Genomic DNA, 288,358 nt, shown 5'->3' with positions numbered 1-288,358 from the left:
TTTTGCCCTTGCAAAAAATCTTTTGACATCTGTTAGTGTATAATTTTGATGAAACAATCAATTGACGCACACAAGACACATTGTACAAAGGACTAGGGCTGCATGATAATTTATCGCAATACCACTAAATCCTATTGTAATCGAGCTGGCTGCGATATGCAGTGTGTCAATATTAATTTTAATGCGTAGCTTGTCCGTGAAGCAAGTCTCTGGGATCAGTAGGAAATGCTGCTTCATCTAAAAGCAGTGCGAGTCTGAGTCGCTTATAATGTGCATTTGAAAAAGCAACACCCGTCAAACACGATCATTATAAATATACTTTATTATCATAAAAATACCTGATGAGGCTTGAGTAACAGTGATAAAAAGATGTCCATAGGCATTTCCTAGATTCTAGAATGTGTTATGGTCTTCTTCTGCAGTGCGTATTTGGAGTTTCCGCACGAGAGTGCCCTCTGGCACATATATGTCCAGTTTCGATAATGTTTACCGTGTCCTTTTGCCATAAAAACACAGGGCTTGTAAACCCTCATTAGGTTTGCCGTTGTCTTGATTGTAGCCTATCTGCTCTCCATGTCCCCTTCACTACAATCTACTGCCCACCCTGGCCTTCAAGTGCTGGGACGAGAGCCTCTTGAACGTGCATGGCCAGTGGCGTGGCCAGTCATTTCATTCTTGTTTAGCATGATGTTGTTGACCAACACACCTCTCGGTTGCTGATGACAAGAGGTTACTGCAAAACACTAAGAGCTATTTAAGTGTCTCCTTCAGAGAAAATTGTGAGCAAGGACATCTATGATGACCAAAACCTGTTTTGTAACTACATGATAAAACAAGATAGTGATTTTTTTTCGAGGTCTAGAAATTGCACTTATTTCTGCAATAAGCCTGTCAATAAGAAGCTATACGAGAAAAATATTGTCCTGTTTTTTAATTAAGCCTATTTATTTTGCAGTTCTAACTATTCTATTCTAATTTCTACCTCCAGCCCATCCATTGGTAGGGGCAGTCGTGGCCTAATGGTTAGAGAGTCGGACTCGTGACCAGAAGGTTGCCGGTGGGCCGGGGCCGGCGGGTAACGACTGAGGTGCCCTTGAGCAAGGCACCTTACCCCTACTTGCTCCCCGGGCGCTGCAGTGATAGCTGCCCACTGCTGCGGGTGTACGTGTGTTCACCACTTGCTGTGCGTGTGTTCACTACTCTCTGGATGGGATAAATGCAGAGGTCACATTTCGGGTATGGGTCACCATATCTGACTAATAGGTCACTTTCACTTTCACATTGAGAACCCCCAATGTGGTCAACTTTTATGAAATTCTGTGTTTACTTTCACGACCAACCAGTGGCGGATCTAGGATTTTTTAAAAGCAGGGGCCACATTGGGGCCACAATTTACAGAGGAGGGCATATTTTTTCAATTGCTGCTGGCAATACCAGAATTCTGAACAAAATGGAGATGAGTTAGAGAATGATGCAAGTTTATTGATGATAAAAAGAGATACAGAGTAAATAAGCAAGCCAACACAACACAACACAAACGTTTTATGTACTTATAAACATAGTTTATTTTGGTATGACCGAATACTATAGGGTTTTAAGTGTCAGACATTATTATCCGTCCCTGATCTTTTTTTACGTCCCTGAACTATGCACTGTTAACTATGTGAATCCTGTATTTAATCTATCAGATAAACAAATAAGGTAAACTAGCTAATAAATTACTGCATGGCTCAACACTAAGGATTGTTCGACTCGCTCAGGCAGAGATTAAAAAATAAAAATAAAATAGTGGTTGTTATCGTTGTTTTTGACCCATCATATTATCTTGTATTCTAATTAGCAAACGTATATGACACCAAAATTAGATACAGTACATACCATCTTATACAACAGCAAAAATGATTGACCTAACAAATATAAAGTTCAAACGTTATTAAAGACAAGTAAACAGTCAGTAAAGAACTATCTCTCTCTTTCGGGTTGCGAAATAATCGCATGCACTTTACACATTAACGTGACCGGAGATGACAGAAAAACATACTGAAAGCAGCGTTTTTTATTTCTGCTTTGACAGCCGCGAGTGCCGAACAGTGTAAGTGTGTGTTAGAAGTCTGGAATGGTGGGAAAACATTGTGCTTTGAACATTTTTTGTCTTTAAACCAACCTTTTAGGTCTTCAGCCGGCAAAGTTTAAATCCTGTCTGGCTAGTGCATGGAGAGAAGGCGGTCTTTTGTGGCTGCTTGAACACCTTCAACCACTTCTTCTGGAAGTGGTAGAAAGTTGACAAGCTCAAAACGTTTCACACCCCGTTTACACCTGTATTTAGCATCGTCCCCCTGTGATCCGATTGACCAAAACGCATATCATGTGTAGGACATAGGCCCTGAGAGGACAGGGGCACTTCAGGGGCCAATAAGATTTCAACCTAGATCCGCCAGTGCAACCAACAGACACCACGCTTATCAAAGACGGTAGGTTTGACCCAAGCCAAATAGAGACACATGAAGCAGGTGTTAAGCTGTGTTTGATATTCTCAGCCCCCCTTCAGAAATCCTCTTGTCTTTGCTATTTCAGCATTGGGAGCCAGAGCCCTCTTTAAAGTTTAATGGACGTGCGTGGCAACATGCGGATCACCTCTCATTCAGGCGTCAAACGATGGTTGAGCCGGCAAGGAAAGACTTATCAAAGAGCCCTGATGTTTTCGAACCCTAAGCTGGAGGAGATAAAGTCTACATCAGCACACACAAACTTATTTTCTCGAAATTCAAATGGCATAATTTTTGAACTTGAGAACTCATGAACTCAGAACAAGACTTTAATGATGTTACTGCTGATAGAGATACAGTTATTCAATTAGTATTGTGTAAATTCATTTGGCTATGCGAAAACAGACCGGGGCTAGTTGTCACAATCCTTTTGACAGCATCATGTTGTGTTTTCCCTATGCACTATGCTCAGAATATTCAACATCTCTTTGTGCAATTTTATCCAAATGTGGTTCTATCACAAAATGGGTGACATATTGGCAGTCGTACTCTTTGGCCTAACATTTCCTCGACCATTTACATTCCTTCGAACAAGTCTGTAGTTAACTTGGAAGTGGCTCAACCCACCCTGGCGTGCATCATAAGTGATTGCGTGAAGCCGGAGTATGTGTGTGTTTTTAAGCCCATTGATTTAAGCACATCTGATTAAGCCTCATCAAGCATATCAACAAAATGAGCAACACAACAGCATTATATAATCAAGTGCAGCACGATTTGACTTATGCACTAATCAAGACATCATTGCCAGGCACAAATGGGATTCAAGATTTTTCTCCTCAATCAAATCTGTTTATGTGCATCTTTTGTTGTCATTCTTGCATGTTATTCCTTAATGGGGGCAAGATAACAGTGGTATTTCATTTAAACGAGAGACCGTGCCCACCCAGACTCTCAGCCTATCCAACAAAAGCAGTTTTTTCTACAGAAACCAAGTGGTTTTTACAACATTTTACAGTTGTACTGAAGGTTATTTAATGCATGCTCTGTTTAAATGGTTAAATGACATGAACATTTAGAGTTAAATAGGGAAGACTGTAGGTTTCACACTTTTTACTACATACATTTTTATGTTTAAATTTAAATGACGTTTTTTTAATAGATGCAGGTTTAGGGTCTAGACTAATGAAATTAGTCTAGCCTGGCCAAATTCGGCCATTCTCCTCTATACATCATCATGGCCTCCTAATCATCACCATATATACTTATTGGCTTTGTAACTCTGTCTCCTCTCCACCAATAAGCTAGTGTGTGCTGGGCGTTCTGGCACAATATCCACTCCTGTCTCTTCCTAGGTTTGGACTCTGTGCAGCGACTACATTGCATGTTGTCCACGAACTTTAGCCCTGGCGTCACGCTGTCGCTTGTGAAAACAACAATGGCGGAGCGCGGTGGGTGGAACTGTGTAGATTAAGGGGCGGTAACATTATAATAAAATCTGCTTTGGACGTCACAATCGGAGCGAAATCTTAACGGCTCGATTTCTCACATGCTTGCAGGGAAAGGCACACCAAAACAAACTTACTGGGTTCTTATTTTTCATGTTTTCTGGGTTGCTAGATGCACCGGGGTCCCGATTATAGCACTTAAACACATAAAAAGTGGGGTTTTCATCTGATGTCTCCTTTAATGTAACATTTGAAACACATGTGACAACTTCCCCCAATGACAACACAAATGGGCCTACTTGCCTAAGAATAGTTTAATTAAAATCTGCCTTTATTATACATTTGATTCTTAATAAAAATGATACCATTGTGTTTTTGGTCACACTGTATTTTAAGATCCAATTCTTGCTATTAACAAACCATTACCTATGACTTTTGCCTCAATAAACTCCTAATTTGGTGCTTATTAATAGTTAGTATGATAGTAGGTTTAGGTATTGGGTAGGATTAGGGATGTAGAATATGGTCATGCAGAATAGGTGCTTTTTAAGTTCTAATAAACAGCCAACTGTCACGATCCTGCCCTCCAGTTCAGGTTTTCTAGTCTTGTGTCAGGACTTCTGCAGTACCCACGTTTTTAGTGTGGAGAGAGTCACGGCATTGTTTGTTTTTGGCGTGCCACCTGCTCTCTCAGGTCTCATCCTTGTCCCCGCCCTGTCGTTTCCTCATTATTAATGTTTTCATGCTCCTCACCTGTTCCCTCTTGATTTTATCCCCTATTTAATGCCCTTGTGTTTTCTGTCTTGTGCCGGTTCGTTTGCTTTGCGCTGTACTCCGTGGATGACGTTGCATCAATTTCATGCACTGATAAATTATATTCTTCTTGTCAAGTCCAGTAAATCTAGTTTATGTCAAGTGTTGTTTTAGTCTAGTCCAGTCAGTTTATTATTTTCTGTCAAGTCGGTTTATTGTCATCCCCTGTTGCTGATTGTTTTACCCCTTCGTGGGTTTTTGCTTTGTGTTTGTCTAATTAAAGTTATTGTTTCCCACCACCTTCCTGTCTGCGCCTGGGTTCTCTGTCTCCCGTTCATGACACCAATATTCTAATAATATGCATGCTAATAATAAGCAAACATGTTTTTTTGTAGTATTCTTGAACATTATAGTTACATTAATATACTGTAGCCAATGTATATGCTTACACAATAGTGAAAACCGATCTTCCATGTATCTTCTCTGTGGGCTGCCTATTATATACTTCCATAACCCCCAGACCGAAAAGCCTGGGTTTAAAATATTCTTTAGATAAAATATCTCAGATGCTGACTTTAAGATGAGTATTTACCACCAAACTGGTCAATCCATATTTCCATTTATGCTAAATAAATAACATTTGGCCTAAATTACACTTGCAGACACATATTTGAAAGTCTAAATGAGCAGACATCCTTTTTTTGTATTAATGTTTCATCAGCCTCTTTGGAGAATTACTTGCAGTTAATTGGGATTCCACCAAGGAAAGATGATATTTGATATAATGTGCTACAAAGCATATAAACGTTTCTTGGGGCAAATTACATTTAGTGGCCCATTAGGTAACATTCAGTCTTCTGACCTCAAAAAAGCTATTGACCTAAAGCATTATGTAAATCTAGATCTCTCATCGTTTTTGTCCAAATAAGGACTGGATTGTCTCATATAATGCTTTTGTGCTCAACAGCTAAAGGATGTTTGATATACTTTAAGTGCATGATATTATAACAGGGGTTTTAGCATTGCCTCTAGAGTATTGAATTGTGTAAATATTTGAGAAATTAGGAACAGAATTTTAACTCCCCAAACAATTAGACACAATGAGTTTTGCAGAATATAAACTAATTGCGTGTGCGTATGGCTTATCCATCAAATTTAAATCAAACACATTCACTGTCCATCGATTTGAAATTTAATCTGCATATTATGGATGACAGCATGGAGGTGGAACTAGTACATCTGTACTTCATCTCCATACACATGTGAATTAGTTGAAGATAGATCAAATGTAAATCATGCATGTCAAATGCAAATTTCCAATCACATTTGACATATTAAACATGACATATAGAAACTATATCATTTATTATGGACAGGACCATAATGACTTCATGCATCTTGTCCAGGTAGTCTTTCATTTTACCTCCAGCATTCATCAGAACTACCATTTGCACAATTTATAAAAAATCACCATTTTTAAAAGTCACTGTGGCTTTAGTGCACAACTGCAGTTCCCTTTCTGTCGGTCTCTTGACGTTGTGTCGAACCACCGGTTGCCGGTTCTATGACGTGGTGCAGCGGACTGTCCCTTCCTGCAGCGACTTCCCCTGGGCGTCTCGGCGGTTCCAGAGGTGTTCGAGCCTGCAGACGGTGACTCACCGTGGGGACAAACACGATGTCTGTGTCAGGTGTTTGGGGGTCCAACACGGTGAGGCAGCCTTCGTGGACTCATCTTGCCCGCACTGCGGGCAGATGGTCATAGAGACGTTGCGGTCATGGGTGGCTGTTTTCTCCCGAGAATCAGCCACCACCTCGCATGCTTCCCGGGCTGTGACAAGGATGGCTAAGGCCATTCCGTCCGCCAAGGCGAGCGGCGAGGGTGATATGGGGATTTCTGCGAGCGCTTATCCGTCAGCCAAGTGCTCGCGGACCGCTCGCACCCCGTCTCGCTCGCCTCATTGTTCCCTAGCTGGCGGTGCCACACCATCAGCGTCCTCCTTCACGCAGTCGGACACGATGCGTGATGAGGATGAGATGTCCATCGCAGCATCGGAGAGCGAATTGCTGGCATCCGATCCCAACGACTCTCTGCAGCTCCCCCCTAGGGGGGGACGAGCTCAGGAGGAGGCGGATGTCGAGATGTCGGCCATGCTTTCCCGGGCCGCCGTGTGCATTGGGTTAGAGTGTACTCCGGTGCCTCTCCCCCAGCGCTCACGGTTGGATACGTGGTTCTTGGGCTCTGAGCGCGACTCCAAGCCGCGCTCAACCCCGGTTCCATTTTTCCCGGAAGTGCATGAGGAACTGGCGAAGACGTGGAACGCCCCCTTTTCGGCGCGTACACGTCAAACCGGTTCCGTCGCTCTCTCTTCCCTCGATGGTGGGGCGGCTAGGGGTTACGTCGACGTGCCCCAGGTGGAACGTGCAGTCGCGGTGCACCTGTGCCCGCAGGTGGCGTCCACCTGGAGAGGTCGACCGAAACTCCCGTCCAAAGCGTGTAGGACTTCGGCATCGCTGGTGTCGAAGGCCTACACTGCCGCGGGCCAAGCTGCCTCCTCTCTCCACGCCATGGCCATCCTGCAGGTCCATCAGGCCAAGGCGTTGAAAGAGATCCACAAGGGTAAGACCGACCCGGGGTTAATGCAGGAACTCCGCACCGCCACTGACCTCGCTCTAAGGGCGACCAAGGTGACCGCGCGGGCCCTGGGTCAGGCGATGTCCACCTTGGTGGTCCAGGAGAGGCATCTCTGGCTCAACCTTGCGCAGATGAGCGACGCCGAGAAAGTCCGCTTTCTCGACGCGCCCATTGCGCAGGGTGGGCTGTTTGGTGACACGGTCGAGGACTTCGCCCAGCAGTTCTCAACGGTGAAGAAGCAGACGGAGGCGATTAGCCATATTCTTCCCCGCCGAGACTCGGCCGCCCGTAGGCCTTCGAGTTCCCGTGCGGCCTCTGCTTCCCAGCAGCCCCGGACCCCTTCGAAGCCGCTCCGGTTCCAGCGCTCCCTACCCAGGCGGCATCCCGGAAAAGGGCGTTGAAGGGGAGACCACCACCCCGTCAGCAACCTTCGATTAAGAAGCGTTCCTGATGGGAAGACCCCAGGGAGGTTAACACCATCGGGCCCATATCCAGCCATGACATCGCTGGACGGTCGATCCGGGACCTCCACCTTGCGGTGTTCTCTTCAGCCGCACTTTCTTCCCATGAGTTCTTCCCCTTCGGTGAGACCATGTTGGTATCTCCACTATTTTCCTCCCTGCGGTAGGAAGTGGTCTCTGTAGCACATCCCCCACTTGAGGAAGTAGCGCTTACCCAGTGCCTTACGGTTCCGGGCGGCTTCTCGCTGTTAGAGAAACAAGGCGCCGCCTGTGAGGCCGAAGGTAGGGGCCTTCCCACCTTTCAAGAAAGCTCTGGGACCCCCTACCTACCCACTGGTAGGTTACAATTCGCGGTAGCATTGGCTGACACGCCCAGGCCAGTCACCGTCGCTTCGTTGAGGTTGTGACAGGGCGCAGTGTTATGGCGTTTCCATTGGAACCCCATCTGTCGGTTCGACACAACGTCGAGAGACCGACAGAAAGGGAACATCTCGGTTACGTTTGTAACCTCGGTTCCCTGATGGAGGGAACGAGACGTTGTGTCCTCTTGCCACAACACGTGCTGTCCTCTGCAGCAGTCGTGAGAGGTCTCAGGCTCCTCAGAACTAAGGTGAATGAATGATGCACGCCGTCTCCCTTTTATACCCGGATGTCCGGGGCGGAGTCCGGCATGCAAATTTCATTTGCCAATTTTCATTGGCCTTTTCTAAGCAGTCGGAAACGATTGGTTCTCAGGGACGAACCCCATCTGTCGGTTCGACACAACGTCTCGTTCCCTCCATCAGGGAACCGAGGTTACAAACGTAACCGAGACGTTTTGTGTTGTCAATCAACAGCTATTACTGTTATCTCAGAAAGCCCTTACTTTCCGTTCATCGTTTTATCCTTGTCTTAGCTGTGGACGGTGTTTCAGAGAAAGACAGCCTGGAAATTGATCTTGTAACGGATTGATCTGCGAATTGCTGGCTTAAAAAGGTTTTTGTTGAGGTTTTTTGAGTCTGATATTAAAAATAAAGTAAATTAACTTTAGTCACCGATATTACAGATGGCCCTATAATTGCTTACATTCACTATATGCTAAAACGGTCTTTATGATTTGGGCCGAAAAAGATGCGTTTCCCGAGCGACAATAATATTTGAGTGAATCAGTCACAACTCTTCTGTCATTAAATAGTTGGTGCTGACCAGAATGCATTTTGATCATAACCTTTTAAAAAAGGGAACATGAACTCCATACAAAAAATATAATAATAATCTTTCTTGGCCAAATCACAGTGACCATGTGATGGAGACATAGCAGTGAAACACTGTTTATTATGTCCTAATGTAACATTTCTGGTTTATTTCCAGTTTCCCAAAGGGGTGATGAAAGATCATAAATTTCATACATTTTTCAGAAGATAAATTTCAAAACCATAAAGAAAAAACTTTTCAAATTCCATTTAAAGAGGTCATATGACAAGGCTAAAACAAATATTTTCGTTTGTTTTAGATGTAATACAATGTGTATACACGATTTAAGGTTCAAAAACGCTGTATTTTCCACATACCGTGCATGTTTGTATCTCCTCTTTGCCCCGCCTCTCTGAAACGCGCAGATTTTTTACAAAGCTCATCGCTGTGAAAAGCGAGGTGTGCTATGATTGGCCAGTTAACCAGTGTGTAGTGATTGGTCAAATACTGCAAGCGTGTGACGGAAATGTAACACCTCTTACCATATTTGGAACATCAGGTTCCAAAGCAATTGTACTGACAGGTACGCCCACCTTACTTGCATATACATTTGGGCGGTCTTAGAAAAAATCATACCACGAACTGACATAGATTTGCGGGGGTGTGGTTACATGAGCCGTTTCAGGCAGGTCTGGGTGAGCATTTGCTTTTAGATAGAATGTGTCTTTTGTTCAGACAATTTATTTTTTTCAATTTTACGTGTCTAATACATGCATTGCCAACTTATAACACACCAAAGACACAGAAAAACACATATTCACGCAATATGACCCCTCAAAGGCAAAACATACCAAACATACCAAAAATTCTGAAATGATGTTATTTTTCAAATCCAATAGCCTGGATAATAGTAATTTGTAATGCAGAAAATTGAAGCATTTTCACAAATGGACATTTGAACTCCACTGTTTTTGCGAGTTTGTGTGCATGACCAGTTAGGCTAATCACTATGCATTCTGATTTAGTGGTGGCCAAATCCCGAATATCCTAAAACTAAGAACATTTTGAGGCTCTGATGAGAAATGGCAGCACAGATCTTGATGACACACCTGACTGCTTTAAAACCAGAACTTGATGGAATGCAGCTCAGTTGTGGTGACTTGTCCAATTCAGGTTGAGCCGTTCAATTAGAGAAGTCAGTTAAGACCCGCAGGCACTACAGTGTGTATCCAGGTTAAGAATTTTAATCTTCTGCCTATAGTCAGAAAAGCCTTTTTTCTGCAGTCACAAGACAAAAAAAAGTCTTCACACTGAAATACTAAAATATCCACCATGCAATGCATCGCTCCATGTTTTTCCCTTGCTGTTAGCTTGGTGTCCAAATAAAGCATTTTCACAGGCCTGGCATTTAGGCTATGTGGAATTTGCCCGTGAACCTCGAGACTTATTTCTTCTGAAAAATGTATTTAATTCGAAAAAATAAAATTCGCTCTCAGATCCGTTCAAATTGAAGGCAATATAGCTCTTTGGTGAGCCACAGAGGAAACTCACTCAAGGACCTAAAAGTTATTATAAGATTTTCACGTTATATAATGAAGCTGAATTAAAAGTAGAATGATTTTTTAAAATAATGACATACTCAAGGAAACTTAAGAGGTGGAGAGGAAACATGGAGGTGAAATAAAAATGAAAGCAACACGGCGTGAAGCTGGTCACAAAAAAAACTAGTCAAGGACAAGAGATAGAAAAGAGAGCGGCTATTTGATTTAACAGATAATGATGAGGAATGTGATTTGCACCAAAATGTTCAAGGATTAACAGTCAGGCCATCCAATGAGATTCAGGGCTGAGGTGAGGGTTTTATGAGATGTAAGGTTACAGTAAAACTAACTCTTTACAGGTACATGTATAGGTACAGTATTTTATTTCAGGAGCAACAATGCTCAGGGGACATCTAGAGACACATTTGGCAGTCTCAACAGTGATTGTCTGTATTATATTTCCTATCATGGTTATACATGCTGGAATCTGGGCTGATAGGGAGAAAATTGCAGGTTTGATAAAAAGGAGCGATGACACAGCATGCCCTTTAACAAGACTCTTAAAGGAATAGTTCACCTTCAAAATAAAAATTCTGTCATTATTTACTCACCCTCTTGTCATTTCAAACCTGTATGACTTTCTTTCTTCAGCAGTACACAAAAGAAGATATTTTGAAAAATGTTGGCACCAGAATAGCACAGCCCCCCTTCACTTCTATTGTAACCAATGCAATGAATGGGGGGCTGCTAACAACATTCTTCAAAATATCTTCTTTTGTGTTCTGCAGAAGAAAAAAATGGATTTGTTGAATTTACTTCAAAGCTGCGTCAAGTGGTTCCACACAACAATATTAAGTAATTTGAACAAATAACAATTTAGTTGTATGAACAAAATACATTTAAGTAATGTTGACAAAACTTTTTTGAGTAAATCCAAACCATTCCGATTGTACAAGTAATTTGAAGTTAATTAAACTCAATAATTATCCTTCTCAATGGTACTTTTTGTTGCCATACATAAATTATGTACAGACTTACTGCATGTAAGTCAAAACATAATGAGCAGATGAGAGACATCTCAGTACTGGCATTAGCACAGTTAAAGCTCATTGAATGATGCAATAGACATCATGAGCGCTCATAAACCTCTCACAGCCTCCACTCTTCAAAACAATGGCAACCTTAAAATGAAAAAAAATACAACAAACTCTTTTAAACCTCAAAGATAAATGAATATTAAGCACAAACAAGTATTTTTTCTTTACTGAAAAACACTTAAAATAACACTAAATTTTGAAATTTACTGCCTAAATGCAGTCTTACGCAAAGCATGCTGGGAATTGAAAATCCCCCTCAACCCGTCAATTCAATTCAATTCAATTCATTTATATAGCACTTTTCACAATGTGCATTGTTCCAAAGCAGCTTTACAGGAGAAAATAAGAAAAACTGAAAAACACAAAAAAGGTAAAACACAGCACAGTGCATGGTGTTTATAGAACAATCAAGATTATTCTAGTAAATAATATCTAATAAATGCAGTCTCCCCTTGTGGTTTATTTAGCATATTTTGCATTAAGTGAATGCTTGCTGAAAAGATGTGTCTTTAATCTAGATTTAAATTGGGAGAGTGTGTCTGACCCTCGAATAGTATCGGGAAGGCTATTCCAGAGTTTAGGTGCTACGTCATGTTGAATTAACTTGTTTATATTAAGTAAACTCAACAATTGGTCCAATATTATAGGGTTTTGCGTTCTACTCAACAATGTTAAGTTGACCAGTCAAACACTTGTTAAGTAAAGCTGACAGATCTATTTTATTAGTATAAATAACATAGTTAACTTACGTTAATTCAGTTACTTGCAGTCTTTATGTACTGTGAACAAGGATGGGTTAAGTAAAACTAACAGCAGCGACAGTTCATTTTTTTGAGTGCAGGTTTGAAATGACAAGAGGGTGAGTAAATGATGACATTTTGAAGGTGAACAACTCCTTTAACCCTAGAATACTTTAGGAAAACTGTCCCCGCTGAACACAAAGTCACTTTGAATGAAAGGGATATGGTAAATTGTGCACTAATGAGGCTCAAGGGGTACGTCCGATCCTTTATAGCTTACACATCATAATTAATTTGGCACTAACAAGGTGTGCATGAAACTGAGAAAGGCTGATCATGTTTTAAATGCAATGCACATGTAAACTAGGTGGTAGCCTATGTAACATTTCACTGATGTACAGTAGTATTTATATGACAGCTTTATCAGCCTTATGTCCATAGTAATCGAATAAGATCTGAGCTTTAACTTGACATCGGTCTTTACCATAATCTGTAGTTATATAAATTAATTTTGCATACTTTTTAAAACAACACATTTTTTCCCAAATACAATAAACTGATTCATCTGAGCGCTGGTAACACAAGAAATGCCACAATTTACAGACTAGAAAAAATGGTAAAGGTGTAGATCAGGGTTGCCAGGTCAATGTACAAAAACTCTTCCAATTGCCTTCATTACTAACAGTTATCATAATCACACTCTGTTTTCATACTGTAAATAACTCATGTTACATTAAGAATGACAGCTGATAAACAAAATCTGTCCACGTTTTACCTACGGAACAATTAAAAGGTTAAGAAGGAAAATGGCGAATCTGGCAACCCTGGTATAGAGAATATATTTTTTATAAATAAATGTGTTGTATTGACAAAATATGTCAAGTGTTGGCAGTAAATAAGTTTTAAAAGATTTTTGTTTTGTTTGTGTAAAACACAAAGTGGCTCGGCTGTTCAGGTAAGGTTGGAGAGATCTTTCCTCCAGCGAGAGATGTTAAAGGGATACTTCACCCAAATGCTGTCATCATTTACTCACCCTCAAGTTTTTTCAAACCTGTTTAAATTTCTTTTTTAGCAACTGACATTTTTGGGACATCATTGACTACGATAGTAAAAAATATTGTATCATTTGTTTTTGTTCTGTTGAACACAAAATTAGATATTTTGAAGAATTTGGGAAAGAAAACAGTTCTAGGGCACCTTTGACTACCATTTTAATTTTTCTTACTAAGTGAATGATTTGTCAGTTGCTATTTTTCCAAATATCTTTCTTTGTGTTCAACAGTACAAAGAAATTTATACAGGTTTCTAACAACTTGGGGAGGAGTAATTCATGGAAGAATTTTTGGGTAAACTGTCCCTTTAAGGGTGAAGGTTCGTGAAGGTGATTTTTTGCCTTAAAGAAGTAGTCTAGAATTTACGCCTGGACAAAAAACAGCAGCATAGTCAGATAGAGAGATGTTGTAGAAATGTAAATCTGCATGACAGAGCTGTCTTTGTAATGTGATCATGAAGCTACCCCACGATTTGATTCAGTCCTGGATGGCGTTGTTGTTGAAAAGCACAGCTTGAATGGAGAAGTTGTGCATCTTCACTAGGCTGAATTGTAGGTTGTGTTCTTTTTTCCATGCTGAGAACATAGGCCGAGATAACGGGGAGGCCGGGGGACCTCGTCCCCCTCAAACATTTTATACATCGACTTCACATTTTTACTCAGACAAGCCACCTCAGTCTGTGGCAAAACATTGGAAAACGAGTGCTTTTAATCGTAAACATCCAAACCGGATTTAACCAAGCTATTATCTGCTGAAATTAAAATCAGCTGGACTGTGATCCTTACGACTTACCTATGAATATCGTCTAATAAAATGTTGCGGAATCGTGTTTTCTGAGCTAATTTCGACGCCGGGGAAGCACAAAGACTGAAGTAAACATTTATTAATTAGAGTAACACATTATGTGATTCAATATATTGACTGTTTAATTTACATTGCTGTTCTAAATGTTTTACAATTATTTATGTGTTAACATTTACGTGTAATACGAAATACATCTGCGTATAATATGCTCTTTTCCCACTGAGTATTTATGTTTGAGCACACAAGGCAAAACTTCCTTGTAAAAACTTTTGTTTTTGTTTAAAAAAAGTCAAAATTCAAGATAAATATTCACCAAATCTGACAAGACGTTTATTTGACAAGCTTGCTTTACAATAGTTCTGTTATACAATTTAAATCAGCGCATTGCAGTGGGGTTACATGCAATAACTAAATGAAATGCAAAATGAATATTTACAGAATATGTTTATTCATTTATTTACGTGGTCCCATTATCACAGATTTTTTTACACAGTGTATACTAAGCTAACACTAACTAACTATTCATGCCTGTGTTTGTACAACTAAGATCTCAAGACTTATCACCATGCATGATTTTTTAATAAATGCTGGCAAAGCTTTACATCTTGATTTAAGATTTTTGTATCGGAAAACAAAACGAAAATACTTTACTCAACTCAACTTTAATCATATAGCGCTTTTTACAATTTTCATTGTTACAAAGCAGCTGTACATGAGACGTATTGACTATAAGCAAAATAATTAAAGTTGTACCTGTAAAAACAAGAAAAAGGTGAAAACACAGAAGACAGACATAGCCACATACAAACACTCCACACACACAATATGCACACGTACTAACACACATAGACATACACACGCAGACGCGCATGCACACACACACACACGTACGTACACAGACAAGTACGCACACACACAGACACGCACGTACACACACACGCACAGCACACACCGTGAGAGCACACATTTAAGATAAAGGAGAGAGAAGCACAGGTCAAATATAACAGACTATAAATTCCTATATGCAATATTAATTGAGTAAAACTTTAAAATTCTAAAGCAGCCCCCCCGGTCAGGCAGATGCAAAACTGTATGCAAATGGTGGCGAGGAACCCAAAACTCTAAACGAGAAACAAAAACTTATTATAGGTAATAAGCAAGCTTTTAAAGTTAACGCAATGCTTTATAGGTAACCAGTGCAAGGTTGACAGAACCGGGATAATATGTTCATACTTTTTTGTACGTGTAAGAACTCGAGCTGCAGCGTTTTGGACCAATTGGAGTTTTTGTAATAAGCCTGCAGGGGAACCACCTAACAGTGCATTACAGTAATCTAGTCTTGATGTCATGAATGCATGAATTAACTTCTCTGCATCTGAGATTGACAGCATATGACGTAGTTTAGATATATTCTTAAAATGGAAAAACGCAATTTTACAGGTGTTGGCGACGTGGCTCTCAAATGACAAATTACTATCGAATAGAACGCCAAGATTCTTTGCTGACGACGAGGGTTTTATGGAACATCCGTCAATAGTTAAGCAGTATTCTTGGTTGTTGCGTATGGCAGTTTTCAGTCCAATAAGTAACACTCCTGTTTTGTCCGAGTTCAGTAATGACAAGCTGGTACTCATCCAGCTTTTTATATCGACAATGCATTCCATTATTCGATGGAACTGCTGTGTTTCATGAGGCTTCGAGGAAATATAAAGTTGAGTATCATCAGCATAAAAGTGAAAGCTAACTCTGTGTCGCTTTATATATCTCCTAGAGGTAGCATGTTGTAAGAACCTTCCATGGGATCGCTGCTTACCTCCGGGCCACCAGGGGGCGATCCTGTCTAGATTCCTTCTCAACGATGCTCTAATCAAGCTTGATGTGCTACACCTGGGTTTTAACCCTATTTAAAGGGACTCATGTTATGACTCATTGTTCAGTCTTGAGCCTATGCTGCCTGTTGTTGTGGAAAGTAACATTGTAGCAATCTATTGGTTTTTTTGGATTCTAAGTTGACCTTGTTGGAATACTGCTTTTGTTTTTGTTACTACTTTTTCGAGTAAACACTACCTGTTGCTGAAAAACTCTTGACTCCTTGTTTTGACTGTCTCTGCTCTTGGATTTGTTAAAGCCTACTACTTCGCTCAGTTGGTTAAACTGGTGGCAATATAAGCGGGAGAACCGGGTTCGACTCCTACCTGGAGCAGACTCATTACACATGTATAATGCGAAGAGCAGAGGCCCTAAGACTGAGCCCTGTGGTACACCGTACTGGACTTGCGATTTGCGTGACCCTCATTGTTTATTGCTACAAATTGAAAACGGTCGGATAAATAAGATTTAAAACATTTCAAAGCTATTCCTTTAATGCTGATGTAATTTTCGAGTCTATGTAGGAGTGTGCTGTGGTCAATGGTATCGAATGCAGCACTAAGGTCTAGCAGCACCAATAACGAGATACAACCTCGGTCAGACGACAATAGCAGATCATTTGTAACTCTGATCAAAGCAGTCTCTGTACTGTGACATGATCTAAATCCAGACTGGAATTCTTCATTGATGTCCTTTGGAGGAAGGAGCATAACGTCGCTGTCGGGCGGAATCCTCGCATCTCCAAAACCATTATTTTTCAGGAAATTTAAAAAACGGCATATTTTTTGAGTTATTAAACATTGTATTGTTAAAGTTATTATAAATACCTTATATTGCTATCATATACTGTTGTGTACCAACATTAACACAACATTTCCCCAAAACCATGTTTAATCGGACATACAAGGTTTATAACTTGGGAGCTGGGAGATACGAGATTACGCTGTCATTGATAAGAATGGTACGGACACAGACGTCACTGCTGCCAGCAGTGTTCATCAAAATCTGCGGTCGCGTTGAGCCTTTTGACAAGAGACGAGGCTTTAAGAGCTAATGAAAGCTAATGATTGTGGTTACATACATCTTACTAAACTATATTTTAAACATTAGAGCTATGAGTGATGCAATACCAAAATAAAAAGTTAAACAGGCTGTCTAATATAGGCAGAAATTAATCTGCACGCAAATAAAGTCGGCGGTCACGTTGAGCCTCTTGACAAGAGAAAAGGCTTCAATCGTTAACCAAAGCTAACGACTGTGGTTACATACATCTTACTAAACTCTATTTTAAAGGTTTAAGAACTATAATTCATTCTGCTGTATATAGCACATACCTTGTACTACAATAGTCTATTCTTATTTTTTACTTGTACATATTTACATACATACATAGCTTTACACTCTATATCTTTATCTTATGTTTATTGTATTGTATTTATTATTTTTTATACCCATAGGCCCTTATTTAAATCATTGTGTACTGTATTCTATTGTGTTATGGTCTCTGTGTACTGTTGTTGCTGTTTCTGTGTTCTGGAAGCTCCTGTCACCAAAACAAATTCCTTGTATGTGCAAACATACTTGGCAATAAAGCTCTTTCTGATTCTGATTCTAATAAGTGATGGAATACAAAAAACAATGAGCTGACTAGGCTGTTTAATAGCCAATTCTGCTCGCAAACTTACCTTCGTGGCTCACGGGCTTCCTTCTGCACTGAAGCATTACAGCTATCGATTTTTAACAAAACAGGCCTACTCAAATGTATCTAACCTAACTATTTTCACTCGTTATTGTCTAAAAAACTTTCAATCAGGAGACGTAATGCCGAGAAGCTCCAGCAGAGTGAAGAAGAGGTGGAGTTACGAGACTTCTCAGACAGTGGAAGTGTCCAATGGAGTTAAGAGATTTGCTCTCAAGCTATTTTCAACACTTTAGATTGGTTAATAATTTGTAAAAATAACAGACCCACATGGGGACTGACCAATAGCATCGATTTGTGAAAAAATATGAAATTGACCAAATTTGGACATAGGAGGTTTCCGCCCGACAGCGACGATAATTGAGCTGAAACTACTTTTTCCAGAACTTTAGATATGAAAGGTAGATTCGATATAGGCCTGTAGTTCCTTAGTTCTCTAGGGTCGAGTTGGGGTTTTTTGACAAGGGGCCTTATAACAGCCACCTTATATGCTTTAGGCACATGTCCTAATGTCAGAGATGAGTTAATAATACAAAGAAGAGGATCTATAATTTCTGGGAGCATCTCTTTCAGTAGATTTGTAGGTATAGGGTCTAGAATGCATGTTGTTGATTTAGATGATCTAATAATTTTAGACAACTCATCATGATCTACGGTATAAAATAATTGCATTTTCTCCTTAAGGGCGCTGTAGTTAGTTTGTTCAGCGGGTTTCACTTCTGATTGCATTGTTATAATTTTTTCTCTAATATCTTGGATTTTATTTGTGAAGTAGTTCATAAATTCATCACTGTTATGCTGACAAACAAGTCACGGACGATTTATTTTTTGTTAATTTAGCCACCGTGTTAAATAAACACCTAGGGTTGTGCTGGTTTTCTTCTATTAGTGATGAAAAGTAGGCGGATCTAGAAGTTTTTAGGGCTTTCCTGTATTTTCTAATACTATCCTTCCATGCTGTACAAAATACCTCTATTTAGTTTTCTTAAAGTTGTGCTCCATTTTTCGGGCCGCTTTCTTTAGAGCCTGAGTGTGTTCATTATACCAGGGTGTGGGGCTGCCATTTTTAATCTTCTTTAAACGCAGAGGAGCAACTGTGTCTAGCGTTTCCGAGAAGGTGGAATTAAAATTTTCAATGGTAATGTCAAGATCTTCAACGTTATTTCTCATGCTAGAGATCTGAGACGATTCAGGCAGATGATCGAGAAACGCATCTTTGGTAGTTGAAGGTATTGTTCTACCATATTTGTAACAAGGAGTTTTATTTGCACCCGTAGGCCAGTGAAGCAAACATAATACCAGATAATGATCTGAAATGTCTTCACTCTGCTGAAGGATTTTAACGTCGTCCACATTTTTACCGTAAAACAGTATTAAATCTAAAGTATGATTACGAAGGTGAGTGGATCCTGACACATGTTGACTAATGCCCATGGAGTTAAGAGTGTCTTTGAAAGCCATTCCAAAGGCATCTGTATCGTTATCTACATGGATGTTAAAGTCACCAATGACAAGGACTCTATCTGCGGCCAGTACTAGTTCTGATAAGAACCCACCAAATTCTTTAATAAAATCTGTGTGGTGCCCTGGAGGCCTATATACAATAGCCAGAATCATTTTTTTTAATGTTTTATCCTTAGTATTAGGTGTTGAAACATGAAGAACCATGACTTCAAAAGAATTGTATTTAGAGATAGACTTCTGGGAAATGCTAAACGAGTTATTGTAAAGTGCTGCGACACCTCCCCCTCTGCCTTTTAGACGAGGCTCATGTTTATAATAATAATCTTGGGGGACAGATTCATTTAAAATAATATAATCATCTGGTTTCATCCATGTTTCTGTCAAACAGAGCATGTCTATTATATGATCTGTTATCATATTGTTAACAAAAAGTGCTTTATTAGAGAGAGATCTAATATTTAGCAATCCGAGTCGTAACAGTTGATTATCTGTATGTTGTTCATGTTTAATTTGTTTAAAGTTTATTAAATTACTTTCAAGAGGTTTACTCATTATTTTATGTTTGCTAATCCGGGGAACAGACACAGTCTCTATTTTATGATGTTTGGGAGAAGGGATTATTATATGTTGTACATTTTGTGTATTCTGCAACGTGAGACGGCAAGCAGACAGTTGGTTAAGCCATTCTGTCTGCTCCCTGACCTGGGCCCCAGCGAGTCAAACTTTATCATAATTAAGACTTTCTGCCATATTTCTAGACAGGATGGAAGCCCCAGCCCAGGAGGGATGGAGACCATCTCGTTTCAACAGGTCAGGTCTGCCTTCAAAACTCTTCCAGTTATTTATAAAAACTATATCATTCTGCAGGCACCACTCAGACAACCAGCCATTTAGTGATGATAATCTGCTATAAATCTGCTATAAATCTCATCACCACGATAAGCAGTGAGGGGGCCAGAGAATATTACAGTGTCTGACATCGTGCTTGCGAGCTCACACACCTCTTTGATGTTATCTTTTGTGATCTCCAATTGATGGAGTCGAACATCATTTGTGCGTAATCGGAACGGTCGAGTGATGTTTTGTCCTGCGACTACGCCGTCTCACAGTCACGAAGTTTCCCAGCTGCGGGGGATTTTCAACCGGAACCGAGCTGTGTGCGCTAATGTTGCTCGCATCCAAAGTGTTTTCTATCGTTGTTAAACTCTTACTATCCTCAGATAAAGATTGGATGCGAGACTCTAATTCTAAGATCTTCTCTGTCAGCCTAACTATTTCCCTGCATTCATCGCATATAAAACCCTCGCAGCTGACAGAGAAGGCTAAGCTAAACATATGACATGAGGTGCAAGTAACAATAATAGGAATAGAAGCCATAATTCACCGGGTTTAAAGTGCAATTCCAACTTAAAAAGGTTGCACGATGAATAATAGTATACTCGCTTAAAAAGAGAAACAGTTAGCACACAAGACAAACCAGAGGCAAGATGATATTCCACAGTGTAAACAGAAAGCAAGCTAACACGCTATTGCTATGATAAAAGCATTAAGTTAACTATCAATTTTGGTTTAGAATCTTCAAGTAAATAACAAGAACAAGGTAATTGAGATATCAGGATAAGTTAGCAACGACAATGATAAGTAACGATAATAAAATACACTAATATTAGAGCGAAGTGTAAGTGCAGGGATACAAACAAACCGCCGGCAGCGATGCAGACAGTAACCGGAAACACCACAGTTAATTTAAGAAATTATTTGTTGCTGTGTTTGTTGCTTGCGACGCAAGCGTGAATCAACTAGCTCCATCAGTGCGAAACAAAACACCTTTTAGACTAGACCCACCGATATTCAAAAAAGGCCCAGTGGCCCAAAGCCCAATTCAAAGACAGTCCAGTCTGGTCCCCCTAGCTCAAATGTCTAGCTACGCCATTGGCTAAGATGTGACAAATGTACGAACAAAATTTTGAATACAGATACAAGTACATTACATACTCTATTCTCCAACTTGATTGTTCCTGTTTATATCACATTTAAGAGAGTTATGATTAAAACTTTGGACCTTGTTTTGGAACAGGTGAAGAATGTTTATTGTTATGTAAATTTATAATGATGCCTTTAGGCCATGTTTCCAGCTTAGACAACTGTGTTTGGAATATTTTATTTGACCCTTAAATAACAGTCACATTATAGCTGTGTTAATTATTTAAATGAATCTGCTCTCATGTACGCTTGTGGTTCTGCATCAGAAAATAGTTCCATTGGAAAGTAATATAACATTCTTTTAGCACACTCCAAAAAAAGATGGGTTATTTTCAACCGTTGGGTTGTAAATTAACTAGGGCTGTAAAGCAATTAATCGCATCTAGAATAAAAGTTTGTGTTTATATGTCTGTGTATTAAGCATATTAATTTTGTACTTATAAACACATAAACATGCACGTACTGTATATATTTAAGAAAAATATAAAAATTAACAGACATTTATATATAATTTTATTAGACTCGCGCATGATCACTTCCGCGTTTTGTCTTAGTCCGTTCAGTCACATCTGGCACATAGGGAACAATAAAATTTTCACTTAAAATGCACATAGGATTACGGTCGACGACGTTAGTCAAATTATCCAAACACTACATTATACATTGACAACCAAAAAGGGGAAAGGCTTCAGGCTATCTGTTTCAAGCCACATCCACAAATATGATAAATTATGTAATTAAGTAAACTTTTGCACTTGAGGCTTGATCACAAATGCACTTAACAATGCTGAGCTGTAGTGCTGTCAGTTCGCTGAAATTTTAATGTTTTTTTAGTAAACAAATCCTTATCACTTGGTGACATTACCTCAGCCCTATTAGAGCGGAAGTGGCTGAGACGTACTGTACGTCCACACCCTGTGTGCATAAAGTCTATTACTGGTAAATATAAATAAATACATCACAACATGTATGTGTATATAAATAAAAAATGAATATAGACTGTACATAGACATTTATTATGTATTTCTGGATGCGATTAATTGTTTGACCTCCCTAAAATTAACCAATACTGGGTTGTTTCAGGCCAAAATGTTGGGTTGTTTTTAACCATCACTGTGTCAAATCTAATCATTTTTTGGGTTAATTTAACCCAACGGTTGGGTTTGTCCCTTTTTGACCCAACACTGGGTTGAAAATAACCCAACATTTTGTAGATTGCATTTATTTACCCTCATTCCAAACCTGTATGATTTACCTCAAGAGGGCGAAGTTGAGTGACGCTACACTGCATTAATAAAATAAAATTAAATATGCTTTGCTAAATTAATAAATGTAAGTATACAGTAAACATTAAATACAAAATAATAAATGAATAAATACGTAAATGCAAGGAAGAGCTGTATTTTCATGTTCGTGACAGTTAACGATCACAGTGTCATCTAGGTAACAACAGCCACTTCCGTTTCACTTTAATATGTCCCGGTGCGGGCAGTTTTTCTAAGTGCTTACATGTATATACTTTTCCATAACAAAAACAGTACATATACTTTAAGGGCATAGTATAGGTAGGCGAATTGGGATGCAGCAATACTCTTTAGCAGACATCAAATGCTTACTGGCAAAAAAACTGGCCAGCAAAACATCTACAGCACTGTAGTTCAGTTAAAAGCATTGCGTTTCATTTAACATACAGTTATACTCTCTGAATAGAGAAGAACAAATTGAATCTTTTGAGACCCTCAGAGCTCATTAATCTACATTGTGGTACAGTACTTTCAAGCTTCTCATGTTATCCTGCTGCTTCTTGCGTAATGCATTTATTAAAACTTAAATGATTATACAAAAATAAATCCTTTAATGCTGATTTTCCTCGAAGATTACTTATGTGACTTTGCTAAGTTGTGTAGAGCATTTTAATGTGCTACACATATTTTTGAAAATGCTTATAAGAATTGAAATTGTATTTGTCAAATCTATTATACAAATGAAATTACAGTATTTACAATACGCACAACACAGTACTCTTGGTTGTTGCTAAGATAACACGAGAGCACTAAACATTGTGAACTAGTGCAGGCATGTAAATTGCATCCAGATAAAAAGCAATGAGACATGAGAGGTTTTGACGGTCAGTCTTATGAGACGTTTGAAGTGACTGCTGCACAAAAGTCACCATTCTAGATAATGCATTTGACTTGAAAGTATCCGTGTCACTTTCTGCGCTGTTGCCCTTGAATTCTCAAAGAGAGTTCACTCAAATGAATCATTCGAAGACAGTGATTTTGACATCACAATATGAAAAATGTATTTATAACCAGTGTTAAAAAGAATGGATATTGGCATTTGCAAATACCCCCCTGTCACGGCTCTGCTTCATTTAGTCATGTTTTTCTTGGTCCTGTAGCAGAGTCATGACAAAGCTTTTGGTTATGTGTGGAGAGAAACATATTATTGTCCTTTTGACAATAATATACGTTCTCTCCAGTGTCTCGTCATTGGCCCCGCCCCTCTCGTTTCCTTGTTATCTTTCCCTGAGTGTCTTATGTTCCACACCTGCCCTCGTTCGTTATCCCTTGTTTGTCTTCCCTTTAAATACCCTCTTGTTTCTTTGTCTTGTGCTTGTGGATTGTACTACGTCGTGTATGTGTGTCCGTTCGTGCCCCAGTCCTATCAAAGTGAGTGGTGTCTGTGCATTGTGGTTTACTGTGCTTGTTCCCTGCCTATTGTTAGACGTTGTGTCGTGTCATAGTTTAGTTATTTTGTCCTATTATTTTTGCCCCACCGAGGGAAGTGTTTTGTTTTCAGTTTTTTACCTTAGTCGTGTCCTTGTTACCCCCTCGTGGGTGTTTTGTTTCTGTTATTGTTTGTTGTAATAAATCCGTTAACCCCTTCATTGCCACTGCCTGCCTGCATTTGGGTTCTTCTCCACGCAATTCATGACAGAATCCACGAGCCACTACTGAACCCAGCAGGCAGCCATGGACGGTGCAACCATTTCCCGGTGGCCTTGCACCTCCAATCCGGAGTGGTGGAAGGCGATCGCCTCTCAGTCCCACGCTGGAGGAGGACCATTCCCTGCCCAGCGCCAGCGCCCCTTGCTGGACTACGCCCGGGACGTCGAGGCCAGGAAGGCGTCCGTTCCCGAGGTGCTGGTCCGTGCCTATCTGATGGCCGGGATGGACGATCCTCCACCCTTTCCGGAGCGGGAGGAGATGGTATACCAGCCGTTCCCACAGTTAGTGGAACGGCTGCAGTCCTGAGAGGTGCTAGTCAAAGGCTCCTCTCCCAGCTGCCATCGGGTCTCCTCTCGTCCCGCTCTGGTGTCCGTCCCGGAGGACCGCGTGATAGGCACCCTCACTATCGGAGGCCCAGCACCTCCCGTCCCGAGTCCGGCAGCTCCTCCACCGTCCACCAGCCTCGTGGGCAAGCGGGGGAGGCGAGCGTCTTGGGGATCCACCTCTGAGGAGTCCCAGCCTGAGCCAGCCGCACCCTTTGCCTCTTTCCTTCAGCCGACCTCCAGGCGGGTGGCTCGGCTGAAGAGAATGAGGCAGCGGCGGGCAGTGCGGACTTCCCTCCCTGCCGGTGTCCAGTCCGGTAATCCAGTCGGCGTCCAGTCCGGTGTCCAGTCTTGTGTCCAGCCCGATGTCCAGTCTTGCGTCCAGTCCGGTGCAGCCGGCGTCCAGTCCGGTGCAGCCGGCGTCAAGCCCTGTCCAGCCGGCGTCAAGCCTTGCCCAGCCGGCCTTCCAGCCAGCGTCAAGCCCTGTCCAGCCGGCCTTCCAGCCGGTCCCCAGTCCGGCAGCCAAGCCGGCCTCTGGGAAACTCCAGGACTTGTCCTAAGTCCCCCAGGACTCCGCGCCCTCGAGCGCAGCCGGGGACTGGGACTATTCCACCCAACCAGTTTGGACTGCCCCCTATGAACTCTTGTTTTTCCCCACCCCCCCTCCCATGTTTGTTATTTTTGTTATCCCACCCCAATCCTGTAGTCTTGTTGTCATGTCTGCCCCTTGTCATGTTCACCATGTTTGTCTGGAGGGAAGTGTTTTGTTTTCAGTTTTTTACCTTAGTCGTGTCCTTGTTACCCCCTCGTGCGTGTTTTGTTTCTGTTATTGTTTGTTGTAATAAATCCGTTAACCCCTTCATTGCCACTTCCTGCCTGCATTTGGGTTCTTCTCCACGCAATTCATGACACCCCCCACCCAGTGTTTGTTCTGCACTGCAGCAAACCAAAGAGTTATACATTCTTAGTATAAATATATATTTGACTTAAAACCATATTTAGTGTTTTATCATATAATAATATCCTGACTTAATGTTAATTACACTTTTAAAGCTTTTGTATAAATGCAGTATATGAAAAGTCATTTAAAACATTAAACATAAAAATTTGTGGTGGATTGTTGTGTTATCCAACACAATCTAAATTCATGCAGTAATCCCACTCTGCAACCTCCAGAAAGACATTTATTATAAATGTGTTGTACAGTTTATCTTGGTGACAGATCGTGCATGCATCACTGCATTTACAATACGGGTGAGCTACAGTACCACCAGCCAATCAGGTACCACAACATTACCATCTATCCGTACGTGTCCGTAACACGTACACACACTGTGTATCATCTTTAATAAATGATGTTTCTATTATGTTCTGTCATTAGAGTTTATCCAAGTAAACCATCACTGGTCTGCCCTGTATCTCAAACCAAATAAGTACTAAATGTTTATAATGGCTCTCTCACTTAAGTTAAGGTCCATTAAAGGGATAGTTCACCCAAAAATGAAAATGCTGTCATGTACTTACCCTCTTGTCATTTCAAACCTTTGTGCCTTTCTTTCTTCTGCAGGACACAAAAGATATTTTGAAGAATATATGTTTATAACCAAACAGCGGTGGTACCCATTGACTTGCATTGGTTTTGTGTCTATACAATAGGAGTGAATGGCAAGAGTGGAAGTACATGATGACAGATTTTTCATTTTTGGGTGAACTATCCCTTTGGGTTGCTGTTTGGAAGTTGAGTGTAATATGTTGGGTAGCAGTCATAAATAAACGTAATGTAATTTACTCAAGGCCTTTCATATCGATATCTAATAAACAAATGCATAGACAAAATAAATAATAATTAAAGGAAGTTTTTAAATTATTACAGCTGTTTTAAGACGGAAATCATATTAGTTGAGTTTTGCCTTTCTCTAGTAATTGTTTAGTTGACAATTGCTAAGTCTTCCACAATATCCATCGTACGAGTCTTTATGGTATTTAGCGTAAGGAAGTAGCCAGACCAAATCCACTTAGAAGTGACATCACTTTTGTTGCAAGGGCCTTGATAATCCATGTAATATTTCCATCCTTTTTGATGTTGAAAATGTTAGACATCCGTAAGAAGAAATATAGAAAAAATATAAAAATAATGCCACCTTCATTTAAGCAAACTGTCAATCTTACCCTGAGCAACAGCTAACTATAGCCCTGTATTTCCATCCTGACCATTTTCTTCGGCAAATTAGAATGAATAAAGTTTAACTGCTTGAACTCAATCACACCATATTTCTTAGGGCTGTGTCTTGGCAAGTGCCTCCCGATACAATACATATCACGGTAGATGGGTCACGATACAATATATTGCTATGCATTTCGATACGATACACATTTGCGATATATTGCAATACTACTTTAAATAGAAAATGTAAAAAGCAGAGCTAGAAATACAACATGCTGCACCACCTGGGGTTTTCTGTAAGGATAAGTGTATAAACATCCCTTACCTCTGCAGAGTGGCCATGATGTGCGATGCAGGGACCTTTAGTTCAGAGGTTTGGGTTCCCAAACTGTGGATTGCTCTCCCAAGTGGGTAGCACAGGGGAATAAGGTGGTTCACGCAAGTCACTTGGCTGTTGTGGTGCATTAAAACAATGAACATGGGCAGTATAAATACCCTGGTTCATCCGTGCTGTAAATGCGCTGGTGTCATATTTTTGGAATACATTTTTTGTCTAATGCACTGCAGTAGCCAAGTGACTTGGTGGGTCATGACTTGCGAAACTTACAAACAGCATTTTTTTATATAATTCATTACTTCATGACTTATTTTTAAAACCAAAGCACACCCACACATCAGCTCTGAGAGCTCGAAGCGTTCTTACTGTATATTTTTCGCCATGCTCGCTTCCACTTACTTTTGGCCATATGCAGCTATATGATTTTAAAATATGTATCGATAGTATAGGTATCACTATGGATACACTATCGAAAAAAAAAATTGCAACAGTTACATGTAAAGATATTTTTGCACAGCCCTAATATTTCCGAAGTCTTTAATTAAATAATGCTTGGAATTACACAAGCGCAGGTGCTGTGTTCGAAAGACACTGCATAACAGAAATAACCTTTAAAAAGTCATCAAATATGTTTAAAAACATCCCAACCGCTTCACATTTACAGACAGTTTTATCCAAAGTGACTTGTATTCAAGCAATACATTTAGTGATTTGAACATTACCTTGGAATCAAACCTATGACCTTGTTTTTTCTACTATAGCATCACGTTTCAACCTGCTGAGCTACAGAAACAGAAAGATCTATTGACATACACTCTGCTTTTACTTGAATTTTCTTTTAGGCGTAACTATGCGGCATTGCATCGTCAAAAGCTTTCCGAGTAGCTGCAGCCCTTATTCGGCATCGGCGAGGACTCTTCTCATCCGGTGGCTTCTGCTTGGTGAGTTGCGAGTAGCTAATCGCATACAGCACGTCAAAAGCATGAAGTGTGCCACGGCGCGGTATGGGGGATTATCTTCACAGAGTGCTGATACACAGCTGCTTGCACACACATGCACTCAAATATGCATATCCAACCCTTAAATCTGCACCCACTCAGAGGCGTGGACATGATGTACCTGCTGCTGATCTGATTGTATCGGTAATGCATAAAAAGTTGCGTGGAAATTTTTTAGAACGCGTGTGTGCTCTTTCACATGCTGACGCATCACAACTAGGATTACTTTTTGGCTTACTAAGAATAGCGCTCAAATAAATGAACCCGTGCAATAAGCAGCAAATATGTTAGGCGTGCGCAAAAAATTAGCATGCGGTTGCTGGTGGCAACGTGAACATACCATTAACATAGCACTCTGAGCTGCAGTGTGAAAGACACACGAGACACGCTATGATTAAAAGGCGAATGTTCCGAAAGATGCCGACTGCCAATGGAGAGAACAAGGAGTGTGTGTCGCCGACACGTTATCAACTGTACCCAGAGATTTGTGTTCTCAGTTGAAAAGGCGACTGGCGTAGTAGGTCGCACAAGACAGCAGCAACAATAGCGTCATCACGCTGTTTTGCTCTGTGTATGAGCCAATCACTTTTACTGGCACAGCATCTAATCAGGGCACAGCATGCCGCACCTGCCCATTTAGATTCACTCGTACTGTTTCCTGGGGGGGTTTGGGGTTTGTTTCTTGTTGAATATTCCAGTAAGTCAACTAGGTGTTTCAACAGTTAGGAAACGTCCAGTTTCCATACTGTAACTCAATCCCATCCCTACCTTATCTGAGGCTGTACTGCTGCCAAATGCGATCTTGTTGGAAAACGGTTAACTTTGGACGTGAGACGGTTGTAGGTTGAACATGCACTCAAGACCTCGTACAGTGGGTCTAGATTTGTGAAAGTTGTTCTTTTTTTTTCTAGTTCTAAATTTGAAACGGACAGAAAGGAAGCTAGTTGTGGCACCATTGAGAACATATCTTCCACTTTAAAGAAACAGAAATTCTTTCAGCATATTCACCCTCATGTCATTTGAACCTGTATGATTTCCTTTCTTCTGCAGAACACAAAAGATATTTTGAAGAACATTGGTAGTCAAGCAACATCGGTCCCCAATGACTTCCATTGTGAAAACACAAAACCACTGAGACTCAAAAAATCTTCTTTTGTGTTCCACGGATGAACAACGTTTTGAACGTGTGAATACACATTTGAACAACAAGAGGGTGAATAAAGGATGACAGAATTTTCATTTTTGGGTGAGCTATCCCTATAAGTCGCTTGTTTTCCAGGTATGTGTATGACAAAACAGCATGCGCCACCCGGATTGCATTTCCGATTAGTGGATGCTCCGGAGGTCATCTAATTAAGATGGAGATTAATTTGTGATCCCCTATAAAATGAGGTGACCAATGCGCAGGGGCATTAATGTGGTAATGAAGACGGCTCACGACTGTACCGTGCAGCGATTTCATGCCGCTCCCTACGGAATATCCATGAGGGTAAAATGTCACTGTTGCGGTTTAATCTGCCCGCAGCTCTTTGAGGTGGTTAGTGTTTGCTGAAGTGTCATGAATTTCAGATGCGGGTAGATATTCTTCTTTATTGTTATTTTCATGTATTATTTTTTACTTCAATGAGTTGGTGTGCTAGAGAAGTGACAGGAAATGGTAATATGGGCTGCTGGCAGCATGTGATGATGCACACCTAATGTCAATGGCAGTAGCCGATGAATGCAGGGTGCACTGCTTCTTAATAGTCCATAGGTCAAAGGAAGGGGTGGAGTGGGTAATCTGACGCCGTCAAAGGTTCGATAAAGGAAAAGTGCATTATTTATAAAGCTTAAAAAAGGCTCTTTCAAACTAAAGAAATTGGTCAACTTGGCACTTAAACTGGCTGGAGCACCACAGCCGGCAGGCAAAATGTGCAGTACTGATACAAGGCAGGGTTGAATTCATAAGCTCTACTGTCCACCTAAGAAACACCTGAATAAGATTTGCTTTGCACATACTGAATTTATTACGCCCGGCACAGCTTTGAGCCACGTCGGATGTGTAACTTCGGCCAAATATCATGAAATCATCCCTTCCAAGGTCATCCGAGAGAAAAGCTGAGGTTTCTCTGTTCTAGTCTCATTCAGGGAATAGCAATGAAGGAGTCTATGCATATTCGGCTTATGTAGGTATGTGTGTGTTCCCCTCGCCATCAAAAGCCAATGATAGCGGCGGTGCGCTGAAGGGGAACGGATGATGATTCCACCTTTTCCTGAGAACGAATCGAACACTCCAATCAGATAAAATACGGAACATTCTCAAAGCTCAGCTGTACCACTGTGGGATACGTGACATTACACAGGTCACCAGGGGGCAGGTAAATGAATAGTAGAATATTGACAATCAGATATTCATGATTAAACATTGAGGTCAGTGCCCACAGTTGAGATAAGTCGGATAGTGATGTTTTACAACACAGTCGTTCATGTCCAGCTGCGAAACTTTTGTTGTTTTGTGTTCGGATTGTTAATTGATTTCACATCTCTACAACTTCGTTTTTTTTATCATTAAAATGCATGTACTAGAATACTTCAAAATTTGACTTAAAGGTAAAGATGTGTGATTTAATCGAGGATCTATTGATAGAAATGCAATATAATATACATAACTATGTGTTCAGAGGTGTATAAAGACCTTACATAATGCAGCGTTATGTTTTTATTATCTTAGAATGAGCTATTTCTATCTACATACACCGCGAGTCCCCTTACATTGAATTCGCCATGCTGTTTCTAAAGTGGCCCTAAACGGACAAACTGCTCTACAGAGCGTGTTTCGTAAATACGTTATCTCCTTCGGCGAAGATTGAAAATGTGACGACATCTTAGTTCTGTCAGCCACTGTAGTGCTTCGAAAGGGAAGGGTGAAGTGAGCCGTTAGTTGCAATTCACAACCTTGCTGCTAGATGCCGCTAAATTACACTGGACCTTTAAACAAAATGTTCAATTTATTCTCCATTTAATGCCATTGGTGGCTGGGAGAAACAATTAAGATGTTGAGGAGAATTCATGTTTTTACGTTTCTTATGAGAAAGTATCCTTTTGGAGTATCAGTCATGCAAATTGTTCTGTTGTAAAATTAACATATTTTCATCTTGAACAGGGCAGAAAGAGCGATTTACTGAGAATTCTGATTGATGGCTCATGTATCTTTTATTTGGCTACAGGCATCACTTGTGTACTGTATGACAATACACTTAAGAATGTCAATAAAAATCAGCTGTGTAATTGGCTTCTGCATACTATTTGCATATGAATTGTTGCACTCTGTAATCAGGAATGTCGATTGAGAGAACAGCGACGGTTTCATCATTGCAGCTGACGCAATGCCTCTAGTGTGTGTGTTTTTCGGCAAGTTCAAGTCTTTGTAGTTTGGTGGATATGAATCAGTGTATTTTATTGTTGCAATATTGTGTCACTGAAGATTCTCAGAGATTTATTGATTCGTTGCTCTGAAAACACAGCACAACAAATTTGATTTCTTGTGAAATGTTTGCCTCTGGTTGAATTTGACTATTCAGTATGAATACTGTTGGAATGAAAATGATACCTTTCAATAATATATGAGGAATGTTTTGCATTACTCACAAATTGTTGTCAGAGTGATAGTGTGTATTATGGATTTTCATTTCACAATGTTATCAACTTAGGTGTTAGTCTGTTTATGAAACTTGATACCAGAACAATTGTAAACTGCATAAGATTCCTAAATGATGGAGGACATTAAACACGGCCCAAAAACATGCTAAACACTGCGATTTTTGCTTTCTTTCTTTTTTTATTGCTGATCTTTAGATTTTCTCCCAAACTCACTCTTCCCATGAGGACTTTGTTTGATAGCAACTTCTATTGCTTGAGGCGCTGAGTGCCTTAATGCTTTTCAAACCCTTCCAGCTACAAACATTCACGCTGATTGTTCTCTCCTCATTGAGCATTCATCAGAAATGAGGCTTTCTTGCCATCAGTCTTAAGTAAAGCAATTTTAATCTGGACACAAACGATTACAATTCCACCTGCAGTCCAGAAATGTAAATGATAATTAAAATTGCCTAACAGTTCAAATTGCAAATATAAAGGAACATAATTATGTGTGCCAAAAATAGTTTAATGATATCGAATTCAGACTGATTTGTACATATGTTGATGATGCATAAACCAATGACTTACAGTGTTTATACAGCGGATAGCAACCCCTCATGAGAGAAAGTGCACTTGTACCAGGCCCATCAAATTTTCATCCAGTTTAATATTCATCACCGCCACTGTTTACTTGCCTGCGAACGTCTCATGTTAAAAGGCAACATTTGATTGCATTGGACGAAATCCAAGCCGTAGGTTCATCAGTATTTTTGTTGTCTTGTTACAATATTACAGTTTGTTACAGTATAGAGCTGTCACATATCAGACTTCCACTACACGATTATTGTGGTCATAAGAATGACAATATTCTTTGACATGCTGTTAAAAAGGAAAAAATCATGCTTTCATACAAATACATTTTTAATATTTTTTTTTCTGAATCAATTAATATCAACATAAGGAGGCGTTGGAAGAGTTCGTAACCATTGTGGCACTTCAACATTTTTAATAAAAAAACAAACAAAATAAATAAATGGGTGCTGAATTATTATAAAATATTATCATATGTGTGTTCTTAACGCAATATCAGTTATTACTATGACAATTACTGTCAGTATAGTCACACCCCTATTATATCTTTGAATGGAAGCTGTTCAATGTTTTTTTTACTAAATAATGGTGCAAACATTTTTCTTTTTTATAACAAAACTACACTTTTATTGAATAAAAATTAGGGATGCACTGATATGTACGGTTTGGCCGAAAACGGATAATACTTAAACAATAATAGCCGATAACCGATATATTGACCAATATACAGTGTCTTAATATTAATACATTTTTTTCTATTAATATTACTTTTTTTCTAAGCCTGAAACAAAAAGTACAAAGTGGACAATTGCTTTTATTTTAAAACATTAACTACAGAAAACAAGGTAATATTTAGTTCTACCAGAAAAACTCAGAAGACATAGAACGATAAATAATATTTATTAACAGTTGATAATAAAATATATCAATATATCTTAATGTAAGATAGGCCCCGTCCAATGAAGGAATCCTGGGGAGAAGGATTCTAGAAGTTCCTGCCTGAAGATAAAGGCAGGGGCGGAGCCTACCCCAAAGGATAAGGTAAAGGGAATTTAACCCACCGGATGAGGTATCTCGCTGAAGTTCCTAGATGAAGAAAGTGAAATTGATCAGATATAATTGAAATCGTGAACATGATGTTACAGCATGGGTGACTTCTAACTGGAGGGTGCATATACTATGTAATTAAGGGTAAGTAGTTGGATAGCATAAATTTAAACAAAAGCCTGAAAAGGCAGATTTGAGGCTTCAACAGCCGTGCTATAGATATGCTGCGTAAGCCATCAACATAATTAGAGTAAATAGTTGAATAGCATAAAATGAACAGAAGCCTGCAAAGGTCGAATTGAGGCTACAAGCCGTGCCATAGATAGGCTGCGAAAGCCGTCAACCATAATTAGGAGAAATAGTTAAATATCATAATTAAACCGTAAACCTGCAAAGGCTGAATTGAGGCTGCAAAGCCGTACTTTAGATAGGCTGCATAAGCCAATAAACTTTACTGAGCCTGCAAAGGCCAGTTTGAGGCTGCAAAGCCATGCATTAACTAGGCTGCGTAAGCCTTATGCATACTTAAATAATTAGTCAAGCAGCAGCCTGCAAAGGCTGAATTGAGGCTGCGAAGCTGTGCTAGAGATAGGCTGCATAGGCCAATACAATTTAACAGAAGCTTGCAAAGGCCGATTGAGCCTGCAAAGCCATGCATTAACTAGGCTGCCTGAGCCTTACCCGTAGTTAATATTAGTTGAATACATTGAAGCAAATGGTAGCCTGCAAAGGCTGGATTGAGGCTGCGAAGCCATGCTATAGGTAGGCTGCATAAGCCAATACACTTAACAGGAGCCTGCAAAGGCTGAATTGAGGCTGCATAGCCGTACTATGTATAGGCTGCGTAAGCCATAGAAGAATATAGTTAATTAAGCATTAAATCCGTAACCGGAGCCTGCAAAGGCCAAATGAGGCTGCAAAAGTCGACATAATAGGCTGCACAAGTCAACCTATAAAATATGAAGAATAAACTGCGTAGCAGAATATGTTAAGTCTAGATACGCAGCTCCCCCCCCGTACCCTGTGCGTACCCTACGCCGTAGCCTGACGCGCACCTCTCCAAAAATGTAACAACGCGTCAACTCAACGCGGACCCTACGCTGACCCTACGTGAACCGCAAGCGCTGTGATTGGTCAGTTTGGCAGCATCGTACTTCCTTCTACGCATTTCTGGCGTCTTCTTCTCTGGCGTCTTATTCCGGCAAGTTCAGAGTCCACAAAAGAACAACATGGTGAGCAACGACATCTCTGGTTTCTAGCTTTTTGTTTAAGTGATTTAATTAAAAGTAACTGTTTTTCTACTTCGATCAGCTCCAACTCCGTTAAGATGGGATCAGCTTCCATCGCTTGCAAACACTAGCATACACACAAAACATCGGCGAAGAAGAGCAACCCGGGAAAACACAAAAAGCCAACTAGCGTTTCGGCGGTGTAATTGCAGTACGACGCATACTCTCAACGCAGAACCATAAATGTTCACGACGGCGTCGTCTACGTACGTAGGCTACGCCGTAGGTTACGGCGTAGGTCCTACGCACGACTATAACTTAAGCTTTAGACCACCACCACCAGTAATTGCAAAGGTAGTACCTTAAGCTTGTAGAGAACACCTGCTGAGCATCCAGGATATCTTTTGAATCCAGTCTTATATAGGATTCGAATGCCATGGAGGACCATCTGCCCAGTAACTTGATAGAAGAGGTCGGAATTCCGCATGCAGCTGCAGATGTTTCTGCACCAATCCTGAATGAATACCCGGTATAAAGTTGAGAAGACAGGCCGCAACTCTCCAGGGCTGCAGCAAGATGAATCCTGAACCACTCTTTTGGTATGGGAAAGCCGTTCGATAGCATGAATTGGGACGATAGTTTGTGGTGACCAGGGCGAGCTTTAAGGTATCGAACCATGGAAGTGAAAGGGCAGATATTACCATTAGAACGTGAAATAGTAATTCACATCTGCACCTAGCGTGTCTGTTTTGTTTAAATGTTTAAGGAAGATAGAAAAGTAACTCGGGGAGAAGTGTCTAGAGGGGTCAAAACTTTGAGATGCGGTGGTAAATTCGCCTATTCGCATGAAGCCGTAGAAGGCAGTTAGAAACACAGCTTCTAAAGAGCATTGGTATATGCTGAAAATAGACCATTGCGCAGTGAGTTAACTAATTTCTTTAAAACGGGAATGGTAATAGGGAGGCGTAAATCTATGATTTTCTGCGTATCTTTAGAAATACCTTTCAATAGTAGCCATATGGAAGGCATAGAAAATAGACTCAGGTAATCAGGATCATGCATTCTGGCATGGAATTGAATACCTGCGAGTAGTTTGCGGATTGCGGAAGAGCGACGGAAGACTCCGGAGTGTCGTTATGCAAAAAGGAGATACCATTCCAGCTGTTAAGCAGTTGGAACCAGAATGTTCAATCTGAGAGGCATCCTTCGTCGAGGTGCACGGTGTCACTTAAATTGGCTACTGAGTGGGCGAGATTGAGCAAACGAGAGATAAATGCCCTACCTTGCGGAATAATGCTCATGGCGAAATTGAGGTGGCCGAGCAGTGAGAGAAATTCTTGTTAAGTAACTGAGTGCATACCAATGATAGAAACCCTAAAAGAACGAATTCTCGTAAGTTTGTCAATGGGAAGAGAAGCTTGCATCTTAACTGTATCCAGCCGGATACCGAGAAACTCGAGAGCAGTTGTTGGTGCTAGGGGTTTCTCTTCCGATAGAGGAACTCCGACATCATTGAAAATTTGTTTAAGCATATCTAGGACGGGGGTTTTATGAGACGGAGAATCGACCAGCAGAAAATCATCAAATAAATGCAGCACGAATGGAATCTTGCAGACGTTAAGCAGGATCCAACACATTGCCTCTGATAGATTGTTAAATATATGCGGACTACTTCTGCACGCGAAGGTAAGTCTTACTGCGAAATAGAATTTGGACTACCACTTAACGCCGAAGAGAGCCCACTTGGCGGGGTGGATTGGAATAATCTTAAAGGCGTCTGTGATGTCAGGCTAAGCTAGCCAAGCTTCTTGCCCTGCTCCTTTAATTAGCTGGATAGCGTTGTCAACTGAAGCATAAAACAGTGAAAAAGGCTCTAGAGGAATGCATTCATTAACGCTCGCTATGTTGTTAGAATGTGGCGAAGACATGTCAAAAATCAACCACTTTTTTCCCAATTCTGTGTCAATGATTGACCAGTCCAGCCTTGAGTTAAACACAGAGACAAATGAAGGAGATTTAGTGGAGAAGGACCTATGATATTCGTAGAAAAGGGTGCCTCTGTATCTTTGATAAAAGTCCGCCATCATAGCAAGATAAGTGTCTATTTCTTCGCGACGCTCTGGAAAGGTTTGGCAGAGGATGTCTCTGTAAACTCCGAAAGTGCTTACGAACTCGGAAAATGAGAGATGACGTTGCAGCCTTGAATCGGAAGTTCTGAGGAAAACCGCCACGTCACCACAGTCCACCATTTGCCCTTCAGACGCTGGAAACGGCATCAGTAAGGAAGCTAAATTAACGTCCTTACCTTCTATGATACTAGATCGTATTTGGTGTGACACTGAAGCCACAGCAGGTGGAACAAATCGTCTACCAAAATTTTGAGCGGCCGTTGCCGTGGACAAGTTAAACCGAGGACCGCTCGTAGCTGGGTCGACGAAGGTTGATGTCTGCACCATCGGTTGAGCTATCGCTTAATTAGTTGTGGATGCAGAAAAGGATGCCGAGGGATCTGTTGAAACGAGTAGGTTGGGAAAAACCTGGGGGAAGGCAGAAGATGTAGTAGCCGCAGCAGAACAGGGGGCGGAATTCCCGATAGCTCTCTCGAAGGCCCCTAGCCTATTCCCGAGGATTTTGACGGTCTCTGACAGTCCTTGGACTAGTTGCAGGAACTGATTGTTACTTTCGACGTGGTCCTGGGTGGGCGACGAAGTCGACGTGGAGGGCTTGGACCATTTAGCGGATTTCGGAGAGGAAGACTTAGTTGTGCGTTTTCTGCCCGCTTGTTTGGGTTGAGCTGTTGGAGTTATGGTGATCGCCAGAATATCTGTGGCTGGAACGGCAGGATTACCCAGAGCGCCAGCCGCCAATGGAATAAGGTCTTCTCTCTCCAATTCTTTATTCACGGGAATGCCTTGCAGCTCTAAAGCGCTCATGATTTTTTCGGGAGGCCATTGAGCCCACGGGGAATCCTGGTTCTGGATGCGGGAACTACGCTGCACGATTGCGGGATATGTCAGAGGTGGATCGTCCTCCGAATCGGAAAGTAACACTCTACTAAAGATTGTTCCGACATGATTGGGTTGCTAACTTAACACAGGCAGCGATTTCACTCTTGCGTGAGTTTCTGCAAACAAAAGAGAGGGTGAGTACGAATCTTTTATACTACGTGCTGAGGGATGATAGGCTAACCATTGATTAATTAGTGACGTAAGGAGTCTTCCTGGTAGAACTTGCGCAGGAGCTTACATTTCTTTTTTTTTTTTTCAAAAATCATATACCAACCCTACTTTACACTAATGAAGAAACTTTAAAACTTTTCTGGTATGTTTATTTAATAAACAAATTATATATGTTCTTCCAGTGCTATCCAGGTGTGCGTTTCCCAAAAGCATGGCAAGTTCTATTGTTCCAGCATAGTTCAACGATTTAAATGATAAGTGTTCCAACGATCAATCGCAAAGCAGCATCGCAAAGTTGTGTGGTTGGAGCTACAGGCCTAGAGCTGTGGTTAGAAGAATAGTTCCGTATTATTATGACATGTAGACTTACATACATCATGCTTTTGAGCAAGGTAGACAAGCAACATGCAGTGCATTCTATATCCATCCTTCGAAATATACAAATTTAATTTTACATCTTTTAGTTTGTCAAGAAAATAGAATAAATAGAAGACGGTATTACTCCACCACCTACGTGACGTCATCAACTATGTTGTTGAACCAACATGGTTCAAACAACAGATATGCGACAAAGCTACTATGTTTTCAGGAAACAGTTGTGAGTAGCTAGTTAGTTTCTCAAACGCTGCATCGTACTATGGTGGTTAACCAGCAAGTTATGTCGTTGTTCGGGAAACGCACCCCAGTTTTCCCAGAGGAAATGATTGATCATTTATCGGCTTTAATATATTGGCCGGATTTTATTATCAAGCCACTTCCGATAACATAAAAAAATATCATTTATCGGCCGACACTGATAATATATTGTGCATATATAATATATAATATATTGTGCATCTCTAATAAAAATGTTTTTTGAAATTGATGACTGATAAATAAAGAAAATGCAGCCAATCAAAGCTGTTTAGAGAAGAAAATCCAATTTATATCTTTATACTCCTCACCTCAAATGGTCTGCCCTTCAAAATAAGTACTAAAAGATGATGCTCACTTTCAAACAGAAATCACTCATTGATGTTTTTTTTTTCAACTCATGCTGAAAGCGTTTCCACAGACTTCAGTGAAACAGCTAGGCTCTTAAAGAGTCTTTTAGTGAGTGCAAACCACAGAGGCACAAACTTTGCCTCCGCTGTTGTCGTCAGTCCACCTTCTGCTGACTGACTAAATACTGAGCCATTCCAAAACCATCCCTGATAATGGAAATACACTGTGGTTTCCTTATCCCGTTGCTTTACAGAGAGAGGCCAAGTACTATACAGAATAGAAACTGAAGTGATGGATTCCAGCAGTCAGTGAAATTCATTGCTGTGGAATCCCATCCATCATCCAGGGAGCGCGAGGAGAAAGGTGGTTATAAAAAAATTGTCCCATTGTTGCCTAGTATAAGCAAAGAGGAAAGTAACATCATTTACCAAGAGACCAGAGAGGCAAACATAACAGCCGGCTGAAGAAGTATTGCGGAGAAACTCATTCACCATGTCTCTTTTTGACTGCACAGGCCCGGTGTATAAAAATGGGTCTTTTATGGAAAATCTATACAACACGGCAGGCATTCTTGGAGGGGAGTGACCGACGCTAATCATTAAGCGCTCTCTGTATTGGCTTCTCCTGGAAACCACTCATTTGACATAAAAAATCCCTGATATTTGGCATTGTTATTGTGCGGTTGACATTCTTACCCTCGATTCTGATCAGAGATGTTTGTAGATCTTTAAAGGGCAAAAGCGTTTCAGATTGAGAGATATATTCAGAACGTTCTATTTAAACTCATCAGTCCCACAGACAGAACCCCGGTTATTAATTCATCATATTCCAGATGACTGGAGTCTTACAACATAAATTCAGAGATGAACATCAACAGGGGTTCTTTGACATCCTGATAGAAAACTTTTTTTATATGTACAGTATACTGACCTGTGTCCTGTAGGGATGTAACGATTCACCGTGAGCCGGTTGAAAATCAGTTATAATACGTGACGTTTGAAGTCGGTTGAGATGTTAACGGAATCGCGATACATGTTTTGAACAGCAGGAGCCGCTGTGTTTACTGCAAACGTCGGCAACTTGGATATGCTGAGATTTCTTAAAAAGTAAAAAAAGAATCCAAGTCTCGGTTTGTTTATATTGTTCATTTCTAATTAATTTGTCTCAACTCATTTTGTAAAAAAAATGTGAAAAAAATTGAATTTTCGTATTTCATCGTGAGCTGAGTGAATCGTTACATCCCTAGTGTCATGTATGCGATTGTATCAAGGTTTTGGAGTTTAATGCAACTGGGGATCAAAAAAGGACACCAGGACACAGAGACATATGAGAATTATATGAGTTTTCTCTGTGGGTTTGTGATATGATATTTTGACAAAATTTTGACAAATTGTGGCAGGTTTAAGAATGACTTACTGAACAACTAACTTTAGAAAGAAAGTAAATAGTGTGTGGTGGTATACAGTATGGCAGTGTATTGTTCAAAGTTTGGGTGATGGCAAATTTGTTTCAAATCGTTCCCGGGGGGATTTTCCTAACAACTAACGGTGACTGCTGATAGTATCTTTTAAAATGCGGAAAGTGCACCCAACTACACCAAACGTCTGGATTTATGCCTGGATATAATGCTGTTCTCTTCGGTTTGATGAATTACTGCTGCCATGATTGGAAGAAAATGTACACAAACGTCTCTTTTAAACAAGATTCCGCTGCTTGCAGCCAAAGCACTTATTTTATGGCTGAGTTTTCTTTTTGTTTGGCTGGCAATAGAAATCAGTTCCAGAGTTTTGGCCTTACTGGCATGTTTCTTTTCTCATTTTAAGTGTTTCTCCGCCATAGGAATTCATAGAACCGTGATTTATTTTCACACCCACAGTGTATGGCATGTTGCACATTATCTCCTAATTATTACATGGCTCGCTGGAATGCTTGATTCTGATTGGCCAGTCGCAACATTTACAGGTTCGTTATTCCTAGATAATAACCTCTCAAAACTAATAACACACGGTAACTCGGATGCAGCAAATCATTTTGACAGGTTTTTTTGACAAATTAAATATAAATAGATCTTTTAATAACATATATGACATTGTATTTACAAACGATTAAACCAAATTGCTTGTTCGTGACTTTTGAATGTCGTTTCTTACCTTTAAACCGAAAGTAAACGGCGTTTCCTCGTGGAAGTTCGGCATTCGGAAAAATTAGTTAATAAAATATTTCAAAATCACATTTCATGTCCAGTTTTTTTCTCATGTGGCAATAATGCGGTGTAATAATGCGGAATACTGTACAAGCAGTGTGATACACACTGTCGGGGCTTATTTCTGCGATAACAACCGGCTGCCTGTACATTAGCCCTTACATATCATCTTAGAGTTTATTTTGTATCGATTTTGTTATTGCTGGTCTCTGGTTTCTTCTATAAAGATCTAAAAACTGAACATAACTTTAGATTTACAGTGCTGAATACTGTAAATCTCAAAAAAGTACACGTTTTCTCAGCTTGTTATAAAGTTACTCCATTTTTAAACTGATTTGGCACTCTACACTAATTACAAGTTTGAATTCTGTCCCAATTGTAGTTGAAAACATGTACCGCGGGCCACATCTTATAATGTTCACATCTTGAGAACTGCCTTCAAGCGAGTGATTAAATCTGTATTTTATTTTTGTCAGGAAACGGTAAGCAATGAAAGAGTTTGGAAACTTGGCAGAGACACCCAGGAGATTTACTCTACGTCTCTTAATAGGACTGCGATTCCCAAAAGGACGGAGGAACTAAATTATGACAAACGGATAGAGAAGATTGATGCGGAACGCAGGGTAGGAAATGTATTGTCTGAATTTGTTACTCACAAGCACATTATATATGTATTGTGTTTTTCATTCCTAATGATTATCTTCTCTTGTCTTGTTATTGTGTTTCTCCTCCCATTCATCATATCTCAATTTGATACTTAATCAATTTTTCATTAAGAGTTTTTGGTTGTGACTCTTGACGTGAGGCCAAAAACATTTCCCCAGTTTGACCCTTATAAAATGTTGTATCCCTCTCCAGCATTATTTACTCAACATGATGGTCATTACAGACATTTTGGTTACGAAAGACATACTGTACACGCCAACAGGGGCGGACTGGGAAGCAAAAACGGCCCTGGAGTTTTCGGCCCACATTGGCCCTTTTCGATTTTGGTCGATGACGGGGGGGGGGGGATGGGTGGTGGTGATGGCGTTTGATTGTATCTGCCCTCCACCATTTCTGTCGAAGGGAGGGGGATTGGAGATGTGTCATTGCGTTACATGTATATATGTCCGTCTCGCTAATGCCTTCGCATTGTGTGCATTCGCCTTAATAACGCCGTCTGTCCAGCCCTAGCGTCCATTACAACCTCCTACATTAGCGGCCAACCGGGAAAAGTTCTGATACTCAGGATGGCCGGCCCGCCCCTGGTCGCGGTCAAAGGAAGTCGGTGGGACTGCCATTCTGGACAGTCCGCCCCTGCACTCCAACATGCCAAAAATGATTATTTGTTTGTCTAACAAAATACATTTTACTCATTCAGTCAGTTGGATCTAAAAAGGGAGGCATGTTAGAGTATAATTTTAAATTAGAAGTCAGTAACTTGAATTATCTACAGTGGTTAATGTCTTAATCGATTGTTTTCTGTTGTGATTCTGCTGCTCTGCCGAAATGCTTGGTAAGCTTCTGTTTTTAGTTAGCTGACTAAAAATAAAACCCATCAACATCAGCTGTAATTAAATATACTATTAAATATACTCCTTTCCACGTTTTTCCTATTTTATTTTGTTTTATCATTTCATTTCATTTTGTTATTTTATTCTATTCTATTCTATTCTATGCTCTAAAAATGCACAGCTTTGGGTCAAAAAGGGATAAACCCAGCCCATAGGTTAGATAAACTCAGAAGGTGGTTTATATTTGACCTAACAATGTTTTAAAATAACCCAGCATTTTTAGATGAAACAGTCCAGTGTATGTTAATTAATTTATAACCCAACGGCTGGGTTCATCCCTTTTTGACCCAGCACTGGGTTAAACATAATCCAACATTTTTTAGAGTGTGAGAGATAGCAAAACACAGAAGTCCACATGTCAGTTTGGGTTTAGTGTTTGTTAAAGTTTTTTTTTTTTTTATTGATACAACAGTTATGTGGAAGATGTCAGGGATGATATATACGTAGATACTGTAAGTCATTGGAGAGAGCTACTGAATCTTGTATTGAGGAACAACAAAAAGTTCTAAAATGTAATTTGCAAATGGATAAAAAAGTGTTCTTTATAAAAAGTTTTTTTGCAACTTTAAAAGCAGACAAATTTTCCCATAAAGAAACAAAGTAGTGAGGCTCTGGGGTGCGTTTCCCGAACAACGACATAACGCGCTGGTTGACTGTAGTACGATGGATCATTGGGGAAATGAACGATGTAGTTACGACTGTAATAACTCTGTCGGAGATCAATCGTTTGAACCAAGTTGGTTCAGCAATCTAGTTGATGACGCCATACAGGTGGTGGAGTAATGACGTCTACTAATAAATATGTTCAGATCGAATTAATGTCAAATTCTTGCTGTAAATGAGATACATTGCATTTAACGGTGACTTTAGTTATCCTATTTTGTTATCTGTTGTTTTATTTCACGATATTTCATTAATTAATAAGTTTCCTCCTACGTCACACTCCGCCCAGGGATTCCCCAGGGTCCTAGTGCACGTAAGTTTGTGCGCATGCGCACTTTTCAAAAAACAGCGCTTGTATTTTAACACACTAAAAGATGTAAAATTTAATTTGTTTGTATTTCGAATTATGGATATAGAATGCACTGCATGTTGCTTGCTTAGTTTGCTCAAAGGCATTATGCTTGTAAGTCTACATGTCATAATAAAAAGGAACTATGCTTCTAACCACAGCTCTAGACCTGTAGTTCCAACCACGCAACTTTGCGATGCTGTTTGCGATTGATCGTTGGAACACTTAACATTTAAATAGTTGAACTATGCTGGAACGACTGAACTTGCGACCATAGTTGGCTAACGATGCTTTTGGGAAACGCACCCCTGATTGGTCACCCACAGTAAATTGATTAGTCCTGATTGGTCACCGATTGCTTGTAAATTGATAGTCCTGATTGGTCCCCAGTTGTTTATAAATACTTTTGTCCTGATTTACCCATTGACTCACCCATTGTTTGGAAATTATCCATCAGAAATGTTCTACTAGGTCTTAACTTCTTCATTAAAATGTATTTGCTAGTTCTATTTGGAAATCCTTTGGGTTATAGTTACATTCAAAAACAGAATGTTCACAAAAATAGAGCTCTTCTGATAAGGATTAAATCATATTTAATGTCCTACCAAGGTTTTACTAATGGTGACTAGTAGCTAGCATGTGGTATACAGTGATTTAGGTGAGCAGTTTTTAGTGGGAACATTTATGAGCTCCAGTAGAGACAGTTAAGTGCATACTGTATGTACTGTGTTGACAAACACATAATTGAAAATACACTTACATTACACTTACATAAAACACACTAACATGAAATATAAATTGTTTTCCTGTGTGGCAGAAATACCGGCATCACAACCCGATACTTAGTTTTATCCTAAAAATTCTGGATTGTTTTTAATTCAGTGTTGGGTCAAAAAGGGACAAACCCATCCTTTGGGTTGTAAATTAACCCCTTGGGTCAAATGTTAATATATACAGTATGTATATATTTTTTAACCCAACGGCTGGGTTTGTCCCTTTTTGACCCAACACTGGGTTAAAAATAATTTAGAGTGTGTGTTGCAAATTCATTAAGAGTTAACATGTATATATAAACAGTGTATAAATATATACACATACACTGTAAAACGTTGCTGTAGTTTTGCAGCAGGTTTGACAGTAACTTACTGTAGATTTAATTTACAGTTTTGTTTTAAACATAAACTTACCTAGTTCTTATATTTTCTGTCATAAAACAACACTAAATATCTTAGATAACTTTGCTTGTTATGAAAATGTATCATAATTTAAGAAGTTTTAAATATTTGTACTAGAAAACAAAACAAAAATGCCTACTAAGATTGTCATTTTTGCAGTGTATTGTCAGTAATGAGACCAGTCTCTTCTTGCTCATTTTGAATCTCAAAAGTCAAAGTGTTTTAATTTTGATTAAAGTAAAGTTTAACTCAAATTAATAAACAGTACTAATAGGAAAATCAATTAGCAAATCTACAGTAAGTTACTGGCAAATTTTTCCTTCTGAAAAGTTCTAAATTGATGTAGTACATTAATAAATATGACAGGCTACTATGTTGCAGATTCAACATTCTATCATTGTATCTCTCTCTAGAGCCCTAAAAAAAGACTCCATCTCATGTGACGATCTAAAGACTGAACTCCCAACACCTCTAAATACAGAAGTGTTCTTCTTCTGCACATAACAAGTTCTGGACTTTTCTATTTATTTAAGGTGGTAATATCAGGCAGATCCAGAACCTCTCAGCTGTGCACTTCATAGCCGCAGTCGCATCACGAGGGGCTTTTTATCTCCTGTACGTTATTACTTCACGTTCTCATATGATGTGAATGAAAGGAAGATATCCCAGTGGTAAATACATCTTTCTGGCCAGGAGCCATGTGTGCCATTGTTCAGCGGCGGTGAGTGAAATCAAACACACACCAAGAGAGCTGCGGAAGTTCAGCTTCTCTCATAACCCAGCTGAGCCAGATGTCACTCACATTGGCAATAACAGCCAGAGAGACCAAGAAAGTACACTGAATTAAGGAGGTCTTTAAAATTACAATTCAAATCCAAATAAAAAAAAGTTCTGAATTATAACTTGATTTTAAAGAAGTTTATATAGCTGCCGTCATATAGTTGTTTTAAAGCAGGGGTCTTCAATGTTTTTCTGGGTGGGGACCCCTTAGATGAAAGGTGCATGGAGCAGGGACCCCCTTATACTAAATGTGTAAACAGAGCTATTAAAATAGAAACAACCCTTATTGTCACAGCAATATTATGTTAAGACATAATATTTGCACTATTATGCATGTTATTGTACACATACAAACTTTTCTGTGTATTATTTTTATTGTTTATATAGACTGTTTGATTATTTTAAGGGATTTGCAGCATCACACATTTTCATTTTATTGTGAGATGGACAGTTAAACATTTACTGACTGGTCGATAATCATTAAGGCAGTTCACTGTGCCTTTTTTCGTTACCGGATTAATTATAGAAGACTTCAGGCAGGTAGGGACGATGGATTGTAGAAGCGAGAGATTGAAAATGGTGGTGAATATCCCTGCTAGCTGGTCTGCACAGGTCTTCAGGATTCTTCCTGTGACTCCACCTGGACCAGTTGCTCTCATTGATCCTGAGAAGGGTGGATCTTACTTGGTGTTGATGCAGTTGTATGGGGTTGTCTCTCTCTGGCAATGCAGTGTGGATTGTCGTCACTTCGTTCCGGGAGTCAAAACGAGCAAAGAATGTGTTTAGAGTGTCTGGTAGTGTATTGTCTGTAGTGTCTGTGGCTCTGCAGCTGATCGTATAGTCAGTGAGCGTTTTTATCCCCTGCCACATACATCTGGAGTTGTTGCTGTTAAAGTATTCCTCTATGCGCTGCTTGTACCTGCCTTTTGCCTATCGGATGCCCTTCTTTAGGTTGCTTCGGGCCTCTTTGGCTTGCAGGTCCCCTGAATGGTTCTGCTGCCTGAATGAATGTTTTTGTCCGCACGCAGGTTAAAATTGCAATGTGCAGGAGCTCCAATGAGTCTGCGCGGTCGCGCACGTGCGCATGTTAAATAGAACATTGGTTGTAATATTTCTGTACCCATGCTTTACATTTTTATCAAAAAGTTGCATGTGAGTAAACAGTAATTAGTGGACCCCTTGCAGTTCCACTTCCACAGCAGACCCCCGGTTGAAGACTGGAAGGATTAGTTTACTTTAAAATTTCATGATAATTCACTCACCCACATGTCTTACAAGCCGTCGTGCACCATGTCATTGTATGACATGTGGGTGAGTTAGTAATCATGAAATTTTAATTTTAAAGTGAACTACGTGTTATTTTTTTAGGCTGAATTACTGTTAGATGTGTTATACTGCGGAGCCCGTCTGGTCACCTGTTCCGTGGCCCCGCAAATCCGTGGCCACAAATTTGTAATTTGTTCCCTCGCAGATTCTAAAATTGTTCCCACAGTTTACAAAACCGTACTCTCGGATTAATAAACTGTACCCACGAGTTTACAATCCGTGCTCTCGGTTTTTAAAACCGTCCCCTCAGTTTTTGAAATATGTACCCACAAATTCATAATCTGTGCCCACGCTTTCGCAATCCATTCGCACAGTTTTGCAAACTGTAGCCTACTCGCAGAATTGAAGCCTCTGTCAACAGAACAAGCTCCTACAGGAACATTAACGAATATTGTACTGTTTTATTTTAGATTATATTATAAATTGTCTTAATGTGTTTACTTTACACACGCATGCGTGGCGCGGATAAAGCACACGTTCATTGCCGCGTTTCACTGGCATAAAGTTGGTTTGACATTAAACGTTCGATATTCGTGAATTTAGGAACCGTCTCTAAAGTTACATACACATTATAATACATGTTTCCAACTTCTATGGCATTTAAAGGGAATGACTTATACCCACAATACTAACTGAACAGTGTTCATGTGTGTGTCAGATATAATGCATACTTTTTAGATTATTTATATTTATTATAATAAACCGTTAAATCAAATGCAAATATTCATTTATTTATTCATTTATTTATTAGATATTATTTATTAAAATGATCTTGCTTGGTCTATAAACACCATGCACTGTGCTGTGTTTTACCTTTCTGTGTTTTTCTTATTTGCTCCTGTAAAGCTGCTTTGGAACAATGCACATTGTGAAAAGCGCTATATAAATAAAATTGAATTGAATTGAATTGAAATACTCCTATGTGTTTCACTGCTGTATGGGCTCATACATAAATATACACATTTTAAAGCTCAATAGCATTTAAAGGGAATGACTTCCCTGACTAACTGTAAAGTGTTCATGTGTGTGTCAGATAGAATGCACACCTTTTAGATTATTGATATGTATTAAAATAAACCGTCAAATCACATGCAAACATTCCTATGTATATAATGGTCTCATACACAAATGTACCATTATTTAAAGCTCAATAGCAATACGTATAGGAATATGTGCATATGATTTGATGGTTTATTTTAATACTCAATAATCTAAAAGTTGTGCATAATAGCTGACACACACATGAACACTGTACAGTTAGTTTTGTGGCTATAAAACATTCCCTTTAAATGCTTTTGAAGTTGGAAAAGGGTATTTTAATGTGTATGTAACTTTAGAGATGGTCCCTAAATTAAATATCGAAAATTTAATGTCAAACCAACTTTATGCCAGTGAAACGCGGCAATGAACGCATGCTTTATATGCGCCACGCGCTCGTGTGTAAACACATTAGGACAATTTATAATATAATCTAAAATAAAACAGTATACAATATTCGTTAATGTTCCTGTAGGAGCTTGTTCTGTTGACAGACAGAGGCTTCAATTCCGCGAGTAGGCTACAGTTTGCAAAACTGTGCGAACGGATTGCGAAAGCGTGGGCACAGATTATGAATTCGTGGGTACAGATTTAAAAAAACTGAGGGGACAGTTTACAAAACCGAGATCACGGATTGTAAACTCGTGGGTACAGTTTATTAATCCGAGAGCACGGTTTTGTAAACTGAGGGAACGAATTACAAAACTGTGGCCACGGATTTGCGGGTCTTGTTTTTTTTCTCCGAGGGGTGACCAGATGGGTTCCGTATTATACACAACACACATGGGGTGTTGTAAGAAACATTAGATAATATGTATGTTTCTTCATTTAAATATACTATAGGATTCACTTTATGGACCATGCAGGAACAATGCAGAGCCTTAAACCTGAATTACAGGATGACAACCGTGAATAGAAAATCTAGAAATGCAACTGTTTTTGACTAAAACACAGCACAAAATGCAATAAATAAATAAATAAAATAGAAATAAATAAACAAGCAAATACAATAAAAAAACAAATAAATCTCATAGACTGTTTCTAAATCTCATAAACTGTTACTATATCTCAAAAAGAATGCAGTGCATGGTAATGCCTTAGTATTATTTTCTAAAAAGTAACAAACTAATTCCTTTCATTCCAATTGTAACTAGAAATTCAACATCCTATCAGGTGTGGTCAATTAAATTTAAGCTTATGAAAGAAAGTCCCATAGTAAAAGGGGGAGAGGGCTATGTAAGTGGGTGAGGCAGGAGATGAAAGAGAGAAACTGACAGGAAAGAGATGGTAAGATATAAGAAAAAAGGTCAGGAAATGAAACGAGCAAAAGCCATCCGAGGACACAGTTTTTATGTATTAGTATGACTTTTGCCTTGATTCAGCTCTTTTAGTTCTTGTCCAATTTACACTCGAGTTTTAACCTTGGCACATCCTGCACATCTTTAGAATGTATCAGTACGCTTCAGCTATCATTCATCTGTGACCTTTGACCTTGTTTAAAGATTAATCTCATCAAGAGACCTTTACATTCCCGAGATGTTCCATCGGTCTAAATATAGGGGCATCAGTGGACTGCTGTCAACGGATTCAAGCGAAATGCACCCTGACAGGTCAACCTTGCGTGTTACGTAAGAGAACTAGGTCAACATTGGGCTTCAGATCTTAGTCTCTTTGTAGGCCACACAGGATCTCTGAGTCATTCCCCGTCAGGATTGGATGTGGCATTGTCATTATGACGACGGACACCGCCCCATCTGAGCAATCTGCCCACCCGACATCAACGAACGAAACTCTGGAGGGAAAGTGAAATGAAGCAATCATCTCTGTCTCTCCAAAGATCCCAGATTAGCATGGAGCACGTAGCTGTATTTATAAACACAGACAAAAGCGGAGATTAATGAGTCATCGAGAAGCCCCACAGCGAGGGAAGCGAGTCGTTAGCACTGCTCCGACGGTTCGCGCCACCAGACACTTCACACGTTCCAGCTCTACGGCTCTTCACACATGCACACGAGCGCAGACTGAATTCTCTCGTGCAATTCAGGATGACACTCTGCGGCGGAAAAAAAAAGAGACGTGCATAAGCGTGTGTGATGATTGCATGTCGGCGAATAATGTATTGTTAGTATAACCGCGTTGGGAGGCTACTTTGAAACTGGAGCTGCTAGTTCTGCATTTGAAGTATTCAAGTGATATTTCACCACCCAACCTCCCCAAAACAAATTCTGTCATCATTTACTTTCCCTCATGTCATTTCAAACCTGTATGACTTTCTTTATTCCGCAAAACACAAAAGAAGATATTTTGAAGAATGTTGGTAACCGAACAGCACCAGCACCCATTCACTTCTACTGTATGGACACAAAACCAATGCAAGTGAATGGGTGCCGGTTAACAACGTTCTTCAAAATATCTTCTTTTGCGGAAGAAAGAAAGTCATGCAGGTTTAAAATGAGTAAATGGTGACAGATTATTTTTTGGGGGGGTGAACTTTCTACAGTTCTGACAAACTAGCTAGCCAGTTAGCTGCGCTAGGTTGGTGACAAAAAGAAGCTGCATTGAAGCTCTTAACGATTTTAATGTTTTTTCATTGGAGAAGCACAAAATATATTGAAGTCAATTAGGTTGACAGTTATTAAAAGTGACATCTGGAATTTCGACATCAACACGCGGTAGAAATAATTACCAAAACTCAAAATACTATTCAGTCAGCTTGCCAGTCCAATATTATTGATGAGTCGAATGAATCGATTGTTTGTTGTCCATTGAAATAAACAAATTGATTTGGTGCAACAAACCACCCGATTCGTCCAATTCTCTGAAAGGAATCAGAATTCCCAATGCAACTTCAGAGAGAAATGTGGAGTTTGTTCGAAAGTGTGTTGTTCTGTTAGTCCCCAACACCGCTGCATAAAATCTACATGGATGGGCCAGGTTCTGTAAGCAAAGAGGAAAAGAGGTACAAAGATTGCACAGTCTTTGAAGACTGAAATGCAGTACCAAATCCCAAATTCTGTCAGAGAAGTTGTGTTTTGCAAGAAGGTGATACTCCTGATAGAAATTACCAGAGATCCTCACTGCTGTGTTTACGGTCTTCTATGATTAGACGCTGTGTTTCGACCCTGATTGCATCTTGAAAGTTTTGTAATGCTGCGGAAAAGGAACACTTTGTGTGCACATGTAATCAGAGAGATGTTAAAAACAATGTTGATAGCCTATTGTGAAAATGATTAATAAATTATATGTAGACCAACATGTATTCTCTTTGATGTCAAGCAGCTGTGTTATGTTGTTAGGAAAAGAAGTGAAGGAGCGTGGACGAGAATTAACTTACAACCAATTAAAAAATAAATAAAGTGATTATTTTGAATTGCCTCATATGAATCTTTTATTAATAATGTGCCAGGCGATCTCATTTGTATTTCACATTCGTTATAAACATTTTTGAACATTTAAATGTATTTCTTAATGAAAATTATGAAAGCTATTTTTTTGTCAGGGGAAACTGCTGTTTCATTATCTTTATCCAAGCCACTTGCAACGCCACAAGCAACATTTCAACACCCTAGACACTTCTCGCCCACCTGCTCAACTTTCCCCCCTCTTAAAACACCTTGTGTTAATTTATAGCATCCATAAAACCAAACTCTCTCCCTAATTGTTATTTTAATGTTGACGTAAATGGCTTGCTAGTGCATTTACTTTTGTTTTGTGGCTTTTTGGATCATTCCGTCTTTGTAATGCCATGAAGGCTACATTATGAAGTACATTTATTGTGCGGACAATGCAATAAACTTCACTCCAAACGCTTAATGACAGCATTGAAGATGTTTTCATTATGTTTCATTAGACAGCTTAATCAAAAACCCTATCCGGCTCAACCTGCTTACAAGCTTATAACTGCACTGCCAGCCCAGTGCTATTCATTTTTTAATCAAATATTTGTCTAATAAGCAATGAACCGTGAGTAAACATGTGCCGTATTAGTCAACAGTGTTGGGTGTACAGTAAGGCAATCTGTGATATGTAATCTCTTTGAGTAAACATTTACGAGAGGAGTATATTTTCCTATCTATTAACTGTCAATATAATACATCACTTAATACTGTATATATTTCACAATAATACATTGTGAATATATTGCAATATATTGAATAAAACATAAGGAAAATAGGTTCTGATATAGACAGTTTCATCGGATGCACAGACCTGGCACAAAGTTAACTTCCGGTGTGTGTTTGGTTCTAATTTGTCAATCTATTTTAAATTTAATTCATAATAACGTATATTCATTGTATTGACTTAAATTAAAACTATTTTAACAGTTATAGATTTTTTTGTGGAGGTCTACCGAAAGTTAAGTTTGGGGCACGTAACGTTTATTTCGTTTCCGTTGAAACATATATGAAAATGTATTATTTACCATATATTTTTGTTTCATATAGAAAGATATTTGGTATTACTAAACGTACTGTTTGCTGTGTTTTTAATGTCATTTCAACATGGGCTTCCAAATTCTTACTTTTTTGTTTTCAGTATAAATGCCTAAACATTTCTAAATCAAGATAAATTTACCTGAGAAGCAAAATGATATTAAATCTTGTTAAAAATCAGGCAATGGGTTACAAAAATACATATAATTCAGTCATTAACTAAATTCTGTTATCTTAATTCAAGTTTATTTTTCTTATTATTTCTTATTATTTTTCCTAAATGTCAGGATAGTGAAACACGTGGATTCAAAAGCGGGTGCAATGAGTTTATTGTGAGTAGACACACAGGCAGATGCACTGTAAGATTCAATAGAGTCTTGAACTGGGAACAGCAGGCAGAAGTCCACTGGTGAGAGTCGGCAGATCACAGATGAACTCCCAAGGGGTGCTAACAAAACCGAAGAAAAACCAATGAAAACAAAGACTGGAGCCTGGGCAAAAAATAAAAGAACACTAGGGTTAAATGGTCCAACTAAACTGCAGAGTCTTAATAAAATCAAGGGAAAAAAATATCCAATAGAGAAGGGTACGCACTGCCCGTTGGTCTGAGGGTGGAAGCCAGAAGACAGACTAGGTGAGGCCCTGATCTGTCTGCAAAATTCCTTCCAAAACCAGGACCAAAACTGTGGACACCCAAGTCGACCGGCAAACCATGGAGCCGGAAAAAATTATCAATGAGCAGTTGTGCAGTCTCCCGTGATGAGGGGAGTTTGGGTAGGGGAATTAAATGAACTGCCTTAGAGAAGCAATCCACCACCATGAGAACTACAGTGTTGCCGCCAGAGGGAGGAAGCCCAGTAACAAAATCAAGGGCAATATGTGACCAGGGGCGGGAAGGGATGAGGAGGGGGTGAAGCAGACCAGCGGCAGGGCGATTACTGGGTTTGGACTCTGCACACGTTGGGCAGGCCAACACAAACTGTTTGACATCTGTGATCCATGACGGCCACCAGAAACGGTGACAAACCGAGGCCAACATTCCCTGAATCTCTGGATGGCAAACCAGCCTGGCCGAGTGTCCCCACTGGAGGACCTCAGGACGCAGCGCAGCCGGAATGAACAATCTACACATTGGGCACTCGGTTGGCACTTGCACCCCTCGGCCGGCCTCCTTTACCCGCCGTTCGTTTCCCCAGGAGATGGCCCCGACCACCATCCCCATGGGGAGGATGGCGTCGGCTGAAAGCCTCTCGACTGGGGACTCGAACAGGCGGGAAAGGGCTTCGGGTTTGGTGTTCTTAGACCCAGGCCGGAACGAGAGGGTGAAGTTAAAGTGGGCAAAAAAGGAGTGGCCAGCGGGCCTGACAAGAACTCAACCTCCTGGCTGAACGGACGTACTCCAAGTTCTTGTGGTCCATCCAGACCAGGAAGGGTTGCGCTGCTCCCTCCAAACAGTGACGCAACTCTCCCAGTGCTAACTTGACCGCCAACAACTCTCTATTGCCGATGTCGTAGTTGCATTCTGCCGGGCTGAGACGATGAGAGAAATAGGCACAGGGATGAACCTTCCCATCGTGAACAGACCGCTGAGATAAGACTGCGCCTACCCCGATGTCTGAGGCGTCGACCTCAACAATAAATTGGTGATCAGGATCTGGAACAGACAAGACATGAGCAGAGATAAAAAGGGACTTTAATTGTCAAAGGCAACCTGAGCATTCTGATTCCGCCTGAACGACACCTTGGTGGAGGTTAACGCATTCGATCTGACCAAAGTTCCAGTTGAAGCGCCAGTAAAAGTTGTCGAACCCCTGGAACCGCTGCGATTCGGGTCGGGTATGGGCCACTTGGCGACAGCCTTTATCTTGGCGGGATCAGCTTGAATACCCGTGGTGGATATTATGTGGCCAAGGAATGTCACAGACTCAGCGTGGAACTCGCACTTCTCCGCTTTGACAAACAGTCGATTCTCTAACAGGCGCTGGAGGACCCGTCTAACGTGCTGGGTATGTATCTGGAGAGAGGGAGAAAGAATTTAAATATCCTCCAGATACACAAAGACAAACTGGTTGATGATGTTACCCAGAACGCTATTGACCAGGCCCTGGAAGACAGCCGGAACATTGGTGAGACCGAAAGGAAGCACCAAGTACTCGTAGTGTCCCGTGGGTGTGTTAAACGCTGTTGTGACGAGGGAGGCGTGACGAGAGCCGTGGGAGGAGGAAGCGAGGCCGGGACGCGATTGATAATGAGTGTCAACTGGGCGTCATACCAGGCTCGTATCTCTCACGGAGGAGATCGGAAGCATAAAAAGACGAACGGCAGGAGAATACGGCGAGAGAGGACTGGGCCCGGACAGGTTTTGTTTATGTTCGTGTGGCCGGCAGTCATCCGTGAGGGGCTGCCGGCCTGTTTTACTGCTGTTTATTGTTTATTTATTTTTGATTAAAATGTTTAAATGTTCGCCGGTTCCCGCCTCCTTCCTTCCATTTTATTGAGCTTTATTACATTGGTGCCGAAACCAGGGAGGAAGGAGGGACATGCTGTCAAAGAGTCCTTGCCGCTGAGGGGGATCGCGGTGCCGAAGAGTTCGGGCAGCGCGGACGAGGCGGTGGTGCTGGAGCGTGTGCCCGGGTGGGGCGAAGACCTCGCACCATGTCCTGGGTCGAGGTGAGGTGGCTGCCGTTCGCGATGGAGCGGAGAGGTCAGCACCGCTTGCCTTGTGACGGAGCCTGCTACCGTCCGCCGGATCAGGGAGGAGCAGGAAGCAGGGGACCTGCTGCCGGCTGCCCTTGGTCAGAGGAGCCACCGCCGGCCGCCAGGACACGAGGACCTTGCTGCCGTGCCCCTGGGTCTGAGGTGGGGAGGCTGCCTTCCGGGAGGGAGCGGAGGAGTCAGCCCCGCTTGCCATGGGCCGGAGCCTGCTGCCATCAGCCGTGTAGGGGAGGAGCAGGAAGCCAGGGACTTCCTGCCGGCTGCCCTCACCCGGAGGAGCCATCGCCGGCTGCCAGGGGGCGGAGGAGGAGCGAGGGAGCGTCCAGTACCACCGCATGGCAACGCGAGGAAGAGCCTCTCAGCTGGTTGAGGACCGAGCGACAGCGTGTCGGGGAACCGGACTATTTTTTTTCCTCTCTCCCCTCTCTTGAGAGAGGACCGGGCCCGGACAGTTAAGTTTTGTTTAGGTTCGTGTGGCCGGCAGTCGTCCGTGAGGGGCTGCCAGCCTGTTTTACTGCTGTTTATTGTTTATTTATTTTTGATTAAAATGTTTTTTGCCTGTTCCATGGCGTCTCTCTCATGAACGGACAGGGAAAATAACCGACCTTCTGGTGTCCCAGCAGGACTCCTTGCTGTGTAAGAGCCACACGGAATGGGTCAGGTCCCACTGAATCCACTGAAAAGCGGTGGTGGAGAACAACTCCCAAGAGGCGCTAACAAAACCGAAGAAAAAAAAAACAAAGAAAGTAATGACTGGAGCCTGGGCAAAAAATAAAAGAACACTAGGGTTAAATGGTCCAACTAAACTGCAGAGTCTTAATTTCATCCAAGGGAAAAAATAATCCAATAGAGAAGGGTATCCACAAAAAAGTCATACACACGACAAGACAAAATATTCCGTAATCAGGGCGAAAACTGGACTAGACAAGGAGAATAGGCCAAAGCCAGGTACGGTCCAAACTAAAGCAGCGATCGCACAAAGATGGTGAGAAGTGGCAGTGACTAAGATTAACAAGGGAATGATAGGTGGAGCTGGCGGGGCACACTAACACGCAGACAGTGAGCACGTGGATCTGTCAAACCATTCCCACGTGCTCTGAACATTCACACTCTAACAACAGACGGAACAAAACAGACATGTGTTAACCCCGGGACCCAACACTCAATGCCATATTTTTTTATAATAATGTTTTTAAATTTAATGTTGATACTTAAATAAATACAAAAACAAAACAATACAAAACAAACTTAATATATGTATTCTTTGTGCTCTTCAAGTATGCCTAAATATATCTTGAAATAAGAATGTTTACATATTTGCACTGGAAAAAAAGACAAAATGTGTCTGGTTGTGCTGGTTCGTCATATTATGCAACAAACAGTTTGTTTGTCCAGAGCAAAAAAGAAAAAAACTATGTTGTTCCAATGAGGAATCCAAACATAGTTACTCTAAATAAAATGTCCCAGTCAGTAGTGCCAAACCTGACTTGCAATATGTTGACATATTTAGCAAAATGAAAATTCCGTAAATAATTATTTAGATAAAATACAGAGCAAGCCAATCAGGCTTTTGCAGAATGCATTTATATTGACTGTCCCACACCTCAGTAGTCAAATGTCCCACTCAAGCTTGTCATCAGTGATTCAAAATGATCTAGCAATTGTCATGGCACGTTGAACCTAATATGCATCACTGCAGTAGACTTTCACAACCCTGTCTGCACTCTTTAAGCACTGCTAGATAATTCAACATCATCGAGATAAATGGCTCAGCTAACATGATCGGGACGCGCCTGACAGGAAACCACTCTGATGTTACTGCTGCTCTTTCAGGCCCCAGTGATCCGAGAACCCTCTCTCTCTCTCTCTCTCTCTCTCTTCACTACCTCGCTTTCTCGTTCTGTTCGCTCTCTAGTCATACAATCATGTGCTTAATTGTGCCTTTAATGAGCTGCGTAATGAAGCCAGTGAGGTCAAAGGGAATGTTTGCCTTTCTTGTTGAATGGCTTCATCATACACATGAAGTTACAGTGAGGGATATTAAAGCACGTGACTACATGAAACTTAAATCAGTTATTAAAACCATTTGATTTGCTTGTGCTACTTAAATGGCAATTAACAGCAATGGTGTGATCTTATGCTAGAAACACATTTGTGTAAGGAGTGGTTTGTTGCAATTTCACATGAATAAACATGCATTTCACATGTAAAACATGCATGTTTGAGCAAAGCATGAAATGTGTCGCTGTGTTTAATGCGCTATGTCTTTTATTCCCATTGACGTAAATCAATATTATAGGGGAGGATTATCTTTTAAGGATTTACATTTCTGTCTGTTCCTCACACTGAGCTTTAGAGACCCCTTAGGACAACACAGGACAGTTTTTGAAGATCTGATAATCTTTTCTGTGATTTTTTTTAAATCTTTACTCAGTTATTAGCCATATTTCCAGATTCTGAACGGTTGCATCCTTTTAAGCATTTGTACTTTATGCATCATCATATCTTTTTACATGAAGTAATAATAATAGTAATAGTTGTTATTAAATAAAAATAATAATAATAGTTGTTGTAATAATTAGTAATAATGAACAATTGTATGAATCACAAATAATAAATATACTAACCTATTATTATTATTATTATCATTATTATCATTGTGATTGTTGATGTTGTTATGATAATTAGTAATAATGAACAATTGTACGAATAACAGTCAATAATAATATATATATATATATATATATAAACTAACTTGTTATTATTATTAGTATTATTATTATTATCATACTAATAGTACATATAATTAGTATTATAATAATTTACTTGTAAAAAAAAAGAATATATTAACATGTTTGTCCAAATCCAAAAAGCCAAGCTTAAAACATTAAAATACATTTTCATGGTATATATTTAAGTTCATACCATCCTATTTTCAGTTTTCATGTTTAACTGTAACATTAGAAAAGTAGCCATAGCTGTCCCTTCGAGATCTTCCTTAACCAGCTACTTATTGTAATATTTTTGACCATCATGAAACCTCATTAATCTTTGTCAGTGGCCAGCACAAGCCCTGAATGTGAGTATGGTGTGTGGGTCTTTCTTTAGGAGTTGAAGTCTAGGGTGGAAAGATGCCACTTTGCGGGCGCCAGGCTGTTCCTCATCTGTCTCCTGTCCGCTCAAGCATGCCTAAAACCTCCACTCCACTCCGGCACGTTGACATTTCAATTACACACAGTTCCCCGGGCAGTCCGACAACCTGCTGGCGTCCAACAATGCACCCCATGCACTTCAATTTCCAAGCCGAAGGTACGGACGCATGGCTCAAGTGCTGTTTCAGCAAAATGGACTTCCACCTCATTTCACAAAGGAATCTCTTTGATTAAGGTGGTGTGAAGATTAATTTCAGATGGCATGATTTCAAAATATTTCATTTGAATTAGTGCATTAGGTTGGTTCGGGAATTATAAATGGATACCTTCAATCTGCCTTGTTGATTTAGTGTGTTCAGTATGTCAATAAGAGCTTACCATACTGTTAGCCTTGTTTTTTTGTGGTCCCATAATTGATCTTTAGCCTTTAGCTGTTATTGAGTGTGATTAAGTCAATCGGAAAGTTTTAGGCACATCATGCTTAGACTCAGCTCTTGAATGATGTCACATGCAGGGTTGCAAGATCATATGATAAAAAACAAGCAATAAGGTTTGATGAAAATGTTGAAACAGGATATTTGTCTCTCAAAAAAGACAAGCAAAAAAGATAATGTTTATGGTTTATTGACAAAAAATGCTCTATTCATGTGGAATTAAACTAATCATGACTAAATTAAAGTATGTCTTAACAATTGTAATCTTGATTGTGTAGGTCCAGTGTATGAAATTTAGCGGCAAATTGCAACCAGCGGCTTACTCCACCTCTCAGTTTTAAAACACTACGGTGGCTGAGACAGGACTAAGATGCTGTCATGTTTTGCTTCTTTGCTGAAGGAGATTACGTATTTATGAAACGTGCTCTGTAGCAGTTTGTCTATTTAGGGCTACTGTAGAAACAACATGGTGAATTTCATGTAAGGGGACTGCGGTGTATGTAGATAGAAAAAGCTCATTCTAAGGTAATAACGCTTCATTATGTCAGGTCTTTATACATTTCTGAAGACATATGTACATTATATTGCATTTCTGTCAATTGATCCTCCTTAGTCTTTGACTAGTTCACACTACAAGCCTTAATGCTCAATTCCGATTTTTTTGCTCATATCAGATTTTTTGTTCGGCTGTTCACACTATTTATTTTTAAAATGTGGCCAATATCAGATTCCAGTGTGAACTGGTGATGGTTATAAACTGAATCGCATGCGTAAAACAACAATAACATGTAACAGGCAGCAGGCTACAGAATTAAGCAAGGGTCAAGTCAGCGGGTGTGTTTGACTCTATGTGGTGCTGAGCGGATTGTTCTCGCGGTGCGATTTTAGAGCATTCCCGGAGCAGTCCGCTCTCTCGAGCTGTGCGCATGCCGGTTGCACGTCCCAGCATGGAGTAGAACACACCTATAGCTTTTGTTTTACCACCGTGTCAACACGCAGACGAGTGTTGGATGCAAAGCAATAAAAGACAATAGACACCATTAATGCGTTTCACAAGTTCGCCTGAGCAGATAATGAAGATAGCAGGGGTAGTAAGTATGCGTGTTTGGCGTGCTGTCTGGGGAGCGGGTTCCGAGCTCGCCGGTTCCATCCAAACCCGGTACGCTCCCGCCCCCCAATAGGGGCTAGTGCGCCGAGCTCGGAAACAGCCGAACCCACAACTCACCCCCCGGAGTCCTGCTATCAACAACCTCAAGTGGAAGGGCCGGGGAGGTGGTGGGATGTGTAATCCTTTAGGGATGGCTTCAGGTAAGAATCTTGTCTACTTATGTGCTGGTTCGCTTGAACTGATAGGGTAGAGTCTATGATTGCTGATTCAGCCGGTCTTAATTATATTCTCTGGCTTCTCCTGAACTTTGTTAATCGTTAGTCAACCATTAACATCATTTCACGAGTTTGCCTGAGCAGATAATGAAGATAGCAGGGGTAGTAAGTATGCGTGTTTGGCGTGCTGTCCGGGGAGCGGGTTCCGAGCTCGCCGGTTCCATCCGAATCCGGTATGCTCCCGCCCCCCAATAGGGGCGAGTGCGCCGAGTTTCGGAAACAGCCGAACCCAGAACTCACCCCCAAGGCAAAATATAAATTGGACAGCAGCCAGGTAAGCGCATACCCCCAAACGCTCAGAAGGCTTCCTGGATGGTGGCTTGCGGTCGCCATGGACCTGAGGGTCTGCCTGGATGAGCGGATGTTGTCGTGGCCGCTGGATGTCTATTCCGAGGGGGGTTCTTCTGTGATCGTGAATCTGGATCCTGATCCTGAGGAGAGATGGAACAAGAAGGTTGGCTAGCTTCGGCAGGGTGACTTTTGCCTGTCTGCTGCGGCAGAGCATGGGTTGGAAGCCCGGGGGTGGTCACTGCGGTGACGCTGGCTTCTAGCACGGGGGGAGCACATTCTGCTGCGGCAGAGAGAAGGATGAAGCACGGGCCCCTGTGGGGGCGTTTGCTGTGGCGATACTGGCTTCATAGTGCATGGTGTCTATTACGGCAGAGCTTGGGTTGGAAGCACGGGCCCCTGCGGGGGCGGTCGCTGCGGCGATACTGGCTTCATGATGCATGGTGTCTGCTGCGGCAGAACTTGGGTTGGAAGCACGGGCCCCTGCGGGGATTCTGGCTTCATAGTGCATGGTGTCTATTACGGCAGAGCTTGGGTTGGAAGCACGGGCCCCTGCGGGTGCGGTCGCTGCAGCGATACTGGCTTCATGATGCATGGTGTCTGCTGCGGCAGAACTTGGGTTGGAAGCACGGGCCCCTGCGGGGATTCTGGCTTCATAGTGCATGGTGTCTGCTGCGGCAAAGCTTGGTTTGGAAGCACGGGGGTGGTCACTGCTGTGACTCCGGCTTCTAGCCTGGGTGGGGGAGGGGTGGAACACGTTCTGCTGCGGCAGAGAGAAGTATGAAGCACGGGCCCCTGCGGGGGCGGTCGCTGCGGCGATATTGGCTTCTGGCATGGGGGGGAGGGAAGACGTTTGCTCTGGCAGAGTGAGGGAAGAAGCACAATACTTCAGGGGAAGGGGTAAGGGAAACATGCGAGGGATTCTATCGGAGGGAAGGAAAGATGTTCTGCAGCGGCAGAGTGAGGGATGAAGCACGGGCCCCTGCGGGAGCTGTCGCGTGGTGCGATGCAGGCTTCTGGGGAAGAGGATGGGATAAGGGAAGCATGCGAGGGAATTTGGGAGGGGAAGATATTCTGCTGCGGCAGAGTGAGGAAAGAAGCACAATACTTCAGGGGTAAGGGAGGCATGCAAGGGATTTTATCGGCGGGGAGGAAAGACGTTCTGCAGCGGCAGAGTGAGGGATGAAGCACGGGCCCCTGCGGGGGCTGTCGCGTGTTGCGATGCTGGCTTCAGGGGAAGGGGGAAAGGAAGCGGGTTGGGGGAGGCAATTACTTAGGGAGAGGAGGAAAGGAGGTTGGCTGCGGCAGAGCATGGGTGGGAGCACGGGCCCTTGCGTTGCTGGCTTCTGAGGAGTTTGTGTCTGCTGCGGCAGAGCTGCTAAACGATTCGGGTGATGAGGGTCCGGTGTGCTTCCTTGATGAGGGTGCAGTCTGTCCGGATGTAATTTTTGAACGCGTCGGAAGACCAACTGCCGAGCACTTGGATCTGGGACTGTGAAAGGCCTCTTTGGGCAGCTGTGGTTGCCGCGCCAATGCGGAATGAATGGCTGGAGAATAGATCTGCTGGGATGCCTGCATGGAACAAAATGGATTTAAGATGTTTTTGGAACCAGAAGCATGTAGCAGGTTGATTTGAGTCATCTACGAAGAGATGGTCAGATGGAGATTTAGCTTGTGATGTTCTGAAGTGGAGGTATGCCAATAAGGTTTGGAATGGCTGGATTGGGGATTGAAGGTTGAAGATGTAGATGAAATGACCTCTTCTGGCTTGATCCGTCTTGCTTTGTTTAATTAAAAACGAGATTGTTTCTGAATCGAGCACTAACAAATCCGAAATGGTAGGGTGAACTGAGGGATTGAAGTTGGACGTGGTGGTGAATTCCAAGCCTCTGAGAAATCCAAAGAAAGCCAGGATGAACATGGCATTGAGTGTGCGTGCAGTGTGCTTGGTGTGATACCCTCTGCGGAGAATAGTAATGCATTTGTCAGAACTTCTATGGTGATGGGTTGTCTGGTGTCTAGGTGGGTGGGTTGGGCTCTCTGGATGCCCTTGATAAGCATGGATGCTTGGGAACCGGCTATGGCTTGGGAGGGTGCATTGTAAATTAACTTGTGAATTGCTGTTCTATCTTCAAATTGCTGTGCGCACTGTATGGGTCGAACACAATTAATTACTTGGAGTTTAACATTTCGGCTTGGTTACGATTCCAAGATGCAGTTGTGTTCAGGTTGGCAGATGGGAGACGATGGAGATCTTGCGGTTAAGCAACCGGTAAATATACTGATGCGTGCCGCTGTTTGTGCAACTTAAAGGTAACGGCTGTGTGCATTATTTGGGCAAGATATTAAATGAGAACTGCACCCTGTGTGGAAACGTATGCCGCTGGATGATACGGACAATTTTTTAGTTAACTACCAATCCCTTTTGCCCTTTTGAAAGTGCCGATTATGTTACTTTTCTCCACAAGTTTTACGTTTGTTTGACTGACGTTCGATAACGGCACGGGTGCCGAGGAAGTGCGCCCGTGCTAGCCAGCGATATACCATTCTTGAGTGCAGTGGCGACGCGGCATGACAGTGGATAAAGCTAAATGTATTATCAAGTAGAAAGATCGCACTCACCCAGCTTCTTGCATGACTGCGAGTTCGGCAGTTCAAACACTAGTAAACTCCGTTTATACTCACACATTCGCATACATTGTGAAGTACCGTAATTGGGTCATGGAATTTGGGGTTGATAGAGTTACTGCATGGAACGACAGAATGAATTGTTTCCCCCGAGATGATTGTTTCTCTTGCAGAAGATGAGTGTACAGCCGTTGAAACTTAAACGTGTTGTCATTAGCATATCGTTATTGGATTGGGTCAAAATACGGCGATCTTGCGAGCTTGACTAGCATGTGTTTACTGGTGCCGGCGTCTGAACACCCGTGTCCCGTTAGCAGTGAGCTAGCGCTAGCAGCGAGCCAGCATTAGCCGCGAGCTAGCGTTTGCAATGAGCTGGCGTTTAGCCGCGAGCTAGCGTGCCGGCAGCAATTGTATCTGGGAACGAACGAGGTGACGAGCGCGACGTAAACGAGCGGGGATACGGAATCACTTACCGAAACAGCGGGGAAGATGTATTTGGAAATGTTGCTTTACGGATCGGGGCTGCTGCGTGGCTGCATCGCATTAAAAATCTGTATGATCCCTTAAATACTTTACGTCCTTCCCGTGATGTGTAATCCTTTAGGGCTGGCTTCAGGTACGAATCTTGTCTACTTATGTGCTGGTTCGCTTGAACTGATAGGGTAGAGTCTATGATTGCTGATTCAGCCGGTCTTAATTATATTCTCTGGCTTCTCCCGAACTTTGTTAATCGTTAGTCAACCATTAACATCATTTGTCATATTTGCATCGCGCCATATCCAGTGACAAAATTTCTTTTTATAAGGGCTTATGTTTATAATCTGATGCTTAATGTAACCGAGCTGTAAAGTGCACTTCCGTCAACAGAACAGCACGTGAAGCTTTAAATCAGCGCAGAATTGTGACGCATGTCGATCTACAATGACACAAAAGTCACATGAATTCCGATATGACCGTTCAGACTGAGGTCGCACTGCAAAACATCAGACGTGTATCTGATTTGGGACTACATATGGAAGTGGCTCAGGTCAGATAAAAAAATCGGATTCCATGTGGTTTGTCCTGTTCACACTGTCATGCAGTAAACAGAACTGGGTCGCATATGAGCAAAAAATCGGATTTTGGTGGCGGTGTGAACGTTACAATATTACATTTCATACTGTATAGACTGGTCCGAAGTTACCTTCCGGTCGGTTTGTTGATCGGTCAGGCTAGTAGCTAGTAAGATAACAATTTATTTGAGATTTAATTCATTTTAATATTATTTTATATTCATGTTTTATTGTATATTAATTGTGTTAAATAAATAAAACTACTCAACAGTTATAGATTCTTTGTGAAGGACTACCTGCTGAAAGCCAGAGCGTGCCCTCGTCGGTGGCAAAACACTCAGCAAAATGACTGCTTACAATATCGGGAAACGCAATTCCGCACAACATTTCAGTGTCCAGGAACACCTGATTCCTTTGTACGTCGTAGGGAAGTCGTAAGGATCACCGTCGAGTCCAGCTGCTGTAATTTCAGCAAATAATGTTTAAGTCCCGGTTTCTTTGTTTCTCCTTTTCTCCTCCGTTTCTCCTGTTTTGCCACCCAGGGGAGCGTGTCCCAGGGCGTGTCCTGTCATGTTCACGTGGGAAAGTGACGTCAATGCATACCTTCTATAGAAGTGTACTGTCTATAGAAGTATAGAGGTCAGTAAAAAAAATCGTTCACACACATACCAAAATGTGTATCCTCTGGGTGAAAGAAGGACTGTAAACGGCAGAAACGCTTAGAGAAAGGTGAAGAAAACTAAATCGAACAACAAAACACCAAAAAAACTGAATTTATACTTGTTTATAAGTATATGCCTGTGTACAGAAGTAAAATTAATGGTAATAGAATTGTGGTGAAAATATCAATGCTGTATATATAAATCAATATGTGCTAACACCCCCCTCCCCAATATTTTTTTAATGGTTAATTACATTATCAGAAACAATTTAGTGAAACATATAAATGAAAAAGAAAGAACAATACATATGGTATGTTTTACTATTTAGTCCCCCAAACACCCCCCCCTCCTTAAATCATGCTCAAAAAACTGATTCCAAAGCCTGTGATTTGTGTAAACCCTCATGATCCATGTTATCCCATAATGATATTCATATATTCCACAGAGCATCTATTGTGGGCTTCAGCTGCAGTCATAAACTTTACAGTCCCACTGTATAATATTGAGGTGACTATACTTTTGAAACAGGACTTTTTATAGGAAAAGCTCACCCAGATATGGGAATTTTAATTCCGTTCCAGATTAATATGACCTTGTTTCTTCAGTTGAGCACAGATTTATGTTGAATAATATTCGGTCTCTTCATTTTGTAAAGCTTTTGAATGGATCCAAAAAGCACATCCATTCATCATAAGAGTAATCCATACTACTCCAGTGGGTTAATACTTGTCTTCTTAAGCAAAATGATACATTTGTGAATAAAAAAAAATATCTTATTTGACCTTCCTTATATCACATATACTGTATGTAAACTGACCAATAAGGTAAATTCAAATATGACTAGTCACAAGACATGAGAACCAATGAATCTCGGTGTGCCGCCATTTTTTAACTTACCTGGGATGTCTCTTTACATTAATATATGATGTAGCCTAATGATCACATCAGGGTAAGGACATTATGAGGTCATTTTCATTTTAGTGAGCTATTACGTGAATGTGCTTGGCCTGGCTTCATGTACTCAACTTTTTCAATGTGTCTCAATAGCCTAGTTTTAATGTATTATCTATCAATAAAATTGACCTTGTATCGATCCTGGAACATTTCTTTAAAAAAAGTAAAGGTAATTTCATTGGATCCCTCTTGATATGTATTGTAGATACATCCATAATGGTTGTCTTTCAGTTTGCTCCCTAGTAAAAAAATAATATCTGCCTTAAGTTTTAAAGTACAATCACCTTGGCTTTACAAGTCATTTTAACGATCGGACTTTGCACATAGTCCAGCATCATGGTATCATTATAAAGTCGTTAAACAATCATTTCTGTCAATGAGGTTATTTACGTTTATTCATGTTTTATGTAGCTGTTTGTAGGCCTACTGTATACAGTATACAGTACTTGGTGATCATTTTAATTCCCACTGTAAATATTGAGAATAATAAAAATAAATACATAAACACATGAGTAGTGAATAGTCTCTTACGTCTTCATTGTATTGAAACAACTGCCGAATTGTCAACTCTGAATAAAAAATATTTCAATTGTGATGATGACGTTGTGCTTATAGACACCTGGACTCTCCAGCAGTGTTTAGCATACAGCAAAAATAATTTGTTCTCCCAGAGGCTGTTGGTCGCCTCGGTTGAGTCTAGTTCTGCGCTGTAGGTGTCCGCTACCCTTTTCCCTTCTCGCACTGAGAATTACATGCCACTTGCATTGCTGTCAAGATCCTACAAAAACAGCATTTGTCAGCTCATTTATCAGCATTCCCTACAGCTTGTGCGCTCTGTCACATTGACTATTTCTGCAATCTGACCCCAAGGAAATAAATATATGGAGCACATATACATATGACATGAAAAACCCAACAGACCTTTTTAATATTTAAGCATTTTTGAGAATGTCATCATGGGTAAACGTTGCTTAACGACTGCTGTGAATTTAGTTGTGTGTGCATGCATGTTGTTTTAAATATCAATGTAACACATTTCACTTGTGTATTGTGAAGTTTTCGAACTGTAACAGAGTTTGAGAAAAGCTATAAGATAGGATGTGTTTAAAAGGATCTTCTGGAAAAAAATGTTTGAATATAAACAGTAAAAATACTATATACATAATAATTATAGGAGTAGAAAAAATAGTTTTTAAATTGTGAAATGTGTCTTTCCATGATAGCAAATGCAAAACAAATCAAGCAGCCATTCCCTTTGAAATGTTACATACAACATCCATTCGCTTGGGATTCTTGCAAAAGAGAATTAGAAATAGGCCAGACTAATTCATTCGTGTTCAGAACCACCAAACATCTTCCTATACATTTTTATTCATAAAGGGAAACTTTGCTCTGAGCTGCGGGCTGTGCGGCGTCTATTTAAACCCTCAGGAAAGATATTCTCCTCTTTCACATTTGCTTCAATCTGCTGAATGTCAAAGGATTGATACAGAGAACAGAACAGTACACGAAGTGCATTCTAATGGTTGCAGATGCTGTGGGCCAAACACACTTTCAATACTTTTACCAGAGATACTGGTGATTCATGCTCGGTACATCCAGTATTCCCATGCATTCACGCTGTCATTGTCAATGTTGCCAAGGTTTAAGCCATTCTAAAGGTATTATTTAATATCACTCATTCAGGGACCCGGATAGATATTTAGGCTTGCATCAGTAAATGACTATGTCCATTTAATGGGAACAAAAGCATATGTTAATTTATCAATTGACTCTAAAGAGCAGTTAGTCACAGCACTGTAGTTTATTGGAGGGAGATCATGCAGAGCCAATGTCACGCTGTCCCCAGAAATACTTAACAGTGTTCATTTTATATTAATGCATTTGGAAACTTTTCTCCAAAGCAACTACAGTGCAAATGAGGTAAACATCTATTTTTGCCATGACTCAGCAGCATGCTCTTTCAGTTGAGCTAATATATAATTTGATTGTTCTGTAGACTGTTGCTGAAAAATTTATTGTCACATACTTATTAATATATAATACATTAGCATCTTCAGTAAAGTCTTGAATTTACAGGAATGTTGTCACGCATTGTATTAACCCGCTTTTTGAGGATGCTTTTTAAATAAAATTGAAGGAGTTTCTATAGACCACTTCGCAAGATGTAAACACTGGTTTTTATTTATTAAAGTTATTATTTTATCAATCGTACATACATAATAAAATCTTAAAGCTGTTCGTTTAACATTTTGATTCGGTTATAAATGTTTGTACAAAAAAATGTTTGTTAAACAACTGAAAGAGGAAGTTCTTCTGGACCAGCATTGTTAACGTCTTCCAAAGTGGTCTATATATATTGACAGATTTTTCTTCGTTATTCAGTTAAAGTCAATCATTTAAAAAATATTTTATTTATTAAAAATGTAGTTTTGAAGTGCAAGAAATTAACTTTACTGTTATGTTGAATTGTATTTACAATACAACAAGATGGCACCGCAGATGGCTGCCTCGGTGTGGAGCTCTCCAGTTGTTTTTGTGATTTTGTTAGTTTGTCCTGTTTTATGTTTTTCCCATACAATCAGTTTCGCATATGAACTGCTGAACATTTGGCAGTCCACACCATCTGATCTTTTACCGGTTTTTGATTATTCGGATGTTTTACTTAACATCGTAGTCGGAGGCACAGCGGCGCTGCTAAAGTGCTCCAGGACACGCAAGCGTGGAAAACGAGCTGGCGCGCTAATCAGGCTTAGAAAGCGCGGCTTTAAAATGCACTGCCTAGCATACATCTGGCGAATCTGCGCTCTCTGCCAAACAAAACGGACAAACTTCTACTCTACCGAACAAATTAGGATTTTTCAAACTATGCTGTTTTGTGTTTCGTGGAAACGTGGCTGAATGACTTCATCCCGGACAGCGCGCTACATCTGCCCAGTTATCAGCTGTTCAGAGCGGACCGCGACGTTGAATCAACGGGGAAATCGCGTGGTGATGGGGTATGTTTCTACATCAATGAAAAGTGGTGTACAGCAGAGCATGTGAGCGGAGCAGGGAGCGGAGCGCGCGAAATATAGTCAGAGCGCGGAGTGGGTTTTTATCCAAAGGCCGGAGCGATCGCTCGGTCTCGCTCCGATGCCGCTCACACCACGAGTCTAGGGCATGCACAAATCCACCCAGAATTTACCTGTGCCTTCAACAATTAACAAAACTGTCAACCTACACTTCAAAAATCGTTCGTTGTGAAGGAGAGATGTCTGGTGTAAACACAAGCATAGCAGTGGCGATCCGTGACTCCTCTTCAGGGGAAGCAGTAATGTGAAGCTCAGCAAAACATGTATTTAGCCCTGTCATGTGTGTGCCGCGCAATATCAAAATACGTGCCTGCTGCAGTCGCATCGAAAGGGTTTTTAATAAAAGAGACGCTCGCGTTTGCTAGATACTTGCTTAGTCTCATGTGTAATCAGAGTTAAGTGTTAACGGAGTGTCTTCTGAACGCGAGCGTCTCTTTTATCATAAACCCTTTCGACGCGTCTGCAGCAGGCACGTATTTTGACATGATGCGTGATGCACATAGGTTCACGTGAAGCGCTGAACATGTATTTTGAATTCCATCTTCCCATGAACAGGATTCTTTATTGGGTACACCACAATAAAGAATGCATATCGCTCTGTCCCTAGAGCAGCTTTAGGACTGACTGATCACTGCCTGGTTCACCTTATCCCAGCCTACAGGCAGAAATTAAAATCTGCCAAACCTATTGTAGCAAGGTTCAATAAAATGCAAGGAAGGAGGCGGGAACCGGCGAACAATCAAAAATATTTAATCAAAAATAAATGCACAAAAATACAAAAGTAACAAGCCGGCAGCCCCTCGCCGATGACTGCCGGCAACACGAACATAAACAAAACTTAACTAATGTCCGGGCCCGGTCCTCTCTCGCCATCTGCTCCTGTCGCTCGGCCTTTTATGCTTCCGATCTCCTCCGTGGGAGATACGAGGCCGGTGTGGCGCCCAGCTGACGCTCATTATCAATCACATCACCGGCCTCGCTTCCTCCTCCCACGGCTCTCGTCACGCCTCCCTCGTCACACCTATGGTAAGGACTGTTAAAAGATGGACCAATGAAACAGAGCGGGCCTTACAAGTCTGTTTCGAGTGCACCGATTGGAGTGTTTTTGAAGCTGCTACCGCCGATCTGGATGAGCTCACAGAGACTGTAACATCATACATCAGTTTCTGTGAGGATTTGTGCATTCCTACTATGACTTCCTTAAAATACAACAATGATAAACCATGGTTCTCAGCAAAACTCAGACAGATTCGCCAAGCCAAGGAGGATGACTACAGAAAACGGGACAAAGTCTTGTACAGGCAGGCTACGAACACATTGACAAAGGAGATCAGAGTGGCTAAGAGAAACTACTCTAAAAAGTTGGAATACCGGTTTTCAGCCAACGACCCTGCATCTGTGTGGAAAAGCCTGAAAGATATCACTAACTACAAGCCACCATCCCCCAATTTTGCAGGCAATCAACACCTGGTCAATGATCTGAATGACTTTTACTGTAGATTTGAAAATGCTAACTTTACACCTCACACCAACTCTGACATTCTCTCTACACAACACCTATCACCTTCAGTCACCCCACCTCATGCACTTCAGATAAGTGAAAAGGATGTGTGCCGAGTCTTTAGGAAACAAAAGACAAGAAAAACACCAGGCCCAGATGGTATCTCACAAGCCTGTCTTAAAAGCTGTGCTATTCAACTGGCCTTCATCTTCTCACAGATCTTCAACAAATCACTGGAGCTGTGCACAATTCCTTCCTTTTTCAAGCGCTCCACCACAATCCCCATCCCAAAGAAACCCAAAATCACAGGACTGAATGACTACAGACCCGTCGCTCTCACATCTGTGGTCATGAAGTAATTCGAGAGACTGGTACTGGCCAATCTGAAGGACATCACAGAACCCTTACTGGACCCCCTGCAGTTTGCCTACAGAGCAAACAGGTCTGTTGAGGATGCAGTTAACATGGGGCTGCATTTTGTCCTGAAACATCTGGATAGACCAGGGACCTATGTGAGGATCCTGTTTGTGGACTTCAACACCATCATCCCATCACTGCTCCAGACAAAGTTAACCCAGCTATCTGTTCCTGGCTCTATCTGTCAGTGGATGACCAGCTTTCTGACAGACAGCTCACATCCAGCACCCACACAATCAGCACTGGCGCCCCCCAGTGGCTCCCCACTGCTCTTCTCCCTGTACACCAATGACTGCACTGCCCAGGACCCTTCTGTCAGACTTCTGAAGTTCACAGATGACACCACACTCATTGGCCTCATCCAGGATGGTGATGAGTCTGCATACAGACAGGAGGTTGAGCAGCTGGCTGTCTGGTGCAGTCATAACAACTTGGAGCTGAAGATGCTTAAAACAGTGGAGACGATTGTGGACTTCAGGAGAAACCCCCCTGCACTCCCCCCTCTCACCATCATGAACAGCACTGTGGCATCAGTGGAGTCATTCAGGTTCCTGAGCACCACCATCTCTCAGGACCTGAAGTGGGACAATCACATTGGCGCCATTGCTAAAAAATCCGAGCAGAGGTTGTACTTCTTACATCAGCTGAAAAAGTTCAACCTACCACAAACTCTATTAAAACAGTTTTACTCAGCAGTCATAGAGTCTGTCATCTGCACATATATCACTGTCTGGTTTGGCTCAGCCACAAAGTCAGACATCAGAAGACTACAGAGGTCGATTCGGACTGCTGAGAAGATTATTGGTGCTCCCCTGCCCACCCTTCAAGAACTGTATACATCCAGAGTGAGGAAAGGGGCTCAGAAAATCACCCTGGACCTCTCACATCCAAGCCATCATCTCTTCACAACGCTGCCGTCTGGTCGGCGCTACAGAGCACTGAGCACCAAAACAACCAGACACAAAAACAGCTTCTTCCCTCAGGCCATCTACCTCTTGAACAGTTAAATGTTTTTTACCCACCGTGCAATTAATTATATCCTCCAGATAATACACTATCTATTTTTTATACAACTTTTTCTGTAAATTATATTTAATTCTGCTGTACATAGCACATACCTTGTACTGCAATAGTCTATTCTTATTTTTTACTTATACATATTTACATACACACATAGCTTTACTCTCTATATCTTTATTTTATGTTTATTGTATTGTATTTCCAAATTTTTATATACCCATAGGCCCTTATTTAAATCATCTGTGTACTGTATTCTATTGTGTTATGGTCTCTGTGTACTGTTGTTGCTGTTTCTGTGTACTGGATGCTCCTGTCACCAAAACAAATTGCTTGTATTTGCAAACATACTTGGAAATAAAGCTCTTTCCGATTCTGATTTCGGACATTTGAGTTTTAGATTAAAACATTTGTTAGATGAAGAGAAACATTTCACTCAAGTGACCCTAAATTTTTGAACAGTTCTGCCCACATACTGTGATAAAAAGGTGGAAAACTGAGTCAGAAACAGTGTTAAAGGGAGTTTGATTCCTTCTTTCATACCCATCAATTTTGATAATCATGTTAAAAATATGTCTGTTACAATTTATTTCCTCTACAGAATTTTTATTTTGAGAAGTAATAGTTATTGCTTGTTTAGTTATTAACAGTTCCCTTTCTGTCGGTCTGTCGCCGTTGTGTCGAGCCGACAGATGGGGTTTGACTTGAGAACCTATCATCTTCTGATTATTTAGAAAAGGCCAATGAAAATTGGCGAATGAAATTTGCATGCCGGACTCCGCCCTGGATATCCGGGTATAAAAGGAAGACGGCGTGCTGCATTCATTCACCTTTTGGTCTTCAGAGCCTGTGCATCTGATGATCTTTTTATGATCTTCGTTGATCTACTTCCGATTTTCACGGATCTATCTTCCTGCTCGAATCTACGACGTGGTGCAGCGGACAGTCCCTTCCTGCAGCGACTCTCCCCTGGGCGTCTCGGCAGTTCCAGAGGTGTTTGAGCAGATTACCTTTTCTAAAAGAGCAAATTTCTCCAGCGTGGCATGGCGCTCATCAAGGAAGGGGACGGACACGATGTCTGCCTCAGGTGTTTGGGTCTCCGGCACGCTGAGGCAGCCTTTGTGGATACGTCCTGCCCACACTGCGGGCGGATGGCGATCCAGACATTGCGGTCACGGATAGCTGTGTTCTTAAAGGACACAGCCGCCACCTCGTCTGCTACCCGGCCCGGCTCCTCTCACGGCCCATTCCCGTCAGACCGGCTCTGTCGCCCTTACTTCCCTTGATGGTGGGGCAGCCCGGGGCTATGTCGAGCTTCCCCAGGTGGAGCGTGCTGTTGCGGTGCACCTGTGCCCGCAGACGGTGGCCACCTGGAGAGCACGGCCTAGACTCCCTTCCAAGGCGTGTAAGTTTCCAGCATCCCTGGTGTCGAAGGCTTACACTGCTGCAGGCCAGGCTCCCTCCTCCCTCCACACCATGGCCATCCTGCAAGTCCACCAGGCCAAGGCCTTGAAGGAGCTCCACGAGGGTAAGACCGACCCAGTGGTAATGCAGGAACTCCGCACCACCACCGATCTCGCTCTATGGGTGACTAAGGTGACCGCACGGGCCCTGGGTCGGGCGATGTCCACCATGGTGGTCCAGGAGAGACACCTCTGGCTGAACCTTGCGCAGATGTGGGATGCCGAGAAGGTTCGCTTTCTCGACGCACCCATCTCGCAGGGTGGGCTGTTTGATGATACCGTCGAGGACTTCTCCCAGCAGTTCTCGGCGGTGAAGAAGCAGACGGAGGCGATCAAACACATCCTGCCCCGCCGCGACTCGGCCGCCTTCAGGCCTTCGAGATCCCGAGCGGTGTCTGCTCCCCAGCAGCCCCAGCCCTCTTCAACACCGGTTCTGGCTCCAGCGCCCCCTTCTCAGGCTGCCTCCCGGAAAAGGATGTCGAAGAGGAAACTGCCACCCCGTCAGCAGCCGTCGTGGAAGCAGAAGCGGCCCTGACGGGGGAACCCCAGGGAGATCGAGGCTACCATCGGGCCGACCCCAGTCACATCACTGGGGGATCGGATAGGGATGGTTCCTGCCCCGTCTCCCCATCTGCTGGCCCCCTCGGGCCAGCGCCCACTTACTCACAAAAAGAGTTTCCTCTCTCTCTGGGTCATTGCAGCAGCTCCCACCCTCGGCACAACGGTGGACGGCAACTCGACGTTGCGCCATGGTGAAGTGCAACGTTGAGTATAAATACCAGCCCTCAGCACTCTCAGTCAGACAGTGCGTTGAGCTGCGTAACCGCCAGGCAGGAAACACAGCAGAGCCGATCTCCTCCCCGGGGGCGCTCCCCCGGCAAGGGATCCGTATTGCTGGCCATTGAACCACCCCCCGCGGGGACAATGAAGCAGATCAAACCCCTAGTCCCCCTGTCTCGGTTCCTGGGAGCCTGGCTTCGGCTTCCCAGGCTGGCTAGGGAGGACGATCCGTCTTGGCTACGTGATCCAGTTCGCCAGACGGCCACCCAAAGTTTCAGGGCATCCTCTCAACCTCAGTCAGAGGCAGGGATGCGCCCGTGCTTCGGGCCGAGGTCACCACCCTTCTGGCGAAGGGAGCAATTGAGCCCGTCCTACCAGCCGAGATGTTCAATGGGTTCTACAGCCCGTACTTCATTGTCCCAAAGAAAGGCGAGGGGCTGCGCCCCATCCTAGATCTGCGTGCCCTGAACAAGCACCTACACAAGCTGCCGTTCAGGATGATCACGCAGAGGCGCATCCTGACGTCTGTCAGATGTCAGGATTGGTTCATGGCAATTGACCTGAAGGACGCGTACTTTCATGTCTCGATCCTCCCTCGACATCGGCCATTCTTACGGTTCGCTTTCGAGGGGCGGGCATATCAGTAGAGGGTCCTCCCCTTTGGTCTGTCCCTGTCTCCATGTGTCTTCACGAAGATCGTGGAAGCCGCCCTCCTTCCCCTCAGGGAAAGCGGTGTGCGGGTACTGAACTATCTCGACGACTGGCTCATCTTGGCACACTCGCGAGATCTGTTGTGTACGCACAGGGACCTGGTGCTCCGGCACCTAGATCGGTTGGGGCTACATGTCAACTGGGAAAAGAGCAAGCTCTCCCCTGTGCAGAGCATCCTCTTTCTCGGTATGGAACTCGACTCTGTCTCCATGACAGCGCGACTGACTACAGAACGCGCCCAGTCAGTGTTGAACTGCCTGAAGCTTTTCAGGCAGTCAGCGATCCCCCTGAAACAATTTCAGAGGCTCCTGGGATACATGGCATCCTCGGCGGGGGTGGTCCCCCTCGGGTTGATGCACATGCGACCACTCCAACACTGGCTACAGAGTCGGGTTCCTTGGAGAGCGTGGCACACCGGCAGTACGCACCCTAACCCCCTGGTCTTCCATGACCTTCTTGCGGACAGGGTCCCCCTAGGGCAGGTGTCAAGGCACGTCGTGGTGATGCCTCCCTGCAGGGTTGGGGTGCCGTGTGCAACGGGCACGCAGTGTCGGGGCGGTGGACGGGCCCCCGCCTGCATTGGCATATCAACTGCCTAGAGTTGTTGGCTGTGCTACTTGCACTGAGGAGGATACAACCTCTCGTGCAGGACAAGCACGTGCTGGTCCGGTCGGACAGCACAGCTGCCGTGGCGTATATCAATCATAGGGGGGCATTCGCTCATGGCAGCTAACACGACTCGCCCGGCGCCTCCTCCTTTGGAGTCAGCAGATGATCAGCTACCTGCGAGCCACACACATCCCAGGCGTCCTGAACCAGGCAGCCGATGCATTCTCTCGTCAGTCGACGCGTCGCAGAGAGTGGCGACTCCATCCCCGCGCAGTCCGGCTCATTTGGGAGCAGTTCGGCAAGGCACAGGTGGACCTGTTTGCCTCCCCGGACTCCACCCATTGTCCGCTTTGGTACTCCCTAACCAAGGCACCCCTCGGCACGGATGCCCTTGCGCACAGCTGGCCACGGGACAAGCGGAAGTACGCTTTCCCCCCAGTGAGCCTCATTGCACAGACCCTGTGCAAGGTCAGGGAAGAGGAGCATCAAGTGGTACTAGTTGCACATGTCTGGCCCAACCGGACTTGGTTCTCAGAGCTGGTGCTTCTGACAACAACTCCCCCCTGGCCGATTCCACTGACAGAGGACTTTCTTTCGCAGGGGAAGAGCACGTTATGGCAAACCAAGGCCAGACCTCTGGAACCTCCATGTCTGGCCCCTGGACGGGACGAGGAGACCCTGAGTGGGCTACCCCCGGCTGTGGTAGAGACCATCACCCAGGCTAGGGCCCCTGCCACTAGGCGGCTGTACGCCTTTAAGTGGCGCCTCTTCTCGTCCTGGTGTTCTTCTTGCGGAGAAGACCCACAGAGATGCTCGATCAGGTACGTGCTGTCCTTCCTACAGGAGAGACTTGAGAGAAACCTCTCCCCCTCCACACTGAAAGTGTATGTTGCCGCGATAGCCGCACATCACGAACCAGTTTCCTCAAGTCTCTAGGACAGCACGACCTGGTCATTAGGTTCCTTAGGGGCACCAGAAGGTTGAATCCTCCTTTCCCGCGCTCCGTACCCTCTTGGTACTCCAGAGGCCCCCCTTCAAGCCCCTGGGAGAGGCCGCTCTTTCTCACCTAACGATAAAGACGGCCCTCCTAGTGGCGCTCGCCTTCATCAAGAGGGTGGGGGACCTACAAGCATTCTCTGTGTCCACGGATTGCCTAGAATTCGGGCCTGGAGACTCTCACGTGATACTGAGACCATGGCCCGGCTACGTGCCCAAGGTTCCCACCACTCCCTCCCGGGACCAGGTGGTGAACTTGCAGGCGCTCCCCACTGGGGAGGAAGACCCAACCCCATCCGTGTTGTGTCCAGTATGCGCACTGCGCCTCTACTTGGACCGCACGCAGGGCTTCAGAAGCTCTGAGCAGCTCTTTGTCTGTTTTGGAGGTCAGCAGAAGGGGAGGGCTGTCTTCCAAACAGAGGCTGGCGTACTGGATCGTGGATGCTATCGTTACGGCATACCGATCCCAAGATCGCCCCTGCCCGTTGGGAGTGAGGGCACACTCCACCCGGGGTGTGGCCTCCTCATGGGCACTGGCTCAGGGCGCCTCTCTGGCAGACATCTGCAGAGCTGCGGGTTGGGCTATGCCCATCACCTTCGCGAGGTTCTACAACCTACGCGTGGAACCGGTGTCAGCCCGCGTCCTGCAGGGCAACATGTAGGACCGGCAGCCGGTAGGGCGTACGCCTGCGAAAGTCCTTCCCCCCTTCCTTAGGGGGGTCAGTGGCTAATTCCGCCTCCCTTCTTTCCCCACTGGGTAAAGAACAGGCATTCCATCCATCACTTAGCACCTCCTGGGGGCAGGCTGGGCAGAGCAGCCCTGCCTCCTTAGGCCGGGGATCAGTTGAGTTATCTACCACATAGCTCTAACCGGACCTAGTGCTCCAGACGTGGTAACCCCCCCACCATGGGCGGTTCCGTCTGATGTATCCTCATGTATGGTTCCCAACTCGGCAACCCATGACCTCCCTAGGTGGATCTCCACCCTGCGGTTAACTCCTTAGCACGCACATTTTCCCATGAGTTCTCCCCTGATGGTGAGACCATGTGGTGTCTCCACTAATTCCTCCCTATGGTAGGATAGTGCTCTCTGTAGCGTTTTTCCCCCGGGGGGATTAATGCTTACCCAGTGGCCCTTACGGTGCCGGGCAGCTTCTCGCTGTTAGAGAATCAAGGCCTCCGCCCATGATGGCCGGTGGCAGGGGCTTCCCACCTTTTCCTAAAAAGCTCTGGGACCCCCTACCTCTCCACTGGATGGTTACAATTTCATGCTAGCGCTCACGTCTGACTCGCCCAGGCCAGTCAGCGTCGCTCCGCTGGAGATTGTGACGCGGCACAGTGCTGTGGCGTTTTCCATAGGAACCCCATCTGTCGGCTCGACACAACGTCGAGAGACCGACAGAAAGGGAACGTCTTGGTTACGGATGTACGGACCTCCTTGCCACAACACTGGCCGCCCACCGCAGTGGTCGGGGGATGCTCTCAGGCTCCTCAGACCAAGAAGAATGCAGCACGCCGTCTTCCTTTTATACCCGGATATCCGGGGCGGAGTCCGGCATGCAAATTTCATTCACCAATTTTCATTGCCCTTTTCTAAATAATCAGAAGATGATAGGTTCTCAAGTCAAACCCCATCTGTCGGCTCGACACAACGTCTCGTTCCCTCCATCAGGGAACTGAGGTCACATCCGTAACCAAGACGTTATTGGCCTGTTGCATAGCCCACCGATAATATCAGGCTATTCAGCAGTAAGAAAGCCTTCTCGCAACCTGCCGACCTCCACTGATATAATCACTGACGAAACAAAACTCACGGCAAAAGAACAGAGCACTTGGTAGAAATGGTTTTCATTTTATCCATTGTGTTACATTATATTTATGACACAATAACCATCCGAATTAAGACGCAATAATATTTCAGTTAATCTTAAGAAAGCGTTAACTCTGAATCATCGGACGTTGAATCAGGTTATGCGTATTAAAATACTAAATCAGACGTGTTTGCCTCCTCTGTACCAAGTAAGCGGGGCTGTACATTTTGCTGAAGTTACGAAGTAGACCGTAATCATTACAAATATATTTGCTTCGCAATTAATCATGCGAGTGCGACAACATGCATAGCAGTTATGATGCCACTGAATAAATAGACCATTTATATTCTGAATGGATGATGCTGCCTTTAATCTGAAGTGTAGTAATATTTTTGCAAGTAGCAATTTATTTCATAAGCCCAATGTGCCAAGCTAGTGGTTGTATAAGAGGTAGAGGTGATAAATGTTGGCATCGGCGCTACACAGCGGAAGATTATATTTGTTGCTGAAACTATTCAAGACTCTCCATAATAATATGGAGAGTCCCTGAATAATAGGTGTGATTCCATCAGCCCAATTGTAATCTCATAATAAACACTCAGAAACTATTATCAATTCTGTCAGTTAATATGATAAGAATATATTATCCAAGTATAAAATCACAATCCATTTTGGAGGGCTTCGCTATCAGTGTCATCTAGCTTTTTGTAATTAGCATATTTTCTCGCCACGACGGTGACTTCCCCACCCATCCAAAATGCCACACGGACGTCTCCAGCGATTCGTTTTGGATTCTGAACTAATGGGACTGTGATACCTTAAACACGCTTTAGCGGTCGCACATCACAGCGCAGTGTAATTTTCCATTTTGGGATCCAGGCACCTGGTTGTTAACTGGAGTAAAAAAGAAAGGAGCACCACCCTCGGAGTGGGTTGAATGTATAATTGACGCGTCTGATCTGACTAATAAGATCCCCAGTGAACTCATCAAAGAACAAGAGAGATAATGAGACTGTTTCTTTTTTAATCAAAATTAATAATCAGGGTTATTACCTCTGCTGCCTCTTCTGCTATGGTTGAGTGCAGCCCACGTAGCGGAACTGCCTCTAATTGGCACAATCGAGGTTTTGGGTTCATTTTTCCTCATTCACCAAATAATCGCTCGAAAACTCTTTGTGATATGATAGTAATGAGGTAAATAACGTTGTGAGGTGGTTTACGATATGATGCATGAAAGTGTTAAATGAAGGTAACATCCTTTGATGGTTTAACCATTTTTAAGGTGAAACATGAACGTTTGCATGATGATAAAAGATAACATTTGACACAAAGTGGTCAGTGTGTCCAGCATGCTTATTTTCATTTCTAAAATAAAAAATAGAGATTAAAATGGACAAACTTTCAATCACTGACCATACAATTCCTTAAAGTGAAGTGAAAGTGACCTATTAGTCAGATATGGTGACCCATACCCGAAATGTGACCTCTGCATTTAACGCATCCAGAGAGTAGTGAACACACGCACAGCAAGTCGTGAACACACGTACACCCGGAGCAGTGGGCAGCTATCACTGCAGCGCCCGGGGAGCAAGTAGGGATAAGGTAAACCTCAGTCATTACCTGCCGGCCCTGGGAATCGAACCGGCAACCTTCTGGTCACGAGTCCGACTCTCTAACTATACTTCATCCAAAATATTTACTCACCCTCACATTGTTTCAAATATGTATGACTGTCTTTCTTTTTTAGAAAGGGCATTTTTAGATATTTTCCAAACCCTATTTTTCTTAGAATAAAAGTGATCAAGGACATCAAGAAGTCACATCATTTTTAGAAAATATGATTTGAGGGGCAGAGCTAAAATGACTGACTGCAAACTGGCATTCAAATCTACCTTTTTTTACCTTTTTATCTTCCCATGATTCATGGAGCCTTCAGATTGTTCCAGGAAGTTATGTTTTTTCTTTTCATTCTTTATTTCTTTCATTTTTTATTCATTAAAAGCATTCTTTAAATGAGTTAAAAGTTCACATCCGTCGGCCTGTTTTGCTGCAGCTCCATGCATTGCTAGTAACTTCCGGGAACTATTGAGAGGCTCCATGAACAGCCATTGTTGTAAAAAAAATGGTTCCATTGGCGTCTACGGAGTTGATGTGACTCTCCCTGCGTTCCAACTGGGATATATCGCCCTCCGAAGGGCCCTTCAGAGTGAAAACAATTATGGCCGCCATACTGAAGGGTCATTCCAAACCGAAGTGCTCAAAACTTGCCACTTCAAAGGGCCCTTCAGAATGAAGGATTTCGAAGGGTTCAACTGATGGTCACTTCGGGCTCCCATGATTCTTTGCGCAGATTCTTTGCATGGTGACGCCGCCTCCTTATGGGCGCGGGATGATGACGCAGAAGGGCACTTCAAGAAACAGTTGTTTGGTCCCCTACACCCTTTAACCCTTCAAAGCTCTCACTCCGGAGGGTAAACCATTCGAAGGGCTCATCCCTATGCCCTTCTGCAGGGTCTCTCTCTCAATTGACCCTTCACTAGCAATTTGATTGACAGACGACCCTACAAATCATTACGCCAATAAGTGCCCCGTGACCGACAAACCTGCCATAGTAGAGCTTTGGTGATTAATGTGAAAAAATTGCTTTTTAATTATTGTAATAATAAAAAGAGAGATATATATACCCAGCTTTAATGGACGTTCACACTATGACTGTAAACGATAACCAAGTTATAACTTTAAAAAATCATTCTAAATGAAGGAGAATACACTCTTAACCCAAATTGTTGACTTTACTAGAAATTTGCGTGGAAACTTAACATTAAAATTCAAGTCAAGAGCCCAACTATATCAAACAATGATCACAATAATGGTGATTTGTTGAAATTTCAACCTTTTTTCAACATTAATTGCGGGTGCAAAATTGATATTGATTCAATGCAATTAACATTGACAAATCAACTATTTTTTATCATTGATTCAATGGTTGCTTGCTATCTGGGTTACTAATGGAAACTTGACTTGCCAACTTAAAATGATTTGTAAATTTCGACCTGTGTAAAAACTAACATAGTATAGTGCAACGGGTTTCAACGCAAATTTCTAGTAAAGTCAACAATTTGGGTTAAGAGTGTAGCGGAGTTCACATCACAATACACCAATACAGATATGAGACACGATTAGGGTGACCACCCATCCCGCTTTGCGTTGTACCGCACAGCATTTTCACCCCTTTTCCCGCATGTCACAAATTGTCCCGCATTTTCATCAGTCTGTTGGTTTTTAGTTGTGACATTAAGAAACACGTTCTTTAACCCGAAACGCACATGAGCCACTTGTTTGCGCCAGTGTTTATTTACCTATTTAACAGCCAAAAGCAGCAACCTGGTGCACACCAGTGTCCAACGAGCTCATTCAAATTCGATTTTTTTAAGCTTTTTATCCAAAGCTTTTTATCCCTTTTTATCAAGAGGCTGCAACGTTTGTGAGTAGATCGGGTGGCGATCCTCCCATGTCAATTTGCCGAATAAAAAGTCACTACTAAAACATCGTAAACGTCTCAGTTACTTGGCTGTAACCCTGTTCCCTGAAAAAGCGGGAACGAGATGCTACGTTTCAAACGCTATGGGAGAACAGTCTTTGTTCGACCGGTTGTGAAGCACGTGTGTCAAAGACGCCAACATTTTTTGGCTTTAAATAACCTCGGCAGGTGACATGGCTAATTACACCAGCACCTGCAGGTTATAAATACGCGTGAACACGGACGCGTCATCAGGTTCCAACTTTGTCTGAAAGGACGTCTGGGCATGCCTACAGTGCGGCATTGAGGCGCAGCATCTCGTTCCCACTTTTTCAGGGAACAGGGTTACAGCCAAGTAACCCGAGACATTCCCTATCAAAAGCTACACTCGATGCTGCGTTTCAAACGCTATGGGAACAAGAATACCAATGCCGCCACACTGGAAGTGTCTAGACCCCCCAAGGTTGTGTGGCGTGTGCGCACAATCCGAGAGGAGGCCTCAGATATGACTCTGGGATGTGTATAAACATGTAAGCCTGGAGTAGCATGGACATCCAGACTATAAAATCTGACAAATGTGTGCGGAGAGGACCAGCCCGCCGCATCACACACTTGCTGCAAGGGGACACCTCTTGCTAAGGCCATTGAAGATGAAACCCCCCTTGTTGAATGAGCCCTGATTCCTTGAGGTGAAGCTTGACCCCGCGCCTCGTAGGCCAGGGCTATAGCATCCCTCACCCAATGAGACATAGTTTGCTTGGTGGCAGCCGCCCCTTGGTTGCGGCCTCCATAGCATACGAAAAGCTGCGCTGATATATACCACTGGCTGGAGCGGTGGACATAATTTCGAAGAGCACGTACTGGACACAGTAAGTGTAATCGTTCCTGCTCCGACGTCGTGAATGGTGGCGGGCAGAAGGCCTCGAGAACAACCGGATGCACGGTGGAGAACGGAACTTTAGGCAGATAACTCGGGTGAGGATGCAGAATAGCTTTGACCATCCCAGGGGAAAAATCAGACAGGATGGCGAGGTTGAGAGCGCCTGCAAATCTCCAATTCTCTTAAGAGAAGTGATTGCCATTAGAAAAAACATTTTAAGGGTCAGAAGCCTGACAAATGCTGACTCCATGGGTTCGAAAGGGGCGCCAACCAAGCCCTCGAGCACTTTGGCTAAGTCCCATGAAGGGACTGTCTGTCTAGAAGGAGGCCTCAGTCGCCTCGCTCCACGAATAAAGCGGGCGACTAACGGGTGTTTCCCCACAGAAACCCCCTCAATCAGGGCGTGGCAAGCCGAAATGGCGGCCACATGAACCCTGAGAGTACCTGGGCATGTGCCTGAGGCCAATTTCTCTTGCAGAAACTCCAACACTGAAACAATCTGGCAGTGGATTGGGTCTGCATGGTGAGCCTTTCAAAAGCACGCCATCTGAGGGCATAGCGCCTTCCTTCTCCTTCTACATTTCATTTTACATACATTTATAATCTGTTACTCCTTCAATAAATCAAGCACTCAGATAACATTAAAAAATTGCATCTTCCAGATTATGCAATGCAAAAACAATAAAGTACAGAGTGTGTAACATTTATTGCACATTGACTTTACATAAACAACTTAACAATAAACAATTAATCAAACCAATAACAAATAATAGACTTTGGGACATATTCACAAAACATTTTATCTTAGCACTAGGAGTTCTCCTAAACAGCAGTAAAAGTTTTTAGTCAAGCGTTTTCTCTTAAAACCTATTCACAAATCTGCTGAGAGAAAGGGCAGGGTTAACCTCATTATATGTCAAAAAGGGACGAACCCAACCTGCTGGGTTGTAAATTAACCTATACTGGGCTATTTCAAGCCAGAATGCTGGGTTGTTTTAACCCATTGTAGGGTCAAATATAAACTATTTGCTGGGTTAATTTAACCCAGTGGTTGGGTTCGTCCCTTTTTAACCCAATGCTCCATAATATGGAGCGATTTTAGTCTAATTAATTATTCACGCGTAACACAAGATACACACATGCGTAAACAGTTTCACATGAATAAAACCTAATTTACGTGCACAAAGTATAAATATACATTTACAAAAAGCAATTCATGTGTGTAAAACAAAACTATTTTCTCATAAAATACGTTTCGCAAACATACGACTGTGCACAAATATTTCAAAAGTTTAAAATGTAAACGTTTATCGTGTTATGTGAATGTGCAAATCGTCACTCACGTGTGAATCGCCTTGGATGTGTGTGTGTGTTTTTTGAGACTCTCCTGGCAGCGCAACCCCTCCCACGTGGGTTGTCGTACTCTTTAGCCAACCAGATTCAACCTTACCATTCAACCAATCATAAACGCGGAGAGCACAGGACTCAAGGAAAAAAGCTCTGCGCAAGTTTTGCGCAGTTTGACTTACTTCCTGTGTTGCCAATTTAGTGATTTTTCAGCCCCCTTAAACAAGATATTTTCCAAAAGGCGGCGAGCTACAAATCTATGCGCCCATACAAAACAATGTTTCCAAGAACTAGTCATTTATTGTCCTTGTTTGCCCTTGTTCATTTAAAACATATATTGTATGGACATACAAAGATGAACACATCTCATCTATCAGGCACAGTTTGTTACCCAGACGGATTTTAGCAGTTCAGTGGAAGTGACTGCTGGTTGTGTAGTTTTAAGTGGTCATGTTCACTCACTATTTCATACTTTTTTCTACAAAATAAGTTAATAAAAACAGATTTATTGCGTGGCTGTATTATGTTTTAATACAGCATCACAGCTCAGAGAGTAGATTAGCGAAACTGTACAAACGAGCCTTTAGTGCTACCACTAGTGCTCCTTGAGTTCTGTGCTCTCCACGATTATGATTGTTTGAATGGTAAGGTTGAATCTGATTGGCTAAACAGGATGACAACTCAAGTGGGAGGGACAGCTCTGCCAAGAGAGTCTCAAAATACAAAAACATAAATCCAGGGCGATTCACACGTGAGTGACGATTTGCAAATTCACATTCAATGATAAACTTGTACATTTTAAACTTTCGAAATAGGCGGCTGCATATATGAAAAAAAACACCTAACCCTAAACAAATTCTAACAAAAGGTTTCTCAGCTGTTTTTTGTAGTATTAGGTGTCCTTAATAACATACTAAAAGTTTACCAAAGTTTGACCACTAGAAATGTGTAATTTTCAAGATGGCGTCCAAGATGGGCAGGAAGCCCTTAAAATACCCTAACTCCTTCATTATTTGACCTAGCCAAGTAATATTGGTGTCTAACCCTATGTTGTCTGGGTCTATGAATCCATTGGACATTGCATAAAAACTTATGGAATACATGATTTTGTGAGATTACTGTAAGGTTGTATCTTTGTTTGGGGTGAACCAGAGATGTAAACGATTTAGCCTATGTCATGTAACTCCTACTCAGTACATGTTTTTGGACACATACCCTTTTTTGCTTAAACACAGACTTGACATTCAATGTAAAAGTCATTGCACCCAAAAGTAACTTAAATTGGAGTTGTATAACTTTGATCATAAACAACTCTGAATTAGCCCGAACAGAGGCCTGTGTATGAACCCTCTAAAACGGTCACTCATTTAAATTTGAATAAGGTAATACATATGTAATGCATCCTATATAGATGTTTTTGAGTGTAAAGACACTAAACCCAACAAAACTAAATTCACAATTTTTAGCAATTCAGAAGATGGTGGAAGAGAATACTGACTTTTTGATATTGCTTGCCTCATTGAAATGTTGTTGGCAGCACAGTGTATACCATTTTGCTCAAACAAAATTCATCCTTTACTACTTAAACCACCCACCACCTCACCCAGATTTCTAACACATGAAAAAGGCCAACAATGTAAGTGTGTTAAGAGAGGATGACATTGTTGAATTAGCTTGAGGAAAAAGTACACTCCAAATGCAATTTTGACCATGAGTCATGTTGTTGTAAACCAAGAAACTTGCCCTATTTGCTGTAAAAACGAGATGGCTCTAATGTGGTTGAGGTTCATCAGAAGGGAGCTGATGGAATAAACAATGCAAGTGTACAAAGAGGCGACGACGTACACAAACCAGGTGATTGAGACATCTGTCCACCAGCAAATGTCCATGAAAAGCTCTTTGCACTGACTTTCCAGTCATCATGTGCTGGACGGCATTTGATCCATAGACAACTTCCATAATGTTCCTGAGTCCTGTTCCTTCCATCAGTGTGCCTATTGCACCAAGTAGGTTCATAAAAGTATGAAAACCTCGAAACATTAAGACTATGCTTTTAAGGGGACTACTCTGTGGTGCATCCATGATCATCTCTGCTGCTTTCCAGTACAGTGGCTGATCAAACGTAATAATGGGTGGAGCATTGTGTTTGATAGCCATGTCACAAACAAAATCCAAGGTGGACAAATACACGTTTTGTCTCCAGAGTACAGGTCAATCATTGGAAAGCAGCAGAGATGATCATGGATGCACCACAGAGTAGTCCCCTTAAAAGCATAGTCTTAATGCTTTTGTGCTTTTCTGGAACAGTGTTGTAAATAAAATGTAACCATTCGTTTTTAGTTGTCTCATCTTTTGGCATGGCAAACAAAGAGTCTTTCTTTTCGCAAGGAAACACACAGCGTCTCCGCGACATGGCTGCGGCGGTGACGATACAATGAGATTTACAAGTACGCCCACCTCACTTGCGTTTAGATTTGGGCGGTCTTAAGTCAAATCATGTTACGAAGTGACGTACATTCGTCAGGGTGTGGTTACACGAGGCGTTTCAGGCAGATCTGGGTTCGCATTCGCTTTTAGCAATTTTACGTGTCTAATACATGCATGGGCAACTTATAACACACCAAAGACAAAGAAAAACACATATTTCCGCCATATGACCCCTTTAAGGACCTGACGGCCGCCATTTTGAAAATGGGGCCTTTCTTGGAGTCAAACTTTGGTAAACTTTTAGTATGTTTTTAAGTACATCTGATACTACTGTAAACCACTGAGAAACCTTTTGTTAGAATTTTTTGGGGGTCAAGTCATATTTGCAGCTGACTAAAATATTTGGCACAGTTGTATGTCTGTGAATTGTATTAAGCGTTTGTGAAACATATTTTATGAGAATATAATTTTATTTTACGCACGTGAATTGTTTTTTGTGAATGTACATATATAATTTGTGCACGTGAATTAGGTTTTATGCATGTGAAACTGGCTAAGCAAGTGTACATCCTGTTTTATGTGTGAATAATTAATGAGACTAAAATCGCTCCATATGTATTGAGTTCAGAGGCTGTCATATGTGGATCAACTCACTTTGTTGTGTATTTTCAACTGTTTCAATATGAAAATTAACTTTTATATTGATTCAATGGATTTATTGCATTTTGGGGAAAAACATATCCGTTTTTATAATAAATCTTTTAAAATCAAAATCTGGATTTTGTTTATGTTAGAACCTGAAGATGCTTATGTGAAACTTTGAAACAGAAAATATGGTTTTCATCTTGCCACTTTCTTTTTAATCAAAACACATTTTTACTCAAATTAATCAAAATGGATTTATAGCGTTTTGGAACCAAACTCTTCATTACATTTCCGTATGGGAATATATTATTTGATGTATTACTTACATTACAGGTATGAGCAGGCTATCCTTTGCGTCGCTGTTATGTGATGAGCGCACATTCAGCCTTCAAAGAGCACCATTTGCAGTGACATTTTAAAGGAAATACGTTTTCAGCAACGGAGTCATGAAACAACAGCTGTACTGTGTTTGTTGTATTTAACACAAATAAAGAATAAGACACTGAAGGACTGTTATTCTTTTCTTTACTGAACTATTTAAACGTTTACTTTCGTCTTCACAAAGAAGGATCACGGCCGACCAAAACTCTGCCCGAAGTTACTCTCTCTAAAATTGTCATTAATACACATTTCTATAAATATAAACACGTAACCACATTTAGGTTAGCTATACAACCATTTGTGTGACCGTAGTAGCCTACTGCATCGCGCAAGTTTAGAATTAACGTAATGTTATCGTCTGCTGGTGTGGACGCAAATATAGCCTACAGGTATTGTTACAGTTATCTCAAATCCTGAACGTATCCCTCGAATGAATATTGCAGACCTCTCTGTCTGAAAACAGCGTGTCATTTTTCCAGAAATTCTTCACTATTTCCCCATATTTTCGACATAGCAACATGAACGAATGGGGGCGGGGTTTTGCGAAGGGTCAATCGCTCTGGCAACGCCCAACTTCCAACGATCCAATCAGTTCTCGATAGATGAAATCAAGTCCCGCCCTACATTTTCACAACATTTTCACGTTTCATGGTGACTTGAATGTGCAGAATAAAATTTACTTAATTTTTATTTAAAAAAAATTTCAATAAAATGTATTTGTTTATTTACAAAACATGACCTTAAGAATTGTTTTTACTAAAAGAAAATTACTTTTTTGTCATGCTTGAGTTCAGAGCACTGTACGGTTCATTCTTTCTCTCTGGGATATTTTGAGTCTCTATTGGGTTTATTATAATGGAAGCTCATTTTTGGAAGCTCCCTGGTGACTTAGGGTGCTTGTGAAGGGGAAAAGGCATTATGATTTTTAAATATGTGCGTTTCATGCTGCAGTGGGGAAATCTGGAAACATGAAGTCTTTGCCTCCAAACCGTTTGAAGTGTCCCTCCTCATTCTACAGCAGAGGCTCATTCATTTACATATTGTTTAAAAAAAACATAATAAAAATATAGTATAAAAATGCAATTAAGTTAAATTCACAATGGGGAATAAATACAATGACAAAATAAAACAAATATATCTGGATTCTGAATATGGAAATAAATGCTTCAGCAGTTGGTGATACAGTGTGAATACTGGCCTGAAGAAAAGTGACCACATTAAAATTTTAAATCTAATTACACACCAGCATGCGGCATAAATAATTCTGTGGACGTTTTGGGAAAAGTTTGAAAAATGCTCTGTTGGAGTTTATCAGACAATAATTAATGAACGTCATTTTAAATAAAGACACAAAGACGTCATCACTCCCCTAATAAAAGCATAAATGGTCTGCACATCAAATCCTATGAGGGTGCTGAGTGTACAAGATGTCAGCTTTACATGTAGGTTGGGAAAATTGTTTATTGTAGAGTTGTTCTCAGCAGAATATCATGATGTGACTGACAATCATAATGGAAATGTTGCAATCCATCCTCTATTGTCTCTGAACTGATATTTTAATAATAAGAGTGTTTGTTCTGTGTCATTATCAATATATGTGCATTTTTATTTACTTATTTAAGCAAACGTTTGCTCTTATTTAGAGTGTTTGTTCTGTGTGCTTATGTGTATTTTTATTTATTTATTTATTAATGTGAAATTGTTTTTTTTACTTCAAATTGATACAAGTTAAATTCAAGTAGTAACATTAAAAAATATATTTTTTCAAGATTTCCGTTCAGGCCTTTTGCATTTAATAGTATTTATTCTGTTTTGCTGAATAGTTTAACTCCTAAATATAGACCACCACAACATTTAGTATATATTAACAATCAACACATTAACACATTCAATAAAATCCGTTTGAATCAAATTCATTTAATATATTCTGTTGACTGGTTTCCTAAAGCACCCAGTTCCTTTCTATGCCAAAATTCCAAACATTTCTCACATTCAAGTTGACTGATGCAATCAGACCCTGAATGAGCAATTAGCATTCTGTATGTGAATTCTATAAGATTGCTCGATTAGCATAATTCTTGCACTCCTAAAACAGAGATACTCTGGTCTCCAGCATTTAAAGTGAGCTGTTCCCCAGTGACCTCCTCCAAAGAGTAAATATGAAAATCCTTGCAACGAGCGGCTCGTAATTAGAGCAAGTTGATGAATTTAAGACGTTCCTGTTTCATAAGTCATGAAGTGGGGAAATTACGGCTTTAGGCTATTCTGTGACGTTCGTAGAATACACTGAGCACCAGAGCAAGTCATTTGGAGAATATAAAGATGTTGTAAATCTTTCCAGATGTGATGAAATCACAGCTCCTACAAGACTGTCCATTTGTGTTACACTCCTGGAAAATGAGGCGGTCTGAATAAACTCTTGTGGTCATAGAGCGTAATTGCAAAGCTGTCTCTCTACAATGACTTATTGCAGCATTAGGGCTGATTGTGCAAACAATGCATACTTCAAAAATCCAATTAACCAATGCAAACTTATCACAGTCATTAGTAATAACTACTGTCTCAATTTTAATGCTGATGAGCAAACAGGAGAGAATGCTAGGAGCATACAGACAAAAGGCAGAGCTTGTTAAACATGTTCACTGCTATTATGAATGACTACAGGCTTGGTTAAGGTCTTTGGTATAAACAAAACTCGAGAGTATTTCCCTTGAACTACCTCATGTTTAGGAAACTAAAGTGATTTTATATGTCATGTGTGTGTATGGTTACCTGACTTTGACGTCAGTCAGGTTTAGAAATTCAGGTTTAATCTGATGTTTTCAACTTCCAGGTATACAACATATAATTGTAACACTTTTGAATAATGGTCCGTTGTTAACAAGTAACTATGCAGTAATAAGTAATAAAGTAATAAGTAGTACTACAGTAACACTGAACATAAGACTATTAACTAATATGGAAGAAATATTAATCAATTAGTAACTAATTGCAAATTTGTGTCAATGGTCGATCTTTATTAGTTATTTGATTATTACTAAATAAAAGTATCCTCAATGAAAACTACTTGTGAACTATGACTAATTATAAGCAATTACCAATGAATTACTAATAATCACAACAGAAACATGCCGAGAATGGGAGTATTCATTTTTTTAAACTTAACATGTTTATAAAATGTGTGTAATAATTAATAATTAAGAAGTCATGCTGAATTACTAACAATTAAACAATTGACTTATAATCAAACATTTTATTTTAGTATTTATTTCCATTTCTATTATTACTACTATAATGCACGTAAAGCTGATATGCCACAATTAAAAATTGTGCCCCATAAAAAAGTGCTATATAAATATTTTTTTTAACAACTTGTCATGATCGAGGAGGTGAGACACAAGGACAGAGGACCCAAACGCAGACAGCGGGTAAGGGTTAACATGGACTTTAATAATAAATATCAAAAAGACAAAACAAAAACCCACGAGGGAGTAAAACAAGAGAACAAAGGTGTAATATAAAGCTCAATAAAACGGGAAGGAAGGAGGCGGGAACCGGCGAACATTCAAACATTTTAATCAAAAATAAATAAACAATAAACCGCAGCAAAACAGGCCGGCAGCCCCTCACGGACGACTGCCGGCCACACAAACATATGTCCGGGCCCGGTCCTCCTCGCCGTATTCTCCTGCCGTTCGTCCTTTTATGCTTCCGATCTCCTCCATGAGAGATACGCTTCCTCCTCCCACGGCTCTAGTCACGTCTCCCTCGTCACAAAAGGTATCACAGGAACAAAGACTAACTACACTAAACTAGACAAGACTAAAAATATCATTTCCCATATATTACCAAAGACTAAACTACACTAACAAGACAAGAACTCACCCACATGAAACAAGTGACAGATAACAATGAACCAGCACAGGACAGAGAACAAAGGGGCATTAAATAAGGGATCAAATCAAGAGGGGACAGGTGCGGGGCATGAACTAATAATAAACACTAAAGAGGAAACAAGAGGGCAGGAACAATGACGAGACCTGGAGAGTAAGGAAGGCAATCAGTGCCAAAATGCCCCTCTCCACATGAAACAAGAGGTTCTGTCATGGTTCTGCCACTAGATCAAGAAAAGCAAGACAAGATGGGGCAGAACCATGACACAACTCATAATATGAACTCTATTTAGTATCAATTTGTCTTTAACTCCAAAAGACCTACCTTAGTAACCTGGGGAGGACTTCTCTTTAGGATATGAATATAAAGAACAATGTTTTCTTGTCAAAAACAATTTGCATCCTTATGCACGATAACCAGAAAACCATATCTTCCAGATTACTAATTTTTTTTTTTTTAGAATATCACTAGTGTCTCACAGAAACGTATGGCTGTAACAAATTCTTGTTTATATTTATACATACAACTCCCATTAGTCATATTTAACTAAAAAATATCTGCTGTGGATTAAAGAAGACGTTTCAAACATCCAGACTGCAGACTAACCAATTTGTGTACAATCCAATGGGCGTTACAAACAAATTAGCCAAAGGCTAGCTAAGGAGCAGTTGCATTTAATAACGTTTAATGTCTTGTAAACTCGACTGTTGTCGCACATATTTGCATATGGCTACATTTTTGGTTTCATGGATGAATTTATTGATACGAACATCCACCAGTTTGTCCGTGTGAAACTGCTACCTCAATCCATCTGACTCGGGTGCTTGTTCGACTTCGTGCGGCGATGGCGCAGCTCAGACCGATCAGCGCGTGACATCACAGTACCGCGAGAGCGACTCAAAAGATACGGAGAAGCCTGCTCTCGACTCTCTCGCGCGCGTTACTATGATGCCACGCATATCTAATCACCCAGCCACTTAAACTGCGTTCAGATTACAAGCGACAAAGCGACATGATCCCATTCATTTCAATGGATAGCTGGCGACTTCCGCCGACACGAGCAGTCGCAACCATTGGTGACCCGATGGGTGTGTCTTGCAACGCGACAAAGTTGAGAAATCTTCAACTTCATGCAAATGAAGAGCGATTTTCAGAAGCGACAGCCAATAGGAAGATGGTAGAGCTAACCTGATCAGTGGATGTCGTCACTCAGGCAACCACTGGTGGGAACGCCAGTCGTTTATAATCTGAACACAGTTTTACCCTGCAGTTGGATTACACAAACAAGACTACCCACGATTTGGAAAATAACCCAAATAAATAAATGAAAACCCAGCATTTTTAGAGTATATATCTATATAGTCACAATCTCCACATGCAGCCAGCCAACATATTTGGGGGGATAAAATATTAATAAATTAAGTTTCCACAAAGAATTTATTTGAGCCTTCTGGAAAGAAAGTTTTTGAACATGTTATAAACACTTTCTCGACATGTTTCTGTTGTGATTATTAGTAATTAATTGCTAATTCCTTATAATTAGTCATAGTTCTGAGGACATTTTTATTTAGGAATTATCAAACACCTATAAGGATCTACCTGTGTCCTAAATTTGCTATTAGTTACTGATTAGTTAATCTTTCTTCCATATTAGTTAATAGTCTTATGTTCAGTGTTAATGTAGTAATACTTATTACGTCATTACTTATTACTGCATAGTTACTAATTAACAACAGACCATTATTCTAAAGTGCTACCATGTATTCTTGGTTTTAAGGTTTCTTGTTGTTGTTTTTAACAATTTGACTGTTTTTATTTATTTGTGTAATACTTTTTACTGACTTATTCAATTGTTTATTCCATAATTTTTTTCATTGTTCTATGGTTTAATTTCTTTGTGTTGTGGCAGTATTTTCCACTTTCCTTTTTTGTGAACGGTATATTTTTTCTTTTTTGCCTGCTTGTTATTGTGACGGCCAATTGGTGTTTTTCTTTGTGTGTTTCTTGTATGGACAATATGTGTGTCCCCTAAAGCAAGTTCATTATTCTACTACTGAGTGTGCTTCGCTTTTGTGATTAGTGTGCAAGCAAAACATTTAAGTGTAGAGTTTATAATATCAAGGTATATTTAGCTATATGTTATACATGATATTACATATTGCTTTAATATATACAGTAATAAATAAATATATAAATACAAATAAATTAATTAACAATTAAGTATTATTAAAAATAATACAACAACATGATAATGATAACATTTAATAATAACATTATTATCATTATCATCATTATTATTATTATTGATTTTGTTTTTATAATATTGAATTATTATTTCTTTAAATAATAACCGTCATAACAGGGGCGGCTCATCCATTAGGGCGGGCGACGCACCACCAAAGTGCGAAAACGAGGGATTTTTCTGTCACATTCAACCACAGTAATACGTTTGTCCTCACGTTTCTGAACTGTGTGTTGTGCCTGTAGAAGTACAGCCCAATCACGTGTTCCATAGAGTACAGGCCCTTTTTAGGACGATTTCACCATCGCCGAGATTCGCCCTGAGTCCTCCCATTGACTTCCATACAAAGAGCTTATTTTTCGAACTTCAGGCCCTTCAATGCATTCCCTATGGCTTCCGAAGAGCTAGCCCTTACGTGCTTGCATCATCATACGCAACCTTAACTTGTGCAGCGATTGGACGATTCTCGACCCCCAGTACTGCGAGAGATTACGAATACAGACCCGCTAGATTTCAGGTATTTTGTGAATATAAAACAAAATTTTCTTTCAAGGCGATTTACATATTCACAGCAGCAGTAAAGTAATGGAGGAAACTGTCCACTTTCTGTATACCGGACACGTCATGCAAACGACGCGACGCGGTAATAGATGAAACCATTTTAAGCATACTAATACAATGATGATGTCCACATTGAATGCTGCGTGTTGTGTAAGTAAAATGTTTTATTATTTTCCCTGTTTACTGTGTCAGAGTGCAATACTGCGGTATAACTGAGTGTTAACTAAATTAAACTGTAATATATTTAGTATACTTGTAATGCCTATTTACGAAAACACATTAAAGAACTTCCAGCCCAAAACTCGTTTTAACAATCATTTATTACAAGTCCATAGATAATGGTCAAACCACAGACATAAATAGGCTTATTTGGTAGTGGGTTAACACCATAAGAAAGGTCTCACTTCCAAACGCGTAATGTGCAAATGTATGTAAAATACTTCAAAACAGTGACATAGGCCAGCTCTTGGCAACACCGTTCAGCATGCACGCCATCGTTCACCGTTCCTAAGCTAATACAGCTTCACCAATAAATAGGACATTTGCTTGAATATACTGTATTTACGCTAATAAACGTAACTAATTACTCAAGTGGTTGCGACCATGACATATTGTAATGCATTATAGTAATTACAGTACTCTTCTCTCTACTCTTCTATTGCTATGGTATAGTTCAAAAACACTATACATCAACACTATAGCGTCTAAGAATACTACAGTTTACTTTAGTGAGTAATAAAATATATTCATTTTGTATATATATAAATATTTTGAATAAAATATAGGCTACCACAGTATTTTTTCATGTGAGCTGGCAGTTTGTAACTGCAGTTAATCCACAATAAATTAAAATTCACTTGTTAATGTAACAAATACATGCTTTGATGGTTGAATGTTTCATTTTAAGTTAAGAAGCAATGATAAATGGTTATATCACCTGTCTAATGCCCATTTAACAATTACATTTAGTCCTACATTATTGATGGTGTAATTTTTAGGTTGTTGTTCCTGTTGCCCCCCCCTAACATTTTTGGCACCAGCCGCCACTGCGTCATAATAATAATAATTATTAAACGATTCTACCTATTACACTAATTTTGTGTTGTCTGGCAGCTCTGGGCCACCATGGTCAAAAGTTTCATAATGTGGTCCAAAGAAAAGAAAACAAACAAATGTGGGAAATGCTTGGCTATAATAAAACACCCCGTGGGCGGTATGATACGTTTCTGTCTTGTTCTGAAAGTCGTTTAGGTTGTTTTGATGACATGTTTCTCTAAAATGAGGCCGCTTGAATCAGTCGTAATTCTGAATCGCTTTGAATGTTTTGTTCGCACATATTTAGAAAATCACCAAACGCCGCTGTAAATATCGCACAGGACAGAATAACAAACAGGGTGGCTGCCGGGCTCCTGAGTCTCTACCCAGAGCTCACATTTGTATTGATGTCCCTTTGCTTTTCAACTGGCATAAATTTGGTACAATTTGATTACGGCCGCAGTTTCAATTTCATTTCTCCTTCTAACTGGATTCTCTCAAGAACGGAATATTTGAAAGGCCTCTCCAACAAGAACAACTTTAAATTGTATCAGCTTCCCCTGAAACACTTGATATTCCCTACTGGAGAAAACAGCATTTGTTTTCTGGTTTTCTCCAGCGAGCTGGGTTTTTGGGAAAGTATTGATTTACGCATCGAGAAGCCCATGGGTGTGGGTCTGTACTTTTATTCTGAATGCCTATGTGTCTTTTCAGCCCAGCTGTACCTATTCAAGCGACTGATAATAGCCGGAGAGGGAAATTCACCCTTCGTGATCTCTCTCTTTCTTTGTCTCGTTTCAGAACAGCCACAACATGCCAACAAGCTAGAGTTGGCTTTAATTAGATTAAACACATGTTTTGTCTGAGAACAATAGGTCCTGGCATATTTGCATGACAATGATTTCTAATTTTGTTTGGCTTAATTCATTTTTAATGGCTTAGGCAGTGTAACCCAATTACGCTGTTAATGTATCTACACTGGCACTTCTTCTGTAAGGTGTGTTGTATCAATCGCTTTTGCTCGTAAAACTTTGATTAACCCTTGTGACGTTTTATTGTGTTTGCGACTTCCCACGAGAATCAAATCCCGATTCATTCAGATGACAAATCATTGGAGGTCCTTTGTTTGGTTTAGATGGAGGTAAGTTCTAGCTGATTGCAAGGACAAAGATTTGCCGAGGTGAAGGATTAAAGGCAAACACAGAGATAATATTGCCTCCTTGGACTTACATTGTTGGGTTTTAATAGGACGTGGTGCAGCGTTGATGCAAATGAGGGCTCGGTCACTTGCTGGTTGCCATGGTAACCTAAGGGATTTCGACATTAGCAGACGTGATGACAAAAATCAACTTAAGCTTAAACTATGTGGAAAACCTTCACTGTAAAGAATCCAGTAAAAAATGGAAATTATCTGGCAGCTGGTGCATGGTAATTTACTGTAATAACGTTTTTTTATGTTTTTATTGTAAATTTTCAGTCTTTTTCTCGTATTTAAAAAAATACTGTAGAAAAATGGGTCACCTGAAATATACCGAAAAAATAAAAAATGTTTACGTAAAATTACATGGTTTTCCTGTTTTCTTGTAAATACGTGAAAAAGCTATTAATAAAACAAAATAAATTCGTAAAATTTCAGTTTTTTAGACATCATACATGAAAAATCTGTAAATTTATATATATATATATATAAAGAGAGAGAGAGAGAGAGAGAGAGAGAGAGAGAGAGAGAGAGAGAGTAAAATTGTGTAAAATGACAGGGGTTTTTTTTCTCTGTAGATGAAGTCTGTCATTGGTCGAGCAAAATGATAAAGTGATTGATAAAATGAAATCGCGCCATTGATTGAACCAACTTTTCTATGTTGAGCTTGACGAACTAGTACAGCAGTCACAGTATTACATTTTGCAGTATATCAAGATACAAACTTTGCATGATACTCTTGGATAAAGGAAAACATTTTACCAGAAAAAAATAATGCAGACTGCAGCTTTAAACATGACTCATTGTGTTGCATCTCAATATAAAATCAGTAAGGAGCAAAAAAGTTGAAAGTATAAAAACAATGACAGGCAAAATTAAGTTTACGGTGAATTGAGCGATGTCTGTGTTCTGCCTCTCCCACACTGAACGCTTCCTAAACATAACAGTCTGGTGCACAGGTGCAGAACCCAGAATCAAAGACTCCATTCCTGTTGGATACCTGACCTTTGGATATCTACTCTGGCTCATGTACTGCCCTACTATATATAACAGATTACAGTCCATACTATAATAAGGTTTGTCATTAGATGTGCCACAAAATGCAAAATACATTGATAACAAAACCCCTGTAGATACTTACACAGCATTAGAACCCGGGACAGGATGATGGATCACAGCAATCACTGACCTTTTATTTGAGGGACTCCTCTGCCATTTCCATATACTCATACCTTAAGAAAATTCACTGGAGGTGGACTTGCAGTGAAGCAGGTCATTTAACTACACAGGGGAGGAATGGACCTACATGATTATGAATTATTTCTATGTACAGTATGTAGTGAAATTAAACCAATATGAGGTCATATACTGAAACGTCTGAGACCAAATTGGCAATTCCCATTTTTTTGTATTTTTAAATCAGGAAATAAAAAGTTTTTCGAATTTTGATAATATTAAAAGAACGTATAGTATCAAAGTTTCTGAGCTAGGTCTCCATTTAAGTGTACAGTAAGTGAAATTCTGGCATTCACATGTTCACTCAAAAAGGTCAACAATTCCACTGAAGCACATAGAATGCTCTTTGGAACGTTCACAGATCAAACTGGGATAACATGGATCATCAGGTTTTCAAAAAACATGTGGAATCCATGCCGTATTGAGTGCATGATGTCTATACAGCAAAAGTTAATGCATTTTGAATCAAAAATTAAAATAATAAAAATGTTATTAATTTTTAATCAGATGCAATCTGTAACTTGAAAGAGATTGAGCAAGAAGATAAATAGTCAATGTTCAAAACTGTATCCTTAACTTAACACCATATTCATCAATACGCATATAAGAATTATAAGTTAGAGAAAAATAACAGAAACTTACAAATTCAGCTTTAGGGAATATTTAACCCCAAAACAGTGCTGTTTGGCTACCACTTTACCAACATTCTTCAAAATATCTTCTTTTGTGTTCTGCAGAGGAAAGAAGTCATACTGGTTCTAAATTACACAAACGTTAAAAAAATAAAGAATTTTTATCTTTGGGTAAATGTTCCCTTTAACATCTCGCATAATATTGTTGATCGCTGATACAGTAAATCATAATGAATGATTGTGTATTACATTAGATCAATGCATTTTCACCACTGGTCTCATACTTTTAGACCGTGTTTGTTGTTTGCTTAGAAGGCTTAAGTGACAGTGGCATGCTTGTGAGAGTGAAGTTTGTTCCTGCCATATTCCTCTTAAGATTTGATTTATTCAGGTTACCTTCCATAATCCTTCTGACAGCACTAAAAGTCCCCTTCAGCTATTTACTCACAAAGGAGTTCAGTCACCCATGGCTTCAGCGCTGAAGTAAACTTATGATAAAAGTGTAGGTGACTTTTACTGTGTACTGAGCTGCATGTCTTCATAAACCTGCTTTGAATCTGTCATACTAAGTAAAATGAAAATAGACGCCTTTTTGGCTTCTTATTGGTGTTTGTGGGCAATGCGTGTTGTGACTTTAGAAGAGCGAGGGGTGAGGGGATTCACAGTTGGGGCACTTTTGTGAGTCGTATGGACTAATCACATGCATCTTACACGGGCGCCAAGTGTTCTGAAATAGCGCTAAATTGCACCGCGGGCTATGGATTATTGTAGATTGCACATTATTCAAGAAATGCATCCTTGTCTGGCTTGGTTAATGTTGTGCAATTACATGTGGAAAATATTACTAGTTTTATTTTAAAAGAGATTTTCTGTTGATCATGGCAGGAGTTGTAAATGAAATAACAGAGAAGTTATAATCTGAACTAATGTTGTGGGCGTTTTTGGGCCGTTAGCTGATTTGCATGATTCCTTTAGTGGGTGCAAAAACAAGCAAACAAGGTGGGAAAAGAAATTCTTAATTCATTCGCAATTCATTTTTTATTGAATTCCATCCCCGGTCTATCCTAGACAACGAATGCAAATCCAAAATGAAACCAAAACACCATGACAGAAGCATATTAGATATATAAAATGGATTGCGAAATGTATTGAATGTTAAATTGACAAAAAAGGAAGCACTCCACATAATGTAAAAGGCAATTACCCATGTGAGGTCGAATACAGTATGTCAATACATTGAGAAAGAACTGTAAAAAACGAATGTGAGTTCAGTCAGTCATAAAATGTAACTCAAATGTCACGCCGGCCCACTTAAACCTGCTTCCAGCTTTACGTCCTCACGTTCCCCTCGCTGTCACCCTCGTGGGCCAGAACAGGTCAAGCAAAACCTGGTGTGTGAAGAGATATTTAGTACTGGCACATAGACACACCCTGTCGGACGGCGTTACATGTCTAATGACAGATCCCTGGCTAGGTTGCTGTGGAAATGTGGGCTCATTCATTGTGCCTGTGATTAAGGTCAATGCTGTCAGCCGATAGCTCACATCAGCCGTGAGACCATGAAACCCGAGCAGGATGTATTGGGCGTCATCTTGTGTGAGAACGAAGCCACCACGGAAGGCAGAAATAAACATAAGCGTGCTGAAAGTGGTGAGAAATGCTTAGCTATCATACAGTACAGTTTAACGCTGACGTAACTGAAATGGAAAGAGTGACTCTTTAGAAATTTAGAAGCAACGGCTCACTCCGCTGGCTGACACAGGACTAAGATGTCGTCACGTTTTCGCTTCTTTGGCGAAGGAGATAATATATTCAAAACGCGCTATGTAGAGCAGTTTGTTCGTTTAGGGTTAATGTAGAAACAACATGACGAATTCCATGTAAGGGGACCCGCGTATTCAGCTGTGAAGGCCACACACAAAGAGCGACAGAGGATCCTATATTAGAAACGTTCTTTCATGTCTGGTTAGGACCATAGACTGTATAAAATATGGACGTAGTGTCCGTGATGTCACCCGTAGGTTTGTGCAGAGTAAAAATGAAGCCTAAAGTAGACGGAGCCGGTTGTCACCATCTTGGCATCGCGCGTCACTCCCGGATAATCGTAAATGGGCAAAGAGGCGGGACGTGGTTGGAGCTGAGGCGCCCGGTTGGCTGAAACCTCTTGTCACTCAAGTGGCCACGCAACTATTTTGCAGAATTTTAAGGCTTAATATTAAGTTAAACGGGTGAGTTATAAAAAAAATCACCCTCCTCACAGTTGTCATGAAGGGTAAAATTACCTATATAGACCAAAATCATTTTTTGTATGTTTTTTTGTGCTGTAAAGTTGGCCGTTTTAACATGGGGCTCAATGAGATTCTGCTCTGTTTTGGAGCCAGCCTCTCGCAGCCAGTCGACGAATTGCAGTTTTAGTCACTTCTGTGTTGGTTTCACGAGAGAGACCGGAAGATTGTCCCTTGGTTAGGACACATGAGGAAAATGTACGAATGAGATGAATTTTGCACCTCGTAAAATAGCTACAAACTGCTGTGAGCTTGAATGCATTTGATGATCATACACAGTCTTCGCAGTCTTCCTTACATCCATAAATATTTACTTTCTCCTAAAACCCTTGGGGCTGGTTTCGTGGACAAGGATTAGCTAAAACCAGGACTAGGCCTTAGTTAAATTAGTCCATTTAACTAGTTTTTACATTCACACCCTACAAAACAACATGACTTGTGTGCATTTTGAAACAACACAATGGCACTGGTGTGTTTTAAAATATGTCAGTGCAAGTTGGTTTCAGTTTGGACAGCTTTAACATTTATTTTAGTCCAGGACTAGTATTAATCCCTGTCCGGGAAACCACCCCTTGAAGTTTTATTGAGTGGATGTTATATAGAACTCTAAATAGCAAAACATCTCTATTTAAAATGACCTTGTTTTCACTATTGGCAGGCACATTGTGCGTATGGGACTTGCAGATTCAATAAGGGATTCCGAACAGATTTACCGATATGCTGTGTTAAAATAATAGATTTACAAAGCATTTCGTTGGGGATTTAGTATAATCCTTCCATCTTGATTTCTTTGGAATGAGGGAGTGTGTAAGGTCTGCTGCCGTCCACTGAACTGAATGGAATAAAGAATGTATTTTGCCATTGGTTTTTTATATATGCAAATAATTTGAAAAAAATATGTTTACATAAATAATTGCAAATCGTGAAAATAGACTCCAAATACAACAGATGCATTGAATCTTTTTGTTGTTGTTGCATTGTCAAGTTGGGCATGCAAACCAACTTGACAAAGGGCAATTCTGTCTGCATTGTAATTATCTACAACGTTGCCTTTCTTTTGAAACACTTTTATTTTCCATTACTTTCTTTTTGTTGATAGTAACAGCTTGACAGGTCGGATAAGCCATAAGAATGGTAAAATGTAACATCAAAAATGTGATGCACTATTTCATGTATCATTTAAATGATGTGTTATCGGTAGCAAAAGTGCTAAATACATATTAAATACATACAGTCTATACATTTGTCATGCCAGCTGCAGACTTCAATATTATTAGTTATTACAACAGTCTGACGGGAATTCGTGACATAGTCACAAAATTTTATCTCTTAATTCGTGCCCATGGACACAAATTTCCCTTTTTTGTATGTCACTCGGCACGACTTTCAATCTCATTTATTTTAATACAATGTATCTCTCATATGTATAATCGTATGATCTCATTCGTAAATTTTGTTATGATTTGACTGCCCCTGTGATGTTAGGTTTAGGGGCGGAGTTAGGGTGGGCCTTTATCGTTGCTTTGCCACATCGTAAAATGCTTCAGTTTTAGCAAAAAACCCTTTGCTCCTGTGATTTTAGGGTTTGGGGTGGGGTAAGGGGTTGTTCACAGCCACCTCATAAAATATGTACAATGTCCTATGATATAAGTTTATAAATCATATATATGTTGTCTGTTTATTGAAAGTCGTGCTGATTGACACAAAAAAGTTGTGCTAAGTGACAGGAATTCGTGTCCATGAACACAAATTATTAGATTCTAAATATCGTGACTGTCTCAAAAACTGCCGTGAGACCGAGTTGTTTATTAAAAGGGTCATATGACATGGCTAAAACGAATATTATCGTTTGTTTTAGATGTTATGGAATGTGTATACATGATTTAAGGTTAAAAAACGCTTCTCTGAAACGCGCAGATTTTTGACAAAGCTCATCGCTCTGAAATGCGAGGTGTGCTCTGATTGGCCAGTAAATCAGTGCCTTGTGATTGGTCGAATACTGCAAGCATGTGATGGAAATGTAACGCCTCTTACCATATTTGGATCAGGTTCCAAAGCAATTGTACTGACAGGTACGCCCACCTTACTTGTGTATACATTTGAGTGGTCTTAGTCAAATCATACCACGAACTGATGTAGATTTGTGGGGGTGTGGTTATACGAGGCGTTTCAGGCAGGTCTGGGTGAGCATTCGCTTTTAGATAGAATGCATCTTTTGTTCCCACACTTTAATTTTTGCAATTTTACGTGTCTAATACATGCATAGGCAACTTATAACACACCAAAGACACAAAAACACGTATTTGTGCCATATGACCCCTTTAATATTTGTTGATTCTCTCATGTAGTGATATTTTTACCTCTTATCCTGTAGACTTGGACTCGATAAGATTTGCAAATGCGTAGTGCAAGCCTCTGTAAATTCTGAACTTTAAGTACAACTATGTAACATGTATAAAAGTCATTAAAATATTGTTAACAATATATTTCAATAAAAAGCAAAAAAGTCAATTTTACAAAGCTGAACATCACGTTTGCTGGCCAATATGTAGATGTTAGTCAACTCAAGAATGCTTCCGGTGTGAACGTTTCTTGGGATGTCTTAGAAGTATTATACACAAAGTGGTGACACCAATACACTATATCACACGTATAATATAATGGAAAGTCACAGTTAGTGACTACTACAGTATGACTTCATATGCCGATATACAAAAGTGAGATATTGCTGGCAAAATGCACAATTAAACGAGAAGGCTGAATGTCAGCCATATTACAGTGAAGCTGAAGTATTGATCAGCTCTCCAAGCTAACCCTCACAGAACATCACTAACTGTCATGAGTTTGACCTATACAACAATTAAAGCATCGCAGAATGATTTCCACTTTCCACAGTGAATGATTTTAATGGAAAACTATTTTTATAAGCATCTTGAGTACAGCCAGAATGCGGTTTGTATCATTACAATCAGCAGTAGCCTGTTGTAGATGACATAAGAGGTCTGGTATTGTTGACAAGCTCACGGGATGCTTAAGGGTGTACAGTGCTTGACTCTTAATGTATAAATCAGCATGCTAAAAAGCCAAATATCACTTCATAATTAGAAATGATGAAAGCACCTCGGGCCCTGAAATTTTCACTCCACCAATGTGACCTTGGGGCTCGCATCTGCCAAACCATATGTTCCGCCTTCTTGTTGTACCTTTTTTTGCAGAGGCCATCCGGAGAGCATTGGCGCATTTCTTGTTTTCATTCTCGTTCTGCCTTTCTTATCCATCTTTCCAATCTCTCTGAGGAAGTGACAGTTACCCAAAAGGATTTTTCACCTGAAGTCTGGCCTCCCACAGCTGAAGGCAGTGCTGTCTTTATGGGTGCAATTATTTTTTCAACTCCCAAACTCCTGTGAAAACAACTACATCCGTAAAAACATAGACAGCGTGTCATATGAAGAATCTAACCTTGCACTGATTCTTTGGAGAACTGTGGATTCTGTGTAGCAGAGTCTACAACGAAAATATTTCTAGACAATCTTTCAACATTAATGTTTTTTGGGGGGATTTCCAGAAAAATAGAAAATTCTCTCAAATTTTATTGCTGCTTTTCGACCCATAAAAACCTGCATGAGACTTGTAATTTAGTTTATGGTATGTTTGAGGTTCATTAAATGGATTAGTGGAGTGGGTAGGCAACGACCTCTCGAATCAGCCCAAATTATTAACGTTATTATCGTCTTCTCTCACCAGAATTAAATTAGTTCACCACTATTTACCTTTCGTAATAACAAATGACCTTCTCTTTTCTCCACTACCCATGTAGAATGAATTGAAGGCTGTTGCACAGAATGTGAACGCAGGAACTTGGTCTACTACCTTTGCCAGATTAACAGAAAATCACACAAAAGGTGTTTGCTAACTAACGTACATATCACTTACTGGCGATCATGGCAAAGATCCTATGAAGGATCACAATACATACGTATATCTCAGGTATTAAGAGTCTACTGTATGCTAGCAATATTCTGTTGGATTTGCATTGAGGTGAAATGTTGAAATGTTATTGCTGGGAGGTTGCTCAATAAGCTAAGGACAATTTAGTCTCATTGCAGAATAGAGGGTTAATTTTCCTTAAAAATTATTAAACTTTTTTTTCTAGAGTGAGAAAAGAGAATCCATTCCTCTTATACTCTATATCTGCTCAAAAATATGTGTTAGATGCCGTTAAACATGTGTACTTTAACAAAACCACAGAAGTACACAATACAAACGTAAAATTTACGAACGTGCTAGTGCAAGTGTGCATATACAGCAGTGTTTCTCGAACTTGCATATAAGTGATATTGGAGCATATGAAGTGTTCAGTGCACATGCCAGACATGCACATGCAAAGTAGGTTAGCTATATATAGAATATTGTGAGTAATTATGAATTATTGTCATTGTCAGCCTCTTCCAAAACGATAGATTTGATGACAAAGAAGTTTGTATTAATTGGCCTTTCATCCGTTGTTTGTATATATATTTTTTGATTCAGGTATGTACTAGTCAATATAATATCAGGTATTTCAATGGTGATATTTCAGTATTTCAGTCTCCTTTACCCCAAAATGTTTCTCTTCACTACTTTGAGATCAAATATATAGTTGTGCTTAAACATAGATTCTCCAACATCTACCAGCAATTCAGATAGCTCTGCTGAAAATACAGAAAAAATAACCATTTCAATATCAGTTTTTCTGATTGTATTATTTACTATTTAAAGGTAGCCTATGTGTTTAGATAAAATGATTATTTTTGTTTCATTCTGTGAACCACTAACAATATTTCCACCAAATTTCAAATACAAATTTTGTTTCTATTTGCATTTATTTGCAGAAAATGAAAACTGGAGAAACACAAGTTCATTTCACTTTTAAGCAATACAACTGTAATATTTGTACATGTTCTTATCTTGATTTTTATCACAGTTTTCATGTGTCATGTTTTCAAGCTGTATAGGTTACAATGCAAATGTTTGCTGTCACAATTTAACTGACAGTTGAAATCTTTTTCAACAGAAGTGCCTTTTTTGCTCCCAGCCTGTAGAAGACAATATCGATGTTGAAATATTTACCATAAGGCCTGCAAGAATGGTTATTTTGACAAATTTTAACACAGTTTAAGAAATTGTTGAGTCCTCCTTTCATACTTGGAAAACTAAGAAGCTTGAGACTTTAACAAAAGCCTTCGCTTTTCATTTAATTTGATCTAGGAAAAACAATCAAAATGTTAAACATTTTCTCCCTTTGAGTCGAAATGAATGGAGTCAGATTCAAAATTCATTTTATAGACCCTACATTCACCAGCTCTGAGAAATCTTCATTTGTCACAGGGATTGTGTCTTCCATTTGAAAATCTATAGGAATAGTGAGAAACGTATAAAATTGTTGAATAAGAGAATGAACATCTAATGCTGAAAGAATGGAAATATCTGTGGCATTCTGATCTGTAAATGTCATTGATTAGTCATATGAACTCAAGACTTGAAAGCAGAGCTTCAGTTTTTAGCCTTTAACTTCTTAGCAAAGCGAATCTCTTTTATAATTACAAAGGGACTCATGGCACAGACTGCGGGAGAACACGTCAATACAGAGACCACATATCCATTTGTTTATCTGCGAGCTCTTCCTTGCTTGCTCCAGATCGATTCATTTTGTTGAGAACCATAAAGACATTCTTGAGTGGCAAGTATCATGGGGATAAAACCGTATTGGGATTTTGTTCAATTCTTAATCAGTTTTTGTTGTTATTGAATAATCCTACAGTTGTGGCATGAAAATGGAGTGGTGTTGCTTTATTGTATAAAAAAGAAAATAATTGATGTTGCTTTGTTACTCTACATAACAAAAGCTCCTGAACATCTATAACACTCAGGGGGATTACAAATATTTCAGGGGCCTGTTTTTCATTTTGCTATTTCTCAGATCTTCATTGGGCCCATTTTTGTGTTCACTATTACTAGTGCCCTTACAAAGACAAAAACTGTCACAGTAAGAGTCAAATTAAAGCCCCCGTGAACTGTAAATTGCGATCGTTTTTACTTCCGTATTTTGACACATTTCTGAGTGAAATGGAATTTTGAATGAGAAAAATTGTGGGTGTGGCTTTCATCTTTCTCTGCGATTTGATTGGTTGTATAAAGGAGAGGAGTTAACAGACTCTAATTTACGGCATTTGAGAAGTGCATTTTCAGATTGTAACTGAACATTATGAGGGCACACAAATTTTAAAAAGAGAATGACCCATATTGATAAACGATTCACAGTATACGCTGCAATATTTCACGAAAAAAAAATATTTTTTTATTTCACTGGGACTTTAAGTCATTTTTCATATACATATCATTGCTAAGTCTTTTTTACAGTCTAATTCATCCATCCCAATATGTCTTTAGCTCCGTAGGTACAGTATATACTGAAATATCGTATAGGTCATAATCTCATAATCAAACAAGAAGTATGGAAATATGTATGCCAGATTAGCAAGTAATGTTTTGTAAGGTGAACATATTTGCCCTTAAACACATGCAAGTCTATTGACAGAAACAGGCTGCACACAAACAAGTAAAATGTTGTTCATTTCCCTAAAACTGCTGAAAATCATTTAGTTTTGTTTGCAGAGCTGCTGGTGATGACCCTGCTTTTGCCACTTGTGCTTAAATTGTTTTTCTCATTCCACACTTAAAAAAGACAACTGCTGTTATTAGATCAACAGCTAATGTTCATTCATGCTCTCTCAGGTTGGTTCATTATTTCAGCAGGCAGAAGAGGCAATCAAGGCCAAAATGCTTCTATAAAGTGACGTTTTTCTTTTAGTGTTAAAATACATTATTGTTCCCCTGCTTAAAGGGATACTTCACCCAAAAATGAAAATTCTGTCATCATTTACTGACCCTCTTGTCATTTCAACCCTGTGTGAGTTTGTTTCTTCCGCAGAATACAAAATAAGATATTTTGAAGAATGTTGGTAACCGAATAACACCGGCACCTATTCACTTTTATTGTATAGACACAAAACCAATGCAAGCGAATGCGGTCCAGTTAATAACATTCCTCAAAATATCTTCTTTTGTGTTCTGTGGAAGAAAGAAAGTCAAATAGGTTAACATATGAAAGCGATCTCAACTGTGATTTTTTTTGTCTTTTGCAAGCTTTTTAGCCTGAGGCCAAACAAGACGTCAACATGGTAGAACGTCAACAAGTGTTTACTGCCATCATAACCTACAGAGAACTGGCATTGCCTCCATTTTTTGGTCAGTGTACCAATGTGTCCTAGTTTGACCCACAAAACCAAAACCTACCCTGGGCGTCCTATTTTTAGCTTGGCATATATACAGACGCTGGTAAGAGATCGACTGCCACCTGAGCTGCCTTCCAAACGGGTCACCGTCTGTTGGGCGACTTGACTGGCCTTGCTCAGCCAAACACCTGTGGACGGAACACAAGGGCACCTTTCAGAAAACCTCTGTGATGGACAAAGTGCAGGAGAAAGAAGTGACACTCAGCATGAATCGATTAATCATTCAGCCGCTATGGCTCCAGTCCAGTTCACGAGAGACAGGGATCGATTTGGAGACTTTGAAAGAATGAGCGTTTTTCCATACTGATTATTTACATATTACACACCCTAAAATAAAATGCACTATAAAAAGATTTAGAAGATATTTTAGGAAAACAAATATGGACCTTCATTTCATGCCAACAGAGATATGTTAGTCAACATGAATGCTCATTTGCTGGACATAGAAGACTCATCTTTTTGATTCAGCAACATCCTATATTGATCCTCTGTTCATCCATGGGGAATATTTGGCAAAGGCGAATGTGGCTTGCTTCACAGAACTGACCGGTTTCTTTGCCAAAGCATTAATGTCAGGTCAAGTCCACACCAGCTCTTTCTCTTCATCTTAAAATGCAAGAAAAACGAAAGTGGCTAACAACACACCCAAAAGATAGAACAAGACCAAAACACCTCCAGGGTGTTCAGTACAACTCATAGTAAACTGCTACAGGGCAAACCACGAACTATTATGACATGGAAGACACACTGAGAAGCCAAAACCTGTGGTTTAAAAAGGGGGCTTATTTTTTTATAAGGGGGGAATTCCAACGGACCATCGGACCAGTTTGTATATGATGGTTAATAGTGTGTATTCCATGAAAATCAGCCGTGTGTTTTGCAAATATGGTCGGACAAACATATTTAAGAGCATCTGGCCAAAAATAATTCAAAATAAAGATGTTTGCGAGGTGTGTGAAGCACACATCTCATATGTTTAATCGCTCAGAAACAGTGTAACACTCAAAGTGATGAAATAATGTAATGACAGCTACGAAGCAAAGCTTGTGCAGCTGTTTCTACGTGAACTGATGTTTAAATGCTGCTAGCAGAATCCCGGAAGAGCGCGGGCTCTGATCAATGACACAACAGAGAGTTGTATTACAGTACTTAATTTTGGTCCGTTTAAAAATGTTGCCATGTAAAAGTGAACTGAACCGGTTAAGAATATGTAACATTGTAATAATTGAACCTTTGTTACAGTCCACAGGTCTGAAAACACCCCAAATTAATCCAACACTAAATTTAAACAAACTAAATCGAACAAATAATATCCATAACAAACTGTATTGTACAGCGTGACTTGTGGACAGACTGAGATTTTGTTCACAGAATTCAAACAGATTGACACATTGTTTTAAGTCCGACCATTCTCAGACCACTATTGCTGTGCTGTTTTTCCACGTCTATTATTGTTGTGCCAACTTCTTAAGATAACCTGAAATCTAGTGTATGTGTATTTCTGTATGTTTTATTATTAGTGCAGAGGTCATGGGTTTGATTTCCAGAGAACACACATAGTGATATAAATGTATACCTTGAATGCAGTACTGTAAGTCAATTTAAATAAAAGGGTCTGCTAAATTATTTCAATCTCAACTTTTCTGTCTAAAAATATACAGTGGACCAATCTTTATGCTAGTGAGCTTAAACTCCGGCTTCACAAGACTGGAAACCTCCATTTTGTGTAATAGGTCATCTGTTTCTGGCCATATACTGTACTATTTGGTAAGTAAAAAATAGACCCTGTAAGAGATCCTGTTATCATCCTTTCTGTTTTTGTGCTCACTGTGATCTCATTGTAATACTGCAGGCGACTAATATCACAATAATGCCTTTGACCATATGTAACTTATGTCCCCACATTGTCTTGTTTTATTTTAGTTCCCGTGCCTGTATGCAAAGAAGAATGGAAGGGGAAAAAGTGTTGATCAATTTACTTCTCCTGAAACAATCTAAATGCAAATTGGACCTCTCTATCTGTATGTTCCAGGACGTAATGAGGTTTGAATTCAAATGACCTGCTTACGTTTCATCCACTTTAAGAGGCAAGTTAAAATTTAAGGAGGGAAGAGTTCGGCATAAACAAAGTGAAATTATGGCTGTAATAGAACTCCAAATACTACGAACGACTATCACATCAGAGTTCGGATCTCATCAGGCTCTTCGAAATTGGCTGTGTGAGTTACATCATCATGTAAAATATATATATATATATATATATATCTGTCTCCATCGTTTCAATAATGAAACAATCCTTCCAGGCCAAATAAATGTTTAAATTCCTGACCCTCAACCTTACACGCCCACATGAACGTGTGGAGCGTTAAATCAGATATCGTGCCCTATTATTACCTCTTAAACTAGTTAGTGAGTTTCCACAGAGTCAAATCTTTCTCTCGGCCATATGTTCATTATAACCTAGGTTTGCCAGCCCAACCCACACCATTTTTATGGCAAGGTGAACAATAACTTGTGATGTTAATTTGTGCATTAAATAGTGCACTAGACAGATACAGATAAATGTGTTTTCTGACAGGCTTGACTTTACAGAGATCAATGTTTGCAAGCTTGACTGAGTGAATATCTCACCACATTAGTAATACTATCAAAATTTATACGAATTAAGGTAAATATCAGGCACACTCTCAAGATAAGCCAAGAAAATTACAGTTCCTTATTTAAAGGCACCATATCCTGAATATTTTAATATAAAATGGTAAAAAAGTCTAAGTATCAAACTTCCTGTCTACCTAAAAGATCAAGTATTAAGACTAAGCTGCTTGATCTGAACTTTCTGGCAAGAGTCAGATAAATGAATTAATCAACGATACCCACAATTACTGTTTATTCATTTAAATTTTGGTTGCTATCATTATTCAGAATTGAATATAATACAGTTGTTTTTTACATAGAATCCAGTGTCCAGAAATTTAGCGGCATCTAGCGGTGAGGATGCGAATTGCAACCAACGGCTCACTCCTCCCCACTACGGTGGCTGCACAGAACTAAGATGTTGTCACGTTTTCGTTTCTTTGCCAAAGGAGATAACTTATTTACGAAATAAACTCCTAAGAGCAGCTTGTCCGTTTGACATGCGGTGTATGTAGATAGAAATAGCTATTTCTAAGGTAATGAAACCACAATGCTTCATTATGTAAGGTCTTTATACACCTCTGACGACATAGTTATGTATATTATTTTGCATTTCTGTCAATAGATCCTCCAAAAAAATACATACTGGACCTTTAAAGCAAAACAGCGGATATATAGAGGACAGAAATTTAAATAACATAAAAGAGAATAACAATTGTTATAATAATTAATAATAAATAAACTCCCACATGTGTCGAGTGCTCTCATGAATGCATGTTGGAGACTGACAGAGGAGGGAGGAAATTGATTGAAATGTCTATTGTTTATTGTTGAATAAAGTTGTTTTTTTCACACTAAAATATACTCTCCTCTTTATTAAATAAAAGGTTGAACCACTGTAGTCACATGGACTATTTTAATAATGTCTTACTAGCTTTCTGCATCTTGAAGGTGGTAGTTGCATTGCTGTCTATGGAGGGTAAAGCCCTCGGCCTTATAAAAATATCTTTATTTGTGTTTCAGATGAACGAAGGTCTTGCAGTTCTGGAACAACATGACGGTGAGTAATTCATGACAAAATTATCATTCTTCGGTGAACTATCCCTTTAAACGTAACCATTGACTAATATTGTAAAACGAGAGTCAATTCATATTCCGTTTTGTAAATATATTAATGATATTTGTATGTATGTAAGCACACTTGTACAAGCCTCAACAATTTACACACACTCAACAGATCTTCCCTAGTAGTTACAGTTAATGTTGAATTTGGGAAAATTGTGTAGAAGGTTTAAGACTAATGTAGCTCCGACAGTTTTGGACTCATCTCAGTTTTGTTTACCGAAGATTTAAGAGCCAATCTAAGGATGCTTCACTCTTTATTACCACTCAAGCACTCATTCAGGATTTAATATACATCCGAAGCTTGTTTCTGAAACCTAAAAATCTTTAGCAGTCACAATCAATTCAGGTAATACCCACCAATAACGGTCATCACAGCTATAACATCTCTCTCCACCTGAAATACACTAGACAATTTCCAGCAGCAGATAAAAGCATATAGGTGTGCTGGCCCACTTAGATACATATCAGCAAGAAAATGCCTCTGGTGATCCAAGTCTCATTATTCGCCTGGCTGTGATTCCTCTTTCTGTGGTCGATATTGGTCTTTTATGGCCATCATCTTGAAATTTTAACGTGGAATTGCAAACAACCGGCACAGCGGTGCTGCCCAACTGGTCACATCAATAACGGAGACTTGACAACAAACAAGACACATCACAAATACATCAGTGGGGAGAGTCCTTTAAATAGCAAAATTATAGTGTAGTGTTTTGAGTCCTCGGTGGCATGTTGCAGCACAGATGTCATTACTTGCTGAAGTATAGATAGGAGCTCCCATAGGTTCTGAATCAGAGCGATACAGTCCCTAGAGTAATGCTGACTCCGAGCACAAAATGAGATCTAGGACGCTTTCACACTACAGCATTTAACAAGGGGCTCAGTTTGTTTGACGTTTGAGTTTGGTTAGGTGACGTGCATTCAGGACTGCTTGAAGTGGTGGTTTACGGTCTTATTTATGTGCATTTCAGTACAGTATTAGCATGAAAAAGGTCTGCAATAACAAGTCTTTCGTGAAGCTCAGTTGGCAGAGCATATAGCTAGCAATGCCGAGGTCATGGGTTTGATCAGCAGGGAATGCAAACGCTGATTAAATGTACAGCCTGAATGTGCTGAATGTCAATTCAGATAAATATGACTGACAAATACATAAACGTGAATTGCTCTATGGATTACGTATTGTTTCCTAAGGATTGCTAAACCGTGGGCTGTGGCCCCCGGTGGGCCGTAGCGGTATTGCAAGAGATTCGTGGCTTAGACTAAGTCAATAGTTATGAATTTTACAACAAAAAAAGATTTGTGAACTGACTATGTATAATTTATTACACACGTTTATGTAAATCGTAAATAGTATGCAGTGTCATGGCTTACAAATACAATATATTTATTATCATCTTACCTTCACCAGAAAACGATTAGCAAATTTTGTGGTAGCCCACATGAAAAATACTGTGTTATACTATATGATCTGGCTAGTTGATAAATACAAAATAAATAATTAAATTATTATTAAAAATAAAGGTGCTTCACAATGCCATAGAAGAACATATTTTGTCCAAATTTGTCCATTCTGTTGTCCAAAAGGTTCTTTGTGGCGAAAAAAAGCTTCTTCAGATTGTATTGTAAAAAGATAAGAAAGAGATGGTTCTTTAAAGAACCTTTGTCTGAATGGTTCTTTCTGGAAGCAAACATGGTTCTTCTATGGCATCGCTGTGAAGAACATTTAAAGCACCTTTATTTTTAACAGTGTACACCGTACATGTGTGCTATGGTGTGACATAGCAAAAAAAAGAGATTTATCTACATTGTTAGTTTTTTTCAAATGTTTTGTTGTCACACCATAGAACACATTTACACATTTATTTGTCAACTACTTATTTACCATAGTATAGTATAATTACTGTATAGTATACTGCAGTATTGAATATCGTAAATTGACAAAATGTAGTTTACTTTATTATGTACTACAGTATTGTTTAAAAACACTTTAGTATCTAGAAATTGTATAATAGTTTGCTATAGTAAATAGTATAGTATGCACCAATTGCAAATAATTCACATGAAACCCTTTAAAAAAATAAGTTGTTGAACAAACTTAATTAAATTAGGAAAACTTTTCCACGAAATTGAATTACATTGTTCCTACAAAATCTAATTGGTTTGAAATGATATTTTTGTCTATTTTTTAGTAGTCTTGACTAAATGAAAATCTGTTGGATTAACATAAAATAATTGTTACATATCATTTGCACATAATAAAAGTATGATAATGCATCAACATTTTTGTTAAACAAACATGATTAGCAAATTAAAATTTTGATTTAACGTTCTCAAATGTTCTTAGTTAATGTGACATTAAATTTGCTTATATATTTTTCAAAATTATATTAGGTTAAGCTAAACCTAAGCTTCAAATAAAAAAATGTAAGCATCCACTACATAAGCAAAGGAACAACTCTTCTGAACAATGGTAATCACAAAACTCAAAAATATTGCAAACTCTTCTAAATCTAAAATATAAATGAACATTAAACACTAACAAGGGTTTATCTTAACTGAAAAAGACATGACATAAAACACCACTAAATTAAGAAAAATCCTCTCCAAATGAAGTCTTACACAAAGCATGCTGGAAAATGGAAATCATTTTCCAGTTTTGACAATTCTGTGTTAACACAACACAAATTATTCATGTAGTCCCAACTTGAATCGTTCAAGTTAGACGACTGGACATAAAAAGTCATATCAAAATATGTTTTAAATTTGTTGAATTCACTTGTTTAAACTTGTTTAAATTAAATTAAGCACAAGTAGCTAAAAAAGTCAGTGCTTACAGCCTGGAAATGTTGCTTATTTGTTTCACAGAAGACAATTACCTGTTTTGTTACGTTTTGCTAACAAAAAAGAAAGAAACTGAATAAATTGGTGAAGCTGGCGTCTTGCCTCAAGTTGTTACCTAGCTACAGTGATGACCAGCTGCTGCTAGTAGTCAAGTGCACTCACACTGATGACACAAGCGTACCACAGTACAAACATAGAACATGTGCAGTAGTATGAAAAAGAACTGTGGGTGTGTGGTGGCGTCAAACTCTGGTTATGTCGAACCAAACATCGTTTTTATGCTAACTCGGGCCTAACTCGGGCACAGCACGGGCAAACTAGCATTTACTGTAAGAAAAACCCATACACAGTACACGGACAGAGTAAAACTATCTGTGCTCTTGCTTGTGAACTGTGTATAAAAATGATCATGACAGCTACACCACAGTTCACTCCGAAACATGCCCTGAGGTAGTTTTCAGAACTGAGCTAGTTAAAATATTCGGTGCGCGAGAGAGCCCAGATCGAGCTGCTCCTTTTGATCTCTGTCAGTCAAACTCATTCGCTTCATTCTGCCTCTGTCAATAAAACCAGCTGTCACACATCGATTCAGTTAAATCTGACAGCGTGGGCAGCTAGCCGGCACAACTGGCTTTGGAATCATATCTGAGCATTTATAAGACTGAAAAACTGTAATTAGCTAGTCCAGTGAGAGCCTGACAAAGGCAAAACCGCAAGCCAATCCATCTAGACTCAGTATGATATCATACATGAAAGTGTCCCCTTGCAGCTTGACACATTACAAATTGAAAAGTGAAAGGCTACAACATCGAGAGAATTGTGGGTAAGAGGAGTCACAGTGTGTGTGAAAGGTTACCAGCCTTTAAGAGTAGCAATAGAAAGCGATCTGTATATAATGGTTCTTTAGAAAACAAAAGTTGACAAGAGTTCTTACAAAAAAGCCTTTAGTGTTTTTCTTTGCTGTAATTAGCCTAATTGGACACATAAGTTATGGGCTGTCATGAGTTATTGTATCGTTCTGTGAAGGTTTAGTACCATATTGTGTCAGCAGACATTAATCATAGTTTTGACAATGAAATGAAGCAATACGGTGCCTTTAGAATGCTGTACGATATCTGCAAAAATACAAATACTGCCATTAAAAGACTAAGCATCCAGAGTTTGATAAATTAGCCTGTCGTGTGTTCCTGAAGGCATAACCTGAAGTTTCGATGTGTGCGAAGCTTTACTCTAAATGACATTCAGACATTTTATCTTGTTGCTTTGTATTGCATCATACTTTATGTATTAGATATTACGATTCTAAGCGGAGCTGTGTATGCAGTTTGCTTTTGCTTTTATTTTAATTGTTCAGTGTAGTGCACGATGAGGCTAAGTGATTCATTATTTAATGCTGAGGACGTTAATGTAAATTAAATGTTGTTAAGCACAAATCTATGGGAACGCTTTGTACAAGGCAAATACTGTAAAATACGTTGTAAGGCAGTTTTACATTGAGGCTAATTTATACAGTATTTTTATATTAAATAATGTATAAATATAGTAAACTGAAATCGATATTAACTGAGAGTGCTGGGGAAATTCATTACGATTAAATTGTGTCTGTTTATTTGCACGTGCTGTCTGCATTGATTTAACACCAAATTTACTAAAAGAACGTAAAAAAGGAGATGCGTTTGCTCTGAAATAACAACAATGACGTATGACGCATCACATAACTGTTTTTGAGCCTGGATTGCACACGGTTGGTGATGAGCAATAATGTCCGAAAATGGCTCAAGTTTTAGTGAGTTTGGTGTTTTTGCCACTGGCTCCATATGTCCTAACTGCTGCTATGGAGAAATGAGTAAGACAGTCTGCCCATCACTCGTGTCTCTGATTCACAGAGTGATTTTTGCTTCCTGTCAGCAGATCGGCAGCCGTCTGCGAGAGCCCTGAGTCTCAGCACATCTCCGTCTGTACCATTTCAGTGGGGGTGTCATATAAATCAATGCTGCACTTAAGGAAATCAATAGTATTTGATTTAAGATGACAATTCAAGAGGAATGCATTTTTGGGGGTTCACCCCCAGTGCACTTGAAGAGCCAAATCATGCCGATGAATCACACCCGTGCTGTGATAAAGCAGACTTGTAAATAGAAATAAACAGATGATACTTATGTTTTGATAGCACGGGGAAAGATTGGTCCATCCTCAGGAGTTTTTAGCACAATGAGGCTATTGGAGAAAAAGCTGACTGTGCTTCGGGGCATTGCTTTATGGCTCTCCAGCTCAGATGGCAGTTTAACTCGCTGATGGCTCAAATAATGGCAAATTTTACAACAAAGGCAAATTATTATCTGGTGCTTCAAGATAACATATGGTAATACACAATTATTACAAAACTAATCTAACTGTCTAATGCGTAAAGTATGAAAATATATAATATTTGCCAATTTGCATGTTGTACATAGAGGTCACTTTAAAGGCATTTGGTGCATCACCACGTAGAAGTTATGATGTCATAAATAAAAAGCACAAGGGTGTGTGTGTGAAAGCTGAATGTTTGCATGAAATGCCTTTTTCTGGTTGGTATTTGAACCATCCTTTTGGCGCGTGGCTTGGTAGTTGGTTGAAATGAATAAATCGTATTACATATTTGGAGGAAGCTTTGTTACGGTGCGTTAGAAGTCTATCTAAACAAGTTTAGCCCATAGTAGGTACCTGAATTAACAAAATTCTGGCTGTGAAGTTGATACACATTTACATTTATGCATTTGGCAGATGCTTTTATCCAAAGCGACTTACATTGCATTGTATTATACATTTGTTTCGGACTATGTGTAATCCCCTGGGATCAAACCCATGACATTGGCGTTGCTAGCGCCATGCTCTAACCACTGAGCCACAGAAAGCATACACATGACATGGTTGGCATGGTTTCTGACACAGCCAATGAGATATTCAAAGAACAGTCTTGTTGAATTATGGGTAGTTGTGGGTACAATCACCTGTAGTGGTCTGAACAACGCACCTTGAATGGTTAACAATGCCCTCAGATCTGTACTGTAGTGGACACCATGAATCAGAGAGCCGAAAGGGGGAAACACTTAAAAAAGCAGAGCAGTGCTAAAGGAAATGCATTTTACTTTCATTTCAAATTTTCTTTTCATTGAAATCATCCCTTGAAAGCTGAAGGAAGGCAGACACATTTCTCAGTGGACGAAGTCCAAAGAACTTAGCCTGGAGGGTCCTGAATGAGGGAACATCACAGGGTGGTGTGAAATGCCCATAACTCGTAGTGACATGAGCTTGGAGCCAGAGATCTGCAGTTCGGTGGCACCAGTCTCACTGATGGGACTGATGAAAGGCAGCTACTTCATATACGCTCAAGACAAGCAGCATACACTCTTGCTTAGCATATATCTGATATAGTGTAGCCAACCTCTGAATAAACCGCATAATGGCTGGTCCAAACTGCAGCTCATTTTGGCCGAGAACTGCCCACTTAGACAGGAAAAGATGGTTTGATTGACATCTACAGGAACTAAGGACAGTTCATTTTGTTTGTATGCGTTGTGTAGGTGGGGATTATTTTAAATGGTTGACCGCTGTAAATCTGTTTAACAGACATTAGGTAAAAAATAAAAACAAGAATATACAATTCTCTTTTGTTGATGTCTTGAATACGTGGCCCATTTACTTCCACTGTAGAAAAATGAAGCCAAAACTTCCCAGATATAGCAGCTGAAATATTGCGCCAATGACGTCATTTGGAGCCAGAGCCTGCACAGTTGTAAGCGTGAGGTGGGATTACGATATCAAGGTCCCGCCCACATTCCCCGTTGACTCTATCGCAAACTAATTAAATGAACACTTGGACATCAGCGTTATAAGATCTAACTAAAACGACAGAACCCGTCTTTGTTTAAAATTTATTTTAAGTGCAATTTTTGCATATGTCCAATTCGTTTACATTGAGAGGGCGGGGTTTATGACCTATATTGCAGCCAGCCATCAGGGGGCGATCTAATTGCTTTGGTTTCATTTTTCAGGATGCCAGGTGCTAATAAATTCCTCAGAATACAAGTGTCTTCGGATATGGCCCTGTAAATGGCCCCTTTACAAACATTATATATTATGGTATTGCAGATTTAGGGTATTTAAAAACATTTAACACTCAAGTGTTACAAAAGTTCCGCAAAATGTTTTTAAAGAAGGGCTTCAAATGGTTCAGATGTTGCACATCCCTTAACAAATGCGTAGGTTCCCAGTGAGAGCGACTCGAGGCTGAGACTAAGCAGCATATGGCTCATTGTAGCCAAGGGACACCCGCATCAGACAGACTGCAGCCATCCCAGGATGCTCTAGACAGGAGAATTTGGCACAGTGGGGAAGTGTTAAGAATTCATGTTTATCTGGTGAGCTCATATCCCAGCCTTTTGCAGATTTTATCATTCATAAAATCAAATCATATTGTCTTGTTGATGGTTTGTCAAATAGCTGCTTTAGAACGCCGTAATGCCAAATTACAGCAATGACAGATTGTTTTTACTTTTCCATTCTGACATCGTTATGGTGATTTTAATATGCTTGTATGAGTGCAGTCGAGTTGCCCAGCTGGAATAAGAATTCTCAGTAGCTTACAAAGTGCAGCCTGTAAAACTATTCTAAATGCCAGGAAAGGGTAGCCTTGGGAGGTAATTAAAACTAAGTGGGATGTGCTTTATATCTGTTTTATGAAGGACATTTTAATTATCATTAACAAATGATGACTTGCACACAATCCTATTTTAAATCTTCGGATGCATTGCCGTGTAATCTTAACTGTGCAAGGGCCTCAACTCAATGACGACAATATGTAATGTAGCAGTCGTACAGTCATACTGATTTTATGTTTTTCAAAAATATGATCAAAACAGAACTTATCAAATGTGTGCGCTGTGTGAATCATTCAAAGCTCATTAAAATTTGAAGTAATGATCGCCAACTGTTAAACAGCTGCCAGGCTGTTTGTGATATCACAATAACAACTTCCTTCTCAACTCCACCACAAACAGTACTGTACTGTACGTTGTACAAACAGTATTTCATAGTAGCTGATGATGTGTTAACATGAAACCATTACATGCAAATATAGACAGATTTCAGTGACAGAAACGTAAACAAATGCTTTGTGGCCCAAAACTTAACTTCCAAACAATCAATAACTGTTAAGTAGGTTTGAATCAATTTAATATAATTATTATACAAAAATATTTATATAAATTAATATTAATATGAATTAAATATAAATTAATTTGTTATATTATTAGCCACTAGCCAGCAGTGCTGTAGTACTTGAGTCCGGACTCTAGATGTTTTTCTGTAGTCTCGGATTTGTCTTGGACTCGTTGGTATCTGACTTCATTGGACTCGCCAAATGTTCTAGTTGGTCTCGACCGATTCCAATTATTTTTTTCTCCTTGCAAACAAAACCATTGATGAAGCATATATGTTTGCATTAATTGGACTCTTGACTTTCATTAAGTTAATTCTCTTTCCTCTTGGACTAGATTACTTTTGTGATGGGTGTCAAGCTGTACAAAAGATGATAAATAATACTAAATGAAGTTGATGACTGATTTGAGTGTTCTGGTTCACAACGCTATGTGCCAAATTAAACCGAAAGTTTTCCTGACATCAACACTCACACAAACCTCAACAATGGTGACAATCATCAAACTTATTCAGATAAACAGATGAAATGCAATGCATGCTGGGAGTCATGAAAGAGTTTTGCACTAATGTTACCCAGTATGCCTTGCAGCATGAAGCTTTCTTTTGTTGATTGTCACTATTGTTGAGTTTCATACATTGATTCTTGATGTCTGATTGGTTGACTAATTTAAAAGGGGGATGCAACTGTGTTTCATGCATTCTGACTTCTTAACAATGTTAAACATGCTGGCTTCTCATCCTTAACATGGTCAACTTGTCAAAAAAACGAGTTGGACATATGACATAGTATTTCTGTGCTCGATACCCTCCCCAGCGTCCGTATAGGTTTCGGAAAGTTTTTTTCAAACATGAAAATCCGTTTCTTAAAAACTTTTCTTAGTCCCTTATTGGACAATTCTCCCGCACACGTCGTATGTTTTCGGAAATAACCGTATCTGTCTTTTATAAATGTGATCAAACTTACCAAACTTGATGGTCATGATACTATTCTGTAAGTACTCAAGATTAACATGAGATTTGCAGAAACTGTTAGGGCCACTTTAATGTTTTTTTTGAGTGTGTATTTTCTGTCAATTCAATGAAGTGTAATAAGCCATACCACTGCTTTAGTCTCACACTTTAGTATCACACAATACTCATAAATCAATAACACAATGCACTCATGGGCAATTATTTAGGTAACTGCACAAAGACTACAATCATTATCACCTGACCCCAATGGATCTTAGTTTTCATTGCCTCAACAATTTTATTTTACCACACTTTTATAACAGGCAATGAAAACCTAACGTTAAAACACAAGAATCAAGAACCCAACTAAACATAAATACTGATCACAATAATGATGTTTTTTTAAAACTTCTACGTTTTTTCAACATTAATTACAGTTGCAAAAGTGATGTTGATTTAATGCAGTTAACACTGACAAGTCAACCAGCTGAGAATGGAAACATGTTCCATTGGAAGCCCAGAATGTGATTGTTACACTAAAATAAAATAAAAAGACTGAATATCTGAAGTTGCACTTCGGCTTTATGTGACTTTGGTGAAATTGCTATACCTAAAGTAAATAAAATGACCTAATTTGATCCGCTTTTTGATCATTACAAATAAAGTATGTGCTCTTGAAGGGGTTTCTTTTTTCTGTCTCTGTCTTGACCATCTCATTTGGACTCTTGACTTGGACTCTAACCTCTTTGGACTTGTCTTTGTCTTGGACTCGACAAAAGTGGACTTGACTACAGCCCTGCAAGCCAGACTGATAATCAAACACAGACCGGACGTTAACTTCGGTATGCGTGACACAAGCGTGACATGTTGTGTTTATAAATCAGATATTGTTGAAAAGCATGCAGTCTTAACAACCCCACACATACAGTAACATGGATGCGATTCAAATCATTAATTTATAGGGAAAACCTTGAAGCACAATTGAAAATACGCCGAAAGGTAGTAGACAGTCTTTGTGTGGTGCTTCGTGGCAGAAGAATATATGGCTGGAGTTGAAGTGAAGCCAGTCTTTTGATTTCATAAACTGGTCAAAGCGTCCAGCCCCGTTCATATAGATGGGAGCGATATGTAAGGGATAATCCACGGCTAGCCGTGCATTAAAATCCTTTACGTGGAGGCGAAGAACCACCAGACGTGAAGCGGAGTTAAAGCTTTTATTGATGTTTACAGTGTCATTTTAGATCAAACAGGTGAAAATGATGGCTATTTTGTCAGTTAATTTGAAATGTAATCAAACTGACTGGAGCTACCCGTGCATTAAAGGCTTTTAATGCACACCTTCCATCCAATCAGAATCCAGTATTCAAACAGACCATGGTATAAAAACATTTAAAGCACTTCAAAGCTGTCTTTGTGCTTACAGCACGGCTGTGATGGAGAATTCGCGCCGCGTTATGTGTAATAGCGGCGTGTGTACAAACTACTTTTGATATGCAAATATGAAAGTTTGTTTAGTGTAAACTTTAGCGTGATGATGATCCGTTTTACAGCTTAATTAATCTGTATGCACGCACAACAGATGTTTACTGTAACACACATGCTGTTGAGTAAGCTTTCAAAAGAGAAATGGTATTTGTTTATGTTTCAGTTGTCTGACAAAATCAAGGCACAAATAGTAATGTTTATACAGTGTATTTACATTTATGGCGTTACATTAGACTTGCCTTGAGAACATGTTTAATGTGTATATTTACGGATACATTTTAAAATACCACCTATTTATTTTAAATATGGTAAAATTATATATATATATTTTGGTTACTTGATAGATACAAAGAAAAGCATGAAATTGTTCACAGATTTATTTGAAGTCTGGAATATGTGCTAAAACAGCTTTTGCATTTCAGTCATAAATAAAAAACGAATGTATTTATTAATTATAAAACTGATATGAAATCGACTTTCAGTTCTATTGAATCAAATTGAAAGGGCCACAATTACAGCTGGTGTAAAATACATTTATGAGGTTCATAATGAATGAAGTTTATAATGAAGAAAATATTTTTTTAATCAGTATTCATTAATTATTAATAGCAGTAATTATAGTATTAACATACTTAGTATTTCTTAATTCAATTTTTATTTAAGGTAAGCAAAATAAATCTATAATATTTTATTATTATTATAGCAAGTGATGTGAATATGGTACACTGCAGTAAAAACAGAGTAGCAAAATGGGTCATAGCACTTTTATTTTTGTATGGTAAATACTGTACCACTGTGCCTTAGAAAGAACCGCTATGTAACGGCTGTGCAGCAGAACACTGTGAATGTTCAATGAGAGTTTCTGTGTTCGTCACCAAACGCTGTCAAAGATTCCCTCAAAACATGCAACCATCCTGGTGGGACACAATATCACAGCCTCTGTTATTTCATCGTTCACCAAACGCGTCGCCTGTGACAGCCCTCTGTTCAACAAGACATCATTTTAAGGCCCAGCTCCTGTTGCATCGGTTCGACAACTTCATCCTCTGCTGATCACGAACTGTTTTACCTCACTTCAGTGTGAACAGGTGTGAATGCTAAAGAGATCCAGCTCCGCTCCTGTGTGCAGTTTACCATGACATCTGAATAAGGAGCAGCGTGCTCGCTTCCTGTGTCTTACGGCTGTTTTGTTTTCAGCTGCCATAGCTCCATTTCCCCAGACGTCTGGCTATGTCTCCCACATACCATGTGTTTGTTTGTTTGTTTGTTTGCTGCTTTGTTTGGGTAGCTTATGAATATATAACCAGATCCGTACCTCTGATGCATACTGTCAGAGCACTTTCAACATTAACAACCCACAGAACTGTCTCAATCGAATAGATATTTTCATGACGGATTTGTTGTATGTTTATATTACCCCCCCCCCCCCACACACACACACACACACAGACACACATCAACACATCAATTTTATGTTTCTTCATTCATTTACTTATATCTAATATAATATGTGTAATACTGCATGTTAGAAAGGGCTATATTATTGTCAGGGTCCCTGTCTAGCGTGACTTTATTTTTTACTTCTGTTGATGTTTTGTCTCGTATGAGCACATGGCCTGTTTGACAATTCCCTGTGTTTCTCTTGTCCTGTGTCGGACTGTTTTTGATCATTTCTCTCACGCTGACTCCCTAGTCTTGTTAATATTAATCTTACCCATTTTAGGCCCCGTGTTTTTACCTTTGCTGTACCTCGTGTTTCCGGCACACCCCACGGTGCAACACGATCTCACCATCGAACTTGGCAATACCACAATCACTCCTTCCAAAACAGCCAGGAACCTCGGAGTCATATTTGATGAAAGCTGTCCTTCAATGTTCACATTGCAAAGACAACGCGGTCCTGCCGATATGCCTTATTCAACATTAGAAAGGTTAGACCCTATCTCACAGAGCATGCGGCACAACTCCTTCTCCAGGCCCTGGTAATCTCAAGGTTGGACTACTGCAATGCTCTCCTTGCTGGTCTTCCTGCAAAGGCTATCAAACCACTCCAGCTGGTTCAGAACGCAGCAGCAAGCCTCGTCTTCCAAACAGCCCAAAAGGGCTCATGTGACGCCCCTCTTCATCTCTCTCCACTGGCTACCGGTTGAAGCCCGTATCAGATTCAAGTCACTAATGCTTGCCTACAGGACTATCACTGGATCTGCACCGGCATACTTTCACACCCTCTTACACTCATACACCCCATCAAGAACCCTGCGTTCAGCAAACCAGCGGCGTCTTGTATTGCCTTCTCATAAGGGCAGTAAATGGCTTTCCCGCTCATTCTCCTTCACAACTCCTGCCTGGTGGAACATTCTTCCTAACTCAGTCCGGTCAACCACATCTCTCACAACATTAAAAAAACTACTTAAAACCCATCTCTTCTGTGAATACTTGACAGACAAATGAGAAGAGAAAAAAAACACTAACCCTCTCTCTTTCTCTCAACAGGTATTGTTCTGGCTTTTGTTGAAACTAGTAACTTTGTATTAGCACCTATTGTATTATTGCTTCTGTATGACATATCGCTTATTGCTCCTTAAACTCTCTGTAAGTTGCTTTGGATAACACCGTCTGCTAAATGACTAAATGTAAATATGTGAGATTTTTTTATTTCTTAAACATAATTATTTATTGTTATTTATATATTATCTCTTTTTAATTAATATTGTATTTTTTTATTTCATTTTATTATCATATTTTTTTTATTTATTATTTATATATTATATATTTTATTTATTTATTTATTAATATATATTTATTTAATATAAAATAAATAAATAAACTGTTGGGCAAATTGTTATAGACTGACAGCTTCAAATATTTGCTTGCTTACGTACAAAACTGACCTGAATTAGTTCTGCATCTATAGATGTTAGATGCCTCAGGATGTGCCTTCATACAAAAATAATGTCTGTTAAATCATTTAGCGCCTGGGCAACGCCCTTGGTTTCGGACAGCCATAATTTGAACCCGCGAAGGTTATACCATGGCCAGCCATATAAAAATCCAACCTTTTTGAAACATGCTCATTGGGCCTCCTTCTGTCTGTTTCATGCTTTCCTTTGACTAAGCAAAGCGGTGTTTGTATCGCTGCAGATGCTCCTATACGTAACCGTGTCCGTATCTCTATAAAGGCAATTTAAGGTAAGTTTCACGCTGGAGGGCATGACACACCAGGATCTCCACCCTGGAGTTTGAGGTTTTGGAACATGCGAGTCCTGTTTGCGGTCTGCTGCAGAGAAGATCAGAGCAGCCGGCCCTGATGACAGCAGACCCACTGCTCGCTCTCTCTTCTCTATCTCTCTCTCTCTAATTTGACATGACGGCAGGGCTACAGATCCTTCTCCTTTGAAAGCTAACTAGAAAGACAACTTCATTCCGCAGTCGGTAAAATAGAGGCACAGAAAAGCTCAAGATGAAGCTTCAAACTGCCTCATTAGCCTCTTTGCTACCCCCTCGAGGGTGGGGAGCAGATGGAACCATTCTTGACCCCTTTATCGGGGTCCAGGAAACCAGCTCTGCATCCAAAGCCTCAGTACGATTACGTTTCCTCGGTCTAACTTATTATGGCTGATGTACGATCAGGAGATCAAATAAAACAGAGGCAGCCTTTAATAATCCTGTAAGGAAGAAAGCAAAAACAACAGCGGCAAGAGGTTTTTCTTCATGGCTACATCCAGATGGGCAAAATTGTGCTCAAGTTTTACAGTACATAAACTGTAGCTTTTGATGTCTGTAGCAGGCAATAATCAATAGATTGTGCATGTATGGCAACGAGGATGTAAAGCACATATTTATAATTCAAATCATTGAGCAAAAGCAAGAGATTTAAATGAAGAGTCTAATTGTGTTATCATTGGGTCTCTGTCTCTCTCTGTCTTTTAAATGTAACGTCAGATGCTAAAATGACATACAAGTCTCATGTGGAATGAAAGAGTAATGTAAAAGATGAAAGGGCCAGTCTTCCAAACACTGCCACTTAATTGTTATGTACGCAAATCCAACCATAAGGCCCTTTAGAAGAAATGTTTTCATGGGCAGTAATATAAAGCTAAAATTGTCTTTAATGTGCTCATAAACATAATGTTGCCTCTCATTTTTGTCCTGACTTAGAAAAAATCTAGTTGCGCTGGGTGGACCATTTGGTTAAAGCCACAATTTATGAAAAAAGACAGTTATTGAACAAATAAAAAAATGCTTCAACCGTGATTTACAATGGCAAGCATATATGTACGATTTATAATTTGTTACACATGTTACACATTCTGGCAATTTTTAAAATGTATTTAAATGTATTCATTTTTATTTTGATGGAAAAAAATCATAATCATAAAACTGGATTGCCCCTAAAAACGATGACTGCGCTGACAGGCTTAGTCACTTTTTTGGTCCATTTTTTGGAGCTCAGCAGCTCCCAAAAGCGACGGTCACGCTACATTTTGAGCAAGCAAAATTACTTTGACCACCAGTGGGAATAGAAGCAGGCAACAGGGTGTGATAATAAAGTAACAGTACTAGAGTAATTCTGTTCCACCACAAACCAGACTGCCTTAATGTATTTTATATTCTTTTAAACTTTCACTTTCTGTGAAGAGGTCATCCCATGACATATGGATTTAGAGGTGATCACCAACCTTTTAAATGCAGGAGAATGTAATATTCGTGCTCACATGTATGAACACTGTATTATTGTGTACTTGAACGTTTAAAAACGAATCAAAACTTTAACTTTAAAGTTGCGCTACATGTTAGATTAGACAGTTGATGAACTTTTCACGAGATCTCATGAAGTCAAGATCTTCCTTCTCTGTAAGGGGGCTCAGAGTTGATGCTTGAAAGAACTTCTTCTTCTGCACTATTTGTACCAATATTACTTCACTGGTTTCCCTTTCATGTCCTCGGTGAAATTGAACATATACTTTAGATGAAAGAGACTAAAAGATAGATCTCTGACAACAGAAACATACTCCCTTCACAACAAGGCACTTAAAATGTGTTGTTTGCTTTGTACAGAAATGGATACAGTATGGATCGACTATGTTGCGGTGGACTGATGTAGGAAACTATTACTTTTTAAACATTGCAGAATGACAACTATTCTAAGACCATGTTTTCAGTAATGTTTTGCTCTCAGTAACCCACTACTTTCCAAGAATCTAGCGAGACATAAAAACAGCGTTGATGGCTGAAATAGCTTTTGACCTTTCTGATTAGAAAATTGTTGTCATTATTGTTAACAAACAGCTGACGTGGCTTTGTGCGTTGCTGCGAGGCTGCGAGGTTAGACACGAACGACTAAAATGTCATTTTATTCGACTTCAATGTCAGTTTTCAAAAATAGCATTAGTGACGCATGTAGCGCTGTTCAAATGATTTAGGCTTGTCCACTTTTCACCTTGTGTGGATCGATCCGCGTGCAGCTTTCCACGGGTCACAACCGACGTGATATGTTCATTCTAGGTTTATACGTTATTGTGATGCAACTGGAAATTTCTTCATGTGGATTTTTTCTAATGGCTAATGCCAACTCCCTTGATCCAAAAGTCAGCCTTGCACTTAAACAACGCCACACATTCTAAAAGGTGCTCCAACTGTGAGGTGTCACAGCATCACACAGAGAAAGCTCTCAGCCGAACATGCTCGGCCCCCTTCGAAGGTTTACGGCACCTCGCCGCTCGAAGCAAAGCTACTAACAAGGCCTTAGTCACTGAAACGATTGCAGTCATTCTCAAAACACTTAACCTAAAAGCATCCCTTTCTGCGTTGCATGAATTATTCAGCCTTCTCAAGCATCGCTGTACTCCGGCACCCCACCCTTTATCCAGTTAGACGTCTTTCATAGAAGTTTAATGAAGGATCTCTGTTTCAGAACAACAGGCTTTCTGATGTACCTAACAATGGGCGGTGTGCTCTGTGCAAACATTTAACATCAGGGGGAAGTTAAATGAAATGCCTTTATTATTTTATCAATGAGCATGCGCTTTCAAAAGCTGTCACAGTGTCCCTACAGAAATAACCAAATGCGCTCCGACTCCGCAGTTATATCTTCAGAAGTGCAAAGATCTCTTATGTATAATGGAACCTGGGGATCCTTGTTTTATAATGTGCCCATCGATCTTTATCACTGAACAGACGCACAGGCAAACGTGTGTCTGTACTTCTTCATCTTCATTTGAAAATTGTTGAGATGTTTTAAAGGCTGTGTTTTAATTGCTTTTGAAAATGAGATGTATGTGTTTCGCTTACCAGTAAGTTTCCTTTGTCCCTGCTGGCCATATTTACAAAGTTGCCCAAACACCCATGACAGGAAAGCAATGCACAACACTGACAAGTGTTCAGAGTTGATTAAAAAGATTGATCGAACAAATATAACAAGATGCCAGCAAATCCAAATAGTTAAATTATTTTATTATATAATTATATAATTATGTTATCTGGGAACAACGAACCTGCAAATGTCGCGACTGGCCAATCAGAATCAAGCATTCCAACGAGCTGTGGAATAATTAGAGTTAATGGTTTTCTTACCCTAAGGGGTTTCTTGCAACCAGGCCCTGGTACTTAGCTAGAAGTGTATACTTAAAGGGAAACTCTGGTGAAAATTTTAAATTCTGTTTAATTGGTTCCAAATTAAGATAGTTTAGATGACGTTCGGGAGCTTTCTGGCTCCCACCCATAGACAGCAATGTAACTGAGAATCAAAGTGCAGAATGTCAGTTGCGTTGCTACCAATGTGGCAGGAGTCAGAAAGCTCCCGGAGCGCTTCATTTGTGGTCCGAAGATGAATGGATGTCCTAGGGTTGTCGAACGACTTGAATTTTCATTTTTCGGCAGAGTTCCCTTTAATGAAATATATGCTCTCGTACTTAGCTAACAGGTAATGCTCTCAGAACTGTAGCTAACACTATACAAGTTATCAAAAACGTTCTTGCATTAAAGTTAAAAGGGCATTTCATCAGTATGTCATTGCTAAACGTAATAAAAACGTATGTGTTAAAACATTATTCTTACATAGTTTAAAAGCATTCCTAAATAATGTTTTATAGCTCAATAGGATTTTTTAGAACAGATTTTGTTAGCTTGGAAAGTTCAGGCACTTGGACATTATTGAATATTAAACATATATTAATACATCAAGAAAACGTTTATTGCAATTATAAAAAAAGCAAATGGTTCTTATGAGAACCTTTGAGTAAATTGTTCTGTAGGGAACCAAAAATAACCCTTTGTTGCAACTTTTTTTAAGAGTACCATAACAGCGGCACTGTCATTTTTATGCTAACACACTTAGCATAAAAATGACAGTCGAATGGAACAAATGAAGAGTTTGGTTTCATAACGCTATAAATCCATTTTGATTAATTTGAGTAAAAATGTGTTTTCTTTACAAAGAAAGTGGCAAGATGAAAACCTCTATTTTCTGTTTCAAAGTTTCAGCATCTTTAGGTTCTATTAACATAAAAAATTCAAATCCAGATTTAGATTTTAAAAGATTTATTATAAAAACTGATCTTTTTTCCAAAATGCAATAAATCCGTAACAATTTTTTTTTTCAAAATGCAATAAATCCATTGAATCAATATAAAATGTATTTTTCATATTGAAACTGTTGAAAATACACAACAAAGTGAGTTGATCCACATGTGACAGCCTCTGAACTCAATACAATACTAATCTTACATACAGGCACTGGACTAAAAATACATTCAATCAGTCATCGCTCCGAAAATGAATTCAACGGGTCATCTTTTTAATGCTATAAATTAGTGCTTCATCTTCTTAATCTCCTCACGTAAATGATTAGATTTCGATGTCTTACGTTTCTTCCCCACCGCAGAAACCAGCACAGGTTCATCAATGCCGTCAAAATCATTCATTTTTTTGTTTGTTTGTTGAACACAAAGTACAAAGTACACTCTTAGAAGAGATTGAACCTTTAGAGTTAGAAAAAGAACTTTAAAGTTCAAATATGAACTTCTAATAATTAAAAAGGTTCAAAGTTGAATTTATAAGTTCTATAAGTAACCTTTGTTATTTGGTATACTGTTAGAAGTTCTTTTTAGAACCTCTGTTGTGGCAAAAGGGTTCAAATTAGAACCTGGCCTGTTACCAAGGTTCCTTTTTTAACCTTTTCTGAGATGGACTAGATTTTCTGCTGTTTAGTTGTTGATGTTATTATTATCATTATTAATATCATTTTATTATAATCATTGTAGCCTACTTTAGTTTACATTTACGTTAGTCATATTTAAAGATTCATATATATAAAAATTAAAATACACAAACAATTTGAGAGGTGGACACCACCATCTCGAACAATAAACATGTCATTTCCCCATGAAAAACACAGAGAAAAGCATCTTCAATCGTTTTAACTTATTTCAAACATCAGAAATGATGTAGACTTGTGAGTTCAAGAGAGAATGCTACGTTCAAGCAATGCTTCTTCCCAAATACTACTTGGAAATAACATCGGAAACTGCGCTCATAGTCGGACATACGATTTATGATCAATCAAGCACGAGCGCAGGGAGACGCCTTACATGATCCAAAATGCTTGCAGTGACATTAGCGCGGAGCTAACTTATGCGAAACTGTCAAGTATTTGACTGGAACGCTACGAGGTCGGAAGTGGGATATTTCAACTCGACTTCACCTCGAACGAAGTCTTGCGTTCAAATGTCTCTCGCGCCCGTGGCCCAGCTAAAAAAAACCGTTACAAACTCTGCTGCGCGAGCGCAGGAACTGAGATGAAATGCTCGAATATCTGAGGTAAGACTTAACAAAATTACTAATTGACCTTTATGAAAACATGAAAATAAAACAAATGAAATGTAACATGGTTACTGTACATTAAAATACAGACTAAAGCTCTGTTAGTTAACCGATTTCAAAGTGACCTTTTTTCTATTTAGGACAGTGTAAAAGTTATAAAGAGAGATGTATAGTGCTACAGTGGCAACATTTGTGTTAATTATTTCACCCCTTCACTTTCTTTTAAGTAGAGAAAAGGATAAACACATATCACTGAAAGGGTGAAAGACGCTAAGACGCAGGTGACAACGCACCTGAAAAATGGATGAAGCGCATTTCTAGCAACCAAATATGGACAACGCTCAGAGCGTAAGTACTGAATGTTAATAAAGATTTATGTGTTTAATGTTAAAAAAATGTAAAAAAAATCTCCATTTATGCCTAACCACAAGGAACATGCTACAGGTAATGTTTGATCTAAATTGATAAATGCATAATCTGTGAATAATACATTTTATTGAGAAAGCCTTGTGGCCTGAAGGAGTAGGGGAGACCGGGTATGGTTGTAACATTTTTTACATTTCTGTCTGCATCTTGGAGTTTTTTTAAGCCAGTGCCTTCAAAATGCAAATCAAACTAGTTCCAAGTGTCTGCTATTAAATAACATAGCTGTTATCTTTGCAGCACAAACAGAAAAAGCATGGTTTAGTTTCAAACACAAGGAGTGACATGTTACAAATCACCCCATAGTCTGGGTTAGTTGTAACATACCCTGGGGTAAGATGTAACAATAGAATATCCACCGGGGTAATATGTAACAAAATGTAATAAGAATTATGACAAAAAAATGGATATTAAAGCTTTTTATTTAACACTGACTTTTTAGTGTAACTAGTGTGAGTGTGTGTGTGTTACAAAGCTGAATAAAATTTGCAAATGTGCATCAGCTTCAACAATTGAACACTATTTGTGTGTGTGTGTGTGTTACATTAGCATCATCCTCATAAAACTGAACATCTAACATTCATGTGTGTGTGTCTGTAAGTTTGTAACTCTGTCACATTAATGACCATAATAAAATGAATAAAATTAAACATGAACACTTGAACATTGTTTGTGTGTGTAAACATGTTTGTTAATATCAGTCACAGTATTGTCTATAATAGCATTACATTTGAACATAGTGTATGTCTGTGTGTGTAAACATGTTTGATAAAGGCAGTCACAGTACTGTCCATAATAACATAAAATTGTAACACATTGTTTGTGTTTGTAATACATTGTTAGTCACAATCAGAGTCACAGTGGTGACATGTGTATGGCACTCCTGGAGTGCAGGCTTCATGGGCCCACAGAGAACAGGTCAAACACTTAACCCAACCTTCTTTTGGCTTCGAATTTTTGAATTCAGGACTTTCCAAGCTGTTTCACATCATCTGATGCTCTCTTCAAAATCTCAAGAGACACCCCTCTGTCTGTCTGTCTGTCTCTTCCAATACCTAGGCATACTGAAATTAAAACATAAAAATTCAACTAAATTTGCTTGGGGTTGGTTGTAACATGTTTCAATGATATTACAACTAACCCAGAGTCTTGTTGTTACAACTGACCCAGAGTCTTATAGCCATGAATTAGCTCACCTTACAGCTAACTGCTAAAACATTAGCATGAACAACTTGCATGAAAAACATCGACGCAGATACACAATTAACATAATTTTACTTTGATTAGTTTAATTACACATCAGGCATTGCCATCACAAAAATAAGATGAGTAAAAAAACTTACTTTCTTACCTCAAATTTAGATTTTTCCCTCTAACACCGGCTGTGTCTGCCACACTGCTCTACTTTCTCGCATGTGAAATAAGGACTTAACTGAGCATGTGTGAAGTGAATCAGGTGATTTGTAACTAGTTCCTGATTGGAGAGATTGGAAGTGTTACAACTGACCCGTGTTACAACCATACCCGGTCTCCCCTACTGAAGAGGACACAACATAACACAAATGAGTTTCACTGATCTGTGTCCACCCATGTTATGCATTTGTGCCTTCTCCTGCTCTGCACTTTTAAAGCCCACTGTACGGTATGTAAACATCATGTCTATGATGGTGAATTTATGAAGAGATCTGAGTAAACTGGTTTGCTATTCTGTATTAGTATAAAGGTATATTTAAATGAACATTTTGTATTTAGTAGGCCATCATACACTGGTTTGGCTGTGCTGCAGAATTTGTGCGTGCAAGACGCTGAGCAAGTTTTCCTTAATGATCTGGATTACCATCACAGGTAAATAACATATTATTCAGGTTTCTTGCCTCTATCTCTATTCAGTATTTTTGGTCAGTTTTAAGGGGATGTATTTATTATAGTTCTTGAAACAATGATGCTAAAACACCAAAATAAAATGTGTCCAAATCTTTGGGCAATACACAATAACAGCAATATGAACATGAATGACTGATCCTTATCATTACCTCAGGCTGTGGCATCTTGATGTTACTGATGATACATATCCCTCTACTGTGATCTGTGTGAGATATCGTTAAAATCTAAATCTGAAATTACAGAGTTGAAGATGTTAAAGTTAATTGTTAGTTTATTAATTTGTCTGTTTTTCTTTCTCTCAGGTGTCAGTGAAGCCTACATCAGTGCAGTGTGGCAGCTGATGGGAAAAAGGTAATTTCTAAATGTTTTTTTTCGTGCTGTATTTGTATTATTTATTATTGCACTTTTTCAAAAAACAGACTGTGGTCCTGTCACCCTGCAGTACTGAAGGATCATACAACATGGGATTTACACAGCTCTGCACGCATACAACAGTTAATGGACTTTCTCTCTGTTTATGGCTGATGTTAGGAAGAATGTTACTGACTGACAAATTCACCGTTCACTTACATACAAAAACACCAGTCAAAAGCTAAGGAAAGACAGTCAGGAGGGTTTGGAATATGATGGTGAGTAATCATGATCAAATATGATCACATATTACAGATTAAAATGGGCATTTTTGTGTGTTTAAATAAATGTATGCAGTGAGGTGGGCGTGCTTTATTTCATAATTATTTTACTTTGTTACTGTTATACATATCACAATCAGATGTTAAATAAAATGTATTGTTATTTTGTGTTTTATCTGAAATGTTTGCATGTACGCAATAAATATTTAATGGAGAATCATAGTGTGTCACGTGTTATGAAATGTTGTTATAGTGTAATGTGTAATATAATAATAATAATAACAATAGTAATAATACTACTGAAATGGTGATTAAAAGGGGTTCCAAAAGGAACCTGCTGGTTCTTTAATGCACCTTTAAGAGAGGGTTCCAATTGGAACCTTTTTAAAAAGGTTCAAAAATGAACCTTTAAGCTTCCCCCACAGTTGCAATCTCCAGGAACCTCAAAAGGTTAATTTTTGAACCTTTTCTTCTTAGAGTGTAGATCAGGGAAACTAGGATGCCGACCGTATTCAGAGCGCCGCCATTACTGTTTACAATGCATGGAATGGTGTGCTGTGATTGGTTGAGCGGATATATCGCATTCTGCAGAGAAGTGAGACTGGCGTATATTGCGGTTTGGAAAGAAAGGAAGAAAACATGACAGAATAACACGGCGGATATCGCATTTTGCGTAAAATTAAAAAGTGACTTCTCAATACCGACCTGATGCAATACTGATTTTGGCGGAAACTCTCTTTTTTTAAAATCAACCAAACTCTTCAAACATACGTCCCAACCAATGTCATTGATTTACTGTCTTAGGACAAAGGCTGTATTTGAGTTTGTTATGGGTCGATATCTGAAACATTTCTGTCTTAATAGAGCCTTTTACAAAGCCAGGGCCCCTGATTGGTATTAGCAGGCCACCCTGCTAGCAGAGTAATACAAAGGCTACATTATCTGGCAGAGCATCTCTCAATTTCCAAAAGAACTCGCCCCAGTAGAGTGATGAAGGCACGGGGCAGCTCTTCATCTCATCTTGCTGAAATGAGAGAAAATGCCCTGGCTTAGCGCTCTCTGACGCTGCGGCTATTTGTTACCTTCTGCTCCAGGTCTTGTCAGTTGTGGATTTATTTTTCTTCTTCGTTTACCTTTTCCTCCATGTTTTTTCCCTTATTTGCTTTCAGGCAGGATCTCTTTGAAGGCTCCGAGTCCCACTTGTGTAAAAATGATAAAAGGTGCATGCTGAAAATGGGAAAATGGTGCTGACTGATGATGTTAGTAGATGCATGTTGATGCACTGCCTGTTAATACCCTATTGATTAATGTCTGTCACAGTCTGTCACGGAATAGAAGTATACATGCATACATTTTCATCATATCTGAACATTAGGGGCTGTCAAGTTTTCCAGGATGTTGCGTATAAAAAAGTGGAAAGACTTACATGCGGATGTGGATACAGCTTGTATCTCTTTTATTTATATCAAGATGCGCTTTGATTCAGCAAGCCAATGCATAATAAGTGTATTACCATTGACTCGGGTCAACATTGGACATTATTATTTGGCTAGATAAGCTGGAGCCATAGCCTTGCGAGCAGTACTCTGACATAATATGCTAAGCCGAGTTTGAGTTTTGATTTGAGGTTTTGCCATTTATGTTCTCCTCCTTTATATAACAATTTCATGTCTAAAACAAAATGTAACTCAAAAATATAATTAAGAAAATTATTGGATAGATATATTGTCTGCTTCACAAACATGACAAACATCTGTCAAAACTTATTTCTGGTTTAAACCTGTATTTTGCGCTGTGGTGGTCAACATATAAATACAAAATGTATGCAAACGTTTATGCAATGATCTTTTTTGTTGTTTGCTCAAAGGAATATCAAATTGTTGATAATTTTGCTCAAAGGAATATCAAATTGTTGATAATCATTATAGAAATTCAGAATTATGCTAGACACATCAGACGGTCTTGAAAGATTTTTTCAGTTTTGACAGTCAACACAGGATAAAGCCACTGTTTATTCTTTTTGGGTAGAGTGTCAAGGAACTTGACAGCACATGAACAATTTATTTAAAAAACTAAGAATAGTCACATTTTATGCCAATCACTCAGGTCCTGAATCTGGTGTATAGTTGAACGTGTGCGGTGGATGTTAACCTTAGCTATATTGACACAGTTTAATATTAAGATTAATATTAAGATTAAGATTTAAGATTAAGTTTAAATTTAAGATTGACCACCATTTTTACCTACAGGTGTCACTACCATTTCTTTTTCACTTCAGATTCCAGCGTATCGTAGAGATGAAATATTTTGTATGCAAAGCCCCGAAGCGAGCAATTGAGCACATCTGGTTCCATCGCCCCAAAGTCAATGGGTTTTTGGTTAAATGTCTAAAATAAGGTTTGTGCTTAACAAAACCTCAAAATAGTTTCACGTTTTATTCTATGACATAAAACACACCAGTTATAACCTGCTCATGATTTTTTAAAGCTTTATCTTGTATAAAAACGGCAGTTTGCTTTGGCCGGGGACATTAAATGTCATCACGCATAAAAAGCCCATAAATAATGTAACATGGACACAAATCCCTAAAAACGTGAATGGGGATTCATTCACGGAGTAATTTCTTATCAGAGAATATGTGTTTAATGAAGTTTGATAAAATTGTCAGAGGCTTGGCCTTGGTGTAGGTATCATTGATATCGAGCGACCATAGTGTAGTCTGTTTATAGCCTCATGTTACTTTTTTACTTCAAAAATAGCAAATATTGTGTTATTGTGTAAAGTTTATCTTGATAGACAAAACATGTAGGTACTATAAACCTTTGTTAATCGCAGAGCTTATTTTTGGCGATCTTTCAAAAGTCTATGAGAAAATCCATCCGCTTTCTGTCAAGAGAACCAGTGCGGCGCTAACTTCTGGTTTGCCCTACAAAAATACATAATCTCTGCGATACTCCATAACACAGCTCCCTAGAATTCTCCTTTCTAATTGGTTTTCATAGCATTCCCCAATAACCAGCGATCACTTGTTGGATTAAGTGATATCAGACTGCTTATCCCAGCTACTTTTATAATTTACAGTATGATTCACGTAGTAAAAATAACTATAAAAATAATCCGTGTACGAGTTTCCCGATCACACTGTCAGGATTCATTTTGCGATAAAGCTCAGCCTGTAGTGAGTGACTGTGACTAAAGTAAACATGAAAGATGGAGACTTTCATTACACGAGAAAGTCTTATCACAACTGACACAACATTATGTAACAAACAAGTCTAATGAAGACACGAGTCATACGTCAATTTGTTAAAAAATAAACTGACAGCAGCTCAGAAAGCTTTCTAATTGAATGTACAGGCATCAGCCTGAAACCAAAACTCTTGCAATTGTGCACTAATTTCCCAAAATGTGTCTCACATCACAAAACGCGGAATATACCAGAAAGCATGGAAATGAATCAGTAAATTTAACATATGAATGTTTGAAGGATATGCTAAGTACCAGCGCTATATTGTAATCCATCTAATCCTCATACAATATATGCATTGGCATGAATATTAGAAATAGAAGTTAAATAGGACTGTGGCTATACGCAGTCACACAAATTACTTGGCAGCCACTTGGTAACATAGATGAGAAATTGTCAGGCGTTGGAGCTAAACTCGCTGGAACTCTTATGATCCCTGTGGCTTTAAAGACTTCCAACTCAAAGAAAATGTATAAGAGGTCACTCTGGATTCACCTTAACCTTTCCATCCATGTCTGAAGTGCCAGACAGATAGTAGAGTGTTGGAAAGCATGAAAAGGTCAAGGAGCCTGAGGGGTACAAACATCCCATTTTTCCTACATTGGTTTCAACTGTGGCTTTTGCCAGGTTCCTATGGTGAGTTTTAAAAGCACCAAGCTGGAAGTAGATCTGCCGTCTGTGGAGCGGTGCAGAGTTTGGCTGCCAGCGTGTAAACATGAGTTTTGATAAGCTAGGTGTCACGCAGGTTTTGGAGGATAGATTAAAATATATTTGTGCTTCATAATTCTGAATAGACTTTAAACGGGTCAGATATGTATGGGTTTTACTTGCGTGCAACCGCTCGCGTAACACTGATGCGCAATTAGATTTTATTTACCCCAATGGGTGACATCTTTACACTGTCTGAATCCTTCTTTATGTCATATCTAGTGCACTATGCATCATGTAGGACAGAATAAATGTGCTAAAAAGTGGCTGATTTCTGGCATCGCTTTAGCGGCTTTTATAGATGTTTTTAAAGCAATAACATAAACGTTACTGTGCATGCACACGCCTTCGTGGACTGCCCTTAACTTCCGGTACACATTCGCAAACAATAGAGTGCCTGTAAATTATTTCTGATAACAAGCAAAAGAAACCGAGAAAAACCGTTACTTGGCTAAACTTGCCTCTCCAATATTTTGAATTTAGACTGCGATACCAAGCTCAACCACTAGATGTCAATCTCCCATACATTTTTTTGAAATGCGACAAAACTACAGGACCCGTTCAACAAATTGTTTATTTAATAAAATTAACATACAACAAAATTCAACAAATCGTTTATTTAATAATATACAACAAAATAATAATATAAATTAATATTAACATAAATTAATTAAAATATATATATTATTAGACACTAGCCACAGACTAGAAGTTAACTGCAGGCCGCGCGCCCGATGACATGGTCTATATTGAAGGGGGCAGGACACTTCGGATTCTAAAGTGCATTTCTATTGGACAAGAGGTTGAAGTGTAGAGTGATGACATGACATGTCTAGGAATGCTTATATATTCTAAATGCGTGTTTTGTAGGCACTTTGGAGCATATGTTTCAGGTCTTTTTAGGAGATACTGGACAGAGTCCTTTATGCAACATACTGCTCTGTGTATTCAACATTACCTCAGGAGCTGATAATACTCCTCAGAGAGTGTCAGAGAGACATCGTGTGGGAAGCATTGCATCAAATATAATGGGAAGTCAAAGATGACACTATACCTTACAGTCAGTATTAATATTTAAACAGTTTTTGAATTTATTTTTCTTCTAACCTTTTCTAACCCTTATACAGTATTTAGTTCCGAAAGACTGTCAAGGTTAGCAGCATTTAGTGATTTACTTTTTACCTGGTGTGTTTGAAACTTTAATGACGCTATGAAAGATAACATAAAGGTCAAAAAGTCAAGACTCGGCTTGCTGGTTTTAAGGTATAAGGTTTAACAGGGATGCAGTTATGAATGGAAACGCTGCATTTGAAATGAAGAGATATAGTTCTGATGTTCATTTGCAGCTGTAACGCAGTGCTCTGGGTCAAAGACCAATGGCATCGTCTGAATCCTAATCCTAACTGAATCCTAACTTATTTTTTTATTATTCATTATAACGGAGCTCAAGTGGCTTGGGTGTATGCTGCTGCAACATGCCCTCAATGAAAGAACACATAAATTATGGAAGTCCGGGACCAGGACCAGAACGTAAGAGAGGGGTCCAGACAGTCCGTCAGACAGGCAGAGCAAGAATAAGTAAGACCCTCACCCGTACAGACCCATTCTTACAGAGTTTCAGTGAAAACTCATCAAAGGGCAAGTTTTATGGAAATGTAACTTGAAGACCTCTAAAAATAGTTTAAATTGTGAAATACTGTGAAATGGGATGGGACTGTGTTGGTTAGGCTGGTTTGCGGAGGCTAGCGAATAAGACACAGGCTTTCGCATTGAAATAGAACTTCATGTCATTTACATTTATTCATTCATTTTTCAAAATGACTCACCAAACAAACAGCTAAGAATGCACAAAACTCAGGTAATAATGCCCCCACAAAGCATCACCGTATGCTGACTCAGCTGAAAGTTACCGAGATCTGTGATTTGTAATAAGGTGAGGTCCTAAATGGAGGGATGACGTGCAGACATCCTGTATACGTGGCGAAAAGTTGTGCTGAGATTCCTGCTGAAAGCACAGAAATGAAAACCATTTTCATAGAAGAGCGTTTTTTTATGGATGACTGTTCTGAGCAATGTGATGTTAAAGCAGGGGTCCTACTGATCTCTCTCTGTGGCAGCGGGAAGTATCCCTTTTCAGGTTGGGACTATTATCTGGATAAGTTGGGAAAAAGCAGGTTCGGATATTCGCACCTTTTACAGCTTTGAGGTTTGGCATTTAAATTTCAGAACATTCAAGGATGAATTGGTGACATTACACCAGAGGATGAGAAAGAAGACATTCTAGTGCCTGTCTTGAAAATCCCTGATTATAGACATTTGCCTGTTTTCATGTGGAAGTTCACTTATAAAGCAAAATGTAAAGAGAATTAGTTAACCTCTTTTGTATTCAATTGTGTGGTTACGCTACAGTAAATAAGGTAAACAAATAACATCAAGAAGTCTTTGAAGCAATGTAAGCTTGCTAAATTATCTTGCTAAACTACATTTCTAAACTATATTCTAAAAAATTTCTATAAGCTATTCTAAATACCAGTGATGAATGAAGGGAATGAAACTGACCAAAGCAGAATTAACTGGAAGATTATGCTTAAGGTAAGGTGCCTTGCTCAAGGGCACCTCGGTCGTTACCCGCCGGCCCTGGGAATCCAACCGGCAACCTTCTGGTCACGAGTCCGACTCTCTAACCATTAGGCCACGACTGCCCTTAACAATACAATACAACAGACAAAATACAGTATTATACCATTTGTGTTTACGTGTTTATACAAAAGAAGTAGAAAATAAGTGAGCTGAGCTCTTTCTTTGCAGTAGGCCCATTTTTCCACCCACATTGAAAAGATGACATTTATTCTATCCAAATGGCTCAAAGCCAGCTCGAGTTAAAGAGGAAAAATCATGATTCATGTATTCGTTGTCCTTCTAAAAGTATATCCATGTTTATTCAAACCGTCCTTCGACTTGACTACTCACTCATGCATTAATGCAGGTTGTGCATAATATGCAAATTCTTTTGTCTCTGCGGCTCTGAAACGTTCCTCACGCATCAACACGCCTTGTATGTTCGCATCTGAGCAGTCGTCATGAATTATGGAACGCGAAGGCTCGCGTGCAACACGTTACCTCAGAGGACCTCATCGATTACACATTTCACACCCATGATGCAGACATGATCAGAGGTTATCTGATGAGAGCTCCCACCAAACAATTACACACTGACAGTATAGCTGAAGTGCCTAACAGGACCATATGGGACACTGGCTGGAATATGGAGCAAACACAAGCACTAAGGGAAAGGCTGAAATATAAAGCGCAGATGGCTCAGAAGTATGAATGTGGGGTGTTTAGTCTCTTTTGAGGCACTGAGAGGGATTGCCAAATGAGTTGAGAGCTTGTTATGTAAGGAATCAAAGTAGGTTTAGAAGGTTTCTTCTGTGTATGTTCATGAAATCTTTGATCTATTTTTGCTTCTTAGTCCTGGAAAGAGACCATGTTTTGGAATTTCGAAAGGTTTAAAGATATTGTATATTTACAGTATGATGTAAAATGTAGAAGAACAAATGTTGTCTGTAGCGCAATTGGAAGAGCATTGTGTTAGCAATGGAAACGTTTTGTTTGAAAACCCAGAGGAAACACATATACTGACAAAACCTTGAATGCATTATAAGATTTGATAAAAGCATCTGGCAAATGCATGCAATGCAACTGAATTGTTGAATGTGTCATGGAATGGTATTCCTGTGGTATTCCAATGGTTAAAGCATGGTGCAGGCAATGCCACGATCATGGATTTGATATCCCAGGATCCCACAAACTGATCTATACATTGAATGCACTGTTGCTTTGGAAAAGCTCAAACGTACAAAAGGTCAGGATGCTCTTTGAAACATACTGGGATTACATGGATCATCAGGTTTTGTGCAAACCTTGGAATCTTTCAATCCTTGAAGTCAGTCCCTGCTTAAGGGTATTAACTGTCAATAAAATACAGGGAATACAATACAAAAGATGTTTTGAAACTTATGTTGTTCACTATTTTGCTTTTTTGTTTAAATATTACAGAGATAATGTAAATTTAAAATGTTGTCAGTTGCAAAACAATGATATTATTTATTTATTTATTTCAGACTTGTGGGCCACATGTTCAGTCATTTTTATATGCACACTTGTTTGTTTTTTAAAGCTTTTGTGCATTCAAAAATGTATCTCGGGATACTTCACCCAAAAATGAAAATTCTGTCATGAATTACTTAAGTTGTTCCATACAATTCTTTGTTCTGAAAGCAAAAAAACACTGTAACAATCCGAAAGATAAGGCACAAAATACTGTATTAATATGAAGGATTTTTCCGTATTGATTTTTTACAGTTGCTTTATTTGTATTTTAAATTTAGCACTGCACTGCATTGAATTACATTTTACTATTTATGGAAATGTCCGTAAAATACACAGATAAAGTACTGGCAGAAAATGACCAGTATATTTTCCTAAATGTTTTTTACAGTGAAGATATTTAGCAGAATGTTAGCATCTGAGAGTTCTGAGGCACCATTGACTACCACAGTGGAAAGAATTATTGTATCATTTTTTTTCTTTTTTTTCTGTTAAACATTTAGAAACACAAACAGTTCTAGGGCACCTTTGACAACCATTTTAATGGTAGTCTATGGTGCCCCAGAAATGTCAGTTGCTTACATTCTTCCAAATATCTTTCATTTGTGCTCAACAGAACAGAGACATTTAAACAGATTTGGAACAACGTAAGGTTGAGTAACTCATGACAGAATTTTCATTTTTGGGTAAAATATCCCTTTAATGGACATATTTTGTCATTTATCACTTGACAAAAGAAGCAAGCAAATATATTTAGTGGAGTTATATAAGATGTATAAGGCACCTGTCTCACAAAATAAATGAAAGTATTAGTAGAATTATTAAAGATGATGTGTCAACGGAAGAATAGCAGACAATGCATATTAACAGATTTTAAATGCCGTCTCTATGGGTTTTGCTTTGTATCCGCACTCAGGAACATTTCAACATAAATGGAGTATTGATTTGTATTAATAGCGCCACACTGAAGCTCATTAACTGAAAACAAAGAGCTGCATTAAATTGCAATTACGTTATAAATGAGCTGGCGAACATAGTCACGGCTATTTTGACTAATTTCAAAAACTTACATAATACCCTTCATAGCTTTTATGTCCAAAGAAATTAATAATCTCTTGGTGCTGGTTTCTCATGGAGAATTCCTTGTGGTGGAGGACTGACCAGCAAAGATGATTTTCATTTGATTTTAACATTAATCCGAGAACATAAAAACATGAACAAAACAAAACAAGCATTACCGCAAATTTACATGACAGCTGTGAGGTGATACTGGGGCGAGGGACATTCTCAGGCATCTGATTGGACAAAATTAGTGAGTGCATTATGAGTCATCAATATTTTTGATCAGTGTTTCCAGAAGAGAAAGATTGTAAATTTGTATATTTGCTAAGAATTTTGATCATTTTTAAATGGGTAACACTTTACATTAAGGTACCCTTTATAAAGCATTTATAAATGTGTTCATTAATGATTAATAAGTCATTTACAAATGCATTATGAAGCAGTTATAACTGCATGAATAAAAAGAGGGATTCTAACAAAATACCTGAGAAATAGTGAGCCGTTTTTAACTCACATGTTATAAATGCTTAATAAATGTATTTGTTCATTACTTATTTGACTCGAGAGCAGATTCATTATTATCTTGATGTTGTTTGCAATATAGGCTGTCAGACTGGACATTGTAGGGTGTTATGTTGTTTTTCTTATATGTGCTCACTATTTGGCAGGTATTTCGTTAGAATCCCCCTTTTTATTCATGCAGTTATAACTGCTTGATTATATTACTTATTAATCATTAATGAACACATTTATTAATGCTCCATAAAGGGTACCTTAATGTAAAGTGTTACCCTCTTTTGTACTGTATGTATATAGACTTTATTACCTTCCTTTTATTTTTAAATTGCCTCGATTGAAAGTATACTTTTGTATTACCATCAGACTTCCTCAACTGAAGGTTCTACATCCCATCCAAAGGTCTGAAGCTTTTATGCCACGTCCTCTCCACTGCCCCTTATGCATGAATGCCTGAAACGGCGTTCCCTACTGAGTGGCCTACTCTGGCACCAACGCACGCTTAAGCCCCAAGGTTTACTTTTAAATTTGGCATTCCACCTCACACATTAGAGGAATGTCAGGGCTGAACAAACACATTAACATCACAGCAGTGGGCTGCCAGAGTCTTTCTCTCTCACCTTCTGCTTTTCCCCCAGTCCGTTCTTCCAAATCTATTTTTCAGCACATCAAGTTGGATGCAATTTTTTTGTGCTATGGAAGTAGGTTGGAAGTATTATGACAAGTGGCTTGACAGAAAATATTAAACATGCACTGTACATCTGGCTTTAAATTTAGTTCACTCCAAGCCACATTAAATAGCATGTGGGTGTGATATGTACGGTACCTGTGACCTGGTGTTAAAAGCCCTTTTTCGAGCGAGAACTACATAAGAGCGAAAGTTGTTTCCTCGAATGTTCTTTGAGTGTAAAAGGCCATTTGCAGCAATTACCAGCCCAACTGTTGAGGGGTATGAGTACCCTAGACCATTTCCTTTACAAAAATGTATTGTTTACTGGAATCACTGCTGAACAAGAAATTTCTAAAATTCACAAGCAAATTAAAGTGACTCTTAAATTACCACTCTCATGTGAGGCGCAATTTCACAATTTATTTCTCTTTAGTTAACCCCATGGCTCTTGTCCAACCAACATCACAGCTACCAAAGACTACCAATTTTGTTTTAGCAATGCGTTAAAGCAGCACTTCCCAATCCTTTTCCTGGAGTCTTCCCAACTACACACATTTTGGATGTTTCTCTAATCGAACACACCTGATTCAATTAAAGAGCCTTTTAATAGAGACTCTTGCCTGAATTAAGTGTGTCAGAATAGGAATATATCCAAAATGTGTATTGTTGGGGGTACTCCAGGATTGGGGTTTTGAGGCAGTGCTGAAAAAACATTGACATATCATTGGATTTGAAACTACTGTTTTAAAAGAATAGGTCACCCAAAACATTTAGTCATTATTTACTCACACTTTTGTTCACACACTCACACTTTTGTTGTATTTTCCTCTTTGTAACAGTGGAAATACAGTATTAGGCATACACTCAAAAGAAATCCAGGTTATTTTGCCGTTGGGTCAAAAAAGGAAGAACCCAACCATTGCGTTGTAAAATAATCGATGCTGGGGTTTTTTTTATCAATTGTTGCGTAAAATGTTTCGTCCCTTTTTGACACGATGTATGATTTGGAGTACATTTTTTAGCGTGTATACAAACTTGTATTGTATAAAATCTGCATATTTTAGATTTAAATATAAAAAATGCATAGAAAAATGTTGGCCACTTTAAATCTGGAATCGCTTCTCATTTCAGTACAAAAACAACCCACGCAGCACTTACGTCTTCCAAAATAATTTAGAAACATTCACTTTATGACTTCCATCAGGGCACCAAATGGATGCTATTTTTACCTATGGGTGCAACATTAAGCGTGCAACTCTGGCTGCGAAACGAACTAGAGAACAAGCTCTAAAAGTGGAAGTAATATTGTTATTGCATTATGAAATACGCAGAGAAAGCATGCATACTTTTCTGATGTTTTTCCATTTTTAGCCCACACGTTTTTCTCCGTCCTCCAAGCATTGCTGAATTGTTGATTGCATAGGAAAGGGCTTGATTTGTTTTAGTAAATGTCCGCATTCCCTCAAGCCTTGATTTTCCGTCCAAAATCAAATGTTCAACGTGACTGCTTTAACATACAGTGTTTGCTCTTAATTAAAACCTCTCAGCAGCTTAGTGAATTGGCATATCCTGCGCTGCTAATAAGATTCAAGCTATTACCCCTGACTTAACTAATTGTTTCTATTTAATTACACTGTGTCAAAAAATGCCAGCAAAGAGACAAGGTGCTCACATTAAAACAGCTCTGGGTAGACATGCTGGTGTTTTTCATTGCATGATTGTCAGGTGTGTATGAGAATGTGTGGAAGACGGCATCTCTCACAAACCTGATATATTTTTTTATTATTATCATTTCTGTTTTCGCAGTGACTCAATTATGCTGAAATGACAGAGGTCGCATTCAATGCGGATCATGTCCTAGCAACGGCAACCTCCCCTGAATAAGCGAGAACTCTTTTTGCCTGCACTACGGGGCCCTAGAGCATTGAATGCATTTTTCCGACGTCATTTAGAAATTCTCTTATTGCAGCTGCATAATCATTTTGAACTGAAAGATACCTGCGGCCTTCAGGCGTAGATCCCTGGTTCTGAACTAGAGAGAATTGGTTTGTGTTTTCCTCGCCTAACTCCCCAACCCTTTAAAAGTGTGCGTTTCAGATGATTTGATTATTTCGTGTCTGCCTGTCTTGTCTGCGCATCCATCCATCCATCCTTCCATCCATGGCTAAAGTTATTGTGTCCATGGTCTTGATTAACCCTTGTGCAAACTTAGGTCCAAAATGAACAAAAATGTCATAACAATATTATATTTTTTACTGAATCAGTTCTTACCATTAAACAAATAGTGCACATTTAAAAACAGAATTTTCATGCAATTTATGAACTGTCCAAATTTTGAACCCTTACCAACATAACAAAAGCATTTTTAAACAATATTTATGATTAAATAGCGAACAGATTCAAATTTGCTGTTTTAATGGGGTTCTGTCATGATTCTGCTTCATCATGTCATGTCTTTCGTGGTCTTGTGGCAGGATCATGGCAGAACCTCTTGTTTGGTGTGGAGAGAAGCACATTATTGTCTGTTATGACATAATGTGCGTTCTCTCCGGTCTCGTCTTTGGCCCCGCCCCTCTTCTTTCCTCGTTTAGCTCTCCATCAGTGTTTCATCCCCAACACCTGTCCCTTGTTAATTATCCTTTGTTAGTTCCCCTATATTATGCCCTTGCGTCTTCTATCCTGTGCTCCTTTGTTTTGTACCATTTGTTCTTTTGCCTCCGTGTCTCTCGTGACGTTGCGTCTTGTTCCTACCTGTGAAAAGATCCAAGTCTAGTCAAGTGTAAGTTTTGTCAGTGTTGTTTTAGTCCACGTTCCTGTTTGCCTGTTATATTATTTCCCCTTGTCATTGTTGTTTTACCCCCTCGCGGGTCTTTTGTTTTGAGTGAAATAAATCATTGTTTATATTTATCCCCTTAACCGCTGCCTGCATCTGGGTTCTCTTCCTGTGCATCATTCCTGACAGGTTTCAATGAGGACATGTCAACTATTATGTATAAAAACATTTATGAAAGCAAAATTAGAGTCGAATATTAAACTCACAACTTAAATACGCACCTCTTGCAATTTTTTATGACAAAAATGAATTGAAAAGGACAAAAAAGTCCATGCGGGTTCTTTCTAGGGATACACTCTGGGGGGCTCCCTGTTGTGGTTGAAACGGGTTTTTTTTCTGCAAATATGAATCTACAAATTCAAAACTGTTGTGTTTAAACAACACATTTTGTATTCAATTTTGTTCTATTCTGACAAATGTTTGTATTATTTCTGGAAAACTTTTAACCCATGTGTTGACCCTTTCATTTATTTTGCTCAAAATCAACACAAAATGTGTTAAAATTAGCATAACACAAACAATGTGCTAATAATGAAAACATCCTTTTTTAAGAGTGTAGTTTAAAAGAATCGTAACGCAAGCTTACTATAGTCACACAAACTGTAGTGCAATTTTGAACACAGATTTACACCACTCCGTGATGTATTTAAGTCTAGCGTAAAATGAAACAAGAAATCCTCTGTTAAACCTTTACAAACAGCGCTTTAAAAATAGCTACCACAAATCCCTGACAAACCAAACCAAAAACCAAGTAAAATTGTCTTTCTGTTCAGATAATGATTGTACTGCAAAAAAAAAAACATGGACTCGCAACCACAGAGCTTTCAAATCCAGTTTAAAGCCAAAGCTGCAGTAAACATAAGAGGCGAGAGCGAGAGAGAGGTAAATAAATGGGAATTGATAGATGCTAGTGTAGATTAGCATCTGAGAAGCAACAGGGGACCACGACACGTCCCGGTTAGCGCTAAAGAAGAGTCGTGTGACAGCTATGATGCATTGCCGGTGGAAAGCAACAGTACCTGAAGGCAATCAATCTTCACTTTAATTCAAAGCTTCTCGTTTCATCACATTGTCAAAGAGCGCGGTCGCGAAGGTTTGAGCAGAGGCATGCTGATCGCTAAAACAAGTCGCCACGGTAAAAAAAAGAAGATGATCGATTAGCTAATGGCACAAGCGCCTCCATTGGAATCTCTCATTTGTTAGGATGCTAATGATGACCTTGATTTATTTGTTGTTGACGTCGCGCAAGTGACACACCAAGAAAGTTCGGTCGGTGGTTGTGGATGTTCATTGATATTCAGCAGGTAACCTTTAGCGGTATGATGGAGTTCACTCCAATGTGACATTTCCTTTTCTCACAGTCTGCGCGAGTGTTGAGTGAGAAGTTGAGGTGCAAAGAGGGTTCAGTTTGATTTGGTGCCAGAAGATACACTGAACCAAATGTGTTAGGCTATGAAGGTCTCTCAAAACAGACTTCACACTTGTTGGTCTGCCTCTACTTTGAGAAAATGCATAGGAAATGTCTATGCAAATGTATTGTTGTTTTAGTCCGAGGTGAATGATTTATTGTATATTCTGTACAGGGAACATCACATGTTATAAAGAAGAAAAGGTTTTATATCCTGAGTTTTACTATGCAAAACATTACAATGAGTTGCGAACATTGAACGAACATTGAAGTGTTGAAGAAGGTTTTTTTGCATTTGTACGTGTAGGGAGAAAGCACATCCACCCCACAAGACGGCTGATTTATAGGTTTAATTATCCTTCATCTTCATTGGACTGATCAGAGGAGTGAAATGTGAGACATCATAAAGCAGACGTCCAATTCTCTAAACGTAATTCTCTTAAGATCAGAGGCACAACGAAAGTGCGAGCTGAGATAGAACTTCACGTCGCCTGTTTATTGCCGCATATATTTTAGTCTTTTTATAAACAGCCTCCTCTGTGCTGCAGCCAGCTAGAGGAAGAAAGGTCCTTTTCTGGAGGTGATAAATAATGACAGCTAAAAAATGTTTGGCCGAAAGGCTGTGACATGACATAACTCATAAGCAAGAGAGCTTATAACATCCTTTTTTAAAGAGGATAGATCCTGTTTTAGCAGAGGCTCTTTAATTTGATATATAAGGAAATATTCTCTATAATAGTCTTAGGAAATAGAGTTAAAGGTGAAATTTAATGCTTAAAGTTTATTGAAAATATGATTGGAATTGGTCAAGTGAGACCAAAATGGTCATGCACACAATTATCATCCTGAATACAAAGAGCACCTGGTGACCGCTGTGAAATATGTTGGTGGTTCATCGATGCTTTGGGTTTGTTTTGCTGCTAGTGGTCCTGAGGCTGTAGTGAAGATTGATGGCGTAATTAATTCCACTAAACACCGCAGAAAACTTTAGCCCGAAATCTGGTTGCCTCTGCCAGGATGCTAAAGCTTGGACATTTTGACAAGATAATGAACCCAAACACATCAAAATCCACACAGAAGTGACTTTAGGAGCACCAAATTTTGCACAAAGCTTTGCAATGGTCCTCTCAGTCTGTGGATTTAAGAAACTATGTGGATTGAACAAGGTAGTTCGCAGGCAAAAATTGAAGAATATGGAGGGTAAGGGACCATATAAAAAGTCTGCACATTGCGTTTAAATAAACCTGCTTGATGTCTGGTAGTGACATACTGTATACTTTAGGTCATAATAACATGCACTAATGACCAATGTTATTTTACTGCCTCATTATTACATTCAAACTGTGTAAAAACAAACAAACAAAAATATATAGAAATTAATTCAAGTGCAAATATTATTTATTGCACGTGTTGTTTGAATTCTTAGTATTAAATTAATCTAAATTAAATGAATTATTTTATTTCACCTCTAAAGAAACAGATTGTTTTTTTCCCAAAGCATCTCAGATATAAGAATGACTTATTCTCAATAGATTCATTAAATCCTTCAGTCTTTTAAACAGTTATATTTATATATCTATCATAAATGTGCCGCTGTTTACAACAGAATTGATCTCAGCAAGCCATTGCTTTTGTCCTCCACTCACAGAGTTTGTGTCTAGAATTAATCCACCATGTGATTAATTCAATGAAATGATGGTAAATCCCAGTTCACAGATAAAGGTCAATTCTCTTTGTCTGCTTACAAAAATAGGGAGTAAAATCCCTGTCTGACAGTCCCCAGAAGGTGTACAGCCTTTCTTCATTCATTAAAAGCACTGCCTGTATTTCCCAGGTGGTCACAGGTTTGGCCGGTGGTGTGCTTCAGTCTGCCAGCAGAGTCCATATAGACCATTATCTGTGCAGGAGCGTGTTTCTCCTTTGATGGCCATTATGTCAATTATGAATTGTGCTTTTGAATGATTTACATGTGTTGACAGGTAGTACATGATTTTACATTTTATTTTAGGTGTATCCCAGGAGCTCTATATGGCATGTGTGAGTACGATGATAAATGTACTGAAATGATAAATAATGAAACAAAAAAGTCCAGTGGTGTGTCCATTTCTTTCGATTGATGGGCCTCGTTCATGAAACATTCGTAAATATATTAGTGAATTCCGATTAATTTGCGCGTAAAACCGACCTTCCCGAAAACCTTCCTCCGGATTCACAAATACTTTCTAAACTTCAGATTTGATAGTAAAATGTGTGTATGTTACTGAATTCCAATCACTCGTAAACAGGGTGTTTTTTGTTTCATTATTTATGAGCATGCACACTCATTCACAATTAGCATAATCCCGCCTATGAATTACAGCTATGCAAATTACGTAGGCTTTCTAGGAATGCCGGAGTCCTTTGGACTTCATTCTCTGGTTTGGCTACATTATATTGCATAAATGCATAGGATACTAAGGCTATACCCTTACCAATAAATTAATCAATTAAACTGTGTCCACCAAAGCGTTTTTAGCCAGCTAAAATAACAATACCTGGTGCACTTCTGAAAACGACCAGTTGGTGGCGCCTGAGAACGCTTTGGAGGCACTGCGCGTTATTCCGGAGATGCATTGTTTGCTGTGATTTACAATATCCGCAACAGTTAGCCTACTTGTTACTAGTATCTTATTTTGAAGAATATTACTTAATATGAAAATGCAGTAACCATTAATATTAACTTCTCCATTGTTGCGTATTGGTCAATGTTTGTCCTGCCTCTTCTCCACTGTGATTGGGCCGCTGTGAAAAAAGGACAGTGACGAGCTCGTGTTTTACCCAAAATTAAAAAGTAAAAATGATAAAAGACATGGCAAAAGAACTCGTGAAATATCAGTATGATACATAGTGCATCAAAATGCAGTGTCATCAGTTTGTCTGAAAGAATACCGAATGTTGCGTGCGGTTTTACGCACGTGGTATGGAGCAGGTGTACATCTCTTTCGTACCAACCAACATTTTGAAAATACGAACATTTTCATGAATCCTAAAATTTATGTTAGAATGACTTTACGAACGAATTATGATTTGTTCTTCTTCGTGTATCATGAATGAGACCCTGGCGTGTGTACTGGTAATAAGCACTGTAAAGTTATTTGTTGATGTGTGTATTTTCTTCACCCAGCACAACTCAAAGTTGTGTCTTTGTTTTTCTTCAGCTTTCAACACTATTCACCACATGTGCTTGTTCAGATGCTCACATTCGTGATTCAGAATTGACATGCTGAATACTGGACTTTCTCACTAATAGGACCCCAGCGGGTTAGAGTCAGGCATCCACACGTTCTTTATACTGACAATCACAGATCGGCTTTTACTTACATTTGCAATTGTTGCAAGTGAATTTATTGAAGGAGGATGAAATGCCTTACACCTCATTCATTTGTTGTTTTAATGCGTTGTGCCACTGTAGCGAACATAATCGCTCTTCTGGGGGACAATAAAGTTAAAAGTTGAATTTGAAGTTAAAAGCTAAGAGCCAGGTGCATCGATGCGTCATAATTGGACTTGGAGTGTAAACCAGGGAGTTTGAAGTGCGTTAGCACTCATTTTGCAGAGCTAAAGCGAAGTGTGGAGAACAGCAGGCCTGCCAGGGTGCAGTGTGCCATGTCCACGCTGCCAAAAAGCAGTTCTGGGCAGCTGTCCACTGAGAGCTAAAGAAAAACGTTAGCCTCGTGCACAAAAGGTATAGCTTTTAGCTGACCTTGGGAAGTGCTTTAAAACATGTTAGATTTAGGTTTCACCACTGAGCGGTGGATCCCTTAAGTAAAAGGCCGTCTAAAGCTGCATTTGTGTGTGGCTAATGCCGTGTTCAGTGACAGCAGTTTGGGTCACTATAGGATGTTAACCCTGACAGTGTTGGCTGAAGATTTTAAAGATCTGATCCCAAATTAAATATGTAGAATGAGTTGTCTTGCTGCTATAATACATGCGAATGTACCTTTACTCGTGTGTTGTGTTGTGTTTAGTGGTTGGTTAGGGTAAAGGGTGGGATTGGGGTTAGGAACTCTTAAAATATCTTTGAATCCATACACATTTATTAAACCATTAATACTTTTACAAATGCAAAAATAAATGCGTCTTTATCTGAATGCACAAAACGGCATATGGGGTTGTTTTCATAACAATCGCTAGAGGGCGCTTTTTTAAAACGTGAACTTTTGTCGTAATAAGCTACGTGCACAAACAACCTTTTGAGTTGCTTTTACTTGGAAGACAGGTTCAAGTTGAGGCAAACTACATCATTTTTGCACTTCAGCAACTCGTCTGTAGATGACTTATAAAATAAGCATCAACTCCACCTTTTCTCAGCATAAGGCATAATGTTATGATTTAATTAAAGTTTCATACGATTTGACTACATGATGCTTATTAAGTCCACTCAGTGCATGCATATAAATAAGATTACACATTATATAAGCCTATACTGTGAAAATTAATTTGGGTTTTAAGCCCTGTAGGGCGCAGACCATTAACAGAATTAAGGAAGCATTAAAATGAATAAAGGAAGAGAGGAAGAACTATATCAATATGTTGTCATCATGCATTTGTTTATGCTTTCTAATTTTGGCTTCCCAGATTAACCAATAACTACTTTATTTAGTTCATTATGAAAATGTACAGTAAGCTATACTGAAGGAGAAACTACACTGTAAATTTTACAGCTAATTTCAAAAAAGTGCTCTACATGAACTTTGACCCTTTGTGAGCGAGCATAATATGTCGCTGTGTGTCAGACCTCAATTAACAAATGAATAACATTGCACAATATATGCAGGCTCGTAAAAACAAAGCATACACGAGGAGAAATACGACTTTGGGGCTCCCTTTAAAAAATATCAGTCCATAAATCAGTTTCATGAAGTTTGAAATGTGAGGGAAAAAATACCAAACATACTAGTTTTCAAAACTATTGAACACTGCCACTGGAGAGGTAGAAGTATTATAAACAATGATATAAACAACCTGGGGCATATGACAAAGTCTGGGGACAGGTTGTGGACCATCTCAAATGAAGTAGGTTTCAACACTGAGCAGCATAAGTGATGGGCCATGTCCTGTGTTTGTGTATGTGTGTGTGTCTGGGTTTGCTGGCATTTTTTTAAATGTGCTTACACACGTCAAAACAAGTTTCTGAGAAGATTTTAGGTGGTCCTTACTAAAGTATTGAAAAATGGATCAAATTCTTTAAAATGCTTTGAGTCGAAATGTTACACGGGACAAAAAATATATTTATCTATTATAAAACAATGAAAGTCTATGAGCTCTTTTATCCTACTGTTTATTTATCAAACAGTATGAAAATATGTCGATATGAACTTCATTTTATTTCATTCTCAAACTGTTGTATGTTTACATAATCCAGTCCATGACCACGTGGAAACCACAGTGATGCACAAACTCACTGAACATGCTTATAACCTTACCAGCAGATATCAGCCGAGGGATAGGAAAGAAATGAAAATGCATGTGTGTCCAGCTTCATCTACAGTTCCACATGGTGTTGTGTATTTCTTAATGATTTATTCATAGCTTTATAAGGCTCAGTGATACATTTTTAACCTTTACGCCCCCACTGTGCCATTGTAACACTTTTGTAAATAAGACTCATTTGTTCTATAAAGTTTAACACTAAATTATTTTTAGAATAAAATATTTTTTATTAAATTATATGAATTAATGTTTTCTAATTTATAAAAGTATTTGAGTTGAAATATTTATTCTTACAGGTCTAGTTTTTTTCCTATGATCAGCGATTGACAAATTATTATTATTAGATCATTAGATTGTTAATGAGTTATTAAGCAGTTATTAAGCGCGATTTTTACTTCTGCGGCGGACCAACGCCATAGCCTCTACGCCGTAGGCTACGTGTCGGTTTTCATTTATACTTCTACGACGTTGTCTGCGTCGACAGGCAATGACCACTAGGCATGGGTGTCCACGTGCGTGTTGCTTGTGTAACCAAGACAAGAGCCGAAGAAGAAGCAGCTCGTTTGAGAAGCATTAGCAGTGATAGCGGCAAGTAAACAGTCACTTTTGTTGCAGATTTGAGATGTTAAATACAGAAGCACAAATAATTTACTTAGATAATTCATTCGGAATTGCGTTTGAGTAAACATGACTCTATCGCAGAGTTTTTTGACCTGAGGGAGGGGTTCAAACAGACCAATCACAGCGCTTGCGGTCCGCGTTGAGTTGATGCTTTGTTAAATTTTTGGAGAGGTGTGTGTCAGGCTACGGCGTAGGGTACGCGGCTCTGTGTAGGCTACGGCGTAGGTCCGACACAGAACCATAAATTGGGCTTTAGCCTAACTTTTCAGTATTTTTTGCATAATAGAGCCCTTTCACAAAATTAAGCTAAACCATTATCATAGTGAAACTTTAGAGAGGGTCAACGGACTGGTATGAAGTTATTGAAGTCTTGCTGTTTAAAGCCTTCAACTTCTGTAAGTCTCTTGATATTCGTGTTTAGTATGGGGGTCAGCGTCAAAATATTCCAGGATCTTAAAATGCTAAAGCATGAATGATTGAGTAAATGCCGTATTTCATCGTTTTCATTCTCCTACCAGGCCTGGAAATTGGAAGCTTGCTCTTAATTTGCAAAAGCTCTGTTGTGCCTACAGAGGAACTTTACATCAGACTGGGAGGCAGCTGGTGGCCAATTTGAAGAAAACTTTTTTGCGTGGAGTTGTCTCCTGCTCTCCCGGGGCACCAGCAGCGGAGCACTCAACAATGAAACCAGCCAATAATTGCTTTGCCTGAGGAGCTAGCATGTCTCTCGCCCCCACCAGTACGCTAGCACTGACAACATACAGCCTTGGGAAAAAGACAGACGCTCGTGTCTAGAGGGCAGAAGATGGCTGACAAAAGCACCAGGGGGGAGCCTACTGCAACCTCAAAAAGCCGGGGAGGGAGTGATGAAGGCTTTCTTTGTCTTTTGAGAATATGACTGAATTTTTTAAATGCTAAATATGCTATCATAGAATTAGTACAACATAGTTTTATAGTACAGTGTAGGATGTAAACATTCCTTTTATTTCCAAGGGAAGAATTCAAGCTGGGTTTGTGGAGGTGAAGCATAATATTTTGCTTTCTATGAAATGAATGTTCTTTTCTTTAAGGGGTCATCATAACCTTCTTCTTTAAGTACTTTATTTATCTCTCTCTCTCTGAGGTCGGCTCTGTCACAATCCTGCCTCGCTTTGTCATGCTTTTTTAGTCCTGTGTCAGGATCGTGACAGTCCCACATGTTTTGTGTGGAAGCACATGGCCATTGTTGGTTTTTGGTGTGCCATGTGCTCTCCTGTATCGTCTCCTGACCCCGCCCCCTCGTTTTCTCATTAATTATCTTGTTATTGTTTCATGCCCCTCACCTGTTACCCGCATTATTTGCTCCCTATTTATTGCCCTTGTTTTCGCTGTCTTGTGCCGGTTCGTTTTGTAACCATTGTACTACCCTGTGTGACATCATGTTTTGAAGATCCCTGTAAAGTAGTCAGTCTAGTTTTTGTCAAGTTTAGTCTAGTTAAGTCTGTTTATTGTATTTGTCAAGTTTATGTTGTTTTACCCCCTCGTGGGTTTTGTTTTCCCCTGTTTTGTCAATTAAAGTTTTTTTGTTATCCTGAAGCAGTCTGCACCTGGGTTTTGTCTCCTGCTTTCCCTGACAGGCTCATAGTGTTAATTAAGTTTTGCCATAGTCGCAATGAATTTCTACTGTCGAGTGCCAGGCTGCTATTAGCAACATGTTATGTTTTGTCAGACTAGTTTTTGCTGCTCGAACGCTGTTATATTTATTAAATGACGAAGAAATCATCATAGAAATATGCAGAAGCACTAGTTAAGATATACAAGTTATAAGAAACTAAGGAGAGACGTTTTACATTATGGAGTATGCAGGTTTAGAAATACTAGTTAACATATGAAAACATGTTTTAAGTAAATATGTCAGAGTTTAATTATTATTATTATTATTTATGACAGGCTTTAGTATGGAATAAGCAGAAAGAATGTATTAAAATAATTAAAGATGAGATAGAGTAGAGTATGCACTTCCCAATAAAGTTTAGTCTTGAGAAAGCTAAAGAGGTTATTTTGTGTTTTTGAGGGGTGGGGGTAGTAATGTAACAAGTAGTGTAACTAATTACTTTTGAAATAAAGTAATCAGACCAGTAACTTGATTGCTTTTAAAATGAGTAATCTGTAATTTAATTACATTTGCAGAGTAACTTGCCCAACACTGTTAATAGTATTAAAGGTGGGGTGGTTGATTTGGATAGGTGCTAACTTTAGCCTGCTAGCACTGAAATTATAATCCCACCCTCAATGCTGCGATTCGCCGTCCAAAGTCTTCTAGAAGCATGTACAGTACATACCTGTCCAAAAGAAAGAGATCAACCATAGTATCGTCTTTCAAACACTTTGCCTGCCGGAGCTGTCTCCTTCGTGTAAAAGCTGAACCGATGTTAATTCGAGTTTTTTCTCTTTCATGATCTAGACGTTTTTTCATCACTGCTTTGTCAAAAACTGACTTTCGTTTTGTAGATTTACTTGTTGCCGGTTCCGCAGGAAAGTTTGATTGTTGCTGATTGTCCGCCATTCTCCCTACATTGACACAGCGGACGTGAGCGCACTGATGACATATGATGTCTGCGTGAACAGGGTGCGCAGTGGTATGCAAAATACGTTGGCTGAAAATGTACACATGACCAGTCACAGCGTTCGGCCGGAACGTTTTGATTGGGCGAATGTTTTTTGGTCCTACGCCTTTCACAAACGATATACTGTATGCAGTAATTATACAAATATTATTTGACCACTATACTTCTTGATTGCTAACATGACATCAAATGTTTCTGGACAGGATCACCCAACCTGCCTTTAAATTAAATAAAAACTACTATATGCTCTCCTACTTGTAAGTCGATTTGGATAAAAGTGTCTGCCAAATGAATAAAAATGTAAAATGTAAAAAAGTTATTGATTCTTTGTGGAGGTCTACCGGAAGTTTGGGCCTCATAATGTTTGTTAATGTTGTTGCTTAAACCATCTATAATATAGTAAATGAACTGGTTGTTGGGAATGTTGTTCCAGTAAAGCTGCACGTCCTAGGAAAACTGGGTAACATTGAGCCAGCAATGTTCTATATTTTCCCTAATGAAGCAACATCTCGGCAAGTTTGTTCCTCTTTCACACTTTTGTTGTGTCTCTTGTGTTGATAATACACTCATGTTTGTCACATCACATGGCAAACAAAAATTGTTAGGAGGAAGTAGAGAAATGATGTGGTGTGGAGCAGCACAGCACATGACACAGTCTGTGCTGAATATGCCATGTTTTGATTTGTGGGGGACAAAATGACAAGCTTCGGACAAAGGCAGAGCTTTTCTTTGTTAGAGAGACATTTCGGACAGCTGTAAAGGTAATAGAGGGATAAGAAAGGATTGGTCTGATAATGAGACAAGCGCACACACATGCATGAACCGTACTCCATCGTCAGAGGCAAAAGCCTGCAAATTGCTTTTAAAACCCAAGGTGCATGCTTATTTCACAGCCGTGTTTAAAAGTCAAGAACCCAATCTTTAAAAAATCCCTGCGACTCGAAAAAACAGCTTAGAGGGAAAGACATCCAAATCACGAGCCAAGTGGGAGAGAGAGTTAAAAAAATAAATGACTGGCAATTGTTGTGCCAGGGGCCACTGTATACACCAAGGTACACGCTGCTATAATCCCATAATTAAGTGAAATTCAACACACATTTGGAAGACAGATTTGTCTGTTCTTTTAAATAAAAATAGAATACATCAGGGTAACATTAGACCGCTTTTGTATTCTCGGGGAAGGTTTTATAATCTTCTTCTGCAGGGATGTTTTTTTTGTATTTCTCTTTCATACAGACGACTGGAAGAATGCGAATGATATCAGAAAGAGTTGCTTTACTTACACCGCCCACCTACACCTTTTAAATGAAAAAAATGATTTTTAAAAATCCAAAAAAGATTTCACGAAGCACATTGTACTGCAGGTCCAGACAACTTTGACTGCGTTTGACAATAAATGTGATTAATTATTCTGTGCCGCTTAAGTTATATGACCCTGAGAAAATCAGAGCAACATTTCATTTCGTGAGTGCTGTCCTTGAATTTTCTTACAATGACAGACTGATTTGTTTGTGTCTCAGCCCTTCTGCCCTTTTTTAATCTTCAGGTGACCTTTGGCTTACAAAAAGTACACACTTATATTTTCGTTCTAAAACTTCAAAACGCTAGAGAAAATAAGAATCCATCTTCTGATCTTTATTAAAATCAACCTCTAGTGTGGAGTAAGGTAACCTACCCCATCTATCTGTTATTTTATTTTATTACACGGCTCATTTGAATGCTTGATTCTGATTGGTCAGTCGCGACATTCCAAGGGTTGTTATTTTCAAATAACAACCGCTCAAAACTAATAACACCCTGTAACCCGGATGCTGCAAATCATTTTGAGAGGGGCAGTTTAATATTACACAAAAATTCATTATAAATATGTCTTTTAATAACATATATGACATTATATTTACAAATGGTTAAACCAATTTGCCCCTTCGTGACGTTTGAACGTCGTTTCTTACTTTAAACCCGAAACTAAACGGCTTTTCCTCGCGGAAGGTCTGCATTCGGTAAAAGTGAGCTAATAAAATATTTCAAATTCACATTTTTTGTCCAGTTTTTTTCTCATGTGTAATTAGCGGGATAATGTACAAGCAGCCAGCTGTTATGGCGAAATAAGCCCCTTCAGTGTGATACAAGACCCTCCGCTGTTAGCTAATGCAAACGAATTGTTAACCAATAGCACCTTATTCTAAAGTGTTACCAAAAATAAGTTTTCATAAAACTTGAAAATGTGGTAACTAAATGCTAACTAATAAATGTGCTTGATTTCTCTTAAATAGTGTAATTTTTTTCAAAAGCTAGCATTTATTGTCAGGTTCCTTGTAAATAATGATGAGCACACTTTCGGGGCCTATTTCGCGATAACAACCGGCTGCCTGTACATTATCCCTTACATATACATGTGGGCCCTCTCCCATATTTTAGCCTCGTTCTACGCAGAAATCCTTGGCAAAATAAAACAATGATTTGTCTGCAACAGAGCACAGTGTGCAAAGAAGCCACAAAGTGCTTGGTTTATGCAAAATTATAAGCAAAATATTTGGAATGGATTATTGCATTATTACTCTAAGTACTCTAAGTATCCACCCATTTCCATGTTAATTTATCATAAAACAGTCACTTTGGTCAGCGTACCTCAGATACTGTGTCACCTTTCTTTTAACTCCGGCCCTTTATTATACCGTAGCTCATTTATTCTAATGTCACTTGATTGGAGACATACTGAAATGTAATTAGCCATAGTAATTTTACCTCTGTTCTTTTTGTAATAAGCTGTCCTCTAGGCAAGGAGAAATAAGACAAAGATGTCTCATCTTCCCCCACACTAATTCCCAGCTGGAGACACCTCACACAGTAAATGACTATGTGTCATTAACCCAGACTCCTCTATTTTAACCAATGACTCACCCCATCTTCTGCTTTTTTCTGCATAAACATTCCCATCATGCTCTCTGCTCCTGACTTTTTGCCCCTCCGGTGAGGGAGGTTCTTGACAAACAGGCCGAAAGCTCCTCAGGCCCTGTATGCAATCACACGCTGCGCGCAGTCCCCTCAGGAGCCCGGTGCTAATCGCATTATCGGTTTTCCTCAGCAACCACATTACAAGGCAGCGAGATGCATGGTGAAGGAGAGGTTAGCACTCGCTGGTTTAGGGCATGTTTACAGTGATTTTAATGTAATGCCTGACATGCAATAATAAAATAAAAAAAGAAATACACTACAGGACAAACGCTTTAGAACACTTACTCACTTATTCATATTTTTTCCACATTTTAAAAAAATATTAAGCAAATCAAAACTAGGGAACGAAGATAATTATGTTACAACAAAGAAATCTAATAAAGCCAATATATGTTTAAATACGTTGTATTTTAGCATCTTCAGTCATATTTTCCTTGAAATATATTTTTGTCTTCCACCCTGAGATCAGGGCCGGCGCCAAGGAGGGCACTCGCGGGCCATGCCCCCCCACAGGGTTGTTGTGCCCCCCCTCCACAGACACAGTTTTAAATTCATGTAATACATACTGAAAATAATTAATGAAAAGTTTTAACGTTTAAAGAACTTTAAACAAAGTGGAAATGAAAATGGTAGCCTAGCCTATGTGTTTACTTTGTAAAAAAGATTAATCTAGTCTTAATGTATGTATACTGTGGAGGGAAGCCGCTAGCAATTAGCAAAGTTACAGACGCTTGATGCTTCACAAACGGAAGGCTCAGTTAGTTCAGCTTTGGAAAAGGAAAATTTACAATCGAATGGAAGGACACAGTTTTAAGGAGGTTTAATGTTCGCACGCGGCGCCTTCAGCTTTTTTAAAAGGTACGTGTGTTTCATTACTTTTAGCAAGCCTTGGTGCGAAGGAGCATCATATCACAGCATAGGTTAGAATTGTCAACCTGTTGTTTTTGTTGTGACTGTGCGTGGTAATATTGTTTAATTTGTGTTTTTCTTGTTCACTTGTAAGGAAAATAGCATCCTGCACGAGTTGTAAGTGTGCCCTTGCACAAATGTGACCCTGGACAACAAAACCAGTCTTATGGGTCAATTTTTCGAAATTGAGATTTTTACATCATCTGAAAGCTGAATAAATAAACGTTCTATAGATATATGAGTTGTTAGAATAGGACAATATCTGGCTGAGATACAACCGTTTAAATCTCAGGAATCTGAGAGCGCAAAAAAATCAAAATATTGAGAAAATTGCCTTTGAAGTTGTTAATCAGGGGCACACAATGTATTTTTGTCTTTTACTAAAAATGTTCCTGTGCTACTTAAGACTGGTTTTGTGATCCAGGGTCACAAATGTGGTAGTTTTGACTTTTTTGTATTAATGATGCTGATTGTGTGCCCTCCCACTGCCCCTCTGTTAGTCGTGGTCTGGCGCCGACTCTGCCTGAGATGCTTTTTAAACAGCACTTCCTATAATACTGTGCTCTTCTTGGTCATCCGTTTCAAAGACATTGTTATTAAATAAAAAATAAAAAAACATTTATACTTGCAGAATTATATGTTTGTCAACGTATTTTAGACATTAAAGCTTGCCCCCTTTAGATCAAAACTTTAAGTAAATGAGAAACATTTCACTCAAGTGTTCTGAAACTTTTGACCGGTGTAGTACGTTTTACCAAAAATGGAAAAATGAAACAGAGGCAAGAATATTTAAGATGGATGAGTCAAATGGAATTTATAATACTGTTTTTAATGAAATGCATGATTTCCAAAAGCATCTGACCTTAAATGTTACGGCAATGCACATCCCTTAAAAATGTACTCCAAGTTCATTTGATCATTTATACTAAAGTAAAAATCAAGTACATTTCAAACTATTAGGTATACTAATATCAATGTACCGGTATAGTATACTTGTAGGATACTTTTTAGTTCTACATGGGGCTAAATTTGCCATCTTTTCAGTTTTAAAAGCCTACTTCAAATATATTTATATGTAGTGTATTTCCAATTTAAATACACTGAGCACACAATTAGTTTACAACAGGTTCTATTGCAACAACACACCAATACCACAAATAGACTTGTAGGCATTGGATAGTTTACTAGTTTATTACTTGTAGCACTTTTTTAGTTCATAAACGTACACTTTGGCCAAATATAGACTTTTCTGTAAGTACATGCCAAGTATGCTTAAGCATACTTTTAATGTATAATATTCTGTAAATTAGACTGAATGTATATTTTCTTTTTTTGTTTGTTTATAAGCATACTTTGAAAACACTTGCATGAACTTACATCAAGAATCAAAAGACAAGAAAGATGCAAACAAGACATCAGGATGACTATTTAATAAATCGTTTTTAGTCACTTTCTAACATATGAAAACTTAAGGGTCAAAAATAGAAATCTGAGAAGGCGGAGGAGGCTGTGGGTTCATTCATTTGTGCAATCGCAAACTGTGTAGCAATACATAACACAAGAACCTTGCCCAATAATCATATGAAAGATGCTGTTTCCTTCCTATATTTATAGTGAATAAAAGCAAATGCCTAACTTATGTAAAACCGTTAACGAACCCTGCAAGGTTTGTTGAATAGAGACAATATGTTTACAGTAGATTGTGTTTTAGACTGCATATAAATGAAAACAAATGAAATCATCATGGTTTTTAATATGCATTAACCAGCATCATTAAATTACAACAATTTACAATATTCGCATGATTTCCACTACTTTAGCAACACTACATAATTTGTCATGAAAGTTTTTGTGTACCTTTCTTTCAAGTCACTAGTATGTACATTTATTGATACCGACCAATCATCTTTAAGCTAATGATCTGCTGCTTCCACTGTAAGAGTTATACTGCTTTAAACATGAAACTTTATCCTCTAAAAGTCTTCGCACGTGGTTTTGAAACTTTTTTCCAAGAAAGGTGAAGAAAATAGGATTAATACAGAAATATAAGCGGGCAATGTTGCTAGTGATGCGCAAAGCATAATCGAGGCTGTCGTCACAGTCCTTTTTATCTTTGTTCTCATTTATCAACAGTATGATGTTATATGGGCTCCAACAGGCGAAAAACATCAGGACAATAACGAAAACAAGCCTGACTGTTCTGTGTTTCCCTACTATTCGAGTGGAGATGACTCTTACTATTATCCTAGCGTAGCAGTACACAAACACAGCTAATGGGAAGATGAAAAAGAAGACAAATTGTTTATAAAGCCCAAAGACCTTCCATCGACCTTCGCTTGAGTCTTTGCAAGTCAGTCCGGAAATTTGATCCTCCTCCACGGTGAAATGAATGAAGAGTTCAAGGCTGGCAACTAGGCTGATGCACCACACGATCGCAGACAATAAAACAGCGTAGCACCCCCTGCGTCGTTTGCTGGAAACCACACAGTGGACCACAGCCAGGTAGCGGTCAAACGTCATGAGCGTGAGGAAGAGGATGGAGCTGTAGAAACCGAGATAGTAAGCACTGTTCACCAACTTGCAAAGCGCCTCACCGAAGATCCATTCATCGGAATGATAAACGGCTTGAAACGGGAGCGTGAAGGTAAAAACAACGTTGGATACCACTAGGTTGATGAGGAATATATTTGTGACAGTGCTGAGCTTTTCAAACTTGTACATGATGAATAAAACGACTCCATTTCCGACCACGCTAACAATAAAGATCATGTAGTACAGTGGTGGAAGAACCTGTCTGGAGAAGTCATTTACGCCAGTGGGGTCGCATAGATCCGAAATCAGGTATTCGTAGTTGATTGTTGATGTTGTATCCACTGATGTGTCCATCCTGGTGGTTACCTAATGAATAACATGCAGATTAAACTGTTTTAAAAGTCAAAGAGCTAAATAACATGAAACCATTTTATATAGATCTGTTAGGATTTCATTTTTCACTTACCCCAGTGCACTTTTCTGTCTGCTCGGTGTATGTTTCCTAGCTTCCAAGAGCATCAAAAACTGATGTGGTTGCTATTGCAATAATGTGAATCATGTCTTTTAATAATCTCCTACTTCCTACTTGATGAGAATTTTCTCACCACCCATCTTGCATGTATATACTCACTAGCTCAACATAAATACACATTTCCTGAATCCACACAGCATACCAGTGATACGTTTTAACTTGAATTGTCTTGTTTTACAAAGCCATCGTTATAGTAAATACAAGTTATTCAGCATGATAAATTAGCGAAAACAAACACAATTTCCCAGAATCACTTTATACACTTAAGGCAATAGCAACAAGATTCTTTGAATATGTTCTTATTTACCAATGAAAACTGGTGACAACATAATCTAAGTAAAATGTGCAGAAAATAAGTACAACATATACATGTATATTTAATAGTAATAATGAAGAACAATGGCTTTATATGTTTTATCAAGTATGTTGTATGCAGTTTTGATTTAATAGTGAAAATAATGTCCAGAAAGTACAACAGATATATTTAGCAAACTAAATATATTTAGCTTCATATTTTTTATCCCATGTTGTATGCATAATAAAATAATAGTCATATATATTACAAATATAATTCTCTGAATACACAAAACGGAATAAATAGTTTTGGTATAATTGGTAGCATTTCTTATTTCTTGAAATACAACTTAATCGGGTGGTTTCCCAGACAGGGATTATTTTAAACCAGGACTAGGCCTTGGTTTAACTAGGATATGCAAGTCATTAAAAAAAATACATATTTTACTAAAAAGATTACTGTGTGCATCTTGAGACAAAACAAACAGATGGATATATTTTTAGATATGCCAGTGCAAGTTGTTTTCGATCAAGACACCTTTAACATTTAAGTTAGTCTGGGACTAGTGTTAAGCCCTGTCCAAGAAACCACCTCAATATACTGTATATTAAACAAAAATTAAGATACCTTAATGCCTATTTTTCTAAGTTTAACCAACACTGCCAGCTATTTGAGGCACATTTCATAATTGTGCTCAAGAAATGATGATGGTTGTTCTTAAAATTAAAATATTTCCAGGAAAGTAATGGGGAACTTAAAATTAAAAGCAATGAAACAAGAAAAAAGGTAATTTTTAATGTTGGTCCTTGAAGTAATGAACTTCTGTTACATCTTCTCAAACCATGCACCACATAATGCTAAAACGAAGATATTTTAAAATATTTAAGTCTTTGGTTTGTCTGGAAGTTTTTACTTTAAGGGGTGGTTTCTGGTACAAGGTTTAAGACTAGTCCTAGATTAAAATAAATGTTAGAGCTGTCTAAGCTGAAAACAGCTTGCACTGACATCTTAAAATACATCAGTGCTATTGTTTTGTCTCCAAATGCGCGCAAATATTTTTTTTGTAATGCGTGTTTGTAAAAACTACTCAAATGTGCTAATTTAACTAAGGCCTTGTCCTTGTTTAATCTAATCCTGTCTGGAAAACCACCCCTAAATGTTGAATCGCTACAATTCCCATAATGCAACAGTACTACAAAGAAAACGTTTTACCTTTAAGTGCTGATAAAGTTGTTGCACTACCTCATCAATCATGTAATAAATTGATATAAATAAGTCATGGCGATAAATATTCATGTTAGTGACACGTTTATGACATATCACCATCCATTTACATCATAACAAACTTGCTGAAACATTTCACAAATTGTCTCCATTTGTTCCTTGCTCATGTTCACAAAACCTCTATTAAAAGTTTCTCTTCTTGAAATGTTAACATGATGACCATTATTTGATCTAATAACAGTTTATATGCCATGGCAGTGCACGGACAGCGTCCCGAGGCGTGTTGGTAAATTCCTCTGGATTTCCTGTGGCGCTTCTGGCGACCTGAGCCCATGTGTTTCCTGAGTGCGTGTTAGAAATCAGGCCCTTTACTGTAGTGTTCACCCCTGAGGTTGTATGCTTGGTAGCAGATGGACATGTCGCACACGCCGGCTGGCCCGGGAGGACCTTGCTTCCCCGGAACGCCTGGAATCCCGGATTTACCCGGTATTCCCGGAGGGCCTGGAAAACCAATGCCATCGCTGCCGCGAGGACCCTGCATCCCTGTTGTTGTCAAAAGATAGTGCGAGGGTCTAAAAATGACTTGAGATTGCAACCTACATGCAGGATTGTACAATACACATAGGTTTGTATGCTGTATATGTATATAAATATAATATAAGTTTTTTGCATATTGTGTAAATTTGATCATGTTTAGTCTCCCACACGGGAGAGAGGACTTGAATGCCGTCAGAATGTCACAGGTCGGATGTGAAACGCACTAAGGCTCTAATGTGTTTTGACAGACCCTTTTAACACTTTTGCTCTTGAAAGCAAAACAGATGCTTCAGACATGTTATATAATAAAAGTACTGTACCTGGGTCCCCGGGAGGTCCTGGGTGTCCTGGTCTGCTCTCTCCTTTATTGCCTTTAACCCCACGTAGGCCTGTGTCCCCTAAAATAGTGCCAGTGACATTATGCAATTAAAATACAAACCCAAAGCTAAATGCATTTGCACAATTCTACATTTAATCACCTTTGACTCCTCGGGGTCCTTGGATGCCCGGTGGTCCTGGGTAGCCCTGAGAGCCAGGTCTGCCGGGATAACCAGAAGGACCATGAGAACCTTTAGGGCCTGGAGCTCCGGGCTGTCCCGGGGGTCCTTTAACAGTCTGACAGGGTTCGCAGCGCTGAGGTGTCATCGTCTGCAGTAGCTGAGGCAGCTGATCTGAGTTACAATAGAGATTATTGGACACTCCAAGATGCCCTAGAATGTGTGTGCGTGAGATTTTTTAAGGAGTCATATCACAAGAAATGAAATCGAAGTAATCTCATCTCAACACTTCCTCCCTATTCCAAGAAGTCGGAGCAAGCAAAAATGACTTTTTAGCGCTCCCGACGCAGGAGCTGTTGCAAAAGGTAGATCTTTATTACAGTATATTGCCTCCCAGGCAGCCAGATTTTAAGAAATCGCATGTATTCTTCTTGAAAAGGCACATGTGAGGCGGGTTTTCTTTGCAGAGTGCTATTTGTGTGGCAAGCCTTGTGGTTTCGTGGAGGTTGGGATGGTGTCTGTGCAGTGAGGCAGATCATTAAGTTTTGGAACAGAGCTTGTAAGTAGACCACAGGGAAGAAACTGATAAAAGAATGTATGATGTGGCCCCTTTAAAACAAAGCAAACTGAAAATTGCGAAAAGCTCAGCGAATTTGACTTAAAAATAGAGACATCGCTTGGCTTTTGTAACAGCTTTAATTGGGTGTCTTAGATCAAGTTTGTTCTTTACGCTTTAAAGTTAAAAATACACCTGACGTCACATCGAAATAACATTAAAAACAGAAAAAGAGAAACGTTCTGTTCTCAAATATGATCATGAATGAGGTCAAACACTCACTTCTTAAAATGTCCCCGCACAGTTTAATCAAGTAGTCTTCTGAGGGAGGTTTACCCTGGAACACAGATTGAGTCATTCATTAGATTGTGTGTGTGAATTGAAAACCCATTCAGCTTTCAAATAAATGACAAGGATTCGCTAATAATAGAGGAAGAAACTCAGTTCCGGTGCAATTATGCAGAGTACCTGTATTCATGAATAGGAAAAACTGACCCGACCTGATGTCACTCAATCGCAAGTTTTTGTTTATTGTTTTGGGTATTTATCGTCAAAGATAATATTTATAAAACATGATTTGGTAACTTGTAGCCATATGTATTGACTTACAGGTTTCCCTGGAATGCCTGGAACACCAGCCTGTCCCGGTGACCCGTCCTGTCCGGGAAACCCACGTGGACCGATTATGCCGATGTGCCCCATGCCCCCCTTCTGTCCATCAGTACCTTTGACTCCAGTGTCACCTGGCATACCTTTCTAGTGTAAAAGAACATTTGTGAGATAAATTAATCATCGGATACTGTATGGTAATGAAGCAATGCTGAAAGAAGCAATCACTTTTTGGTTTTCTATTGTTTTTTATTGTTTTGTGTGCTTGCAATGCAATGCTCGTCATTATATTAGATGACAATTAATGAATGTGGTATCTCAGGCCTAACTTTCTGCTGAGACATTTTTGCAGTAGCTTCAGTGTCATTTTAGTGGGTATAGCAAATAAGGTAACACTTTACAATAGGGGCTATTAGTCAACATTAGTAAATGCATTAGCTAACATTAGCTAATAATGAAATATTTCGTTTTTCAGCATTTATTAATCCTTGTTAATGTTAGTTCATATCAATACAGTTATTCATGTTAGTTAATTGCGCATAAACTAATGTTATTACGCGGCTCTGTGGAACGCTTGATTCTGATTGGCCAGTCGCGACATTTGCAGGTTTGTTATGTAAGGGATAACGTACAGGCAGCCGGTTGTTATCGTAGAAATAAACCCCGACAGTGAACATTGAAGCTTGTATTACACTGAAGGGGCTTATTTCGCGATAACAGCCGGCTGCTTGTACATTATCCCACTTATTACACGGCTACTTGCCACATGAGAAAAAACTGGAGATGAAATGTGAATTTGAAATATTGTATTAGCTCATTTTTACCGAATGCAGACCTTCCGCTAGGAAAAGCCGTTTAGTTTCGGTTTTAAAGTAAGAAACGAACAGACAATTTGGTTTAATCATTTGTAATTATACTGTCATATGTTATTAAAAGACATATTTATATTTCAGTCAAAATGATTACCTGCATCCGGGTTACCGTCTGTTATTAGTTTTGAGAGGTTGTTATCTGGGATTAACTGACAACATTTGATTTTAATAATGTATTAGTAAATGCTGAAATTAACATGAATTAATATTAATAAATGTTGTAGAAGTATTGTTCATTGTTAGTTTACGTTAGCTAATGCATAAACAAATTGTTAACCAATAGCACCTTATTGTAAAGTGTTACCAAAAATAAGTTTTCATAAAACTTGAAAATGTGGTAACTAAATGCTAACTAATAAACGTACTTGATTTCTCTTAAATAGTGTAATTTTTTACTAAAGCTAGAATTTATTGTCAGGTTCCTTGTAAATAATAAATTGTAATGTACACTGAACATTTCATGTAGTTCTCACAATATTCACTTAGCCCATGTGGTTTGACGGCATGCAGAAACCAGCTTAGTATAACTGTCAAGTTGTCAAATGTGCACGCTTTATGGACATGCTTCAAAGGGCTTTCAAGCGCTGTGCCGTCCCATGTTATTTCCTTAGCAGGCGGAGATGATCTTGTTTCTTGTGTAAAAATATGGTGAAATGGTTTAAATGTGATTGAGCTCTGCAATTGTACAAACCTCTCCTTTGCCACCACTGGGCCCAACTTCACCCTGGTCCAGAAAGAAATAGAGAAAGAAGAAACTGCTTTTAAAAGTTTTATGACAGTATCCAAAGAGAGGAGGCTACTTTAAACACAAGGGCTCAATATTCGCAGTGTGTGACAGACAGTGGCTTCACTTTAAACGGATGGTCCCGTTGGCAGGAGAAGCCCCTGGAAATGATTTGTAAATCCTGCATGGGTTTGCAAACTGACTAAAGGAGATGTGATATAAAAGCACATGTTGACAGATGTTTGACTTTGACATTTTTTTACATCTTGGGATAATCTTTCAAACACCAAAACTGAGTACAAGTTAATATACAGTATATGCAAACTATGCCAAATATGCTGGGGGGTAGTGACTAACTTTTTAAAACTTTTTTACAGTAACACAGATGTTGTGGAAATCATGCAGCTTTTCCAGTAACTACTGTAGCTATACTTTTTTTCTATTTTCTCTTTTACTTTTTTGTTGATGTGAACGTACGGCAGAGCAAGCTGAGGCGACGATGAAATGCTGTTCCACAAAATGTGATGTATAAGATATCGGCGTGAATTGATTCAAGTGTATTGGTAAACAAATTCATTTAAGTAAACTGGTTCATTCAGACTTTAAATGTTTAAAAATGGTTTAAATGACTCAATGTTTCATTTCAGCGTCTGCAGAGAAGTCAATGTGCCATTTTGCATTTCGCTTTTGATAACATTTACATGTATGCATGTGGCAGACGCTTTTATCCAAAGCGACTTACATTGCATGATACTATACATTTGTATTTGAGTATGTGCAATCCCTGGGATCGAACTCATGACATTGGGGTTGCTAGCGCCATGCTCTAACCACTGAGCTACAGGAAAGCTGTTGTTGTTGTTGCTGCTTTATGTTTTTGACCCAGAAACTGTTACTGTTAAAAAAATGAATGATTTATAGAGTAGCTTCAATGTACTACTTAAGGGAAGCTATACTGTAAGTACTCCATAAGGGTAGTGTGACTATTTAACTATTTTAAATAATCTGTTTTAAAACTGTGAGCTACTGAACATGAAGGACCTTATAAATGGTATTTTCTCATTTACACACTTCTCTAGTCTGTGACTGATGAAAGAAGTACTTTGTGATTTTGTAAGTCAACGCCGCTGAGTCAGATTTCTGTGGAGATGTACTAATAGCATTACTTCTAAGAAAATACCACCACATCCCCTGCAAATAGTGTTGTATTCTATGAGAAGAGTTTTAAAGGGGGACTTCGGGTTAGATTCTCCTTTCATCATTGGACCTTTTCACAAATGGACAATAGGGTTGTGCGTCATTCTGAAACTGAGGTGACAAATAGGATGCAGAATTGCATCATGAACTTAAGGCACTAAAACTAATTTAGCGTGGAATTCAATGAAAAGCAAAGTATTTTTTAAATCTACATACATTAGATTATGTTAATCAATATTTGAAATAGCAGAATATAAATGTTGATTTGATTCATTTTTCATTACATGTGCTTTTCTTACCGTTTACCTCAAAACAGTCAAAAATGAATAATGTAAGTGTGCTTCGGTCCAGACCGTAAAGTGAGGACAGTAGCGTAAATGATTTGTGTTTCCTCGGGCTAGGATTGAAACGCAGGTCGTTATATTTCCAAACGCATCTCATTGAGGACAATATTTCATACACCACAACGATCTGGTATATTTGCTGTAACACCGGAACTGTTCATTTACCTGGTCGACGGTGACTTTCTGGCTCTTTAAAACAACTTTTGGCATCTTTCAATATGTGGCGAGTTGCCTGATAATAACACATTTCTATGGAGTGTTTGTTAGCTAGGAAATTCATTTAAAATGTTGCATTCATAGCCTAATATTGCTTTTATCCTAAAGTATGCATTGTTATTATTAGTGTCAGTATTTTTTATTTTTTGAGTTTATATCGTTTAATTAAAGACATTATTTTATTAGCATATTGTTAGAACTGTGATATTGTGGTTATGTTCAGCATTATTTTGCATAATTTTAATTCCTGTGTAAATGCATTTATGCCGCTTTAGAGCTGCATTAAAGGCGGGGTGTCCGATTTTCGAATTACGCTTGTTTAGACAAAGTTGGGCCGAGTACCAAAACAACCTTGTAGCCAATCAGCAGTAAGGTGTACAGTGCACAGGACGGACATTAGCCGAGCCGAGCGCTGATGAAAGCGTCAGATGGGGGTAGGGGTGTGTCTGTTTTGGTGATTTGAACATCAACAGAACAGATTTCAACAGAAATCGGACACCCCGCCTTTAACGGTCCGTTTAAATACACTTTTCGTGGTTTTATGCCGTTTCAGATTTCTGTGTCGCCTTTGCAGTGTAGACGCCTTTAGTTTCTAATATAAAAATCATGTCTAATATTTACTACACAGCCACGGAACAAATTTAAGAAACCAACCATTCCAAATTTTCATTCCATCAGTATTTAGATATTGTGGCCATATTCCAGTCCAGTGTCTGTTGAATTTCAACAAAGTCAAACCTCAGGAGTGACAAAGTCATCCAACGTGAAAGACATGTGAAAGACATGTCAAGACACATGAAAACTGTGATAAAAATCAAGGTTATCACATACATTTTGAACGTTTAAATACATGAAATATTACTGTTGTATTGCTTAAAAGTGAATATGAACTTGATTACAGTATATGAGGTCTGAAAAATACAGAGCATCGTTTCGGTTATTTTGACCTGTTTCTCCAGTTTAAATTTTCTACGAATAAATATAAATATTTTTTTTAGAAATTTGGGAGAAATACTGTTTGTAGTTCACAGAATGAATGAAAGATCATTTTACCTAAACACATACCTATAAATGGTCAATTCAGAAAATTTGAAAATGGTCTTTGAAATGGTCTCTTAATTTTTCCGTGGCTGTATGTCTAATCAGTTTAGCAGAGACATAATTAGCAATAGTTACTGCACATCTGTAAGTGCAGTGCCATAAAGCCCCCTGGTGGAAATAAGGCGTATGTGAACTTACTGAAGGCCCAGGTGTTCCAGGTACCCCATTGTTGCCTTTCTCACCCTGTAAAGTGATAGGAGGTGGTCTGTGTTAGCAGGGGTCTCAGAATGTAAAAGGTTATCATTAGCATTCAAAATCACCAGGAGGTTTCCCAATAACCTTTAGAAGACTGTGTCACTTCTGTTTAACAGAGAGATGCTGAACTAACTCAAACCAAAGAGATTGTTACGGTCAAGTACACAAATCATACTGTAGCTGCAGGTCTTGTAGTTCAAACATAGAAAACCCCATTCTAAAATAAATCATATTCAGTTATTAATGTTATTAGTCTTGATATACTGTATAAACATGTTATGTTTACTAATAAGCAGGAGCTATTCAAGCTTTGTTTTATATGTAATACAAACGTTTTCAAAGCTATTTTGGATTTGTTGGTCTATGTAAACTTGCAGAGCCTCGGGGTTGTGTCAAGATCATCTTTTCAACATGCGTCATGAAGCGCCATTTTTATTCGTTCTATTTACCTTGGCTTGCTGCATTATCTGTAATAGTATGTTATATTTAAGAACGTTATTTTTCTGTAACAGTTCGTGACGTTAGATTGGAGATCTGAGACAGATGTGAATTTGGCCGGAAACCAAATCCAAACCTTTGATAAATCATTCTTTGTACAGTGGCACTGAACAATATTAAACATTAAACACACACGCTTTAAATCTGATGGAAGGGGTTACCTGAATTCCACTGGGTCCAGGTTCTCCTCTCTCTCCCTGAAAAACACACATAAGTAATGGTAAGGTACTGTAGGGTCAAAGACATGTCAGCTATGAGCCACAAAACCACATCATGAGTCACGAAACCTGTAGGCCATCAAAGACGTTCTCACAACAGCAAGTAGTCATTATCAAATATACTTTTTCTTGACATAGGCCTACTTAATAATAGACATACTTCCAAAGTGCATTTAATACAGAAACAGCCTCTTGAAGCATCCTGGGGTTATATATTGCTCATACACACAATGGTGATCATTGTGGTTACAGCCATGCTGTGGCGTATACCCACTTCTCCATCAGTCGGTATTGCGTATACCCACTTGTGTAGTGCAGGGTATGCACGGGTATACCCTCTGTAATTTTTCAACGGAGTGTCATAAAAGTCGTGAATAACAGGACAAACTGAACGAACTGCTGGCAATATTCTAGAAAACGCCTATGACTGATCTCAGATCTGATCTACCTCAGCGTTCTACAAGCGCTCATCAATCTAATTGAGATGGCCAATCAAATGAAGGAAGCCGAGCATTACTGTCCAATCAACTGAAAGAAGGCGGGAGTTGCTTTTGACAGAAGCCCAGCTTCAGCTCAGTTTAACTGTGAAAGACGCAATGTACTGTAAGTAGCAAAGTTTTTTATCACAAAAATGTCAGGGGTAGTTCACAAGCATGACGCGTCTAAAAACGCGTGCAAAACGCTGGGTGCGTTGCTTTCTTCCTCTTTCCACAGCTCTCGGGAGTTCGCGCACCCATGGTGTCTATGGCCGCGCTTGACCCGCGTCAACATGATAAACGACCGACTGTAAAATCCAGTCATGTAAACTACAAAAAGCCGAAAGAATTTACACGTTTCAGGTAGCCTAATGTCAGTGTGACAAGACAAAAACATGACCAGACCTTCATGCTAAAGCGCATGACTTACTAGGTTGTGGTTAAAACAGCTATAATGTTTGCAAATATTTCAAATGCATAACTTCTAAATGAATGTTACCCGTTTTAAATAATAAAAAAACAAGTATCTGAAACTTTTGTGATTTGATGTCTATGTTATTACTCAAAAAGTGAAAGGGATTGTTCACTCAAAACTGGACATTCTGTTATCACTCGTTTACCTTTGTCATTCAAACGCAAATGCTCTTTCATGAAACATAGATTGTATAATATTTGTATAAAAATATTGACCATGAGTTTACATTTTTACAGATGCTGATCATCATGAAAAGACAGACATGGTTGTACGTTACCTATTGTTATCTCATTTGCACTCTACAATTCTTTAAATGCACATATATAGATCAAGGAAGTCAACTTTTTTTTTGGACATTGGTGGACATTGGTATTTCTAAAATCCTGCGTACTGCCCTGGTGGTCTCTTCATATAACCTGTAGGCCGGGATTGACTGCAGAATCTGCACCTCTTCTGTGGCCATCACTCCTTTCTGATGCGAAACTTTAAAATGTGCATAAAACCAGGGTGGAAACCTGGCTACACCGAGGCGTTCATCCTTTGCTGGGCTGCTTTAAAAATGAACAGTATACCCACTTCTCCAGGCACCACTACACTACTGGTTACTGGGCCGTATCTTCACACCACCTCAGATTAACCCCACACATCATAGGCTGTGACATATATCACACAACCACTACAAAACTAGCTTTCTCTGGATTTGTCAGCAGGGAGTTTCGTACCTTTCTCCACATAATTATTGCAATATGATCAAAGAGATGCTACATTTACATTATAGTAATTTATTCACCACATGCTTTTGTCTAAAGCAACTCCCAATGAATTCAAGGTAGGCCTATGTTTGTTTTTAGGACATGTATTCTCTTGAACCAGTGGCCTTGGCATTGTTAGCAACATGCTAGTTTGGGTATGTAAACGCTTTCATGATTCATGTGATGGACCATTACCTTGTGTCCTTTAAATCCAGTAAGTCCCATAGCACCCTGAAGCCCAGGAAACCCTTGCTCGCCCTTATCACCCTGTGAGAGTTAAAATACCTCTCAAAACTCAAAAAGAAACTCTTCGTTCATATAGGATAAGACTGAACAGCTGTGAAATATATGTAATCGCTTTTATTACCTTTTGACCTGCTTTACCAGAAACACCCATGTTTCCTTTTTCTCCTGGACTACCCTGAATGCAGACAGACAAGACAGTCATGTGAGTGACCACACACACAAACAAACACGCACATGTCTGACGTGTCCGTCTGTCGTGGTGTTGCAATCATTCCTTCTTAATAACTCAGCAAGAAACAGTCATTTGTTTACAAAGACTGATGAAGGACCACAGTATTAATCACTTTAAACACTGAAGAAACCTACAAGACAAAAGCTGTTACAAAACCAGCAAGCGGGGACAAAACGATTTCTTAAGCGTACTTTCATAATCCATTTGATAAGAGCACAATTCCAGGAAAAGAATAAATGCAATCTCTGCACGGCTATTCCCAGCAGAATCAGGTCAGCATATTAGCATAATTGCTAAAGGTAATGTTTGGATCAGACCAACCTCGGGGCCGACAAGTCCATCAGCTCCAGGGGGCCCTACGGGTCCTGGTGTGCCCTGAAGGATTTAAGCAGAAAGGATGCAGAGTTAAATACCGTCTGACTAAAGTAGCCAACGCTGATAACATGTTCTGTCCTGCTCTGTGAACTACAAATAGAGTTTCATCACAACCACTGCAGGAGATATGAAAAATAAAGTTACTTAAATCACATAGCAGTCACAGGCAACACACATCAATGGGGTTAGATATATTTGGTCATTTTATGTGTTGTTAAATCCAATCATCAAAAACTATCCAAGTGTAAATTCCCCCAAGAGTCAACTACAGCACCTCATGAGGAGGTTTGAGACATACAAAACTTGGCTCGGCAAAGTGCAACTCTTCATCCCAAATCTATAAACTTTACTCCACGGAGATAGAAATATATCAGCATATGTAAGTTTGAGAGTCGTGTAGGCGAGAAGTCACAGAAGAGACGCAAGAATATAGCAACCACCAACCTCAAGTGCCTATCACTATAAGAGCCTGTTTGACAGGAATAGTTTGCAGCGTTTTCAAATTTGAGAAGCAATGAGATTTAAAGCTGTAGGCATGCATTCAGTTTAATTTTTTTTTAAATATTATTAACATTTGTTATTCACATGTGCGATGTTTAAAGGGGTCATATGACACGGCTAAAACGAATATTATTGTTTGTTTTAGATGTAATGCAATGTGTATACACGATTTAAAGTTCAAAAACGCTGTATTTTCCACATACCGTGCATGTTTGTATCTCCTCTTTGCCCCGCCTCTCTGAAACGCTCAGATTTTCTGAAAAGCGAGGTGTGCTATGATTGGCCAGTTCACCAGTGCGTTGTGATTGGTCGAATACTGCAAGCGTGTGATGGAAATGTGACGCCTCTTACCATATTTGAACATCAGGTTCCAAAGCAATTGTACTGACAGGTACGCCCACCTTACTTGAGTATACATTTGGGCGGTCTTAGTCAAATCATACCACGAACTGATGTAGATTTGTGGGGGTGTGGTTACACCAGGCGTTTCAGGCAGGTCTGGGTGAGCATTCGCTTTTAGATAGAATGCATCTTTTGTTCCCACGCTTTCATTTTTGCAATTTTACGTGTCTAATACATGCATGGGCAACTTATAACACACCAAAGACACAGAAAAACACGTATTTGCGCCATATGACCCCTTTAAAGGGATAGTTCTTTGTTCTGCTGAACACACAGGTAGAAACTAGGAAAAGTTTCTTCCCTCAGGCCATCTACCTCTTGAACAGTTAAATACACAACTATATACTCATATTTATTATACATATGTTGTTGATATAATATTCAGCTATCCACATTCCCCTGCATAACTTGTATATAACAGTATAGTTTGTATATAGCACATCTGTACATCCAATATACTGCCTATTGTACTTTTGTCTAATATTCTCCTTTCTGTCAAATGTGTATTGTCTCTCACATATTTATTTTTTACGTTTTGTTACCTGTGCCTTGTCACTTTTTTAACCTATATGTGCACAGGAAACTTCTGTCACTAAGACAAATTCCTTGTGCGTCCAAGCACACTTGTCAATACAGCTCTTTCTGATTCTGATTCTGATTTGGAAGAATGTCAGATCTCATTCCCCATTCACTACCATAGGGAAAATAAATACTATGGGAGTCAATGGGGAATGAGATCTGACATTCTTCCAAATATCTATCTTTAATGATGGATGGATGTGCTTTTTTGATGGCATTTAATATTAAATTCTTTCTTTGTGTTCAGCTAAGAAGGGAAGTCATGAGAGTCTGAAGAAAGGAAGTCTGGGACGGCAATTTTTTTTTTTTTTTTTTTTGGGTGAACTATTTATTTGGCAAAATGTCAATGCCATTCTCTTAAAATTAAAATGATGAGGAAAAAAATGCTATTCACAGTCAACCATGACTGGTTCCACAAGAAAAGTAAAGCATTAGGCTGGTGATGTAATTTCAACATTTTGGCATTTTGAGTTCAGATGAAATACACAGTCAGCACCTTTAAAAGTGAAATTGCGATGTTAAGTGGATGTTCTCTTCACACAGTATATGTAACTCAAATAATTTAGCTTCAAATCCTGCTAAACAGGCCTACCCAACTCTGCCTGGTCTGAATTATCTGCTGAAAGTAAATGTAGGAGCCTGATGAAAACTGCTCACTTAAACGAAAAGTCGTCTGAAAAATTTAGAGGGTTTTGCATCTGAACTCTTCAAATGTACAATGCATGTCAAATGAATCAGCTTTCGACTCCTGATTTAACTCTTTCATCTGCCCCTGAAATATCTCTATTAACTTTTAGAACTGCACGCACCACTAGGTGGCAGCAGCGGATCCTTTGAAACCGATTCCGAACCAAGGCTGGCCAAATGTTTGGCTCTCACCAACAGAGGTCAGCCTAACATTGTTTACCCCACTGCTCTGATACACAGGTCCCACACTGATCACTGGTTAACTTTTGACCTCCGTCCAAATTGCTCTTTTTACCTCTCACACATGGTGGCTGCAGATCTGATGAGCGAGTCTACAGCTGCCCGGGACAGGTTCCAATCCAATTTCTCTGAAGCATCCAATTTTAACGGGTCAGTTGACACAATGAGGGGTAAAAAGGTAAGATTGAAATATCCCAGAGAGACGTTTACTCACTGCAGGTCCCTTTGGTCCAGGTGAACCTTTCTGGCCAGGTGGTCCTCTTGTCCCCTAACCCCCACAAAAGACAAGATCGGTATGATTAATGTATTGTGTTACAATTAAGGATACACTTGCACATGTGTAGCCACAGCCATACTACTGTGTCCTTTCTGGTATAGTAATAAAGCATCCGAAAATTAAGAGACCGTTCTGCATTTCAGCCATTCTAGTCTAGTGTCTGTTAAATTCCAACAAAAAACTCAAAAAACAAAGTCACCCAACAGCAATGTGACAGACTGAGAGAACAAAAAGTGGTAAAAAAAACTGTTTTTAAAAATAAAAGTTATTTAGTCAAATATTATATTGTGTTGTTCAAATTATGTTTAAATTATTTAATAATTATGCTTTAATCATTTTGCAGTAATTACTAAAAACAAAACATATTTTTGTTATCAGGCGCAGTTTGTCCCATTTCAATTGTCTAAAAATAAAATGCAAATAAAAATGATATTTTTTGGAGAAATGTTCACAGAATTAAACAAAAAATAATCATTTTACCAAAACACATACTAATAAATAGAAATTCAGAAAACTGAAAATAATCTTAATTTGTTCCAAATTATTGCTACTTTCTTATATTCTAATAATAGTAATATACTACAGTGTTTGACTAAATTAATGTATTAAAGCAATAATCACTATTGAGAATGAAAATCGTCTTGAAACTCTGAAGTAAAACATGAAATGAATTACGATAATTGGTTGTTTGATTGTAATGAAAACATGTCTTAAACAAGTCACATGGTCTTAAAACAGGCTTGGGTCATGGATTGTTTCCCGAGTAACATATTAACAGATAAAATGTATAATAATAAAATATTTTTACTATTATTATTATTATTATTATATTGACTGCACCCTATAGATGGTTTCAAAGCAACAACATAAATAAACGTTACTGCGCGCATGCACGCTCTTGTGGCCCAAATTTAACTTCCAGTATACCCAAGCGCAAAGAACAGAGTCCCTGTAGATTATTTATGAAAAGAAATAAGTAAATGACTTTAGCTAGCAAGTTAAAAGTATGTTTAGTCAGTATTATTTTGGGTTACCAGAAGAACCAATACTCAACTAATCATAAATCTGACAAAGTTGCACGACCCATTCAACAAAATGTTTAGTTAATAAAATTATTTATTTTACTTTATTTATGAATTATTTATTTAATACAATTATTATGCTATACAATATTAATATTAATATAAATTTAATAAAATATAAATAGTTATATCATTAGCCACTAGCCAGACCGATCAACAAGCAAGACGAAAAGTTAACTTCAGGTCAGGCGCGTGTCGCATGAAACCATCTATAAGCCACTGTGGATAAAAGCACTTGGCAAATGCATCAATGTAAATGCAATTTGCCCACGAAGTAAATTCCATTAAGCTGTACTACACTTTTGAACAACATACATGTTGAGTTTAGTGAAAACCTTAGCGTGTGGGAGCTCATACCTGTTGTCCGATTGTCCCAGCCTCACCAGGAAGCCCACGGATCCCCTGGAGAAGACAAGAAACGTCATCAACATGGTTCCTAATGTTCCGACTGACAGGATAAGTGCAGCTAATGACCTTGTGCGGTATACTGTACACAGAGCGAGGATCAGGCCCCATTGTAATTCCATCATTTATCATGTTTTTCTCCTCCAATTACTGTTATTACACCATAACCAGAATGCCACTCAATTAATCCTATGCTCTGGCAAAGCTATATGACTAAAATGGTAGCCTGCCAAGAACAGGACACAATTGACTCTCTGACATTCACACACTTTCGCTGTCTGTTTTTCTAGCCTACCAAATGACTTTAATTGAGCTCCGTTAAGGACTTCCTCCACCCTTCTGCTTCCTACGAGGGTCTATTAGGTGGCAGCAATGCACCTCGTATAATTATGGAGGTAAACAAACTTTTGTGTGGTTACGCACACATCACAGAGCACAGAAAATGCGCTGCTTGCTCAGACTAAAGATCTTATACTTTGATAAAACTGTTCATGTCTGCTGACTTTGAGGCATCTACATCTACCCATTGACTTGCATTGGTTTTGTGTCTATAGAATAGAAATCAATGTTCGGTTACCAACATTCTTCAAAATATCTTCTTTTGTGTTCTGCAGAAGAAAGACATACATACAGATCCCTTTAAGGTATCATGTTGAGTTTCCTAATCACATACTTTTAAATTGAAAACATGTATTAAAAATGACCTCCATGAAAAATGTTTTATTGTATTGAGTCTGTTGCGATGTGTTCAGAAAACTTCTCATAAAAAAGTCCATGTGGTGACAGTAGAATATTTTGCATCGTATGCCACTAAATTGAAAAGATGCGGCACAAAATAAAAAAAATTATGTGATGGACACTTATTTGAGTAAGATATCTGAGTGTCACCAAATGCAAAGATAACCTAAATAATACCGTTGTCACAGAGACGGACGTATATATTTGTAATAAAGATAAGAAAAACATATTTTGGATGAGTAAAGGTTCCCAGTTCACCCATCACTGGCAGTTAAGCCTGAATAAATGCAATTAAGTGTTAAGAAAACTGCATTACTGTTAAACCACTTTTTTTCTAAATGAAATGTAAGAACCTAACGCCCCCCTTCCTTCCTGCCACAAATTGAATAATAACTTCCCACGCTCTGTCTGATGCCCTGATGAGGACCTACAAAGAAACTTTTTTCTTCACGCTTCAGTGCAAAACACCATTTTAGCCATTTGTGAAACAGGGTCCCGCATCGGAGTAGCTTTGCAACGTTCTAATCTTTTAAGCACCCGCTGCTGTTTCCCCAAATGTTTACATTAAAGAATCAATCTGCTTTTGCGGTTTCCACTGTAAGAAACAGCAAACCGGATACACAGGCAATAGCAGCGTGTCCCAAATTTCTGTCCCTAGGTTAACAGCAGCTTGTAAACATCAGACACAGAGGAAACATCAAGGGTACCCGTACCACTAGAGACTGGAGAACCAAGGGTTTAAAATAAATCGAGAATACTCGCACACCTTTGAAATGGAGATGCCTGCATATCACCTAGTGTTAATGAGTCATTTCTCAGTGAGAGTCCCCCATCGATAGCATTTCAGTGAAAGCTGAAAGACTGAAATACATCAAAACGGAGAAACTTCTGATGCTTTCCATGGGATTTCATTTGAGAGGTAACACAGTGCAGAAATGTAGGAAAGATCGTAAATGTAATTACATGAAAGATGAAAGATGTCAAAACTGACTGTAAAAATGAGCCAAGCGTTAATGTGCCACTTTGAGATCGAATGATTAGTAGCAGGAAATGACTTATTAGCAAATCACAGATAAGCTTTCAAGAAGCCTACTCGGCAAAATTGTCTAAATGATTGCTGACATACTAATTTATCCCAACCTGCTTATTAACTGCAAAAAAACATTTTTCATAATAAAACAGAAACTAGTTAAACCACATGATGTCTTGTAGCTACATTCCTTAATAACTATTTAAAGGAACAGTAACCCAAAAATAAAATTCTGTCTACGTTTACTCAACCTCCACGAACCTGCATTCAGAAAACATTCCTTTAGATTGAAGAATATAATGCTTATAATGTGGACCACATTTATATTTTTTTATATTTTTTGATTGTTTTGTTATTTTAGAGCGTCTCAATAGGGTGTCATGGTAAACATATCTTACGATGCTATTCCAGCTGAAGTATCACAAAGTAGTATCACGCTTCTGTGCCATGTTCATAATTGAAATCTAAAATAAACCAAATTACACAGATCTAAATGAAACATTTTGCATTTGTAAACTGTATTATACTGTACACTGCAATATTTTGTAATATTAACTATAGTAATTGGATAAATTGTAGCAAATACTGTAGGATACTTTAATGTTTACTATGGTAAGACTCAAAAACCCTAGTGAATTTTAGTTGGGAGTTTACTCTAGTAAATACTAAAGTACAGTTTGAACATTTTTCACGTGGGAACTCATTCAAATGTGCGACAAATTTAATTAATACAGCAATGTTTATAAAGGGAGATATTAGGCTTACTTTAATGTGAAACTAAACGACCAGTAGGTGGCGGTAATTTTACTCAGTCAGAGTCAGTGAATCATTCAACCGATTCGTTTGAATTCGTCGTTAAGAACGAAGCAAGTTGAATGACTCACTGAATCATGATCTTGTCAAACACGAATTTATTTAGGAGTTGATGCTCATATGATACATACAGTACTAGGATACCAGTGTTGGGTGTAACTAGTTACTAAGTAATTAGTTACTGTAATTTATTTACTTTTCCCTTGAAAAAGTAAAGTAAGGGATTACTCTTATTTTTTCTGTAATTTAATTACAGTTACTTCTGATGTAATTAAACTAAATACTTTGTGTAATATGTGTACATCAAAATTCAAAGTCTAACTTTAAAATCTGTGCTTTAATGTATAATTCTCACATTTGTAATTAATAATAATACTTTATGTAGTTTTATATTATTTATTCGAATGAATTAAAAGAGCCGTTTCATGTCTATCCTTGAATCACTTAACTCATCAAGGTTGATGTAGGATATAGAAAGTAATTAGTAATTAGTAATTAAATACTTTTTCAGAGTAACTTACCCAACACTGTACGATACTACCATTTAAAAATAGAGCGGCATTACAGGTTTTTGCATGGGTTTTTTTAAGCTTTAGCATTGCGATGCTACCGAAGCGCAGGTACACCATGTAGGGATGTAACGATATCAAAATCACGGCACTGCTGTACGGTATTTATTGCGCTATTTAAAAAGACAAATGAAGACTTGGAAAAAATCTATAAGTGTTTAATAAACAATTATTGAACATTGCAATGATGTACAAATTAGCCATGTCATATCCTGTCCTCTTTAATTCATCCTCTAATAATAACTGTTGCTTTGAGGTACAGTATGAGGTATAGTACGAGATAGGTCCAATGACTTAAAACTCCCTATTATAAAATAAAAAACTGCACCAGCTGAACCTTGACAGAGGTAACATCTATTATGTTAATGGCCCGGAAGATCTATCATTTCATAAAGTCATGTGACCATGATAATATTGAGACAATTTTGCTATTGCCATTCAATAATATATATAATATTGTTACATCCCTACGTGTAACCCTAACTTACCCATGCAGCTCCAGTCTCTATTTACTTTTATAATAAAAAAGGTGGCCAGTATACTCTTCAAATTCAACGTGAGTAAACGTTATGTATAGGATTTCAGTTTTGTGTGAACTTTTAATTAAGTGTACACAACTGTATGATGTGCGATGACAAGGCATGACCTGACATGATGTGAAATGGCCAAATGCCACACTTAGCACTTGTCAAGCCATCTTTAGAATAGAAACTTTGAAAGCATGTATGCTTGGGGCATTGAGTGGGAGAAGTGGTTAATTCAGACTGGCAGGGCATGCAGTGGTTTATTAAGTGTGTGGGTGACGTTAACAACAAAACCAAGCTTGTATATTGTTATGTTCTGCTGCCAGTTTCTATAACATCACTGCAGCTTTCACACGTTATGCTAAATGTTAACTTGATACAGTTTATGAGTCATACGTTAAAATGTAATTCTAAAATTGAACTGCATTTATACCTCTGAGCTAGATCAAACAAAAAATGTATTTGTTTCTTTACTGTATATAAGTATCTCAAACAGGGAGAAAAACAAAGCTAAAAGTAATGCACTACAGACCATGCCCACATTTGGAGTTGATATGTGTAGGATTTTGTTACATTTTCTGAAAAGTGTTTTTGTGTGTGCTGAATGGTTATTATGTGGTTGCTAGATGGTTACTTAGCTACTACTACAGTCTGCCAAAATTCTAAAAAGGTAACAACACTATTGAAGTTTTTTTTAAGGATGTCTGAAGTGTCAACACTGCTCAGTCATAATGCAAAAACACCAATACATAAACAACAAAACTAATTCATTTCTCGAACATTTTCCAAATGTACCGGATGTTTTGACATGGAAACAGCCCGCTTTTTGAAAGTGACAGCTGTATGGTTAAAATGATTATAATATAAGATGTTCTTCATGTTGACATGCTGGCTGTACTTGAGATTATTTTGAGAATCTGGTTGTGTGGTGTGTGCTGTGCTGTTCCCTCCTGCCTGTAGGTTTGTAAATATTGTGGTTGATGCAAGGCCTTGCTTGAAGTGGCCATTTAAAGAATGCACTTCCTTATTTCTTTTTTAACTTCATGCAGCTACTGCAAAGCAATTGACAGATGTTGACACTTCTCATTATGTACGATGGGACATTGGACAGTTGGTTAAAATTGCTTGAGAAAAAATGTTTAAATATGCTTCTGGATAACCCTAACCCTAAGTAGCATTAATATTATTTTGCTAGGTTCTGAGCATTTATAAGAGACTGAAAGTGTCTTTGCTGAACCAAGTCTCTGTGATACTTTAACCATTAGATTTACACAACTTTAATACAGTTCTTGTTAAAGGCAGTTCTAGTTACAATGACATCCCTAACACATGCAACCATTGTTAAAGTGGAAATAACACAAGCAGTTTCTGCCAATCTCATATTAATCTTGAGTACCTATACAAAAGTGCATACTTTGTATCTTCGAAGAGTATTTAGTTTGATCAAATTGATAAAAGACAGCTGTACGATTCTTTTCGGAAAAAGTTGAGCTCATGGAGGCGTGCGGGGGGGGGGATGACCGCGCCATCTATCAGTTTGATGGGAGAATTGTCCAATAAGGGACTAAGAACCCTTGTTATGAAACGGGAATCCATGTTCAAAAAAAAACTTTTGGAAACCTGTACGAACCCTGACGGAGTGAATCGAGCACAGAAATACTACATCATACGTTCAACTCGTTTGTTGACAAGCTGACCATGTTGAGCTTGAGAAGCTAGCACGTTTAACAGTGTAAAGAAGTCAGAATGCATGAAATGGCATTTTACTAGAGATGCACCTATTTTCTTGGCCGATTCCGGTTTCCAATTTTATTGTAAAACCTGTCGATTCTGATTTTTGCCGATTCCGATTTTATATCCACGAACTATAATTGACAGTATGTAGATAAAACCATATTTACATTTCTTCAATGCATTTTTTTCATAACAAAAAATGATTGAAGAACTCTGTGACTGAAAAGAAGTAGAAATAATAAACAATAACTATAACAATAATAATAACTAAACAAATGTCATTTAATTGACCCTTTTCTCTTTTGATCTCATCTCACAGAAGTCTAAGGTACAAGCCTATGAATAAAATAGGTCTTTAACTTTATTCTTGTCTGTTCCGGTTCATGAAACTAACATTGTTTTATTTTCTGAAATGAATAAATTGTCTTTATCTTGGGTCTGTAGTATTAAAAGAAGTGGGTTAGTTCATTTTAGCTGCAACTTCAATAAAAAGTTAAAAATCGTATAAATTATTAAAGTCCAAAGATTTATTTGTATCATCACATTTTTTGTGTTAGTAAAGAACTGAATCAGATCATATATAGGTTTATTTATTCATTTTTTATATTTTGGATATTAAAAACAAGTAGAAGTCGTGTTGAATGTCATTTTACCTAAGTGAAATTACTATAGTTTAATGGTAGATAACATAATAACCGGCTTTGAGTGTACTGACGGCTGTGACGTTATTGCCTGCGTCACGGGCAACAGAAGATCGACAAGACGTGAGACTGACCTCCGCTTTAAACAGGATAGAAGAGGCATAATGGCAAAAAAGACTCACTGGCACTCCTTGTGGTCCATCTGCACCTAGCAATCCAATGGCTCCTTTCTCTCCCTGAGTTAAAGAGACATGAGAAAGTTGGTCATTATTTCCAGACTTTAAACAGTTTAAAATAGTGGAACTCTATAAAGGGTTTGAAACAAGAATTTCATCGCACAGACAAAAGTATGACAAATACTAAAAGGTTTGTTTTGTTGTAGAGGTCTCACTGGACAAATAAAGTGGAGTTTTTCATTGCAAAACATGCCAGAAAAGAAGTGAATGAAACAATAGGGTTAACGCACTTATTAAGCTCACCAAAATCTACATTAAGATATTTTTAGATTTTTATTTCAGTACAAAAAGTTCTGTTAAAATAAAATATAAATCCCTCAAATTTTACTATTTTAAATGACAAAAGCATCAATTAAAATATACATCATTTAACGCAAAATGTTTCAATCAAGCTCACATCATGTTTTAAATAAAAAAAATGTTTTAAAGGAATGATAGAAATATGTTTTATTTGAGGGTACAAAGTCAATCACAAAAAACAGACCACAAAAAATATATATATGTTGATATGTTATATTTTCACTGAATGTTTATTACATTAATAGAGAACAGTAAGACACAAGACTTTAGCCTGGTTTTCACAGGCGGGGCCACAATAATGTAGCCTCTTATTAAATTAATTTGAACTTATTTATATCTAATGTGAACGTATTTATATTTTTTGGACAGACCTGACATATTTGAGATATATGTCAGGTCTCCCTCTTAGACCAGATAACATGCCTCTTTCATCTTTAGGCAAAAACTAGATCCATCACGATTTCATCATCTTGATGTATAAATCATTAATCATTTGATAAAGATTACCTTGAAGTGAAAACCATCTGTGATTATTAACGTCCATTTATAAAGTAATTTACTTATACTTTCAATGGGGATGAGCTTAAATGTGCCATAGAATGGAAACTGTATTTACCTATAGGCATAAATGAATAATAAGAGGTCTGTACATGGAAATGACATATCGTGAGCCTCAAACAATATTGTTTCCTCCTTCTTGTGTAAATAGTGTGAAAGTTGTAAATTTTGTAACATAACATTTATGAAAATGATTTATATTCTCCAAAAACAAATAAAACCATTAATGCATAAAACGACATTAAGCATTGTCATGTGGTCATGTGTCAAAATTGAGTACAAAAATTACTTGTCCGAAGATAAATAATGACATTTCATTTGAAGTATCAATATAATTGTTTCGGATTCTGATAGGTCAAGTTTGCTTTTAAGCCTTTTACCAAGTGTCCGCTGTGGCTACGTGAAATTGGTTATACTCTCTGTGATTGCTATAGAACAAAGGCAAGTTCTGTGTTAGTCATTTTTTGACTATACAATAGTCAAACACTGCTTATCAACATAAATTACTGTAGCATATTATAGTAGCCCTATAGTGCACTATAACTATAGTGTTTTTTATACTATGGTGTTTTTGAACCTTACTATAGTATACTTCAGTGTTTACACCAGTTTACTACAAGGGAACTACAATTTTCTATAGCAAATAATATAGTAGGCCTACACCACAGTATTTTATCATCTAAGTGTTCAGGGTAACAGCCCCGGGACTTCTATTTTGACGGGTCGTCGGAAAGACGCTTGAGTTGAATGTGTGTTTGACGATAGCTTTTTTCAAACAGCAGAATGCTCGTGAAATAAACTCTCAGCAACTGGAGATGAAGGTTATATACAGTGCAGACGCAGACACATCCACGAGAGTGTCACGCATGTAGCACGTTAAACTGTGCATTCACACACGAAGAACAGCTAGATGAGATATTTAAATAACAGGATTGAACATCGGCATAAGGGTATATGGACTCAATGCAGCCAGAAAACTCGCAAAATATACTTAAACTAAGTAAAATAGCAGTTCACCATTGATTAATGTCATAAACAAACAAGCACAATGACAAACGCACTTCACACAAACACACTGTCTAATGCACCTGCCAAACTGTATCGTAAATACAGTGTAAACTGTATTTATGCTTAGCACAGACCATTTTTCATCGCACTGTACAGCCCTGAGTGTTATTTTTTTTCAAGTTACTTGTCCGGTCGGGCAAGTAAAATTCTCTCTCACTTGCCCATACAAAACATGTACTTGTCCCGGACAAGCAGACAAGCGTAAATGTTGAGCCCTGATAAAACCATACAACATCATAAATGTGATATTTTCTATTGACTTTAAATGTATTGTAGGAAAAATAAATATCTACTGTGTATGAATTTTTAGCTAGTTACCCAAAATGTAATTCAGTATTTAGTGTCTACATTTAGATCTACATTTTCCAAAGGTTAAACGCCTTTCAACGCTCATTTGTTGATAAAACGGCTGTTCATATAGACAATAACTTGCTTTCAGTGTGAAATGTGAATTTTATGTCAAACTGAAGAAGACTTTGATCAGAGCTGTTCTGCTGAAGAGGCACCAGACATCATCTTCAAGTGTGAGTCATTTGCCCTCAAGCAAAGAACAAATGTTTGCCCTCCATGAAAGCTTCAAGTACACTTCCTAACACTTTGGCTTTGTCAAGCTGTTTGAAAGCCTCAGAAGACAGCCAAACTTAGGGGTTTTGTCAAGAGCTTGGCCTTCCAGGACACATAAAACATCTAAGAAAGCAAACCTCTCATTATAACGTGCACATGAGAGAAACATACTGTAAATGTGAACGGTCTTGGCTTGTGGAACTGGTACCAGTATAACTGCTTTGACTCTCGTCTGACATCTGTAGGTATGTTTGGCTACGCAGATGTGCGCAAACATTCACAGAGTTAGCAGAGAAGACAAACAATACTGTCTGACACATAAAACCAGACAGCCATACCATCAATGTATGTCAAGCAGAATGTCTAGAACAGAAGAATGGCTAAGACCATGTTGACAACTATATAGAACATATAACAAGCACGTCTGTTGTTATGGTTACCTCTTCAGGTCAATGCAGTTACTGTTCACACATGTCTATGTTGACGTACATGTGGCTACTGAAATATACAATAGTACCAAAAAATATTATGCAATATATCTTGATCACTGCCATGTATAATATAAATATAAAAAATATATAATGTAAATAAAATAAAATAAAATATAAAACAAATAATACTGTATAAAAAGTAATCTGACTCCTCCAAAATCCTCATCTAAAAAAATCTCAAGTAGTACACTAAAGAATTCAAGGGTTTACAAAAAAGTAAATCCTCTGGGCCATTGAACCATTAAACGTTTCTGTAAACATGTTATCCAATGAAATTATTTTTAGCATTTGACAGTATGCCGTAAAGGCTGTCATGCTGACCATTAAAGGGGTTCACCGAAAAATAAAAATGCTGTCATGATACTCAAACCTGTAAATATTTATTTGTTTGGTTAATCACAAAGATAGATATTTGAGATACTGATATTTCATGGGGCACCATTGACTACCATTAAAATGGCGGTCATTGGTGCCCCAGAACTGTTTGTTTTCCTAAATCAAAAATATTTTCTTTTGTGTTCAACAGAACAAAAAAAACAATACTTTCTGTGCTAGTCAATGGTGCCCCAGAAATCTCAGTTGTTAACAATCTTCCAAATATCTTTCTTTGTGTTCAAATAACAACAAAGAAATTGATACAGGGTTGGAAAGTCTTTGACTGGTCTTGAAATCAGTGGTTTGGACATGATGCTCACGCCCTGAGTATTAGTCTTCCTGTTGTCAAAAACTCTTATTTGCAAGGATTCATACATTGCCTTTGTCAGTTTCATTCCATAGCACCAGTCGCCCAAAGAACTACTGTAAACATTGTTTACACTATTATCTGCTTTAAAAGCTTATTTTCCATATTATTACTAAGATTATATTCCTATAAATATACGACAGTGAAACGTTCCATTTGTGGCAGAAAAATTGTTGGTTCAGTCTGTGACATATTGCATATTGGCAAGTCATCATCCATCCATCTGTTCCTCACCGTAGATGTCTTCACAGGAGTGTTTAAAAAGCGCACATCTCTGATTCTGACAGCCATATGAGGTAGACTAAACATTTCTGTACATTTAATAAAGCCCTATTGTGTTACAGTGCTATAAAATATAGCCATTTATGTGTTCTCTTCACCAGTCCGAATGTATACACAGCTAAAATAACATATATGGCCATCCTAACCTAACCTGTGTGTCTTAGCGTCAAAATGTCTTTCTTTATGCTGAAAAACAAGATGGATGCTCCTCTGCAAAGCTCCTATAGTTTAAATGATGACTTATGCATGACAGTATTATTGGATGGCTCTCATTCCGAGATGAATGTCCGTCTGAGCAGTTTTGAGCTGGTGTTTATGCTCATTTGTTTCTGACACGCACCCCGATAACCTGTTGATACCACAAATCTGAATGAGAATATTAATGTCGAGGTAATGTATTTAATTAAACGTGAATGAAAACAGCGCTGTGAGGCGTTTTATTAATCAGTATTATGCATTAAGGTGGCGAAAAGTGCAGAAAACTTATCACTGCAGGCTAGATCTTTGGTGCCACATTAATGCACCAGATGATTTAGGATGGCAATTAAACTTTTAACTTTTAATTGTGGTGGGTTGAATTTGTTGCACACTATGACTAGGGTCTGGCCAAAAAGATTTGTTTTTATTATTAAATTATTTCTATTTGCATACACCACGGGTCCCCTTACATGTAATTCGCCATGTTGTTTCTACAGTAGCCCTAAACAGACAAACTGCTCTACGGAGCGCGTTTCATAAATACGTGATTCATAAATACGTGATACGTGAAAAACACGACGACATCTTTGTCCTGTGAGTGCCACTGCAGTGCTTCAGAAGGGAGGGGTGGAGTGAGCCGTTGGTTGCAATTCGCAACCTCACTGCTAGATGCTGCTAAAATCTCCACATTGCTCCTTTAAAGACATAGTTCACTCAAAAATAAAAATCAGTGCTATTCCAAACCTGTTTTCTGTGGAACACAGAATTTGTTTATTGGAATGTTTATCCCTACAATGACAGTGGATGGTGACTTTTTATTCAAAAATAAAAAATAAACTGCCCCATTAATGCATAATTAGTTTGTGTGCTCCAGTCCATGTGTGAACAAACTGAAATATAAGATATTGACTGACAATATTGTTTTGTCAGCTGTGGTCACCAATCACTTTCATTGTATCTCTTAATCGCAACCTGGACATTTTTATAAAGAAAATACTTTTTTTTAAGGACTACTGTAATCCTCTAAAGACATAAATTGCTTTTAGAGACCAATTTGGCAATACTGCAAAGACAGTAGCCTAGTGCATCTGTGAAATTGTCTGTGGGGGTGTAGCTAAACCATGCACTTTAAAGATTTGAAAGAGTTTGCATTGTGTGGTAGTCAGCTCTGTATACATGAAGGATGATGATTAAATGTACGTGACATTCATTTTAAATTGTGCGTGTATTTGAGAGACATAAAACGAATGCATTCAGAATAATTGTGTGTGGGGGTTGTAGAGATGCACAACTACATAGACGTGTTTTGTTTACATGTGTGTGCATACAGTATGTGTGGTATATGATTTAAGCCCGAAAAGGCCAGAGACAATCCTAAACTGTAAAACCTCAGCAGTAAACCCAGAATGCCGCATGAATGTAACCAGCAGAGAACTGTGTTCTGTGAACATCAAGTTTTACATGGAGGCTTTTGTGGTCTTTTAACAGCTCTGTAATCTGAAAAGGGAAGGTTTTCGACCCAATTTTGGGTTATCTATGGACTCGTTTTTTTTACGCTAGACTTACAGGCTTGTCTTAAAGAAGTGCGCCACAAAATAATTGTTGCAAATCAAAAAAGTGAGAAGTCCTTTGTCTGCAAGCCTGGAGCGTTAAGACAAGCTTTATTGCCGCATGTTGTAAAACCGAACCAGACTGAGACAATGTGCTCTTGACTGTACATTAAAGACAATTGCAAGCAAAATGTTGTTTACTTTGAATGGTCTAGTAAACAGTATTTCTAAAAAACGAACAGGAGAACCAGAAAACTGAAACATTGATTGTTAGCAATAAAAATCGTTCAAGTGACAACTGGCTGGTCTTTGAAGTGTGAAGCACACAAGAAAGTGTTGCAAACATTCAGAAAAATGTTTCCAGAAAGTTGTTTGCGAAAATAAAATGCCCTGTTTCATATTTACACTGGTAGAAAAGACATGAAATTTTGCACACAGAGAACAAACAAGTGGCTTGAACCGTTCCCAACGAAAACCATGTAAATTGGCATCATCTAGCAAAACCCATTCCCACCATGTGCAAACAGAACTAATATTTAAAGCCATTTGTCAACCCGGAGGAAAAATGTGTTGACAGATTCAACTACTTTTAGCGATGACTTTTTTATGTACATATGTTACTCCTGCCTATCAAAAAAATGTAACGAAGTAAATCATGTGTATTGCCTGCCAAAAAAACAGACTAAAAAGTTGGCAGCATTTAACGTGACTATGTTTGGAAAATAGAAAATAAAAATCAATGCAGCAGGTTTAATGTGAACTCCTAAACTACAACTGGGACTGTGGTCTCAGCCGTGGAAAACATTACTCGTTACAAACCTAAAGAAAGCTGTCTGGCCATTGATGCATCTCCACCTGGACTGAGCCTCGGGTGGACATAAGTCTCATTCAATTTCAGTGAACTGAACGAACACAAACATGCACATTACATCATCGCTACTACACCTTTACTGAAAGCCTCAGAACATGGCCACGCTCATGCTAATGCAGCACTTTACGTAAAATGTTCAGTGGCCGTTTGTGAAAATGTTTTTACTGAAGTAGGCCAAGGGTGTAGCCGGATTACAGGGCAGGATACATTGACGGTATAATGTAAATGGGAGAAATTAAACCTTTTCTGTCAAGGTTTCTTTGAATTGGTTTCTTGAATAACATGTTTTCTCAAACAAATGAAAAACAAAAAGACATCATTTCATCTTAAAATGCACATAAAACAGCGCATTATTGTCACCTCTCACACATCTTATAATAAATTCAAAGTTAAACTCGGAGTTAAAGGTGCTGTATGTAATTTGAAGGATTTGTTGGCAGAAATGCAATATAATATACAATGTCTTCAGAGGTGTATGAAGACTTTACATAATGAAGCGTTATTTTTTTATTATCTTAGAAAGAGCTATTTCTATACACCGCGGGTCCCCTTAAATGGAAATCACCATGTTGTTTCTACAGCAGCCTTAAACGGACAAACTGCTCTACAGAGCGCATTTTGTAAATACATGATCTCATTCGAAAAAAAGACGAAAATGTGACGACATCTTAGTCCTGTGTCAGCCACCGTAGTGATTCAAAAGGGACGGGTGAGGGGTGGAGTGTCGCTAAAATACATTGCTCCTTTAAGAAACTCTTTCAATAATGATTTGTTTGAATCATTTTATAAAATAAAAATATTTATTCACGAAATTACAATATACACTATATGAGCTAACAATGAACAATAAATGTTGTTAACCTTAGTAAGACCAATGTATTTTAATGCTGTAAATGTATTTATTCAAAAAGGAACTTTGGCTATGTTTATTATGTAAACTGTTCTTAAAAATGATGAATGACCAACTCAAAATATCACAGCTTTGTGCACATTTCAAATTCATATCTGAATGGTACCATCTGAAGAACATTTTGAACATATTTTTTTCTCTAATGGGTGGCACAAAGAGAGGTAAATAAACATTCACAACGCAAGATGATGATTTCAGGCTGTGTCATTTAATTTGCAGGAGAAGGTGATTTGTCTTGCTTAATTATGATCTGACCTTAACTTATAGTGGATAAATGATCCTGACATTTCCAAGTCAACAGTGATTGTTTTGATTTACCAGCTCAAATGTTACACGTGACTGTACAAGAACAGCTGTCTGTTTAGGTCCTGTAAACCATTAGCTGGTGCAATGTTCCTTGAAACTATATCAAGGCACTTGCACTTTATTTATTGTCCTAGTGGTATCCAAACAGAACCACAACACCAGATGATGGTTAACAAACTTGGTGATACTTTATCACTGTGGGGAAAATACAGAATTTGCTCTAACCACTCTTAAAACGTAAATGAAAGAAAATGCAGCACAGTTTGCTGCACAGACATCTGGTTAAAGCACTCTAGACATTATGCAAAAAGTTGAAGGGCAATGTAAATAGAAGGTCTGAGAATTTTCAGTGTGTGAAAACAGTAAAGACTAGCACATGTTTCGAATGAATAACAATTGCGAACTAGTTCAAAAGAGAGAGCCATACTGCCATGCGTAGCTGTCAACCCACACACAAAGAGACTTTTCTGGATTACAATTTAAAGCCACTTTCTGTTTCATTATAATAACAGGAATGATTCACAGGAATGAAAATTGCTGAGACGCTCCAGAAACCAAATCCTTGTATGTCTTTATAAGCTTGACCGCAGAGTGTGATATTGTGATGGCAAACAGTCTTAATCACAGTTTTTTGTAGCATTTCATTTGCCAGGAGCTCCTTAGTTGTGGCACATTTTACAGCTTTCACTAAAATGCTTGAGCCATTTGGTGAGAAAAAATACAACTGTAGATGAATGTTTTTTTATTCCATTCCATTTAAATTGCAATATTCCTGCAATATGACAAGGACTTTTAACAAAATGACGTTGATGTTGCAATATGTAGCGATGTAACGATTCACTGTGAGCCGGTTGAAAATCGATTATAATTTGTGACGATTCAAGTCGGTGAAGATGTTATATGAATCGTGATACATGTTTTGAACATGTATTGCTTAGTTTGTTTCTATTTAAGAGACTGTTGTATTATTCATTTTTCATTTGATTTGGAATTTATGTTAATATTGCAATTCAGTTTTGTTATTTGAAATCAAATATATTTTATTTTACAAAGAAATAATAAAATGGCACTTGTTCATTTCTTTGTCTCAACTCATTTTGTAAAACTTCGTAAAAAATCGTATTGTGAGATCAGTATCGTGAATCCATGAATCGCATCGCATCCATTTAACTTTAAATATTGAAATCAAATTTTATTATGTAAACAAATTGCAAATTAAAGTAGTAATTAAAATAGACCTTAATTGGATTGAATTAATTTATACTAATTAACATATTGCACATATGTTTTTTGCTCACATGTTTCTGCTAGACTATTTTGGGGGGTTATATTAAAGGGGTCATATGACACGCCTAAAACAAATATTATAATTTGTTTTAGATGTAATGCAATGTGTATACTCGGTTTAAGGTTCAAAAACACTGTATTTTCCACATACCGTGCATGTTTGTATCTTCTCTTTGCTCCGCCTCTCTGAAACGCGCAAAGCGAGGTGTGCTATGATTGGCCAGTTAACCAGTGCGTAGTGATTGGTCGAATACTGCAAGCGTGTGATGGAAATGTAACGCCTCTTACCATATTTGGAACATCAGGTTCCAAAGCAATTGTACTGACAGGTACGCCCACCTTACGTGCGTATACATTTGGGCGGTCTTAGTCAAATCATACCACGAACTGATGTAGATTTGTGGGGGTGTGGTTACACGAGGAGTTTCAGGCAGGTCTGGGTGAGCATTCACTTTTAGATAGAATGCATCTTTTGTTCCCACAATTTATTTTTTTGCAATTTTACGTGTCTAATACATGCATGGGCAACTTATAACACACCAAAGACACATATGACCCCTTTAATCTGAGGATAGAATGTCTATCTTGACAGTAATTATACTAAACCGTAGTGTCTTTTAAACAGAACAAGACATGAGTTGGTCTGAAATTAAAATACTTTCAAAGTAGACTGACCTTTGGTCCAATGGGGCCAAATGGTCCTTCACTGCCAGGAACTCCAGGTTCCCCCTGAGGGAACATTACAATTGATCAGATCCCATTGAATGGGTTGTATTTTGGAATTCATTTCACATGTGTTGTGTCTAGATACTTTAATCAGTATTAATGATGATCAGGTTAAAGGAGCTATTTAACCAATCTGATGTCCCAATTCAAGTGTACGGTTGGTGTTTAGCTTAAACTACCCTCGGTCATGCATGCAGAGCATTGAACAACACCCACTAGAGGATCATGAGAAATAGTAAATGCAATGGTGTGGAAAATTCTCAGCCTTAACAAAACCGTGACACACATGCACACAGTATGTTGGAACATTGTAGCTCTTTCTTGCCGTTTTTCTTTTGTAGGTAACAGAGCAAATCTATAAAAGGCTATTAAAGAACCCGCTGTCAATTTTAGTCCCGTGTCTGGTCTGCAGTAACAATAACACAATTTCTCTGTCAGATATTATTTACACTTACCTTCGGACCAGGCTTTCCAGGAGGTCCTTGTTCACCTTTCTCCCCATCCTCTCCCTATTTAACAATACAAATTGGTAAGATGTTTGCTTCATCGTGGAACGAATGTAACAATGCAAAAACTCTATTATTTCATTATAGATTTGGGGGTAAAATATGCTGGACATGAAAGGCTACATGTTGTTCACTTGTCGCATTTTCTACCTGTTTTCCTGGCATTCCAACAGTGGGGTTTTTTAGTCGTGTCGCACCCTGGAAAAAAAACATGTTTTACACTAAAGTAGTTTTTCATCATTATTTTATTAGGGGCTCACTTGCTATCTTTAAAGGAGATCCCCCGCATGTAAGCAAATCCATTTCTGCAATTGCCAGCCTTTCATCTCCTCTTATTCAGGTCCAACCACCATCTGGTACATTGACCATGTTTATAAAAGGAACCATTGAGACATTCAGACAAGAAAGTGGTAGTTTGCACTTCGCACAGGCCTGGCAGAGGTGTTGGAAAGTGGCTCCAATTATTTCAGGTCTTACCATGGGTCCTGGCGGGCCCGGTTTCCCTGGCAACCCTTGTTCTCCTCGTTCACCCTGGATAAATAAAATAGACCGAATATGACTCGCAATATTGGAGAAGAAAAGCTCATTGATTTACATCCAGAAACCAGTAATTAGGATGCTAGACTGACAACATCGAGCTCCACCAATGTGGGAAGAAGCACTATTGCTGCCAAACAAACGTTTCATCTATATTTGAGAATGAACTTCAAAATCTGCTCGGTTTGTAAAAATGTTCACTTTGTGAGAAGGGAGTCAACTTAATTTCCCCTGATACAGGACGTACTTTCCAACCCTTCTGTCCTGGTTCACCCTTTGGCCCTGGGAGACCTGCGTCACCCTGAGAAAACAAGAAAGCAGAAAATACATCAATCTCCTCTAAATGAGATACAAAACAATGGAGCAGCCTTATACTTTAAAGGCATCGTACCTTCTTTCCAGTTATGCCAGGCTCTCCCTTTTTACCTTGAGGTCCCTTTATGGAGAAGATGTGTAGATATTAAAACCTAGTTTAATCCAAGTGCATCAAACTCTTTTAGCTTTACTAACCGGATTAGAAACGTTGTCATCATGCATTTCATAATGTAGCACAAATAATACAAATACATATTAGTAAAGATGTAAAAAAATGCTTAGGAATGTTACAATCCAATATCCTGAATATATGGGGTTTACTCACAGTCTTACCGTCTGGGCCCGGTGGTCCTTCTCTTCCCTTCTCGCCACGGGCACCCTGTTGAGAAACCATCAGACTTTGTAAATCACTGTATTTAAATGCATGTGCTTACGACTCAACACGATTTTAAGTAACGGAGAGCTGGATTGACCCTTGGTCCTGGGGGCCCTGGTGGACCAGGTGGTCCAGACTGCCCTTCATTGCAGTCACACTCTTCCCCTGTATCTTTTGTAGGCTCACGATCCAGGGGGCACTATAGAGGTAAACATAAACCACTGTCATGTAGAACTATCCATCTTTAAAACATGGCTCTTGATCCGTGACCATCCCAATCAAATTGTAACTTACCCTTTCATCTTCCTGTATAAAGACAGAAAGGACAAGAGAGAAAACGTTAGTCGTACGTTTGTCCAAAGACAAAAACAGAATTTATAATTGTGGATATTTGTAGATGCAGATTTATTTTTAGCTTCAGGTCTAGAAGTAGTTTCCCCATTCATTTTCTATGTAGGCCTTTCAATTTAAATAAAGACGAAGAAAGATGAAACTGAAATGTGCTTGTAACATTTTGTAAAGTAAAAATCTGTATTAACTCTAAAAGCTATACGATAACAAATATAAAAGTAGGGGTTTATTCCCAAGTGTGACATGTCAGAATCATATACTGTACCATAGATATGTGTTGCACTTCCAGGGCCCTTCAGTAAGTCTCATAAATGTAAAATTGGGAGAATATCTTACCAATTTAGATCGAAAGGAACTGATTTTATTGAATATAATAAAGTTTTGGATCAGAAATCACACAACACATCACAGCTCATATACAGTTTTCTGCATCTTTCTGAGCCATTCAAATGACCGCTTCTTACCACGGAGTAGATTTCACATGCTGTCTCTCTCTCACTTTGTTGTGGGTCACAATAAAGTCTCAGTTTCTGGATTTCCATCTGCAAGAATTTGTAAGGAAGAAAACATTTAGGTATTTGTAAACCGCACAAAACTACAATGTAAAGCTGATCTAAGCGCCATAATCATACTGTATAATTTTGTGCTTGCAGTTTCTTTAAACAATATAGAACAGATCTGTGTGATGTTATAAAAACGGCTGTACAAAAATGCTTGTGGTCATTCATACTGTTTTTAATTTTTTCATGTACTAAGCAATTATACAAAGAATATACTAGCTACTGTGACTTACAGGAAGTGTTGCATCAGAGCTCAAGTGTTTGGAAATCTGAGTCTTTCCATTGATGAAGATGGGCACAACAGTGTCCAAAGCCTCATCCTGTATCTGCTCGTCATCCAGGAAAAAGGTGACACGTCTGGGGTTAACCAGAACCTTCAACTGATGCCAGTTTCCATCAAAAAGCCTCTGTAAGATTCCAGAAAAAATTATTTAGCAAATGTTGTTTTCCAAAACAGCAAATGAATAATGGGCTATGGTAATAAGAGACTCAGTTAAACAAGAAACAATCCACAAAAAAAGTAGTTTTTGCCATTGAGAATACAAGAAAACATGGAACCGGCACAAGATTAAATTGAAAATAATAGAAACTTCTCTGTAAATAGCTGTTACCTTAACTTTATGTGTAAATTTCACTAACCTCAACTTCTTTATCAAAAGTAATGATCTGATGCCCATTAAGTGTGTTGGTGGTTGTGAAGCTGACAGATTTGTCTTTTCCACTCATAATGACAGCTGCTTGAACCTGTCCATCTTTAGACAGCACTCTCCACAGATCAAACCTTTCCTTACGCGCGGGCCCTTTCAACCTCACAGTCGACACAAACACATAGGAGGGTGGAAGGCCTTCTGGAAAAATTTCCCTTTAAAATAAATTGAAGTATGTAGATCACATTCAGCTCTATTAAAGGGGTCATATGACACGGCTAAAACAAATATTATTGTTTGTTTTAGATGTAATGCAATGTGTATACACTATTTAAGGTTCAAAAACGCTGTATTTTCCACATACCGTGCATGTTTGTATCTCCTCGCGGATTTTTGACAAAGCTCATCGCTCTGAAAAGCGAGGTGTGCTATGATTGGCCAGTTAACCAGTGCGTAGTGATTGGTCGAGTACTGCAAGTGTGTGAAGGAAATGTAACGCCTCTTACCATATTTGGAACATCAGGTTCCAAAGCAATTGAACTGACAGGTACACCCACCTTACTTGAGTATACATTTGGGCGGTCTTAGTCAAATCATACCACGAACTGACGTAGATTTGTGGGGGTGTGGTTACACGAGGAGTTTCAGGCAGGTCTGAGTGAGCTTTCGCTTTTAGATAGAATGTGTCTTTTGTTCCGACAATTAAATTTTTGCAATTTTACATGTCTAATACATGCATGGGCAACTTATAACACACCAAAGACACAGAAAAACACGTATTCGCGCCATATGCTACCTGTAACCATTAATTTTGCCCAGTGTTTTACCACTCAAGCAGGCGCGTTCCGGCGTGCTCACGTGGGAAAGTGACGACACGTGCATACCCTCTACATCGAACGTACTGTTTTAATGGCCGATAGGTAGATAATTATTCAAATTCAGTACAAACTGACACAGTATGCGATTTTGGAAGCAGCCAAAGTCTTAGTTTGTTTATATTAAAGAGACTTTTGAATTATTCATTTTTTTCTTTGATTTGGAATTTCTTTTAAAATTGCAGTTTAGTTTTGTTATTTGACATAATTTTTTTTTTTTACAAAGAAATGTGCAGCATTTGAGAAACAATAAAAGGACATTTGTATTGTATCATGACAGCAGTATCGTGAATCGCATCATCCATATTGATAACCAAACAGCACCGGCATCCATTGAATTCTATTGTATAGACACAAAACCAATGCAAGTGAATGGGTGCCGTTGCTTTTCGCTAAGCAAAATTCTTCAAAATATCTTCTTTTGGGTTCTGCGAAAGAAAGACATACAGGATTGAAATGCCAAGAGGGTAAAGAGAGTAAATGATAACAGAATATAAATTTTTTGGGTGAACTATCACAGATAACAAAAAACATCGACTTAAGATATAACAATTTTCTACAGATCTGAAAGAGTGACGATTTTTTACCGCCTGTCAAATATAGCCAGTAATTGCATTTAAAATGGGTCTGCCTTAAAAGTCTTTAGAATGGACAAATTAGCATTCATTTTAAAACCAACCTTGTGTTTTCAGTAATGTCAACACTTTTGTCTAGCAGATAGGCTGCCTCGGACACTAATGAGCCCTGTATCTTCTTAGCCTTCTCATGGATCTTCATCCCCAACATCAGCTCAAAGCCTTTCTCGTCACGGGAGGCCACAGGAATACGAGTGGGGCATACAGATTCTGGAGCAGGACACAATGTCAGTTAACAAGATGATCATTTTAAACGTGTGGTACCACACAGAACGGTTTTAAATCAAAAGCTCATTCCTGTTCTGAATTCTGCCTCACATCTCATTAAATCAACGTGTTATGTGATTGTACTTTATGAAAATCATGCTAGCTATCATGAAGAATGATTAAAAGCATATCTCAAAGCTAAAATGATGATCTCCGTGGCGAATTAGATTAATAGATTACTTCAGGCAAAAATGTTTTTTTTTCATTATTCATGCGATTTCAAACATTTTACTATTTTTATAACAATACCCTTTATATTACCTGTATTTTGTAGCTGGGCAATTCCAGCATTATGGATGCGACAATTTCAGTCAAAACTTGGAATATAAATTCTCAGGGAATGTATTTATTACCAATATATTACACCATCTGTTTATATTTTACTATACCCCTGATTATAGAGTCCAGACGTCAGGGAAAAGGTTTGCTTTATAGATGTGACATACTTTGTAGGATTTCTGTGAATTAAAATGTACAAACCAGAAGCAATAATGCCCAACAAATGGACAAGGGATGACTCATAGAGCATAAAATAAATACTTTATTTTAATTGTCACATTAATGAGGAATATGGGTAGTTATGGATGTGACAATTCAGTTATGGATGTGACAATTCAGTTATGGATGTGACAATTTACTTCCCTGACTATGGAAAGCTGTGCTTTAAAAACTTTAAGAGAGACCTCACATGGGTATTTAAACCACCAAATATTGACACCTGACCTGTCGGTACGGTGAAAACCTTTGGTATAAACTTTTCATCTTAAGGTTGACATTTGCATGGAATTGTCTAGCTTTGACACTTTGCGCTGACCCATTTTGTGCCCAATCTTTATACAGTTGATTGGAGAAACCGTATTCTTGCTCCTGCTGACATATTAAAAATTATCCTTCCAAAAGCAGAGCTGCTTCAACTGCGGTTGGTAGTGGGCATGTCACATCTGGTTCCTGTTACCCTCCCCTAGTGCTCCTCCCTGCCACGGCCTCATGCCGCTGGTTTGGCCCACGAGCTCTGTGGCTTTCCTTGTCACTGGGCATGAATGAAGTGTGGTAATGTGGTGGGCTCCCTGTTCTTTTAAGTTCTTGCTCACCCAGGAGACGGACGATAACGGCAAACGCTGGCTGTAATGCGGTTAATGTTTACAGGCCGGCTCACACGCATGCATGCAGATCTTACCCTCGCACAGCTTCTGCTCCATGGCGTCACGGATACGATCGATATTGGTGTAGTCCTCGGCGTAAAGCACGTAGTCACCGGCCGGCTTGTTGGCGATGGTCACCAGCTCTGACGTGGTGATCTCTGTGCCCACACCCACCGCAAAGACCTTCACCCCTTGAGCCCGTGCCTCCATGCTGGCATCCACAACATCATCCTGCGATTTTCCATCAGTCACTACCACGGAAATGCGATTCTTCACGTCACTCCGTTGCGAGGATGCAAATACGTGGTTCACGGCAAACTTTATGGCACGGCCTGTCTGAGTGTTGCCACCGAGGTAGCTGATGTTCTCAATGGCTTTAATGAGATCTTGAGCAGTCTTGTGGACGCCAAGCGGGATCTCCAACCTCGGGGTGTCACTGTACTGGACTACGCCCACTTGGGTGTAGTGCGAGCTCACGTCGAAGCCGCTGGTAACATTGACCAACCAGCGCTTGGCTGTTTCAAAATCCTCATCCCCGACACTCCAGGAGCCATCCATGATGTAGACCAGGTCATTGACCGCTGTGCTACAGCCTACAGAATCAGAAAAACTAAATGGTGAGCTAAATGAAATGAATATTTCACATGTCCATTGCAAATCTACTGAGCTGCCTGTATTGGAAGGTGCCATTTAGGTGTGCTCTTAGGTGACCGATTTGGATTTGCTTAGATTATTTTTGGGTTCTCAATGATTTCCTTAGATAGAGCTAATGATGTGATACTCCATTACACATAAACATTAAATCATGCACAAACAGAGTTAATTTGTCAATTTGTAATTATATTTAACTATTTACTGTAATGCTTTTCAATATTACCTAGATTTCTCTCGATTTGTCTGCATGGGTTTTGTCACTGAGCTCATCACAATGCATTATGGGATTGCTTTTTCGATGAAAGATAGGCCTACACACGATTCTTTGAATTTGGCAAAAAAGTTGGTATCTCTTGAAACAGTCTTCACATCAGAATCTACAAAGGCAGCTCGCTAGGTTTTGGACCAGAGCCTAATTTGTGACTGCTCACATCACAACCACTAAAGAAGCAAAGAAGACAAGAAACGGTCCATACCAGCTCGAATATCATCACCCTCTCCTGCTTGTGAATAGGCCAGGAAAAGCAGTGCTGGAATAGGCCTTAAAATCCACAACATTCTGGACTAAAGTTCCTGCCCTTCCTCGAAGTGTCAGACTCCCGAGCCCTGAGAAAAGAAGATGAAAATATGTTTGTTTTGGATGAGGAGCATCATTGCCATTTGTAATTAGACTAAATGGCTGAGAATCAGTTTGCTTACATAATTACCGAAAGATGGCGGTTTCATTTGATTATAGCTCTAATGTTATACAATCACTTAAGATAATCAGATCAGTACACACATTTGCACACAGTTATCCACAGGGGTGTTAATTCGTGTTAAATGTTAAATTCATTCCTACGAAACAAAATCAAGTAATTACTTCCGAGATTACACATTTAGTATAATGCCGCTACATAGTATAGCAAGAGTAAATAACCACAACTGAGGCTTTTGACCCATATTCTTAAAACCAACCTACTGTGGCTATGCTTCAGTATCTAACCGAGAAAGGAGGATTTTGTAGATATCAACAGTATCATATTTTTACTGTAGGTAATTGTTAGGTTTATGGATTTGAACAACAACTAAATACAGTACACTGTAAAGAAATCCTTAAAAAAACTGAAACTTTCTGGCAGCTGAGGTGCCAGAAAGGAACGGTAAAATTACAAATTTTCATGTTAAATTACATGTTTTCTTTCTAAATTTGCAGTCTTTTTCTGTAATTTTTACCTTTTTTGACCATATTTCAAAAAACTGTAAAAATCTGTAAAAACTGTAATATTGTAAAAACTGTGATATTCTGCAAAATTACATATTTTTGTACATTATACGTTGGAAATCTGAAAAAAAAAGTTAAATTCTGTAAAATGACACTTTTTTTAACAGTGTATAAGTCTAAGGGCCAGATTAGCAATTGTCTCTTTTGGCATTAAAAATCTACTGTCAGGATTTCCTAAAGACGCGCAGGAAACATTTGCGCTGAAAAGGCGTGGACACAGTTGTTTTTGTAGGAGTTTCTCTTTCAAATGCACATTTTTTGGGAGGAGAGCAGGGGCGTCGCTAGACCCCTTTTACTGGGGCACGTGCCCCAGTATAAATCTGCTGTGCCCCAGAATAAATTTCACGTTTAAGTTTTAACAATTTTGTTTTTTGTTAGTGTAACCTTTTACATTGATAACGGATCTATATGCAACGTAGTGACCTAATTCACGCTTGTGAAAGCGACGCAGTGGCGCATTTGAACCGGTCCGAAAACACAAACTCGAGCTGTACTTTCGCGCAGAAATCCATGTCCGCGCACGTCTGTGTGTTTCCTTGCAAGTGCAGCACGCAGCTGCGCAGTGCGCACGCACGCACGCAACTGATGTAGGCTATGAAAACATGACGAAACTAAAGTAAGTTTCTAAATAATATCGATCATCTTATTTGGACTCAATCATTAATAGCCCCCTTAGATGGACATCAGAATTTATTTGTGCATAGCAGGGAAATGGAAGCAGAAAGGAGAGATGATGAGTTTGAGGGAGGTAAGACTTGATAAACAAACTGCTGTACATCCCCAGGCAGTCAGGTCTCAGACATTAGCGAAAAAATGTCTCAGGAAAACTTTTGTCAAGTTTGTAAATGCATTGTTGCTTAGAAAAATATTTGTGTTCTGTACTTTCTGAAATTAATATTTAATTTACTAGCTAGGACATTACATAAAATTTGGCAGTAATATGGCTGAGATGCTATTATAGGCACTACAGTTTAATGCAGTACAGTTGGTTAAAAAAATTAAACAACTTTGTTTGGACTTGGCTGTGAAACCAGAAATGTTTTTTTAAGATGAAAAATATGTTCTTTATGTTAGTGGAGCCATGAAACGACTGGTTTCTTGAAATATTGTAATTGTAAATTCTTAAAGATGTAATTATTCATTGTTATCATTGTGTAAGGAATGCAGATGTGCAAGAAAATGTGCATGCAAACATGTTAATGAAGTTTATGTTAAGTATGTTTAAGATACTTCAATATTTTTAAATACATAAATGTTTACCTTCCTCCAGTATTGTTGCACTGTAGGAATAGTGGTTTCAGCAAGGGGAGTTTGTATTGTGCAGTGTGTTGCATACTTCTTGCACACAGCAGGTTTTTAAGAACAAAAGTGAAAAAGTAATAGGGGCCTGTGTCCCAGTAGAGCTTTAGGTCTAGCAACGCCCCTGGAGGAGAGTATTTACATGAAAAACACAACGCATTTTACAACATTTGCACTTGTCAATTTACTGTTTGTTTTTTGTGCACTATTATTTCACGCCCAAAAAAGCATGCCTCACAAGTAAAAATGGAAAAGTTTTTCATTATGGTTTTAAAAAATGTAATGTACACTCAACAACATTGTTAATACAGTTTGGAATGTAAATAATGTGTCCACGAAGATGATAACGACATTGCATTCTGTTTGTGTTTTCAGTCTTCCGAAATGCCATTGTCATGTAAACAAACAACCAAAACACATTTTCCATTTTAAGTTGAAAACTTTGTATAAATAGCCCTAATATAATATAATAAATATGCTAATTTACAGTGTTCTCGGTAGATTACGTTGGTTATTATGGAAATGAGATAATGCACATGCGTTTTTTAATGTGCACCTTGATAGTAAATCACCAAATGTCCTCTTTCGTCATGCTTGCAATCTCAAATCTTAAATCTGGCCCTAGATATTAAACTGTGATGTCATCTTGCTTATTCTATGCAGTAATATCTCAAATCCTTGCTGAAGATGTGTGTTAGTAGTAGTTTTCTTTGTGATCAGACCGAGTCAGATTCAGGGATAAGAATATCATAGAGAATTACAGATGTGCTCCTTTGACTGGGGTTAGTAAACAACCACCCTGAACACACTAATAACTGCATACTGATGCCCAAGCAACTGCCCACTACACCCACCATCATAAAGACGAATTCTGCACAGCATCCCACACGTTTTCTGCACGCTTGCGGGGTGTCTTTGGCTTATTTTAACCCCCAAATTACAACTCCTCACATTTTACATTCCACCATGGTTGTTGAAGTTTATACGTCAACCAGATGTACTCTAAATAATATGCGTAAAAATTACATAAATAAAACAACATGTGTTAGGATATTGTGCTAGCGTTTCATTGGCAAAGCGTCAGACCCTCTTTAACTCTGCAGACTACGACAATTGTCCCTTTTATTCAACCTTATAAAAGTCTCCTCGGTCAGAGGGCCGTTTTGCACAGTAGCGTACGACATGTGGTCTTATTTTCTCGCTTCGCTTCAGTGATGTCTACGAGCTTTCATTAAGCATAAAACGCTGCCCAGCAGACCGCAGGCTGCAGCCAAGCAAAATAACAGCGCAAGCAAAAAAAAGACATGAAACACAACATGGAAATAAAAATGGCACATTGCCGTTTACTGGTAGGCAGGTTCTGGATTATGGTAATGCTGTATAGCATCACGTCCTGCTGGGATGTGTACTGTTTGAGCATTGAAATTCATTAAAAAAAACAAAGAAAAGCACCATGGCTCCTACGTGCATATAAACATGTCTAACTTAAAGGAATTCAATCATTATAATGCTTAATTTTACAATATTGATAGTTTAAAAAATGTTTTAGAATTTGAATGTAAACTTAGAGTGACAAAGAACTTTCAGCAAACATAAATAAGATCATTAAACACAGAAACGCATACAAAAGATCCGCATAGGCCCTGTACAAGAAAGTTTGCTTACATTTAATTGCATGCTAGACTAGGACAGAAGAAAAAAGATCTTTTACATCCAAACACACACACATGTAGGGCCGTTGAAGTAAGCATCAGCTTTACGAGGGTTATTTTGAGGTAAAGCAAACTTGACCAAGGTCTTGGCTTTGTCTATGACAAACATAACACAAAGAAATGTGGTGGAGCGTAGTCCAGTAAAACCATAATGAAATGTTAAAGGTATTATTTACATTTCTTACGAGGGGCATTGAGGACGTTTGTCAAAACATGAGAACATCTTCAACATCAAGAACGGATGACACGACGTGCCACCTCACAGGCAGAACATGAGCCATTTCAAGAAACATCGAGAAGTATGTGAGGAATTCTTAAAGTGATAGTTCGCCCAAAAATGACAATTCTCTCATCATTTACTCACCCTCTCGTCATTGCAAACCTGAACGACTTTCTTTTTTCTACATAACACAAAAGAAGATCGTTTGAAGAAAGTTGGTAACCGAACAGCACTGGCCCCCATTCACTTCTATTGTATGGACGCAAAACCAATGCAAGTGAAAGGGGGCCAGTTAACAACATTCTTCAAAATATCTTCATTTGTGTTCTGCGGAAGAAGAAAGTCATACAGGTTTGAAATGGCATTCTGCAGGAGGTTCTGGAGACTATAAAGCTGTCAGATCAAATCAGACAGAAAAGTAATTCCAAGCAAATGGCATCAGTGAGCTAAACACCACATCAGCAAGAGCAATGCTTAACTGATTGGATAAGTAGCACTTTTACGTGTTGCTTGGATCACACAGTGTTGTTTCAGCCTCTGCTGTGCCCATTGATGAGTCCCTTCATCAGTAAAGAGCTTGTTATTGTGCCACAGATGGAGATGTCCTGGTGTTTGCCTTCACCAGATGTGATATGGTATAACAGAGCCTTTCATGTTGTTTGGTGTGGATAAGTCAGTTTCGAAAAGATTGAATCAATCAGTAGAGAGATAAATCATGTATTTGACAAGAGGCATATGCTGGGATTATTTCAATATTAAGATGTTATTTATTCTGTATTTAATGTTTGGGTTGGGATATCTGGATACCTTCATTTTAAACACAGTATTTTATTATTATTATGCTATGTAAGTAAGGTAAGTAGCTGCAGAAGAGATTCCAACAATGTATCAAACTGTTTAGATTTGCCAAAATACTAAAGTTAAAGATTATACTAGGAGATCAAGCGTGTTTAGTCAAATTCTTTCAAGACGAAATTTTCTGAGCTATGCATTACACCAATGATAAATAACGATTCTACACGAACAATACAGTATAATATATTTTTTAAAAGTGGCACCGTTTTTGTGGCTTCATTGATTGTTTATTTTCTATGCAAGTAAGCCATTATTGACCCAGATTAGTATGTTCCCCTCTATTGAGCATGGCCTGTGGAATTTTTTGTTAGCAGTAAACAGACCGCTTTACCGCAGACTCACTTACTGCAGCCGGTTGAATAATTCCCACAGGACCATTTCAAAAGAGAACCATTCCAATTACACAGATAGTTAAAAGCTCCTTAAAGTTGGTCATTCAACCTGAACTGCTTAAGTCAGGAACAAAGAGAACATATGGGAAGTATGCCACACAAGTATGTCGCTAACACTTTCGCATGCATTAAACTATGTTCTCTTTTCAGATCAGCTAAAAATGTAGCATTGCACTGCCATTCTTTTTAGGGTAAACCAATTCTAAAATGAGAGTTCTTGATGCAAAGACTGTAAGAATCAAGTATTTAAACTGCAGCGTATGACGGAATACAGCATTTCTGCTCTGCATTGCAGCTTATTACATAGTGACATTGAATTGGTTGAAAATGTAGGCTTCAGTCAGAAAGGTTTTCTCTAAAATATACCACAAAACATGCACTAAAAGAGTTCTATGTTAAATTACAGATCAACAATTTACACTTTTCGTAACTAAAGGTTTCCTCACACCATAAGAATAGCCACTGCTCTCATAATGTTCTTGCAATGCTTACGTTTACAAAACATGGTAATAAACAAAGCTTAGTGGATATCAAAATCTGCCTGCTTTTATACATTTGAAAAATAAATGCAAGAGGGAAGAGTGAGGAAGATATTATGTTGCTACTAAAAATAGAGTACCTGTCCCATAGAGGGCGTCTTTTTGTCGTTAAATCTTTGTCAGCACATTTTGCAGTCCTCAAATCTATTGCAACTTTATAAGTAGGTTTCATAAACTTCATTACAAGCATTCATTAACAAGTCAGGACATATAAGATCAAGGCAAACAAAATATAAAACAGATGAAAGACAGTTTAAACTCAAACAAACACAACAACAACAAAATGTTGTTGCATTTGGGCGTTAATGTAATGTTGAATACTTTCTTAGTCTCAAATATGAAAATGTGTGTAAGAATTAAATGTTGTTTCTTACCTTATCTTGTAAATTTGCCTCTAGAAAATGGACATGAATTGAGAACTTCATAAATCATTACATCACTCAGATAAATAATCTGTCCACTGGAGGAGCCATGGAGCCTGTCACTCACGAGTCCTTATATTCAGAGCAAGTGACGTCAGAGAGACACGCCCACCTCTAACCGCTTTTATTAACCAAGAGGGAAAAAATGCACACGTCTTGGTGTCTGTACCAGCACTGCATAAAATCAGATTATTATTTTACTAATTGTTCTATTGTGCCGTTGTTTTCTCCATTTTAGTTAAATTATAGATTTATTAGACTTATTAAAGTGTACAGTATTTTATTTCTCTATTCATGTGTCACTCTGCACAAAATCTGTCTCTTAGTGCAGTGTTTAATTATTTCACAATGGTTTTAAATTTGACATGACCTTGCTCAGTCAATATTATAAAGATATCAATGTTGCATATCGTGAAAAGCGCTTTAGAAATGTGTTGGCATTGAATTAAAATGTTGAATTTTACTTTTCTTTCCCAGGTAATTGTGAAAACAAGGTGGAGATGAATTTGTAAATTATTTTCTATTTGCTGAAGCAAACTATTTTTAAATAGACATAGTACATGCTGTACAATAAATATGAAATTGATATTTTAGCCTACTTGCTGGATATGTATGTTTGAGTTATTAAAACGGATTTGGGGGAAAAGCTTTCACACGCATTTGACTGTGGACAGTATAGTGTCTCAGTACAGTGTATGTCCTATATATCCAAGCCAAGCTGCTTTAACATGCTGAGTGTGCTTATAGAAGTAAGAAGTTAATTATTCATACTCAGATTTAAATATGCTGACACTGTAATTAAAGCGTTCTGCTTTTTGGGTTCTAATCGAAGAGGGTCTTCTTCAAAAAACTGATAACCTAAGTCTCTTTATCTCAAAATGACCAATAAGAACCCATCTGCACTAGCCAGGCGTGTAGAGCAGTTTTTTTGGACCACACATTTAGGTAAGATGACCTGCTGTGCTTCAATAGCATCTGGCTGAAGATGTTAAGTGCGACAATCTCACAGCGCTTTACTGCCATCTACAGACATGTGTCATATTACCTGAAAGACAAGACAACATTTTATATTTATGATGCAGACAAGACTCCAAATGAATATTAATACAGTGAAAATGTCTTAACGATAATTTAATGATCATTTAATCATCACTCAAAAAGTCATTTATATTTCATTATTACTCCGTGTCTTGCTGACATTACACAATTTTCCGTCTTTTTAAGAACCAAGAACGGGGTGAAAGAATAAAATACGACTGAACTTAAAAGTTTATTAGTTGAGAGTTAATCACTGAAGTTTGTTTACAAAAACAGAGGAGATCATATACTCTTAATGACTGTAAGCATGTTGTGTAGGTTATGTTTATATTAGTTTCAAAAGCTTAGGGCGGAGAACTCAATGGTCTTTTCCCCAGAGTGGGCTATCTATATTTAGCAAAGCTATTCCAACACCAAACACGTTTGTTTACCAGCATAAGAATACAAGGACCAGAACACATATGAGCAGAATTAAATAGCAATATTTGAATACACCTTGAATTCTCAGTAATAACGTAATAGTTTGAAATTCATGAGAGAGGCTCTTAATCTATGTTTGAAATAATGTATGGATAGAGGATTTCTAGCCACCATGTTTGATTGTGTTGCATTGAGTGGCTTTAACAAAATTAGAGCGTTGTTTGTTTCTCGCTTCAAAATGGGTCAGTAACCAACACAATTTCCTATTCGTAACTATTTTACGAGGTGGTATTAATTCGTACGACATCATTATCTGCTTTTATGCCAGAGATGGCAGAAAAAAACAGGAATTCACTGGTGATATCAGCCATCAGGCAATGGGCTATTTAAGGTTAGAGTACTGCATCAAAAACATTTTAACAAAGATAATTTATCTCTTCACATTGATTTCATTGGTGTATGTTTGGGGGCATATCAGAAAAAAGGGATGTGTATTTTGACTCTATTATATAACCAGCTGATTGGTTGTACTGACTGTGACAATTGAACAAATTCTTACGTATAAAATTGCTCTAATAGAAGAATTTTGGCACAAATATATGGCTCAGTTAAAGAGGCCGATTTGATCTCTTTAGGCCAATGGAGTACCTACTCTGTAAAAAAATCCTGTAAAAAAGCAAACATTTTCTGGTAACTGGGTGCCTGAAATAAATAACAGTATTTCCCTTGTAAAATTACATGTTTACACCGTAAATAACAGTATTAAAATTAAAGGTTTTTTATAGTGCATAACAGGTATCAATATGTGAGTTTGGCTGGATGGGGGTTTATTGGTTTACAGCCTTTTAGAGCCTTTATTCAATTGTTTTGTTGAGTTATGTAAAAAATAATGCACTAAAAGTATTTTTAAAAAAACCTCCATAACCAGAATTATGCTTGTGTAACTGTAACCATTAGTTGCATAGGTCTTGTTCAGAATGCAGGGCTGTCGGTTTGGGCATTATAAGAACACCCTAACAAATTCCATGAATGCTCAGACATATTTGGCCATTGAACCATTCTGTTTGTTGCCATGACTTATTGATCACATCATTTTTGCAGTGTGATTGTGGGTCGCTCCCTCCACGTGTTTCTATTGTAAAGTGCCTGAAAGAACACTGAACTAATGTGGCCACTGTACCTAGGTGTCCTGTGTTTTTTTTTATGCAGATTCTGCCTGCAGTGTAAATTTCGTCTAGAATCATGACATGAGACCAGCCGACACGGATTTTGGCTAACACGGAAACCAGTTTTCTGAACTTTTCCACTGATTGTTGTGTATTTAAAAATGATAAGTTATATTGAAATTTCTGGTGGGATGCTTGCCCAATGGACCAGGTGAGATATCCAATCCATTATTAGGTACTGTGGTTTAAAAATGATTAAATGTGCTGATTCAGATGCTGATTTTATATTTTTAGTTACTGTAAAAAAGCTGCCTGTTAAAAAAATTGTATCCTCTGGATGCCACCCTTTTCCAAAACATGTTACAGTATTTTATCTATGAGCTGTGGTATAGTTTACAGTTATACCTGTATTTTATGACTTTGGCTCATTTAAAATAAATTAGAAGAATTAAAAAAAAGTTAAGAGTATACAGAAATAAATTGATGTGAATAAAATGACTTGTTGATTTAATTACTGTGTCCAAATTGCTGTTTATTTGGTGTCATTTAAGTGTAGAGAGAGTAGTGTTTCTCACTATGGTTACACTTAATGTAATGCGATTATTATTTTTGCTATTGAGATTATTGACAAATATATGCATTGTGTACAATGGCACAATGTTGTACCTCTTGTTTTAACCAACAGGGGGCAATAGTGCACTTTCAAGTTTGAAAACCTGAGGTATTTAATGTACTATAATTTATTGAAAAGGAACCCTGAGAAATGTTTACATATTTATTTATCAGCATTGGATTGATCTAAAATACAGAGCATTTTTATTAAATCTCTGATGTTAAATACAATTTACAAAATGGGTCCATTTTAAACAATAAATGTTGATTTGTAAAAAAAATACATAATGTAAACTAAAACGAAATAAAATGTCACTAAAACTAAAATATATTTACATTAGTCAAAATTAGTTGCCTTAGTAGTAACAACAGTGAGAATAGTGCCTGTCAACAATGGACAACAATGGTCTCTGGAACCACACGAATATCCTCAGCACATAAAGCAGGTAAACGTGAAAATAAGTCGCTTGTGAGTCAGAGAGTTCAGTTCCAATATCAGGCTTTCATGCAGCCAAAAATCTTTGAAGGGTTGACTCTACACTAGATTTTCAGAACCATCATGATGTTTGAAACATGTGCTGAATTCATCTGATCTATTTAAGATTTAAAGAAGAAAATTGTATTCTGGCACGCATGCTCAATCGCCATGACAACCAGAATATCACTTTGACTGTAATGGCCAATAAAGACTCCTGCAAAGACAAATTTGGTTAAATCTCAGCTTCACCCGTGCAACCACCCAAATACACTATGGCTCCAGTTACTTAAAGATGTGAATGCACTGCATAATTTATTTTTAGAGAGATTTGATGATACGCTGGTATACTTGTACACGCTTTGTTAAGCAGACGAAATCACGAAATCACAAAGCAATGCATCTTGGCATTGATGCACTAAACTACATGTGTATTATTGTGTTTGACTCAGATAAATTGACTTGTAAAATGGGATTTACTCCCAAAAATTAAGATTTATGCATTCATTTCAGCAGGACAACAACTTTGAAATAAATATAATTATACATACCAAAGAATAACAAATTGAAAAAAAAAGATAGGCTTTGGTTTCATTTCAGTCTTTTAAAATCCTTTCTAAGCTTTGTTAACATATCCTGAATGAGGTGTAAATCTGCAAAACATATATTATTATTTCATATACATATAACATATATTATACTGTAGATGCAAAAACCGTATGCTGTTCTTTAAATGAGTAGCCGATATCATAGAGACAGGGCCTGCATTATAGGAGCAATGTGGAGATTTTAGTGGCATCTAGGGGTGAGATTGCGAATTGCAACCAACGGATTACTCCACCGCTCGACCTTCCCTTTCGAAGCACTACGGTGGCTGATACAGGGCTAAAATATCATGTTTTCGCTTCTTTGCCGAAGGAGATTACTTATTTATGAAACGCGCTCTGTAGAGGAGTTTGTCCGTTCAGGGCTACTGTAGAAACAACATGGTAACCCAGAATAAAACCTGCTCCGGAGCAGGTTAGCCATGTAGCGTCAGTTAACATGGCGGCGAAACCCGCTCTAAACCAATCTACCTTCTTGAGCCAGAAAACTCAAACTAAACGCGAACTTACCTAGGTTAAAACCCAAACCAACTTTGTGCAATAGGCCTCTGGTGCTCACAGCGTTTGGTAATAAAGGAACATGATAGATAACCTGAAGTGGAAGCAGGGGGAGTAGTAAACGATTTAAAGTCGTTTCATAGTGTTTTCCTTTAAAGTGCACGAGTCAGCCATTTCTGTACACATGGAAAAGACCTCTCCATTCAGCATGACAAGTCATAAGGCTAAGCGGGTTAGTTTTATACAGAAGTGATTGCAGAATCATAGTGAAGTGTGTGTTTCAGCTAAAATCCTGCATTGTTGCTTAAAGAGGCTGTTTTTTCAACTGGTGCTGGATAACACTGAATATAAAGGGTTGATGTTTTTTCATTCAGTAAAAATAGGTAAACGCAAAGACAACGCAATCCAATCCAATTGAACAACCATTCGTTTTCTGAAAGTTAAACATAGCACGAAATAAGTGCATATTAAATATAATAGTTCCAGCATTACCACTAGCTGTGGTATATTCATGATAAAGCACAGCTGTAATCATTTTAACAACAACTATGCTATTTGTTTGCTATTTTGCATTGTTGTACTGTTTTGTTGTAAGGATTGCATTTAATGATTGTTTAACAGAAACACAGACATCTAACTTGTTTAAAAAGTATTAGTGCACTCAATAGAAACAATGTGAAATTCACTTGTTTTGTCTCTAGCTCAACTTATAAAGGATTGCACTGTACGTCACTTTAGATAAAAGTATCTGCCAAAAGCATAAATGTAATATAAAACTCATCAAACATATGAAAATTCAGAAGTATGCATTTGTATTATAGCCTGCATTTCGGGAACCTAGTTCTCCTTTTATACTATTCGGAGTATAAGAGTCACTAGAACAATGGCACTTTAACTCTATGAAGGTATTAGGGCTGCTTTCAGCATGTTGAATACTTTCTACATGCCGGTGATGAATTGGCACCCATAGGTAGGTAGGACGGGTTGTTCCTTTTTCCGTGGAAGGAGATTGGAAATAGATTTCCGTTTTCACTAATGGCTATTTGGTTGTAACCTGCGGCACCAGCTCGCTGTGTCAGCTCCTCTGCATGCTGTTGCAATATTCCGCATCCCTGAGGAGTATGAGTCAGCACACAACAGGGAGGGAATGCATTCGAGAATGTCCGTCCCATCGCTTTTTGAAAGGAGGAACAAGTATGTTATTATATTGGCATGTTTTAACATTCCTTTGCCAACAAATGTGTAGATTTTTAGTTGATTATATTTCTTTAATATTACAAAAAACTCTGCAACACTTTTCTAAACAGCTACTTTTCCAAAGCACAAACATTTTAAACACGTATACCCTTCTGGGTAGAAGGTAAGATGTGGTTTTGTATGCATTATGATTCTCAACAACTGTTTTATGAATTCCTCTGAGTAGTCCTGGGTAGTGTGAATTTGTTTTTAATGCCACTGTGCAACAAGGAACAGCAGCGGCTAAAACAACAACAGCTTAAAGCACCAAACCAATTGTTCATTATTTTAACCATATTTTATGTCATGGCTCTGCTAGTCATGTTTTTCTTGGTCCTGTAGCAGAGCCATGGCACAGCCTTAGGTTTTGTGTGAGAAGACCATGGGATGTTTATCTTCTGATATCTCATGTGTTTTCTCGTGTCTTGTCATTGGCCCCGCCCCTCTCGTCTCATGTATTGCTTTCCTGCCGTGTCTAATGTTCCCCACCTACCCTCGTTAATTATCCTTCGTTTGTCTACCCTTTAAATAGTCCTCATGTTTCTTTGTCTTGTTGCTCGTGGATTACGTACGTTCGTTGTACTGTGCCTGTGCTTGTATGCCTGTGCTTGTATGCCTGTGCTTGTATGCCTGTGCTTGTATGCCTGTGCTTGTATGCATGTGCTTGTATGCCTGTGCATGTGCTTGTATGCCTGTGCTTGTATGCCTGTATGCCTGTGCATGTGCTTGTATGCCTGTGCATGTGCTTGTATGCCTGTGCATGTGCATGTGCTTGTATGCCTGTGCATGTGCTTGTATGCCTGTGCCTGTGCATGTGCTTGTATGCCTGTGCCTTGTGATACTACCTTGTTCGTAAATTTATATTCTGCCTATTTTCGTGTTCCTGTACATTGGTCCTGTTCCCGTCTGCTTATTATCCCTGCCTGGTTTTAGTTTAGTCCTGTCAGTGTTTTACCCATCGAGGGAGTTTTGGTTTTGTTATTTGTTTGTTATTAATAAAATACCCCTGTTAACCCCTTACCTGCCATTGCCTGCACTTGGGTTCTTCTGCCACGCAAGTCGTGACAATTTTATGTATAATGCAATCCCAGCAACAGCTTACAAACAATATAAAATTGTTGGACTTTTTCGCCACTGCTCGGGTTAACATTTGAGGGAAAATGTTGGTGTATTATCTTGTTTTATGTGGATTTCAAATAATCCTGTTACTTAAAGGGAGAGTTCAACCAAAAGTTTAAATTCTGTCATCATTTACTCACCCTCAGGTTGTTCGCAAACATTTCTTTGTTCTGCTGAACACAAAGGAAGATATTTGGAAAAATGTCAGTAACCAAACAGTGCACTGTGCTTCAGTTTTAACTACAGTTCTGCAGACTACAAAGAAAGCATTCTGTCTTGGAGAGATGATCAAACAAAATGTTAGGTTAGGTTGGTTTATTGGACCAGTGCATAGATGGATCTCTAAAAAACTAGAGCAACATCTTTGTGAAACCTAAACGGTTATCAGGATGTAAAATCTGTTTGTTCCAGTTGTAACCTTTATTTTAAAGGGATAGTTCCCCCAAAAATAAAAATTCTGTCATCGTTTACAGGGCTGAATGCTAAGGATTTTTTTCTACTGGCCCAGTCGGGCAAGTGATTACATTTTTTACTGGCCCTGCCAGAATTTCCACTGGCACCACCACAAAAAAAGTAATCAATAAATAACATTGTCTAGTTATTTGTTGTAACAGTAATAAATTAAATATAAAATATTGTTGACGACAACTAATCAGTAAGTGATCAAATAAGAACAAATAATCCAAGTATGTGCATTATCACAAATAAATGTACTGTAATAAAGCAAACATACAAATAAAAATATCAGTGTTTTTCAGGTGTTTCAGGTTGGTCTAATAGTAAAAAATTAAATATTCAATTTAAAATAACACTATACAGTCTTCACTGTATACATTGAATATAGATTAAACCAAAGTTAATCGGTCAGGAGCTATTTTTCTTTGTCTTTTGTTGTTGATAAATATTAAAAACCGAGATGTTTATTATGTCGCTGCCCCTTTAAGAGATGCATGGATCTACCATACCGAAATGATCGGTTAAAACATAAAGGATTACTTTTACAACGATACTTGCTACTATGGGCATTTTGACCCATTTTTCTGTGGATATGTTTATTTAAGAGTAGATGTGAAAGAGAACTCAATTCAGTATTTTGCACATTGTCTAAGATGCGGCTTTCCGGCCGTGTGCATATGTCAAACAGCCCGTGAGAACAGAATCAAGTTCACTTTTGCGTCTTCTTGAGAATTTTTAAAAAGGCGAGGCTATTTAAAAAACTTGCAAATTGAAATGTTTCGTGTCGATCCAGCACTGGCCCGATAGGTCCAGTAACAGTTCTGTCAACTGGCCCGAGGGTCTCCCATTCTGTCCCCAGGGCATCGGGCAGTCCTTATTGTTGAGCCCTTTTACTCACCCTGAAGGTGTCCGAAATCTGTATCAATTTCTTTGTTCTGATGAACACAAAAGATGTAGGAAACCAAGCAGTTTGGGGGCACCTTTGACTGCCATAGTAGTACGTCTTCTGACTATGGAAGTCAATAGTGCCCCAGAACTGGTTACAAACATTCTTCCAAATATCTTTGTGTTCAGCACAGCAGGTTTGAAACAACCTCAGGGTGAGTAAATGATGACAACATTTTTATTTTTGGATAAACTCCTTTCCTTCAAAGACTCTACATAATAGCTGAGGAAGTACTATTGCTTTGACATTCTATCTTGTTCCTTCCTCAGTTTTTTATGCTGCTTATGTTTAATGTTACTGTACATTGGGGATGCCATTTCCTATCCTGTGGTCAGTCTTGAGTTGACTGGACAGCTGCGTGAACCCAGAAATCCCAAAGGAGCTTAGCTCTGTCTGGTTGTGAAGTGCTTGTTCCTGTTCCTTCATGATTAGTGCCTCTGTGCTTTCACTCAGTCCTGCTATACCCAACCACTGGTCATTTACTCCTGGCCAGTAATCAATTATTAATTTCCATAATCAATGCATTTGAATTTTTTTGTGTATTTCAGACATTAAATGCTGATTTTTACATAATAATACATCAATGATAATCTATATATTATGTATTATTTCATTGCATCCGTAAAAAAAATGTTGCATTTATTTAGGGTTAATAATATTTCTCGGTATATCTGTCATTCTCAAGGGCTGTTACACAAACACATTCATTATATTCTGTCATCACTTGTCAAAGAACAAATCCAGGGATGTTAAACTGGGTTTCATGGGCACATTATGACAGACAGTGAGTATATTCAGCTTGCGTGGCAGCTCACAGAACTAATTGGATTCCCCCATCCTCTCTTCAAAACCTCATGGCAACATAACAAGAGCTGGACATCAGTTCATCATGGCAAATTATCTCAACTCATTAGGTTGTAAGTCATTAGTGAAGCTGCCCAATGAAATAAAAGAATAGCATGCAGGAAACAAACACCAGCCAGCAGACTCTCTCTCTCTCTCTCTTGTTTTGATAAAAATGCTGCCATGACAACGTACATAGGTGAATACACAGGAGAAAGAAAATGTTCTTATCTTTGTTGCATGCCTTGGACCCTGCTTCTTTGATGTTTCATGCAATATCATATCTTATCACTATAATGCTGAAAAACTGGCTACATAGAATATGAGGGTACGCTTCAAATTATAACGCTCTATAAAAACGAATTAATATTAAAACAATTACATTGTATTTGTATGCCACTTTTCATATCCCTTTTTCCCCCTTAAAATGTATGAATTAAAATAAAACAAAATGCATTAAAACAAAATTTCAAGCGGTATCCGCAAAACAATATTTCTTAACTAACTGTATATCATAGTGATATTGTAATTAGTTTCAACCAACTTGACCCCAATTTTATGAAGTCTGTTCCTCTCACTTTGACAGGGGTAGGGAGTCTTAGTTAATTGCATCAACTATTGACCTATAGCCCATTTTTTGTACAGTGGTTTACTTTTTCATTTTAAGCATAACACGTGTCATATTTGGAAATGTTTGGCTTAAAAAACTTGTGCTTTCTTTAACAAATTTCAATACTGAGATCTAACGCAATGGCATTTAAAATTAAAACATGTCCAGATTCTAAATGATTTGTGTTGTGCTTCCGAAAGGTTCTTAATCTGTAAATCCTGCCTACATTACCTTGCTTGTGTGCTTTTCTTTTTTTAAACCCTTGATAGACCCCATGCTGGATGTATTCAATAACTAAAACCCATGTTTTAATGCAGGTGGAAGGACAAAAGCCTTCAGCTGTTTGATATTGTGTCACTGGTGGAAATCTGTTTCATTGTTGCTTGGGGATTTCGTAACGCAGACATACAGGAGAGAGAAGGGGAGAGCAGAGCGGAGAAGCCCACAGATGAGATGCTGGCGCTCTTCGTACATCTCCGCACTGAGAGACACTCGACGCTCGCTATCCACACAGCAACAGCATTTCTGCTGTGAAAATATAGGATTAAATGCTATGAAACCGCCGTCCTGACACTATTCACCAACACTTTGTGCCTCGGTGCCAAACTGCAGGGGAGGATGGAGAGGCATTACGCGGGTGCGCTGCTGACGCTGTGCGTGATTTTAGAGGTGAGTCGCGTCCTCCCAAACAACGCAACTGTACGCGGGTTTTCCTAGACATTTTATAGGTATTGTGTGCTAAGATTGAAACTTCATGCTTGATGGTTTGATCGGTGCAATGTTGTCGTTTGGCAAGAGCCAAATAACCCCGATACTGTATGTTATATGTGATCGTACCGTTAGGTGATCCTTTGTCTCCGCGTCCGCTCCTCGGTTCCTCCTATAACAACACAACACACATTTACTGTAACTGTGCGGTCTCACTGTTTGCCGATTATTGAGAAAATACAGCAGATTCTGTGGGTTGTGTCAGTTCAAGTCAGGTGAACTGTGAAGTCAATGCAGAGGTCCGGTTGTGAACTGCGTTATAGGGATTGTTTTCTCACAAGTCCTAACAAAATACTAGTGTTTCTGTTTTCTATTTGGTTTGATTTGATTTGTATAAATATTGTTTATCTATTCATCTTCGTGTTGGCAGCTACTGTACAGCAATGACATGTCAACTGAACATCATCTAATAGCATTATGTTTGCCAGTCAGATAGTCTACTTTTTTATAAGCACTCAAATGGGAATAAATCAATACCACAGCTTTTTCTCTCATAAATCATTATGTGTAAAGTAAATTCAAAGCAGAGAGCTACTGTGGCTCTAATTCACACACTTATAAACACAAGCATATTGTCCCTTAGTGCAATGCTGTTCTCGTTCAAGTACAGGCCAGCAATACTTTCACCGAATGGCTAAAGTAGAGCATATTTAAACTTGATCGTAAATCACATTTCTGCATGTATGCCTGCTTTAAATGCGCCTGCCTGATGCACCTGCATTATATTTAATTTATATGTAAAAGGCAATAAAGGTAACACTAAGAATTACAGATAATCTTTTGTCATTTTTTAGAAATGATGTAAATATGACTTCTAAGACTTGTATAACAACTTTGAATGTAGTTTACACTAATAAACGCTGCAGGGTTATTTTCAACCCATGTTTGGGTCAAAAAGTGTACACTAGGTTGTTGAAAACAACCCAGCATTGGGTCAAAAGCTCATCCGTTGTGTTATAAATGAACCTATTCTGGGTTGTTTTAACCCATTGTTGAGTCAAATATAAAAAAATTGGATAATTGGTTTGTCCCTTTTTAACCCAATAATGGGTTGAAAACAATCCAGCATTTGTTATAGTGTAAAGGTTTTGCCTTAGGAGGACAACATAACTATTGAATGTTGAAATTATGCATTTCTGTTATATTTCACGCTATATTTCTCTAAATGCAGGGCCATTTGAAATGTAAAAATGACGGGAAGATATACACATTATCTTTTACACTGCCTGCCAAATAAAAGTCACTATTTCAGAAAGGAAATATGAAAAGAGTACATGATTGAATCATAGAATATATCACATGACTGAATTGGATTACGGTGATTAAAAAGTTTTAATTTCTTATTTTATAAAGAACTATGTTTGATGTACCCCATGGTTATAGAAAATGGCAAACTAGTCACAGCATCAAGAACAGCTAAGGAGACGACCTGATCTCACAGAAATTCATAACTATTTTTACAAGGTGGCTCATTCGTATGAATTTGTGCAAAAACATAAGATTATTAGAAAACCTGACCATCACTGGTGCGAAAGCAAATCATACTGAATACTGACATACGAATGAGATACATCTATATGAATAGTCAACTCTTAAAATAGTTACGAATTGCCATGAGATTGTTTTGAAGTAGATTGTTTATTTTTACGCATTGGACACCACAGAGTCCTGACATTAACCCCATTGAAAGTCTTTGGAATGATCTAGATTTTTCTGTCATCATCAATATTTTAAAAAGTAATGCAGCTGTAATGCTGAAACAATGACAGGACCAATAATATGCTCCATAATGTGTAACCCCTTTTTGTAATCTACAGTACATTCATATTCATTTTAACATCAAATCTCGATGGATATAAAACACGAACCGCATGGACACACATAATATGCATCCACTTGTAATTCTGCTTTTCCCAGCTGTGCACAGTCATAGACTTTAACTATCTAATTATAACCATCATTTTATATTGTTTTAACTGTCAGAGGCAATTATACACTAAAATGTGGCTTTGGCTCGACAGAGAAACGCTTTTACCGCATCGATTCCCGTCACCTCTTTCTCTGACTTTGAGAAAATACATTTTTTAGAGATTGCAGGATCAGTTAGAAGTTGATGGAAAGCAGCAGGGAGTTTGATGTAGCGTTGTGCATGTCTTGTAACATTGATAGGGGGATTTGCTCACTCAGTGCCTGTGAATCTATATTTACTAAAGACAAAGGTATTAGCTTAATGCCCCCGGTTAATGCTCACTTAACAGCAACCGTGTCCGCACACATTAGCCTTCACTCACTCTCTCGCTGTTGTTTCTTGAATAGCAGCCATAGTGTTGAACAAGGGCACATGTTAAGGGAGTAGAGTACGGTGTAGGCCATGAATGCTCCGCCATCAATGTTGGCGTTTGGATTGACGTGTGTTGTGGGGCCGCTGACCGTAACAAAGAGGGATTTACGAAGATTTAATAGAACTCTTGCTCAGTAAACAACCATTAAAACATTCAACCAGGAAAACATTGGCTGTGTTTGTTGAAAAACATTGTTTGTTCATGTCAGTGACTTTAATAAAGTAAGATGTTATTGGCTTTTGTAAAGCTTCTCGAAAAGCCGTGGAGTTTCCAGTGCGTGTTTTGGTTTGATCTTCCTGTTTGTTGCTTCGTCTGACGACCAGCTCTGTGTTACAGTAAGTTGATCAATAGCTATAAAGATGCCAGACTTGATTATTTGCAGTGTTGTGTCATCATCGTAATTGTGTAATTTCGCTTTTGAATGGAAATTGCATCCCTTTTAGTTTAGAAAAAATGTATTCAAGATCTATCCCAATGAAAGGCTGCCCTGTTGACAAAACCAGCATATGCTGGTCTGGTATGTTTTGATGCTGGGTTGCTGGTTTGTGCTGGTTTAAGATGGTCATGTGCTGGTCCTTAGCTGGGTTAAGCTGGTCAAACCAGCATCAAAACATACCTAACCCAGCATATGCTGTTTTCAGTGTTGGGTGTAACTAGTTACTAAGTAATTAGTTACTGTAATTTAATTACTTTTCCCTTGAAAAGGTAAAGTAAGGGATTACTCTTATTTTTTCTGTAATTTAATTACAGTTACTTTTGATGTAATTAAACTAAATACTTTGTGTAATATATGTGTGTGCAATAGTGGAATTGACATCAAAATTCAAAGTCTAACTTTAAAATCTGTACTTTAATGTATAATTCTCACATTTGTAATACTTTGGTCAGTTAATAAGCGTACTTTATGTAGTTTAATATTATTTATTTGAATGAATAAAAAGAGCCCTTTCATGCCTATCCTTGAATCACTTAACTAACCAAGGTTGATGTAGGATATAGAAAGTAATTAGTAATAAGTCATTAAATACTTTTTGGAGAGAGTAATTTGTACAGTAATCTAATTACACTTTTGAATATGTAATTAGTAACTAGTAATTAATTACTTTTTGAGAGTAACTTACCCAACACTGGCTGTTTTTTTCAACAGGGTGGCTGCTTGAAATATCAATGTTTAATGTACAAAACTGGTGGGAGAGAGGAATATTTTCAGGTATGCCCATTTTTTCAGTCTTTACGTCATTGTGCAATAGGGCTGCAGCTATCGATTATTTTAGTAATCGAGTATTCTACTGATTTTACAGCGATTAATCGGGTATTCGGATAATAAGTACTTTTTCTTTATTAAAGAGCAATACTAAATATACAAGAGAAAATAAGACAGGTCTCTTAAAGTGAACAACTAATTTGTTTCCTTTTTAGAAAAATTAACATATTTGTTGTTGAAATTGCATACATTAATATCTGTGAAAACTAAACCCATTTAGTACATTCCATTGCCATATTACATTCAAAATGCAATATAGGCCTAATACAAATGTATAAATAAGAAACATTAATAAAAATAGAAAGAATAATATGCATTTCGTTTATCTAAATTAGTCGTAGTCTCTTTTTTTACTATTAAATAGTCATATATTTGTCCACATAAAAATACAGAGTTAACCGGACTTTTATTTTGGCAGGTCGTCGGAAGATGCTTATTTTTTAGTGTGTTAGCTTCACTCAGTAAAATGTTCTGAAATAAACTCTCAGAGCAACTCTGGAGATGAAGTTCATGTGTTCATGTCCTCATAAAGCGCAGACGCAGACAAATTCATGAGCACCACGCTTGTAGCACGTTAACATTCACTCAGACACGCAGAACAGACAGATGGCATGTGTAAATAACATGATTCAGCATCCACTAGTCCGAATCTAGTTTTATGGACTCAATGCAGCCGGAAAACAAGTTTCACCCGCAAAATAGACTAAAACAGTAAAATAGCAGTTCACCATTTCAATAAGCTATCACTTATTTATCAGCATGAGAAACACGTGTGAGCGTGTGAACAGACTAAAATGCGTGTGTCTCACGGTAAATGCCCTGTAACATGAACAGAGTTTAGCGGGCTGTGCGTCAGTAATAACGGTCCGTGGGGAAACGCAGTGCTCCGTGTCTACTGTAGTTAAATGTATTAAACGAGGCTTCTTTTGATGATTTTTTTGTATTCGAATTACTCGAGGAATCGTTTCAGCCCTATTGCGCAATCATGTTGCCAGACCTTTGACAATCAACATAAATCTGGTCAATATTACAGCTCATATACGTATGTACAGAAATGGTGTAAAGCAACTAACCACAATTCATCTTGTTGAGGGATGGGCTCATTTGTAAATAGTTGAATATAGTGTGGAAATAAAGAATTCAAGCAACTCAAATGTATTGATCTTTTTTTTAAAGACACAAAGCCATTAGCAAAGTCCTTCATTTCCATGAGAAGCTTTTAACCTCCATAACTTGAGTCATTTCCATTCTCTGCCTTGAGATGGAGGAGTCAACAATTTCTTGGAAAGAAACAATGAAAATTCAGTAAGAAAATGACAAAGGCATGTTTCGAACCCAAATGCCATTCTCTCCTAAACCAGTAACTGAGATCCAAATACTGTTGTTTCCCAAGATGCAAAGCAACACACAAAGACCATGTGACCATAAAAGAGGCAGAGACAATTAGCTCATTTGCAATTCCTTGCATGTATTATGTCTTTATGCAAGTCCAGATCTCTGTTGCATAGTGAAATGCCTGGTATTAATCCCTTCGCTGGTAGTGACTTTCTTTCTCTACACACCATGCATGGCTCCAGCTCTGAGCATTTATACACAAACAACAAACAACAGATTGAGAAGATTATTCCCAGCAGTTTTCCCTGAAGAGAAGGGAAAGACTTGTCATTTGATTGAATCCAGGCCTAGAGCAAGTGTCATTATACAACCATGCAACAAAACAAGAAGACGACTTAGTCATCGCTTGTTGACGCCCTAAACTGTGACCCTTAAACTAAAACTGAGCATGGATTGTTGAGTATACTGTGCACCCTATCACAGTATTTGTTTGTACTAAAGCTTGTTTCTTATTCTTATACATATTTAAATGTATGTATGGTGAATTCTACAAAATTTGTAAAGAGCATGATTTGGCAATCATCATCCCGTCCCTCTTTAACAGCATTGTGACATTTTTGTCATGACATTCTCAATACTGAGAAAACTACAGCCGGTGAAAAAATTAAGAGACCATTTCAGAGAACATTTTTCGGACGTATATTTTATATATTGTACATATATTTAGGAAACGTTCATAAATTATGTTTTTATGTGCATGACCTGACATGCTGTCAGTCTTTCACATTGCTGTTGGATGACTTTATGTCACTCCTGAGGTTTGATTTTGTTGAAATTCAACAAAGACTGGACTGGAATGACCACAATACCTCTAGAAATGCTTTTGAAATGAAAATTTGGGACGTTCTCTTATTTTTTTTCACGGCTGTATGTGTGTCTCTTCTATGTTTATTATTTATATTTGTTACATTTTAGTTTAGTTGTAGTTCCTACATTATGGTAGTATTTATTGTAGAGCTGAAGATCTTTGCCCGAACCCGACGGACCCGACGTGACCTGACGGTTTCGGTCGGGTTCGGGCTTAATTTCTATAATTTTACACGGGCTTGGGCCGGGCTCGGGCTTGCGCGGTAAATGAGCGATCAGGTGAGGAAAAGTTTTGACCATGTGCATAATGAGAATAATGAGCCAGTGGGATATGTGAGATGTTACGATGTTACAGAGGACTTATTTTATTTCTTTGTTCCAACTTCCAAGTGGCCTATAGCCTAGGTTAGTCATTAATAAATTATGTTAAAACATATAAATGACGCATTCTTGACAAAAGCTGTGTGCGTGCGTACTTTTGAATAGCCTAATGTCGGGCTGTAAACGGGTTCGGGCTTTTAAAAAGCTGTCAATCAAAATGTACTTGTCGGGCTCGGGCCGAATTCTGTCGGGCTCGGACCCTGTCGGGCCTAACTTTTAAGGCCTGATTACAGCTCTAATTTATTGCACTTCTCTTCTATTTTATGTTATTTTAAAATAAATATTACAGTATAGTATCAGAATAGTCAAACTCAAATGTTTAAATTCAGACACATTACGGGAATGTAGATAGTGTGCTTAACTGTCATTAACATAATGGAAAAGAGAGATTTAAAAATGCGCAGAATTTCAGCAGAATTTTCATTGTATCAACATAAATATGTTTTCTTATTTTATTGTATAATAATTGTATTAAATAAACGATTCGTTGAATTTTGTTTAATATTAATTTTATTAAATAAACAATTTGTTGAATGAGGCATTTAAAGAAACCGTACAGGACATTGTTATCTAGTGGTTGAGCTCGGTATCGCAGTCTAAATTCAAAATATTGGAGAGACAAGTTTAGCCAAGTAACAGTTCTTCTCGGTTTCTTTTGCTTGTTATCAGAAATAATCTACAGGCACTCTATTGTATGCGAATGTGTAGCGGAAGTTAAGGGCAGTCCACGAACGTTTGTTTATGTTGTTGCTTTGAAACCGTCTATTGGTTTTGAGAAAAACATTTGCAACACTCCAGTGAGTTACCAGCACAAATTAAAGGTCATGACTGGTGTAAAGGGTTATTTGCCGCTCTCAGATCTTTCGCTCACTCTCGAATCTCCTCTTCACAAATGAAGTGATGGGGAAATGTTTGGTTTCTAGGTAATTCCACCCACACACATTGATCCCTTTGACCTCTGATTTTCACACCATTACCCTGAAAAGGGGGGTTTTGTGGCTCTAATCTGATTGGCCAGCTAATGCACAACTTCCAAAAGTTGTTCAGTGTGTTTCCTTGAAAACAAAGTTATCTAACTTGTCCACTTACATGTCAATCAATTTTTTTTCTACTGCAAGTAAGTTAGCCAGATTTAATGCCAAAAGTCTGACTCTGCAAAACCATTTCAGAGTAAATTTCATTGCTTTTGTAATACATGATCCTCAGCAGCGTGTAATACCGCCTTAAGCTGCATGAAGAGCATGTCGGTGGTAAACTAATAACACCAGCCGAGTGCTTAGCGGGATAGAAAAAATTCCTGCTACTCCACAAATGAGTTCCCCACAGCAACAGCAGGTATCCTGAACTTTGCTGGTGTATCGCTTTCGCCTTCATTACAATGCCGCAACAACAACAAAAAACTTGCTCAAATAAGTGCATGCTATTTAGTTGAAAGTGTAGAAAATTGTAATTGTAAATCATTTAACTCTTTTTTGAACCCACGTAGGGCAGGAGACCGTAAGATTGCTGTGTTGGCTGTAAAAATCCCAAGGTATCAACTAGCATCCGTCATGCAAATACAGAATGTTAGACATGTAGGCAGCGTGGTTTGGTTGTCTAATACATATTCATAACTGTTCTGAATTGCTTGGCAAAAATTCGGAAAGATCAGGAATATAAACAGTCTGTAAACTTTGACTTTCCTCTCACTTAAAGTATTAGTCATTTATATGACTAATGCTTAAAGGTGCTGTGTGTAATATTTTGGAAAATCTATTGACAGAAATGCAATATAATATGCATAACTATGTCTTCGGAGCTGTATAAAGACCTCACATAATGAAGCGTTGTGTTTTTATTATCTTAGAATGAGCTATTTCTATACACTGCGGGTCCCCTTACATGGAATGTTTCTACAGTAGCCCTGCTCAACAGAGCACGTTTCTCAAATATGTTATCTCCTTCGGGAAAGGAGAGAAAACGTGACAACATCTTAGTCCGGTGAGAGCCGCCTTAGTGCTTTGAAAGGATGGGGTGGAGTGAGCCATTGGTTGCAACTCGCAACCTCACCACTAGATGCCGCTAAAACTTCACATTGCTCCTTTACAGCAGGAGTCTGTATCGTTTGTCTCTCTATCGCCATCTCTGTTTGAATCATAAAATTGCAGGTTACTTTACATATCTTGTGCACTTAAAAAAATTCTACTTTAAAACTGTAGTTCAAAAGCTGCCATAAATTTTAGTTAAATCAAATTAACTTTACGAGACTTTTCTAATTTAAGACTCTGAATTAGAAAAGGACTTAAAAATGTTGTTGTATTTCTCATTACGTATAAAATGAAGTTATACGAAATATAACTAGATATTTTAAGACTGTTTATTATAATTCAAGTTTAAATGACTTTTAAAGCCAGTTTGATTGAATTAAAAAAATTAAAGGGATAGTTCACCCAAAAATGAAAGTTCTGTCATCATTTACTCTATCCCTTTAAGGCAGCTTTTCAACTAAAGTTTAGAATTTTTTTACAGTGTGGGTCTTCAATATATTTATAATCAGATATTTCAGAATACTTGGACTACAAGTTGTTTAGACCACTTTTATGGTCAACCCCTATCGGTGGTCATGATATTGTGTAAAAATGTACCTTCAGTGTTCTACAATACACAAGGTTTGGAATGACATGAGGTACATAATACCATTATTTATTTATTTTTGCTGAATTGTTCTTTAAATGCAAACTTTGCTAACACCAAACACCTCATTTGGCCTTTTCGCTATTTGTGTACATTTCTTACCTTATGATTCACAATTCAAGCTCTTTCTAGAAAGTTCCATCATTCTGTCCTTCACCATTTCCCTTTATTCTGCTGTCATCCCCTGACTGGGTGTTGGAAAAACATCCAGCAGCTTCACCCTGGCAGACACATGCCTTTTTAATGGTCTTACTGGAGTCAGAAGGCATTCCTCAGTGTAATGAAGAAGGCCCTTTGTCAGCTGTTTAATGGCAGGCGTTTGACAGCAACTGAGGGACGTAGGCTGAGGTGTATTGATTATCGAACTGAAAGCTCGGCCTGCACTCTGTCATAAGGGATGAATGAGCAGCAGTGTAATCTAGAAGATCTAGAAGAAATGTTCACCCCCTGGAAACAGAGGCAGGGAGATTGCCGTTTAATCTAATTTATCATCCTGTTAGATGGAGAAAACTATCTACAGACCTAAGGTTTCAGTGAGTTCTGCCAAACAAAGCACAGGCGAAACGCTGACAGCATGTGTTGGTAACAACCGGCTCGACAGAGGGATTTCACCACACGGCTTTGTGTTAATATGATACAATAAAAATGTTGAACAATGCCATCAGGTTTACCTTCTCCAATGTATTTGTGTTTCCATCTCATCACATAATTAGTTCTTGTTACCTAGTATAAAAACTGATTTTTAGAAGACAATGTGTCACACACGAATCTCGTGATATCCTTGTCTCTTTTTTTCAGTGTGTTTAGTTTTGTTTTATCATCTGCAAAGTAAAACGGTTAAGGTCTCAACCAACCAGATGTAGAACATTCATGTCTGTAATGCAAATGTTGATGGATGAGTTGCATGTCAGAGTTTAATACTTTGGGTTGGTGGTTTGTGCAACTAACAACAGTACTGTATGAGTGATGCTTAACCTGTTCAACTTACATTCAAATGATGTCTTTCAAGCAGATTTCATCATCCCGGGTTGTGGCTCTGCAGCTTGGGCTCATCTGCTGTGCAGGGGCCTTTTGCTATTTCTTACTTTCCCTGTTTTTTTTTTTTTGTCCTTTGCCCTTCTTCACGTTCACCAAAACATGAGAATCCAGCTTTCTGTTGGAGGTCATTATTTCTGTGGATAAGACACGAGCCTCAACATGACCTCGGCAAACTTTAAGTCTTTTATCTGGAGCTTGTTTTGTTCATCTTGTTTAAGTTTTTCTGCCCTGGGAGATAATTCCTCTCGGATCAATGAGTCCCAAAAGCCTGAAGAAGTTCTGTTAGTTGAAACCTCAAATAGCTTGACCTCACAGACAGTACTGTAGGTGTACACCAAATTTAGTGTGTTCACCTTGTGCTTTTGTTTCTTTCATATCTGGTCATTTCTTTGTTTTGTTTGATATGAATAATTTCAACGGTAACAACATAAACAAATGTCAGTGGCCCAAACGTATAGCTTTGCGGTAGACCTCCGCAAAGAATCAATTACTGTTGAGTAGTATTAATTGAATTGAATACCATTGATATATTATAAAATATCAATAATATCATAGTTATATTATAACAAAACACAGACCGAAAGTTAACTTCGGGCCAGGCCCGTGCATCCAATGAAACCGTCTATATGAATTACGATGCAACAGAAGTTATGAAAACTCATAAATAAATTGTTCATTGTACATGTTTAATACATTTTAACTCATCTTGAATTGTATGCTTTCTTTTTTTGCAGTGCATAGAAGCAAAGAAGTATTGCTGGTATTTCGAAGGAGGATATCCGATCTATTTCATGTAAGTGCATTAACCTTCTTATTTGCAAACCGTCTCACGTTAATTCATCATCTCAAGACAGTGATTTTGTTTACCACCTTTGCTATTTCATTACCTCTAACATTCAGTCAAGCATGTCTGCGCCCACCATTACCTTGCATTAACTTCACTGATCTCATTATGTGCTGTGTAGTGTGCCTTCATGACTGGCCTCATTGGCTTGACCCAAGAAAATCTGATTTTGCCTTCAAGTAAAGGCTGCCATCTATCAAGCTTTATTCATTAACACCGTGCTTGCTTGTACAAGGGAATATAACACCTATGTAATGAGATAACACCAGTCCAGGGTTCCCCTAGCCACAGGAGGCAGAACAAGAAGAAGTTCAGATATGATATTTTTAGCTTACAGTAGGTAAGATCTGCTTTGATGGTATATTGTACTGTCATATAATCTAATAGAACAAATAGAAAATAAAAGTCTATTAAAGAGATACTTGCACTGTGACTGTTTTGACTGTCAACATTCAACATTTTCAAATCTTCACCCAACTGGAACTGGAAAACAGTTCTGACACACGCTCTGTCAGAGATATAGGATTGGCCGGAGATGTGTTCAGTGAAACAAAGCTTTCAGGCGAATAAGCCCATCAGTAACAGTTAGGTGGCTTTCGCACTTGAAGTTCAGTTCGGAACGGGGCACTGTTCGCATGAAAAGTCACTACGAACACGAGACTACCTGAAGGAGTATGAATATGAAAGCAACACGGACCCGGGGACGACTTGTTCAGGAAGTAAAGTGACCTGCACATGCGTTATAGCCGATTACGATGTATTTACTTTAAAGGGGTCATATGGCGCGAATACGTGTTTTTCTGTGTCTTTGGTGTGTTATAAGTTGTCCATGCATGTATTAGACACGTAAAATTGCAAAAATTTAATTGTCGGAACAAAAGACACATTCTATCTAAAAGCGAAAGCTCACTCAGACCTGCCTGAAACGCCTCGTGTAACCACACCCCCACAAATCTACGTCAGTTCGTGGTATGATTTGACTAAGACCGCCCAAATGTATACTCAAGTAAGGTGGGTGTACCTGTCGGTACAACTGCTTTGGAACCTGATGTTCAAATATGGTAAGAGGCGTTACATTTCCATCAAACGATTTTAGTATTTGACCAATCACTACGCACTGGTTAACTGGCCAATCATAGCACCCATCGCTTTTCAGAGCGATGAGCTTCGTAAAAAATCTGCGCGTTTCAGAGAGGCGGAACACAGGAAAGAGGAGATACAAACATGCACGGTATGTGGAAAATGCAGCGTTTTTGAACCTTAAATCGTGTATACACATTGCATTACATCTAAAACAAACGATAATAATCGTTTAAACCGTGTCATATGACCCCTTTAATAAAACACATATATATAAGAAAACATATTTATGAAACGCGCTCTGTAGAGCAGTTTGTCCGTTTAGGGCTACTGTAGAATTAACATGGTGAATTCCATGCAAGCAACCTCTGAAGACATAGTTATGTATATTATATAGCACTTCTGTCAATAGATCCTCTTTAATCTCACGCGTTGCATCTTTAAGGTGCTTGTTTATCCTTGTTGACCTCTCTTTTGGGCTCTTAAACCTTTGACATGATGAAGACAAAATTATAATTGTGTTCTCTCTAAGAGCATTGGCCTTTAATAAAAAGCAATCCACTGAGAGCCTGTAAGGAGGCCTTCAATTATAATTCTGCTTGTTTCTCTGTTCGTAACAAACGAAAGGATTTGTGCCAAACTGAACATCCCATTGCCTTGCTTTTATCTCTGAATGAGTCCTCATGTTATACGTGCGCTTGTATTCATTTGGGGGAACTGATTGCATGGCAATGCATCGTGGTCCAAAGATAATGTAGGAGTTGGACGCAGTGGAAATCTGGGGAAGGCCAATGGAATACTCGCACTGTCTCCATGTGAAAAGGCACACTCATCACGCAAACCTAAGCCAAGACTGACAGAAAGATATTCCGCCTGAATTTTTATGGTTCTATACTGGAAGCCCTTTTTTTGTTGAATGATTGGCGGTTGCTGTCGGTGAATAAGGAGTCAAAACTTTTGGTTGTTAAAATTTGACCCAAGCAAACTGTCTGGGGATGTTTGTCTTCATGATAGCTTTGACCTTTCTGTTTCTGCACTGCTGGAGAATTTAGCTCGGGTTGGGAATGTTGTGTTCGCTATTGTGACCGAACTGTACATTTTGTGTTAACATCTTAACATTACAGTACAGTAGTCTAATAAAATAACCCTATTCATTAAAAGGTCTCTGTAACGTATCTGAGCAGAAAAAATGGTCTGAAGATATTGGGATTAACTGGGCTCTATTGTGCCCTGAAAGAATTCGATTTAGGTCTTGAATCCATTTCAAAGCAATTTGAAGACAAACGTCTTGCTCAAAGCAATGAAAATCTACCTAGATCAGATAATTACATTAAATCTGTGTGGAAATACAATCAGATGAGAACTTCATATGACTTTCATCAACCAATCTGTATTTCATCTTTTTTATATCTACTGTACAGTAAATACAAACATTGGTTTCTGTTTGCTCTTATTTGGTTCGTAGTGTTAAGGATCTTACAGAATGTATTAACATAAGGCCACATTTATATACATATACGATCATGAAAAATACAAATGATATTTTAAACAACATTTATTGACATGATTGGGTGAATACAAAGGCTGATAGAGATTGATAAAAGGAATGTTACCTATTTAGAATATATAGTAATTTGTCTATCTAGATTCTGTGCTTATGGAAGTGTTAATAAGGAAATTAAATTCAATGTTATAAAAAACTCTTGATACAATGTTGTCTGGACAGTGGAGAACTCATTGCCATAGAAACAGTCAACGGTGAGTTTCACAATGTACTAACACCGTGTCTACACTGGACACGACCAGGCGCGACTACTGACAAAAACTGTATATGCCAATACAATAAACTCTTTTATGACTATCTACAGTCTTCACTACACAATAACAGACAACAGTAGTGTTCAATGAAGTTTTCTATATGTCTTCGTGTGTGCATATATACTGTATATATATTCAAGGCAGTTTAGGCATATCGCAATGTTTTATTTACACCTTTCTTTCTTTAAAGTCCCCATGAACCGGAAGTTGCGATCGTTTTTACTTCCGTATTTTGACGCATTTTCGAGTGAAGTGAAATTTCTAATGAGGGAAAAATAGTGGGCGTGGCTTTTGTCTTTCTCTGCGATTTGATTGGATGTATAAAAACAGCCTTTGCATTTTGAAATTGCAGTAGACTGACAGTTGAAGGGGAGGAGTTAACGGATGCTCCGCCCAAGCCGTCTAACATACGTCATTTAAGATGGATAGTCATTACAGGAAGGAAGTGCATTTTCAGATTTTAACTGAAGATTATGAGGGCACACGAATTTTAAAAAGAAAATGACCCACATTGATAAACTATTTACAATAAACGCTGCAATATTTCATGAAAAAATAGGCATTGTAATTTTTAATTTCACTGAATATAACACTTAGATTAGGGGCTGAGAAAGCCTTATCAGATCTGGTCTTGGACAGCTGAAGCCGTGCTGCGCACCCGAGCATAAATCACTGCCACACAGTGTCATAAATGCCTGTATTTAAATAGGATACTGTCATGTGGCCGTGGTAGTGAGATATGAGGGATTACTGACTCCGCTCCAGACTCCCAACCTTGACGTTTGAGTCGCAGCGCTATTTTGTGGCTTTATTTATCATCCAGTCAAGGGCGTCCGGGACTTGGCGCATAACTTTTTTATTTACTTGAATGAAATAGCAAGCACAAAAGAATCTGAATCACTTACAACAGGGCGGGCATGGGTGAAATTGCATAAGAGAAAATTGACCTCAACCTAAGATATTTGTGCATATTACAGTTTTAGCTTAAAAACACCTGCTTACATGCTTATTGAAAAAATGTCAGAAAATGAAAAAAGACAGAAAAGGTGTTGAGTCCTATCATAAGCCACAAATACAGAAGATATTTCATCTCATTTATTTGAATAGAAACATCTTTGTTCATGTGTTTTGTATTTTGTGCAGTCTTCGCTTATCTCTTTGGCATAGCTGTTGTGCGGACTATTGCATTATTAAATGCATGGGGCTTACATGGCGCGTCACATTTTAAATATAGATCATAACTTTGCTTTGAATGCCTTTAGATATTGATATGGCCTTCCTCTATATTTTATGAAAGCTTTAAAAGGTTTGACCACAGCCTTGCGATTTTCAATGGACAAAAATTCATACATGGAAGAGATGTTTCATACCTAAAATGAGAAAAAAATCTTCATTCTGATGGCAATGAGAATCCAAACAGGCTCTGCTGATAAAAAAGACATTTTAGTTTGACACTTTATGGCAGGCAGAGCACTCTCTTCACTTCAGTGGACACATCGACCTTTGTCATCTCTTAACTTTGAGGCAGGAGGGTCGTCCTTGGAGCCAAGCTTAGCTCCTCTTCTGTATCAGTTATTTGAAGCTGAACAAAAGGAAATGAAGCCCACTTCACTTCACTTTCGGTTCATTGACCCTCCACGCTTTGAATGGGATTCTATGAGACAAATGCTCAAGTTCATTCGTGAAGTTAATTCCTGTTGGATGTTTCCCTCATTCTCACTTGACTCTAAAAATTGTCGTAGCTGTTAAACTGAGGTTGTTTCATACTTTGCTCTGTTCTCCAGTAATGTATGTTCTGCCGAGTTCAGTCTAATTTTGTAGAGCTCTTATCAAAACAGGGGAAACTCGTGTTCACTTGATGTTTCGAGGATGTGGATCATTAAGCTTTGGCAGGCGCTTATAAAGGAGAAGTATTGGATATTCATTGCTATCATGCACAGCTTTCATGAGTGGTACTCTTTCTTTATTTTCTGAGGGCGAATAAACGATGACCGATTTTTTATTTTCGGGTGAACTAAACCAAGCAACTTTATTGGCAATTAACTTGTTTTTATAAATAATTATTTATATCTGACACATTTTTATGATTGTGTATATAAAGCACTACATAAAGGATTCACATTAAAGGGATAGTTCACATAAAAATAACAAACGGTCATTATTCATTTAACCTCATGTTGTTTCGTAACTGCATATGACTCTTTGTGTGGAACACAAAAGAAGATATTTTGAGAGATGTCTCTGTGGTTTAGCGTCCATACAATGGAAGTCAATGGGGGCCAATGCTGTTTGGTTACCAATGTTCTTCCAAATATCTTATTCTCTGTTCGGCAGAAGAAAGAAGGCCATACGGGTGTGGAATGACATGAGGGTGAGGAAATGATGACAGAATTTTCATTTTTGGGTGAACAATCACTATTTATTTTGTTTTTACTATAGGGATGAAAATGGAAATATTGACATTTGTACATTTAGTCATTTAGTAGACACTTTTATCCAATGAGGAACAATGGAAGCAATCACGACAGCAAAAGAACAATACCTACAAGTGCATCACAACTGAGCATAATTTGCTAAAACGCAGTATACTGAGCAAGTATTTAGGATAGAACAGAAAGGAAGTGCTAGTGTTATAGTGTCAGATGTTGATGAAAGAGGCGAGTCGTCACGAAAGAGGTGAATGTAAATATGTTTGTCCAGTGAAAACCAAAAGCTCTTCCCATCCACCATAGGGTTAAGACATTCAGTTGGTCAATAAACATACAATTAACCTTGTTGGGTCCCATAACAAGAACAGCCTGTACCAGCAGATTGTTTCCTGAGGACATTCAGATCCTTTGGCGTAAATGGGTTACAGCTATAGGCTTTCTGTGGGTCAGTTGGGATGCTGAGGTGTGGGTGCAGAAGACAAATGCATAGGATGATCATTGAATTATCAGTGCACTTACACTAAGATTTAACTGCATGAAGGATTGCCTGTTGAAAAGACCAGCCTAATTTTTTTTTTTTACTGTTAAATGACAAATGCTTTTAGTATAGTGTAGTGTGTACCTAACACCTAACACTGGGCATAGTGTATCATAATTCAGGCCTTTTTAGGGCATCGTCAGTGATGCATTACTCACTGAACAAAGGCTTGCTGTAAATATTAAAAACTCAATGTGAACTGTCATGCTCTTTAAATGAAAGGGCAGCGAGTACGTTTTAAAGTGCTGTGGTAATTATGAGCCTCAATTAGAGATGTTCTATCGAAAGGTCATGATCAATGGCTTATTGTCCACTTCAGCATCCACGGATGCACTTTTTACCCAGCATGTCATATTAAGTTTGTCATCTTGCAATTTCAAATAAAAGTTAAAAATGTACTTATTCAAATTGAGCTTTTAAAATGGTGTCAAAACACATTACACAAACAATAGGCAACTTGGAAGTAAATTGAGAGTGAACTGTTTTGTTTCTACATTAGTATTGTAACAAACCTCTTGAGAGGATGCGCTTTAAAGAGAATACATTTGTGGAGGACAAAAGAATATCACGTTTATTGACACTTTAATCTGGATAATTAGAAAACTGTTATTTAAATAGATACAGTATATACATCAAGTTCAACAACCAACAGCTTTGCATGACTTCAACGGACGAATTGGGACTAAAGATATGATTCACAACACTACACTAGGAGTCTAGAGCACACAAAATTCATGATACAATTTGCATTTCCCAATGCTCAGCACATACGGAGTATGATTGTCATAACCATTGCGTATAAACGTTAAAAATCACACAACCACTCATACATGCACTCATACACACAACGAATAAAACTAAACACTTCCCCGTTTTTCTCCAAGAAACAAGACCCCACCCCGGGGTCTAGCAGAATACACGGCCAAGACGGCTTTACATCCACAGGGGAAGTTAACGCTTCTCAGTCTTCACGAGGAATCAGCAAATAACTGGTATGCAAGATTAATGTCCACAAAAGAGCACAAAACTCGTAGCAGCGTTCAGTCACAGTCCGGGTAAATCCATAGATGTTAAAATGAACTTGCTCTGCGCATCATAACGTATCTATGGGTCCATAAGCGTCTGAGCTGTATTTGTGGTGTCCAAGAGCCTGGTAAGCTCGCACTCACACGAACAAGTGGCCAGCGCTCCTAACATCCCCCCATTATCTGTTTAAACCCAAACAAGCCCCTTCATTGCCGGACAGACCCTATTGGCCTCGAGCAACACACAGCGTCCCCACTGAGATCTTTCCCTGAGCGCACGCGGCCATTGACATCCATCCCAGGGCCTTACCTCTCGCATCAGGTCTCTTATATGTCCTCTCCCTCATGTGAAATCAATCTCCCTCCTTTGATCCGCAGGACGAGACGCGCCGACAGACAGGCTCATGGGGGCTGGACGAAAGCCAACAAACACACCCCCTTGCACAAAACAAGTCCACAAAGTTCATTACAGTATGATGGACAGAGTGGGGATGTCACAATATATCGGTATTGATAACAAAAACCACGGTGTTGTGATAATACTACACATATGATTAAATTCTAAAGAGCTATTTAAAATGTTGTCATAAGAGCCTATGGCTTCATACTCCCTTTACGCTTCACATTCACATTTCGATTTAATCATTCCAAAAAGGAGAAAAAAAATTATAAAAAAAATTAAAGATTAATTTTACTGAGAGCATTTTTATTTAATAAGGAGGGAAAAACATCTCATCCTGCATTGTTTGTGTTATAGACATAAAAACATCTCAAACTGTGTGGTTTGTTGAGGAGAGGTGTGCAACTACTTTTCTTTATTTTTTGGAGATTTTTGCCTAAACCATCCAAACTATAAACAAACTAATACACAGAAGATGTTAGCAACCGCAGTAATAGCAAAACTCTAGCAATCACCCTACAACGCCACTTTTTATCAATTGCTAGCAACTCCCTATACACTGTACAAATGATTTGTTGTTACCCATCTGCCTTAAACATTTTAGTTGATTCAACTACTAATAATATTTGATTCAACTCAACTAATTTTTTTACGTTGAACTAACGCAAAATTTTAAGGCACCACTGCGTCCTGCAAGCACTATTACAGTTTTCTTCAAATCTAGTTTAACCACCGTTATTTCCATTTCAGAGTTTTTGCACGTGACATGTTAATATTGCTGTCAGTGCATGAGACGTGATGCTCATAGGAGGCCGTATCAAAGACTGACGTTGAAATTGGAGTTCATTGTGCTTCATGTCTCAATGATTCATTTTGTTTGGCTCAGTTAAAGGATGGAGACGGATTCAATGCAGCAGCAGAACAGTCGATGCTGTTGGCAGAGGGTACGCAGCGGACTGTGAGATTAACTGCAACGGCTTCCACCAACACTGTGAACACATGAGCACAGACTCTAGCTGTGTCAGACAGATGGTAGTGCTCCTGTTACAATAGTAAGAAACTATTGGAATGTGATTTTCACATACTGAGAGTTTCAATTCAGATGCAGAGACGTTTTTGTTGGTTATAGATTTAAGGACCCCCAAGGTAAAAAGTCACTTTTGGTTGTGATCTCTGATGAAATAGTTAAGAGGTTATGAAATGCTATAATGATTCAAAATGTATTTAATGTGTTGAAATATTACTACCATTATGTGGATCTTGTGAATGTGTGAGTCTAGGAGTTGGATCAGCGGGGTTATTCTTCTGCAGGTTTGCCCCCGCAGAATTTCACGGCACTGACATCTTGACACTTGCTCCAAGTCTGGACATCCCCCTCAGATATGAGAAATCTCAGAGGAAATTCGCCCGCGCCCTGCTGTTAAAATCACCTAGTGTCAAAAATACTTGTACTTAAGCTAAGCTGAAACCAAAAGAACCTCTTCTGAACCTCATCAATATGTTTCAAAACAAAACATTTACCCACTTTAGAAGGATAATTGATATATTGTACCATTTAAAACTGTGGGAAAAGATTAGATTAATGCTGAGATTTGTATAATAATTATGTGAGTGCAACCAATTCCATTCCATTAGAAGCTGAGAGAAGTCACTGGTTTTTAGGACATCATTTATAATAAACGAATATGTTATGCCTTTACTTGGTTCTTTTTTTTCATTTATTCATCACACTCAGCTTGCATGGTAGAAATTCGTGCACAGTACATTTCATTACACAATCAATTATAAAATAAAATATCCTTACCTGAGATCATTTATGAACAGTCATTTTTGATATTTTAAAGTCCAGTGTGTAGGATCTATTGACAGAAATGCAATATATATAACTATGTCTTCAGAGGTGTATAAAGACCTTACATACAGTAATGAAGCGTTGTGTTTTTATTATCTTAGAATGAGCTATTTATCTTATGTTATCTTTTTTATCTCAGTCCTGTGTCAGCCTCCGTAGTGCTTCAAAAGGGAGTGGGCCATTGGTTGGTAGCATCCGCTAGATGCTGCTAAATTTCATTGGAAAATTTTAGGTTGTAATGAAATGAAATGACATACATTTTCATGTAGACTAAAATGTCAAAATTTTGATGTCGCACACTTGTCTCACAAGTTTTGAAAGCAGGGTGTTTATATGCATGTTTGATGGTTTGCAGGCTTGAAGCCTTGGCAGTATTTCAATTACATCCTCACACCAATTTTAGCATGTCTTCTGGCAAGTACAATTTGAGGTGCAGAATTCAGACAGTTAAATGAGTATTGGCCCATCTACATGCTCTTATTCAGCTTAATTCTGCTCGAGTGGACTCTATATAAGTTATATTTTATCTGGTTTAAGTTCTTCTGGACTCAATCAGCAACCTGTCTGTCCATTTCACTTGAGAGAGGTGACCAGCCCGAGCACAGCAAGCTTTGGATCCTGAACGGGTTCCTTTTAATATCAAAACGTGAGCTCTGATAGTATCTGCAGACTTTTTGGTTTTCTGCACCGATTTGAGTTGGATTGAAAACTAAACTGGAACTATGGTAAAACATGGTAAACGTTACTATAGTCTTTTTGATTTTTAATAGCTACAATTTTCAATAAATGAGCATGGAAAGGTTAAGAATGTGTAGGACTTTGAAGAGTATCCCAGCAAACAATTTTTTGGGAACCAAAAAATAACGTTCTAAGAACGTTCTTTTCAGGTTTTAATTTTTGCAACCAGAAAATAACGTTCCCAGAACGTTGCAGGCTGTTTTTTTTTAAATAACCAGAAAATAACGTTCCCCTGTGGTTATTTTTTTGTTAATGTATTGTAACCAGAAAATAACCAGAAAGTAACGTTCCCTGAAGGTTATTTATTGGTCATTTTTTGCAACTAGAAAATAACATTCCCTGATGATTATTTTTTTGTTATTTTTTTAATGGTCAAAACTGCTAAACGTCAGTGACGTGCAATACAGAAATTAAGATCACATTAACACAATTAAATTAATAAATGTGCCCCTTAATGGCTGAAAATAATAAACAAGTTAAGCTAAATGAAAATACAATCATAAATCCATGTGAATTTCTTTAGTGCGGTTGTCTGTTATGTATGTGTGTGCGCTTTGCCGCATACTCCCGTCATTTAAAAATTAACGGTCATTTTGTTTTACCTCACTCACTAACACATTAATTTAGCGGTTTATTTATTTTTTATTTAAAAACGTACATATTTGAGAGTAAACTTATATTTTCGTGATTTTCGATTGATTTGACACATCTAAATCAACAGACCATGATGTTAGGACTGAAACTCACGGCTTTTGGTTGTTATATCTAAAAACGGAGCCGCAATACTTCTGTGGTGACAAGGATATTGTTAGCCTGAAGATAATTAAATGTTTGTTCTTGCATCAATAAATATCTGCTTTAAATCCTGTATATTGTGTTGAAGTCATTGGTTATTTTATTTCAATATCCATAATGTTTGATGCTGAGGTAAACACAGTGTGGTTTTATTAGAAATGGTGTACTGTGCTGTTTAAATCGAAAATTAGGCTACTTCAGTAATGAAAAAGTAATTATTAGGCTAGAAGAATCTAATGCATTGATTTCATCCTCCATATTGTGTGGGATGATGTATTTTACGTATTTAAATTAGATTAGATAAGCGATGGATAAAAACACAGCTTGGACGTACTCATTACTGACGTATAGTGAGGCCAAACAGACCCTTACGTTCTGGGAACGTTCCCCTAACGTTAGTTTTTGGTTCCCAGAACGTTATGGGAACCAGAACTAACGTTCTATTTCCGTAAAGAAAACTTTCCTGGAGAACCAAAAACGAACCTTAGAAAATAACGTTCTGGAAACAAAAAACTAACGGTAGGGGAACATTCTGGGAACCAAAAAATGTTAGCTGGGATTGCATCCTCAGACTCCTTGTGGGCCTGAATTTGAATTAGTTATGAATAAAGCACATGCTTATGAAATGCTATTGCACACCATTTGAGGTGAATAATGTAACTGGCTGTAATTTTTATGTTATGAATAAGGAAGATTAAGTTAAAAGATGAAGGCTTAACAAGGACGCTAGGTTATGTTTTGTATACGGGCCGCTGATTTTTGTGTTTATAGAGTTTTGTATTCATGTCCCTGTTGAAAAAAAACTGCATATGCTGGTTTGGTAGGTTTTGAAGCATAGTAGCTGGTTTATGCTGGTTTAAGATGGTTATGGGCTGGTTTAGAACCAGCCTAAACTATCATGGTTCTGTCACATCTTGTCTTGCCTTTCTTGACTTAGTGGCAGAATCATGACAGAACCTCTTGTTTTGTGTGGAGAGAAACATATTATTGTCGGCCATGACATAATGTGCGTTCTCTCTGGTCTCGTCTTTGGCCCCGCCCCTCTCGTTTCCTAGATTAACTTCCCGCCTGTGTTTCATTACCCACACCTGCCCATTGTTATCTCTCTTAGTTACCCATTAAAATGCCCTCCTGTCTATTGTCCTGTGCTCATTTGTACTACATTGTCCGCACTACGTTGTCCGCACTACGTTGTTCGTCGTGATTCTACCTTGTTTTCCGTAAGTCATGTCCGTGTATTACCCAATCGTGGGTGTTTTGTTTTGTCCCCCTTAAATAAAGTCTTGTCTTTCATACCACCGCTGCCCTGCACTTGGGTTTTCGTGCTCGCTGTCACACCTCGGTCATGACAGCCTCCCTGACATAAACAAGCTCAGGACCATTTTAAACCAGCACATGACAAGCTAAGGACCAGCACATGACCAGCTTAAAACAGCACATGACCAGCTTAAAACAGCACAAACCAGTTACCATGCTTCAAAACCTACCTAACCAGCATATGCTGGTTTTTTCAACACGGTTGTCATTTTCATTTATACATAGTTGTCCTGTTTTGGATTGTGTTTCTGTAACTGTATAGCGATGCTGTTTGCTTCTCGATTGAAATAATCCTTTACAGCACCCTCTGGTCCCCTCATAGATGCTCCATTTAGTATGCATCAAAGTAATTCGAACGGAGCTCATTTATTCCCTCCGACTGCTTCAAAATATGGCACAACTTGAGGAAAAGGTGCTTTCAAAATGGTTTAGTAGAGAAAAGGCTTGTCATTCATATCTATGTGAAGCTATCAGAATAAGGTCTCCGCAAAAGAGAGAGCTTTCTCGCGTTTCAAGGGCTGAATGGCTGTCTGCTTTCCAGAAACTTAAATTTGTTGGGTGTTCAGCCGTTTGATGTTCTGTTTTCCACAGAGCTTTTATGTGTCTCTTTGATTACGGAGTTAAAGTCATTAGCAAGCTGCTGTTGAGGTAAAGCTCTCTGACAAAACGGCCTTTGATTCAGTCTCCTGTCATTTTGTCATTCTGAAGTGCTCACTCGGGAGGGGAATGACTTCAACCGCTAATCCCCGTTTTATCCTTCAGGATGCTCTCTATTCGCCTGTCACAAGACGGAATACTCTATAAAGAAGCGTTCATTAAATATGAAATCAGCAGGCTTCTGAGGCTGCGGAGGCAACAGATGAGCTTTTTGTCTTTCGCTATGGGGGTTTGGAGTGCTGGAAATGTATTCCCTGTTTAGGCAAAAGGTGCCAGTCATACCTTTAGAAAAGACGGCAATATACTCCCAGAAGACAACTGCTGCATCCCAATTCACCTACCTATACTATGCCCTTAAAGTATTTACTGTTCTTGTTGTGGAAAATTATATACATTTTAGCACTTGGCAAAACTGTATTCACGCTCTGGTACATACTAACGCGAAACGGGAGTGACAGTTGTTGCCTAGACGACACTGTGATCCTTAACTTTAACAAACATCAAAATACAGCTCTTCCTTGCATTTAAGTATTTATTCGTTTATTATTTTGTATGTGGTTTTTACTGTATGCTTACATTTATTAATTTAGTGAAGCATATTTTATTTAATTGTATTAATTCAGTGGAGCGTCACTAAACTCTGCCCTCTCATGGTAAGTTGTGGGTAATATCAGCCCTTCAAAGGGATCCTTCACCAAAAATGAAAATTCTGTCATCATTTACTCACCTTCGAGTTGTTCCAAATCTGTATAAATTTCTTTGTTCTGATGAACATATGAGAATGCTCATTACCAGACAGATCTTTCTCCCCATTGACTCCCATAGTAGGAAACATTACCTTATCTTTTTTTTTTGTTCTGTTGAACACAAAAGACATTTTAAAGAATGTAGGACAGCAAACAGTTCCGGGGCACTTTTGACTACTATTGTATTTTTTCCTACTAAGATAGTCAATGGGGGGCAAAATTTGTCTGGTTATTAGAATTCGTATATGTCCATCAGAACAAAGACATTTTTACAGATTTGGAACAACTCGAAGATGAGTAAATGATGACAGAATTTTCATTTTTGGGTGAAGGATCCCTTTAAGTGTCCATGGACACAGTAGACCATCCGGGTACTTTGAGAATACTCATTTCAACATACTAAGATTTGGAACATACTAATTATATTTTCGAATACTATTTTGGACGGATAGTATGCAAATTGGGATGCAAGCACGCCTTATACTCAAAAGGCTTCAGACAGAACAAAGGACAGGCTGTACAAAACACCAGATTCATTCATTAACTTCAGTTACTACATCAACATTGACAAACTAGATAGTAAAGTTTGAGTACAAACTTTATGTTGGATTGACAAAGCCTGTCCTGAAGAGTTTGAAATAGTTTGAAAGGTTTTATTGTTAAACTTTTTCTGACATGATGGAAAAAATAATGTGACCCCAGTGTGTAAAAACTGGGCTTAGTGTGTTGTTAGCATGATTAGCATGTTTGCTAGCATGATGCTAACACGATTAAGTCGTGTGGTTTTGAGAGTCCGGTTTTTGAAAACCAGAACCCGGATCAGTTAGAAAAGATATAGCAACTCAAGTCAGACCAGACTAAAGGTTTGTGGAAAGTTTGGTGGATGTAGCTTGAAAGCTCTAGGAGGAGTAGCAGTCAGAAATTTGGGGGATCAGAAGAAGAATCGGAAAAATAATAATAATCTTAGAATAAAAAAACAGTGTGTTGGCTCTGTCAAGCCAACGTAATTACTGTATTTTCAAATCAAAATAGTTAAATAGTTTTAATTACACCCTTTACTGTATGTTGACTTCAGGTTTATCCAGTAGGACACCGTATATGATGAGGGCATAAAAATGTAGTAGGCCTACACACCCATACTCCAGATATTGTAGAGTACATTAACCGTTGATAAACAAAGGACCGATTCTTGAATATTTAACTTGACTATAAAAACTATAAACCCTGTTTGTAACTTTGACCTCATGGCCACTACCTGACTGCATTTAGCAGTTTCAGACCAATGGCTAGGTCATCTTTCTGACAGTGTACCTGACAGGGTTTAGGAACTTGGACTTCAAGGGTGACATCTCAGCCACCCTTGAATCCCAAATGGTTTGTGCAAGTCAGTTAGCAGTAATACCCGCAGCTCTAGTCCCTCTGAGTAAGACTGCCAACTTTAAAACGAAAAATGAACATATGAGTTATTATGGGTTAAATCAAAACAAACCAACTGCAGTTTAATTGATATTAATTGGAATGCACAATAAAAAGAGCATGATTTTTTGAAAAAAAATAAAACAACCAAACAACACTGGCCCCCATTGACTTCCAATTTTGATGGTGCACTTCTGTACAAAGTGAATAATAAATAAGAATGTAATGTTAACGACCACACCTGAACATACACAATATAACAGCAATTGACCAGTGAACAACTACTGTCAAGATATACACTCTAAAAAAATATGGGTTATTTCAACCCATCGTTGCGTCAAAAATGGACCGTTGGGTTATAAATTAACATATGCTGGGTAGTTTTAACCCATTGTTGGGTCAAACATAAAAAATCGTTGGGTTAATTTAACGCAATTGTTAGGTTTGTCCATTTTTGGACCAATGATGGGTTGAAATAGTAAATAATAATACATTTTTAGAGTGTATACACTAGTGTTTGGTGTTGCCCGAGGGCCAATAGTCTTCACTAGGTAAATATCCATGAGGTCGGCACTGTTGTCCTGGAAACTGAAAATTGGATGGCTTTTCCTTTAATGACATGAAAACATTGTGTCCCTTTTACTCAGTCAGTGACACAGCATGCAACTTAATTCATTTTCAAGACCTCAAACGCTTAGTCCATCATCCCTATTCTTTCTACAAGATGTACAAGTGTTGGGTTTGTTACTTGTCCCGATCAGATGCACAAGACAATCTGTGGATGGCGTACTTGAAAAAAATACTGAATAATTAATGCTTTTATTTCTCAGTTTCCTTAAACAACGCAATATCTGCATGTGATGGCAAGACAACTGTATAAAGACTCCAACATCATTGGAAAGAGAATCTTTCAGCTAACGATTATTAGGTTCATTTCAAAAACTTTTCAGATTCATTTTCCTTTCATGTTCCCTCACATAATGAAGTAGCATATATAGTGTATCCTCATTTCAATGGATGTAATTCTATTCACATTGCCCGCTGCCTCATTTATCATTGTTCATTTTTTCTGTATGCAAAATCACATCATCTCTTACTGAAGGTCTATTGCACACTTTGTTCAAATTGGAAACAAACTGATATCATCTTAGTTTTATCATTTTGACTTCTCATTTATTTCTTTTTCTCCACAGATGTCGCTCGTATGAGGACTGCTGTGGGACACGCTGCTGTGTTCGAGCTCTTTCCATCCAGAGGCTCTGGTATTTCTGGTAAGAACTGCATCTTCTCATTTCCTTCCTACTTCCTTTATTTTTGAACACACTAGTTGGTTATTCCCAGGAATGAGTGGCATGAAACTGTATTATTTGGTTTGAAAGGGTTTCTGCTACTACCATCAAAACACATGTTACCAACATTTTTCAAAATATGTTTTTTTGTGTTCTGTGGAAGAAAGAAAGTCATACAGGTTTGAAATGACAAGCGGGTGAGTAAATGATGACAGAAGTTTTCTTTTTGGTTGAACTATCACTTTATAGTAGGCTTATCAGGGCTGAAACTGCAACAAACCAAATAATTTTAGTCAATACTTTGTGCGAGGAAGTTCATTAAAATACTCCAGAGATGGTATATCTGCTTGTCTGTTTGTGTGTGTACCTTAAATAGGCTATAATATCTTCTTATGTATAATATAAGAATCAAGTAAAAGGAAAATGTCGTGGAATAACAGGGTTGAACAGAAAGAGCAAGAACAACAAATTCTGCTCAGAAACATTGTAAAATGTCTAAGACAAAAACTATATATAAAGTATTTTTATAAAGGCATTTATTACAATTCAAATGATTCACTACATTCAATTATGTCCTTTTTAACTCCGTAAAGTTACAGTAAAGGCTTTTTTAACTTCTGAGTCGGACCTACGCCGTAGCCTCTACACCGTAGGCCACGTGCCGGTTTTCGTTTATACTTGTATAACGTTGTCCGCGTCGACAGGCAATTGCCACTAGGCTATCCACAGGCGTGTTGCTTGTGTAACCAGTGTTGGGTAAGTTACTCTGAAAAAGTAATTAATTACTAGTTACTAATTACATATTCAATAGTGTAATTAGATTACTGTACAAATTACTCTCTCCAAAAAGTATTTAGTTACTGATTACTAATTACTTTCTATATCCTATATCAACCTTGATTAGTTAAGTGATTCAAGGATTGGCATGAAAGGGCTCTTATAATTCATTCAAATAAATAATATTAAACTACATAAAGTACTCTTATTAACTGACCAAAGTATTACAAATGTGAGAATTATACATTAAAGCACAGATTTTAAAGTTAGACTTTGAATTTTGATGTCAATTCCACTATTGCACACACATATATTACACAGAGTATTTAGTTTAATTACATCAGAAGTAACTGTCATTAAATTACAGAAAAATAAGAGTAATCCCTTACTTTACTTTTTCAAGGGAAAAGTAATTAAATTACAGTAACTAATTACTTAGTAACTAGTTACACCCAACACTGTGTGTAACCAAGACAAGAGCTGGAGAAGAACGGTTCGTTGTGTACGCTGCATGTCTGAGAAGTGTTTAGCAGTGATAGCGGCAAGTAAACAGTCACTTTTGCAGCTTGAGTTGTTAAATACAGAAAAACACGTAATTTATTTAGACAATTCATTCGGAAATGCGTATGAGTACGCCCAACGCTATCACAGAGTTTTTTGACCTGAAGGGAGGGGGTTCAAGCAGACCAATCACACGCATTGACACGCTGTTACATCACTGGAGAGATGCGTGTCAGGCTACGGCGTAGGGTACGCATCTTTGCGTAGGCTACGCCGTACCTACCGTATACACAACGCATGACTATAAACTGCAAGTTTATAGTCTTGAGGACACGGTTAACACCATTTCCTGAGAATGCCCCGGGTTTGCTTTAAACAACAGCTCACTGATCTGCCTAAATACTGTATTAACCCAGAAGTCTTTCTTTTTTCAGGTCAGTGGGCCATCAACCGTGTGTGCAAACATCGGCTTAGTTAATTTTCCTCCATCAGTCACACCTGTGATGTATTTCATCACCCTCATGTTCTGTTTGGGGTCTGAGAGAGCCCCATGTTACTTCACCATGATATTTCATTACACTGTAAAAAAAATATTCTGTGTCGTAGTAAATTTCATGAAATGAATTGAGTAAACTTTACTTAATACAATTGTGTTCTTGTTTTTTAACCAAAATTTAAGTTAAAATGATTGAAAAAATCTCGGAATTCTAAATGCACGAATTATTGAGTGAATTCAACTTAATTTTATCATGTTCAACCCACTTAAACTTGTATAAAGGATATTTACTTAATTATTTTGTGGTGGGGCTGCATTAATTAATTAATTTCACTTACTGAGCAATGAATTTAGAGATCCCAGCATGCTTTGCTGGGACAGCATTAGGAGAGTCATTTTTGTGAAAAAAGTGCTTTTTATGTGCTTTACAATAAAATAAAAGACTTGCTCGTATTTATTGTTCAGTTGTCTTCAAGATTTAGAAGAGATTCTGTTTGTATTTTTGAGTTTCGTGGTTACCATCGTTCAGAAGAGCGGTGCTTGTGCTTAGGTGATGTGTTTTTATTTTTTCACTCAGTGAACAGTGCTAATGCCAGTACTGAGACAACTCTTAGCTTACTTGTACATCATATATGTTGTAAACAACAATAATAAATGTTAAACTGAAGTTAAAAAAGATCAAGAAATTAACTCCAATGCTCAAATTAGTATTCCTTAAGTTTATCATGTGACATGTGCTTAAATATTTTTTTATTCACTGAATATTGCATTCAAAATTAACTTAAGTACTTAAAAAAATTATGGTAACAATATTACACAAAATATTTTAAAGTAAATATCCGTGTCATTTATTTACAGTGTACAATCTCCTAATGTGGTGATTATAAACAAAACTTTAATTTCATTCACCAAACATCCTCACCAGTTGTATTTATAGCAATAGCAATGCTCGAGTACGATCCTGAATTTACTTTCATGGGGATTTCTTGGTTCGTAATTGTAAAAATTGGAGAACATTGCCTCAATCAGATTTTCGCTCATTCCTATAGGTTGTTACTGATGATGGGCGTGCTCTTCTGCTGCGGTGCGGGGTTTTTCATTCGTAGAAGAATGTATCCATCTCCGCTCAGTGAGGACCCCACATTTAACGTGTCTTTCACCAGACATCCTGTTAGCACGCCAGGTGAGTATTTTTCTTGCCATTTAATTCACACATGGGTCATTACGTCCTCTTGAATGCATGAAACTAAATGCTTTAGTCAATGGGAGTTTTGTAAAGTTTTATCTGAACAATGTGAAGTGTTTAGATAAACACAGCAACTACAGTTTGTAACTACAAGACCTTAACACCTTTTCCTTCCACAAAAGATGCCAATCACTTTTAATGAACTTGACAAGGTTGAAATACACTTGCTGAACCTTTCTCACTGTTGAGGTCCAGGTGGTTATTATTAGTCTGCTCTTGCTAGGAGCCGGGGTTGGCACCTCAACACAGACTTGATTTATTTCCCCATTTCTGTGTGCCAAACCAGCAGAACATTGCAAATGAGCCATTCTTGTGTGTGAACAGATACGTTGCCAACATATGGCCAACAACATCCGTCTGTTCCAAAGAGAGTGAAGTAAACAATATTTCTGGTCAACGAGTTTTGTAAATTGGTGCAGCATTGCTAGCTGCTAGCTAGTTTTTATGAGTTGAGTGAGCTGCTTCAACTGGTAAAAGAAAGATATACAGTAATTCTTCCGTTTGAAAGCATATTACTACTTTTTTGAGACTGTGGGAAGAGTGAAAATTCCAGAATATTCTGTTTAACAGAATTGTTAAAACAATAAAAGTGCAGTCAGATTAGTATTAAAATGAATACATGCACACATTTAAGAAAATTCACAGAACGAGTGAATTTGTTTCACCTGTTTCTACTCTCGTGTGTCACTCTTAAATGAACCTTTATACTGAAATATAATCCTTTAGTTTGCCCTAAAAACAGTAAAAGCCCTCAACGGAGAAGCAAATCATTGCTGTGTAATTGACCTTATAGTTTCGAGAGCCTCAAGAAAAAAACGCATCACTTTTCAATGACTATTTAAACTTTCTATCTGTACTGAGGGAAAATACGTCATTATATCTGCAAGTGGGAAATTTAATCAAAAAGTTGAATAAGATGGAAATTCCTTGTGTTTGTTTGTAAAGAAGTTTTGTTGAGGATAAATGAACATGAAAAAGGCTAATCTTTCTCATTATTTTAACGTGCATAGTTAAAATGAAAAGCAAAATAAATGATGCTCCATTTTAGGAAAACAAAGCCAAAGTCAGAGAGAGGCTGGCGAAATTGCTTCTGTCTAGCTGAATTATTAGTTGCAAATGTTATATGACAGGTCACTTTAAAATACAAATAATACACATCATAACTACACAGAACACAAAGATGAATTAAACTCCTTAACTTCTGTAAGCATATTGGTTATAATAATATCTGGTTAAGCACAGAATAGAAATCACATAATGCTCCCTCCTCTGTGACACCCTGTAGATATTGGGGTTGTCACGGTACCATAAACATATCTTACAATACTATTAGGGATGCACCGATATGTACATTTTGGCTGATAACCAATAATTATTTACCACTGGATGCCGATAATCGATATATTGGCCGATATACAGTATCTAAATATTAATATTACATCTTCTGAGACTGAAACAAAAGGCAAAAAGTGGACAGATGCTTTTATTTGGAAATATTCACTGCAGAAAACAAGGTAACTAGTAGTTCTTTTTTCCTAGAAAATCATGTACCAAGCCTACTTTACACTAATTAAAGATTCTGGTATGTTTATTTAATAAACAAATTATATATGTTCTTCCAGAGCAACCCAGTGAAAATGTTTTTAATAGCCACATGTCTAACATGTGTCAAGACAGAAAGCATTCAGACAGCCGGCTTTAAAAAAAATGCTTTTCCTATAATTTACACATTCATAAATATCTACATACTGTACCTACATTAAAGAGGCATTTTGCTTATAAGTAAGTGAATGATCATGACAGAACGACAGTATTGTACTGGGTTTTAACTGTGAGTTGTGCAGTTGAAGTGGTTTAACCAGAGAAAATGATTCATAATTTATCGGCCTAAATTTTATTATCGGCCGATACCGATAACACTCAAAATGACCATTTATCGGCCGATACCGATATGGACGATAACTTATCGTGCATCCCTAGATACCATACCTTATGAAATATCACGATACCAAGTAGTATTGCGATGCTGTGTCATGTTCATGATTAAAATCTACAAAACAGACCAAAATTCCTTAATACACCGATATAAATGAAACATGTTGTATTTAGTGAACTGTATTATACTGCACACTACAATATTTGTAGTATTAACTGTAGTAATTGGATAAGTTTTAGCAAATACTGTAGTATACTTTAATATTTGCTGTGGTAAGATTTAAAAACACTAGTGTCTAGTAATTTTAGCAACGTTTACTGTAACTAGTAACTAAGACATTTTTTTAACATTGGAACTAATTCAATCAATGTGCGACAAATTGCATTTATAGCATGCTTCTAAAGGAAAATGTTAATCTCACTTTAAATGTGACTGAAACGGCCAGTAAATGGGGGCAATTTTTTGTGTCAGTGAATCGTTCAAAAAGTGTCTTGATGAATGACTCACTGAATCATTATCTCATCCGAGTTGTTCAAAACATGGATTCATTTAGGAGATAAACACCGCAAAAAGACAGATGAAAGTGTTCAAATGAATGTTAATGTGTATACGAAACATTAGTTACGGCACTACGATACTACCGTTTCAAAAACAGAGCGGCATCGCGGGAATTTTGAAGCTTTAGCATCGCGATGCTACCGTAGCACCGCTACACCGTGCAACCCTAGTAGATATTGCTTCAATTCTATCTAGGGTTCTAGGGTGAACTATCCCTTTAACGCATTAATATTAGATACAATACAAATTTACCACAATCTCAAAACTTATGTACAACTAAATAAACAAAAAAAGAACATTCATGAAGTAATGGTGCACAAATTAAAATATTTAACAATACAAATACCAGTATTCTACAATACACAAGTTAAGACACTTGACAATGTAAGCAAATGAATATAAGTGAATGAACTCTTTCTCCACAGTCTCCCAGCAACCAGGTATGCAAGGCTACATTGACCCCTGCGGTGCCATGACAACAGCCTTCGGCCCTGCCCATCCAGGTCAGCCCACCCCAGCGCACATGATGAGCTCCTACCCGCCTCCCCCCTCCTACTGCAGTCACCCGCCTCCCTCTTATGAACAGGTCCTTAGGTCTGCAGAGAAGAAGAACCACAATGAATCGTCGCAATGAACCTCACAAACCATATGTGACGTGAACTAGAAAGCACCACGCGGAAAAAATGGCTCGGAAAGACTCCGGTACCTTTAAATGGGTCCCCAAAAAATGATTTTCCTTTGAAATTGCTTTTTCAGGACGACTGTTTTTTTGCTCGCTTCCGTTTGTTAGAGGGGCTACAAAGTCCTGGCTAGAGGAAATTTGTACGATGAAAGAAGAAATGGACTTCTGGCTGACAGAGGTTGAAACAACCTGTCAGGAGTGGAGAAGTTCGGCCGGAGCCTTTGACTCTTTTTCTTTGAAACTGTGTGTATTCTCATCCCCAGCGTGTGTGAAAGATGTCGTTTCGCCTAAAGCGGACCTCGGTTGGTAGTCACAATGTTTCACACGCTGAGAGACCAGATGTAAGCAATCCGTTGTCCTTCGGGAGAACAGGTGTTTCTGAAAAAGCACATAAGGTGCCATGGAAAATAAGCAGCGGATTAATTCGACATCAGTTCAGCGGCCCTGCAATGTCATGAACTTTTAAAACAGGGACTTGCATACCGAATTAGTCTTGCATTTTATCCCATTGTCACCAGTGAACATCACATGGTCGTGATGTCAATGACCAGTAGCCTATATTCACATTACCAAATCTCTGGAAAGAAAAGTGGATATTGCTTTGTAAAAATCAACAGTAAATGGTTTAATTTTAAGTTTAAAATTGTAAAGGACTAATTTGTTTCTTATGAGATCCCAGAGAAACTCGAAATAGATGATGAGCTCATAAAGAGGGAGTCTGTTGAAGCTTTTATTAACAGTTCACAATAGGAGACTGATAAATTACTTCACATCTTTGCTGTTCATTTCATCTATAATGCCTGTTTCACAGACAGGCAGCCAAACCGTAGAGAATGATTTTGGGTTAAACGTTTCGTTTCGTCAAGCACACTCTCTCTGTGAGTTTCTTGTGAATTGCTTGAATATGTTTGTACAAATGAATTATTGGAATACAAGTTCCTTTGAATAATGTGCAGTCGAACGATAAGGACTCACCCCGATGAGGAATATATTCGTTATTTGGAGGGAGTGATGCATTTAGTTCAATAACTGTTTAAAACGGCTCCGGGCAGATTCACCCTAATGAGATCTAGCCCTCTTTCAGTATCATTTAAGGGAGTAAATGTGCATGCAAATAGTTGCATTTAGGCATCACTGGGTTGTTGAGTTAGTATAAATGCACATACTTAAATTATTTAAAATTACAATAAAATTGTAAATCAGTCAGATCTGCAAAGCAGTCCTTTACAGAAAAACTGCATGAATTTCATGTGCAAAAACATGCGGTCACGTACGTTGTTTTTGGAACATTTTGTGTGAATCTCTAAAGTTATGCATTTGTGGACGCATGACACCACATGTGAGAAACGTTAAGTTAAAGGAATAGTTCACCCAAAAATGAACATTCTGTCACTCGCTCTAGTTGTTCAAAACCTGTATACATTTCTTTGTTTGGTTGAACACATAGATATTTGGAAGAATGTTAGCAACTGACATGTCTGGGGCACCATTGACTACCATAGGAATTATTGATATATGGTATGATATATGAATATATGGTAGTCAGAGGTGCCCCAGAACTGATTGCTTTCCTAAATTCCTCAAAATTAAAAAAAAACTATGGTAGTCCAGAAATGCTCCAGAAATCTCAGTTGCTAACATTCTTCCAAATATCTTTCTCCGTGTTCAACCAACCCAAAGACATTTATACAGGCTTGGAACAACTTGAGATCAAGTAAATCATGACAGAATATTCATTTTTGGGTTACTATCCCTTTAATGTGCATTTTTTTCCGGTGAGGGTTTAAATGAGCAAAAATGTTCACTCAAATTGCAATGTAAGCCTGTTGTCTTTATTTAAATCTATTTCAGATGAATTCAACATAACGCTGACTGCTGTATTCTGTATTCGTAAAGCTGATTAAAGCGATTCATTTTAACCCTACAATGTAAAGAAACGGTAATTTGACTGTTTAAACATAATTAAATTTTAAATCACAGAAATAGACGTGAGAAATGATAGCAAACAATAGAAATGATAGCTAATTTACATATTGGGTATGAAATAACATGAAAAATGTACATTTTAATTAAACATAAATTTTATTTTATTTAGGTTCTGTTACCCTAGGTGCTGGAATATAATTATATTTTTTACAGCGTACACAACATTCACAAAATGCTTGGGACAAAAGACTTGTTTGAGGATTACATAAGCTATAAATCAGTCATGAAATGTCATGAAAGAAAGAATTATTCACTAATTTAATCAAGAATCCTTTTGAAAGACCTACTAAACATTAGGCAACCATTATCTGCAAGTCCTGCTATATTGTTTTGGAGAAAAACGGTGAAAGAGTTCTGAAAGTGTTGCTTTTTGTACTGTAGTTGTGGTTACATTGTTAATGGTTAAAACTGTATCATCTGCTTGAAGTTTAACTATGCAAAGAACAGAGGCGGTGTCCGTTTGCTATATGTTAGAAACTGTTCGAATAGATTAGTACTTTGTTTCAATATCATGTAATAATTTGATCTGGCATGGGTGGAGAGATGGTTGAAATAACAGTGTAGGTTTTAACACAAGACGCAGTGAAGGACAGCTGTGACATTTTATTGTGTCAAACATCTTCTGCCTCTGTTGGAGTGACAAATTGATAAATATGCAGCACTAGAAAAATCTGTGAGCTGCTACGGTGACAGAAATGTGGGTAGATATGACAGTACTTAATGCACTGTTACCTACGCTGTCATCGACATATCAGCAGCCATGCCATAGTGAAACCTTTTCATGTCAGAAGTTAATAAGTTGTTCATGAACTATAATAATAAAGTACCCTTTTTTGCTTTACCTGATGTATGATTTACTGTGTGATATCATTGGGCTTGTATGGGAATTTGACCATTTTAGATTAATGTTATCATGGGGCTTGACGGTGTTCACTTACATGGAAATAATAACCACCAGAATGAGTGGCACATTAATTTAACTACATGCATAACCATTGGCCGGACCAAGTCAAAACCGAAATCATTGCTAGTTACAAAATTCTTTAATCGCTCCATTACAATATATGTGGGCCACACCCCAAATGTTTAATTGGCTGCCAAATGATTCAACAAATGAAAGTTCCCGTTTTTTTTATTTTGTTCATGTGTGACTCTGATCATAATTCCTGTAGGTTTGTGCATATTTTGACTGATGGATTATGTAAATTCAGGGAAAAGGTTTTGCATTTACCAGCTATTCTTCATACAGCTATTCTTCATTTCTTCATGTTTTTACTAGCATTAGGGTAGAGCATCAGGCTTTATGTAAGGTATTCAACCATTAAATGATTTAAAGAAGTTATTTAAGACACATTACACATGACATCAGAGAACACAGCAGTACATTGATTTAAATGGGAAAATGCAGGCGCTTGTAAAAGCGACAAAGCTCCACAAGCTGATAAAGAAATTATGAATTTAAAGATGGTGTAATATTACATTATACAGTAGCTGTTTTCATTTACACTATTTAAATAAAAATATGTAATTTGTTTTTAATGAAAATATATCACTTAACAATTATACTCTATGCGTTAATGTTAATCAACATACAATAATAAAATATAAATAATTTCTACAAGTTAACATTATAGTGAATGCATTATGAACATCCATGATGTTTTTGTCTTTTAACTGTGCCATGAGATTTGACAATGTCCACATTTTATGATGTTTAATGATACTTCTGTAATTATTTTGTACTATAATTTATTTTAAAACACTACATGAATATATGTTTATGTATATGGAAGTGTTTATCTATAGCTGAGCCAAGTAAAACACTCCAGCATCAGAAATGGGCAATCCCATTATGGATGTGCCCTTTTCAGTGAAAACTTGAACTATAAATTCTCAGAGAATGTATTTATTACCAATATATTGACTTAACCCCTGATGGTTGAATACAGACATCAGAAAAATATCAGTTTGAGGTTTCTACTTCAAGAGAGAGAAAAATGAACGCGTTATGGATGTGACTAAAAAGGATAAACGTTTTTGAGAGACAAAATGATTTCTGTGAATTTAAATGTACAAACCAGCAATAATACCTAACAAAAGGAGAAGAGATAGAACATGAAATAGTTTATGATTTTCCAATCAATTTTCTGTGTGAATATGGATCGTTACAGATGTGACAATTCACTTACCTGACTATGAAAAACGATGCTTTAAAAACAATGAAGCTGCTTTACAACTTCACATGGGTATTTAAATCGCCAAATATTGGCATCTGACATATCAGTATAGTGAAAACTTTATTTCAAACTGATCCAACTCAACATACACCATTAAAACACACCTACTTTGCAAACTCCCACCTGACAAACGCTACTGAGTTTTCCTGCTATTAAAAAAGAAACTGTACTTCTACAAAGTTCAGAAACATGACTTCACTTTCATGTGACATGTTGCGATATCCTTTAAGAATTGAGCAAGACGACCTGTTCATTCTGTTCAGCACAGAATGAGACGTTCTCGATTTGACCGGTTCAAAAAAAAGCTCAATTTATTGTGACATTCATAACACAGTTATGCCTGAGGAAACAATATTTACCATAACAGGTCATTCTTTCCGGTACAATGGATTCTTTCATCAAGACATTCATCAACAGCAACTGGAACGAAACACTTTGACATACGGGTAACACTTTACATTAAGGTACCCTTTATAAAGCATTTATAAATGTGTTCATTAATGATTAATAAGTCATTTACAAATGCATTATTAAGCAGTTATAACTGCATGAACAAAAAGAGGGATTCTAACGAAATTCCTGTCAAATAGTGAGCCATTTTTAAATCGCATGTTATAAATGCTTAATAAATGTATTTATTCATTATTTGTTTGACTCGAAAGCACATTCATTATTATCTTGATGTTGTTTGCAATATAGGCTGTCAGACTGGACACTGTAGGGTGTTACGTTGTTTTTCTTATATGTGCTCACTATTTGGCAGGTATTTCGTTAGAATCCCCCTTTTTATTCATGCAGTTATAACTGCTTTATAATGCATTTGTAAATGAGTTATTAATCATTAATGAACACATTTACTTAATGTTAAGTGTTACCGACATATGCAAAGCACGTAATAAACAAATCACACCATGTTGATATTATATCTACAGGCACATATACACCAGCACATTCCAACATGAGTACGTGTGTTACCATCCTCATGCAAAGACAACATATACAGGTCCTGAACACATTAAATCGCCCTGGTGTGGGACAGACGCACCAAACCAATGCAAGCATGCAGATGCAAAAAAACTGTTTCAGCAAAACATAGTGCCCATAGACATACAGACAGAAATGAAAATGAAATTAAATCGTATCTTAGCATAAAAAACAACAACATATGAATAAAACCTACAAGCTACAAAGACAGAAGGCGGCGATGTTTAAAGTTATAGGCAGAAGGTTGGCTTTTTTGCGTCCGTTGTGATGAGGAAGAAACTTCGTCTTCGTCATATTAAAGGGTCCATCCGGGATATCCAAATGTGTGCTGTGAAAGCATGTAAAGCCCCAATGATGGAGTCAAAGTCTATGCTTCTAAACGTACATGTCAAAGTTGAAAAGCAGGAAAGCAGGAGGTATCGGGCTGGGCGAGATCAGAGAGATAATGGATGGCTCCAGCCATACCTACAACCACGAAAAACACTGTGATCAGTTCTGGACACCCTTTGTTGACAACAGACGCATATCAAACAATTAATGCCCAAAGTGGCCAATTACTGTTGTGTGAAATGCTAAGCTATTGTCATGTCGAAGATCCACAAACTACCCGGCAATCTGATCTCCTGCCGCTGATGCGGTGACACAACATTAAATTGTTATGGAGACGGTCTGCGTGGGAGTCGGGTCCGTCTCCGACCGCTAGCTTCAGAGGAAGCGACGGGAGACGGCGGCTGACCAATCAGAGTGTGACTTTTAATTAGACTTGGAGTGCAGGAAGTAGGTTACCATGACAACAACAAGGTAAAGCAGCAGATAAATCACTATAGATGCCAACTCGGTATAGCTGGCGGTGAATATAACTTGGCATGGTGACCACACAATATACAGACGGATGCATTTCTGAAGTCTTATGGGTGGTTTCTCGGACAAGGATTAGCTTAAGCCAGGACTAGGCCTTAGTTAAATTAGGATATTTAAATCAATTTAAAAAAACATACTTTACGAAAATGCATGCATCATGAGACAACACAATCACACTGATAAATTTTAAGATATGTCAGTGTAAATTGTTTTCGATCAAGACACCTCTAACATTTAAGTTAGTCTGGGACTAGGCTTAAACCCTGTTAGGGAAACCGGCCCATAATGTGATGCAAATAACTGTTATCAACCCTCAAAACCAGTTCATGACTCTTTTGTCTGTGGAACACAAAAGAAGATATTTCAAGAAATGTATCAGTGGTTTTGTGTCTATACAGTGGAAGTCAATGTGGTTCAATGTTGTTTGGTTACCGACATTTTTCAAAATACCTTTTTTGTTCTGTAGAAGAAAGTCATACTCCTTTATACTCGTTTATAAAGACATGAACTTAAGTAAATGATGAGAGAACTATCTCTTTAAGGCAGGGGTCTCAAACTCAAATTGGCTGGGGGCCATTGCTGTGACTGACATCTCATAGGAGGGCCGTTTTAACATTGAAGCACAAAAAGATAGCACAAAAGTTCTGGAAATTTACTTTAATTGCTGAGATATTAGCTCACATTTCTTTTAAAACACTACTAACATATTTGTGTCATGCTTAACAAAAATACAAACAACAGTGTCTGTGCATTGTTATATAATTTAAAATGTTTAACAGTTACCTACTTTATTTGAACTTCAGTAACTTATCAAAACTGTGCTGAACCTTACATTGAACAACTGCGATCTCTGAATACATTTGCAAACTATTCTATTTCTTGCCAGACACTTGGCAGCGCTTCTGCTCACACAACTGAGCCACGTTTGCCCTGATGGAGTTCACAGTTGAAACCCTGAGTACAGCTTCAAGATGAGCATCACTAAGCCTGGACCTGAATTTGCATTTATTGAAGTTCATAGTTGAGAAAAGTTTCTCACACAGGTATGTGCTTCCAAAAAGGCACATTAACCGACTGAACACTTTGGAAAGCTCTGGGAAGCATGGATTTAATTCTCTCAGAAACTGTGCAGTCTTGTCTGCATTTCCTTGTGCTTCTCTGAATTTTGTTTTTAGCTCACTGTTGCACTGCAAGTCAATAAGTTCCATTTGCAACAAATTTGGGACACTCTCCACATCAGCTGAGAAGGGGTCTGCAAACAGTTGGAAAGTGTCACGGTGTGCCTTGAAGTCAGCAAAACGCTGATCAAATTCCTGAAGTAGGTTTTCAACAGCAGAGGCATATTCATCACCATTGAATGCTATGCCCTCCTCCACAAGAGATCTGCATGTTGTGAAATGACTGAGATTTTTTGCAGAAAGCTGAGTTTTCCACAATCTCAATTTTGTGGAGAAGGCTTTCACACTTTCATACACTGCTGTGATGAGCTGACCAGGGCCCTGGAGCTTCAGGTTAAGGATGTTCAGCTCCTGTGTAATGTCCACTAGGAATGCAAGGTCCATGACCCATTTAGGATCATCAAATTCAGGAACATCCATTCTGCCATCTTCCATAAATCTCTTCACCTCTGTTCTTAACTCAAAAAATCTCTTCAAGACATTTCCCCTGCTGAGCCAGCGTACCTCAGTAAAGTAAAGTACATCACCATATGTTGCCTCAATTTCTTCCAAAAAGGCTCGAAACTGGCGGTGCTGTAAACTTCTTGACCTGATGTAATTGATGCATCTTAGGACAACAGACATGACGTGTTCATATTTTAAGCATTTGTTGCACAGTGCCTGCTGGTGTATAATGCAGTGCAGAACAACTGCTGGATCTGCATTTTCCTCTTCCAACTTTCTTTGTACCAGCGCCACCAGTGCATTTTTTTTACCTGTCATAGACGGGGCGCCATCGGTGGTAATGCCCACTAGTCTGCTCCACGGCAAACCAGCGCGTTCAATCGCGTCGCACAGCTGCTGAAATATATCTTTGGCTGTTGTACGGCCGTGCATTGGACACAAACTCAGCAATTCTTCCGTCACCTCAAACTGGTCATTAATACCTCTGATGAAAATAGCTAGCTGAGCAGTGTCAGTTTTGTCTGTACTTTCGTCAAGCGCCACAGAGTATGCAGTGAAAACTCTGATCATAAATGTCACTCGATAACTCGGTAATCCGCTCTGCCACTGTATTTGCCGATAAAGAGAGATTGTTGAACATGTTCTTCTTTTCTGGACATAGAATATCAGCGACCTTCAACATGCAGTCCTTCATAAACTGCCCTTCAGTCAATGGCTTTCCTGCTTTAGCGATCATTTCACTCACCACATAACTCGCTTCAACGGCAGCATCAGCATCCTTTTTGGCTCTGTGGAGAAGGCTTTGCTGGGACGTTAGCTCTCTCTGCAGCTGTGTGGCTCGTTTTTTTCTCTCGTCTTCCTGGTACTTCTCATATTGGTCTCCGTGTTTAGTCGAGTAATGACGCTTGAGATTGTATTCCTTCAGAACGGCAACTTTTTCTTTGCATATCAGACAGGTGGCGTTTCCATTAAACTCCACAAAAAAATACTGCAGTGTCCCATCTTTCTTGAAACAGTCTGTGTTCATCATCCACTTTCCTTTTCGGTTTGGAATTAGACATATTTTCGTTCACAGCCAAACAAAAAAAGAAACTGCTAAAGCCCAGAAACCAGCTAACGTCTTATCAAGTCTTCTGGCAAGCGCAGGGTTTTTTTAACCGTGTTTTTAGTACATATTGAATTGGGTAGTTTAAATTGCTATAAAACATTTACAAATAATAATAATTTTAAAAAGAATAATATTTTTGTGGGCCGGATTGCGTTATATTTTTGATGTCAGTTGCGGGCCTGAGGGAGGGGGAGTGGGGGCCGTAAATGGCCCGCGGGCCGGCAGTTTGAGACCCCTGCTTTAAGGATTCAGGTAATGACTGTCAGGTGTCAACAGCTTATAAACAGTATTTCAACACTTTTTTTCACAAAATAGATTCTGGTTTTGTTTTTTTATTTTTGACTTTTTGCCACTTTATTGCAGAAATCAGAGTAAAGACAGGAAATAATAGGAGGAGAGAGAGGAGGATTGGAAAATGTCATAAGATGGATTTGAACTTGAATTGCCTTCAGTGCCTCATTTCAGTGTGCTAAATGCCTTTTTATAAGCACTGACAGCTTTCCTTAAAGGTACAGTTTGTAAAAACCGCCGCAAGAGGGCGCACGATCAAAACAACAACAATGCCGTAGCTTGATGACACTTTGAAGGAGCGTGGAATGATGGGATATGTTGTCTTCAACTCAACCGCTGATGGCCATCAATCAGACGGGAACGAGAAATCATGTTAGCGGATGAGGTAAAGTTTTATACATGTAAGTGACTGCTCGAAACAAGCTAGTGGCTTGCTAGATGCTATACACTACTTCCGCATTTGTCCACGACACTGTTGTCATGCGGTTTCTACGTCAGCAAAGGCGGTAACAAAGGGGAACGCGGATATGACGCCATTGACAGGCGACTGCACAGCTCCGTGTCGCTGTTTAGAATGGCGAAGTAGTTGGAAACATTTGAGATATTGTAAGTACTCCGCTGAACAAAATATATTACACTAGCCTAGTGGTTTTAGGATATTTTACTGCAAAATTGTTACACGCTGCACCTTTAAATGAAAAATGAAATAAAAAATGGACCATGTGTCCTTCTAAATACACATTTGCGAACTTACGATGCATGATTCATCTGGGCATATTTTTGTAAAGTCTGATTTACATTGATTATGCCTACTGCAAATACAGCATTGGAACCTTTACGTAACTGTCCTTTGTAAGAAGCGCGGACAACCATCTGGAATACAGTCACTGCATTGAGTTACAAAAATGCGAAAAACACGTAAAAGATAGAAGATGTATTTAAAGTGATAGTTCACCCCAAAATTCTGTCATCATTTACTCACCCTCCTGTCATTTCAAACAAACCTTTATGACTTTCTTTCTTCCGCAGAACACAAAAGAAGATAATTTGAAGAAAGTTGGTAACCGAACAGCACTGGCCTCAATTCACTTCTATTGTATGGACACAAAACCGATGCAAGTGAATGGGGGCCAGTTAACAACATTCTTCAAAATATCTTCTTTGTGTTCTGGGAAGAAAGAAAGTCATACAGGTTTGAAATGACAAGAGGGTGAGTAAACAATGACGGAAGTTTCATTTTTGGGTGAACTATCACTTTAATGCATATGATCAGATTTACCTTCGAAAAGAGAATAAGGCCGATCTGGAATACGACAGCCATGGGTTCCATAGTCCAGACACCATTCAGCAAACTAAAAGAAATAATAATCAGGATGCTTTCAGAAAATCAGCATCAAAAACAAAAACACTCGTTTTAAATGAGATTTATAATGGCAGGGTTGAAATGAAGAAGCACATATATAATGGTTTTTAAACATTCTGAAGAACATGCTCAAGTGGCACATGATGCTAGTATGCTGTGGGTGGTTGTTCGGGTATCGCTAAGCGGTTGCTAAGGAGTTCTGAAAGGTTTTAGCATATCGCTATGCGGTTGCTTACCAACCCAAATCAAAAGATTCCCCCCTCCCTTAGTTCTCTATGATTCAATGGCCAAGTCTATGAAACATTTGTGCTTGTTCTTAAAATCCCCTTAAAATCTCCTTTTCATCAAGCTTCATAATGTGATGTATTGTGCAAAAAGGCCTAGTTCAAATCTCAAAAGTATGAACATTAATAATACTCAGTTTTGCCTTAGCAAACAATTAGCAATCAATGCTAATAAAAATGTACTGCAAAAATAAAAAACGATTTACAAATTAAAATCAGGTTTTTTTAGCTTAATACTTGAATCAGAAATTAGAGAAGATAATCATTTATATTAAGTCTCAAACATGTACGCAAATGAAGATTAAGCCGGGGATTCACGCTGAGCGAGACGTTTTAAACTGATCCCTGAACTCCAAAAGCCTCTGTGTTCTGATGTTCTGCCTATGCAAATCTCTCAACCCACGTCCAGTTTCTCACGGGGAATAAAAACATGAGGGATGGATGTGAATCGTTTGTTTTGACTGGCCGATTTCTGTTTCACCTTTTCACAGAAACAGCGGAAACCTTTCCACTCAAGCTGTTCAATTTTACGTGAGACGGAGTTATTCACTGCTCAACAAAAGCTACAGCGAAGCCACTTTAGTCACGGGGGGAAATGAGAGATTGCGTCTGGCGGCGTGGGTTAATTTGGGCTAGAAAATGACTCTGGCTGTGAAAGGTGCAGCCGAGCCCATTATGCTTTCATTACTTCAGCAGGTTTGCCAGGCGCTGACAATTATAGGCAAGTTGCCGGGAAACGAGCGGCCAACGATACCATCAATCTTTTTGAGCTCCCTGCATTGTGTGCTGATCAGTGATCAGAAATCCATTTTTGCCAGCGAGTTAATAACAGCTAAAATTAGAAGTGACTCCTGTAGCTGACCCTGGAATATCACTTTGAAGTCGATAATAGGATAAAATAAACGGGATACTAAATTGTTTTCCAATGGTTTTAATTCAGAAAATGTTGTATATAGACGGTTTCAGCGGTAACAACATGAACAAACGTTATGTGGCACAAACTTAACGTCCGGTAAACCTCCTCAAAGAATCAATAACTGTAGTTTTAATTTCATTTTATACCATTAATATACAGTAAAATATTAAAGGGGTCATATGACACGGCTAAAACAAATATTATGGTTTGTTTTAGATGTAATGCAATTTAAGGTTCAAAAACACTGTATTTTCCACATACCGTGCATGTTTGTATCTCCTCTTTGCCCCGCCTCTCTGAAACGCGCAGATTTTTGACAAAGCTCATCGCTCTGAAAAGCAAGGTGTGCTATGATTGGCCAGTTAATCAGTGCGTTGTGATTGGTCGAATACTGCAAGCGTGTGATGGAAGTGTAACGCCTCTTACCATATTTGGAACATCAGGTTCCAAAGCAATTGTACTGACAGGTACGCCCACCTTACTTGAGTATACATTTGGGTGGTCTTAGTCAACTCATACCACGAACTGATGTAGATTTGTGGGGGTGTGGTTACACGAGGCGTTTCAGGCAGGTCTGGGTGAGCATTCGCTTTTAGATAGAATGCATCTTTTGTTCCGACACATTTTTGCAATTTTACGTGTCTAATACATGCATGGGCAACTTATAACACACCAAAGACACAGAAAAACACGTATTCGCGCCATATGACCCCTTTAAAAGATTTTTATTATATGGTAATATAATAGCATATAATACCATGGTATATTAATATATTATATAAAATATTGGTATATTAATACCAATTCATATCATTCTGTCATGAATTACTCATCCTCAAGTTGTTTCAAACCTGTATAAATGTATTTGTTCTGTTGAACACAAACTAAGATATTTTGAAGGATTTAGGAAAACAAACAGTTCCGGGGAACCTTTGACTACCATTTTTTGACTACCCCAGAACTGTCAGTTGCTAAACATTCTTCTCAATATCTATCGACACCCGAACCCGATCTATGTTTTAACTTTCCTGATGAAAAGGAGTGTGGAAAAGAATTGTCAAGGGTCAAAAATCTTTTATTAGATACTCTCGAATCACGAACACACACCTTGCAGGCACGATACAGGTACTTCTTATCCTGTGTGAGATGGTAGAGGGAGAGAAAGGCATATCCATTCCCCGCTGTGCCATGACAGAGCCCGTAACCTTTCCTCAGTAAACCTCTCTGCCAGATCACCTCTCCACATTCAACAGCATCTTTCACGTATTTATCATCCTTGAAGACCTAAAAACAAATCAAACGCGTTTTGTGCCTGACTTTAATCATTTTTTTATTATTAATCTCAGAAGCAGGGCAAAAATCACAATCATACTTATTATGATTTCATTACAGAGTGTCCTGTTATGCATATTGATCGTTTCTTTTACCTTTCTATATGTCTGTGTGTGTATTGCGTATGAAAATGTAATAAACTCAGTTGCTTTTAGTCATCACTGACCAAATTTCTTTTTGTAAATTTTAACATCATACTTTTGTACATTTACACTTGAATTACAAGTGCAATATAGTTAATAAACTTTGTTTCAGACTAGTATTATGTCGTTTTATTCCATTATTGTGAGAATGAGAGTTTGTGTTGTGTGTGATGCGAACAGGTCTGGTGTCATCTGTCAAAACTACGGTGTTAAAAAACTGGAAGAATAATTCCGTTTCCAAATATTACACACGCTCAATTTCCCTTCTAGCCCTGAAGCTACCACCACAGACAGAGATAAAGAGACAGTGAGATGTCTCGGGTGAGAGAGAATGTCTCCACCACTGTATCCCGGACAGACGGGCTTGAGAATTTGAGAAATAAACTGTCCTAGAAATGAATACGTCTCTTTTTGCATTATAAACATCTTGATGCAATAAACAAGTAACACTTACGAGTTAGTTTTTGTGACATAATTCATTAAAAAGTGTCAAATATGTAATGTCTGATAATGTAATGTTTCTAAACATGACTATGATGTGTCATTTAGATACAAATAAGTGTTTTATGCTTTAACAAAAATACCGAAACGCCAGAAAACTATGCATGTCACCACTAGATGTCGCTGTTGGATACTTTATGAAAAAAGCAGAACTAAGAACTGACTTCAAGCAAGATCTTGGGCCGTAAACAATGACTGATTTTATATTACTGACACTGAATGGCACAAAGAATACAAAAAAAATCCCAATACATGACCTTTACTTTAATTTGTTCATAATTTGCTCGATCCGGTCCCCGAAGGACCCTCAACAGTACAGTTTTAGGTGAAATGACTGTATTATTCATATTGACTACAGCGACATTTACAAATATGAATTCGTACAGAATCGGTTTTAAATGTTTGTTTGTTATTTGTTTGTGTGTGCACAGGTGTACCTTCTATTGTGGGGACCGAATGAACTCACAAGGAAAGCAAAACCTACAACACTGTTTGTGGACCAGACAGTGGCAAATCCCCAACAAGGGAAATAGATGAATAAATAAATGATTGACTAAATGTTGGTTTGAAACATTTTGTAAACACACAAGGGGTCTGTGAGGCTTAGATTTAAGAGTGGGATGGTTAGTGGTTAAGGATAGAAAATACCATTAGGTCATCATAAAAACAATAAAAAATCGATAGTAAGTCCACACAAAACTAAAACAAAAGTGTGGTCCTCGGTGTTTGAGAAAGAGAGCATGCGTCCCACAATGAACGTGTGAACGTGAAAGCTCGCTTTCTACGGCCAGTATGATTGTGTGCAATTGTGCGTTTGTGGATGTGTGTTTGTCACTCACTTTATGAGCCATGATGAGCATATGCACCACCCCAGGTGCTCCATGACACCAGTGCACCAGTCTGTCGGTCTCGTTGCTGAGGGATGATGGGTAATTACCCGAGCGAAACTTCTTGTGCCGCACGTAATCGACACTAGGCCGAAGCAGCTCATTCAAAATGTCCTGATTTACTTTAGCACTGGGCTGCACACAGAAACACAGAGAAAGGCCATTTAACTTTCAAAACTTACTTTTGAAAAATATACAATGTCTAAAACTCGAAATGTCTCAAGACACAGAATTTGTTCTATGTAACAGCGTTTTTTTTGTTTGGCAACATATAAAATATGTTTATATGTACATGCATTTACTGTAAGCCCAGACCTTTCCCGTAAAGGCAGACACAGAATTCTTTCCAAAATCTACAGCGCAAATTTGCATTCACTGATTCAGCGGTTAAAGAGCGGAGCCGTGTGTCAAAGTGAATTTAGCAATGTTAGGCTTGATAAACCACTGAAGGTTCCTATAGAGCTACAAGAGCTACTGCTGTTAGAGCACATTAAGGAGAGGACGGCATCCTAGCAGGAACAACAGCTGGGATTTACCAGATCGACTGCGGAAGCAATGGACAAATGTGCCACATCCACAGCCTCCGCTGATGCTACTAATGCGTGTTCGCATTAAAACAAATGATGCCGGTTAGGGATGCACCAAATGTTCGGCCACCGAATATATTCGGCCGAAAATAGCAAAAAACGCATGTTCGGTATTCGGCCGAATATGTGAAATGGCCGAATAATTTTACCGAACATGACTCGAGAAACGATCAACTAGCAACCAGCGGAGAGAGAGAGAGAGAGAGAGAGAGAGAGAGAGAGAGAGAGAGAGAGAGACGTGCGCTTTATTAATGCCGCAAACATTTTGGCAGTGTGTGTGTGGAGCATTTTAAGGTGTCAGAGAAAGACACAGCACGGGACTTGCCGCACGGAAGTAAATTTCCGAATGAAAGCGTCTTTACCGGTCGGTAACTTGTGGCTACTTCAGACGGAAGCGGGCTGTCTGACAGTAGCCCCGCCGCTCGCGACATCCTTTGACATCATACAGTGGTCGCGCGCACACAGTTCCCTGTACTAAACAACTTGTCAAAGTATGTTCTGTGCATCCCGGCCACGAGTGCACCAGAGAACAGTCAGCTTTTGTGGGCGGAGTTTGCAGGAGAGACGTGAACTGAAATGGTTGTCAGTCAGCATCAGTCAGAATTGCTTGCGTTCGATGTTTTTTTTTTCTTAAAATCACTTTGCAACGTAGCCTATAATAATCCAACAGTTTTAGTTTATTCGTATTTTTAGTTTATAGGCCTAATGTGGAATGACACTTTTTAATGAACTGTTTTGTTGTAGGGGTACAGAGTAACTTACATTACATTCTTTTACCAGTCAGTTATAGGCCTAATTAATATAGGCTATTAAATTTTTTGTTTTAATGTATTTTGTTTTGCTCAATTTTATATTAAGTTGTATTGTATTTTATTGAAAAGCAAGACAAATTTTTAAAAGCAAATTTTGACTATTCAGTTTGTGCAATAGTGAAAAAATAGCTTAATAAATAGAAGAAATGCAAAAACCATATTCGGTGTTCGGTATTATTCGGCCTTCGGCCAAGTGTTTCACATCATGTTCGGCTTCGGCTTCGGCCAAGAATGTTAGATTCGGTGCATCCCTAATGCCGGTAGTTCGGAGCTTGAAAGTGCCCCGATTTTAGATTTAAATCTGAACGCATCCTTTTTAGTACATTAAACAAACCAGTGAATGCAACATCAAGGCAACACACGCCTACATAAATATTTACACACTCCACTACAATACAGGCCACCGGACCATGTCCTCATGCGTCACCGTGATGCACATCCAACGTTACCTTGACGACCAGAGGCAAACCACAGCCAGACAGCTTGCAGCACCAAAACTGCTTTGTCCCACTTTTTATTCCACGCGGAATTATTTTTATTATAATTTTGTGATCTTTTACTTGGTCAAATATGAGTTCACATTTTTATTTTACCTTTAATGTGTCAAGTAACTATTTGGATTTAAAGAAACCCCCCATTATGACATTTTCTGTAACTTGACCCACGCACAAATCACGCCGCTTGGGAAAGATGCTATTTTTCTAACCCATTTATGCCTGCTGGGCAAAAATTCCCTTCTCATGGCACACTGGGCAGCATAATACAGGCAATTTAACATGGCTGATGAAACCTGCGAGACTAAAATCTCACATCCAATGCACGGGGACATGACAGATTTCAGAGCAGATGCTTCCTATAGCCAGAGGCTTGGAAAGACAGACGAAAATACAAAACTAAAACTGAGGGATGCTTTCCTATAGTCTTCCTTAAACTATTGCTGTAAACAAAGCTATTGGATTACAAATATAATTTCCTACTTGTCCATATGTAGCCGCTGCAAAGATCTCAACCTTTATTGCATGGGATTTAAGTTAGTTTTACGCTTGTCATTGGCAGGGTGTGGAAATGGTCAGCTTATGTCATAGAGAAGATTTTATGTCATAAAAGAAGATATTTTGAAAAATGGCTCAGTGGTTTTGTGTCTAGACAATTGAAGTCAATGGGGGTCAGTGCTGTTTGGTTACCAACATTCTTCAAAATATCTTCTTTTATGTTCCGTCGAAGATAGAAGTTCATACAGGTTTGGAATGACGTGAGGATGAATAAATAAAGAAAGAGTTTTCATTTTTTGGGCGAACTATCACTTTAACCACTACAGCATACCACCATACTCTGTAAGGCTGGTAGAATTATGTGATTATTAAGTGAATTGTGGGACTCAAGCAGGGTTTAAAATCAAATTTTATAAATCAAACTTTGTCCAATCCTCCAATAACAGAAACGTTGTCTATCCTGTCGGAAGCATTTTTTTATATCATATTTCTGGCTAAGAAAATCAATATCAGCTCCTTAAGGCTGGAATACACAACACGACTTTTAAAATCTGAACAGATTTTTTTTTAAACTAGACATCACACACTCGCAGACTTTTTTAAAGTTGTGAGGGGTGTGACAGCAAAAATGTAATATAAATATTAATAACATAAAATAATGTATTACTAACATATTTTTTTCTATGTTTTGCTATGCCACACCATAGGACACGTCACACATGTATGGTATATTCGTAAACTACGACGAATTCGCTAAAAATTGATGATTCAAGAAAATGAATAATTAAAAAAACGCATTCATTTTACAAATATATCTACTGCTGTCAGGCCACCAAGAAAGTAAGTTCATAAAACAGTGTTTGGATCAATGCCCATAACTCCGATGGAAGCTTTTCCAATATGATCGTTGCCTCAGGTGACCATTTCATTCCAGATTGCATCTATTAACACTGGCGTGACAAAGCCTCAACATTAAAACTTAATTTACTTCAATTAAGGACTGTTATCTGCCTCAGAAAGGTCAGAAGTGTGCTGAATCAGCACTAAAGTCAGCTAGCCACAACTCATTCACTTGTGTGGACCTGAGCTAAATGTGAACCAAGAGTCTATCTGGGCATTCCTCCAAAGCAGCAAGTCAAGGCAAACCCTCACGGTCACAAATTTTGTTTACAGCTAAACATTTTAAAGTTCAAGATAAATTATTCATCACCCCGAATCAATCCTGCACTTGACTTCAGGTAGGGAATGGCTGATATAAGCAAGGTGTAGGCAGATATGTTTAAAGTATAGAAAAAGAAGAAAATATCACGTCACTATATTTGTAAATGTATATATTGATAGATGATTTTCTCCAAAACAACAGTACATTCAAGTTTTATCTGTACACCTTTGGTACAATGTGCAATTCGGTTTTTGATGCTTCACGAAGTTGTTTGCACTTGAATAGATGACTCAACATCGCATCCGTTTAATTGAAATAGTTTAGTGTGTAATATAAAACACTACCTTGGGAAAAAACAGCATACGTTGTTATCTCCTACAGCTGTGCACTCAGCTATTTTAGGGACAAACTGATGAAACAAAACATTCAGAAAAAAGCATTCTCCACAAGTTTCAGAAGGTTGCTTGGTGTGCATCCTGAAGCACAGCGTGTTAAGTATCTTTATTACGCGGCTCATTGGAATGCTTGATTCTGATTGGCCAGTTGCGATATTTGCAGGTTCGTTATTCCCACATAACAACCGCTCAAAACTAATAACACACGGTAACCCGGATGCAGCAAATCATTTTGACAGTTTTTTTGACAGATTAAATATAAATGTGTCTTTTAATAACATATATGACATTATATTTACAAATGATTAAACCAATTTGCCTGTTCGTGACATTTGAACGCCGTTTCTTACCTTAAAACCAAAAGTAAACGGCTTTTCCGCGTGGAAGGTCTGCATTCGGTAAAAATGAGCTAATACAATATTTAAAATTCACATTTCATGTCCAGTTTTTTTTCTCATGTGGCAAGTAGCCGTGTAATAAGCGGGATAATGTACAAGCAGCCGGCTGTTATCACAAACTAAGCCCCTTCAGTTTTTAAAATATACAGACTGATAATGATTTAATAAAAATGTTGATTATTGATTGATCCAGATTTGGATTCACCTTTGAATCAATATTGAAGACTTCATACAGGACTGTTGAATTAATGTATCTTATAACAAACAGATAATAAACGCCAATAAAGAAATGAATGCAGTAAAGACAAATCTTTATCAAGAGTTATCAAATTTATTAGAAAAGTAAAAGGTTTAATAAAACCAAGGGGACATTAATTAAAAAATAAATTAATAAGCAAATAAATAAAGACCTGCACAGATAAATCAGTTACAATAAACGCTGCCATATTCTATAAAAAAAATACGAACTGACTGTTTTAAATTCATAGTGACTTTAATCTCCAACAGGGATTTCACCATAAGCCAAATGGCAGAACAACAAAATATCCTTCTTTTATGGTAATTTTTTATGGCCTATAAATGCAATATAAAAACACAGAAATAAACACACACAAGAAATGTTCTCCTTACCTGCATGAGCATGTAGTAGATGCCGGCCATGCCATGAGCTGCTCCAACATATTGTTTCTGATGCCACTCGTACAGCAGTGGGCAGCGCTCGGTTTTCTTCTCTTCTTTTGACAAGTTCTTCCCCGACTCCAAAATAGCCATCACCACCTGGAAACAGCAGATTTCAGTGGGATTAGACAGTAGCCCGTTTATGGATCAATGTGTTGGCTGTTTTACAGTCATCAGCAAGCAAGTGTATTCCAATGTGTTAACAAAGGTTAAAAGGAGATGCAAAGACTTTATCAACATATGTGAAATAACCCAACGACAGTCCTGCAGTAAAAGTGCAAGTGTGAAAATGCTTTGTGCATTCTCGACAGCAGCAAAAATAGCATGAACGCATACAAAAGCATGAAAGGGTTTAGCTGTTCTGCAATCCGATGCAAACGTGTCAGTACAAATAAAAAGAAATGCATTTTTTAGCTCAAATAAAACTAAAACAAATAAAACCATAAGGGGCCATTCAGACAGAACGCATTTTTCCATTCCAATGCGCTACTTTCCCATTGTTTTTCTATGTAAACACGCGTTTGACGGACATGCATCACCGTTACGCTCGCGTCTTTTGAAGCGCCTCGCACTCGAGCGCCGCGTTTTTAAGAAAAAAATTCAACTCTTACATGCAGCGCTGCTCATCAATGTCAGTTCCAAAAGCAGAAAACCAGTGTTTTATTTGACGGCAACATGGCGGAGTAGACGCATAGTGGCTCTGTCCAGATACCAGCGTCTGGAGACCCTCGCGTTCTAGGCTGCGCTTTTAAAAAAAAAAAAAACATCTCTGAGCGCTGTCTGAATGGCCCCTAAGAAAACAATCAAACAACCACACCTCCATGTTTATTGGTATTAGTACTTCATTAGTATTGCAATACAGCAACAGACAAATCTTTTTTGTCTGGCATACTTTTTGTCTGGAAGGAAACTGTCAGACTGAAATGCAATGTCACCTACAACTTCACGAGAGTCTTATTTTCCACTCATGTTCAAACTTCAAAGAGAAAGACCCCATGCGCTGCCCACTACTGTATGCACGACCGATGAGATAAGACGTGACAGTCTCCTGAGAGTCTAGGGAGGTGCTGACAGATTAACCCGTAAAACATCTTTGCTATCCAGCGGCACACACACGGGCAGATGATGAAAAAGTGCCTTGTCATGAAGCAGAAGCAAGTGTATTTAAAAGAACAGCCCCCCCCCAAAAAAAACGAAAAATCAACAATCACGCTCGGGAACAAACCGATTGCTTTTCTACATTCTTCAAAGTATCTTCTTTAGTGTTCAACAGAACAGATACATTTATAAAGAATTTGTCCTACTATCGTAGTCAATGGTGGCCAAGAACTGTTTGGTTACAAGCATTCTTCCAAATATCTTTCCCTGTGTTCATCAGAACAAAGACATTTGGAACACCTTGAGGGTAAGTAAATGATGACAGAATTTTCATTTTTGGGAGAACTGTTCCTTTAAAACTTTAAAAGCCCTCCAATGTCAATATAAATCATATAATAAGCATTCACTTTAAGCCAAGAGCTACTTGTTCCTGAAAAACAATTTGCAGAAATAGTCTCTGCGTGGTCTCGAAAGCAAAACCCCAAATACTCTCATTTAAATATTTCCCTCAGAGGACAAAGCTGTTAAAAAGTAACCTGAAAAAGACATGAAAACAGACCAGAGATGAAATTCAAGGTGCAGTCATATGCTTAAAAGCCAAAAGAGTTACTACAGAAGCATAAAACTGCCATTAAACGCCTATTTTAAAAATCAGCGTCAAATGTCTGTTTTTAGCTGCCATTAACTGTAAAAGCCCAAAAGAGAATAAACAGACAATTAATGTGTTTCCTTTAAAGTCTGCTTTTAGCAAACATTAAAGACAATACGATATAAAAGGGCCAAAGACAGCTAGAATAAAAGACTGTTTGTAGTCACTGCAGTTCAATCTACTGCCTCTGTCTATCTTTGTATCAAAAGTATTTACAGACTAGATATATAAAATATATATGTATATTTACATACAGTGCATCAAGACTTGTGCTGGTATTCAATAAACTGTTAAACTGTAGAAATAAATGAACAAAATTAAAAATGATACGTTTACACGATGAAAAACTGAAGTTTGTCCTTTGCGTTTTTGAAAAGTTTCACATACACATGACAGCGTTACCAAAGCGGTCTGCATTTAAAAACGCTGTACTACGCACGCCAGGCCAGTGGATGGCGATGTTGTTGTGTAAAGAAACGGGACGCGCCTTGGCACATACACATGCAGTTATAATTCAAAAGTGCTTTTTAATACCGTTGGTCGACGTATATGTGTGTTTAAAGTCTTGAAAATGCAAATAGTGTGTCTCCGCTGGTCTTATTGGTGCAGCAAATCCACATTCTGCTGGGGAAACGTTAATACATAGGCGAGCAGCTAGAGCTCACAGTACGGAAAGCCGCCATATTGTTTTGGCTATACTCGCGCTGAGCGCGTAATACGCATGCGTGTGACGTCATCGTTTTCAGAAAGTTCCGTCTTGCAGTTTACATGGAAACGAAAACGGCTGCATTTTCAAGAAGTGGCACTTTGAGACCCGTTTTCAAAAGTTCGCGTTTTCAGTCCTCCAAAATGCTGTTTCCGCCTAAACGAACGGCTAAAACGCATAAAAAGTTGAGTCGTATAAACGGCCTCTCAGTTATTGGTCTGTGTTAGAATGGCTTCTGCTTGTTTGTTGCCTTACCGTATACTTGGTCAGCCCTGAGAGCAGTGCTAAAAATATCCCTCCAGTACTATACACAGAGGAGGTGAGGAGAATGTGAGTGTGAGAGAGATCCAAACCCTTTTGTGTGACTGCAGAGCACAGATTTTAACCTTCCAACCCTGCAAAATTCTTCCCCTCTTCAAAAATGACACACACACACACTATCAAGGTGCCCAGGGTTTGATTATTTCCGCCCCTGAAGGGTGCAATGCAGCAGAGCAAAAAAATGCTGCGTATTTCTATTGATGTCTTAGCTTGAACTGCTGCACCACACGCGTCTTTTATCAGCACTTTTGTTAACCATCAGATCTCCACGTCCTGATTCAACTCAACCGCATAATAAGGCAAACATGAAGTACACAGTATGCCAACAAACACATTTCTCTGTTCTTCTTTATATGCTGCATCCTTGTACGTCCCGCCTACATGCGCCGTACTTGAACTGTGGCCAACACACGAAGGCTATAATGTATGACGCGGAGTAAATCGGCCCACGAGAGGCTAAACATTTACAGCGCAGGTCAATGGGTTTAATGCATCTGACGCAGCGTCTGGGAAAAGAAGACATACAAACACAAACAACCACCCTCCAGAGATCCAACGGAAGAAGCTGCAGACTACAAGTTTTTAGGAATTAGATGCATTGCCTGTTATGTCCCAAAAGTGTTTTTTATTTGTGGTATGACATAATAATCACCTTAGCGATGGTGGTGTCATCCACTGTCTCAGGCCCGATTTCTTTGTTGACGTACAGCAAGGCGAAGAGGTATCCGGCCCGCCCGTACAGAAGCTCATCGGGCATGTCAGAGTCGGGACTGAGAACCGAACGCTGGAGCTGGAGCAATCTGAACAGAGAGAAATATGAAAATTAAGATTTTGGGGAAATTCTTGTAGTATTTCTCACTTCTGTTTTATGCCCCAACAGCTTCCAATTTGGAGGAAAGGCTTTTTTTGCATTTCCACTAAAAGCAGAGAACTTAAACAACACTATACAATATATATTTTAACATTCAATTCAATTATAACAATGTTAACATTTAATGAGATTATGCTTTTTTTGCACTCTTAAGTGAAACCTGCTTGTAGCAACATGAGAGTGACGTGAGAACAGGGTTTATGGGATATCTAAACAGGCTCAAGCTGAGAGCTGAAGTCTAGCAGACAATTCATCAGAGCAATGAGAACAGAGCACACAGCATGCACCCCGCAGAACCAATAAGATCCACACAGACGGCATGAGCGAGACAGATGTATCAATATCGCAAAGGCGTGTGTTTCTAAACCACTTAAGAGCTTCCAAAACCCTATTCAAACGGGATTAGTTTTACATGGAGAGGTGGGGTCAAATAATTTTACCACAGGACAACTGAAAAAAATGATTATGTGCCTTAGTAGATTTTATGAAAAGAAATGATTAAAATATACTTCATATAATTATGTTCCTGGTTTTAACAAAAAATCGAGTTAAAATAACGTAAAAATCTTGGGAATAAAATCTACTCATTTTGGTTGTTAAGATTTTAATTATTTTGTTTGCGTAATTTTAATAGAAGAAATTATTAAGTAAATCCAACTCAATTTTATTATGTTAAAATCATTTAAATTGGTCAAATTAAGTTTACTTATTTATTTTGTGTTGCGACCATTTTTTATATAACTACCTTGGCAGTTGATCTGTAGTTCCCAGCATGCTTTGTATCTGACTGCATTAGTAGATTCATTTTCAAGATTAACTGTCATTTTAAGTGTTTTTCAGTAAAATGAAAGACTTGTTCGTGTTTTTTGTTGATTTATCTTTGAGATTTAGGAGAGATTTGGTATTATTTTTAAGTTTGGGTTGTGCCTAGGCTGAGGGAGGCACGATATTAGTTATGAAGTGTGTTATTTCACTTATTGAGCAGTAACTGTGCTAATGCCAGTACAGAGAGACCACCAGTCTCTTCTTACTTGACAATCTACGTTGTAAAACAAATAGTATATTTCGATATGAAAGTAAGTGATCCGTGAAGTTTGAGTTAGACACATGTTTTTTGTTCAGCGTAATTTTTTTGAAATTAAAAAAAAATTAAATAAAAATTTAAAAAAAAAAAAAAAAAATTAAAAAAAAAAAATTAAATTAATAAAGATAGTAAGTTGTAATTGAATTACAGCAGCAAATTTTACTTAATAATATCCTCGTAACAATTTGCACGAATATTTTTTAAGTAAATTCTACAAGTTATTTTTTTCAGTGCAGGTTTAACAATCTAAGGAAAACTACCAGAAGTGGGAGGGGTAGCTCGATTTACGCACCGCTGCCATCCCCTGTCGTCATGTGCGTATGATGTTGCTTTATGATTTCACGTGCACAAACATATACAGTACAGTATATAAGAGATCATGTATATAAATCAAGCAGCCGGTTGTGAGAATGAACCCCGATGCTGTACATTACCCCGTTTATCACGCAGCTACTTACCTCATAAGTAAGTTATTACCAGTCTTGTATAAAGTACTTGAAAGCAATACTTGAGTAAAAGTACAAGTATCTTACCAAAAAATGACTTTGGTAGAAGTTAAAGTCACCCTTTANTTGAATTACAGCAGCAAATTTTACTTAATAATATCCTCGTAACAATTTGCACGAATATTTTTTAAGTAAATTCTACAAGTTATTTTTTTCAGTGCAGGTTTAACAATCTAAGGAAAACTACCAGAAGTGGGAGGGGTAGCTCGATTTACGCACCGCTGCCATCCCCTGTCGTCATGTGCGTATGATGTTGCTTTATGATTTCACGTGCACAAACATATACAGTACAGTATATAAGAGATCATGTATATAAATCAAGCAGCCGGTTGTGAGAATGAACCCCGATGCTGTACATTACCCCGTTTATCACGCAGCTACTTACCTCATAAGTAAGTTATTACATATGAAATATTGTACTCATTTGTAACAAATGCGAACCTTCCGCGAGGAAAACCCGTGAGGTAATATATATATACTGTGTATATCTAATACACTATATAGGTCCAGATAAATGATTTAGCCTATTATATTAAATGAACCTACCTAAATTTAAAAAAGCTTTGTGCCTCTAACAAGTGCTTTTTCCCACCGCATAAAAGGCAACTAAATGCTTCCTTCATCAGACACCTCAATACTCTAACAACCGCTGAAAACTACATTTAAAACAAAAACACATTTACGTGGATATTTACAGCTAGGTAGTTATTCCAGACCTTTTTACAGAAGGTAGAAATCGCCGTGATCTTTCCCGACATTGTCCGTAAGTATTACAGAGTTGGCACATTCAGACGGGACTTAAATTACAGAGAAGCTCCGGTAATAATTACTTTACCCCACCTCCCCATATAAAACTAATCCCGTCTGAATAGAGCTTGAAACCAAAGCAATCTCAAACTCCACCTCATTCCTGTATTCACTGGTTTTGATGTCATTTTAGAACAACAACACAAAGGTGGTTTGAGGACAGATCAAGTGTATCTAGTAACACGATTCAATTGAAATATACACAAGCTGCTTTATACATTCATTATTATTAAAAGTGACAAATGGAATAATAGTCTGTTATTAGGGTAAGTATGGCTAATTTTAGGCCCTGAAAGTCTTAAACTGTAGAATATCAGTAAGTCTGAAAATGGTTCTTACTTAGTGATACACTCCTGGGACTCAGCCTGGTTTTGTAAGAGGTGGTGTACAACCGCACCTACGGCTAATGGCCCAGCATCTCCACAGAGGAAGGTGACACGCCGTCCGTTCAGGTTGCGCAGCGTGCGTTTGACGTAATCCAGAGCGCGCTGCAGATGAAAGGCCTCGTGGGTCACGCGGTGAAGCTGCAGGTAGAGCAGGGCTATGCCTGGAGATGACATTCATCTTTCAATGCATTGGGATGTCAGCAATTATACAATAAATAATGTGTATTATTTAAAAAGAGTATGTATATGGCTGATTATTTGTCAAGGTAAGTATAATTTTTTCATAGATTAAAAATAGCTTTTAAAATATATGCATTTGGCGCAGACGCTTTTATCCAAAGCGACTTGCATTGCATTGTATTATACATTTGTTTCTGACTACATGCAATCCCCTTGGATCGAACCCATGACCTTGGCATTGCTAGTGCCATACTCTAAACACTGAGCCACAGGAAAGCAAAAATATATGTATTAAAGCAGTTTCAAACATATCCCCTTAAAACGCTATTGGTCTCGACTATTTACATAAAAATAGTTAAAGGAATACGACTTGAGCTTTAGCAATTAGCACTGTAACCAACCTTGAAGTTTGTGTACTGAGAACATTTAAAAGGGTCATGAATTGAAAAATCAAAATGGTCTTGATCTTGTATAAAATGTAATTAAAAAAAAAGAAACTCTGTATGTTTCAGAGTTCAAAACTTCCTTGTAAGTCCAAAAACAATGTCACAGAAGAGGAGTCGCGAGTAAGAAGCGTGACCAGTAGATTTGTTGCAGGTTTGAATTTACCTTTCGCTTGTCTACATTTTCACATCACATATCAAATCATACAGGCATTTATTTTTTTTTAAAAATGAAGAAACTATTTAAAAAATGCCTTACATGTGTTTAATAATAACGTTTCTGGTGAGGTAAGGGGTAGTAGTGAGGTCTTTATTGTCGACATATGCCAATAAATTGGCAATTATCTCTCATCTGCCCAAGCCAGATGTATAAGTATTGCAAGATGAAGAATATTTGTGATGTTATCTGTAGATAATTAAAAAATGTACTCCATGTGCCAGTGTTGCGCAGTCGCAGTTCATTGCACTAAATATCCGCGTGTCTTTTTGGATGTGTTTTCGTTTGGATGTCACAGAATTTGCACTGCTTGAACCTCGCCGCTACTTATGCAATAACTGACAAGGTAAGACGTGTTTAAATATTTAACCCTGTTTGCTGTTCATTTCATTTAAATACGCAGTTCTTAATTAACAGCGGCCAGTAGCGTTGTATTATAGATTTGCCACGAATCGCTCAGTCCAAAAAAGGACGGTGGCCACCACAGTACAAAAAGATGTTGTTCTCATGTTGACGCAGGGAAGAAATTTTGCGGGCATTAGAAAGACTGTAGAAAGAGCGATGTCTTATGTATTACATAAAATAAAAGGTTTGTGGATTTTAAGTTTAAAAAGAAGGATAAAAGTCAGGCAGGAGCTAGGACCTGTGTTAATATTATAAAGTCTTTCCAGCAGAGACACGTTAAGACCTGCGGTACTAAGGCTTTTAGCAGAGATACTCACAGATATCTATGGAGATATTTTCCATCAGAGAGAGACGTTGGAGAGAAAGATCGTCTTAAAATCATCCCAGAGGAGGTTGCTTTGATTGGGATCAGTATGTGAGTAACATACTAACATACCAAGATATGTTGTTGTTGTAATATTAGCTGTGTGACGGAGCAGTTTTGAGCGTCATTGTTTATCTGGAACCGCTTTAATATTGTACTCGTCCATACTGAAGAGAGAGAGAGCGAGAGCGCGCTGGAGCTGAAACTGGAGAGAGCGAGCGAGAGCGCGTTTTATTCTTTTACTCGATGATGAATAAACTTTCAGTTAATCCATGGGCGCCAAAGCGTTCCGCACCGGAGAGCACGATCCGTACACATCACGGATCATCCCGCGATCCATTTCACCACGATACCGCAGCGGAGAGGAAGAGAAAACACGCGTTGTAGAGTTGTTTGTCCGTTTAGGGCTGCTGTACAAAACATGGCGCTGAATTCAGTGTATGTAGGCCCGCTCTGTATGTAGATATAAACAGCTTATTCTAAGGTATTACAAACTTAATGGTTCATTACGTAAGGTCTTTATACACCTCTGAAGAAATAGTTTTGTATATTATATTGCATTTCTGTCAATAGATCCTCCTAAAAATGACGTATTGTTCCTTTAATGTTTGGCCTGTATTTTAGACTAGTACCCGATAAACGTAGTCGTTGGTGGTTATGACAACATCTAGCTGTGGGTTTGCAGCGATTGTCACACACAGTATAAATGGCAGATGGTTTAGTAGATATTTTGTTGGAGTTGCCTGCTTTAAAAAGCACATTTTAAACGATATGAGGGTAGAGTTTGTTATCTGTAAGTCTCTGTGCATGTTCATGCATTCACTCAGCTTCGTGGATTCTTGTACACGTTTTGTTTAGATATGATGTGGTATAATTTATAGTTTAAAAATGTGTATTGTATTGTGCAAATTGTAATTGTGACCTATCGATGAAAGAAGTTGAAAGTGCCACATAAACGTCATACGTTTTTTCGCATTAACTGTTAATACATGCTGATTTTGTTTGGTATTCACCTGTCCAGCCTGTATAAGTGGAAAAATCGTGTGGATCTGCAGTCTTCAAGCCCTCCTCCATTTGCTGAAGAAGATCTTTGATCTTGTTCTGCACTTTCTTCTCAAAAGCATCACTGATCTATTTCCAGGGAAGAAAGACAGAGTTCACGACTATTAGACAACAAACAACTGTAGCCCACGCTGTGTGCATAGTTGAGATCTAAAGAAGACTGAGAAAGCAGTAAACAGTTATTTTACAAAACATGTACTATTCAGACACTGTGTATTCTGTAATCAAAATATGTCTGTAATAGTTTTACTTTAAGTAAACCTAAGATTGCCCTAAAACTCAATAAGTTTTGCCTTAAGGCTGTGCAACATAAGCACACAGAGAGCCATTTTTACAAAGTTTTGATAACCTTAGAATCAAATACAGACTAAAGAGAATAGTTAGTTGATTACTGAACCAACTGTCATCTGTAATTAGCTCACAATGGTACAAGGGGGAATTTGGCACCTCATGGACCCATTGGTCACCAAAATACAAAGAGAGCATTTGAACAGAAAAAACCCACCATTTTCATTTAGGCTGGTTACCAACATATATCTTCTTTTGTGTTCTGCAGAAGAAGGAAAGTCATAGGGGCTTGGAATGACACTGGGCTGAGTAAACGATGAAAGAATCCCTTTAATGTGAATGAGAAAATCCTTATTCCTCCACTAGAGGGGGTGGATTGAATCAGACAAACATGGCGAGGCACATTATGCAGGATATGTCATATCCTAAAACGTTGAAAACCCCTGATGATGCGGCAAATAATCACTAAATTGTTTGTTTGGGTGTTCATTTACATTTTCAGCAGCATTTCTCAGAAATAGCTTACCCAATGTCGATGAAGAAATGGTAGAAGCACTCAAGGGATTGTGGGTAAATATTTTGAACAATGTCCAACATGATTAGTTTCAATGACAAGTAGTTAGTTTTCATGACAAGTAGATTAGTTAGTAATGACAAGTTTCATATTCAGGATATACACACAACCCTAAAGCAACAGTGGTAATCATGTCGGCTTTTGCAAGAACGGATAAACCAGATCTAGTCAGCTACTGTTGTGCTCCAAAACAAGTGAAACATCCTCCTCCCTCCTCAGTCTGAATCACAACACCAGCAGGCTGCTCTGGAAATGTGTGTTTTAAGCAGATAAAGCGTTTGCTGTGAAGAAAACAAGCATAGGTAAAGCTTGCATTAGTGCAGTGAACTGCGACGCAGCTGAGAGAATTTATCAGGCTGAATCTGAATGGTAAAGCACCAAAAATAAAATAGTTGATATGGTGCTTCCAGAACAACCAACATTCCACCCATCTGAGGTTTGCCTTTGTGATTAACTCCTACTGTACAAAAACAAAGATATGCTGTATTTTATCAAAAAGAACATTCTCTCCATAATCATCCAGAAAAATGTGAGCTTCAGGAATACTATTAGCCTACATTAAATAGTATTAAAGTAATAGGAGATACTATGTCTGCAATGTTGGCACTGTCTTTTAAACATTTAACAGGCATATTATGCTGTGACAAGTGTTTTTGCATATTGGGATAAGCGTCTAAAGGACTTTGTCGTATCAGTTGTTGGCATTACACTAACAGTATTTGCTATTGTAAATCAATCACTACACAAAAGAAGAAAGGAGGCTTTCAAAACGTATCTGTCATTGGCTAATACTATGACACTGTTGCCAGGGGGCGATTGTGATGTCTGACCTCTCTTGTTTTGTTACTATAAAATTGCTACCTGATCTACACTTTATATCTGATTAGTACATTACTTTAGTCATCATCAGATTGAAGCGTTATCACTCTGCAGGAGTTTTGCTCGAGCAGGGTCTGATAGCCACGCCTCCCTTCCGACCGCGACCGTTGAGTGCATGAAGTGTCCACAGTTCCACGCTTCAAATTTTCGGTTGAAAAAGTGCATCATCCGGGTACTTAAAGCGCACTTATTTTTTGAGAATTTTCAACGTGAACCACTGCTAACACTATTTATACTACAAAATGGCGTAGAATAGTGCATAAGAGCGCGATTTGGGACGCACCTTGACTCTCAAATGACTCGTTCGGCGAATCATCTGTCTGATCCCCTCCTTTCTGTCAACCTACTCTGATCTGATTGGTCAGATGGTCTAGTCTACAGTGATTGGTTTATTGTAGTGTCGCAAATGGAACGTAGATGATGCAAATCCCACCCGGAACTGAAATTAGAAGGACAGACGACTCGTTCGCGTGATTCAGAGTCGACTCTTTTTTTCCCAAGCCAATAACTTTGTTTTTCGTTCACTTTCGGCTTTACAACTTGGCAGACTACATACATTCACACACAGCAACATTACACACCGCATGAAATGTAATTTTAAGGACAATGTAAAATTTACTCTTTAACGCTTCAAAACTAATCCAATGGATACAGCCGAACTGTCTCTTAAATCAGAAATATAGGATTTAGGATATCTATTTCTTCTGGGTCAGGCTGCCTAACTATATTTAGACACTTGACAGACCTGAATTATTACAATAACAAAAATCAGACAACTTCACGTTAACATGTTTACGAGTAAGTGGACAGCAGTAAGTCTGCAGGGATGTTACATGCAAACATGAAAAGCTGCAAATGAATCGATCACAAACCTTTCCGTTCGCATCAAAAGGATCGTTGCTGTTACTGTCCGCTCCTGAATTTGAAGACACAAGCACTCCCTGGTCCCAGTCTGAGAAACGGTTATTAAAACTGCGTTCCTCCATCTCTGATTCGGAACCTGTGACAAGCTTCAGTCTTTTTGACATGTTCTCTCCCATTTCAACGGCGGCTCGCCAGGGACAAATACACTACTGCTGGCGTGCGGAGAAAAACGCGTTTTCGTTATCTCGTTTGAAGACTGAGGCTGGTCCTGATGCTGCTTGATGGGTGATGCTATTGATAAGGATTAAAAGTCACTCCGAGGGCATTTGTGGCTTTATCCCTTTTGCAAGAAATACAAAAACGTGCAAAATGTTAAAAACACGGAAGAATAGAAAGTAAATCAAGCATAGGACGACAGTTCAACCGAAATTACAATTATGTCATTAACACGCCCAACCCCGTATGACTTCCTTTCTTCCGTGAAGCACAAGACAGAATGACAAGGACTGACAGTCTGTCACCATTACACTTTCATTGCATCCTTTCTACCCCATACAAGTGAATGGGGACTGAAGCTGTCACCAACATTCAGCATCTTTTGTGCTTCACGGAAAACGAAAGTCGTACGGACTGGAAATAACACGATGACAATATAATCATGCCGTAAGTTTACATGTTTGGATCAAGCGTTTATTTAATGGAAATCGCTCCTTCATAAAGGTCCCCTGAACACGTTCAAAATCTCGAGCACAAAATAATGCGTCGTCGTAAAACTGTTTCCCATGCGGACCAAAGCAAAACATGCCCATGCACATTATAGTCTATTTTCATAACAGAGCATCCCATTCATGAAAAGCGAACACGTTTAATAGCAAACGAGCTTTTTAATACTTACATTTCAGTGCGGCATTATCGAGAGACGCAGAGCTTGAATTGATTTGAGTCCTGAAGAAAATGTTCAGCCATTCACCATCCTTCAAAAGAAAGCATCAATGCGATCAGATCAGTTAAAGCCAGTCAGGGTGCATCGTCCTCCATCGCAATCACCATGTGCAATTTAACCACTTCTTTGCTTTTTCATTTCCGGGGTTTGACTTTCTCTACATACACGCACTGAGTGGACGGGAGATCCCGGCTGGTGACACCAAAGCAGACATATGATGAGGATGATTATGTTTGTCTCTATCTTGAACACATTTGAGACACTGGAGGAAACAGATGGCGAGTCCGTGGTGTGAATTGCTCCAGCAACCAGGATTATACAGCAAAAAAATCCATAAACCCCCTCTGCATCGCTCTCTCTCTCTCTCTCTCACACACACACACGCGCACACACACACACGGCACGTGATTTTAGCTACACAGGGCAGTCCCCTTATAAACTATCACTGTTTATATCAAGTACAGCACCAACAGTTAATGATTAATAATTCAATTATGTAAGAATATTTTTTGTCAATAATTGTATCCATATTCAAACCGAGTGATGAAATGTAAATTATAAGGGTTGATATACTTAAACTAAACTTTTATGACTTTAAAATAAAATAAAACAGAACAAACTGCTGCAACACTTTCGTTGAATTTAGTTATCATTTATGGTCAATTTCCATAAACAGTATCACAATACTTACGGCCCTATCCTGAACTAATCTTTTTCTAAAATATTTTTTTGCTTAACTCTTTTTATTTATGATATCAGCAGGGGCGATTCTAGGTCGCCCCCATTGGGGGGCTCAGCCTCCAATGAGGATATATATATATATTTAAAATATATATATAGTCACTCTCTAAGCACCACATACTGTATACATTACTAAGATAAATAATTTAAAAAGAATATGCAGAAAAGCATACAAGATATTATCCCTTACGAAAATTAACCATGTTTTTTTTTGTGGTACAAGTGTTTAACCATGGTTTTTTTGGTGCATTGATTACTTAGGGCAAAACCATGGTTTTACTACAAAAATATAGTACAACATATATTCTTAAATACAGTGTAATTAAATATATACATACACAGTACAGTGAATATTGAAATATTGCTAAGGTAGGGAAAAAGAAATAAAATAAAAAAGGGAGGGGAGGGGAGGGGTAGGCACTGTCACTTAAAAAAAAAAGATGTACACATAATTTCTTTCCCCTATTTGTGCTTTCTGTTTCTTGATCAGAAACAAAAGGGTGTACAAGAACATTAAAGACTTGAGGGTCACTTATAAATGTACACAAAAAAGGTTATTTTTTTAAGTGCAAAATAAAAGGTTGCCAAATCATGTTAAATTATTCTGTTCTGCAAAGCATTGTAAATCTATTTTTTTCTAATGGAATAAACTGCAACAGATCATGCATCCAATGACAATAACTAGGTGGGGAAGGATTTTCCAATACAAGTCTTTTAGCAATTATTACGCAAAAAGCAAGACCATTCGACTAAAAAGATGACAAGGTCACTTTTGTGGGGTTAAGACCAAATAACACCACTAAAGGACATGGTTCGACATCTAAACTAAGAACGTCAGAAATTGACTTGAATATTGACGTCCAGAAGGATGCTGGGCAAAGTCAAAAAGTGTGATAAAGTGTAGCCGAATCTTGTCGACATCTTTCACACGATCGATATTTGGATACATTTTGGACAATTTAGCTTTTGTCCAGTAAATTCCGTGAAGCAACTTAAATTGTATTAATTGATGATGAGCGGATTGAGCGCAACCATTCCTCATCTGTAAAAACATGGTTGAGGTCTGACTCCCAACTGTGCTTTATAGGGGTGAACTATCTGGCATTGCAGTAAAGGAGAAAACGGTTTTGTAAATATTGGAAACAGCACCTTCAGAAATCTTTATCTTCAAAACTTGATCAATCTCCTGTTGAAGGAGTGCATGGGGGAATTGAGCAAATCTATTTCTTATAGATTGAAGATATCGAAAGAAGTGAGTTTTTGGAAGATTCATTTTTCAGAGAGATATGGAAATATTAAAATAGTATTTTCTTCAAAAAGGTCATTCATATTTACAATGCATCTTCTGAACCAAAATGCGAAAGCTTCATCTGAAATAGAAGGTAAAAAGGAAGGATTTAGACAAACCCGAAATTGCCTGAAACCCAAAGTGTTTTCTTAATTGTTTCCAAATGTAATACTGAAGGGTTAGAAGAATAACTGGAATATTTTATAGGCAACCAAGAACATAATAAAGCATGTAAAGAGACTCGACTACAAGAATCACACTCATTTCAACCCATGCCGGAACCCATTGACAAAGACCATAGTGTGACTGATTCCAATAATGGAATAAAAAAAGATTTTTTATGGCATTAATTCTCCCTACAAGTGAAAGTGGAAGAGTTGTCCATCAAGCAAGATCTTGCTTTGTTCTCTCCAAAATTGGAATGAAATTAAGTTTGAAAAGATCTACATGTTTCTGTGTTACGGTATCTCACAGGTAGCAAAACTATCGGAGGCTAAATTAAATGGAAAAGCAGATAATGGAAGAGATCTTGTGGCAGAATGAATTGGAAAAAACTCATGCTTGTGCAACTTTAATTTATAACCTGAGATAGAACCGAACTGTTTTTTAGTACTCAAAACATGGGGAAAACAGGCTTTTGGATTTGATACATTTAATACCACATCGTCAGTATAGAGGGAAATGTTCTGTTCTTTTCCTCCTCTAAGAATACCAGTTATATTACAATTAGTACGAAAAGAGATTGCAAGTGGCACAATGGCTATAGCGAACAAAAGTGGGGATAGGGGGCAACGCTGTCTTGTCCCACGTAGGAGAGAAAATTATTCAGAGTTAATGCCATTTGAATTCATAGATGCCATAGGGGAAGTGTAAAACATTTTACCAAGGAAACAAATTTAACACCGAACCCATTTTTTTTAACATATAAACAAGTAGTCCCACTCGATGCGGTCGAAACCCTTTTCTACGTCTGGACATACTAGGCCCTCTGCTACAAATGAGTCAGACGAGGTGTAAATTATATTCATCAGCCTTCTTTAAGGTTAAAAAAGCCTTGTCTATTTATTATAAAACCAGTTTGGTCAGAATGAATGACATCCTGAATAATAGTTTCTAACCTTAGAGAGAGAACCTTAGCCAAGATTTTTACATCTTTAAGAAGGGAAACTGGACGACATGAGCCACAGTCTAAGGCTGAGGTGGGCGATTAA

The 288,358-nt window shown here is 38.6% G+C and overlaps 4 protein-coding genes across 6 annotated transcripts; 1 reads left to right on the top strand and 3 right to left on the bottom strand.

Moving 5' to 3' along the window:
- Positions 1-161,940: 161,940 nt before the first annotated feature.
- On the bottom strand, positions 161,941-163,699 carry ccr12b.2 (chemokine (C-C motif) receptor 12b, tandem duplicate 2). Its single transcript, XM_057323082.1, has 2 exons — positions 163,517-163,699; positions 161,941-163,416 (listed from the first exon to the last, which is right to left on the bottom strand). Exon 2 carries the CDS (start codon positions 163,402-163,404, stop codon positions 162,427-162,429), a length of 978 nt encoding a protein of 325 aa, XP_057179065.1. The 5' UTR covers positions 163,405-163,416; positions 163,517-163,699; the 3' UTR covers positions 161,941-162,426.
- A 305-nt stretch (positions 163,700-164,004) lies between these two features.
- On the bottom strand, positions 164,005-237,915 carry si:dkey-225n22.4 (collagen alpha-1(XXI) chain). The gene is made up of 30 exons (XM_057323084.1): positions 237,837-237,915; positions 202,874-203,003; positions 201,779-202,336; positions 200,379-200,544; positions 198,817-199,039; positions 198,411-198,584; positions 198,082-198,159; positions 197,561-197,572; positions 197,364-197,465; positions 197,216-197,269; positions 196,967-197,011; positions 196,823-196,876; positions 196,516-196,569; positions 196,189-196,236; positions 195,988-196,041; positions 195,482-195,535; positions 185,626-185,679; positions 179,347-179,391; positions 177,845-177,898; positions 175,168-175,221; positions 174,736-174,789; positions 174,564-174,635; positions 172,609-172,644; positions 171,893-171,937; positions 168,864-168,896; positions 167,301-167,447; positions 166,974-167,028; positions 166,118-166,309; positions 165,959-166,036; positions 164,005-165,644 (listed from the first exon to the last, which is right to left on the bottom strand). The coding sequence occupies exons 2-30, from the start codon at positions 202,953-202,955 to the stop codon at positions 165,454-165,456; spliced, it is 2,868 nt and encodes a 955-aa protein (XP_057179067.1). The 5' UTR covers positions 202,956-203,003; positions 237,837-237,915; the 3' UTR covers positions 164,005-165,453.
- vopp1b (VOPP1 WW domain binding protein b) lies at positions 219,468-256,179 on the top strand. Its single transcript, XM_057323083.1, has 5 exons — positions 219,468-219,793; positions 230,527-230,585; positions 246,641-246,718; positions 249,560-249,693; positions 252,676-256,179. The coding sequence occupies exons 1-5, from the start codon at positions 219,743-219,745 to the stop codon at positions 252,882-252,884; spliced, it is 531 nt and encodes a 176-aa protein (XP_057179066.1). The 5' UTR covers positions 219,468-219,742; the 3' UTR covers positions 252,885-256,179.
- On the bottom strand, positions 235,832-285,484 carry lancl2 (LanC lantibiotic synthetase component C-like 2 (bacterial)). 3 transcript variants are annotated; one of them, XM_057323080.1, is made up of 11 exons: positions 285,071-285,484; positions 284,184-284,515; positions 281,522-281,639; positions 278,853-279,060; positions 275,898-276,045; positions 272,424-272,570; positions 267,400-267,582; positions 265,692-265,868; positions 263,301-263,373; positions 239,731-239,785; positions 235,832-237,964 (listed from the first exon to the last, which is right to left on the bottom strand). In XM_057323080.1, exons 2-10 carry the CDS (start codon positions 284,349-284,351, stop codon positions 239,751-239,753), a joined length of 1,257 nt encoding a protein of 418 aa, XP_057179063.1. In that variant the 5' UTR covers positions 284,352-284,515; positions 285,071-285,484; the 3' UTR covers positions 235,832-237,964; positions 239,731-239,750. The 3 variants fall into 3 exon arrangements, with proteins under 3 accessions (XP_057179063.1, XP_057179064.1, XP_057179062.1); XM_057323081.1 differs by lacking the exons at positions 235,832-237,964; positions 239,731-239,785 and adding an exon at positions 252,737-252,846; XM_057323079.1 differs by lacking the exons at positions 235,832-237,964; positions 239,731-239,785 and adding an exon at positions 256,844-258,604 and having other exon boundaries at positions 285,071-285,483.
- Positions 285,485-288,358: the final 2,874 nt, after the last annotated feature.

The sequence above is a fragment of the Triplophysa rosa genome, linkage group LG23, assembly GCF_024868665.1.
Source record: "Triplophysa rosa linkage group LG23, Trosa_1v2, whole genome shotgun sequence".
NCBI lineage: Eukaryota > Metazoa > Chordata > Actinopteri > Cypriniformes > Nemacheilidae > Triplophysa > Triplophysa rosa.
The sequence above is the reverse complement of the archived record's forward strand: the minus strand, read 5'-3'. Positions and strand labels throughout refer to the sequence as shown.

Coding starts and splice junctions, on each gene's coding strand:
- ccr12b.2 (XM_057323082.1), bottom strand. CDS start 163,404: ATGGACACATCAGTGGATACAACATCAACAATCAACTACGAATACCTG.
- si:dkey-225n22.4 (XM_057323084.1), bottom strand. CDS start 202,955: ATGTTGTGGATTTTAAGGCCTATTCCAGCACTGCTTTTCCTGGCCTAT. Junction 185,680..195,481: donor TTGGCCCCATTGGACCAAAG/GTCAGTCTACTT, acceptor TCTTTAACTCAG/GGAGAGAAAGGAGCCATTGG. Junction 174,636..174,735: donor CTGGTAAAGCAGGTCAAAAG/GTAATAAAAGCG, acceptor TAACTCTCACAG/GGTGATAAGGGCGAGCAAGG.
- vopp1b (XM_057323083.1), top strand. CDS start 219,743: ATGGAGAGGCATTACGCGGGTGCGCTGCTGACGCTGTGCGTGATTTTA. Junction 219,794..230,526: donor CGCTGTGCGTGATTTTAGAG/GTGAGTCGCGTC, acceptor CTTTTTTTGCAG/TGCATAGAAGCAAAGAAGTA. Junction 246,719..249,559: donor CAGAGGCTCTGGTATTTCTG/GTAAGAACTGCA, acceptor TCATTCCTATAG/GTTGTTACTGATGATGGGCG.
- lancl2 (XM_057323079.1), bottom strand. CDS start 284,351: ATGGGAGAGAACATGTCAAAAAGACTGAAGCTTGTCACAGGTTCCGAA. Junction 272,571..275,897: donor ATGACACCACCATCGCTAAG/GTGATTATTATG, acceptor TGCTGTTTCCAG/GTGGTGATGGCTATTTTGGA. Junction 258,605..263,300: donor GCCTTATTCTCTTTTCGAAG/GTAAATCTGATC, acceptor TCGTGGTTGTAG/GTATGGCTGGAGCCATCCAT.